Raw genomic sequence first — 288,358 nt, 5'->3', positions numbered from 1 at the left:
TGCTGACTGGTTTGATGGCACTTGATAATCTAAAAAAAAAAAAAACACGCGATTAATTTTGATTTGAGTAGCAAACTTGATATTTCTCTTGCTGAGTAGCTAATTACCATGTTCTCAAATGAAAGTGACAGTTGTTCATAAACACTGATGGTAGCAGCTGTGTTCTAGCCAAACCTCTGCACTGGAATTATTTACTGATTCATAAAGGTAGGAGTCGAATGATGAGTTTGACAGTGTCTGCTCATTGTACTTGTTCCTGGTGGTAAAATATAACAAGCAGGGAATAAAACCAATGAAAGCACTGAATGCAAATTAGCAGAGTTACACGTGTATAGTATGATGTGTTTGATGGCATCAACCTTGCTGATAGATTCTACAGTTTGGAGTGAACTAGCATAACCAGAAGACATCTGGAAATGTAATTATTACCTGTGCACATAAGTCATTTAAATGGATGGTTTGGATGTGATTACTATTACCTCTGAGGGCATTTCTTTTCAGTGATTACTTTGTCAGTGTAGGCTACTGTGCTAGATTCTGTCTGAGTTTCAAACTGTATACAGAGTGAATGCATAGAGCCATTTAATTGTAAGACTCTTGTGAACATACTTTGAATAAAGCTGCCATAAATGTGGACCATTACAACATTAGATCTCACTGATCTTATTTTTCTAGTACAGCATAATTCTGCTCCATACAGTGGATGCATATCAATTCAGTTGAACATTGACAAATTATTTGTAAATAATGTCAGTAAAGGGATGGTAAAATAACTGGGAGCTGATAACATTTAGGCTTACATAAATATGACTTCATCAGTAAGGTAGGCTGATATTGCTTACATTTTGCCAATTAAGCAGCAGAAAAATAAACAATCTCCTAGTTATTTATAATATGCCAATAATATCTCCACCTATTTACAAACACTGACTAGCATATGATATTTGTGTTACCACGCTCTTGGTTTATGAACCACCTTAAAGACTTGAACATGATAAAACAGAAGATATTGGTGATGTTAAAAACCTGTGGGAACCCACCTTACATTTACAAAGCCCCCATTGCGTTTAAATAAAGAGATGTGTTTTGTTCAGGTTGCATTTGCCAGAAATGGCGGAAATGGCATTGACTATACAAGCCAATTGAGATTTAAGCTTCATTAACCACAAACAACATGACATCACCGCTGAGTAATCAATTAATCTATTATAATCAGTAAGAAGCTGATCGTATAGTTTGGAGAGGACTGTAAGTTCTATTGGAAAGCATACTGAGTATCATAATTAACCGCACATTTCTCCTGTTAATAATTTCCTAATGTCAGACACAAAAGGGGTTCATTTCATTTGCATTCTACACTCTTCCTGAAAGAAAGATATATGAGAGAAAAAAAAAAACACCAAAGCAGGGATACTCAAATCTGGCCCTCGGGGCCAGTGGTACTGCTGGTTTTCATTCCTCCCCCCTAATCGGACTGATTTAAACGTGACGCACCAGTTGAGTGCAATCTCTGTCCAATTAGCGACATTACTGGATGATGGACTATCAGACAGAAGAGAAAAGCAGCGGTACTGCTGACTATGAGTATCCCTGCACCAAAGTCCAGTCCTCTTTTAGCTAATAAAAAGCAAAACACAACCTAGAAATGTGCCTGTAGTTACAAACAGGCCTTGGTTCAAAGCATTGTGGCAAGGCCTCCCAACAAAACAATGTATGTGTGGATTCTTCAACATGTCTTTCGAAGCTGAGTTTTGTTCTATATAAGTTAAAGAGATATTTTATTTATTTATTTATTTATTTATTTATTTATTTAGTTATTTATTTATTTATTTATTGCCTTACCTCTAACGAAAATGTGGAGTAGGTTCAAGTTGTTCAGACACAATCTGCTTGTAAAATGCATGTTTCAGAAATATAAATCTTCATCAGCAATGAATCACAGTAATCAGTACTGGAACAATGTCTGCTTTCAAAAGGTCCACCAATGCTTGATTATTTATTTATTTACTTACTTATTTCCTCTAATTAACCACATATACTGTACTAGAGATCATTTGGACCAGTGAAATACGTTTTTCTGTCACTTAAGCAGAAAAGTGTTTTGTCTTTGAGGTCACTTGTTTGGAATCATATAGTCTATATATTCCTTGCCATATGCAAGCCTACTGCTGTCTTATTTGTCCAGAACTTTTATTATCAGCAAATGTTATTTCATGATATAATGTTAATCCAGATTATGCCATTTCCTGATATAATGGCCACAGCAGCATTGCAGGTCGAAACTGCAATTTGTTTCATTTGAAAATGACACTTCTGTCATCATATCACGACTCACTACGCAATTGCCCATGTATTATGTAAAATAACATACATCAGCTTGTTATATATATATATATATATATTTATATCAGAGATAATCTGTGTTGATGCACCACCTTCAAATATAAAGATTTGTGATATGGCATTGAGTTTAATTCTACAGACCTTATATGGCATGTACAGTACAGCGAATGAGAATGCAGGGCCAAGAGTAAAGATTAGTTCTGCCCCTCATGTCGACTGTTACATTTCTTTTGTATTTTGTTTAATTTCATAAACGTGAAAATGACCATCTGCAGATCAGCACTGAGATCAGTATTGTTGTTATAACTGAGCTAAACTGTTCTTGAGCTAAAGCAGTACAGTACCACGATCAGTCTGTTTCTGAGCTTTGTGGAAACCGAAGGCATAAATCACCAGTGAATCTGTCTCAGCATGATAGAGCCAAATTATTACAGCTAAACACACAAGTATGTGAAATGATTAATCTGTCTCGGGTCTTCCGGCTGAAGATGGAGTTATGATTAATTGCTCGGCGAAACTGAATGGAAAGTTAAAAGCTTGACATTAACTCTCACTCTGAATAATCTGTGCTCACTTTAAACTGAAATGCTTATATCATGAACGGCAATTTTTCACAGTAGTGAAATTGAGTTTTAATTTGAAGCGTTTTAAAAAATATATAATGTAAATGCCATCCAGCGATATTTTCCTGAAGAAAATCCCCAACCCCCTGCAAGCACGCACACATCACGCTACACTCCACATATGTATTGTGTATTCATTTAGGGCATATACATGCGAGGTAGCCTGTGGTTACCATCCACGAATGATGATGATACCGAGAAAATATAAGTGTAGTTTATTCATGTAAAAAGATAAATAAATAAATAAATAAATAAATGAATGTGCAAAAGTGATAGGGATACACCAGACATTGAACAAGTTCATGCAAGCTGGTGATTTCATTTAAAAAATGTTTTTATATCACCCTTAACTTTTTTAAAATTATTGTTACTATTAATGAAACTGAACTAAAACAATATCATCCTGGACCTCATTTATGGTGTGCGTTAAAAAAAAGTATATTTAATTAAGCCATTAAAATATAATACATAAGCACAACAGGGTTCTCATTGAGAAATATTTCACAAAGTATAATATTTCGGTGCATTAATCATCATGACCTACTCAAGTTGTTCCATCAGCTTCTATGATAATGATTTGGGAATCGCATATTGTGGAGAAGCTTGCACATCTAAGATGTACGAGTGTCTCTGCTTAAATATTTCAAAAAGGATTTTTCACCAGTAAAAACGACCCATTGTGACTCTGGTCGAAGTGGTCTGTAACGCAGAATAATGTCAGTGATCAAGCAACATTGTTTACAATTGTTTAGTTTGAACAATTGAAGGCGAGGATTTTAATCAGAATTTCATTAATCACAAAATACCGTGCAATTACCCGAGAATAGTCATTCATAGATTTTGATTAAGAGTGAAAAAGATGAAAGAAAAATAAACTAGACAAGATGTACTGCATCATTTGCACTTGCTTTAACAATTATGGTAATACATCTCTCAGTCAGCAACCAAGATAACCTCATTAAACCAAGCCATGGTGGATATAACCACCTATACAACACTTGCATTATTGTTTTGATTGAGCCCAAGTAATGGCATTTATCAAGAGTTTAATATGCTCTTGTTAAACCTTCATTAAAATTCAGTCTGGTTCTTGTACACTGCTAATAAAAAAATCCTTCTCAGGCTGTCAGAGAAATGACTAACAAAACAGCAATGCTCTTTTACAAGTAATTATTGATGAAAAAGTAAAACAAAACTATCAAATAAAATCACACATCATCTCTTAGCAGTAGTCAAAGAACCAGGGGTAAAGGTATTGGAAATATGACACAAGACTTCAGGTAGCTGTTTGTAATGCAAGATGAGATGGAAATACTTAGCTAACAGGACAAAAGTTGAAAAGGAACATAAACTATTAACATGTGTCTTTCGGAAGAGCCTCTTTCTAAGACATGCTCCAATTTAAATGCTGATGAGATGGAGACATAAACGCTGCACCCCACATGACAAATTTAAAATTAACATTAGTAATTCCCTTTGTATTACAGTGCCTAGGGACATTGCAGGCAAGGATGAATTTGTAATTTTTAGAAACAGGTATTAGTAAAATGCTCAACTTTGAAGTTTGTCCTGGAAAGAATTGCTTTCACTGATAAGGACACATGTCCCTGAGTTTGAAGATGGGGTTAATGTATTATTTGAATAATTTGCATGCACAAACTATTGCCAAAGAATTGGGTCAAGGACTAATGAAACGGTTGTATAAATGGAATGTGGCAGAATAAGAATATTTGAAGACGTCTATAATCGCATCCCCTCAACAAAGACTGAAGACTAACTAAAGCTGCGTGGAATTATATAGTATGTGAAATATTCCTTGTGACTTGCTGCCTTCTAGGCAGACCGATGAACAAATACAAATGTGAAGATTTATTTATTTATTTATTTATTTATTTATTTATTTATTCATTCATTCATTCATTCATTCATTCATTCTTATTTACTTGTGGGATGGAGAGCTTTTGTTTGAGTGGCTTTTGGCACCCTCAATTATCCAGATCACCTTTCATTCAGGCATCTTGGTAATCAGCTGAACATTAAGGAATTATACCTTCCTGTGTGGTAATTAGCAGGTGCACTGATAATTTCTCAAATGGCATCTGAGTACACCTGCATATTCATGACATGGAAATGGCCCCTGATTACTATTAATGTAATCTGAATGTGGTGTGCAGGTGGTCACATGGGTCTGGTCATTTGACTGATGCTGTTAAAAATTCCAAAAAAGACCTGATTATGAAGCATTGGCTTCAAGCTGCAAGAACTGCGAGTCGTTGGGGAGAGAGGATTAAAAACATAAATTAAATTATGATTTAGAGGAGTTTGTATGATATTAGGCACCTTCACCTCCTGCAATCGTTTTCTTCTCTCATCCATTAGCTCTCTTTATGGCACAGTCCTTTCATGATAAATCTTTGGCAAACAGATGAGAAGTTTTTCACCATTGAAAATTATAGAAAAGATTTTACGCTAAGGCTGACAGCAGCACAGGCGAACATACACAACAAAATGATGTTGGCCTTTGGTTTACAGCTCAAGTTAAATGGGGTAAAAATGTTGTTCAACTGTGGCGGTGTTGCAGTGTTAAGTAGAACTTACCTGATCATTCCCCAGAGGATGTGGCTCAGTACCCAGAAACAAAGTACGACAAACGAACAATGTCGCTGGCATCAGAGTGGAAACAGAGGTGTGAAGTACTGTTGAAATGGATTTGTGTTGAAAAGAGCGCACGTATTGTGTGAATTAATTCACCTTTGTCTAAGCATGTACCAGACACCTCTACACCCCATACCACCTCCCCCCACCCCCCTTACCTCTACAATAATGGGAAGTCAACAACATCAAACTTTCACCCTGTCGTAATTGTGCTTTTAGAGCAAGCAGTAACTGAAAGTAAACCTTCATAGACATTAACTTTAATTCACACTGTTTTTGTCTTGCATTGTGATATTTCAGGTATTTTTCATTTATTCCATTGTGTAACTTAAGCCGTGTTTCCACCGCAGGAACTTTCCCCAGGAACTAGGAACCTTTTGAGGAACTCAGTGCATTTCCACCGCAGGGACCAGGGTCTAAACCCTAAGTTCCAGGGACATTATTTTACCCCCCCCAAAAAGTCCCTGCTCAGGGGGTAGTTAGGGTAGTTTCCAAAAGTACAGGAACTTTGGGGGTGGGGTTTGCAGCGCTGAACATTTCTGATTGGTTGAGTACTCGCAGCCTTTTATTTCAACTGCCATTTTTTTAAAAATCTGCAGCCGCAAACCAGTTTGTTTTTTGTTCATTGTGCTTCGACACATCAACTTGGAGTTACAGAAGAAATCAGAAATGCAAGCCCCACTGAGACAACACTGGAAAAGTGACGAGCAGTAGGAGCAAAGCGGATTCAAAATGTCCGTAATTCTAGCCATAAAGTGAGTCTCAGTCATCTCATGGTCAATCTCCGCAATAGCTCGTAAAATCCGTTTACTTGCTTTAAGGCTAGCATTCCGGGCGTTTTGAATCCGCTTTGCTACTACTGCTCGTCTCTTTCCAGCGTTGACTCAGTGACCCCATTTGCAAAGCAGTAAATCACGATCAACAGCAGCACAACTTGAATCTCCTCCATGCTTACTGTTGTTGCAGTGTCGCATAAATAATGATGCTTGTCTGTCGCTTTATATGGCGTCATAGTTGTTGTATAGTCGCGTGCAAAAATGACGTGTAAAACAGCTGTCACTTTTTCATACGTCAGCGGACTCATTTGCCTAATCTTCTCGGGTCTTTAGACCGTGGTGGAAACGCAGACAGCAATGGGCTGAAGGAACCTTTTAGTTTCTTGAAAAGTAGTTCCTGGGACTAAAAGTTCCGGGTACTTTGGGTGGAAACGCGGCTTTCCAGCAGTTTCATCTACCAATGACAACAGCCGCATCTGATTTACTTCACATATTGACGTGAGGTATACCTGTACATACTGTACTTTTGACCCCACTCAAGGTTGCTGGAAAACACTCAAACCAATGTACTAGTGAGTGGTACTGTTCAGTACACAGACTTCCTGTTATATTTCTCTCCCATTCCTCCCTTTCTGCTGTAATCACCACACTTACTTCCTGTCTACTGGTCTACTGGTCTTCTTGTCTTCCTAGACTGCATTTGCTATTTCACACCCTTTACTACATTTTGCCAAAATACAGATTCTTTCTTATTGTGAATGTTTTGGTGTCATGATTAGGCAGATGACAGACATATCCATATAAATCATTGGCTGTTCATTATGTTATATGCAAAAAGGCAAACGCAGCCACAACAATTCTATAGTCAGTAAAAATGACAACGGGGGTGCCTAGGGCATAGACTCTGTAATGAAATGCAGATAGTATTATGTTTTTACTGAAGGGGCCATCACATCACATAATAATATTTTATTGTTATTTATTTATTTATTTATTTATTTGTAGCACTGTACCTTCTGAAGCTCACCCCTCATCACAAAAGTTATTTTGCCCTCAGATTTCTTCTGATTGCTGTGTTTAGTGTGGCTCACAGAGGTCAGTGCCCCAATCTGCCTGTCCTCACACAGTAATAGGTACACTCCTGCTTTCCACTTTGTCAGCTCTGCCTTCTGTTGAAGTCTTGAGTCACTCTCTGGCAAAGACCGAATCTAATTTCCCTGCAGCTGCTTCGAGCCAACCTCAAAGACGCTGCGCCGCTTTTGTTTTTCCTGTCTGCGGGATGTGTAAACATGCGCATGTTTGTGTGTGTGTGTGCGCGTGTGTGTGTGTGTCACTAGATCAGAGCATGCACCTCTTTATATACGCTATTATGAACCACAGCCACACCACCTCACTATTCACCTTACACACGGGCCTCACATGAAGTTATGGCAGAAGGGAGAGTGACATGATTAATCTGTTTTATCTGCAATTTCAATGCCACATCCCCTGGAAGTCAAACTCAACTGGCCAATAGCTAAAGACTGTTTAGTGGCTGTGTAGTAACTGTGCAGTACATGTGTACACAAACGTAAGTGTGTTTGTGTGTGTGTATACAGTGAGCTTCATAATGTTTGGGACATATATTTTTTTCTTGATCTGTGCTCCACAATGTTAGATTTGTATTTTTATACACTTTGGTTTCACCATGTAGAAATCTAGAAACAACACTTTTTATATATAGTGCTCCCCCCTCCAATTGCAGGGAACCATTATATTATGGACATATTAATGTTATGTCGATGAAAGTAGTCATATTTAGCACTCACATTTCATTTGAATGCAATGTCTGCTTGAATTATGTGACCTATAGACATCAGCAGGTGCATCTTCTCTGGTGATGCTTTCCCAGGCCTGTACTGTAGCCATTTTCAGATTCTGCTTGTTTCATGAGCTAGATGCCTTAAGTTTTCTCTTCACCAATTGGATTCAGATTGGGTGAATGGCTTAGCCAGTCAGGAATTTTCCAGTTTTTGGCTTTGAAAAACTCCTTGCTTTAGCAGCATGTTTATGATCATTGTCTTGCTGTAGGGTGAAGTGCCATATAATGAGTTTGGAGGCATTTGGTTTATCTTGAGCAGATAAGATGCTTCCGTACACTTCAGAATTCATTCATCAGCAGTTACATAATCAATGAAGACAAGTGAGCCAGAACCTGTGGCAGCCATACAAGCCCAAACTATAACACCCCCACTGCCATGCTTCACAGATGGGGGGGGGGGGGGGGGGTGCTTTAGATCTTGGGTAGTTCTTTTTGGCCTCCATACTTAGATCATGCCATCAGTCTGATACAAGTGCACCTTGGACTCATCTGTCCACAAAACCTTTTTCCAGAACTCTGCAGGCTCTTTTAGGTACATTTTCCACAAACTGTTAGCCATCTTGTATTTACAGCTCACTAGAGGTTTGCATTGTTCAGTGTAGCCTCCCCAGTTCTGTTCGTGAAGTCTTTTATGGACACTAGTCACGGACACATCCAGGCCAGCCTCTTCAAGAGTGTTTCTGATCTGTTGAACAGCTGCTTGAGGGTTTTTTTTCATTTTGGTGAGCATTATTAAGTAGAGGTCTTCTTTGGCATACCATGCTCTCTTTCTTCTTAAGACTGTTCCAAGCAGTTAATTTTTGAGCCTATGGTTTGGCTTATGTTTCAGACTATTTGTTTCTTATTTCTCAGCCTCATAATGTCTTTTTTTACTTTCATTGGCACAACTCTGGTCCTTATGTTGATAAATGCTAATAACACACTCTAAAGGCAATCAAAAGCCTAGAATCAAGGCTAGATACTAAAAGTGTGTGCACTAAGGAAGCAATTGAACACACCTGACTAATCAGAAACACCTGTAAAGCCGTTTGTCCCAATGGTGCCCTTAAATGTAGGACTATGTATAAAAGGTGCTGTTATTTCTACATGGTAAAACCAAAATGTATAAAATACGCATTAATACAAGCTGAGAATCTGCACCACAAGCACCTGTGAATTGTTTGCTTACAAATCTAAAATTGTGGAGTGCAGAGCCAAATCAATATATATATATATATATATATCCAAAACATTATGGAGCTCACTGGGTATATATACTGTAGATATACACACACCCGTACAAAAAATTATAATCAGTGTATTGAGATGATTTTGTAGAGGTGCCAGGTCACAGGAGAAAACAGACAGTTTGCAGTGCTCAGTGTCACCTCATTTCCATAGTCATCAGGCATCCTATGCTTCAGCTGTACCAATATTACACAGGTCACATGAAGGAGAGACATAATTACACAGCTCTGTAAGTGTCCAGGCATCGCTTTCTACTGGCAGGGGATGGGATCCTAAAAGGGCGATTTGAAAATTTCGAAATTGGATCAATTTTCAAAAAATGGACCCCGTTCCAATTCCCCCTCTCTGTCTCAACGCTTCAGTGTTCAGCTCTGCAGATAGCATGCAGGGTAATAGAAAAAGCAATGATTAGCCTGGTCCCACAAAACGGATGTGGAGCAGAGAAAGGAATAAGGGAGAATATTTCTTTTCTTGCAAAGGTACTACAAATTGCAATGACAGCCCCAACATGGCCCAATAAAAGAAATTCATTTATTACCTTTCGTCACATACAGTGAGTGTAATACACTGAGAACACTGTTAGATTGTTTTCACAACTGATTCATTCCATGCATAGCAACAAGGGTCTTTAGGTACTGTTCCTTCTTCAGTTCAGGGGAAAAGTTACCTGTGCAGCTCTCCATACAAGCCTTTGACTGTCCCTGACCTTGTAGAGAAGATTATTGAATTAAGTGTTCATTGCCTTTCTCTGGTGAACAGTTCATTTAACAAACCCATGTTGCCAAAATACAAAACCCTCAGAAGGAAATTTAAAAAAGTTAAGTTATTGATGATACTTCAATGGACTGTTGTACAGAATGCATCATAAGAACTCCTAGCTTTAGTTCCATAATACTTTATATCAACTGTGATAATAAGACCTTGAACTCCATTAGTGACTTAATTATTTCTGACATATTCCATAAGCACACAAATGTAATATATCTGTCATGAAATCCTATTCCTAGTCACTGAAAAGATAATGACACTACAGAGAAATTCAAAAACTACAAAGTAACAATCTAGCTATCTACATAGCCAATTAATATACAAATTTTTAAAAAGTTTCTGCAGCTAGCTTTTCAGTGTTACACTGAACTATGTTAGCTTGAAAAACCAAAATAAAAATTTCGATAATTAGCTAGCTAGTTATCTGACATTATATTATAATTAGACATTATAATTATGTCATTGTAATATTCAACTGTGACAGTTACATGACTACTGCCATGAGTTACTGCCAAATGTGTAAAATGCAACTCTTTTGGCAATCATTTCTCTTTACTGTGGACTACCATTAATTCTGTTAGCTAATGTTGGCGAATGCTAGTGGCAAATTTAAGCTAATGTTCATGCTCATGAGAAAGTTTTAATACCTTACAATTGTGAAAGTTTGCCCCAAGAAATTCAGGTCAGATGGCACAGACAATCCATTTTCTCAACATCTGGTAAATATATGGCCAAAAGTATCTGGACACCCCTTGTTCTGGCGCTTTTCATGGTTTGGGCTAAGTTCCCTTAGTTCCAGTGAAAGCAAATCTTAATGATACACTATACAATCACAATCTAGACAATTCTGTGCTTTCCCAACCGCTTGGGGAAGACCCTGTCCTGTTTCAGCATGACAATGCCCCCAGGCATACAGCAAGGTCAGTATAGAAATGGTTTTGTCTAGAACAGTGTGAAGAACTTGACTGACCTGCACAGAGCCCTCATCTCAACCCCATCTAACAATTGGGATCAATTGGAAAGCCAACTGTGAGCCAGGCCTAATGCTCATCTGGCTGAATGGAAGCAAATCCCTGCAGAAGTGCTCCAACATCTAGTATAAAACCTTCTCAGAAGAGTAGAGATTGTTATAGCAGCAAAGGGTGGACCAATTCCATATTAATGCTCATAATTTCTGATGAAATGTCGGATGTCAGGTGCCCACATACTTTTGGCCATGTAGTATAACTTGTGAGTGTTGTTGACAAAGATATAAGCATTTTCTAAGCACAAAGTTGCACTACACTATGCTTCTAAGAAATGCAAGGACAAAGCAAGGCTCAAGTCTACAAAAACAAAACTCCCACCTGAGCCATTCAAAACAAGATGGGGCAGTTGGTATTCTGCTGTGTCGTACCATTCCCATAATCTGAATTTCTATTCCAGATTTGTGGCCCTAGAGAAATTACATCTCAACAAATATTGCTGTACTGAAACAGCTCAGGGAGTTGTATGACAAGGGTTTATGGCCACAGCTTACTTTAAAAGTGGAACACAACAAAAAAGCCTCATTGAAATGATCTGCTGGTTAGAGAAATCTCAGTACATGAAACATACAATAAGGCTGAACAACTAAAAATGAATACCAACCATTGGTTCAGCAGTAAATTGCAGTCAAAACAATGAATAGCCAATGCGTCAAAACCTACAGAGAAGTTGCAGAGAAATGTATTACAACCCCAATGCACTCCAAAAGATATCATATTTTTCAACCAGCAGGCAAAATCCTTGAGGCTAGGGTTGTTAGAGGTTGTGACCTCAAGCAAGTATGTATGCTTGGCTGGACAAAACTCCCTCTGGACTCAATTCCAGGATTTGACAAGAACTGTTCTCCTATATTCGTCAATTACAAATTATTTGAACAAAAGCATTTCTATGACACTGGGGGAGTTCTGGGATTAAAGAAAATCTTTTCAATTACTATGCAGAAAGAAAAATTATATTTGTTCATTCCAACCAACTCTGGCGATGCAGAAATGGGCATCTCTTCACATGGACAAGTTTACAGCAACCATCATCAAGCAATGACAGAGGATATAAGTTTAAACCTTACATTTCTATTTCATTTTAATTAGCCTATGCTTGCTGCAAGCTGTTTCATTTATTTGGACAAGCTTCTATTTATAATTCTTTGTACATGTGATGTAACTGCACTTTTAATGTGTGATTAATGTCTGTGGTTTTAATAACCACGATGAATGCAGCAAGCGAAAGTGTGGGGGAACACTACTATCAATCATTGTTAGTGGCAATTGACTTATCAATGTGGATGACTGGGAGGTGTAATGTGATAATTGTCTAACATGTGCAATCAAAGAAGCATCCACTGACCTCATGCTGAAGGATGACTGAAATGCAAAAGGAGAAAAAACTGCTTTGGAAAAAAACACGGCGATCCTAATTATAACCACTTACAATGGCATCATGTTTTCCACACCACTTTAAGTAAAGTGACACAAAATTTAGATACAGTTGTACCATAAATGTCTGCCGTAACTTCTTCATTAGTAGCAGTGACAGCATTATAAAGCTCATTCCACCACTTCAAGTGTAGTTACACTGAATCATTAAACATTTAAATTAGGAGGACATTTAAGATCATATTGTACTGTAATTGTAACAGTAAAAAGCTTTACAATTTTAAAATGACTTGCTGACAGCAAAATGTATTCCTTATTGTATTTGATCTATGCAGGGGCATTCATGCATCTATTACATAGTGCTGTATATTGACAGTGCAGACAATGTATTTTTAAATCAGCTAAGAAGTATACATAAATAGCATCCTGTTAAGTAAATGTTATTAATGGCTTACTATCACAGACAAAACTCATTCAGTATCAGTGCAATCATCTGTAGCGCATTGAGCCCTGTGCTTAATTTTCCGGGCACTTAGGTGACTGACGGCAAGATCAACTGGACAGAAAATATGTGAGAGATATTTTCAATGTAGGGCCAAATTGGATCTGGAGTCAGGGAATATTGCAGGCCGGCTTGGCCATCAACACATTGATTCATCTCTGTTGGACTGATACCAATGCACTGGTGCAGAGGACTCCCGAGTCTCAAAAACATGTATGTTGAAAATTGGAAATCAATACGAGTTTATAATCACAGCCATGCAATGCTATTTTAGGTGCGGGAGAGAAGACTGGCATCGTTTCATCATTAATGGGGAGCTATTAGAGTGACTGGCCATATGCACGCCCTTCATTCTGTCCATTGACGATATATCATTCCCAATGCAGTAAGTGCTCACTGCATCATGCGAGATGCTTGTCTGTAATGTCTGAGGCAATCATACAGAGACAAAATGTTGCACTTATTGCAGGCTGGATGCCACTCCACAGTTGTGCTACTGTCCACATAGCGTAAACCTGCAGTCTCTTGTCTAGTTGCAAAAGCCAGTGTTAAAACTATGGTCTGCACTATAGTCTTCTGCAATGCCAGTTCCCTTGTCTCTACATGGCTTAATGTTTATTTAAAAGCATGCATATAATAATAATAATAATAATAATAATAATAATAATAATAATACATAATTATTATTATTATTATTATTATTATTATTATTATTATTATTACTTTCTATGTATAAATATTATTTATTTTAAATAATATATTGCATATCACATACATTTTCCTAGGACGAGAAGTATTTTTGTTGATTTTAAATTAACCATAAGATACATTTGAGCAATAGTAGCAAACTGAGCTCATTTACTAAATTTACAAGGGGTAACTGGATAGAGTGCTACCTTTCCTATAGGACTCAAAAATACATTCCCTGCGGAAAATGCTTTCAACATCTTTGGCGAGCTAGCTCTTTGTTGCCATTTCTGAATTCCCCCCAAGATTCCAGCATAATATTGAGGAAATGCCACTCCTGACCAATCTTAAATAGCTTAAGAACACCAAGGTCAAAGAAACGTGACCTCAATGCAAACAGTAGAATATTCACGGAAGACCACCATCCATAGCTGTTCCCCATACCACAGACTGTTAGAGGGGACAGTACCTCTTTGTGTGAGCTCTCTGTTTCTTTCTCAAAGCGAGGCATTTATTCTGAAGTGCTGTCAGTTCAGGACATCTAATGAATACAAAATGGACTAGTCTCTTTTTGAGCGAGAACAGTAAAGAACAAAAGGGATTGATAAAAAAAAGTTACAAAATTCTGATTGGATAGCTACCATGGAGATTCTGGACAAAGAAACATAACGTAACAAGGGATTTATAGTGCAAATGATCCTCCATTAAAAGAAATACTTTCTTTTTGAACTGAAACCCAGAAGGTGCTAGACATTACTAATTTATTGAATCAATTCAGAGCATCAGTCAGTTCTTATGGAAGCCAGAATTGCAGCATTGCTAGCTAAATTGTAATTCTTAAATTTACAGAGCAGGAGTAACCATTCTGGGCAAGTATTAAAAATATATTGCCTTTTAGTTACAATTAAATATAGTTTTGTCATATTACCCTGAGCCAAAACAATAAAATAAAATAAAAATGTGTAGTGAAAAATTTGTAAAATATAATTAAAATCCAACAAAGGAGGAGGTAGTTGGAACGGGTGTGTCCAAACAGAATGCATCATTAAGTCTGTTTTTGAAAAGAACAGTTCTAGACTAGTGGGCCAATCAACACTACAGTAGTCTTACAGTATGCTTGTCATTTTTGCTTTTTCAAAAAATCCATCAATGCTGAAAAATGAATGCAGCTCAGTCACAGAACTGCATTAATAGTCAAACCTGATGATGCATTCTGTGGAGACATATTTCTAGCACTTCTTGCTTTATGAAATTTAGATTTATAATATTAAAAATTTGCCTTGAGCAAATGTCCATTTTTTTTCAAAACCTCAGCGAGTATCTTCTTTATCATAACGTGGAAGAAGAAAACATTTTTTAATGACATTCATAGGTCAATGTTATTTATACTTTAATGGCTGCTGTTGTCATTGGACAGGCAACTCATTCAATTAAGTTTCAGGATTGTGTCCAACCAAATAGTCCTGTTGACAAAGCAATAAACAAAATTATATAAGAATCTATTCCATTCCAAGTTCTTATGCAATAAAACCCTGATTTTACCTTTTACATGTTAATTACTGTGCATATGTATAACAGTTTTCTGTTTCCCCTTTTTTTTCTTGTTTATTTGCTTATTTGCCCACATTTATTAAGAAAAAATTAATTGAGAGACCAAAAATCTTTAAATCAGCAGGTGAATTTTCTTAAATATTGAATTGTTTCACAGAGGAATGGCACGTGGTCATTTCTGCCATAGAACAAAAGAAAACATCTTTATGGAAAATTCATTTCTCAACATACCAGTGGACTGATACCTGTACAGTTAATTGTTTCCTGGCATCAGGGATGGTATTCCACTGGGGACCAAGGTTTTAAGAAAGCTTTAAACATCACTATGGGAGAAGTATAACCATATCATGGTTTTATAAATGAAGGTACAGGGCACATGGATGACCCCATGGTCTGGTGATATATATTGTCCATAACTTCACCAGTTTTGACTGGCAGCTCCACAAGGTGCTGCATAATTGGCTTTAGCATTATTCAGGGAAGAGACTTCAATCAGTGGGACATCTGTTCATCACTGTATGCTAGGAGCCCCTGTGGTAAATCTGGGACTCACAGTCTGTGTACATAACCTACAGATAAAGTGACTTCCTCTGACTCATTGACTATGTTCAATTATAGTATATATAAGCTAATAACCCAAATATAAGTTGACTAGGAGCATAATCGGGGTGACGTAGCTCAGGAGGTAGAGCGTTTGTCTGGCAGTCGGAGGGTTGCCGGTTCGATCCCCCACCCTGGGCGTGTCAAAGTGTCCCTGAGCAAGACACCTAACCCCTAATTGCTCCCAATGAGCTGATTGGTGCCTTGCATGGGAGCCTTTCACTGTTGGTGTGTGAGTGTGTGTGTGTGTGAATGGGTGAATGAGAGGCATCAATTGTAAAGCACTTTGGATAAAAGCGCTATATAAATGCAGTCCATTTACCATTTACCATTATAAACTCCATATTCTGGTAACCATAACTTAAATAGCTGCTTTAAAATTGCTCATTTTTTGGATTCACCTTTATGGTAAGCTAGACAAATAATCATGACCTGAGATTCCGTCGAAAATAGGACATGCTGACATAAGTTTATGTCCAGGTGTGACATATAATAATATATTTCATAAGGTGTAAGCATGATACATATCATAGTGAGAATACTTGAATATTCAGGTGAAAATTGGAACATTGGTGTGCACGTAAATATAATCAGTGTCTGTGCAGGCTTGACAAGAGGGCTGAATACTGAAAAGACATTGACTTGACATCACAGGTTTTGGAGGAGGGTGAATGCTTGTGCTTCCCCATAATTGACAACAGAATTGGCAGTGAATGTTAAGGTCATGAACATAAACACAGACAAACTGGGTATTAAAAATTGTGATAAACTGGGAGGATAAAAAGTGCTGGTTCATGTATGTGACTTTCAGTGGGGAACACATCACAGTGACCTCAACCATTAGTGTTTTTGATATATTTCAGAGATGACGTTAATGAAATGATGTCATTTTTGTGTGTGTTTGTTAGAATTCAATGGTGATATCTAAAATTGAGTTTTATGCAAATTCTGTGTTTCAGTCATTTACAACCTGGCAAAGTTAACTGCAAATCCAAAGGCAAGATTAAGAACAAAGATTATAACATTAAAAAAAAAAATTTGATTATATGCACTCACTCACACACACACACACACGCACACACACACACACACACACACACACACACACTTCTCACCCACAGTTATACACAGAGAAACACAAGAGAAACGCCTGCTCATAGAGATGCATAGAATTCAGTCCAGGACCCACATTCACACACTCTGTCCCTGATTATCATGGTTTTAATATGGATGGCAATCACAAAATACTCTTGTGTAATACAAATGCTCAGGGCCAGGAGCTGCACAGACATGTCATTTCCATCACAAGGAGTGCTTGCCACCTAACCAGTGTGCAACAGAAGGGGGCTGGACTCTGCCAGCACAGAGAGGAAGGTGTGACCATCTACAGTCACATAAGGAAGCTACATAAGGGAATGTGTGTGTGTGTGTGTGTGCGTATGCATGCGTGTGCGTGTGCGCACGTGCATGTGTGTGTGTGTGCGTGCATGTGCGGTTAAGACAACTGTTGTTAATCGTCAGACCAGCAAATTGATGTCTTTTACCTCGTTATTAATTCAATGGAGAAAAATGAGTTTATTTCAGACAGAATCCGTGTGTCTCTTTACTATTCAATAGAGAGCCTTAGGTTTTCTATTTGAGCAAACACAGACAGCTTTAAGTACAGTGATGCTGTTAACAAATATTAATTTATTAGTCAGTCATATTTGACGCTTTTATTTCTTGCCAGACTCTAGTCTCCTTTGACAACCTAATTTCCATAATGTGTTATTATGTCAAAATTGAACATTAAATGCGCCCTTCTGGACTTATTAAGACAAATTTCTGTTGTTTTTAATGGAATGCATGGGAAACCCTTCACTGTGAACTGTTAATCTAAACCCAACAAAAGATTATGTAGTAAAAAAAAATAGAAAAGATGCACCACGCCCTAATTAAATAATTTCCATTGAACTAGTCACGTAGTCATGGGCTTGTCCCACCAAGTTGCTGTAGGGCACCATCTGGAGGTAGAGCTGGTTACAGATGGCGACACTGCCTCTTTGAACAAATAAGTCATTACACTGTCCTGCTCCAGAGAGCTGGATCTTTCAGCAGTATGGAATGCATGCTCAACCTGACAGAGTACATTCTGTGTGATACCACAGTTTCAACAACATGCAATCTTGGCACACAGTCCCTTCAGGTTTTCCTGACACCATTTCACGCCAGTCTTGTACAGCCATTTGCTTGCTTATTTATTCGTTTTTAGGTGAGTAGTGCCACATATCATTTTTAGACTTTTACATGATATCTTTTTTCAGTTTGTCTCATTAAAAATAAAGAATTCAATAAAGAATTCCAAAAGGGTACAATGCACAACCTGAACCCAAATCAGTGAACTGCAGGCAGTATCACCTAATTAAATAAAGAAATAGCTAAATAAATAAATAACGTGTCATTTCTTGAAAACCTCCTCATACTGTTAATTTTTTTCATTCATGTTATTTCTATATCTTTTTTTATTTTTAAATAACCAGTCTATAAAAATAGGGTTCTGTGGGATTACAAAGATTAAGGACATCCATGACGTGTGGGAAGATATACAGGTGTTTGCCAAAAAAGTACCAACATTCAGTTTGTTCATTCAGTACTATGCTGCATCAAGGTATAGTGGTGCTTTTCGTAAGATGGAGATCTGATTAGCCTGATTTGATGTACTAATAAGAAAGATATTTGGTTTAATGCATTGTTAATGCTACTGTATGTCAGCAGGCTGTTATTTGTTTAGCACGGACTGATGGAGGTGATTTGAAGAGCAGTTGACAGTTTTCCTATTTTCTTTGCACTCTGGGGCTCTCAACGCTAATTTCAACATGCCAGCATTGAAAGTACAACCAAGTGTTTTGGGAGATGTCATTTTTAATTAAGTCCCAGGTCTTTTAAAATAGAAGCACTTAACTTCACTTGGGGCGTGAAGTTGCAAAAAGCTGGAGTTACATGACGTATGTCTATCAAGACTAATGATATGCATAGCCTTTCCTTTTGTAATTTCTGGCTTAACTGCATGATGGATCTACAGCTACGAGGTTTCCTTTGGAAGAATTATACTTGCAACATTATTTTTCAGTTCTTATGCTTGTGACACTATGTATGAGTTCTTATACTTGAGACACTATGCATGAGTTCTTATACTTGTGAAACTATGGTTTATACTTATACTTGTGACTCTATGTATGAGTTCTTATACTTATGACTCTATGTATGAGTTCTTATACTTGAGACACTATGTATGAGTTCTTACACTTGTGACACTATGTCTTATACTTGTAACACTATGTATGGCATCTTGTTTATTCTGTGATGAGACTGTAGCTATGGTCATGGATCCCAGTGAATTACAAATACCTTATACGTACAACATTATAAATAGCTCCCCAATGGTGGAACAAATTCCCTGTCCCTCTTTGAACCTCACTACCCATCTTCTGCCGTGATCTGAAGACGCATCTCTTCAGACTACCTGGACTTACTGCCACCACTCTGTATATCATTTCACTTCAAATCCCCCCTTTCATGACACTCATGTTACATTTACCCCCATTCTAGCACTTTTGGTCATTTGTATTTGTCCTAATATTGTAGCTTGTTCTTCTCCCTAGTTTGGCTTGGCATAAGTTAGGTCAGAATACTGTTCACTGTGTGAACTGTACTGTGTTCTTGGCTGGAAATAGCTGTACGAAATGAGTATCGTGCCTTATTGAACCTGTGTTTTGTAGTTGTCCATAACCATGAAATGCACTTTTGTACGTCACTTTGGATAAAAGCGTCTGCTAAATAAATGGAATGTAATAAATAGCCTTTGGGGTAAAGATGTGTGTTTAGTGTCATGGAATATTGATTTGCACAGATTTTCTTCCTTTCTCTCCAGAAAGCTGATGGACACATTGTACAAGGCTATGAAGTGGCACCATATATTTTTTATTCATTTTTCACAATTCACAGCACCTAAGCATTTAATATCCTGAGGTGATTTCTTATTTAATCATTCCAATGCATAGTATGACTCTTGCTCCTACTTTTAGACTAAAGCCTACACACAGATATCTCGTTACCATTTCTATTTAATTGACCTGCTGCCATAGATTGAGCCTCAGAACTCTTTTCTTCTTCCTCCTCCAGGAAAGAGAAGAAAGTTCACTCTACTACCTCAGACATCTGGAGTCAGCAGTCAGTCAGCCAGCATGACAGAGCGGAGGAATAACGATCCAGGTCCGCCTGTCAGCGAAAGAGATTCGGCTCGTAGGCCTGTGCTCTGCGGAGTGGACGCACTGATGACACCAAGGTGCCCATTCAGTGATGGAGTGGTGACGCAGATCCATTGCTGAAAAATTGTCTGCATCACTACCCAATAAATGATACCAGGAGAACAGGAGGGCTTTCATAGGCTGCTGCAAGCATACCAATGTGATCTTAAGACAGCTGCAGGAGGACATTTCAGGTTTAATCACAAATATCACACAACTTGAAATAAATAGTCCAGCCCACAAATTTTTGTCATACTGGAAATGGGTTACCTATGAAATTGAGCAAAACCCACTAAAGCAAACAAGACTGAATGAACAATTTTCTATGCATGCAACAAATTCTTGAGAAGAAAGCGATTACACTACTTTACCGCTAGCCAGTCTCCCTGCACCTGTGATGAAATGAATGCGCTTGAATCTGATGGATGGTGTTGTACCTGTGCAAATGGCTTTGCTCTAGCAGCTTTGGGATTTGAAGATAACCCCTGCGGTTTATTGGACTGTTTACCATTGCCACAGGAGACAACAGAAGAATGAGCTGTCAGCATCCCACTTGACAGTTTTTAAGAGTCCGGAACATAAATTGACACACAGCCTCTGTGATGTTATCAATATCTGACAGCTGGGGCAAAATGTATATTGTGTTTGCATAAATAGCCAGAGGAACAAAGGGATTCAAGAGCAATAATTAAAGCTTTGCAAATAAAGTATAGAGGTATAACGTCATCCTGAGTGATAAAGTAATGTGAAATTCAGTTTCAGCTTAGCCCCTGCCTGATTAGTATAATAATGAACTGATATGAGCTCATCCATGCAAATTTAATATATGTGCACCCCTTTATGCTTTCACTGAAAGAAAATAGCAAATGCCACATAAAATATATTATAAGGGTCCTGACATATTTCATGAAAACATATACAACTCCCACCTATACTCTTTAATGAAATTTAAATCAGTGCGTTATCTTTCTCTCCCACTATTTTTGCCCCATTCATTTTTTTGACAATCAATGCAAGTGTGACAGTTACAAATTGTATGCCATTTCATTATTATTATTATTATTATTATACATGCACAGCTCAATAATTGCCAAAGCAATGCCTACCTTGTGTTTATTAACTTAACGACATTGCTATGGTTTTCAAATATAAAGCATACAGTTTACCTACTTTTTTCAGGGGAAAAAGACAAACTGGTCCTTATCTTATTAGCTACAGAAACTAAATATTATACACCAGTTAGTTCCGACCACATATTGTGATTGGCCGCAACACATTTCATGACTGCTGATTACATCACTCAGCCATCATCACTGGCCGTGATCAATTAGCATTTTTTATGTTAGATAACTAGCCAGATTTTAACAAAGTGGATACATTTTATAACATGACGTTTGCTTTCTTCCAACTGATGACAATAGAAGTTTAAACATAAATTATGTTACTGAGCCCACAGTTACTATGCCTGTTGTGTCTGAGTCCCGGTGTCATGCGAAATATTGCACACTTGCAAAATTCTGCACCCAGTGCCTTTCGATCAAATCACAGCTGTGATGAAACACAGTATACACAGTATAACAGTCCTCCCACCCTTAATTAAATCATTAGGAATTCTAAAATTCCAAAAAATAGTTTAACTAGCAGAAATTGGAACCAGACTTAACTTCTAGTAATATTACATTTAATGCTCTTGGATACCACAGAGACACTTTAAATTTTCAGCTGGTATCTTACTATGACTAATTGTTTTTTGTGGTTTGTTTTTTGACAATTTGAACCCTCCAATTATTACACTTTATACGGTGTGACTGATTAATTGTATACTGATGAATTATTCAAATAATACAAAAATGAAAAACATTCCAACCAATTATTTTGAAAGGATCAAACTTTCTTTAAAAATTATTGTTCAAAAATGTTTTCTAGGGACTGAAATTAATTAATTTGAAATTATATTCAAGAACTTAAGTCACTTTACAGGGATATTGAATGATGCAGTAGATAAAATATCAGTTACTGTATGAAGATGAAACGTGCACTTTTCTAAACTGGTCCTAGCTACCTGTTTACAGAAGGATAGCATCTAGTTCATCAAGTTGTTTGAATGTCCAGCACAATGTAAGCTCAATGTAATGGCTAGTATAGTTCACTAGATATCAGTTCCCTCAGCTTGTACAGAGCATACTGCATTTTGCAGTCAAAACACTGGTCATTTTCCATATGATTATAATGACTGTTTGTTTGATTTATTTATTTTTACTCATGGATAGATACATTTGTATAATATCTAAATTACATAAAGTATTTTGAGCCCTTCAGAGTTATATTAAAAAAATAACAACCTGAAAATGTCTTCACTGATAATTATTAACCCCTTTGTATTACTAAACTTAATTGGACCAAGTGTATTCCATTTTCTTGAGAAATCACACTTCAAATGTTAGCAATGTTGATTCTGAATCCACCAGTGTTCAATTGCAGAATAAATATCCCTAACTCACTGTTTCATTTGTGAGCCCTTACAAATTAAACAATAGATCAAATCAGACATGCTGTCATGAAGACCGATGAACTGCTCGTGGAACTTTGTGATGAAATTATGAGGAGGAAAAAAATCTTGAGAATGCAATAAAAAAGATTGACAAAGCTGTGAGCCTTTCAATGAGCACCGTTAAGTTCATTCTAAGAAATTGGAAGCTATGGCCCTACCCATACAGTACCAATATCAGGCTGTCTTACCAAACTGAGCAGCCAGACAAGAACGGCAGTCAGAGAAGTGCCAAGAGGCCAGCTGCAACACTGACAGAGTTGTATAGTTGATTGCCTGAAATGGGAGAAACTGTCCAGAGATCAACGATATCTTCAGCATCTCACATATCTGGGTTCTTTGAAGGCTAGATGGAAACCACTTGTCAGAAAGACCAACATTAAGTCATGCCTGAAATTTGCCAGATCCACATGACAGCCTGACCTGGACGATTTTGTGGTCTGATGACACTAAAGTTGAGCTTTTTGGCCTGAAAGCAAAGCACTGATGTTGGGTGCAAACAAAACACAACCCATCATCTAGAGTTGGGAGTGAATACATTTGTAAATATAAGTGCAATATATGTCTTTCATTTTTGTAAAAATACAGAAATAAAATATATTAAAAAAAACATTATCAAAATACATTTTTTCATAAACAGAACAGTTTATAGTAGAAAATATGTTTGCATCATGAATGTGGTGAATTAATCAGATTAAAATTACATTGAAATACTTCCCCCTTCACCAACACAATTTCTATGTTTACATCATGAATGTGAAGCTGTAATAGGAAAAAGAAATATGGAAAAAAGTTAAAGCGTGTGAATACTTTCCAAATACACAGCATATTCTGCATAGATCTCAAGGTTCAGAAACTCAAGTGAGTGAGGTAAATCAGTTACAGTGGAGGTTGAAGATACTGATGTTTCATCATGAGACTATAGGTCTCTGACTCTGTATAATTTAATAGGTGGAAATAAATCCTTTGAAGAAGCTGTCACTTGCATATTTTAGCATCTTCAGTTATATAGTACTTTAGCATAATGAGTGGGCACTAAGATTATGCAAAATCGTTTACAACCAGGACTATAGAACTAGTACTCCTAACCCCACTTTGCTTCAATTGTGTGAAGTAATGAAAGTGTGGTGAAAAACATTAAACTTTTACAAAAACCCAACTGGAAGGACAAGCTGCTACCATCCAGATACATTTGCAGACGTGATTCCCTGAAGAATTGTAAGCAGTGACATATCTGGTAGCTTATTACAGCATCTGTGGTACTTGCTGTCAGAATCATACTGTAGGTCCGAGTCCATCCAATTTCCGCTCTAATTCCCGTAAGTGATTCGGCTCTGTTCGGCCATTTCCGTGTAGTCTTCCACCTCCATTTTGTCGTCTTGTGTGCTGTTGGCTGAGGAACTGTACTGAAGGTCTTGTCGTAGGGACAGATTCTCCGGCAATGGACGGGTATGTTTGTATTGTGTTCATATAGTTGATACTTCGGGTTGAAATGATCGTGAATATCGTTTTCCATACGTAGCCAGATCTCTTAAAGCACGAAGTGTAATGCAACTAGCTAGCTACATATGGTACCTGTTAGCTAGATAGCTGGCTGAGTGGGTTAGCGAACCAGCTAGCAACCAACCTTAGCTCGAATTGTAACTTACTTTTCTGTGAACTGTTGCTCCCTGGCGAAGATATTGTAATACCCACTCAACTAAGTATCTAACTTAGTCTTGAGTCATCGCTGCTGTTTCAAATTTGAGAAATCAATGTCACGCTTTTACTTATTCAACGTGGTCTATAGCTAGGTATCACTTGCAAGCTATGTAGTTAGCTAGCTAGCTAGCTCTAAAGCCAAAGGCGCAGTTGCTTTGTTTTAAGGGTTGAGGTTTAATCCTTTCTAGTGATTATATTGCATTAAGTAGATAGGTAGTTAAACTTTGACGTTTGCATGTGGAGTTTTGAGCTGAGCATGTCTAGTTGGCTAGATAACGTTCGCCACAAAATTATGTCTCCTCAATAGTTGGTAAACTAGCCAGCTACACCTCTTCTTACCTTTCCGGAAAAGATGCATATTCTCTAGCTCTACTCAACCACCTAAGCTAACGAAATGTTAGCCCCGCAGTCAAGTAGGATGCATTTTCCGTGCACAGCTTGCAGGAGTCTGAAAATCGGTGCATTACGCTTTCTAGTGTGCTCAGTCAGTGCAATCTATGTCCACTTGAGCACCACTCATGTTGTAGCGAATGTACTTGGTCGTCGCTAGCCAGCTAGTTAGCTAATTCGATAGCATCAGTAATAAAGTTGCGCGGTAGGAGCTGCAGAAGAAGGCCATATGGAGACAGGCCTGTGCGGGCACACAGCCAGTCAGGCTAGCTAGCACACTCCTCAACTGGGAGAGCAAGGCCCTTTCCAGGTACCAGCTAGCTTAAACAGACTTGATGTTTGCAGCTAATGGATCTCCTAACAAACATTGGTCTATTTAGTGATGTGTATAATGGACCTGATTTTACGATATTAAACAATGTTAACTAACAAAAATGAAATCGTATTTCCACGTATAATCACAAACTACTATCTTAATGAGAATGTTAGTCTATCAGGCTGCCGTGAAAGTACACTGAAGGGGTTTGCTCACTTGCCAGCTGTAAGCTTCCAGTTTTGACATGTGAAGCTATCGTTCGGTAAGACGTCTCTTGTGTATTTCATTGAGTTTAAGCAATCACAGCTATACGTAACGTTAGCTCCTGGTTGCTTTCAAGCTTGTTTAAAAAGTTGGCAGATCATTTCGCATAGGAAAACGTGCCTGAATATCCAGCCATCAGCATATGTATTCTGTCACATTTTTAAACAAATTTGAACGCTTGCGGTAGTGCAGTGGCTGTAAATCACAATATTGTTTCTTTTTTTCTTTTCTTTTTTTACAGCATTGTCAGTGATGTTGCTGTTGGCGTAAAGGTGAGCATTCCTATTTGTTGTCTAAACTGTAATGTAAGACTTGAACTCTGTCAGTTGAAACGGTCATCCAGTGCTCTCATCCAGAGGCCTCTGTACTTTTCAGATATTAGAAGCAACGTTACCAAACTATGGTGCATCTTAACATGTAATGTTAATGTATTTAGGTTTAATATCCACTGAAGGGGTCTCAAGTCTAGTTGTAAGAGATATTGGCAAAGATGTTCTGTTAAAGACCATTTGTACAGGCATTGCAGATTACATGTTGAATCAGACATCCTTAGTTTCTTTTTTCCTTTTATACTATGGGAAAATTTGCAGTACGTTTTTCTTAAATGTGGCAAATATTGTAGATAGTAGTACAGATTTGAAAAGCAGAGATTGCGAAATAAAATAAAACTGGCAAAAGCTTCCAAGATCAAATGCTTTGTGCATAATGACCAGGCTTAGTTTTTATCAATATTTAAAGATGTGAAGCCGAAAGCTCCTGGTGGCATATCGGGTGATACTTGGTAGTGAAGAACATGCAATGGAGCCAAGGACTACACATTGACAAAGTGGACTATGGAACTTGTTGTGAAAAATGTTTGGCGTGGGACAATTTCATTCATTTTTCATATCAGTGATAGGCCTATGTCTTCAATGCACAAGTCGCATACTTAAAAAGTTGAGCATGTGGTTTGGTTTTGACATTTGCTACTTGAATTTCAGAATAAATATTTCTATGACATATTAGAAAAGCATAATTAAGTTTGTGTGATTATCTGTGCACTTTAAAATATGTTGTCTACAGACTATTGTAATGTAAGTATTGGATTGTTCCACTTGAAAATCCATTACATTTCTAGCTGGCTTGCCCAACATAAACTATGAAGCACCTCAAAGTAAGCCTGTACTGAGCATGTCTGCTCTGTGAGTGCAAAACATTGGAGTGGGAAGCCGGTGAGGTATGAGTCCTGATCATTGCATTAGCAACTCCTACTGGTTGGTCGGGGCGCCTGTTCAGCAGGGAGGGGATCTGGGGGAGATAGCGTGAACCTCCGCACGCATTACGTTCTCCCAGTGAAACTCCTCGCTGTCAGGTGAAAAGAAGCGTCTGGCGACTCCACATGTATTGGAGGAGGCATGTGGTAGTCTACACCCTCCCCAGACTAACAGAGGATAGTGGATCAACCAGGACTGTGATTCACACGGGGAATTGGTATAACGACTAAATTGGGAAGAAAATGGGAGAAAAATGGCAAAAAAAGCATGGGCTTTTATAGTTTGATAGCATGCATAAACGGCACACTTCGACCAGAATATTTTTTTAAACTTAAACTTGCAATCACAACCCCCATGACAATTTTCACCTCGCATATCCAGTTTCACCCTGCCAGGCTCAACTTATAGTATTAGATAGGACTGTAACGGTAACCGCAACATTGCAACACCTCGGTGGTGTCAAGAACTCGCGGGTTGATGCCAAATAACCGCACACCCACAGTTGTCAATTTTTTTCCATTATTTGTTTTTCACTTCTTTGCTAAATAAACGTGTGTATGTATTTCAATCTTCACAATAAACTCTTAGCCTAATGAAAACAACACTTCAACAATAATTTTATTTCCTTCTCCATTCTCGTGCTTCTTGTGAGACGTTGAAAAAGTAAAGATGAGGCTCGTACAAAAACCAAATATTACGTCCCGGATTTGGGCACATTTCGGCTTTATACCAAATGAAAACGGAAAGCCAGCTAATATTGATGAGGCCGTGTGCCGCCTTTGCGGTAAAAAGATTTTGGTGAAGCGGGGAAACTCGTCTAACTTAAGAAATCATCTTGGAGCCATGGACCCCAGTGTCAACATGGAAGCCACAACAGCTTCAGGGGCTGCACAAGCCATTGCTGGCGGACCTAGCCTACAGATAGGGGTGGCCAAGGCGTTTGGTCGAGTGACTAAGTATGCGCACGGCAGCAATCGACATAAAAGTCTGATAGACTTCGTCACTCGCTTTCTCGTATCAGAAATGGCTCCGTTTCGTATGGTAGAGAAGCCTGCTTTCAAGTCCATGCTCCAAAACTTTGACAAGCAGTATGAGTTGCCAAGCAGGACATATTTCTCTCAAACAGCGGTCCCAAAAACGTACGAAAAAGTAAAAGAGGACATTAAAAGCAAGATCAAGAATGTCAGAAAATCGAGAAGTTTCCGCCACTGCCTAGTGATTAAAACAGATCTTTATAATCGCATTTTTCATTTAATCTCCCTAACACAATGCGAAGAAGCTGTGTGTCACTTTCCAATTGATTAGTCAGATCGGTCGCATGCTTGTTAATCACTGAAAATTAGGCTAATTAAAACAGTTTGAGATCAATGATTAGTTTAAAGGAAAGTTTTGCGCCCCACCAATTTTCAGCTCGCCAGTCGCTGCTGAGTCAATATATACGTAGGCACAAAAAGGCACAAAAAAGATGAGGCTCAACACCGCGACCACCGCAAAATTGCGGTGTTGAGCCAGCATAGAACCGTGTTGTAAACAAATCCTAACCGCAACAGCCTTATATTAGAAAGAGGGGATTTGATCAAAGGTAACCTTTTTCCATTGTTTATTATGTAGTTAGTCAAAGGAGGATTTTTTTGAGAATGGGTGATTATGTGTGTAAGTCAAAAGCCAGAAGAGCATCAGTTCAGGTACATTTTAATTTTAATCCTAACGGAAATAAACGTCCATAGAAGTTAACGTAAACGGGGAACACAAGCAATTTGAAGTGTCAAGACTTATTTTTATCGCTTAGGCTATTTGTAAATAAGTTGAAAGTTTTATATATTTAAAATTACCCAGATTTTACTTTGATTCCCTTAAAACTTGCAATGCTTGTTGATTTTAAAATGTTATGTTTAAGTATTTGTATGATCTGTCTGCTTTGACTCAGAACTTTTATTTACCCTGTAGCTTGTTTTGTGTGGTTTTTGTTAAATATTTGTCTTATTAGCTTCTTTGCAATATTGATATTTTATATTGATATTGTTAATGGTATACATGTTTGAATAACAGCATTGATTTTTAAATTTGCATTCACTTTATGAAAATAGAGCTTTGCTTATGTTTGAGTTTGTCCAAAGTCCATTGTTAGTGTTTAATAATAGCATAATTAATACTAATGTTGTTTAATTCAATGAATTATAGGCCATTTTAATGATGTTGATGTAGGCTTTTGTTTTTTTCTAGCCATTAAAGAATTAACACTCACACAAACGCACACAAACACACACACACACACACACACACACACACACACACACATAAAACCTCTAACTGCGTAATCTCCTGCAGGGTATACAGACTATCCACATTTTAATACCAGCTCAGCCATACTGTCGTGTTAAGAAACCTTTTAACTAATACAAGAAGTATGGCTGCTGTTTAAATTTGCATGCACCCCATTTGAGTTGGAAGGTTGCTTTTTAGATTATGTGGAATAATCATTGTGTTAGTTATTCCTCTTCTGTCTCTACTGCAGGTAGTCTGGTGAATGACTTGAACTCAGCCACTGTTTTAAAACACAGTATTGTTGTGTCTGGGCTCTCTTGTGTCATATCAGTCAATAATGGAGAAAGTAATTGTAAACCATGTGAATGAACGGGTAAATGGTAAAAACATTTCTGCCACCTTAATTTTTTTTTATTGGTGAACTTCAGTATCAGTGTGTACTTGCACACTAAGTCATGTTGATTTCAAAATAAAAATCTATAAATAGCTTTAAAAAATACATCAAACATTTTGTTTGTAAGAAATGCTAAAGCACTAGGCAAATTGTATTTTTATTCTCAGCCTTTTTAGTTAGGGATTTTTTGTTCCACAATTCACAAGCAACGATAGTGTACAATGTCCTGGTATAAATTGTATTAATGGGTTCCTATAAAAAAATTTTGGATTGTTTTTACTTAATAGCTAAAAAGGAATACTGCAGCTAATTGTCATCACTGGAAACTGCTCTTGGGCAAGCAGCCTTTTAAAAGCTAATAAAATGTAGACAGACAGGAACTATGAAATAGCCTGAAATAAAAGCAGCTCTGATAAAAATACAGAAACTAATAATTTGATTATTTTAGTATGATTAGTATGGTTGTATTATAGTGACAAAATACTTGTTTAAGGATAGTTGAGGACACATAAACCGATTATTGCCAACAAAGCTTCTCAATAACCAATACAGTTCGGACAAATTGTTCATTTTGTATTAATTTTCTAGTGAAAGTCTAGTTCCCTTAGAAAATAAAATTACTTTATAAACCTGGTTTTTGGCAGAAGGAGTGTCATGAAACTAGTCATCTGGTTCCAGGGGTAACTTAAACTGTTAATTAAAATTAATCTCTTGTGTGCACTGTGTAGTTAGTACTAGGTCAAAGTAAGTAACGTAACTTTCCAATGCAGTCTTTTTAGAAGTAGCAATAGGTATTAATAGCCGATTGGTGGTACGGTCATGGTATGCCAGGCATGTTTTGTGTATTGTGCATTGTGTAATTGGGCAATGTTTACATTTAGATCAAGAATATAGTGAAGATTTGTAATTTAGTTTCGATGAACCAGATTCTAAAATTTTGCTGTAGCCTATACTCATATTTGTTTAAAGGAAATGAAATTGCTGTATTTTGGAGAATGTAATGTCTATTTTATATATAAAGGTTTTGCCTATGGGAGGTTGAGTGTATGAACATGGCTTTCAGGCTTGTTTGAATGAACATGGGGCTAGTTCTATTTCAATGTTAGAATGTTGCTAACTGAGAAACTGCTAAATCTGGCTCGAGATGGTTCTGTTTTTATAAATCATTTCTGTTGTCAGATTTCCTAATTCACTTTTGCACCAGTAAAATAATGTCTTGAAAAATAATATTGACTTTCATTCTCAAGGAATTGATATGAAAAATAGAATTTGCTATAATGGCATAGGCCATCTGTAGTTTCTATGCTACAGCGCATTTGTTTTATTAATATTTGATGCCTATATTTTCCCCGAGTTAGGTTTAAGGAACTTATTTGCTGCAGTTATTTCCCAGCATGCATTGGTGTAGGCAGAGAGAGGTTTTTTCGTCAGAGGTAGCGTTATTACATTCAATTTATTTGTGGGATGTGGCCTTAAGGGGTTCGCAGTCAATTTATTGCGACCATAAAAACGTAAGCGATAAAGAACAATTTAGTGGAATTCACTCACAGACAAAACCAAGATGTCCTATTAGAAAGTTAGGTTTGTAATGGCTCCACATTTGCCCGTTCACCCATAAGTCACTTTTAGCGGCGCTCTGAGCATGTCGGTGACTGAAGCCCGGACAGCTCGCTGTCTTTGGGGAGAACAGAGGCTCCCGATGAAATTACACCATCTGACACCTTAGACTTGCAAGATTAAAACAACACAAAGGGTGCAACGCAGCCAGTGTTTTATGTCGTCGTTTCCTCAAACTGTCTTCGGAGAGCTGTATTTCATCCGGGCCTTACTGTGGAAATGGTGTCTCCTCTTTGCAGAGAGGATCAGACGAGCTGCTGTCTAGCAGTCTGTACAGCAGTCCAAGCTCTGGCATGAGCAATATTGTCACTGGTAAGTCTCCCGCTTCCCCCCACAATTCAGAGAAATGTAGTCCTTTGCCCTTTCAGCAGCGTTAAGGGAAAAAAATATAAAAATATTTCCATGGTCCTGCTTTCCTCTGTGTCCTCTCATTGTTTTGGTCCTGCTGGAAAAAGTGCAGTCCTTGTATGGTATCATCTGCAGGGAAGACATTTGCCAGTAACGCTTTGCTTTTTTGTAGGTGCGCTCCTACACACGCAAGATTGATTATATATGCTTTGCCTTTTATTAAGAACTTTCAGAAGATACTTATTGTCTTGTGATTTTTATGTTGAGAACAGACTTTATGTTTTGATTTTATGTTGACTGGCTGAACTGGGGGCGTGGTCTAGGGCTGGACAGGGTCGAGTCCAAACCTTTGATCATAATGGACTCATGAGAGATGGTTGAATGTCATTGTTTCTGCCAATTATATAATTTTTGTCACTTATGAAATTGTCTTTATTGGCTGGACAAGACTGTTGTAATACTAGTCGGCTGGTACACTGTTTACTGTAACACTGCTATTTGTTTAGCGAATTGTGATTCGAATGTTGTTCAGAAGTGGGAATGACACTTAATATTAGCGTAATATTAGCTGGCTATGTGAACTTCTCAGTCTCGCCACGTACCTGGAAAGAAAGCAGAATTCATGAGTGCACCAGTGAACCTGCACTCGTTGTAGACGGTGCATTGCAATGGGCACACTGCCTGGAATATTTTCAAACATTATTTGTCAGGAGTGTGAGAGAGGGGCTCGTCACTGTAGCCTGTGCTGCCGCCGGTGGTGGTTTCCAGCGTGGCGATACGCCCGGTGGCTTTGCCGCCGCTGCCGGGCTGTTGTTCAGGCGCTACGTTCCACCTGCGCCAGCTGCACGTAAAGTGTGGTCCCCCATCACGGCGACTTCACAGCTCCACCGGCGGTCTGCAGAGTTTTAAAACTAGCGGCAGCTGGCAGCACACGCTTTAGAGGATACAGGTGTTAGTCTCCTTTCTCACAGACTGATGAAGGACATTGCCCCAGTGGCACAGGCCTACAGGGTACTGTTGGGTGGTCCAAATCCCTATTTCTGCTTCCATGTAGCAGGAAATGTTTTAATTTGTAATCCTTTACTAGGCCAAAAATATATATTTTTTTGTTTTATGAATTTATGTTCATGTGAAATAATCTTTCAGCTCACATCTGACAGTCATTTTGCACAAAATCATTTTATGGGTAACACAATCACAGGAGGTGATGGTCTAACAATTTACATCCACTGTATGATTAAAATGAGCAGGACTGGGTGTCATAACATCAGACTACACTAGAGGAAAGGCTAATCTGAAATTTTGCTGCACTTTAAAAAATACTGTGTAATTGGTATGTAACATTTTGTTTCCTAAATACTGAAGGTTTGTCAGTTTATAGCAGATGTGTCTGAGTGTACAGAAGACCAGCCTGTTTCAAGGTGCCTGACATGCTTTCTCATTGCATTCTTTAACTCCTAGCCAATGGAAATGACAGCAAAAAGCTAAGAGTGGAAGACAGAATGGACTGCCCCCCCTCCCGTGTCCTCCACATCCGAAAGCTGCCCAACGAAGTGTCAGAGACGGAGGTCATTGCCCTGGGGCTGCCTTTTGGGAAAGTCACCAACATCCTAACGCTCAAAGGGAAAAATCAGGTGCGTGGCTTACCGATGAAACGCACGCCTCTCATCTTTGCTCTCATTTGGGAACTTCATGTGCTGAAATCCAGAATGCTAATGCCATTCTTGGACGGTGTAGAATGGGAAATTGTTGGCTGTTGGCAAATGTTTGTTAGCGCTCTAGTGAATTTTAATTTTTAATCCACTCTCAGTTTTTGCTTTTGAATCTTTTCTTGATTCCTGCGCTTGCCACATGCCAGACACCTCAACTCGAAGAGTTTTTTAATCAGACTGCCTTCTGCTAAAATACGGACCTGCTTATGAACTCTGTCTTTGATATCTGTGGGTGTGCCAAGTACAACGACGGCCATTTGCCTTGCAGGCATTCTTGGAGCTCGGGACGGAGGAGGCGGCCATGACGATGGTGAACTACTACACTGCCGTCACGCCTCACGTGCGCAACGTTCCCGTTTTCATCCAGTACTCCAATCACAAAGAGCTGAAGACCGACAGCGCCGGAAACCAGGTGAGAACATTCGCATTGCAGCCCGTGAGTAGCGTATGGGACTTAACAGTGCGCCGGCCTTAAAAAAACATGGATTTGTTGATGCACCAACGGTCTAGTATTGAGTCTAGAAACCGATGGTTTGCAGCCTCAGGGAAGTTTGGGTTTCTGTTAGTTAATTACAGCAGCGTTGGTCTAGTTCAGCTATATAAGAGAGATTTCTGTCAAATGATTTGATTACTTCAGAACTTGCTAAACTGCATATCCAGCCCCTGTACGTCCAGCTTATCTGTGGTCATAATGGGTTCCCCACTCAAATGGCAATGCTGTTGATGCTAAGTTCTGGCAAAAGACTTGCACATTTACAGAGTAATCATGGAAGTTATTAAAATAATATGTCTATGCTTTAAAAAAAAGTGAAGGGAATCACCGCAGTCATTTATGAAAGTAATCGCAGACTAAAAAACAGGTGTTGGATGGCGGCTACACTACACTGAACACGGAAAATGTAGTCAGCAAAAAGGAAACTGGTTGAATCCTCCATTGATGGAACACGGAAAGATAATTTCTCTTTTGGAGAATGAAGCGACAACATGAGTAGAGGGTGTGAGTGTTGAGTACTGAAGTTTGGGCTAAGACTGCATGCTCCTGAAGTACTATTATTGCCATTGACTACCAAGTCAAGTTTAGAAAGTTAGTGTTTTGGCATGTTGTGAAATGGTTCTAACATCATTTGTTTATAGTTCAAAGTCAACTTTTCTAAATTTGTAAAATATTTTACTATATTTATCGTGCATTTGATCATTCAAACCATTGCAGGTTTATATTGCATTCAGTTATTTGGCTTTTTATGCATTCCCATACATTCGGTACCAAGGTCAAATTTGTCAATTGGTGTCTTTCATTCAGTTTAATCCCTAAATCTGGGACCCCATAGTGCAAAGCAAATTTGCATTACTTGTTATCCATGGTAACAAGAACTTGCATCCTATCAAAATTGTTAGCATCCAAGAAGTGTTGTGTGCTACCATACGGTTCCAAGAGCTTATAAAGCAGAATTTAAGGTAACCCGCTGTAGTAAGCTGGGCTCTGGATCCGTCTAGTGGTAGTAATGTTACGACTACAATGTTATGGGTGGTTTAAACGGTTCCTTTGTTAGTTAAGCGTGCAGGCCATTTTTCAGCAGTTGCCATTTGACCACATTGCCGGCCTGTTGGGCTAAGCTGGCTAGCTTCACTCGGGCCATGTGTCTGTCTCCTCTCTGGAAGCGAGCTCAAGCTGTCCTTCAGGCTGTGTCGGCTGTCCAGGCAGGAGGAACGCCCACGTCGGGCTCGACGGCCAGCGAGAGCGCGCTAACTCCCGCCCCGAGCCCCGTGCTCAGAATAATCATCGACAACATGTTCTACCCCGTCACTCTGGACGTCCTTCAGCAGGTTGGTGGACTTACTTATCGTTGCCTTTTTTTCGGGATGTTTCAGTTGCCCGTAGTGGAGCTCACTACATGTGTGTTTGGGTATGGGTCTGGCGAGTTGACGCTGTCCTCCAGCCGCAACCTCGGGCTCGGTCAGGCCCGGCCTCTCGCCGCTCGCTTTCTGACGCGACGGCGGCAGACATAGCGCAGAATGGGCAGGTTTGTGACGCCCAGGGACCTCCAAAGGACGTTCCCCTACGCTCGGGCCTCCAGAAATGAACGGTTGGGGTTGCGAAAGGACGCGGGTTAGCCGCCGTCTTTTATTCTCTCGGCCTCGCTAATGGAACGGCGCTTCCCTAGCGGCGCGCGAGTGCGCCGCGGTCCTTAACTAGATGGATTCGCATAGGCGGAGGCCCTAATTTAAGCAGATGCTGATGTGCTGCTCCAGGGTCTGCAGCCGGCTAGCGCTGCGCAGAGCCGTCCAGGGGCGGCGCGCATTATGCAGCCGGGGAAAATGTCAGTCACGGTATTGATGAAGCTAATTACCGAGCATTAAAACCCTTTATTCCACAAAAGTGCGGATTTAAAGGCATTTCAAACAAGCCCGTTATTGTCCTACACTTAAATGCTCATTACGTGTGATTTCATTGCTGCCAGCTTAACTAGAATAAACTAGTTTTCCCTCTCTTTTCTCTTTTCTGTAGGCTGTTTAGCTTTGGCTCAATTCTTTTGAAAGATATCCTTGTGTGCAGAACTGTTTGTTGCGCTAATAACCGCGCCCCCCCCTCCCTCTCATTGGTAGATCTTTTCAAAGTTCGGAACGGTCATGAAGATCATCACATTCACAAAGAACAATCAGTTTCAAGCCTTGCTGCAGTTTAACGATCCCGTGAATGCTCAGCAAGCCAAACTGGTGAGTGAGCTCGGAGGAAACATCACCCTCCTCCCCCCCTCCCTTTTATCTCCGTTACCGAAGCGACGGGAAGGCTGTTAAGGGAGCCGTGCTCAGTTGCTCCCCTTCTGCTGTGTTAGGCCCTGGACGGCCAGAACATCTACAACGCCTGCTGCACGCTGCGCATCGACTTCTCCAAGCTGGTCAACCTGAACGTCAAGTACAACAACGACAAGAGCCGGGACTACACCCGGCCCGAGCTGCCCGCGGGGGACGGCCAGCCCGCCGTGGACCCGTCGGTCACCGCGGCCTTCAACAAGGACTCCACCTCCCTGCTCGGTAAGCGGGAAGGCCGGACGCCCCCCCCGTCCGTTACCCTGTCACCAAGGGCTCAGAGGCTCAGGCCTGTCAGCCTGTCGCTTACTAACCACGTCCATGGCTACCTTAACAAATTTAAACTTTCACGTCCCGGCCTGCCCTTAAATTCCTCGGCGCCTTTCCGCCACGACCCCGTCGCGTTCGCCTCCCCCCGGAGGCATCGAACGAGAGCGGGATCCAACTCCCCGGCCAAAAAAAAATAAAAAGAAACGTCGCGGAGATTAGTTTTCTTTTTGCGCGACTTTCCCCTGCCTGGGATAGATGTACTGGACTGTTTGAAATGGAGGTGAAGAAGCGGTGTGATGGGCAAAAAGAAGGAGAGAAAATAATGGAATTTGGGTTGATTTATAGGCCCGCTCCTCGCATGCCAGAGGAGCCTTAGAGGTAATTGGGCGAACGTTTAAACAGTCTTTAGGGGGACGTAATGTAATGCTGATTGAGAATTATACTTGGCCAGTGAATTTGTTTTGTCGTACTATAATGTAGTAGACAAAAAAGAAGAAGAAGAAAAGCTCCCTCTGTCAAAGGAATTTAATGCACACATTTCCCTTAGGTACTCCATCTGGAATGGTAGCTCCCTATTCTAGTGGTGGAGGGTTTCCGTCTTCTCTTGGCTTTGCGCAGGGTGGAGGTACCTATACTTCCATTATGATCTATTCTTTCTTTCTGTTGCTAACACCATTTCTATCATTCTGAAGAACATGAGCAAGTGTAGCTTTGTCTCTGCAGTAAATGTTTCATTTTTAGATTTTTTTTGGTTTGTTTTGTTAACTGCATCTCAAAATGCGTGTTGCACAGCTTTGCATCGTAGTGACGTATGCCTGAACGAACACTGTAACTTTAAAACACCTTTTGAGGAAATAAATTTCAGTAATTGTCGCGGGCAAATTTTGTTCTTAGCAATTTTTACTGCAGGTCTTACTCGCCCTACGGCTCACCCGTAGGTGTTGGCAGAGAGGTTCTTAAGTGAGCCAAGGTGTTTATATGGTTCAGGCAATTACATACTGGAAACTAACACCAAAGTTGCCTAACATTTCTGTACCAAATTCCAGTCCAACCTAACCACATAACCCGATCAGAAACAGATTAACCTGCCATCTAACACCCTGTCTCTCTTGCAGCTGTGATGACTGTTGTAGGGATTGCATTGAGAGAGAGAGAGAGAGAGAGCTTTGAAAGCTACATTGAGCCGAGTTGCGGTGGAATAGGTTGCGAGCGAGCGAGAGTGCGCATGTCTGTGTGCGCACGTGTGCACGCACACGCGTGTCCGTTTGTCTTGTCGTGGTGGACGTAGGAGCGTTAGGTAACAGGGCATTGCCACAGCTCAGACTGAGTCGTTCTGGCATGCCTCCTCCCCCCCCCCCCTCCCCCGACCCCCCACGCCTCCCCCAGGGGGAACGGCGCCCCCGCCTGATCGCCTTTTGCCGTTGCAGGAGCCCTGAGTCCACTGAGCGCGGCGGCCGCCGCTGCCGCCGCTGCAGGGAGGGTGGCACTGTCGGGTCATTCGGGTTCGAGTGGCGTGCTGCTAGTTAGCAATCTCAATGAAGAGGTCAGTATATCTCCACACTGCCTGCCCGATAATTCTGGTTCCGCTGCTTGGCCTTATACGCCTCTGTCATTTTGTCCTTGAGTATTTGTGTACAAATACCATGGGCGGAACTTGTGTATTTTTGGATGGAATTTTACTAGTTTTAACAGGTCATAGTGGTCAATTATATTACTTAAAAATGAACCTTTTTATGCATATGTAAAACATGTAAATTAAAAAAAACTCTGTAGTAATACACTTGATATTGGAAAAGTGCTTTTTATGTATAGGGCTTTTTCCGGTGACCATGTCTGTGCTAACCTTTCCAAATTCATTAATGGTTCTTATATAATATATCATATTTAATCTGTAATACAATGATAATGAACAATAGTTTTTGTTCCTTTATTTATACTTTGTCCTTAGCCTTTCATTCTTGTCGCTTGCCTTTGTTCTGGCCTGTTTCTTTCAGTATGAGCACTTCTGTCAATCCATTGTTCCTCCGAGGTTCTCTCCATGAGATTTGATAAGGGGTCCTTCCCACCCTCCCGTCTTTGTTTTCCTTGCAAATTTTGGTCACTGCCTCATAAACACACAGCCTCTCTCTCTCCTGTCCTCCTGCTTAATTGTTGCCTCAGACTTTTCCTTTCTTTTTGCCTGACTTTGTATTGACTGATGCCCATTAATTCCTGGCCTTGTCTCTCTGGCTTTCCTTTTCTCTGTGCTTTGGAAGCTGCTGTGAAATGTGGGAGACTCTTGCTGTAGAGCAGGCATCTCAAACTCGAATCCTGGAGAGGCGCTGTGTTGGCTGTTTTTCGATGCGTCCCTGCATTTAAGTGCTTCATTTAAGTCATCGATTGGCTAAAGAGTCTACACGCCTCGTTTCAAAGGCCTAATAAAGGAAATTACGAAAACCAGCAGAGACTGCGGCCCTCCAGGATCAAAGTTTCTGTCCCCTGCTCTAGAGTATTAAAAATAATAATTTGCGGGGGTCAAACATTATGCAAAATAACTTTGCAAGGTGGATTTTCCTGTACAGCTTCATGGCAGAGACTGATGCTAGTGCACTTTCTTTAAGCACATACCAGCATTTCATGCGTGGCCTCGCTTCAGCTATTCAGCCCTAAACTTCTGTTTCGGTCACATGCCCTTATCTTTCCTCATTATTATAACCTGTTATTATTTGTTCATATCAATGTATTTTGCCCATCTTTGTCTTGGGTGACTACATTTGACATAATTGTTTTCATATGTGTGTGTGTGTGTATATATAAAATGTAAAGCGGCCATTTTCTGACCAAACTCCTGCATTTCCTGTATACTGACCTAAATTTATTTTTTTTGTTCCCCTACCCTTTTGTTTTATTCTGCATTGCTCTGCCCCTCCCCTCCCTCCTTCCTCCCCTCCTCTCGCCCCTTTGTTCCCATCTCCCTCTTCTTTTTCATTACTTGACCCCACTGAACCCCCACCCCGGTTCATGCTTTTTGCCTGAACAAAATATTCCTCGGACCAACTTGCCCCGATTAACTGCCTTGAACCATGATCCATGACCACCTCACCATTCTACGGAAACCGCCCCTCGTTATGGATGACCTGTTCATCTTCGCTCTTCCTCGACTCTTCTCTCTCCTGTCTTACGCTGCTTGCTGTTCTCTCCTTCTAAAGATGGTTACGCCCCAAAGTCTGTTTACCCTCTTCGGTATGTTATCGTTAGCACTACTTTATATTTATTTGCTTATTATGATTATTATTATTATTATTTATTTCATTTAAATTAATTTGTAGCAAGTGTTTGGGCTTGTAGTTGTCGTAATTTTGTTTTTTATACTTCTGGTTTGATTTTGCCTCTCTGGCTCTGGAGTCTGTTCATGGACTGTTCATGTTAATGCATGGTTAAATTACTTTGCATGTAGTTTTATTTACCATTTCACAAAACCTGTTTTGGGGGTGTATCGTTCTTGTCAAATGTCTGTTCAGAACTTTTTTCATTCCTTTAAGTGAATGTTACATCTTTACTATATCTACATTTCAGCATCTTCCTTGCTAACTGTTCGCCAATATCCATTTGTCTTCCTCTTTACTGCTTCTCCATAATTAAAGGTGTTTATGGTGATGCTCAACGCGTGAAGATACTCTACAATAAGAAAGACAGTGCACTTATACAAATGGCAGATGCAAATCAAGCCCAATTAGGTAAGATTCTGTTTATAAAGAGTCTGTGTGTAGGTTGTTACAGCTTATGCAATTTATAACTGTTCCGAAGAAAGAGCCTCTAGCTGTAGTCCCAAAAAAATGTGATTGTGAAATAGTAATTATTTATGTTTCTGTATCAGCGATGAGTCATCTAAACGGTCAGAAGATGTATGGAAAAATCATCCGGGTGACTTTGTCGAAGCACCAAACGGTACAGTTACCGAGGGAAGGGCTGGACGACCAAGGGCTGACGAAAGACTTCACAAACTCTCCATTACATCGCTTCAAAAAGCCCGGGTCGAAGAACTTCCAGAACATCTTTCCTCCATCCGCAACCCTCCATCTGTCTAATATCCCGTGAGTAATGACTGGGTCATGTGCGTAGAAGTACCATTTGTGTGCGGTCTTAATGCTAATGCGTCTCCCTTTCGCAGGCAAGACGTAACCGAAGAAGACCTCAGACTACTGTTCTCCAACACCGGTGGCACTGTGAAAGCCTTCAAATTTTTCCAGTAAGACCTTGACCTTGAACTATTTTTGGTTGGACCGCAACAGCAGGGCCAGCCCTATAAACGTGAATGTCTGTGACAGAGTCACTGAGTGATGAAGTTACACTGTTGGTCGGCCGAGTTATGAAGTTACACCATTGGTTGGCCGGATGAAGTGTGTTACGTCCAGCCATATACTAGGTTTTGACCTGGTCTTGTTTCAGTCGTTTTTAGCTGAAAGTCAGGAACCTTCCTAAGAAAAGGCTGCGAGAGAACACACCTGTTTTCAGTTCCATGAACTACTTTTTCCATCTAATCGTAACTCACTGTTTGTTTTTCTGCAGAGATCACAAAATGGCGCTGTTGCAAATGTCGACTGTTGAGGAAGCGATACAGGCCCTGATAGACCTCCACAATTATAACATGGGTGACAACCATCACCTGAGGGTCTCCTTCTCCAAATCGACCATCTGAACACAGCAATGATGCTATCCATGTCTTCATGCTGTCTATCAGCGTTACCCATTGACTCTTTCCGGACACTGGGGACCAGTTTGGCATATTAAGTTGCATCAGTCATTCCTTAAGAAAATCAGGATCATCAAGAAAAAAAAAAAACACTTTTGAGAAAATGGTTATACTAGTGTGCTTTCACAAGACAATTCCTACCTACCCTCCCTTCTTTATGTTAAGTCAGCCATTAACCTCTTCCCATTTCTTCATATGAAGGAAGCAAGTTGGGTCCTCTCTATTATAATTAGTTGACAATATGTGCCTTACTTGATAAAATAGTGTCATCACTTTTACATCTGTACAATTGATAGTAGTCGGCTATTTAGGCACATTGGATCTGATGGTATTTTGATGTTGATTTGTAAAAAAAAATTTCCTTGTTTATCTGTACAGTTTGTGAAGTTCTACCACTTGAAAGTGTATTTTTGTTTAGCTTTGAACTAATTTTACCTTTTTTTGTTTCCCTTTTTAAATTCATCTTGGTTGTTAAGGAATGAGGAATGGAAAAAAAAATGGGAGTGAAGGGTGACACTTGAAAATACCATGATTTTGTAATGCATACTGATTGGCTTTATCATGACAACTGAAGGTAAAGTTTTAACCTGGATTTAATTGCAGTAAGATCATTTTAACCTTTTAAAAGCCTTGTTTACACACCGCACCCACCGCTGAAATTTATAGTATAAATGTTGCTTGTGACTGAATATACTTTTGGTGTTGTTCAACCTTCCCTATGTGCATTTATTGCCATTTTTTAGTTTTTATTCAAGATTTGAAATGGCTGTGGTTTTCTGAGCATGTACTGACTGGTCTAATTAGTTCTGGGACAAACTGCTGTCGCATGCATTTGTAAAAAGCTAACAGAAGTGAGCCTGTAGTGATGTCATCGTGTGGCAGTTTTCTGAAGAGGACAACCTGGTGGGACCAAAGTTTATGTGCCTTTAGTCTTAATTTACATTGCATTGTAAAAAAAAAAAAAAAGGCTAAAAAAAATCCTTTTTTGAACCTCAAATATTTTGTATTTCAAAAATAAGCATTCAGACTTTATAGCAAACATAGCTCAGATTTTACAAGAGAATTCTCTGGAGGGTTACTTGATTGCAGCTGTATCCACCCTTGTTTCAGGAATGATTCCATGGCACCCCACCCCTCCCCTCAAAAAAACCCCACCCTACACTTCCCAGATACAGTTGGTGGTGTATCTAAGAGTAATAATAAAAACTATGGCTGTCTTGAGGAAAAAAAAATCATGTATATTTTCTATATTAGTTGAGTTTTTACATCTTTAGAAATGTAAAATTCAGTATAGTTTGGAAGCGGCACAATTAAAAGTTAATTTTTCTAACAAGTCGGGAGGTTTGATGGCTGTGTTTGATTTCTCTCTTTGCGTGTACTCTGCTTTACCTCTGTAGCATGCTCAATAAACACTTCTGTAGCTCTGTGTTCACCTCTTCTGTCTCTATACCGCCTCTCTCTCTTCTCTCGTTCACCACCCCACTCCGCTTCTGATACCATGTCCTCCGCCAGGGTGGGAAAGGCACACCTTGTTTCAATAAATCGTTCGTCATCGATCAAGTTTGGGGATGTGGCGAGCGAAACGACCAAAAAGGGGGGGAAAAAAAGCTAAATTTTGGAAAATGATTTCCCACCCTGCTGTTCTCTTGCTTCGAACTGATCTGCCTACCTACCTACCTTACTCTCTGTTTTGTCTCTTCAGTTGTATCTACTAATCAGTCTCCTAGGGTCTCATGCTTCTCTGCTGCAAATCCATCTCACCTTTCTGCTGTAGAGGCCTGTCTGTTCAACCCTCTCTCTCAGGGCTAAAAAAAAAAAAAGCTTGTGCAGCATTTTGAGCATTTTTGTTTGATTCTTAAAATAAAAAATATTTTTTGTTACGTTTCTAATATAATGAAGATATCTAATCACTCCCAGTACACGCATACTGAGAAATACATATATATCTGTGCATATTTATATAATGGGCTAGTCACTGATCAGTGTACATACTGCTCTCAGTGTTAAGGTGAACCAGAAGTGATTAATTTGTCGTTGATTAGTTAAGGAATACCTGTACCTCGTTTCCAAGGCCTGCACTCTTGCTGACGGAAAGAAAACCAAAAGACTGCAGATACTGTGAACCTTCATAAATCTACACCTCTGATTTAGGGCATAAGCTATAATGTGGATATGATAGCAAGAACAGGTGTGTAGCAAAAACATCAGTCCTACACAACCCTACACCCTACTGAGATTTTGTCCTGTGTCTAAAATGGTATGCTTATTGCGGTTACTGTATATGCTTTTCTCTGACGGTTTAGTGAGAATTTTGAGATCTCTTGATCTGACCGTCTGGGTTCCAAGACTAGTTTGGAGCAGATGGTGTACAAATTTGATTATGTTGTATGGATGCTTCAGTATAATCAGTATCGGCTATCGGACTATCCAGATGGTATGAAGATCAGAGGTTCAGCAGTTTCTGCTGTGAATTGATGCCCATGAACTGGTGTAAAAATATACATCTATATAAGTTATTGCTGAATTTGAACATATCCTCATACATTTATGAGTCGACTAGATTAATGTGTGTTAAAACTACTCTTAATCCTTTGACCTGTTCATTTTAGTTCATTTTATATTGCTAGACCTAGAGTTCATGTCTATGCTGGATTTAATATTACAGATAAATTAGTCCTATCTGTCCATATTAGTACCAGCGTACAATGGGTCCATGCAAGGCATTGTGTTTTCCAGTGAATTCGGTCACACATTTTCTCGCTGCTGTAATCATTATTCAATGAAAGTGGGTTTTTAGGTCCATTTTTATGTAATAGAGTTGCTTATGTTGAATGTTTGTGATTTTGAAATGGAGCAAGCAAATGAAGTTTGCTCTTCTCCCCTGAACTTTTTGAGTTACTTTGAAATCCTTGAGTCAAGTCCGCGTACCGGCCTTCCATGATGGACGTCCTGTCTGCTTGTGTCTGATGAAGACAATTCCCCAGCCTTCCGTGGACCCGAGATCTGTATGGTGCGATTCATCACGGTGCAACGCTGCTTTTATTTTGCACACTTAAAGCAGAATGCTTGTGCTCTCTATCTACCTTTATAAAAAAATAAAAAAATGACACTATAAATCAGAACATGGACCGAGACCAAATCAATACTTTGTCTAACCCATGAATCATGGTTTAGACATCTGTTTCCTTACACCATATCAAAATCAAAAAAAGGTTGCTGGATTGTTTCACTGGCTGGACTGTTTTGTTTTTTGAACAAAGAAATACTGAAATGATGCAATTTGTTGAAAATTTGCATGTAACATTTCCTTCAATAAAGTTGGATCACTTTTAAAAACTTTCCCTACTTTCTGAAATGATAATTGTTTCAAAGTTTTTTCTGTAGGCTTGTTGAGAGCTTTCGCTTTGGTGATATTAATGTCAAAGTACTCACTTGTGTATGCGCTCTTATTTTTGTGTTGCCAATAACACAATTTTAAAATGCACCCAATAAGCACAGCTTGCTCTTAAAACTGTTCTTTAGTGCAGAGTAACATAACCCTCTTATTTGAGAGTGAGTCAGACAAAAGCATCATCCTTGGTGGCAAAGGATTAGTCTACTTGAAGTTTCAATATGAAGCAAAATCCCATCAGAAATGTAAGCCCTAAGAGAAGCTTAATTAAGGTTTTGATATGATCCACTTTAGATATTTATCAAAATATTAAAAGTGCAGAGAATACTTCCATGAAATGAGTTGTGTTTATATAGTTATTGGGGATATTGGCAAATGATGTAATTTATCCCCATTTCTTAAACAAGAGTCGTCCAGTTTAATATGCTAGGTTAAACAAATATAACCTAAGTGTTCCCCTAGAATTCATTGCACAATAGAAATACAGAATGAAATGTTTTAATAAAGCATAACAATGATATTTGACTATGATATTTCATAATGGTATATTTTCAGTGTTTCATTAAAAAATATTATCATTAATTATCTCCTTGTCTGCACAACAAATTTCCGCCAGGCATAATTAAGATTAAATTCACTTGACATTACATTCATGACACTAGATAATTTGTAAAGCTTTATAGTGTTTGTATTGTTTATATTGTTAATACATTTGGATATTTTGTGTTCCTTATGTTATTTACTCTCTGTTTTACGCATAAAGAAAAAACTTTATTCAAATTACTCTGTTTGTGTGTTTAAGTTACCTTGCTGGTCTTGGACAAAAAGTGAAACTTGTTAGTTTGGCCACAGTTTAGTTTTTAGGTTTGGTCAGGTTTGGGTTTCCTGTTCCAGCTAAAAATGCTTGTAAGCCAGACTATAGTTCAGTCCTGGGTCACCACAGCTAGATTGCCCATATCTCAGTGGCTGGTGAATTTCAGAGACATTGTTCGTATTGGATGTTCAGTTGCAAAAATTAAAGAAGCCTGTGCATCAACTTCTCAAGCATGAGATATGACAAATAGTATGCTGACCTCCATGCCCAGACAAACACTCACCGGCACTTCATTTTGCCTCACCCTTTTCCTACTCCTCTGCCATTTTATTTTTTTTAAAATTATTTATCCCTCCCCCCACCCCCAAGATGTTTGTGTATTATTTCTTTGAGGCCTGAACAGAGAGCGCCTTATGAGAAGCTCCATTATGAGCGACAAACAATTTTTTGATAATACAAATAACAGTCTGTATTATCAAAAAAGGTGAGACTGCATAGTTTTAATTTTTATATGTATTTTCTCCCTCAAACAAAAAAAAATATATTTATATATATATATATATATATATATATATATATGAATGTACACTCACTGGAAAAATTGTTCCACAGCCAACCAGACCCCTGCTCTGTTGTGCTTCTGAAATCTCCCAACTCTCTCCATATGTAATGTGTCCTCTACGAGGTCTGTGTCACATCCAAGGTGTGTAGTATTCTACAACAAATGCACTGACTTTCTGAGGGCAATGTTGTAATGTTCCACCTGACCCATACAAATATCTGAAATACATTTTGAGGTTTGCTCAATCATTGACCTAGCTCTGACAGACATGATTTAAAGAGGGTTGCCAGTGTGTTCTGGGCTCAATGTATAGAATCAGTAGCCATGATCTTTTTGAAAAATGTGTCTTTAAAAAAATTGATGGGTATAGAGCCTTTTTCCCTCCTACCTTGCGCCTCTCATTGAAGTAGTGTAGCAATGACTCCACATAGGTGCAATGCCTGAATAGTTGGCATTGGACTACATACGTGAACACAGATTGCATTTCAAATAGTCAAACTGAAATAAAATATTTCTTGCATCTATGTTGTGTTCATGCATTCATATTTGTGGTGCCACTATAATGCCATGAAAAGAGGACAATGGTTTGTGCTGGGTTAAATGCAAATGCATTAATCACCACCACATCCAACCCATGCAAACGGGATTACTTCAAACCACGAAACTACCAAACCTTGTCCTGGCAAAAAATATTCTACTTGTTCAGACGAAACTAGCTATTCCACTTGTGTCCAGGCATGTTTGCACAAGCATTGTCACCAAAATAGGGCCAGAGTGTCTTCCTCTGACTCTCTTCAGCTTAGCTTGCGGGCTGTGGTGTGAAAAGAAACAGCTGGTGACATCACAGGCTTCAGAGGAGAGTGTGTGCTTGCCTACACTCTCCTGCATTGGCTGCGGAGATTACAGCATGATCACAGCTGTGTTTGACTGGGCATTCCAAAATAGGGGGAAATTAGGGGAAAAGCATAAAAAATACATGTAAGAACACAATGCAAATAGACTGTCTTCAGGGTAGAAATAGAAAAGACTAATATTTGGAAACTTATTTTACTATATATGTGTCAATAATAAGGATAAAAAATATTGGTAAAAAGTTTCAATGAAGTGAAATCTTTGGATGTGTTGTCCAGTAAATGAGATGCAAAGTGGTGCTTACAGACTGTGGCAGATGTTGCTTGTTATGCTCTTAGGGAAGGCTTGTACTCTGCTGTACAGAACAGTCTGGATGTCCCTTCTGCTTTGTCCTTACTTCCCTCTGAGATTGTTGCTGGCTGCTGGCAACTTTCTGCACTCTGTTTTGACAGCATGATGCATTTCTCTAGACCACTGCTCAAATGACATATAAAGAAACGTTCGGTTGCACTGATTTACACCCTCGCCCCCACCCCCATCATTTCAAAAACATTTACCATGAATCTTAAATTGTAATGTTTGCAACGGATATGTGGTCATTGTCAACACTGATATGTCTATAGTGTTTTATCATTGCTTGCTATAAAAAATAAAATGAAAATGATCAACCCGCACCCCAGAATCAAACTAAATATATGTAATTATGTGGTGCGTAGGCTGCTCAAAGTGCCTATAGGAAAAGAAAAACTTAAGGGTTATTGCCAAGATATTTATGATATATTAAAGTATCTTTTTTTTTTTTTCTGAGTGCGAGCTCCCGTTTTTCTTTTCCTGTAAAAATTTAAATATACATATCACACCAACTGACCTGCACGGTTTATGGTGTCACTGCGAATGTTTCCTGTCATAACATGATGTTGGCTGTCATTACCAGTGAACGACGTACATAAGGAAACTCTGTGTCAAACATAAATCTTAATGGAAACACTATGTGGGGATTGGTGAAAGCAACATAATGATTTATTCTGTCATGCACTTTCCTTTAAAAATGTAAGGATCAATTAGGAATCCTACAGGTGATGTAAACTAATCTCAGAACCATCACATCAAACATATAACAGATTTAAAAAGACAGGAATGGTATTTTAATGATTCAATGACAATAACAGGTGCTTTTCACAGTATTTATATGTACACCTTCTATTTTTCTATTTTATTTTTGTGTGCAAGTTTATATATAATAATACTGCTTGCAAAAAACGTAAATTTGGATAAATGGTTTGGGATAAATGGTTTATCCACCAACTTCCAAGTGTACAGGGTATACCCTATACCTATACAGCACAGACTCTTACAAAGCGATTTAATAAAATGCACTTTCACTGCTCAGGGGCATATGCAATTCAATCAGACCCTCTGGATTAATATGGTACCATACTTGTCCCTGCTCTAGGATGCAATTGGTGTAGGGTTGGCCCTCCAAATCTGGGAGAAAAATGAGAAGAAGCAGGAAAAATATTTTCCATATCAGATAAGAAAAATAGGCTAATGCTTGTTCAAGACAAGTTATTTCTGTTGTGCTGGTAATGTAATAAGAATGTTAATTAGAGATGCACCAATGTCAAAATTTTAGCTGATCTGATAACCGATGATCATTTCCCTGTCATGACCGATAACCAATAGTCCTTGTTACTGACAGTTTTATTTATTTATTTATTTTTTTGCCATTTCCTCCCATTTATTCCCCAATTTTTAGTCGTTATACCAATTCCCCATGTGTATCACAGTCCTGGTCGATGCGCTATCCTCTGTCGGTCTGGGGAGGGTGTACTCTACCACATGCCTCCTCCGATACATGTGGAGTCACCAGCCGCTTCTTTTTCACCTGACAGCAAGAGTTGGGAGACCGTAACGCGCATGGAGGTTCACGCTATCTCCCCCAGATCCCTTCCCTGCTGAACAGGGGCCCCAACAAACCAGTAGGAGTTGCTAATGCAACGATCAGGACTCATACCTCACCGGCTTCCCACCCGCGAACACTGCCAATTGTGTTCGTAGGAATGTCTGACCAACAGTACCGCTGCCGGGAATTGAACCCGGGTCTCTGCGGTGGTGCTTTTATCTCTACACTACCCAGACGGTCTGTTACTGACAATTTATGCCTATTAATCTGTATTAGAAATATGTTCATACCGTAATCTTGATTTTGGCATACTGTAAATGATGAGTCATCAAAACATCATAAGGGAAAAAAATCTCTTTATTTCCCAATATTTGGACCGGGCTGATTCTTAAACCATATCTTTGCCGTAAAGTTTATAGCAATAAACTGCACCAAGGCCATCAGTAGGCTAAACAAAATAACTTGTTTACTACTTGCAAATAGCGCAGTGCTGACATTCTGCATTTTTGTAGTAAAAGTTGCGCAAATCTGTGAATAGGTTAGGTTAAAAAATCTGTGGATGGACTCTGTAAATGGTTTCACAAATCGGTAGATTTGTTTGCAGTATCTGTTTGTTTGCAGTACAGGGCACTGCAAACAAATCCATTTATTACAGGACGCCAAATATGCTCCTGTTGATTACATATTGTTTATGTCAGTGTTGAATTGGTGGATTCAGCACTCTTGACTTTTGCACCAAATTATTCAGTGAACCTTGGGCAAAAGATTTGTGGACTTGGTACAGTAAAATGGTATCCGTAACTGTCGAATGGTTGGGAATGCTCTGGTGGGCAGGGTCAGTGCCTGTCCTTCCAACCAATCAGACAAGCGGATTCAGGGTGATGGTGTACTGCCGTTGGATGGAGTATGCTATCTAGCTAGCTTGGACAAGGTATTCATCTAAAAAAGCTTTGATTTAGGCATCTAGCTCGCTAACATTCATGACAGAATTAGCAAGAAGTGTTAACATTTGCTAACTAGCATGTTCAACTGCACATTAACTAGTCTAATGTAGGAACAATTTTCCAGCTACCCAGCTGGTTGTCTGGCAGTTTTATTACCAAGGATAGTGGCTGTCAGCGTGCCATCACCCAAGTCCCAAGCAGGAATCACATATTGGGAGTAACTGGTGGGTGCAATGCGAAGTTTAATGCACCTAAATGTATGATTATGATTTGCAGACGAGATGCTTTTGGAGTGAAAGCTCATTACCTAACACCCACTCAGCAAAAAAATTTCCCTATTGAGGCAAACTGCATATTATATTTTAATGAAATGGGCTTTGAGGTTGTATGTTCATTTAATGTATCCACAATTCAGTGGAACATTGTGTCTCTGGTATAAAAAGAATCATTAAGATAACTTCTTTGAAAAGAGGATTACTAAGCAACACAGCAATCTCAAAGGTCCTGTTGATACTAATAACCACATATAGTACTATAACGATAATATACTAAAGATACAATGGAGTTCACAAAAAAATAGGGTGATAACTAAACTGCAGTGTCCTGGACAAATTCCAAATCACGCATTTTCAAGCTGGTCAGCTAACGATCCCTGGTTTAACTGACTAAACCATCATCGCTTCTCCTCCTCAACTGTTGTACAGCAAGCCTTGCGGAGCCAAACAGCTGTTGTGCATCACCCTGGTGGGCGATATGTGCCAGTCAGACCCAACTCAACAGCTTGGCAGGACTGGGCCTGAAGGTATATTTATGCAAACGATAAAGGAGAGGATCACAAGCACTAAACCGCATGCAGTTTGTCTTCACTGATGGAGTCTAGGAAATCATTCATCATCCAATTCTAGTGGTGGCTGACTGGGTTACAGTGAGGGCTACTCCTCAGTGTTCGGAGGAAAAGGATCTTCCACGGCTGTCCATCAATGTGGTGCTTTTGTCTCTCAGTTTTTTTCTCTAAAACGTTATTTAAAAATGAGTTTATTTTTTAAAATAAAATGATGTTTTTGTCAGAACAGGTCTGTCACTGTAAGGAGACTCTTCTTCCGCCTCAAACCATAAGTCCAGTGAAGAGAACTGCACTGTAATTAGTCTGTATCTCAGTAGTTATGTGTACATTAGCACTGATTTAAAAGAATGTCAATTCATAATTCTGTGTATGTGCCCAATGGAAACTACCATTGTTTGTGTACTAGTCGAGTAGATAATTGTGTAATAAAGTTCCTAATCACGTGTGAAAAACTGTGAAATTCACAATTAAGAAATGTTTAATATACCAATAAAGCAATGTTAAGGTTTGGCCACTGTGATTGTCTGTAATTATAAGTAGCTTTCTTTTTTAATAAAACCAGAAATGAGCTTTGTTCATTCACTGTGTTGTATGTTGAGTATGACATAAAATAAATACAGTCATTAAACTGAATTTTTTTTTTCAAATGTACCTTTTTTCCATTGCAAACAAATAGTCAATGTTTTAAAGGAAAAGAAAGATCATAAAGATCAGTAAAGCCATAAGGGTTGCAATCAAGGATAAGTGGTAAGCTCCCCTCTCTAAACCATTTAAGATCTAATGAAAGGCGTGAATCATTCTCACAAAATGTCAGTATATTTACCCCCAGTACAAACATACAGATTTTACAGCTGAGCATATAAAAAGTGTAGCAAGGCATGACAACACAGTTACACGGGACGCCTATTGAATAAGTGTAAAGTCAATACACTATATTTCCACATTTGGAAAAGAGCAAATTCAATTTTTACTGGTATGTGACAGAGGATTAAGAATCTGTCTTCTCTGAAGAAACTCTAACATTAAGCAATCTTGTATTTTTCTTTGCAAAAAAATAAAGAAACGAATTGAAACCCCCTTTTGACCTTCTTATTACTTTGGTAATAAAATTAACCTTTCATTGCACCATAAAAATCAATGCTGTAGCGGTCCAAAGTTTACCTGTCCTAATTCAATTGAACAAAGTGAATTCTATCTATTTCAGATTTGAATGCTTTCTATTGTATCACTGATGTTTTACTGCATGGTTCAGGAAGATTAAACATAATGACTTTCTCTTTATTTTCCTGCTTCCGAGAATCTGAATAATACATTTGAATAAGATCAGACGCTGGGTGTATCGGTTTGAGGACGGTGCTCTTTTCTGACTTGAACCTTTTGCATTTAAGTAGTTGTCAAGAAAGGAACTAGAAGTGAGCACAAGAGACCTACTTTAGTTGTCATTGGACGTAGGAATTAGGGGGCTACAACCATGATTGATTCAATCAAATTATATGACCTATTATACTTTTCTGTGGAGTGAGGGTAGGATTATAACTCTTTCATGGGGGTCATGTCCTCAGATGAATGCCATGCATTTTATTTTTCACACAATAGGTCAGAAAAATGACAGGATATCTAAAATAAAACTGCTCCAGTACACATATTAGCCTATAAAAAATTCTTACCATTTTTTTTGCTATACTTTGAATTTGGTGATAAATTGCAGTGCATCTGCTGTCAATATTTGGTTGCTTTAGATGTGGCAGCATAAAACAGAGGCCTGTTCCTGTCCTCTTGCTACTAAGTTCTCTTTCATAAGAGCTGCTGGCCTGAGTGCACTTGCACAGATATGAACAAGTCTGCAAAGCCGTGCTTTGTGCTCATTCTGGAGCTGGGCACTGAGTTCCCAGGGTCTCATAGAGAGTACCCTTCCCCAGAGGGAGGTGATGATTAAGAGGCGCTATTACTGTGTGGGCCATCAGGCTCACCTATAATTACGGCATATTGTGCTGTGGCAATGATGAGCTGGATATTATTTTATATCAAGGAGATACACAAGATATTTACAGAGTTTAAGTAAAAAGGCCATTAGCACTTTAAACGCATTTGGATCATGTGCATCCATCTTTTAACTATTGTCATCATGTGACATTTTGTTTGTACTCACGTAAATTTGGCAGGGGTCTGAAGAGATTTAGTTACATATCCTCCAATGAGAAACTTCTCAAACTAAAGTGATGAATTTTTCCCTCCCCTCAAAAGTTATTTTTGACACGAGGCAAGAGGGGAGTCTTCATGGCTTATATTATTATTATTATTTGTAGTAGTAGTAGTAGTAGTCGTAGTAGTAGTGAACAAAAGTATGGAAAGATCACTGTAAAGGTACTTGCGTTGTGTGTATCACTTTGATGTATATCAATGTGTAGACAGTGCAGCTTGTATGAGCCTTGAATCCATGCTGCTCTTTCACAAAAAAGTCAGTCAACCTAGCCGACCCACCCAACCCAGCCTTAGTTGATGCAAGTGGAGAACTCAGACTGGAATCATTCCTGAATATTTCATTAATGCTCAGTTTGGCCCAGATCTGGTGACTGAGAATGACATGTATAACTTCAGTGTCATGATCCTTGGAAAGGGGAAATTGTCTTCTCTGTGGATGGGGAGGCCTCTGCAGAAAGAAAAATGCTTTATCATGACCAGGGGTGGACCATTAAGTAAGGATTGACATCAATTTCACCTTCTAAGTGTATGAGTGCATGCCAGAAAAACATATCCGAGACCCTTGTGGAACCAATTCTTAAATGTTCACATGTTTTTTTGTTTTCTTTATATGTATGTCAGATGATAGTTTTTTGTTTGGTCTATCGATTGCTTTGAAGAAAATATCTGGTAAATTAATTTCGATTATTTTTCAGTCAATGAATGATGCTCCACTGTCTCAAGAAAATAATCCAGTAGAAAGCCAAATGTTAGAACCTTTCAACGTGGAAAGTGTTTTCATTTTTTTCTGGATGTCATGGTTTTACTAAAAACAACAATTCCAAGGGGCTTCTGAGTGCCTCGTTCTCTTTAAGGTACCTATTGCATGGATGGGCTCGGTGGTCTGCTATCAAATCCCTGCACAATTAGCTGCTGTGCAAACCCAGGGATGGGAGGGTTTCTGTTGGCTGGGATGACAGTGCCTCATCGATTACCAGTGACCCACGCTGGTCTACCTGTTAAGATGCACATGAAGCATCTTCCTAGGGATCAAGTCTGTGAGAGTCCAGCATCGATGTGATACTGTAAGCAATAGCTTGGCATCACATGCTTTCTGAAGAGAGCATGTACTGTACTTGTCTCTCCCATAGTGATAATGGAGGTATGCCAATGAGATACATATACATGATTGGCCATTGCATACTGGGAATAAAAGAAGGACAAAATTACATTTGAAGGAAAAATCTCTTTGATCTAGCTCATTGTATTTTCATTAACGACGCTCTGCCTGTTATATAAAATATAAGCAAATCCTCTATAGAGTTTGCTTTTATAATCACTTCTGTAATATGCCAAACTGTCTCATGTAAAAATTATCTTCCTGTCATTACGTTCATTGTACGCATGTAAACAACAAGTCTATATTTACCAATGATTGAATTAAAGGAAATTTCATAGGCTATGACGTTGTATAAATTACAAACATTTTCTTTTACACATTTAATATTTTTAAAATTATTTTCTTTTTGTTTGCAATTCCTAATGCACATAAATATTTTATTGATATTACTTTATAACTGCTAGATTTATGATTTATGATTTGTGCTGTGGGAATAAAACATTTTCACAAATAAATTGCATGAACATTGTATAATATTGATTCCAACAGTATAATTGTTGCACTGTCATAACATAACCTTGAAGCAAGGGTAACCATGTGAACATGAAAACATTCTGTCTCTAACCTTCCATTTATTTTATTTCTTTTTTTATCAGGGACATTTATTTTTTATTTATTAAGTGAAAACAAACTTTTCACTTTGGACTGGTGTGTGATAATGTATCCTTTTTCGTAGTATCAACCTGTAGCTAGAATGACCGTTCAAGATTTAAGTAATGTTCAAGAATGTTCAAAATTTGGCAATGACTTTATACAATGCTACCCTTTCCTTCTGGTCAGGTCATAACATCCACCCAATTTCCTTAGAAAGATTAAAAATTAATGTTACACTAGGTTTCTGCCCCTATCTTTACTTTATCAAATTGATAGTGGGATTAGAAATTGTAGAAGCACTGCATTATTTAATAGCATTTAGGACCCAGTTATATTGTTTGATCATATATCTAACCAGTCCCATTCAAACAATAATGAAACAGGTCATAAGTCAGAGGTCACAAGGCCTATTTTACCAAGACATTAAATAAATAATTCCATGATCTAGTTACATTCCTGTACCAGAAATTGAAATAAAGGGTGTAAAAGCAAAAAGGCCTATGCTTTTAACATCCACAGGTAGTGTAATGGCTCAGACATTGTGCACCGAAAACAGAAAAGGATATAGTGTCATATTTGTATACCCAGTAGTCTATATGAATAAATGAGTGAGCACGGCATGGGAGACAAACTCTGCCCATATTCCAGAAGTGTTGTAGACTCTAGTGGTGCCTCATGTGAGACTCCTACAGTAATTGTCTTGTGCAGTTCTCTATAAATGTCCCCGTACTCAGCAGTGACTGCACCATTCAGCCATCCGTTGCTGCTCTGCCAGTCCAATCGCCTTTCATAGAGACACAGAACTCTACGCACTGTTTGATATTGTATTCCATTTGCTAAGTTCACTACTTGATCATCAGCGCATAGCAGAAAGTGTAACTGTTAATCCATACTGGCTGCAGCCAGGCAATTTCTGCTTTTAAAGGGGCAGGCTGTCCCGATCCATCATGCGCACTCATAATCTTCATGTATGTCAGCTCCCTGCCCCAGGTGCTGTGACATCTAATTCAGCCCGCTCCGGCTGATAATGACAGTATTGATTTGGATTGTGTTCTTTTCAGGGGGATGGCGCCTGTGTCTTTTTATGCCGGGCCCCACTGTTGCACTGTTCCCCTCCCCCTGTAGCAGTGTGTCGTGGATCGCCATGGTGACCACTGTCGCCAAGCACTGAGGTCAAGGAATATCATGACCGCTTGTTGCTAGCTCCGTCTTCTTGCCGCCTTGAGAGAAACTCCCTCAAACAGAAGCCATTAGGATGCTTTTGTGCTAGACTGTTTCTGCAAATTGACTGGCAGTGGTCTTGCCAGGTAAAACAATAAAATAAAATAAAAGCATTTAATAATAACAATAATAGATTTAATGGAAAAATTCACCTCAGCCACCACCAGTTATGTGCTGTACAATCCAGGGTGATTCAAAGCCGGCTTTTTCTACCAAAATGCACACCATATATCAGCTGAGGTGGAAAGGGTGAGGAAACAAATGCAAGCAGTTGCTGGAAAGTTTATAAAATATCGCTTAACATTTTATTCTAAATTAGTCATGTGTGCTTTGAACTATGCTTATGTTCAAAGATATTATTAACATTTATCCAGAATGCTGTAGATTCTAAATCCCCAAGCAATGAAATCAGATGTTTTTTTGTGCCAGTTCATGTGCTTGCTTATGTGAGCCTTTGTTTGTGTGTGAAGTCTTTAAAATGTTGTGTTTCATCAGCACAGTCTGCATGTATAATACACAAGTGCTATTAATCTAATGTGCCCTTTGTTTATTTCCACCATTATGATTGTGTGTTTTGTACACTAGACTTTGAAGTCCATGTTCCTTTGTGTTGTAGCTAACATTGAAACAGCATGTCGACACTGCATGTCTGGTGCTGCTCATCTTACCTTTTGAGATCAGTGTTTTCTGTTCTATTCATATCAACTGTTCTCAGTAATATGTTTAAATACTTGGTTATGCTTGATCACTGAAAATGCAGAACCTAATAAACAATATGTACCAATTAAAAATAAAAGCTGCTTGAAAATATGAACTTAATCTTTCTGAATACCATAAAATGAATACATTAAATAGAATGTATCTGTGCGTAAGATAGGCAAACAATGCTGTGTACATGATAAACAAAACTGAAACAATCAACAACGTACATGCTACAAGAGCAGGAGAATTTACAGTCACCCCAACCCCCCATCCATTCTCCTGGTGTATGAGACCTGCTTGCACAACTTGGTGGAACGCCATTTCCTCAAAGAAAGCTTTAAATATTTAATCTTTTCATTTGGTTGAAATTAAAATATATAAAATGTGTGTGTAATACACTGAGGATCATGTGTGTCATCTACACAAAGATTACTACAGTATATTTTTGTAAAACTCCACCTTGAAAGATTGAAGTCTATATATATTTTTTTACATAAAAGCTCAATGGACTATGCATTCACATTCAAACACTAGGAAAAAAAACACAACAAAAGCAGTAATTGCTGATTTTACCATGAAAAAAATCTCACTGACTGATTTAACACGCTTCAGAGGAAGACAGAAACAACTAGAACCTTCCATCCCACATTCAGAGTCAGCTATAAAACCTTTTGTGCTTTTATACATTGCCTTCCTTTTGGACGAAGGCCAGCAACAAAAATCTAGCCTCCCAGAAAACACTGCACAGTGGTCCACAGTTTAATTCGACTTGCCCTTTACCACGCTGTTGTATTAGGACTGTCTACCATCCCCATGCCGTGCGGTGTGGGTGTGGTGAGGTGCATGCCGATGACAGATGAACCCCTCCCACCCTGTCTTCAGTTGACAAGCTTGTGGACGGCATTGGGCAGGGAGGTCAGGCCGGTGAGAACTCATTGCCGGGTGGAGGTCAGAGTGTAAATGAGCCACTGTGATTGGGGACAGCGGGAGCGTGAATGCGTAAATAATCCATTAATTACTAAGAGGTCAGCGGATGCACGCACCTCCATTCCCTGGAACATCCTCCTCCCCCCAGCTCAATCGCTTGGTTCGGGAAAACCCAGAGAAGACATTTATTTCCAGATTACAGCAAAATCTTTTAGATTGCTCAATAAAATGGTTATTTACAATATTAAACTGCCTTTTATCTGTATGCAAATGACTTCCATCTTACAGTTATTTAAATAATTTATGTGAAGGTTGGAAAGGGGTGGGGGATTGTCTTTTGTTGGCTGATGCAATACAGCTAGGCTCTTACTAAGGGAAACACTGTAAAGGAAACAATTAACTGCAGGATTTTTTCTGCCCCAGAGATTATTTATTTCAATTTCAAAAATTGTATTTTATTTAATATTTTTCTTTTTTGTGTGTGTGTTAGAGCTATGAAGACCCATACGTGGGTATTGCATTGTGTTTGTGCAAGAATTCTGCCTGGGGCCTTTGCAGTCTGCCGTCAATATGAGAGCTATATTAATTTCTTAGCTTTCCCCCAAGCCACATGTCACAGGCTGTGATGTTTCCTTGACATGGATAATCTCACTTGTGTTGAGATGTCTGTTGTCATGCATTGTTTTTTTCCCCCCTCGTAGATATCACTCATATCCTCTTCATTCCCAATGGCATCGGTTTAATGTCACATGAAAAGGGTGCCAGAGGGCATTAATAGGTGGGATCAACCTCAAGAGTCAAACAAACGGAAATTTCAGTCCACAGATCAAGAAATCAAACAGTTTGTCAATCCTGTCTAACCTGTATATCTTACCATAGCACTTTGCTGACTAAAGATTTTCTGGTTATTGTTTGTTGGAGCACAGCACTTCAATGTTTTTATGCCCTGAAAGAGAACTCCCTGCCTTCAATTAACTTGTTTCTGAAGACAAGACAAAGGCCCTCTCTTTAAAAATAAAGTACAAAAAGGTTGAGGTTGAAACTACATACCTAGTGCAAAGAACATAAAATCCTGTTAAACTCCATGTAGTTTGGCTTCAGGTAGACCTTTGATTTGATGAAAGGCATGCACAATATTGTATGACTATGTCTGTATGTTAATTAATGTTTAATTTAGAGACTTTGTCTGATTTCTTTAATCATGAGAAAACTAAAAACTTGCTCAAACATGAAAAATACTGAATGCTGAATAAAAAAAATGCACTTAAATGGATAAAAGGAATTCAGAAGAATACTTTGAAATTTCTACTTTTAAACGTTTCACGAATTGCCTTCATTTGTGCGCTGGTCTGTGTCTAATAAAGTGTGAAAATTGAACCCACACAGCACCAACTTCTTAAATAGACATGTAACTGTGACATGCAATAAAACCAAGACAGTGTTGGCATTATGAGGTACCAACCTTCTATTTCCATTCCATTTCTTTCTTCAGTCCAAATAATCATGCGCATAAGTTTTTCTCTTCTGTGAAAGGAAACATACAGTATATGTTACCATAGAAATTTGTGCTATCATGATGTTAACAGCACACAGAATACAATTTCATTCACCCTGTCAGTGCTGAAGTGTATATTTGTAACATGTAACTTGCAAATGTTATTTAAGAATGAAATAGGTGATGCTATATACACGGCAACGGTGCTTCAACTGAGTTTTTCTCTGTACAGTAGACATCGTTTTGATTTGCTTGATTTTCCAAACTGCTACAGTTTAAGGCACATTACAGTATATAATTTTCTTGTACAAAGATTCATACGGAATGTATAACACTTTTAAGTTTTGCTCCCTTCAGAAATATTCAGCTTTTGATGCTGTCAAATGAAAAGTGAAAGGAAAATCGTAAAATTTATGGTTCACGAATTCAAACTATATATATATATATGAGGGTACATTCAAAAATGAAGAAGAAGTGAATTGGTAATTATGTACATCATTTATGCGGTGATTCTAAAGTGATTTATTTAATGAGCAGATTATTGGTCAAATGCCATATGGACAATGGTCTTAATGCCCTCTGAGGGCCATTTTCACTCGGGAATGAACGCATAAGGTGAGGTCACTGTTGGTGATCTAATTTCCCCAAAGGATGTATTACAGAACGAAACGAGCTTGATATACTGGTCCAGGGACCTGATGGAGCTGAGAGAGCAAAGCTTCCTCCAGAAATGCATTACAGATAGTATCGCGTCTTAATATTTTCTTATAATTTGATCCAAATCCTCTTTGATTGTGCTCTCGGGCTAACAGCCCGATCCAGGCACCGACTTCAACATTCAGAACTTGCATGAATCGTATTATTGCTTTATGTGGAGGCCCTTTATCAGCAACCAGTGGAAATTGCCTGCCTAATTGTTCCTTTTCTCCCACGCAGCCAAGTTTGCCACTTCATTTTCTCTAATGACCGAGTCAAAGAGGCACGGTGTGTGGAGCTCCCTCTTGCCCGATCAGCCCGGCTCACAGGCTTCCTGGACTCAAATTATTAGCCATGAAGACGGTGTCAAACTCTGTTTAGCTGATTGCTTTGAGCTCCTTGTCTGTACACACTCCAGGGAACCGCAGATACTACAGATGTCTCCATGAGTAATCTGGACAAATAAAAGACCTGAACAGTGCATTCTCGCTGCTGGTTGTGGATAAGACTGTGTGGCAAAGAAGACGAGCTCTTAAGAGATCAGACATTTTCCTGATATTTCAATGCCTTCTGCAACTGCAGCTTGGTGCATGCCTAGTGTTTATGAATGTTTATTAATATCACCAGCATAGAGGCTTACACGAGTTGCCAACAAATTGAAGCATAACAGCATTAGTCAGGCCTGCCTGCCCTTTGCTGAATCAATATGGCTCAACTCATGCAACAGACTTTTCATGTTCTAACTCCTTTAGCCGTAAATTTGGGATTACACCAAAATTGCTTTAAGGCAATTCAATAAAAGTGTGTTTGGTTGGTAAAAAGCTATTTTTCAAACTTTCATGTATGTAATTTTGAACAGAGTGATGGCATAACCACAAGACATTTTGGTTTTTACTGGATACCATGGTGGTTATGAGTTACACAAACAGTAAACAGGCCTTAGGAGGACTTATTGCACCATCAATCAATCATCTAATAAAATGTAATTTTACACTGAACACCCAACAAAGAAAACCTCACAGATTGTTTCACATTTTGTAACATGGCCTTATAAGTTAGCACTTTGAAGTTGATTTCACATGAAATGAAGAGCAATGATACTTTGACATCAGAAAACATGTCTCTTAGATTTAGAATTTTTCTTCTAGGATGACTAAGTGTAATCAAATTTTGCTATTTAAAATGAACACCAAAGGCAAATGTGAAGATCCACTTTGTTGGTTTTGATATATAAGTGAGCAACACTGAAAAGAACCTAAGCTGCAACAGATGCACATAATTCACAATATTGTCAGTTATTAGGAGCAGAAGCTCATCCTGTAAGGCACTGTTCTAGAGCATGGATGGACCCCACGCTCCACTGTCAAATTGCAGTGTGTGGCCAGCAGCTGACACAGGCCAATGTACAATGGGCTCTAGCCTCACCCAAGGATGGAAAGGTTTCAGCCTCCCAGGACGGCAGCAAGTCATCACGCACCAGCAACCCCTACTGGCTGATCGGGTTATTGCAAGTTCACCTGCTAAGCTGCATGAGAAGTGTCTTCCTCCATCTCTTGTCTGTGTGAGCCACACTTGTGGACTGCAATACGAGTACTGATGCAGTGACTGACATTGCACACACATGCTTGTCTGCGCAATGGAGGTTGCAATGGGTGTTGGAGTGTAAGTATGACTGGGATTTCCAAATTTGGAGAATGAAGGAGCAGGGGGACGGGGGACAAAATAAAATTTGTAAAAGGTTAATTAAGTTGACAAATTGCTTCTGACATATTTTGACCTTTTGTTTGTGCTCTTTAAAACATAAAATTAAGCCCAAGCTTGAAACAAAACAAAACATTATGGAACAACAGGATTGCATGCTGCAAAAATAAAAACATTATCCTCATTTCAAGCTTGAGGGCAGCTGACATTGGAAAGGAATATTGTGCATATTACTGTAAAACACATTATTTCAGCTCTGTCTTTAAGGATCAATGATAACACAATTATGGCATCCCTGTTATTGATCATGTCTCTTGCTGCTACGAGCCCTAATGCTGGAGAGTTACTTCATATTAGTCTGCCAATGTTAACAGAAAACATTAGAGAAGAATTAACACAAGAGCTCTTAGACTGGGGTAATAAAAACTGAATTGGGATTACAGTAAAACATCAAATATATTTAGCCCCTGGATTTTGGGAGCTTTAGAACAGAATTCATTATGAATCCCATCATTTGCTGGCTTCATCAGGGACAAATCAAGGGAACAAGGTTTAGCAAAATGCTGCCTTACTAATTAGCAGAGAATAATCAATTTAATATCACCGCTGAACAGCCTAGGACCTGTCATTTAGCTCAAGAGCCATAGAAATAAGACCAAATAACACAACCCTATCAATATATTCAAAAAGGCAATATGAACACAGATCCTGCTGTAGTTCAGGGTGCAATTGAACCATTCCTCCAAGCTTTTGGCTATGCAGTCACTCGTCGGCTCTGTTGGCTCTGATTATTCGGAGGGTGGGATCTGCGCTTCAGCTCCGTGCAAATTAAATTTTGAGGCCCATTGAACAAATATTTGACCTGAATAAATAGATCTACTAATGTAACATTCTGTGCATTAAAATCAATAAAGTCATAAATGGTCCACCCCAGAACTGTCAACTGGCAAAAGAAATGGTAAAAGAAAAGTAGACAGATAAAACATAATGCTAAATAAACTAATGATACTGCTGCTACTATTACTGCTACTACTGGAACTACTACTACTACTAATAATAATAATGATAATAAGCACCATCATAATAATAAGAACCATCACAATAAGAAGAACAAATAAGGAAGTGCATAACAGTATTTTTTGCTAGATCGTATAACTCTATCTTACAATTACATATAAAACAAAAATTAGACATCTACTGTAATAATGTTCTTAATAGCTGCAAACACCAATAAACATATCAGATTTCATCACATTTGAATGGTTTTATGCTTTGTTTTTCTGGTTGCCAAGACCCACATATATATATTTTTTCAATTTTCATTTTACATGGTGAATACATATATAATAACAAGAAAAAAATCACTCACATAGGTTAATTTCTTTTAATCTACATCATTTAGTTTCCCAGGAAGATTTGTGTTTCTGTATGTAAAGTGGTTGATTGTTTGTAAGGTTTAAGGTTGAACCAAAATACAATTGGCTGATACTTTAGTCAAGTTATCATGTTACTAATGGCAAAATATGCTGTCCAACAATCACATTTTAAGACATGTGACATGTGAGTCACGGAAAAATAACTATTTTCCACAATGTAGTGAAATGTTGGTTCCATGGTGGCAACAGTGAAGCTAATCAAAAATGCCTGTTTAGGGAACTAAAGTACTCACTAGCACTTGGAGAGAAATGTTCTTCCTTAAATGAGAGAGAAAAAACTGCTACTTTAATTGACATCAGCAATTAAATTGTTCTGAAAAATATTGAGAAGTAGATCACTCATCAGGATTCATGTCTGGAAACCCTCCAAGAGGATTTCAAGCTGAAGACACCATCATTCATCACCCCATTAAAGTATTTCAACCACCTGATGAATTTGTATTTATTCGTGGGAATATTCAAGTTTGTCTCATTGCAATTTTCAGTTACAAAGTGAAAATGTGATGTTTGCTCAAAGTGAAGCAGTTTCTTTCTGGTGAGACAGTAATTTAATTCAGCCTCCTGTCGAGTCTGTGCTGTGTAGAGAAATGTATATTTGCTGTTTCTAATTGAGTGCATTAGACTACAGAAACTTGTTGAGAAATTGCATGAGGTCTGGCATTAATGGATCCCATTTTTCCTTTTTTTCCAAGTACAATGAAAAAAATATAATGTATCGGTTTATCATGGACTATAAAAGGAAGGTGTTTAAAATAGCTACAAAACTACAAATACTGCAGTTAGTATACATGGCCAGCACACACCAGACATTAATGGCCTCATTACTATTTGCACAGACACCCAAAAACCTTGCTGTGATGTCTCTGTGAATGAAATCACTTTTTGCAATATAAATCTCATTAAACAAGATGTGCCCCTAATGCAAATGGTAATTACACAGGAAAAACTTAGATTGCATGCACTATTGAAATATTTATGTTTCGATATTAATATTCTCTGAGCACAACTTAGCACTATGTCTAATATGCAGTTGTGGGTGAATGGAGAAATCAGAGAGGATTATCCAGTAAACACGGTTACAGCCTGCATATATATATATATATATATATATATATATATAGCTATATTTAAGGGTATTTTTATGCACTTTTTTGCGTTTTTTTTTTTTGTAGAAATGACTGCACATTTTAGACATAGCCCCCCATTCCAGGGTATCATAATGTTTGAGGCATATCAATGTTATGTAAATGAAAGTAGTCATCGTTAGTACTCTGTCATATATTCTTTGCATGCAATGATTGCTTGTTTCCTGCTGATTTTAGGGGCTAGCTGCCTTAGATATTCTCTTCAGAATATGAAACATGTTCAATTGGATTCAGATCATGTGAATGACTTGGCCAGTCATGAATTTTCCAGTGTTTGGCTTAGAAAAACTCCTTTGTTGTTTTAGCAGTATGTTTGGGATCATTATTTTGCTGTAGGATGTGGTGCCGTCCAATGAGTTGGAAGGCATTTGTTTGAACTTGAGGAGATAAAATCCTTCACTTCAAAATTAATTCCCCTGCTGCTGTCAGCAGTTACACTGTCAGTGAAGACAAGTGAGCCAGTACATGTGGCAGCTATGTATGCCCAAACCATAACACTCCTACCACCATGTTTCACAGATAAGGGGGATGGGCTTGGGAGGTTGCATTTGGCCTCCATATTTTGCTCTTGCCATCACTCTTATACAAGTGAATCTTGGTATCATCTGTCCAAAAGACCTTTTTTCCCGAACTTTGCAGGTTCTTTTAGATACTTCTTAGCACACTGTAACCTGGCCATCCTGTTTTTACTGGTGGTTAGCATCTTGCAGTGTAGCCTCTGTAGTTCTCTTCTTGAAGTCTTCTGCAGACTGTAGTTGCTGTCACATCCACGCCTGCCCCCTGAAGAGTGTTTCTGATCTGTCAGACAGATGAATAGACTGTAGAGTTCATCCTTAGTTTACCAGGCCCTTTGCGATTACTGAGCACTAAGGTTTGGTCTATGTCTCTGACTGTTCAAAATGTTTTTTTTCATGTTTCTTAGCCTCATAATGGCTTCCTTTACTTCCATTGTCCTTATGCAGACCCTGTAGACATTTTAGTACATTTTATATACAGAACCTCCACACATGCTTGCATATCTCATTATTTATATGATCTCTAAAGTAAATAATTGCAGTTCTTTTGCAATGACATACCCAAAGATAGTATTGTGGTTTCTTCAAAAGGCAAAATATATGCAACACATATTCTCATTATTTCTGAATTTGCAATCCAATACATTTGACTTTGAATCCTGTTTCAAGAAAATGGTGCTCCAGACCTTTTGTTCACCTGTTTGTCTTTGTCCATACTAATGTGTATTCATGAAGCCCTCTTCCAGTTCCACGGCACACCTAATCAGGTTCTCTATCTGGGCTTGCATCTAAGGGAATTTCCAACAGCACTGATAGATGTTTCTGAATTCAAAACACATATTCTTCAACATTCCACACACTCCCTAGGAAGAACTAAACCAGGCCTTTGACACAGCAGGCTGGTATTTTCAGCATAAAAAACATTCTCAACTTTTTATTATTAAACTTGTTGAATGTTAATATTGCTTCAAATTATTTTTTTAAACAATATTAATTGATACAGTCATGTCATGAAAAGTATGATTTACTCTCTTCCCTCATAACCATTCAATGACCATTCAACTGGGTGAATCACTCACTGGGGAATGGGTGACTCACACACTAGGCAATGGGTGCCTCACACACTGGGCAATGGGTGAATCACACACTAGGCAATGGGTGACTCACACACTGGGCAATGGGTGAATCACTCACTGGGCAATGGTTGACTCACACACTGGGCACTGGGTGAATCACTCACTGGGCAATGGGTGACTCAAACACTAGGCAATGGGTGACTCACACACTGGGCAATGGGTGACTCATACTAGGCAATGGGTGACTCATACACTGGGCAATGGGTGAATCACTCACTGGGCAATGGGTAACTCACACACTGGGCACTGGGTGAATCACTCACTGGGCAATGGGTTACTCACACACTAGGCAATTGGTGACTCACACACTGGGCAATGGGTGAATCACACTAGGCAATGGGTGACTCATACACTGGGCAATGGGTGAATCACTCACTGGGCAATGGGTGACTCAAACACTTGGCAATGGGTGACTCACACACTGGGCAATGGGTGACTCACACTAGGCAATGGATGACTCACACACTAGGCAATGGGTGACTCACATACTGGGCAATGGGTGACTCACACACTGGGCAATGGGTGACTCATACACTGGGCAATGGGTGACTCACACACTAGGCAATGGGTGACTCATACACTGGGCAATGGGTGAATCACTCACTGGGCAATGGGTGACTCAAACACTAGGCAATGAGTGACTCACACACTGGGCAATGGGTGACTCACACTAGGCAATGGATGACTCATACACTGGGCAATGGGTGAATCACACACTAGGCAATGGGTGACTCACACACTGGGCAATGGGTGAATCACTCACTGGGCAATGGGTGACTCACACTAGGCAATGGATGACTCATACACTGGGCAATGGGTGAATCACACACTAGGCAATGGGTGACTCACACACTGGGCAATGGGTGAATCACTCACTGGGCAATGGGTGACTCACACACTGGGCAATGGGTGACTCACACACTAGGCAATGGGTGACTTTTAATTACAATGTTTACCTGTTTACAATACCTAGGAAATGTGGCTTGCGATAAAAGATCTGATGGAGGATAATATTTTTCTCCTTAATCTTCAAATCTTGTCAAAGTTATTTTTAAACGCCAAGCCTTAAACTGAAGTTTTTTCCCAAAAACTTTCCACTAATGAGTTGAGATCACAATGAACATTAATCTTTACCTATTTCCACCACTTTAGTGAAATAACATTTTACATGTTTATAACTATGCAAAGCAACATATCCAAAGAACATCAAATACCATGTACAGCATTTTTCCTTTATCCACGTGGCAGATACAAATGACCTCGGACCCTGATCATTAAAATCAGGAAAAAAATATTCTGCTAATTTAAATTGGGTGCAAAAGGTTGTTTCATTTTTTATTTTTTACAAAATGGGATGGACTGCAGTAGTACCAACGTGTTTTGTTTGTCAATCATTAAAATGTGTTTATTAAGGAATCTAACAGATGTTTATATAGTAGGTATGAAAGTGGTGCAGTACATGTACGGGAATAGAATTCAATTTATATATTTTTTAAATATTGGATTTATAGTTATACTTATTTTTACACTGGAGATTGGGAATTTTTGATTGGTAAAGTCACATGCAGTTGGTTGTGATTTAACAATGTCAAAAGTGTGAAAGCCAGTCTGTTTCTGTTTCTTTCTTCAGTGAGTTTCTTGTCGCCTACTACTGTTGTTTGTTTTATTCTAACGATCATGCAAAATGTTCAATGCTAAATCAATTCTAATTGATATAAAATTTTTCTATACAGTAGGAACGCAACAGAGATGATTATCATGGTGACATTCCTTAAAACATAATCAGTTCTTCAATAAATCTCCCTCCCTCTACCTTTTATTTTAAACTGAAGCTTCATAACAAATTTCACATTTATATAGTGTTCTATTAAAAACAAACAAACAAGCACAGCAGTCCATGGTATAAATTAATTATTATGGCAATGATTACAATCTAAAGTGCTGAGCAAAAGTACATGGCTGACAGTGAAGAAAACATTTGCCAGCATGTTGAGCACAGTCGTGTAATTAACCGGCTATGACAGGAGTCTGCTGTAGTCACAACTGGCTTCACCCCACTGGGGTTGGATAGGTTTTAAGCAGCCGCAGTTCAGAGAGTTACCACCATCTAGCCACTCAGTATGTTCCATTTGAGGCTAGAGATATGCCTGTGTCCTCCGATCAGCACTCTGTCTTCTGTGGTACATTGTGCCGGTTGTTGTGTGGAAACCAGTCACGATCTCATGGACGATTGTATGAGAGAGCGGATACTTCAGCTGCAGTGCTCCCCATGTGACGCAAGACCATAGTAATATTGTAATAATAGGAAAAGGGGAATGTAATAAAATGATGTAGAGTGATACTGTTGTTTTATAAACGCTCCACTTCGCCTGGAATGAGGTCTGGGGGAGGCTACAGGGCATCCCCTGGATGAGGCATGATACCACTGGATATGTTCCAGTGGTCGGCAATAAAGTTATTCCAATGAAATAAAACTAAAAACTTGAAAAAAAATCTTTTTATTTCACATATTTTCATTAAAGGCGCACAGTCATCAGGAAAAATAGCATGATTTCACCACTTGGAACATTGCAATTATTATGAGTTTGCATTTTCAAAACAGTGAAACTTTAATGCCTTCTACAATGCATTATTGCTCATGGGTTTTGTTTGTTTTTTTTTTGTATGTTTTTTTTTTTCAAACAGATTGCTTTCCTTCTTGCTGTTCTCAAAGAGAAGCCATAATGTTTTCCATATGTACATGATTGCATATATTTGGATTTTGTTTAGTTGTACCCGTTGCCACTAGTTTCTATAAAGGAAGCACTGAAATGATAATGATGATAATAATAATAATAATAATAATAATAACAAAAGAAAAGGAAGAAGAAGATGAAGAACGGTTGTTTTCTGTCATTAATAATATAGACCATCAGTTATGAAAACTGCTGAAAGCACATGAAAAAGAAAAAAGATATAATGCAAAGTGCTCTTTGCACATATGTATGGATTAAGGCATCTGCTTAGCCAATGAATAACAACAGATCCCACTGAAATATTAGCCTGAATGATGCAACAGCTCAGATTTCATTTTCTATGTTAGATCAGTCCCTGACTTGAACGTGGCATGAAAGACAATAGGGTATTTTACAATAAATTTTCTGTTCTTAAACTAGACAATGGTGAAAACATACAAATGAAAAATGCCCCATGTTTTGCAGGGTAGAAAAAAAAATCAAAAAAAGTAATTTAGAGACATAACCCCTGCAGCACAGGTTTTTTAATTTCATGGAGGCGGTGTTTTGATGTATGATAAGACCAGACAGAACGAGCGCCGCACACCGCGATCGTGTAGATTACTGGCCAAACGCATTATGTTTGGAAATTGCGGCGAGGTGTATTTTGCTATGCTCAGAGGGTATCTGCGGGGCGCGACACCCCCTGAGCTCGCAGCTAAGTGGCCGCCGGCTTCTCCGGCCGCTGGAGCAGGGAGGAGGGAGATAATCCTCCGGGTATTCTCCGTCCCCGCGTGGTGGATGTAGCGCGCAGCGTGCGAGCGCGAGCTCCTTTTCTCTCTCTCAGCATCCAGCAGCGGGCCGTGGATCAACAGCGCTGCGTCTTCCCGGAGGTTCCTCTGCTCTGGATCATTGACTGCGCAGCAGAACCTCTCCATCTGGCCGTACATCATTCCATACAACATTGCGCCGCTCCCCTGGCTGCGCACCAAGCCGGCCCATTACGGGCCCGCGCTATTCATACACATCTATAAAAGGGATTTATGTCCGCGACGCTCTTTTGTACTTAATGGTAGGAAGTAAAAAAACAAAACAAAAGCTAATTTTTATGCTCTTCTAAATCCACATTAGCATCGTCTTTTTTTCTTTTTAAAGTAACAGGCTTTACTTTCATTGCTGCGTTGTCCCTCTGCATGAAATCATATACGTAATATTTCTACATATTGTCAATTTTGTTTTTCAGAATTGAATGACATAAAAACGTGACATGGCAGTCTTGACGAAGAGGCTGGGCGAAGTGAAGGAATGGAGTGATTGTGTGTGAACCGTGAGGCCCTTCCAGTGGAGGGGGGCCGGTCCCGGTTCTCCTGAGATGAGCACAAAGGCATAAATCAGTGAAAGCCTCCCTAACGCTTGCACTCCTGACGTCTCCATCAGCCCAGGCCAGTCCTGCCAGGCCCTCTATGGCAGAGAGGTCCATTTTCCCTCTGAGGTAATCACTTCCATTACCATTTATCTCTGCTTCTATCAAGGGACCACTTTGAAAACATCTGCTTTACACTGGGCTCTAAAAGGAAAAACGGCCCATTCCGGGGGCCCGGGCGGCCACAGTCGAGCATGTGCGACCAGCTGCAGCTTGATTATTAATTGATGGCTCTGGGACATGCTGGGGTGTAAGTGGCTAAAAGGGTTCCCTCCGATCTCCCGCCCAAAAAAATAAAAAATAAAAAAAAAGAATCAGGCATTTCACATGAAGTGCGAGGTCATTGCGAGGCATTTGGAAAAAAAAAAAAAAAAGAGCCTTTTCGAACAAAAAAACCCTAATATCCACACCTATTGCAACTATAAAATTCCAACAGATTTTGACAAAGTTTCCCAAAGCGCGGAGCCAAGCCCTGGATGAGCAGGCTGCCTCCCAGGCAGCTGACGCCCGGTGGCATTCAGCAGAAGCCGTGCCCGCTGGAGAGCTGGCAAAATTAAATTAGCGGGGACATAATGCCACAGACGCCCTCCTTCCCATGAGCTGATTCCATTAACAGAACAAACTGGATTTCATGCTCTGTCTCTGTGATTGGAGGGACATCATTACGGTTCTTCGGAATGGCTCCACAATGCACATTTAAAAAAAAAAGTGAATATTAGTTATCTGTTTGAATTAAAACATAGTACAACCTTCACTAGCAGATGCAATACATAATATATAACATAAGGTAAGCTGTACTACAATTATTTGTGCGGTCTGATTTAGACAGCACTATGACATAAAATTGGGCATTATTACACTGATATAAAATGTGTGTTACACATTTTGTATCTGTATTACATACACGTGTCTACAAAATATTTTAGAAACGAGGTAGATAACTTATAGCTCTTGAGATATTACTATCAAGCCCCACAAGTATTTAAAGATTTTTTTTTCTGATCTTTAAGGCACACGCTATTTGGGTTGATTTATTTGGGTATATGAATACTGTTGAAAATAGCATTGCTTTTATGTTCTGAATTATTGCTACCATGATTTTATTATTGTAAATCTTAATGAAAATGTCTATCATTTATAATAATAATAATAATAATAATAACTTAATCCTAGTTCAGTCTGAACAGAAGCATGTCATAATTTTCTAGTTCACAGCGATGTTCCCTTGCTAACCCTGACTTCACTCTGTGCTGCAACAGTGGTGGTACCTGTTAACAAATGAACACATAACCTAAATGAATCAGAACAGTGTTAACTTACAGCCAACAGATGAAGAGCAGCTTTACATTGAGAGAGTGGACAAAAGATAACACAGGAGAAAAAGGGAATGCAATGTACAGTCAAAGGTAATGGGTTTATCCACTGTAATCCACTTTGTCAGGAAGATTAACATGGTGGTGAACTTAACAACAAAAAAGACAGAGCGCAAAGGAAGAAAAGCAATTACAACTACTTGACAAGACAACTGTAGATCCGCTCAAGAAGACAACTGTGAAAGGACTCCTACAGCCTTAAAGAGATGTTTGGGGAGACATGATGTGATCAAAGCTCTCCTACTGAGAATAGGAAACAGGTAGCACGGAGGTAATTCTCGTGGGTGCTGTTCTTCGAGGGGAATCTTTTTGAGGATGTGTTTAGCCTTTGTGAAAGAAAAAAAGGACCACCTCTTCTTCTCACAGTGAATATACCTTCCAGGGCTCCAGATAATTAAAGTGATGGACAGAACACCCCCCTCCCTCCTCCCCCAGTGAATACCTCCATTAGTGGAGGACAAAGGTGAAGCCAGAAAATGAACACAGTTCCTGTCATGTGAGGAATTCAAGAAGCTGGTGTGTGAAAGAGGAGGCATTAGCCTCTGATCAGTTGAAAAAGTTGTTGTATCCTATGGCGCGAAGGTTCTGTCAAGAACATAATGTTTGACGTTGACAACAGGGCATTCAGTCTATCATAGCTTGTCATTTTGCCTTTTGTCTAGAGAGAATCTAGAACTGGGTCAAGCCTGATCTCGAACACTCCAAACTTCTCTGCTGCTGCTAAGTGAACTAACAAGCTGTTCCACACACTGGCAAGCTGCTGCGTAAAAATAATTTATATCACTGCATAATTTTACTAATTTCCACCTTTGTCCCCTTTTTCAGCTGACGGGCCCTTGAAGTATCTTTTATAGCCCACTTTAATAATCTCTTTTCAAAGGCGAGAACCTAAATCAAATCCCCCCCCCAGCCCAAGTCTTTTTTTGCAGAGCCAAAGGAGCTTACATCTTGCGTCTTTCCTTGTAAATTTTACATTTCATGAGCTTCTATATTTTTCTACATTGTGATGCCCAGAATTGGACACTGTGATTAGATTCTGAAAATCAGAAATCAGTCAGATCTCATTAGCCAAACATAGCCTTCTTCCACTTGATTGTTTGGTGGATCACATGACTGACCCCTTGCATTTGCTAAGGCTATTTTTGTATGTATGAGGATGTATGTCACTGGTGTCTCTTGACTTCCTCACTCAACTATCCATTCCATGATTCCAATTTTTACTACCGTGGACTTGCTGCAGTATTTTTAAGTGTTGTACAGTGGTATGATTTTGTTAGAAGCCAAGGGAAATACCCACATTAAAAATTAGAGTAGTTATATAACATTTAACTTGCAAATAAAAAATTTACTCATTATCCATCCATCCATTATCTATACCCACTTATCCTGGGCAGGGTCACACGGGGTGCTGGAGCCTATCCTAGCATGCATTGGGTGAGAGGCAGGAATACACCCTGGACAGGCCGTCAATCCATCGCAGGGAGCAGACACCATTCACTCACACACTCATACCTATGGACAATTTAGAGACTCCAATTAACATACTGTACCTGCATGTCCTTGGACTGTGGGAGGAAACCGGAGTACTCAGGGAAAACCGACGCAGACATGAGTAGAACATGCAAAGTCCACACAGAAAGGCCATCTCATGATGCAACTAATTAACTAATCATGGTCTTCAATCAAGACTTTACGTATAATTGTGTGTCTTAATGCTGGGCCGAAACAAAAACCCACAACCACACCATTCCTTTTCAGATAAAAATGGACACCCCAGCTTTATATGGTCGCATTTCTCTTTTTACTGCAGCGATACTCAGTCCTGGTTCTGGAAAGCCACAGAGTCTGTTGTTTTGTGTTTTTTCCTTACAATTCAGACCCAAGAAACCAGGTAACCTGAATTAACTGTATAATCCCTCTCCATCAGTGCTACTCAAGTGTTGAGTTACTACAAAAGCCAGCAGATCCTGTGGCTCTCCAGGACCAGGAGTCAGGACCATGTTTTTTGTAGCATCTAAACTTCAGTGTTCACTTTTTTTTTAACTCTCTTCATATTAGACAAACTAATTGTTTTTATAATTGTCTCAATTAGATACTCAATTATACGATTAATCACTGTGCCGTTGGAGTGCCTATGGAGACCCCTGGAGAATAAGCACTGAAATACAAGTTTAAATCCCTGCAGGTCACATGTTGAAGACAAACTGGTGTCCCTAGCTATTGATCCTATTGCCAAAATTGTCTTTATTATTATTATTTTTTTTCTAGAACTTCTCCTTCCCTCATGATAATTTCTAAAACATCCTACATAAAGGCTAACATAGTGGGATTGCATTATTTGCGTGTTCTATTTATTATAAAAAAACTCACATTTTTAAAGCAAGGGTATGTGTTTGAGGTATAATATTCAGTGAAGCCATCCTTCATTTTTTAGCGATGATGACACACAGTTGCTTCATCATTAGATATGCTTCTGTACACAGGAGCTTATAATGCTCTCCAAGCAAAACTCCTGGTACTACCAATTACCAGGGTTCAAGGTTAGCATTCTCTCCACTCTTCAAGATGGCCCCCATTTGCCACTGTGATAATATGTTAATTTGCTTTCATGGTCATTGTTATGTTCAGGCTCAAAGGCAATAATACTGTACAAAGAAAGCTGAGAGCTGAGAAACATGATTTATTTTTCACAGAGCTGCACATCACATAGTTCAAGACTACAAGATCCCTGCTTTTAAAAAAAATGTATCTTATTTTTATTTTTTAATGAATATGAGTTAAACTCACTGATGATCATAAGTACAATGTCTCATATTGACCCTTTGGTGTCTGTGGTCACACGGGTGTTACGGCGCTAGAGTGGTCCAGTGTGATTAAAACACAAGATTAGAACGTCTATGTACGCATGATGCGATGATCAGCGTTTGGGCTAAACCGCGTTCTTTCTACGACTAAACATTTACTTTTCAGAACACATGGCACCAAATATACTCTTTACAACACCGGTCTTTATGTCCTCAACGTGAGCATTTATTTGTTTATGCAGACGTTCAAACGTCCACACTTGCTCAGTGGTAGCAACAGTTGCCAGGCGATACAGTTAACCTAGTTGAGGTTAGATGCCTAACCAAGCTGTCAAAATGAGCTAACTATGGGCTGGTAAAAAACATAATAGAAACAATCTAGCAGTGCTTATAATTTACAATGTATCACATCATGGCAAACATGACAGTCAGTGATAAAATTATCAACGAAACATTCTGTAAAAGTTCACAATAATTTGACAGTAATACTGTTTTGTGGCACTGTCATCTCCTTTTCCCACATTCAACCAAAGATGACACGTGATAGAAATTCACCGCTTTACTTGTACATTACTCTCAATGATTACTTCTATCAATTCCCCATCAAGTCTTTTAAGAAGATTTTCCAAAACAAGAGAGCAATCTTAGGCATGTTGTCATCTTTGGCTGGAATAGACAACATTATATGGCTGCACTGATGTTTTAGCTTTATTTTAGCATATCATGATTCGTAGAACCTTCAAAACAAGTACTTTACAAACATCACAGGTGTTCATTAGAAATGTCTGGTAGAATTGGAATAAATAGTTTCTAACAAGTATTTTAAAACATGCAAATAATCCATCCAACCATCCATTATCTATATTCGCTTATCCTGGTCTTTGGACTGTGGGAGGAAACCGGAGTACCCGGAGTAAACCCACACGGGCACGAGGAGAACATGTAAACTCCACACAGAAAGCCCCAAGCCGGCATTCAAACCCACGAAATATTGTTATTATTATTATTATTATTATCATTATTATTATTATTAAAACAATAATTATCAGCACTCATTTCAAAGGCAACTTCAACCATGCAAAGGCTAGAGTGATGTTATATTTGAATTCAAGCACAGCTGGTGCAAACACTGAAACACTTTGTGGCCACTGGAAATATTTAAGAACTTGCGTGCGAAACGGTTAAATGTATGTTTTCCATTCGTACAGTAAATGACTGTCTCTCACCATGTTAATGAGTATTGCAGAACTGTATGTCAAAAGTGCTTTTTCAACATCCAGGAACGTGCCTTCCAAGGCAATTCACATGTACTGACCTCTGTTAATCTTTGCAGACCGATAGCTTGCATGCTATCAAACTGAATAGGCAATGTAATGCAAACCAAGGACAATTTTGTAGAAACTGCAAGATAGTCTTTTGGAGATGTTCTATCTGCGAAAAAGTGAAAAAAAGAAGAAAAATGAATGTCCCTTTTGTGTGTGTGTGTGTGTGTGTGTACGTATGTGTGTGTGCATGCGTGCGTGTGTGTGTGTTTGTTTCTCATGACAGACAGTTATTTCAGTGTCTGTTGACAAGCTGTTATTGTGTCACTGTACCCTCACTGCAGGACTTCATCAGTTTGTGCCTTATTAAAATACTTGCCAGGGACCCGAAATGCAAATCCATGAAGTAATGTAATACACAGCATCATGCATCATTGGGCAGAAAAAACCGTGGATGGGGAGCTTATTGTCTATTACTGAAATTTGCATGTGGTCACGCACAGGGTTTTTCCGACTGTCAGAGATGCCTCTTTCCTCTGGGTTTGAATCTGCATGCAGAAGGAACACTTCTGGAGTTCTCCATGCGAGGGGTATCCATAGAAAAAATGATGTTATATTTTCTGCCATATGAAATTCAGACAGTAACACAGTTCCAGTGTATAAAAGGGAAAATGACCGTATTGTAAGCTGAATAATCAAGGCACACTTGATCTTTATTTATGTTCATGCTGCACTACACCTTATTTAATCAAAAACCGGCCGTAGCACTTTACATGGGCGCAAACGTTCCAGTACAACAGCTGAGGACATAATTATATCTGTTGCACAATTCTGAAATCCCTATGGGCTGTGCTATGTGTTCACATTGGGGCAATGATCTAAAGAAGTGATATATTAATATACAGTTTCTACAGCATGCAAATATACACATTTAGCACCCTCTTAAGAGAACCAAAACCACATTCTCATTACCAGGATGTGTGAAGGCACCTCCTTACAATGAAATGGTTTTATCTCTCTGTCTGCTTCCAGCAGACATTATACCAATCTTTCTTTTCTCACCGGGATACAATGATTGGTTGGCTGGCAAATTGCTGAAAGCAAGGTAACAGTTTACATCATGTATTAAATTACTTGTGATTGCAACAATTAGAGAATCTGTGTAATTAATGGGAGGCTGAGGTTGTGCCGCTTTGCAAAGAGGGGAATCTGCTGTCACTCTCCATCAATCTGCTTATCTCTCTTTGGGACTTGATGAAACAGCGCCCTCTAATGGAGTGCAGAGTATACAATTTTCAGATACATTTCTAAGAGACGTAGGTTCATCTGAGAGCAAAGGGTGACTAAATCTGGCGCTGTCTAGACACATCTCCAGCTCATCTGTCACCTTGGTATGCAAAGACTACACTGAACCTCTTATGTGTCTCTTATTTGAATAATATATTCTGGCTTTTCTTTTGCGATTGACTCTGAGGTAACCTTTGTAACCAGACTGCCAACCGTACCACTCCCAGTAAGAGAGGCCACTATGGTGAAAGACCAAGGTCTTTGATACCAGTCTCTTAAAAGCTTATTCCTAGGGATTACATCACCTTTAGTAATGGGCACATTAAGCCTAGTAAGATGCAGTCCTTAGAAGCTGCTATCATTAAAGACTCCACTTCCAGTCTAATTCCCCAACCCCTGTCTATTTCTGAACATCTAATTGTAAGGGATTTATTTCATTCTAATGGCTTTACTTATTGTATACATACATATGAGACATTACATTTTACTGTTTATTGTATTCTTGCGACAATTAACATACCTGTACAGGAGCTGGTAGTTAACCTTTCCTTGCATTTATTTGTCTAAGGTAACGTCTTGGAAGATATTAAAGGTCAGAGAACTATTTTTAGGAGACACACAATTCAGCAGAGATCCATTTTGTTGTGCCTGCGCGTCTGTCCATTGACAAGCACATATGAATGTGATGTAGAACAGCACTTGAATGACTTATTTGTCATTATTTGTTTTAATAGCGCCGAGCTCCTGATGCCATGCTCCAGCGGAAAAGGTCAATATTATTTCTCGAGGATGTGCAGAGGAAGAGGGCGCCATCTATTAACATCAATGAATAATTTAATCTTGCACGACTGGCCAAAGTCCAAGTACATAATTTACTAATTGCAATCAGAGAGGAAAAGGAAGTCCAGTGCAATGCAGAAGATAAAGAGGCTTGCTAGTTGTACTGGATGTGACTGGTGGATGGCTCAGAAGCAAAAGCCATTCTGTGGCAAGCAAAAAGAGAATACAGGTTGTTCCTGCTTAATTTTTTCTGTATAATATAGGACACAAAGTCTGATTATTATTTAAGCGATTATTTCACACACTCAGACTTCGCAAACATTATTTCTCCCCTGAATAAAGAACTTTGAATTTTTAGACTTTAAAAGGCCAACATTGCAATAAACAGATAATAATGGACAAAGAATGACTGCACCAGTTTGCTTTCATAAAATATGCATACAAAATATACAAGAAAGTTAGTGTAGCTGTTGTAGATTGCTCAATGGTGAATGTGCTTTTGTAAATTGAAATTTTTTTTCTTCTATCGAAACTGTTCTTCTCCACTGTGGCATGGGGTCCTCTTTTCAATCCTCATCACAAGAACCAAACAGAAACCCTTCTCAGCCTGATCCTTGGTTCAAGACAACACATAGTTTAGTTCCACAGGAATGAAAACCATGGAACCTGAAGTTAAAAAACTGCAATTGAAAGGCAATCTCCATCCGCCTAGATTCAGCAAAACTTTAAAAATCAAGCCATTACCCGGGCCAACCTTCTCTTCCCATTCGTAGAGGAGATGGGTCTCTCCATACACATACCCACAGTAGAATGAAAATAGTCTATTATACAGTAGACTGGGTATTCTATAGCTAGAAGACGTCCTTTTGAAGCGTAGCAGCAGAAATATATTCTCTTATCTTTCTGTCTGCCCCTGTCAAATCAGAGAGCCCAGATGAAAATGGTGCCAAGGAGGAAATAAACAATACATGTCACCTCCCATCTTGGCTCAACACTGGCGCTGACAAACTGATGTGGTTCAAATAAAGACAAGACAAGAATCAATATGCATAACTTAAGAATTATAACTAATTAAAACACCAATTATAAATGCCCTATGATTTTTTAAAAATGTTTTGTAACATAAGCTCTATCTTTGTTTTTAAATACAATGTACATCACAGCAAGAGAACATTGCTGTACAATGGTGATATTGAAGGAAATCTGCATCTGTGTTGCAATCCACAGAAGTGGCTCAGATACATGTTCTCTTTCTCATGAATGTTGAACATTTGGTTGTCTCCCAGAAGCTTACACTGAACAGTGCACTGAACTCTTTTTTTAAAAAAATAAATCTGAAACACTGAGGAAACATCTGTCAGACACTGAAGGGCCCTGTCTGACAATGCGCAAGTGCTTTGGTTTGGAACATATCCGGAGAGATTCAGAAGGGCTGTCTGGAATTAAATTCATTCCCAACCCACTGCGGGAATGACATGAGAATTTTTTGATACAACCCCCCCCCCCCCAATCATCTCCCACACCATCCTGGAAGTTCCAAATGTCAAACTTAGAGTAACAATTTATCACTGACCTGAACCTACAGAGAATAAAAAGCGAGACAAGGGGAAGACATGTTCAACAAATTGGTAGGGGGAAAACAGTCCAGTTTCCCAAATACTTTTGTCCCTTTCCACCCACTGAAAAATGGGTCTAGCATTCAGTTTCAGAGCCCTGCACCTTGATTGCATTGAGGATCATAACATGCAATATATATGAATCTAGCTAAAACTTATCACCACTTCTCTAAACAAATGACAGAGTTTCAATGGTTAATGCTTTGTTTCCATGGTGACCAGGCAACAGCAGTGGAAAAATCTGAAGGCTTGCGCTACAAAATTCATTAAAAGGTCTGTGTAATTTTGACAACAGTGGTTTTCTCTGATATACAATTGACAGGATCCGCATTTCCAGTGTATGCTTACCTTTCAAAAACCTTGGGGCACTCCTACAAACACACCGGTGACGTGAAAGCTTCGTTTTTCAACATGCTGAAAGCTTAGATCTTGCAGTTCTCATAAAGTGAATGCATGTTGCTGACAGTTTTCATTAGCATATTTGACATGGTGAAATATGGCAAGTAAAGACCACATACTTTGCATTTGCTCTGGTCAGTGGATAGATCATTGTCATTCAAATATTCATATATTGTACATAGTAAAGGTTCTTATGATTAACAATAAAATACCTTGACTACTGTTTAGAATGTTGGCATTTCACTCCATAACAGTAAATGGTTCCTCAAAAACCAAAACGATACTTTTCGTCAGGATTCGAAAAGGTTGCCAGTCACTTCAGGCAGATATCAAGTAATGTTATCTCCTGCATATGTAATGTTTTAATGCTTTCCATTAAAAAGCTTTGCTCTGTGTGAATGTGTATAGCATAAATTTCCATCCAAGACCCCAAGAAATGTCAGAAGTAGGTGTGGTTAAACAAGGCATCACCAAGGTCTAGAACAAGCAAAAGCTTGTGTTTTTTTTTCTTTGCCTGTTGCTGGGTCTGTTTTTTTTAAAAAGAACAACTCATCAATGACAAAACAATTGATGCTGTACCTAATTATCTTAAAGGGATGGTATTATTTCTGTTTTAGTGCATGTTTTGACCAGCCCTAACATGACCTGTTAGTTGGAGAGGTGTCAGCAGGTTTGTGCTTTAAAGTAAGAAAATACACCTAGAGCAAGTCCAGTAAAGTTGGTAAGCAATTTTGTTTCCAGAGGCTATATGTATGAACACATTTATTTTATAGCATTTATTCTCAATCATGCATATACATATGTTTTTATTTCATGCCGGTACTTTTCAGTTCATAAGTAGCACAAGCTCTTGTGTATAAACCTAACAATAAACAAGCTACTTTTATATTGAAATTGAAGAAACAATTATGTCGGACTACAAAACAGAAGAGTTTTAGCTACATTGCAGAACATTATTAATTCAAGCCTGAATTTACAGGTGAAGAGTTCTAACAGAGAGGTTGAGAAGTCAAAGAGGAATGCTGAATAGGAAAGCTGAGCTGGCATGCTGACAACCCATTTGAGGACCACTAGCTACATTTTCAATAGATCTGAGTTGTCAAAAGGTAGTAGGTGAAAGTGAAATGAAGATCTTTTGATTGATTTTTCCAGAAAGTTGGGACTGCACAAGCAGGAACCATTGTCAGTCCCATCCATTTGTTACTGCTTTGAGGTGCTTCTCTCACATGAAACAGGAATCCACTTCTTTCCTTTAATATATCTGTCTCGAGCTGCATGCGCCCTTGCATATAGTTCCAGCCGAAGAGGAAAATAAATTGAATGTTTTTCTGTTTTTTTTTATTAAATCAGGCAGTATACACACATACAATCCCTAGAGTCGTAATGCCGTTGTACTAGCTACTTTAGATTTAATTGAAGTGTATTTTTTGCTTTACACAATTGTTTTAAGCCCAAGGTCACTTACATGCTACACTGCCACCCTATTGCCAGACAGCAGGTGCGTCCCATTACTTTTCACTCCTCACCTCCTTTCCTCCGCTCCCCCACTACCACTTGCCTCCTACCCGGAAGTATGTGGATGAATGGAGGGGAGGAGATGTGTTTGCAGCCAGATTGCCATTACAGTTCTGTGCACTTCTCTTGACTCCACCAATATTGGGACATTGGAGGGAAGGAGGACACAAAGATTGGTTTCCTGGGCACGGAATACTGGGATGCACCCAAAAACATCTCACATTATGTGTCGTACCTACCAATAGAAAATTTGGCTAATATATACTTTGTAACATGTTTTATAGATTTTCAGGTGATACATTAATGAATAATCAATATGACATTTTTACCAATCAAAATTCAGCATTTTTTTCAAAGAACCTACAATTCAAATCCTCAAAAACCCCAGGAAGTTGGCCATTTGAGCAGATGACAAAATGTTAAAAATTTATAAGGCCAGCCCTAACACCCTATTTCACCTTTGGTATCAAGCTCCCCTGCTCCTGACAAAAAAGGCTGCCATATTGGATTATCCACCATTTTGATTTTTTTTTCTTTTTTTTTAATTGACAGGTTTGTATGAAATTTGGTAGGCCATGTCAATAGAACAAGCTCCACAAAGTTGATCAAAAGAAAGTTGATATATGAAACTATGAGCAAATTTAATAACCCAATGAACTTGCATTTGGGTTTATGCTTGTGACTAGATTATTTTACAAAATATCACATCACATGGTTCACAGATGACAGGATCGCACAACAACAATGTGGCTCTGTTTAGCCCACAGAGTGGCGCTAGAGAGCTCCTAAAGGTGGGGGATAAGTCCAATCATCCAGATCACAAACATATTGCATTTGTTGACTCAGTCAAGTGATCAAAAGGTGTCATTCTGGTATTACTATTATTGATAATAAGGAACATGTAATCATAGCTATGTAGTGCATCATATTCATGAACTGAAATGGAACCCAGTCCTGTTTCATTCTGAAAAAAATATGATATTTTTACTTTCTTATTTTCGGTCTTCACAGGGATTCTGCAGTAGCACAACGATTGCTGGAGTGTGCCGTGAAACCTGATCATTTTAATTGGATTTGTTTTGATTCTTGGCAGAATTCCAAACGCAGGATAGCGGATCAATACTCACTCTTGCATTAATGAGAAAACATACCATGTGTTGGCCTTATGTTAAACTGTGCTCAAGATGCATTCTCCTCATTTACAGGCTTACCATGTTTGACCCGTGTTAAAATAACAAGCAGGCCGATTTACATAAGTCCATGTTCTCCATTTGACTCCCATGTCATTACTCAAGTGCAATACCAAAAACAGAGATTCAAATCAAAATGGTTTCTGTTAACTGGAAAAACAGATGACCCTACAAGACCTGCAAGAAGATGCTCACATACACTAACTAAACAGGCTATTTCATGGATACTTGCTAACATGCTAACATTCAGTATAGTCTCACAAGTGTATTCTGACAAGTGATATATCCAAATGAAAAAATATGCATTAAATTATGCATTCTGACTAAATATGATTTCCCCTCAGTGCTTACCAGAGTCAGTAAAAAACCCTTCCTCAGTAAATCAATCTTGGGACTATTGGCCCAGAAATAAATTTAATATGAACAGATTCTAACAGTTTTTCACTTAAAGAAACTCCATGTCCAATCTATATTTTATTTATTATAACATTTATTTTTCTATCACTGACAGGAACTATGGGTATTGAAGGGCATACATGACATGCAACATATTTATGACTCTTAAGAAGTGGAATCTTGGATATTTTGGAGGAATGCTAATGCATTTTAATTTTCATGGCACTGGAATTTCCAACCACGGAACTATGAAACAACACCTGTACACTTCTTATCCAGTCACAAGGCCAGAATGAGTTTGGGGAGATACACACCACGACAGATACAAGGTTTCTGAGGAGCAATAATCATTTTGATCCATCAAAAATGAGAATTACTGAACCATTTCTTTCCTGTTTGGTACGGTACGTTTAGGATAGTATGCTACGTTTCTATGAAATTATTTGATGAGTAGTGATTTCATGATTTGACAACAATGCAGAAAGAAAATAACATTTAATCAGTAGCAAATATATTTAAAAAAATAATTTAACATTTTATTTTTTTTCCGTTCATGGAAAATTCATCTGATGAATTCATCATGTTATATTAAGCAAAGTACAGATTCAAAAATGTCCCTAATTGCAATTTTTTAAACCTGTAAGCTGTGGATAAAAAAAAAAAAAAAATGTATAATGTAGAATTCTACCAAAATGTATGATTAGGAAAAATATTTGTATTCAGTCTGCATCTGAAATATAAAATGACATAATTTAGGCATAGTGTATGTTGTTCCTCCGTGCTTTTCAATATTTTATTAAATGCTAATCTAAAATTGACTAAACTGGATAACTGTAGCAGAAATAATTAGACTATTTATAATCAATAATACTGTGGAGGTCAAATCAAGACAACACAACATGCATGTTATTAAATATTTATTTTGAACATTGACAAGCAGCTACTCCATTTGCTTTTCACTGCACATTGAAAATGAACTAAAAGTTTTTGATGATAATTTCTGAAGATTAATTGTACAACAATCAGGATTAACAGAAATACTTCATATTTTAAAATGACAGCTAGTCCTTGTACACACATGCCTTTTAAAACATGTGAATGGCTTATTTGTGTCCATGCCTTTTAAACAATGTTAATTCTTTATGTGCATCCATACTAAGCATAGTCTGTAACCATGTTCAACAACTTCCTATTGAATCCAGCACTGAACATGGTTTCAAAAACTGTGATAGGCAGTCATTTTGAAGCCTTCCTAAATTTCACCACAATGCCAACCACCACAATACAATAACACAAAAGCATTGGAACCAAGTTAAGTGAATAAATTAACCTATTGACTAGAACAATAACTAGATTATCCATAGGAATTTGAACAGCAATCTGGACAGCACATGTCAATTAAATAATTCAAAGAATCTGTGACAAAGGTCTCAAAGTTTATTTCATATTTAATTGAAAGTAAGTGATAGCAATTAATTAGATTGGAGCATGGAATGATACATTATTAAGACGTGAATTAGTATCAAATGTTTAATAGTGCACAAACATATAACTGATAATGCTTAATGACTACTATTGTGATCAAATTATGTGTTACTGCCTGGTTTTTCCAAATTAACAAAGGGGAAAGTGCTCACAATGCAGAGACTGACAACAATGCATCCAGACCACAAAACCTGGCACAGGCAAAGAATATTCAGTTTGAAATAGAAAATAACAATAACACTTGAGCCCAGGTGCATTTGTGCTTACGTTGTCACCAAAATAGGGCCCACTGTCTTACTTTACAGCTGTATGGTTGTGAAGGGATTGTCCTCATCCTGCTTGTAAAAATTGTAAAACTAGTCTGTGGCATAGGCTGCAGAGTACATAGTCATCCATTGCTGAAAACCAGTCTTATTAGTGCAGCCTCGAAAGAAAAAAACAAAAAAACAAAAACAAAAAACCTTGCTGCTATTGTTTAGAAATAAAGCAACCATTTGTGCTTGCACAATTATTTCTGGATAATTGGCTTGGGAATATCAGGCAATTATTTCTACAAACTAATTATTCGTTTTTATAATAAAGGTAATTTTTCACACTGCAATTATGAGTGGAATCAATGCTGTGAAGTAGACGCTCGGTCCTTTTTTTCTGCTTCCTTTAGCAAACAGGCTCAACAGCTTGAGGCGGGAGGCCTCTCTTCGGCACGTAAGGCGTTGTCCTGGCAACCATTTTGATGCAGTCGATGATGGGGCACACGCTCAGACACAGAGTGCAACCGGTGCAGCTGTCAGTAACTACAGGAAGATGGGTCTCGGGGTCAAATGTAATAGCCTGAAAAAAAAGAAGGCAGAGGCTATTAGATTAGAATTATTAGGCCCTCCGTAGGAGGGCTTCCTGCTACGGCTGCTCAAGCAAAACAAAGCACTGTTACATGTGCAGCTATAATTAATCACACAAGACACGTCTTACAGCTTGCATGCTTAGTAATAAGGTGGCTACAACATGTTTCAATTTATTATGGCTATTTTTTTTTTTTTTTTTACAATTTGAATGTATTACATGATTTATGAGGGGATACTTCTCAATAATAATGTGTGTAAATAATAAATCCAAACTCATATGGACCATTTTCAAGAATGGTTTCTGTAAAAAAAATAAAAAAATAAAAAAATAAAAAATAAAAAAACAATCCACACGCCACGGAAACATTAACAGTACATTGGTAGAGGGCACATTTGCTCATGTTTGCACTTTTGTGTCATAAAGCCAAGTGTTTACATTGCTTACAGAGGCAACGATTTGATCACGACTTGTTATAATGATGAATGTCTCTCTTTATTAGAAACCATTAATAATATGTAATCCCGCTCAGCGATCCTTTCTCAAACAATAAGCGTCACAATGAACAATTATGGCTTTGAAAAAAGAGGACCGGTACTTTATCACACACGTATGATAAATCACGGAGGGATGTTTATTTACCAGGAAAACTGGAGGTAAACATTTTGATCAAACTGTCCCATGCTCAATGAGAGCATCCTCACTCCACACTTCCCTTTTCTCAAGAAACTGCCATGTCTACAGGGCCTTTGCTGAAGGGAGTTCTCTCACTGTTTTAAATTCCTGTTTCGTATGATATAAAAAACGGGTACTGTGCCAATCAGTAAGAATCATTCTGATGGTAGCATGCTGACTCAGGTAATAATAATAAAAGTACGCAGAACCTAATTAGCAGAGGTGCTGAGCCAAGGGATCTATGATGAATGCAAGTAAAGCTTGCGACACTTGACTAGTGCTGTGAGCTTTACATTCAGCGTGCTGACTCCAGGCCAAGAGCTGGGAGGTGCTTTGAACCGAGGACATGACACGTGAATGGAGACCCTAGGACAGTATACTCTACAGCACGTGGCCAAGCTGCTTTCACAGGGTTGCCTGTCAGCTGCGTCAGGGAGAGAAGAGGTTGCGGGGTCTGCCAGTGAAGCGGTTTTAAGGGTTGCGCCGGAGGGGAGCACAGCAGGCAAGGCTGCAAGCCGTCTACCTGGTATCCCGAATCATTGCAGGTCATGTAGCACTTCCCACAGTTGATGCACATCTCCTCATCCACCAATGCCTGCACTTGTTCCTTGTTGTTCAGATCCACATAGGCACCAATGTGTTTCAGAGCTCTGGCAATCACGTCCTGCAAGTGGCAATATTTGAGGAAAAACCAATCAAAGGAAATTCCGTAAAATTCTAGTTTTGCAGCAAACTCAATGTACATGTTGCGGTTTTCCATTTTTCTTCCATATTTGCAGAGAAAATGATGACTTGGGGAGTTTGGACAAGTGTCTGATAGATCAGAAGATATTTTATGTTTTCCTTCCCACATAACTGAAATACAGTACATATTATTCATGATAATTTTAGTCAAGAACAGCAATTTAAAGTTGACTCATTGACATTGCACATATATTCCACAAAGTTGAGTGTAATTATAAAATGAATAGCTTTTACATCTGCATGTCCCTTACCTTCACAGCTGGGACAGGTTTCTTTGGGGTGCTCTTCTGCACGTTACCGTTTGGAATCACAATGTTGTCATTGATGTCCATCAGGTTCCGTTTGTACTCTGCCAGGACGTTCTTCTTCTCAATCAGGTAAGGACCAAAACTGGGCAAGCTCTGTATGGGACCAAGTTGTCAGAAGTCAATTCTATCATTACAACTCATTAAATACAATTACCTCAGCAACAACAAACAAACAAAGATGTTTGTGAAATCTGTAACCTATAATAGACAGTGAAAAGTAGTTTGTTCAGTAATCTTTCTCTGAATCTTTCAGTAACTCTTTTTCACTATCTCTTCATGGAGATTTGTAGAGCATAATGTTAAGAATTAACCCAAGATCTCCTACATGGGGGATTGTGAAGGGAGGAATGGTTTCACACTCCCTATTGGCAGCCCAACCATGTTTCCAGATTTACTGTTGACTTAAACCTAAAACAGAGGATGAAATTGTGCTACAGTAAAATCTTGCATGAATTTGGAGTACCAAGCTACCACACCCTTAAATGTAGTTAAACAAAAATCATCATCCATAACTGACATCATCTCTGGGAGACCTACATTTCACTTTAATCACTCAACCTATTTTAGTATTGACTATCATGCAGTTAAGAAAACAGATTATTTGAGACCACAGTATGGATTCCAATAACTTGGCTTTTACTGAAGCATATCTATTGTATTCTGTACAACTGAAACACATACACAGATAATGTAATCAGCTGTAAAGCAGTGCAGGAGATGTAATCATTCTAATTGAATAAATATAATCACCAAAACAATTAATATGAACATAACATGTCTACTGTTCTTTTTCCAGTATTAAATGAAATATATCTGGCTTCTGTTTATCCTGTTATATCTGTCCCCTATGAAACAGTTAAACAAGCACATGGACTGTAACTCTGTACCTGTAAAATAAATAAATAAGCAAATAAAACAAAAACAATAAAAATAACAGTAAAAAAAACTTCATTTTAACAATTAAGACCCAATAAAACCCTGTTATTACAGCACAAAATGTTGGCAGAAACAGCTTGGTTTTTGATTGGATTGCATAGGGACGCATCACTTTTCCGTTTGTTCCCAACAAAACTAAGGCAAAAAAAATAGTCGGCTTCTCCCGCAAATGGCCTTTTTTGCCCTGGGAAATATGTTAACACTGTGTAACTGAAGATGCAATGAATCAGCTGTCATACACTAAAACTAGATAGGCTACTGTATGTGACCATAGATTAAACAAAAGGAAATAACCCAGATTTATTGCAGTGCCAGGTCAAAATAATTGCAAGGTTATGAATAAGTAAAGTAATCAGTCAGAACCATATTAAACCACCAGATTGAGACATCTATTTTTAAACACTTTGATTAAACTAAAATGACATTACTAAATAAAAAAAAGCTTTTGAATAGGTTTTACAGGCAGGAGAATGGATGGCAAACAGAAAGTGTGCTCAAACTTCTAATCAATTTAACATGCATGCTTCCATATGCTTTGGTAGGTATGGAGAGCTTTCTCTATAAACAACAAAGAGCTGATGTCAGCATGCGTGCTAATATCCAACATAATTAGCTAAGCAGTTATGAATAGCCTGACTCATATATAAGGTCACAAACCTACCAAGTAATTTAGAAACACCAATCAAAATTTGCCAGATGTCTTGGTCTTTTTTGAATTTAGTTCGCAAAAATAATTCTCAATTTTGTTGAACACAAAAAAATGTACTAATCCATGTTTAATGACTATCCATAAGGCATTAAAGTACATGATCTAGGTAATATAAAAAACACCAAGAACTATGCACAGCTAGTGTCAGTACAATCTTATTTATGGCACCAATTGTATTGGCAGATGCATGTCTTTTTACACTGCATTGATTACAGAGCATTCTAATCTAGTGAGCCATTATCTAGCTGTATTCCAAGAAAAAAATCCTTTAAAAACTGACTTGTGCCGTACTTGCTGGTCCAGCAACACGAGAAGAAAAAGTAGCTTTGGTAATGCACCTCTGTCACTGGGGATGCTGAGCACCACGCAGGCACAGAAAACGTCTGTGTACAGAAATATGTAGCAGTTTTATGGCGAGCTCTTGAGACACAACAGACCCGAGCACACTCCACAGGGCAGACAGAGGAAGCGTGCGCCCAGCAGCAACACGGGTGATAAAACGTATCATCACGGAATGTGTGCAAATGCAAAATTAATGTCTCTCTTCTCCCCCTCTCTCATTCTCTTCCACCATTTTGCGTCGTTCTCCGAGAAACGATTTGATAAAGAGTTCACCCAGTTGCACCATTATCATCGCACACAGCGCTCCATCAGGTGGAGGGCGGCCCACAATCCCCCAGCAGGAGAGGACACTGGTACGGAGAGCCATTCATTTTCCTCCCGGTGCATGCGCGGAGTGGAGAGCCACCCGCTTGCAGTGATTTCCCCAGATCATCATATTCGTGACAATTTAGAGCGAGAGAAATCTGCATGCTGTTACCCGAAAAAGGGAAGAGCCGTTAAATAGGCTGGGAAGTGGATGCCTTTGGTGTGGAAAGACAAGGGGTGCTGAGCTGGGTTATGTCAGAAATGGTCTCCGAGGCTGACAGTTCTCCGTGCACGATGCAGTTGTTGCGAAAACACAAAAATGTGTAAACACTGAGGATCCTTTCCTTTCTTTGGCTCATGTTTTTGCCCGTCTCTGGATCAAAGGATAAAAAGCGGCTTTACAGTGCCAGCGAGCTTAGCCTTCGTTTGACCAAAATCAATGCTTCAAATACATTAGAAATCCACAAACTATTATCATTAAAGACACGTTTTAGGAAAGTGTTTTTGACACCATGTAATGCACAAAGCCTGTGTAAAAGTAATGTAGTAAGAATGTCTTCCACATATTTCATCACATTTGTAACCCAAATAATTTTGTAAAAATGTATAAGGTAAGACCATGTGCATTATTGTTCTTGTTTCTAAAAATTCAGATGAACAAGATGAAAAATCCAAAATAAAAAGACTACATCTGGGAAATATCAGCCAAACAGTAGCAAACATGGATATTGGTGATAAAAATGAGCATCTGCACACAGACAATTAAAACAGTTGACATTTATCTCATAGTTATTTCTACAAACCTGATAATCTTTTTTTATACCAATCACAGCTGTTCACAAAAACATTCAAATTGTTCCAGTGCAGTAAAATTCCTTGCAGATGGCTCGTGGGCTAGAATTCAGCAGTACTTGGGTGGTCACACTTCATGCAAATAAGTGCTAAACTTTTTCATTAGAAAATGTATTTTACTGAATGTACAGTGCCACTGTTTATTTTTTTTTTCTTTATTTATTTTTTAATAAAGATTTTAGTACGAATTCAATGACCAATGCATGGTATAGTTATGTGCTGTGTAAATACTGTATATAAATACAGGTGGAAACACATTTGACTAACATGCAAAACGTGACCTTTGGTTTAAATTACCCAGTTTATCTAGGATGTAAAGAAATGCATACATTAGAATCAGACTCCATATACTGCATGTTTTCACTTATGAATTTGGACATGGATTTAAAAATATGAGTTCATTTGATATACCAGCATTACATTTCATTTATGTTCATACTACAAATTTGACACACACACTCACATAGTATGTATAGAGAGAAAGACATGCTTATGCCTGCAATTGAAAAAAGATTAAAGTCGCAATCACAAATAATTACTGTTAAAAAAAATATATATATATATTTATTTTATTTTTTTTGCTCAGAGGGTTTGGGGTTGGAGTTTTGAGTGCAAGCAGTTGCTACAGCCAGCTGTTCCTAATCCCTCTGAAGCCTGGAAGGCTTTCAGGGCCCTGGACAATGGTGACCTTGTATACAGGCAAACACACCTGAGGTTGAATGCTAATCAGCCCAGGTATTATTCATCGTCTTTGTCAGGCCTTTTATAAAGACACAGCCTTCAGTGCCTGTTTTTTTTTTTGTTTCGTTTTGGAAGATGCTGAGATGGATACAGCCAGTGTACGTATTGGTTTGCTATGAGCCCTCTACTTCAAGAGTGCTTCAAGCTTGTCCAGCCAGCCTCTACATGATAACCTCCTGTGTTATATTGTAAGTCCAGACATGATATTTGCTGTTGGCACTTCGGTTTGCTTGTTTTCTGCTGTTCTTAGTAGTGGTCAAGGGCTTATTTCTGTTATTTTGATATCTGAATTTTTTGTGACCACCACCATAAATGATAAACACACAAAGGCACAATTTTTCAGTTGTGAATAATTTTAAACATTCATGTAAATATGCTGTCTGTTGAATGCAAGGTCAATGTGGCTTTTTAATACTACATTTTCTACTTCAGAAAATATCATTTAATTTTGTTGTGTTAAGATGATTTTTTTTCTTCAAGTGTAGTATTTCTGTGAGGATACTGAACTAGGCCTCTATGTTTCATACAGCTTCTACATTAGAGCCGAGACATGAGCCATATGTCAGTGGAGCTGCAAACTAATTGTCAAATTTGGTCTACAAAAATTGTGGACTGAACCCAAATAGAGTTTTGAATTTGAAAACACAATCTCGTAAAATGAAAGACTTTAGCAGAACAAAAGAACATCAAAATGTAAATAATAATCATAAAAACAAGCCTGTTGAAGAAAATGTGGTATGCAGGACAAGCCAGAAAACATGGCTGCGCTAATTTTATAGTGCAACAGGGAGACCATATGACAGCCTGATGAAGCGGGGTGCATTTATACCGGTCCATGGGATGTGTCATCATGCCAGATTTGGTAGTAGAGGAAAATCTGACTTTTTCTTAATGAATCTAAATCAATTTCATACATAATCAGTATAAATGCAGTTATAGTAAACTGGCAGATATAATTCAGCTAATCATTTTCAGGAATATTTTGGGTTACTGACAGGCTCTTTGCCAGGTTCCCTTCAAGAGCATGTTCACTCTACGTTCACTCTATGCAGTCTGGAACATTTCACACAAATCTTTGAGATCGGTTTGGTCTCATTTGGTGTGAAGGCCGCGATGGTACGACGATAAGTGCATAACCATACGATAACCGTACACTTGGCTATGTGCGCTCCAAGGGGGAAAGTGCACAACGAACAACGAAACACCCTGAGATATGGATTTGGGGGGGTGGGGGGGGGGATTAACAAGTGCTAGTGAATAGCAATGTCACTGTGCATAGCCTATGCAAGACAAGGGGTCAGCATTATAGTGATTTCTAAGGAAAACGAGACCATAACATCATCTTTTGGGAAAAAGCCACTTATTTTATTTCATTTAAGTTTGTGGCATTTGAGTACAGGCCCAGTGGCAGAATCAAAATGACAGAAGGGTATTTGATACTGTAAATATTGAAAAATGTAGCCTATTAGTAATGAGTTTAGCTAGCTACATATTTCATGTTATAGTATCATATATCAAATAGATAAAATTATTTATATATCCCTATTCAGATGGATTTAGTTTCTTCAGGGCAGGTATGTAATAAAACATTTGCAAGGCTTCTCTGTAATTTCATTTATCGATTAGACAGCCTGAAAATAAAAGTATTACAGTGTTTCTCCGATATGCATCACACATGGTTATGCAATTATGCTTGATGTTGGCAAAAAAAAAAGTCCCTGCAGCTACAACAAACTAGTCAAAGAGAAAGAATAGAAATAGTAAAGACAACTTCCCAGCTGAAAATTCCATCTTAAACCAGCCTAAGGTGGTTAAACTGGGTTCAGCCGTGCTTTCGACACTTTTTGCTAGTCAACTAGCTGTTCATCAGCTGAACAGGCCTATATAATCCGACAGTGAGTCTACCAGTTTGACCACCAGCTTACTCTGCCAGATTAACCAGCTTTGACTTGCTTTATCAGCTAGATACCAACTTGCCAGTCACAGAGCAGCTATGAACAGCTAGAAGTGTTGAAAATGGCTACCCTTCGTAATGATTTTACTACGGAAGGCCTAGCTACACCCCTGCTTAGGAGGACAACTTCATACAGCCCAACAATGCTACTTGCTATGCACATCTGAAGCTTTATCTTAATCTTAAATCTTACATATTTGCAGTAGTACTGTTGTTAGTGGTCACACAGAAGTTTTGCCACACCTGAGATACAAGCTGCTGATGCTTTTTAAAAAAAAGCCATCCAACTTGGGCAACTTGGCCACCTTTTCTGCTGGTCCATTTTCTCTACTGAAATTTACTTTTGTGTTTATAAGGCCAGGGATTTTCCTGGCTAAAATGATGCAGAGGCGGAAAACAGCAAACTCAGAGCGACGTCTGATCATGCCTACGGTAGCTGCAGCTTTGCGTTCTTCTTCAGTAGAGCCTTTCCTGATGCACTGAGCTGATTACGATACAGCGCCACATTGGAGTAATGCCGCCATTGCAGTTACAAATGATAGAAATCCACCGAGTGTGGCGCTTTTAGCTATGTTTTCTGTGCTGACTCTGGTCAGAATTTTGTGGAGGCAGCACAAAATTTGATCGAGGCAGCTGCCTCAGAATTCTCTATGCAGGATGAACCCTGTATGAGGCACTCTGATTTACGTTATAAATTAATTGCTTTGCTATCTTCCTCACTAGCTCACTACCAGACATTTAAACTATCACTGCCAAAACCAGCGAAGTTGCATAATTCTACATCTCACCGATCTATTCTGTCCGCAGTTGCGACTGCGGTCCTCTTGCACAAGACAAGCTACCGGAGGGGCAGGAGAACGTGTCATTCAAAGTCAGGGGCGGGAGCTCTTGCCATTCAGAATCAAGGGCAGCAAGCTACAGTGGCTCAGGCAACCGGCAGACTTTTGTACCGCTCAATAAGTTTGTGGTCCAGGTTACAAAAAAAAAAGACCATTGTTAAAAATTGAAGGGGTTGTGTCCCCCTCTGTCCGCCCAATTTGTGATGCCTATGGTGCACTCATTGATTTGGTGAGCTAGAAAAAAATATTGTGGCACATTGAGAACTGACAATGTTATGCATCTAAATGTGATGGAGATGAATTTACAGTGATTTAGTCACTTGAAATAACATGAAATACTTTGAAAGTGCTCAATGTGCTCATGTTTCTTATCATTCTCACAATCACCACACATTTATGTCAAAGTGGGCCACAGACACTGGCTCTAAATGGAGCCTTCATGTGAGAATTGATTTCTTTGAATTTTATTCACTCCACTGCTTACATTGGAGCTGCAAACAGTCATATTGCCTTATAATATTTTTATAAGTTGTTAATTAATGAAGTGACAAAATTTTTTAGATTGTTAGCTACTGCTCTCGGCAGTTTTACTCATAGACCACACATTATTTTCACAGAAAATGTGTATTCCATATTCACATTTTGAGACATGATCACAAAAGGTAGGGACAAAAAAAACAAGCTTGTTTGCATTTCCAGGCAATATTTCTATCTTGTTCCAAACAGTGTATCTGAGAGAGAGACAAGTGGTTTCAAGGTACCAAAGGCATGTATATATAATGCAAATGAATGTAGATATAGATAGATATAGCATTGAGGCCATTACCCAAGAGCATAATTACAAAGTCTGAACCTACTCTTTGTGGGCTCTCCTTTCAGTGCATGTCTTGATGATTAAAACAATAAGGTTTATTGCCCTCTGAAATGCACATTGCTATTAAGGAAAGATATCAGACCATGAGTCAAAAAAGAAAAACCCTGAAGCATAATAATTGTGCGATTTATCCTCACTAAACTACTGCAGTGTGCCATAATTAAATATGAAAACCTAAATTTATCTCTGCGTTCAGCTGTCATTAATTTAACAGGGAGAGCACATGTTCTAATCTAATAGCTGTATTTTTTTCCTTCCTATTGAAGAGCATTAAAATGTATATTAGCCTCATAGGTCCATAAACATAAACTGGAGACTCAGAGTTTGTACGGGAAGGATGGGAGGAGTGGGGGCGAGGTGAGGGTCTGGGGGAGGTGGGGGGTGGGGGGCTCTGCTCAAAGGCCACAGCCTGGCCCCTGCGCCAAGAAAGACATTCACTTAGCCTCATTAAAACAAAGCTGCCTTTTTCTTGTCTTGTGTTCTGCATGATAGCAGCCTATTTGTTGTGTAATAATTCACGCGAGTCCATTCAAAGCAACCAGAGCTGGTGAACTGTGGCCACTTTAATGAGAAGTACGGGGTGGTGTGCATAGGCTGCCAGGCCTGTGTCTTGAGCAATCAGAGAAGCACTCCTAATTGGATGCAATGTTTTTTTTTTTGTTTTTTTTTTTTCCCAAACACAAGACTCGTATAAGGTTTGATTGTTACTTCTCTTTTTTTCCCCTGAGAATTGTAAATAAAGGTACAACTACTAGAGGAGCACAAAATAAACTAAATGTATATCTGCCTTCATAAAATATGCATTGACAGGTATGGCAGCTCCAAATGGGTAAGTTGCATAACACCGGTTGTTGTCTATAGATGAATCCATTTTTCTGATTTGAACAGTCAATCTTAGTTAAATAAAGTTAATCAAGCTACAGCACTTCTCTGCTCATCATTGTTTAAAAAAACCTCTCATGAGATAATGTAAAACAATAACTGGTATAACAAAAATAAAACTCTCCCTGATTTTTAAAAACTTATACAATCAAATAAGAAAACTTTTTCATTCTCCAAACTATTGTGCGCATTAATTCAGGACACCTATAACTGATCTTAAGACTCAGTTTTTTTTTTCCTTCTGGTTAATCTGTTAAGCACCTAAATAAATGTATCATTACTGTTGAGATTGCCTAAATAAACTTTAAAACAAAGCATTTGAATTGAGTTGAACAGGGGTAGTATCTTTATAAAAAGCTTTCATTCTAAGAGCCACCTCACCTAGTCTAAAATGATCAGGTGGCCCAAGTGAAATTATTGCTTAAAGCAAACAGCAATGCTCAACTCCCTGTTAACTTAAGATAAACAAATACCATTAATTTACCAAAAACACCCTGACATCAAAATGTTCCTCTATTCCCAAAGATGAAGCATGCTGACATAGAGGACTCTGTTGGTGAAATTCTGTCTCAGCTGTTCAATGTGTTCAATTGTTCTTGATAAATCAAGACCACATGGAAATGGTTTGTTGCTACAAATCTAACTCCACGTGCCTGCTACTACAAAAAGAGGAATAGCCTCCTTCACACAGTCAGGTTAACAGCTTCTCAGCAGTGGTCTTCCAATAACAAACAAAAGCATGGCGAAAAGACAATTGCCTTCTGTCTCCGGGGCAAAATATGGGAGCAGCTAATGAAAGATCCCATAGAGAAGCTTGACGCCACGGCAATAACTGTCCATCTTAACGCTGCTCGTGCCCCTGGGCAAAGACAGCCTCACGTCAGCTCTAACACATGCAAAAAGCAATCCTGCATTTCCTGCACAAACCTTACGGCCATTAAACGTGTTCGCAAATTAGTCACTCTGAGCAAAACGGAATCTTACCGTAGTTGGTGGCAATGGAGGTTTGACTGTGTGGATAAGAGATGATAAGGACTCTGACTTTTTAACAAAAATGGCAGATGGACTTTGGTGTGACACAGAACGGAATAAGGTCACTGCGCTTCTGTCATTATTTTGCTTACATACATATATTATTATATATAAAAATATATTTTTTAACAAAAACTTCAAAGGACACAATTCAAAGCAGTACCCGATCCAAGCTACATACAGGGACATGCTGTACCTGGCAAAGCTGTGATCTTCAATCCATTTCCTGTAGACAGTGTCCTGTATACAGTACATTTCATGATATACCCACTGGAAAACTCAAAGCCAGACATCCACTTCTATCTATTTCATTGGTAAGTCCATTGAAATGAAATTGTCTAGTGTTACCTTCCCTCTCAATAGAGTGTGAAGAATAAACAAGCATGTTGCTAAAATATATTCTGTCATGTACATGCTTATAACCTTCAATTGGCACTTCAACAGGACAGTTATTATTACTGTAAAATCTTTAAATCAGTTTGCTCTCTTTCCTTAGGATAAAATGTCTACCCATTTTGATTTAAACACGTAAGGTCTATATACTAAGATTCAGTATGCAGAGAAATGTGCCAGTGTCATCTTTATACTGCACAATTCCAGAAAAAAAGAAACTTTCCAGATTTATGAGACTGTTAAAAATGTTTTCCTTCCAGGATTATTAACAGGTCATTTGTGACATGATACGCCATGCTATGCTCCAGTGACTAGGAACTACATAACCTTTATAGCAAGAGCAGTACAAGACATTATTTTACTTAAGACAGGTGAACAACAAGAAAGAAAAATGCATCACTACTCTGTGACACTTATGAGAACAACAATTCATGCCATGAGTATGATGACGGCTGGGCCAAGTCTGTACACTGGTGCTCACTGTCTGGCGTGTTCACAGGCATGAATATCTAACCTGGCAAGACATTACTGCCAACACAGTCCATCAATGACAAATTATGGTGAAACCCCACTTTAAAGATAGTACCTCCTCAGCTGATAAGCACCATGTACATTCCCTTTTTACAACTTATCAAAAAAAAAACCCAAAACAAAGAAAAATAAAAATAACAACAGAAATAGAAATGTTTCATTCTACAATTTTGACTGCAGGTCACCCAAGAAATCAATTGGGGGGGTGCGGGGGATTCTTTCGGCTTGCAACAGAGCCAAACTGAGAAACACGAGCACTGTATGCCTGTCTTTCAATGATTTTGCAACAACCAACAACTTATGCTGCTTCACTGCCGATGGTATCACAATAGTATTACTCCATCTCACTCATCCATGTTATAATTAATTGGCTATAGCCCACATGGTCTACTGATGCTTAACACAGACATTCTAAAACAGCCTCTTCCATCTGTTTCCAGATCTCCACACCCCGAAACACACGTACCAGCACACGCACACACACGCACATGCACACACATACACACACGCACGTACACACACACACACCCACACACATACATACACACGCACACACACGCACACACACACACATGCACACACACACATGCACACACACACGCACACACTTTCAGAGGAGTAAAAGGCAGTTCTGAGTCAGTCCTGGCCCCCAGCAGAGAGAGGCAGGCTGGGCCAGCTGAAGGCTTCATTACCACCGCAAGCCTGCCAAACCCCATCGTGCCACGCAGCCAGCCAAACTGCCATTTAAGAACTGCCATTCCCCTCGATGCCCGCCCCCCAAGGCCAAAGCACTCCCGCTCCTTGTTTGGCATGACCATGAAAGGGGACGGGGGAGTAGAAACAGAGGCTTAAACGCAGCAGGGGGGTCCGGGGGCCCCTCCGCGTTTCTCCGATGCCTCTGCAGCACAGCTTAAGATTTCTCTGCTGAACGAAGCCTGCATCTGCAGCCTTTGTAAGCTCCAGCAGAGCGTGTTCCTGTCCATAATCTCTACTGCCTCACACCTTGTTATCCTCCATGGTTACACTCTTATAGAGAGACTGTCTTCACAGTTTTATTTGCCTGTAGGAAAGGTGAGCGCTGACTCACATCCTGGCTCCTCCAGTTATTAAATGCAGTGGGCATGTGATTCTCTGACTAACAGCGTTTGTAACTCTCTTTAACATCAGACTACTGAGCCTCTTATTGGTATTAGTCATCTCCTCAATACACACATCTTTAAGACTGCTGCTACATTTTACCATCACTTCCCATTCATGAGTCATGTTTTCTTTTGTAATAACCCATGACTTTTTGCCTGTAATGATAATGATAGCAAAACTACTACTACTACTACTACTACTACTACTACTACTACTACTACCACTTTCATAGAATAATAATAATAAACATCAAACTTTGATTCAGACAAAAAGACATCTAATTATCATTACTGTAATAGAATCAAGAAGTAAAATCTTTTGATAAACTTGCATATACTTGCTCAATGCATAAGTTAACTTGCTCCTCCTCCAATGAAATTATTCATCTTACAGTGTTCAGACAAGCCTAGGAAAACTAGAATGTCCACCAGAGGTGATTGTGTAGTACATCACAGATCAATTGAATTAAGATCAATCAGAATTTTCAATCAATCATACCATCATTAATCAACTACAAAACAGTTATGTAGGGGGTCCTGTGCGTCTGTGTGCATGAGTGTGTGTATTATTAATAATGGAGATACGTTTGTCTAGCTAATAACATTGACATATAATGACTGTATGACTATTACCTATTGAACAACTGTATTTTATTTATTTGTATTTGTTTATTTTTCACTGTTACCTGCCCAGGGACAACTAATGAAATTTAGCTTGATAGCTTGATAATTCTGGGGCAGCCAAATAGCTGCCCACTATCCCCGTCAAACAGCAATACATGAATGGATAAATAACTAACTAAATAAATACATAAATAAATAAATAAATAAGTAAATGTGAACTCTATTTTGGTATAGAATGTCTGAAAAGAAGCATGCTATAAAAGTAGAACAATGATATCACCCATTTTAGATGTGTGCTCAGTCCTAACACTACCTGACATTCTTCAGCAAATTCTCCATCAAATGTATATTTTTGAGAGCCTCTTTAATCAGATTTTTTTTTATCAGCATCAAAGCAGTCACACTGATCTCTTGACAAAAGCTGTGTTGTCTTATGAGATTTGGAATTCTTACTGTAAAACAGTGCATTCTGAGAAGTATTTTGCCAAGCACTTGTGTGCACAGTGCACTCAAAATCGGCTCATCCCTTGAGGTACGACGACTCATCACAGGGGCGGCTCTTTTAAAGAAAGCAGTGCGACTACCTTCGAACGGAGACGCAGCGTGTAACGTACGTATCAAACGAATCCGTGCGGCGGACTCCTTTAAGAGACCCCTATCAGCGCTGTTCCCGGCGAAGCGCGGTGGCGCTGACTCCCCGCCCCCCCCTTCGCTTCTCGCTCTGCCTCAGTCAGACAGCAGGTTAAGCGATGCCCTCCCGCTGCGCGCGGCGCATCCGGCTGTGTGGGCCCGCGTCGCGCCGCGTCTGCGCCATTTCGGCGGGAACCGCGTCCGCGCACCCCGGCGGGTCGCGCCGCACGCCCGCAGGCCACCTGTCACCGCCTGTCTCCGCGCCCGGGGGCCAGCCTGGCGCCTCGTGCGTGGGCCTACCGCCTCCCTGCCGGCGAGCGATGGCGGAATTCAATAACCTCCCGCCATTTATCTTTTCCTTCTTACGGATTAGGGTTCTTTTTCATTTCGAACGCTGCGCTACAGAATCGGATCGTTGGCTGAATTAGCAGGCACGAAGAGGGGGAGCTGAGCTCTGTGGATATGGGGTGAGCTGGGAAAGGTGCGGAATTTTGGCCAAAAGGTCGAACGTGTGCACCTGTGCAGGTGACGGGACGGTACACGTTCTCTCAGCGCTGCATACCAGTCAGGAACGTAATACAGATGAAGCCATTGCTCAGATCTGGCTCACCCCGTGTGCCTTGTCTTAACCTTTCAGTGACACGCGCACACCGCATAAGTCTACTGCCTGTGTCAAGCTGCGCCGACGTGAGCGTATCCAGCACAGTGTGGATCTCTTCCCCTCTGGCGCCACAATGTTTCTCCATGACATCACACAGCTTTTCTCCAGAACCTCACTCCCCCAATCAACCCCCCCTCGCCGCAGTCGGGCTCAACAGGAATAACACGGAGATGCGGATCGCTTATGCTTAGCTCTCCCCCAGTCTCTTTTGTTTCTGCATTCCATGACCTTGTTTGGCATTCGCATTTAAACTTGTGTCTGCTCACACAAGGAGATGTCCTGCTGTCTTAAATCCCTGCCGGTGCATACGAGACTGCATGCGAGCTTCAAAGCCTCGATTCTATTGCAGTTTCGGTGGAATAGCTGTGATCTGATAAAGGCTAATAATTCTTTGGTTTCAAAGGCGTTTACTGAAGTTTATTAATTTGCTGCAACTGGCAATTTGTTATTATTTTATTTAACTGAACATAAAAGGAACAACTAATAATGAAATATGCACTGTGATTTATTCAAAATAGCACTATTAAATGTAATAGTGACAGGTTTTGTTTTTTTTCCTGAACAGTAGAAAAATAAAATAAAAATATTAAAATATAATAAATTCCCAGAACACATCAGGAACCACGCAAACTGTTGCATTGTTGTTCCCAGATAATATAAACGGTTCTATATAATTCTTATGGTAGCACATAATATTTGTATTTCAGTTATTTATTTTATAATGAGAAAATCAATGTAAACTCTTTGCCTCAGACCGGTGCTCTTGTATTGGTGGCAGCTGTGACAGTTGTTGTGATGTTCTGCTGTTTGCTATAATTCAACCTTGGCATGTTTGACCTTTTACAGCTTTTATTACTGTGACACAATCAGAGCACATGTACTTCCCCTTGGTTGTGGAGTTACTGTCGACAAGTAAACGTTCCTTGTAAAGCTGAGCTAAGTTCACCACACACCACAATGCAAAAAATAAAAATGACCTGCAAAATTTACATTGTCTAGTTTTAGAAGAAGAAGAAGAAACTTTTTTTTTTTTTTTTAATTTGGTCCAAAATAAAAGCTGAACGGGTTTTTTTAAGAAATTTTTTTATTTTAAGTCTATAGTATAGCAGCAGCAATTAATACGGGAGTCCATATTAAGAACAATATGGCAGTGTGAATGGGCAGGTGTCGTTCTATAATAAAACTGTAATAGAGCAGTAATTGACGGGTTAGTGCCACTCTTCAAATGCTAATGCAATGTTAATGGATGGTTTTGAGACAAGAGTAAGTGCATAGTTCTGTGCTACAGCAGTGGTTTTATAAAATGCTGCAGACAACTTCAGTTAGTGGCGGTTTCATGCAGCAGGGTTTCTGAGTATTCTGTGTAAAATGTGCTTATATTTTGTAATGCTGAACTTCAAATGGAAACAGGCACTGTGATCAGATGAGACTAAACTGATACTATTGATACTATGGGGTTGTTTTGTACCTACGAGTCCTAGGGCTCTTGTTAAGAACAATAGACATGCAGCAAATTCCAAGACCAAGCAGCCAAAAACCTGGTATTCTCACTAGGAAGTGACTTAACTGCAAATGGATCTTTCCACTAGACAACAATAAAACACCACAAAATACAAACAATACCACAAAATCAACTAGGAAATGGTTAACTGACAATAAAATTACAAAGCACATCTCAGTCTCTCAGAAATTTTGACACCCATCTTTTTTGTAGATAAAATTATTTGTTAAAAAAACTTGTGAATAGCAGGATGACAATAAAGGAATATCATTTTCTAATTTCTGCAGTGTACAATACAGCTCATTACCTGTGTTGCTAACAGCTTTTTATTCTTATCATCATCAACAGCATATCATTTTGTATGGCCCTACATATTAAAATCTGTCCATTGTACATGGATTGCAATATGCTACATTTTTTTGTATTTAAACCTTCACGTATCTCATTGTCAACTGAAACAATGTTTTGCAGGCCAAGTACAGATTAAGCTACTATATGTGACTCCCAGTCTTGCTAAAATGGAAAAATGTCTCTGGTTATGACTCACATTTGCTAATCATTGCATATCACCTGTCTACATCAGACCAGCTTAAAATTGTGTTAGTTACCTTACATAACTGACTTTATTAATCACTAACGAGCATAAAATGTGTATTGATCATACAAGGCACATACAACAATATGTTGGAAAGCACTGGGTTGGAAAGACATTAGGACAGACAGGACAGTAGGAAGTGACAGAACACTGACTCTCTTGAATTCCCCCAAATATTTAGCTTTGCCAACACATGCTATCAGTTAAAATGTCCTTGTCCTTTTTTAGACAATATTAAGTAAATGGGTATACGACCACTCTGGCAGTGATCACGGAATCTGTGACTCACCTTCCCCACAAGCTCTTCCAGTCTGGGGACAGGTTTACCCTTCTGGTGGCGCATGGTCGGGGGGGACTGTCCATCCCAATCATGCAGCTCCTCAATGCTCTTCAAGTACAGGAGAGCCTTCAGTCCCAGACAGTAATCCTCAATCAGGGTGAAGTCCTGATTCTGAACAGCACTGCATACCTGTTAGCACGGATAGATGCACGCACGCACGCACACACAGATAAACCAGGGAGAAACGTACAGAGACACATAATGGAGACAGTTATGGACATGGTCATGGCTCCCCATGGGAAAGTACAGATTGCACAAAATAATGTCCACAATAATAAATCCCAATGGGATATCACTGTGTCTATAGCTGACAAGCAAGTTAAACATGGGTGAGGAACTGACCAGGTGTAGCAAAGGGGTTTTGTTGTTGGACTATGGTGTATGGCATAACATAATCAAAAAATAATAAAAACTGTGGACTGATCACACATCAAGCAGTTATGCTACAGTGAACTACAACAACAAAAAAATTGGTTTAATTTTTACAAAATGCCCGGTCCTTGTCTCAGAGCTATCCCCAACAATATTGCATCAGATTTATATATATATATATATATAAATATATATATACTTTATAAATGCATTTTTGTAGGCTACATAAATTATACATGTGCAGAAGCAACAGCATTCATCTTTTCGGTATTATTATTTAGCTAGCACGCAATAGCTAACAATCAAATGACCAAACAAGGTACGGTAATGGCAGCAAAAATTTATTTTTTTGTTCTTTTGGCATCATTCTTATGCAAAAAAAAAATAAAAAATAAAATACCAGTGGTGTTAAAGGGCAATTAATGGACAGTTTACAGTTGAGCATGTATGTCATTTCCACCAGCAATTATCACATTTGATGGTCAGTCGCAATGACTTTTTGCTTTATACCAAAGCGATGGATGATTTGCCACCATCGCAAACACAATTGTGCTCATCATTGAGACTTAAATTGTACTGAACTTTGACCCTTTCACTGGCTCAGTTGTCATGACAACATTACAGAACGTTCCAGTTTCCTTTAGTATTAAGTGCGAGTAACTCCACTTCGGCAGTGCGTTCTATAATCGTTTACGTTTATGCATTTTATGCTGTAATTGGTTAAAGCATGTTGGCTTAAATATATACTGACCAATGGGAAGACTCAATAAAACTTTGCTATTCACCATGGCTAAATACCTGCGGCAAACCAAAAAACGTGCCTAACTCTGTCCTCTATAGGTTTGGGGCATGCCTTGCCAAGATGACACTTGACAGACGTCAAAACTGCCATTCCATTTCCAGAGTAACAATTACAGAGTAGCACAATTCTCTATTTCTAGAGCATCTGAAATCATTTGAGGTCAGATGAAAACAATAACAAAACTGTATAGACACTGTAGAAATTTTAATCTCAGCTGAAATATCCTCTTGCTTGAGAAATCGATGTTATGTACGTAGCATGTATCAATCTGATGGTTTAGTTAATGTAAGCAAAGTGTGTATTAAAGCTGTTGCGGTTCTTACAGTACGGTCAGATGTGTCTGCCTACAAAATATACTGTGATGTGCATCATACACTGAGTCTTTACTGTTGTAAGGGGGATCAAACATATGTTTCAAAGGTTGGAAATGAGAGGATCTTTCCTTTGACAAATATTCACCCTTTTAGTTCACTGAATCATTCAGTGGCTGTCTCACAACAAAGGCAAAAAAAGACGCTAAGAGAGATTTACTTAGAAGTAAATGTACAGCCCAGTAGCAGGTACATGACTGAGGAACAGGCTACACTAAAGTCATATCTTTCCTCACAGCTCCACAGCATTCACACTCACACTACTTCATGGTGCATTCTTGTCTGCAATCTATTTTAAAAACACATTTTCAACAAGAAAGACCCATGCTGAGAAAATAGATTTGCTTATTCTACATTCTTATTCTGAGCTATGTTTTCATTAGGATTCTGATTTGCATAGAGGTTGTTTTTTCAAAAAAAAAAGAAAAAAAAAAAATTCAATCTGATGAGAAAGAAGTCAGTGTATTTGTGTGGTATTAAAAAAAAGAATGGGGGTCTGATTTCCAGTTAGAAAAATACAGCAAAAACATTGAGGGGCAATTTAACGACCGGCTTGTAAACATGCCAACTAATAGGAATGATAAGGCTGAACAAGAAGCAGACTCCTCGTATAAGAAGGTACCTAAACATTGGCCCTGCGGATGATTAAAATTCAGAGCAGAAATCAGAGTGAAACTGCAGTTGAGTGAGAAATGTGGAGGAAAAACTGAGAGATAAAATGTGTTCATGAGCACACCACCACCAAGCTCATTTACGCCAGACAAACCCCAGCTCTCCAGAGCAATACAGTAAGCATTAATTAGAGAGTTTATGCCTCCCACAGACCAAAAGCTTTTACAGCAATTATTGAGCACATCTGAGGATATTTTTCTGAGGGTTATTTGAGTGTAAACAGGAGGAATGTGACTTTTCCAATGGTTTCAACTGCAGGCCATATTCCAATGCATCAATTTGGTCACTAATAACAATTTACTGCACATGTATTTGCACACACTAAAAATAAAAATAGACGATAAATAATAAATTAAAAAAAATGTATACCATGTGCACAGGCGCACACACACAAAACCTTCACATACACACAGACCAGACCTGGCACAAATACACATCAGACCACACACACATGCACACGTACACACGCACAAATGCACGTACACGAATGCACACACTTGACTAAAATTTGTTTGTTTTTAAATATATTTTAAGCATTTGACGTTTTCCAAATATACTGATCAAAATGTGTGACTACACAATGGTCCAATTAATTTTTATTTCAAATACATAACATATTTTCTTGAGTAACCACATATTGGTATTTTAAGTATATCAAAATTCATCCAGAAATGTAGCTGCTACATTCGAAAGACTTTTCAAATGGCTTAATTTGAAACATTCACTTTTCTCGGAATGTGGGCCAGTGGGAATCCTGAAAGACTTACATTAAAGTGTAAATAAATGACATGAAATCCTGTTGACTAATTTTGGTAGATATAAATTGGATATATCTCTGCTTATTTCTCAATTTGGAATAAACCTTGCAAATCACCAAAGTTTTGTGGTGGTATAATTATAGTTCCCCCCTTAATTCTCAGTAAGTGTTCAGTTCTGTAAAGCATTAGGACTGCAGCTTGCCATTACATGAAATGAGACCTGTACACTTTGTGTTGGTATAACATAAAGGTACAAAGCTGGGCATACTATGGCAAAATAAAATCACAAATATGTTAGAAGTTGGCAGTAAATGGATAGTACTGTATATTTAAACAAATGCATTTCAAATTATTTCCTTTTTTAGAAAATACGTATTGCTAAAAGGCTGTTATTTTCTCAGTGGTGATGCTCTTGCATGTGTCACCTTAATTTTATAATTTTATATACTTATATCATTTTTTTAATATATGGGAGCAATTGTTTTGATATAAAAATCAAAACATATTCACGACGTGACTTTTTTTTTTTGCAAAATTTCCCTACATACTGTAAGGTAGGGGTGCACAAAGAAACTATGGCAAATACTTGTAACTGTACCTGTAAACTTAAGTAATATATGGGGAAAGCAAGATGGGAAATAGATAAGCCAAACTGGAAGTTAATTCCAAGTTCAGAAATGATACAATTTTCATTTCTAAAATACTGAAATGAGACATTTAAAATAATTTTGACCACACAAAACACAAGAACCAATAAAAATATGGTTTTGTGCTTTAACAAACTATATGAAAAAATATAATATAATATAAAGAATTAGTTACATAACCAGCTGGAAATTTCCCCCTATATTTTAACCAGAGTTGGTTATTATCATAAATGTCCATTCATATTTGGTATTAGCACTACTATATGCATATCAATATGGATATCAATGATTGCTGTACCTTTATTATTAATAATAGCAAAATATTTATAATGGTTAAATGACTGGAAGATATTTGTCTGTTTTATTGGTAAGTATGAAATGGTATACAACTAATTTTATTCAAATCATATGAATATATTTGAGTGACAGATGCTTATTTATATCTGTATATGATCACCAAAACAGAACATTGCCTCCTGAACAAATTAGTGCATAACCGTGGCAACAGCATAATACTGTCATGTGCTGATATAGGTCAAATGAATGCAGAGTTCTATCACAGACAAATATAACTACCAGCAGAAATATGTGGACATTTTCATGGATGTGGTAAAAACATTTCATGACAGATATAGGACAAAAATGAAATGCATATGAAGGCAATACGAAGATCGATGAAAGCAGTCTAAATTTTTCAGATAGTCATCTAATTTGAGTATCCTAACCTGTTAAAAAATAAAACTGAATAAATGCAACTAAATGCAGTTCTGAATAACAAACTTTTATGAGACTGGGAAAGCCTGGCATGAGAAATCCATCCACACATTACCATTGGACAATGAAAAATAACTTAATGCAAAATATTTTTTGGTTTGGGGGGGCAGGTGGTGTTTCATGCCACTTTTGCCACTGAAAGTTCAGTTATTGTAAGACCATTTTGATGTTGACTGCATAGCCTACCATTTGATGTTATAGGTAGCCTATAAATGACAATCAATGGTAGAAGAGCTGATTTTTCCGAAGCGGTTTAGCTGCATGTGACATCTGCACGCTAATACTTCGGAAATATATTTTAAAGAGCAGATTTACACTATATGCATTGCAGGATATGCTATTTGTTTTTGAGTACATTACATTACATTACATTACAGGCATTTAGCAGACGCTCTTATCCAGAGCAACTTACACAACTTTTACATAGCATTTTTACATTGTATCCATTTATACAGCTGGATATATACTGAAGCAATTTCGGTTAAGTACCTTGCTCAAGGGTACAACGGCAGTGTCCTACCCGGGAATCGAACCTGCAAACTTTCGGTTACAAGCCCAGTTCCTTACCCACTGTGCTACACTCCATCCTGAGTAAAATAGGACCCATGAATAAATTTCTATCATTGTCGGTTTTCGTCCTTGAAAAGTAAATCAGTGAAGCAACATGCTATGAGATATTGTGTAGGTAGGTTATAGCTTTAAATCAAGTGTTTCCACGAGTCCTCTGGGGCTTCTGTGTCTTCAGCACCATGGGTGGCATTCTGGCATAGGCCAACAAACAGCCTGCTTTGACTAATCTTCCAAGCACAAAATCCAAGCTTGGTTGTCAGTTGGTTTATTTAAAAACAGCAATTTGAAGACAATTTTTAAATTATTTTTTTTCAATCCACCATGCTTGTGGTAAGCCCTGGCTATGGTAGTTGTCTATTACGGTGGATTTTGCAAACCGCCCCCCGCCATCACAGCGCCATGACATATATTATAATATTATATTATAAGGTCAAGGAAACCTTGGCCTTAGTGTCATGCGCTCCACACCATTCTTCTGCTCACACTAATTGAAACTCATAATAGGAATAGTCTATTTAAGTGCTCTTTTGCAAATGAAGCAAATCTGGGTTGCTTTCATGAATTTGTTTTAGGCTATGGGCATCCTGCTCCAATGCCACCACGATGTTGTATGTCTGACCTGACAGGTCCTGAAAGGCAAGGTAAAAAAATACTTGCAGAAAAAGTTGGCAAAAACTAACTTTATCATACACTGCCAACTAACGTACGAGTTATTATGAAGTCATTTTTGGCCCACTTTCACCTCGCCTTTCTGGGCTTCTGAAGATAGCTGATGGGAATTGTAGACCTTTCACGACTGCATGTTCCATAGGAACTACAACATAAAAGAGGAAAAATGGTCATCAGTGCCACCAGCAAATGAACCCCTTAAACTTGAACCACAATTAGGTCAGTATTGTTTGTTTTACTTAAACTTTAAATCACTGATGCCCTCTCCTTAAACCACAGACACGTCAAATGCAAACTTCTGTTCGGAATGCCCTTAATAGATTTTCTTTGGGTTTTTAAATATCCTTATAAAATGACATCATAAAGCCGCTTTGGCATTTTGCAAAATAAATGAAAAAAAAACAGAGGAAAGCAAAAACAATAGGTTGGCTCAAAATGCCGGTGCTTGATCTGCGTAATAAAAGGGAAAAGTGAACGCATCACGGTGCTAAACTGGATATATCTACAGTCATTATTAATGTGCACATGCAATATGTTCTATGTTTAATTCAAATGAAAGAAGAGAAAAAAAGAATTAAGAAAAAGCCTCTCTCTGCTCCAGAAATGGATTTCTGTGTACAATGTGACTCCCATAGCTTGGTTTTTGTAGGAGAATCTCCATTAGTGCTTTTCATTTGCCTCAGAACATCAAAGATGTGATGTCCTCGTACATTGCATTTAGTGCTAATGTAACTGACTCCAAAAATAAATTGAAGAGAGAATTTCTAAGTAGTTTCCAGGCAATTGAGACAGCAGGCTCTTTTTATCTGCTCCGCAACTGTGGCAGTGCATTGATTTCAACTCCTTCTGAGATCTCAAATGCTTTTAGACTCCCTAGTCCCTCTGTCAGCTTTTTTCCCCCTGGTGATAAAATTCCAGCATTGAGCTGAACACCATTTTCCCCAAAAGAGTGAAAGATTAATTCAGCTGTGCCTAAAAATGCTACAATGACTATGCATGAACCCTGTCATGAATGGTATGTTCTATATACCAAAGGACTGAAAACCAGTGGGATTTTGTCCTGAAGGGCCACAGATAGAAAATACTAAATGCAGAGAGATAAATGTTCCTGTTACCATGGCCTGTATGTGGATGCATACATTTATTTATATTCATAGTAACAGAGAGCATACCTGATCGATATCTAAAGCCTTGAATAGTATGCTTGCTAAATGACTTAGATGTGAGAACAGCACAGGAGAAAACAACCTCCAACAATGAATGGCAAACTATAGATACCATTCCGACTCTTTGTGTTTATTGAGAATATATGTCACTCTCCACAACCTGATGATGGTTCTTTTATTGTGGTTCACAACTGTTTACATGCACCAGGAATGACAGAAATTGCTCTCTGGATCATTAGGACTGAACTAGCTCAGCCATTAGTGAAATATTGCTCCATCTCTCTTAAAGGCCTGCACAATGAAAATGGTGTGGACATATCCACTCGCCTGAATCCATTGCAACAATGTCATAATCTAGTGTTGGGGGGAGGCAGAAAAAACAATTATTAGATCATAAAACCTCTTGATCTCTTGGCAAAAAGGGAGGTGCAAATAAATTTGGATATACACATGATAACAGTGCGTAGCAGCATAATACAGTGCTGTGAAAATGTACTTGCCCCCTTCCTGATTTCCTCTGTTTTTGCATATTTGTCTTACTGAATGCTTTCAGATTTTTTGACAAAAGGTAATACTAGACAACGAGAACCTGCGCAAATACAAAACACATTTTAAAATTATTTCATTAATTTAATAAAAAGTTATCAAACACCCATGTGAAAAAGTAATTGCGGCTTAAAACTTAATAACTGGTCGCAAAACCTTTAGCAACAATAACTGCAACCAAACACTTCCTATAATTGGATATCAGTTTTTCACATTGCCGTTTTTCAAATTTGTCTGCTTTAATTCAGACAAATGGGCAGGTTTTCAAGCATGCACTGCTCATTCCAGATCCCACCACAGCAACTCTATTGGGTTCAAGTCAGGACTTCGACTAGGCCACTCCAAAACTTTCATTTTGTTTCTTTTCGGCCATTCAGGTGTGGATCTAATTTTGTGTTTTGGATCATGGTCTCGCATCATTATCCAGTTATGATTCAGCTTCAGCTCATGGACAAATGACTGGATATTTTCTTCAGTATTTTCTGGTATGGTGCAGAATTCATTGTTCCTTCATTAATGGCAAGTCATCCAGGTCCCAAGGCAGCAAAGCATTCCCACACCATCATGCCATCATCACCATGTTTGTCTGTTGGTATGATGTTCTTACTGTGAGATGTTGCATTTGCTTTACAGCAGACACAATGGGACTCATCATGTCATCCAAAAAAGTTCCACTTTTGACTCATATATCCATAGAACATTATCGCAAAAGGCTTGAGGATAGTCCCCAACTGCTTTTTTGGAAATGTGAGATGAGATGAGCATTGATGTTTCTCTTGGTTAGCAGTCGTTTTGCTCCTTGTTACTCTCCCATGAATCCAATTTTTGCCCAGTCTATTTTGTATTTTGAAGTCATGAACATTGACCTTTGCTGAGGGTTAGAGAGGCCTGCAGTTCATTGGATGTTCTTCTGGGATATTTTTTGTCTTCCTGGATGAGTTGTCACTGCGCTCTTAGAGAGATTTTGGTAGGCTAGCCACTCCTGAGAAGATTCATTAATGTTCCAAATGTTACCCATTTGGAGATAATGGAGGTGACTATGGTTCGATGGAGTTCCTCAAATATAGGCAGGACACTACAATTAAGTTTTCTAACTGGCATTAAATGGCTTTATCTATTGTTGATTTGAATGCAAAACCAGTATTTCCCTCCTTGGCTTGCTTACATGAATTGTGTACAGTGGGTTATCTATCTGCAAATTGGTTATTGAAGATATATCTTATTTCAGACTGTACTTATAGAAAATAAATGAATTAACATTATAATACTTGGCGCACAAGTGGACAACACATGCTTTTATTATGAAAAAAACAAAAAACAAAAACTAATGTCCATTTTTTCTAAATTACATATTTCCTGTTTGAAAAACTTTTTTTTCCAACTAAACTTGCAGATATAACTAATGCGATGACTCTTAACCAAAATAGCTGGTAATTTCCAGAAGATTTTTTGTATTTTTTGTCATTTGTATTTTATGGGGTATTTTCTTTGAATTTTCCAGTATATACATAGGGTGTAAAGAAAAGGAAAAAAAATTACCAGCTATTGAGTTATTCATCACGTTGAAACAGAAAAATTCTCAAACTTAATCCACTGAGAAAAAGGTGTTTTAATTAAAATGCAATTTGTCCTTATGAATTAATTATTCATGAACTAAAAAAAAGAAATGTCATATCATAAGTCATAAGTAAAAAAAAAAAAAAAAAAACATAATCCAAAAAAATGATTGTGTTTGTGTCCATATCCATTGGTACACATGTGGTACATTCCCTTAGAATTGTCATATTTACTACATGATTGCAAATCCATTGCATTCAATGACTGCCTGAAGTCTGCGACCCATAGACATCACCAGATACTGGATATCTTCAACGTTGATTCTTTGCCAGGCCTGTGCTGCAGCCATTTCAGTTCCTGTTTGTTTTATAGACTTTTTGCCTTCAGCCTTGTCTGCAGCAAGTGAAATGAGTGTTAAATTGTATTCAGGTCAGGAGATTGACTGGACTAGTGAAGAATATTTCACTTCGGCCTTGAAAAACTCCTTGGTTGCTTTAGCAGTATGTTTGGGGTCATTGTCCCACAGCAAGGTGAAGCGCAATCAAATTAGTTTTGAGACATTTGATTGGATCTGAACAGATATGTTTCTGAATACTTCAGAATTCATCCTGCTGCTGTCAACAGTCACATTATCAATGAAGGCAAGTAAACCAGTTCCAGTCGCAGCCATTCAATGGTCAAGCCATAACACTACCTCCACCATGTTTCACTTAATGAGTGAAACTTTGGATCATGAGCAGTTCCTTTCTTTCTTCACACTTTTCTCTTTCCATCACTTTAGTACAGGATAATGCTTGCCTCATCTGTCTATATGACTGTCCCAGAACAGTTTTTTAATGCACTTTTTAGCAAACTATCCTGGCCATTCTGTTCTGGAGGCTTACCAGATGTTTTCATCTAGCGGTGAACATGCGGAGGTTATGCTGCTGTAGTCTCAAGTCTTTGAAACATCGATGCCTACATCCTGGAGAGTGATCTTGATCTGTTTGACAGTCGAAAAGGGGGTTTTCTTCAAATTTAGAAAGTTCTTGGGTAATCCACAACAGTGGTCTTCTGTGGTCCATCAGGTTGTTTTCTATTGCAGAGCTCATGGGTGCATGCTTACTTCCTAACAATATATCAGACAGTTGATTTTGACACATCCGATGCTTTGGCTAAGTCGCTGATCAATGCATTCTGATTTTTCAGCCTTACGCTGGTCTGCTTTACTGGCATTGACACTTTGTTGGTCCTCATGTTATAGGTGTACAAATGCCAGACCTAGAATCAATTCCAGAACTTCTGCAGCTTTCACATGCCTGAAATACCAATGCAACAACACACAGCCGAGAAAGAAACAGCTGAGCAGCCAATTGTCCAATTACTTTTGGCACCCTTAAATAGGGGAACTGTGTATTTAAAGGGCTGCAATTCCTACAAGTTTCACTCGATATGGATATAAATACCCTCGGATTAAAGTTGACAGTTTGCACTTCAACCTCATGTTTACCATTTCATTTCTAATTCAATGTGCTGGAGTACAAAGCCAAGACAACAAAAAATGTGCCACTGTCCAAATACTACTACTCATGGACTACTGCACTGTTTATATCCTCATCTCATTTAGGCACTAATTTAGATTATTATTGTTGTCATGATGATGCTGTGTTTTGATGTGATTTACTGTTGTTATTTGCACTGTGGAACACATAACAGTTTAATAACTTTGATTTTAATGGCGTGGAGACCAGAACCAAACAAATTTTTCTCAATGGTATTGTAAAGGATCACTCAATTTGATATATAGGATTAGATCTGCTTAACCAGAAATACATTGTACATTTCTTAATTAACAAATACAGGGACTGTTCCTTTTGAAATAAAAATGGAAATAATTGACATTTAATGCGAACTAGACCACCATTCACGCATGTTTTTCCATATGTACAGTAAGCCAGTCAATAATAGGTAATGATTCCCTGAGATACTGGGATGCGGAAGTCAATAGTAACACCAAGGAGGTCCAACCCCCTGGGCTTAATTGCAAATTAATGTTTTTGGCGATGAATTAACTACAGTGTATTGATCTACAAGTGGATCACAGCAGCTCCTTTGTGTGGCATGTGCTTTAATAATGCTGCAAGGTTATTTATAGTTTTGTTTCTATTATGCGGCTGAAGTGCTTTTTACCCTCAAAAGGCTCTTTTTCAGGCTTGTTTTCATTATTTTTATTTTTTTGAAAACGCATGCCGGAGATACTGCACACACAAAAAACAATTTGTGTTTCCTCATCTTCTCGAGAGAAAAAAGAGCGAAACAAAAATCTCAGCCATTTCAGACATCCCAGACATGGTTTGAAGAGAGGCCGAGAAAATGGTTCCCCCTCAACAATCGCCCAAATTCAGCACTCCCTATTACAGCACGGGAATTGAAAGGGAGCAGAGGACCTGGCAGTTGTGAATCTCTAATCGAGATCAATGCATGCCATGAATGGACTTCATTCATCATTTTGTTTGTTCTGAGAAGAATGCATCTGCTGCCTCTGTAAATCAATCAAGCTTCGGTTCTGAGACAATGCTGTACATTTCCCCCCACAGAACCCCGCACTGTCTGCCCAGGAGCCATAATTCTTCTGTACACCACTTACCATCTTGCTTCACCTCACAAGACAAGTCTTGCTGATTTTAATGGCTAGGATTAATACATATTGTTTTATTAAATCATTTAGTTCCACCATAATTTCTCATTTTCTCTTTTCCATTTTTTAAAATAAACAGGTCCCAAGCTCCATCTGTTCATGGGAAATTAGGGACACAGAGAAATAGTCCTACTGTATGAGCTGCTACAATTCAAATATCTGTCTTTGTGCTTATGGTGTTTTTTATCTTCCTTGTAAATCACTGGAAACAAATCAAAGAGAGGAGGGAGCATATTTGGAGATGACATTCAGCCTAATTAGTCTAAAAAAACAAAAAAAAAACAAAGTAACGAATGGACCCATTTTATTTCACAGTGGAGCAAGTTCTTCACGTTTTGGCTCAGGGATGGGGAAGACATTTTTTTAGAGTGGGGGCCAGTGGGCAAAATGTATTTTATTTTCTGTTTTTTTAAAAAGTAATTATAGAAAAGAAAAAAAAATTATCCTGATTTAGCACCAGCTCACCCTTGGCAGTTAGTATCATAATCATTTGTTATTTTAATCCTTGAACACATGCATGCTTGATAGCTAACAATTTATTGGTGTCGTAGACTTGAATATTATCGCGTATAGGCCTAACCCTTGCAGATCATTACAGCTAGCTAGTTAATTTGATGAACAAATGCATTAAAATAAACGATGCTACAGCTATCACAGCAAGTTACCTATGCTTTGCCAGCAATGAAATGCAATATTATACGTGCTTATGAAAGCATATTATGAAATAATACAATAATTATTTTCCTTATGCTGCAAGTTTCCTTAGCGACTCTTGCTCTGGCTAGTAAGATCCACTGACAAACTTCAGCTACGTATTGTGGCACACATCTGCTATGAGTTCTGTTTTCATTCACAACTTTTATTAAAGTATCCCTGAATAAAGTCATGAAATAAATAAGTCACTGGTTATGCATCAATTTTCAAATTAAAAATCTGTTGGTGGGTTCTAATGAAAATTACTGCAAGGATTTGTTAAAAGTTTGACATGGCTAGTTACCTACTGTTTCTTAGCAATTGTGGGGTGCAGTGTTACAGTTTTCTGAAAACAGAATTCTATAGAACTATTTCAACCAAGGGTGACCCTTGAAAAGGAATGTATGGTAATCAAAGTATAAATGGTAGCAAGGTTGATAGCACAATAAACTACAAGAAAGGATTATTAAGTTACAAACAAGAAAGTCCTGAGACATGGTGAGGTGGGCCTAGCCAAACCTGGTCTCCCATAGAACAGAGCCTGCAGTGTCAGCTATTTTAGAACGTAGCCTACTAAAACACTAATGTGACTACTAACATGATCACGTAATCCACTGGAAGAGTTTCCTAATCTCCACACCTATTCCATATGTATTCGTTAAGCAAAGAAAACGTCATGTTACAGCACACTCTACACACATGTGGGTTTAGGGGTTATTTCAGGTTTGGCTAACAAAAAAGTGATGTTACAGCATAAGTAACACACACACAACACACACACACACACACACACACACACACACACACACACACACTCACAGTACGACTCATTTAGGTGCAGCCAACTAATTTAAACAAGTGTGCTATTTTCTAGAAGTGTCTTTATTTTCAAGTGCAGTTATTATTTTCCCCTAACAGAAATTGTTTAAATACAAAGAAAGAAAAATTATAATTAACAACCTATGTCAAAGTAAAAATAATGTACCTAAAATAATTACACATAATAAATAACTTTTTGTGCGTTGGAGGAAATGCCAATGTGAACTGATCTAAATCTTAAAAAATATTCTTAATTCTTTTTTAATGGATCTCTAAGGGCCTTCTTCAGACAAGGATTGTTAAAACTGTGCAAGGCAGAAAGATGAATGGATTCATAGGAGGACTGTTAACAACATTAAACATTAAAACCATAGAAAGGCAACACCTTCTCACAGCGATGTGTGTCAGGTAGCATGTATATTCTAAAACCAAAATATCCCTGCACACAAACCATTAAAGCATAGTAAATTTAAAATCATACTGATACCTAAATAAGACAAAAGCTAAATGAGTGGCAACTACACAATGCAAAATTTATTATCATTGTTTTTCCTGTTTTTCATGTGTGTCGACCACATTTACAGTAGACGTGTAAGAACATTTACAAGCACACATAATTGCTGTCTGACAGTGGGTTCCTTTCAGCTGAAACATAGTAAATGGCCTGTTAGCCATCAATATCTAACTAACAGTACTGGTGCTTAACATTTGCAGTCTAAACTTGGAGTTAATTGTCAATTAGTCACTGTTTTACACAACTAGAGTGTTGTAACATGTGCAGAAGTAATTGTATTCTTTCCTGTTAATGGGATAATTCATTCCGCAGGGTAACGACAGCAGCTACAGTACTGTATATTCTGAGAAAGATTTCTGGGGTCTCTATCATGTTTTAAATTACATTTTACAGGGCATCTAGCTTGTACCTGAGAGCATTGGTAATGTTAGCATTTTTGCATGAATGGAATCGACCTTCCAATGAATAAAGCAATTCAGGGGGTTTAAGTCAGACTCTTACCTGCAGAACGGAGGCACCAGCGTGGAGGAACTGCAGGCCCGACTCAGCGGAGTCGATGCCCCCCGTGGCCAGAATGGGGAAGCCAGGGAGGGCTTTGGCGATGGCGGACACTGCACGCAGGGCGATGGGGCGGATGGCGTTTCCTAAAAACAGAAATTTGAAAAAAGAAAATTGAAAGTCGGATGTAGTGAATTGAATGTAGTGCCCCCTGAGATATTCAAGGCACGGCAGTAACACAATACACAGCCTGCTTTCCACAAGTATTAAAACCGGAAAGATTATGTTAAATTTAGTGATTATTAAAATGTGGAGACAAACGCTGAATTTTCATTCTGATGTATATTTCCCACTGATGTACTGTTCTAACCCCAACTGCAGTTTTTATATGTGATGAATAATTAGTTTGCTTGTGCGTGCGTGCATGTGTGTGTGTATATATGTGTGTGTGTTAGATTTTTCTTTTGTTTTGTTATTTCCTCAGATGATATCAAGGTGAGTTGTTTTTAGAATTGTTAACATTTCGAAGATCTTGCAGACCTCCCGCCAGGGGCCGGCATCAATGAGGCTCCATCACAAAGCAAGCAAAAAAAAAAAAAAAAAGCGATCATTTGGGAGAAAATATGGAGAAACACACTCTGGAGCTTGGTCCTTTTTGAGATTTGTTAGTCCTTGTGTTAGTGAATGTATTTATCTACCTGGGCTTCAGTATCCCTAATGAATGAAAACCTCCACCCAATCATGCCAACAGATGGAAGCGTTTATCGTATTAGGTTTAACCTCATTTAGCCAGCAGGTTGCCTTTCATTGATCACAGCTTCACATTGTCTACACTCATTCTGCTACCCAGTATCAAACATCATGTGCTCAACAGAGAGAGAGAGAGAGAGAGAGAGGGAATGAGTGTGAGAGAGAGAGCAAGAGAGAGAGGGAGAGAGCGAGGGAGAGAAAGAGAGATACCTTAGTCAAGACGCAGAGATTTTTTTCGTGCATGTTAAATGATCTTTATTAATTCTTTAATGCAATTCTGAATTATGGGGGATAAATTGAATCACAAGAGTTATTTTTGCATATTGTCCGTAGACAGCTAATGCTATAAATATGTATGCATTTTTCCTCCTTTTGTCTTTCTCATTGATGAAGGCTTTCCAGTCCCTTGAAATTGATGGTTCTTTGGGTTGAATTATTCATTAATGCTCTATTGTGACATTGCAATAATTCCACAAAAATATGAATATCAAATGGATGAGGAGAGAGATGGAGAGAGAGAGAGAGAGAGAGAGAGAGAGGGAGAGAGAGAGAGAGAGGGAGAGAGAGAGGGAGAGAGAGAGAGAGAGAGAGAGAGAGAGAGATACCTCAGTCAAGGGATGATGCAGTTTGTAGTTTTCAGAGCCAAGGTTGCTAGGGGCAAATCATTTCTTGGACGAGGTTCACAAAATTTGTATTCTGGATAATGCTACCCACAATGGACAACAGGTCTATCTACTTCTTAACAAAAAAAAAACTGTGAGTGAAACTGCAAGACACCCAGGGAATTATATCAATAAATTAAGATGAGGTGCCCTCATGGAGCACAACATGGTTTTTTATTGTAAAGTTCTTATACTGTAGGTTTAAGTAAATTATGACAAATACATTAGGCACACAAGTAAGCAATGTGTAGAAATACTACCATCAAGCTATTAGTCAAACTAATTTCAGTTTGCAAGCTAGACAGCAAGCAGCTATCCACTCAGTTATTTTAGCTTTTGCCAGTAAGCATTGTAGCTAAAGTTGCCAGATGCCTGGTTTTGGACTGGAATGTCCAGTTTTCAAAAAATTTCAAACAATTCCCAACCATACAATATAAATGTGTAGCCAGCAACACATTCCATCTTTGCATTGTTTCCGTTAGAAACTGTTACACTTAACCACCACCAACCCGCCCCCCATCATGACCCACCCCTGGTCCGGGATCAGTTTCGACAGCCCAAACCTTATATCTGAATCACGCTTTAACTCGCTCTATGGCGCCTGTGTGTGTATTTGCATAGTGTCCATATTTTGAAATAAAGCAACCCCAGTTGTAACTCATTCTAACACGGTACCTGAAGTCTAAATGTATTTACGCAGGTTTGCATGCTTGAAAATATGGGCAGCCGTCTCAAATGATCTCACAAGTATGGGAAGGTTTTTGGTAGGATGCATAAGATAGATGACTTACGAAAGTTACTGATAAATACCCAGTCCTAATCACAGTAAACTTGGGTTTTTTAAGACCCTGGGAAACCTTTCATCTTAACTATGATGATTTATCTTATCAAAAACTGCATCCTTAAAAATAAATAAACAGATAATGGAAGTTGCCGGATTTTCGTATTATAAAACATAATAGCACTGGGCCAGTGCTAATTAATTCAAGAAAATGAACAGGTATATCTCTGACCACAGTAGGGGTTATTACAACAACAAAGGCTCAATACCCTGACTGACAAGACACTAAAAAGAATGACTGCATGCTTTGTATTCAATAGCTCCCGGACATTTTTGTTGTACAGCACATTGGCTGTCCTTCCCAGAACTGCCACAGCTCTTGTGACAGCCCTTGTTTCAGTACACCATCCCTGCCTCATAGTGTAGTTCTTATCCAAGTGTTTGACAACCTACACATAACTGTCTTTGTTAGCTGCATCCTTATCATGTTATTGGCAGGAATGCGTCCAGTGTTTTGTGCATGAGTGTGTGTGTGTGTGTGTGTGTGTGTGTGCGCGCGCGTGCGTGTGTGGGATTTCAGACCCCGGGTTAGTACAGTCAGACACTACTCTGCACAGCAGCCAAGCCAATCAGAGAGAACTACTCAGACAGTCCGTTCACGCAATATTTTTTATGAATAATTCTGAGCACACCAATATGTAGTTGAATCAGGCAGGGCATGGAGGCTCAGAGTCCTATCAGAGTATTTATGAAAAAGAGCAGTATCTCATGAAATTTAGTCAAACAAACCAACAAAAATACTCATATCAGGCCAATGATAATTACAGCAGGCCATATGGCATGGGATTCAGTACCAAATAAAATGGGATACAGACAAAGGTTTAAATAAATAAAAATCAAAGAATAAGCCGCAGGGTTATAACCTTTAGCAGGTACATGGACGCGCACTGTTACCATAAAGTGATAACAACGGTCATGGTCCCTCTCCTTCCGGACATGACCATATATCCCCAGAATTCCCTGCGTTTCATCTCATCAGCCCATAGGTGGCCACAACAAGCCACACTCAACCTGACACTGATTAGCTGTATTTCAGTGCTGTCACATTAAGATAATAAGCAATTTATTTGAATAACCAATTTCAGTTAAAATAACAGGGATGAAATGCCCTCAATGTACTTCTTCCTCTTACCATAGTGTAATAAAAGTGGAAAGATAATTCTGACATTTTCAAAATGTCATCGGTTCACCTTTTCTTTTGATGGTGCGATGGCATTACATTTAAACAATTACCTGATAAAACAGTGTTTTAACAGAACTGCACAGTAAGCAGGGTTTTGAACATGCTGAAATTCTGCAGCAGGAGAGCAAGATTCTTATTTCAAAGGACAATGTTTTCCTATTTCAGCTTTTCACAGTGAGGAAAAAAAAGGAAAGAAAGCAAAGCGAAGCTTATTGGAACAGAGTTACCAAAACCAAGATAAGCCAGGGGTTCGTTCTGTTTTAATAAGACTGCAAAAGTCTGTATTAATTCATTGATTAAAAGATCCCACCGAATTCAGGAAGAACTTTCAATTTCAATAGAATAATATAAAGCTCTTCAAGCTTGTGGCCTTTTCGGTTCCACAGGACAAAGCAACCCTGCACTGATATCGCTGATTATTATCTTTGGTTGAAGATGCATAATTCAGCATTTGATACGTGTGCTTGGTATTCCAGGTCTGAAAAGGCCACTGGCTTTCAACACATGCACACGGCTCGTTTGGTTACTGGAAGGACTGTCGCCAGCAAGGACTTCCTTTTGTTATTCTGCATTTCCCTTCATTGGGAATAGGCTGGAGTCATGGTGAACTGTCAAGCTTTGTAAAAAGGGAATTAACGCTGGTTATCTGCAGCGTGTGCTTACGGAATCTTTAATTATCAGAAATCGTATCTCTAAAAGCACCTGTCCTATATTAGGCAATTACATGGTTTGAGTGTTTACACGTGTAAACACTGGGAACTAATACTCATTGCTGAACCTTTCTCCTTTGTTGAAGTATTATGCATGGCCACTCCCACTCGCATCCACCAGTACAACAGATCCAATAGCTTATTTATTTATTTATTTTCCTAATTTAACCTTCCTGCATGGATTAAAGAAAGAAATAACTAAAGCACGCTTGCAGCTTTTTCCCTAATTTTAAATCACTGCACCAAACCATTCATTTCAAAACAGACTCGAGCTGAGTTGCACTAACGCCTAAAAAAACCTTTAAAACACATTAGCTGAATATAGAGCAGTCTGGGGGCAAACTTATAATGGGAAATGCAGAGTTAAACACAACATATATATTTTAAAAATTTAAACTTGTTTACATTGGTTACATATTTGCGAGGGAACTTCACAAAGGGAACTTTGTGCGATCATCCACTGTGTCTACCTTGTCTACCACTCCGGAGGCTTTGACAGAGGGTTTTATAAGGCACAGACTGGAGACTAATAACAGAGGAAGAGCAAAAACCACAAATGTTATTGAACCATTCATTTTCTCAAAGGATCCACAGCATGAGCGATACACAAAAAAAAATCCAAGAAAATAAAATGAAACTGCTACAGACCACGCGTGTCTAAGCTTCGATAATACATCTAAACTCCACAAAACAAGGGCCGATTTCCTTAGAATTACGGCAGTTCCATAAAGGGTATCCTACAGCACCACCCTGTAGTCCACCAGGGTGTGAATCTGTGATGCTTACATTTCAGAGGGTGTTCTGTGACTCATTAATTGTCAAAGAAGAATCATACTTTTTCCCTATGCAGACATTACAGCAATATCTATGGCAATGATGAATCACAAAAATGTCTTGCGTATTAACAATTAAAACACTTTAATGTGCCCATGGTATGGACCCAAGAAAATCGAAGTGTATAACTCATTCAGTAATGAGTTATATCCAACCAAATATGCACAGTAGCCTTTTTTATTTTTGGTTGTGTATGTGTGAATTGCAACAGACCAATATGTGAAAACAAATTAAACTGCATAGTAAAGAGCTTGTGCAGCCTGTGCCGCTCATTGTAAAAGATATATTGGCCAATAAAAGAATCATGCAGGTTATCCAGGTAAAAATATATCAGTGGAAATGTCTGATTCTTGAAGAATACATCCAACAATGACCAGCTTTCGACCTTTTTTTTCCTTCTGATACTGATACAGCAGTTGTTTTGTTGACTGTTCATTCTGTAACAGTACACTGGATCTGTTGCCATGACATGGACAAAGAAAAGAAAACATATAAAGATAAGTGATAATGGGGGAAACCAAGAGAAGGCCATATCTGGAGGCAATTTTATATCCACATTCAAACTGAAGCATGTTTTGCACTATATTGCTGTACAGTTATGTACTTGATTAATTGTAAATACAGCATACCATAACATGCCTTGCTGGGAATGTAAATATCACTTCACACAATGCAATGGACAATTGCAGTGTGATAAATGTTATAAGTTACAAGCAGAATAGTTCACGTTTTGATTAAATACAACAATAAGCAAACAAAGAAACAAACAAACAAACAAACAAAAAAAGTTTAAAAGTGACTGTCAAAGAACTGGCCTCGGTTAAACATTATCAGTGACTCTATGCCTCAGTTACCATTGTTTTACTCATCATTGTTTTACTTCCACTCGCTAATTATTCAAACAGATTGGTGGCTAAGTCAAACCTGCTTGCAAATCTAGTATGCCCGCGTAACGCACTGCAATATTAGGCAAAACACCTGAGTGTCGGCTGACGACGAAATCTCAGATTACAGATATCATCCACGGCATCAGGTTACAGATATCATCCATGGCGCTGGTGAATTGTAAGCACGGCTCGGAGAAGGGATGGAGCTCGACGTGCAGAGATCAAGGTTTCTTTCCCGGGTTACAGCGCTGAAGCAGCCACGTGGACGGTGCTAATTTAGCTAGCTTGATCTCACTTGCCAGAGCATGCTCGTCGATATTGGCTTTCCAGGGAGTGTGTCACGGAGCCTTACCCAATTGGCCCTAACCCCAGGCTTTAACGAATGCTGTGATGATTGTTCTCTAGTTGAGATTAAAGAAACCACTTCTGCAAAGCCCCGCATTGCTGCTGTTTCCGATTCAAAGAACTTCAAATATATATATTTTTTATGAAAGAACACAAAACACAAAGCAGAATAGCACACAGCAGGGCAACGTGCAGCACTACTTAGGAGAATTAGAGGACTCAGCCAAGGTCTGTAAACAACATAAGCAATTCAACAAATACAGAAAACCAGCACTCCTTTAGCCACCTTTACTTTTTCAGTGTAGACTTAGAGGCACTTTCATTTGAATAAAACAGCCCACACAGGAACTTCTCAAGCTCCGCTGATTATGCATCAATAAAACAGCAACAATTCATTTTGACGTATCTGTGCCTTTCGCATATATTTTCAATTCCATAAGTTTTATATACTTCTATAAAAACATAAAACAGAGATAATTTATGACCATGACCATTTTTGTACAAAGCATAAACCACTTGAAATGGATTTTTGTTTAATATCTTAAGAGTGAATAAAATAAACATGTACTTGCTGGATGGTTAGATGTGTAATATGAATAATGTCTAATTTGTACTTCTGGAGGAAGAGAAAAAAGAAAAAAGGCAAATAATTTAGATTACATCCACATGAGTTCACCACCGCCCTGTCTGGGTTCCAAAAATGCCACATGAACACACTTTTTAAAGCTGTGGGCAACAATGGACAAATTAAGTCTATGGATCTCTTCTGAATTCCACATCCTGAAGGCTGTAGTCTCACACCTGCAAATGTTACCCGCAGAAAACAGCTCAGCTCAACTGACAGATAAAGCTAAAGGGAAAATATTCTGGTCATGCTCTTTTCCTAATTTCTCTTTTCTCTGTTTCGTCTCCTCTCTTGCTCCCCAGAGACATCAGTGATTGATAGCCTAATCCAATGACTGTATTACACACGCCTCATCTTGGACTGTGTCCTTATCATTAGCAGTTAGCCTATGGTTAAATTCACAGCTCACTGCTTGGTACAGCCCCTGAGATTTAAGGGTCTGGCCTTTAGAAAATATTTAACATAAAATTGAAATCTTGACAGCACTGAGAAGTCAGTTCTCAGCCAGGCATTTTTAATTAATCAGACTTACTGTACCATGGTCGTCTAACATGGCGGACTGTTACGGGGATTACTGAGACGTGTAGCACTAAATTAAACAGCCACAAGCTTGCATCTAAGACTGAGGAAATATAGCGTCACACTGTAGTGTTTTATTATGGGGAGGGGGGGTGGGAAAGGGGAAGGTTTCTGTTTAGTGAATAAAAATGCAAATCTGAAAATGGTTCTGCTCCTCCGGATGCTCTCAGGATGCTGTGCATTTATTATGACCTGCAAATAGATGCCATTGTGGGTAAAGGAGGAACACTTTCTCTGTTTACAATATCCCCGTGCCTGCACCCTCTCCTTCACTTCCTATTCTGTAAAAGCTGAAGAACATATCCATTCATTAGTTTATACGGGGAAAATATAATGGGGTTTAACATAAGGTGTGTGAATTAGGCTTCAGCTGGAGAAGAATTCCACAGAGTCTAACAAGCTGCGTTTTCCATCATTACAGACTGATCACGTTCACAATACCCTTTAGAATGAAGCCCTCCTTAAAAATATTACCATGCCAATCACTTCTCCTGTTGTGTGTATTTCGTAGAGGGGCCCATTATTATCCTACACAATAAGTGCCTCAGGGGACAAAGCTTCACTGAGAAAGAAGCTTCATTAACACAACCGTCATTTTAATGTACGTTCAGAACCTTAAATCAAACAGGGCGGAGGGAAAAAAAGGGAAGCGAAAAGCTGCCTAATTTTGGAATGATCGATATATTTTTTTACGTAGAAAATAAAATGAAACACTCTCCTTTTTCAAAAATCAGAATCGAGAAGCATGACGAGCGCGTTAAGGATCTCTCCTGCGGATGAAAATTCGCTCTTCCTCACTCAGCGGAACACTTTGAGATTGAATTTGCATTCCTCTTTCCTCAATTCCCAGCCTTCCCCGCAAGAACCATTTCAAAAAACGTAGAGGTGATTTGCCTCCGCATATCGGGACCCCATTGACCCTTTGTGGAGTCTTCTTGAGTCCGTGCGTTAATGGGCTTCGCCGAGGAAACCCACCCCCCCTTCGGTTTAAATCAGGCTTGTGTCTACTGCTTATATAGTGTCTTGCAAAAGTACCCAGACCCTTGCAAATGTTCACATTCTGCTGCTTTCAAGCTATTATTTATGACACATTGACACTTTTCAGTTATGAAAGTATGCCCGCTAAAGTTGAGGTAAAAAAAAAAAATTCAGGAGGACAGTGAACCACAGCATAGGGCCAAAGCTACATTTGGAGCAGCTCAGGATAACAAAGATGAATGCCCTTAAGTGGCGCAGTAAAAGTACTGACCTCAACCCCATCAAAAACCTGTGACACAAGTTGTGGTAAATAAGCAATGACTGAGCAACCTGAGAGAGCTGTGTGCAAGCTGGTACAGCCAGGGTGCAAGCTGGTACAGCCAGGGTGCAAGCTGGCACAGCCAGGGTGCAAGCTGGCACAGCCAGGGTGCAAGCTGGCACAGCCAGGGTGCAAGCTGGTACAGCCAGGGTGCAAGCTGGTACAGCCAGGGTGCAAGCTGGCACAGCCAGGGTGCAAGCTGGTACAGACCTGCCAAAAGAGACTAAAGGCTGTTATTGTGGTGAAGGGTGCTTCCACCAAATTAAATGTGAATACTTAAGCAAGCAACATATCTCTGTTTTATTTTTCTTTCAAATAATTTGCTGACACAACCTGTGAGCATGTGAGTTTTTTTTGTTTGTTGTTGTTTGTTTTGTAAGTTCCATCTCCTTACTGGCAAAAAACCAAACACAGCACAGAATTTGGCAAACTCAGGCCACCACATCTGAATCAAATAGCCAAAACTGGGTTGTTTCTACAGGAACCATCGACCATCGTTCACTATAGTTACAAAGGTTCAGCATGACCTGTTTCCGCATCATTCATAACCTCATATAACTGGTTGTCAACTGCAATTTGTTGATATACAAACCTGGCATTCATTTAAGAGATTTGGGAATAATTATTTTAACAAACTGAATATCAATAGAATGCTTAGCACTTTGGTCTCTACAATCTATTTCATCAGTAGTACATAAGACAAAGCAGCCTCTTTTAAATGAAAGAAACACACTATAGAACCATGGATACTAACAACATTGCAGTTTACTTGAGGGCAATTAATAAAATGGATCCGTTGGATTTGCTGGCAATATTACTGAATGGCACTTTTTTGAGTGCAATGCTCATCCATTAAATTTTCTCTAAGGTCACCACAAACATTGAATTTAATCTCAAGCTAAAAGCATGCGCTTATTTAAAGTACAGTGGCCTGAAATAATAGCGACAGCAACATCGACAGCAAAACTCCTCTTTCCGTGTCCATAAAAGCGGCTCTTCCACCTAATGCAAGCACATTCACGGTAAGGGGAAACAGTCACTCTGTACAATAAAGCCGGTTGCCGCTGTAGCGTAAGTGAACCTGTTTCCGAGGGCAACGCAGAAGCGTCAGGTGAAAAAATTATGCATGTTATGACAAAAAAAAAAAAAAAAAAAAAGATGTTCAGTTGAAATGTCAGTCTTTAGACAGGCATATACTTCAAATCAAGCACATGACATTTTTGTAGCGCTGGGCTTTGTTGGGCGTATAGTAAATACAAGTGCAGGAGATTTGTGTGAGGCAGGAGCGAGCCGGCATGTCTGTCAGATAGTCTTTATCCGGGCTCTGATCTCCCCGGCACATGATGCTGATCAGCTGTGAACACATCAGCCACTGTCAGACGCAGCGGGGAGGGGGAAGACACGGGCCGCGCCGACGGGGAGCGGCAGCCAGGCGAGAGAAGCCGCGCATTTACACTGCTCTGTTCGGAGAAACATGGCACTAATGGAGGCGGGCTGGACAAAAAAAAAAACAAAAAAAACTGCAACATAACGCAAAGAACTATGGCAGGTTTTGAGACGTGCAGTACAGTACTGTACTGCATGCGTACGTGTTCTGTCTTCTAAGCATGCCGAAATAAGTAAAAGCAAACCTTTCTTTCCATACTGCTGTCTGTAAACATCAAAAAAACTGCCGCGGAATCTATTTCTGATTCTATCTATCTATCCGCTGCATTATGTAAAGGACGACAAGTTTTTTTCTCAAAAAAACACACACAAAAAAAATTTGTTCGTGTCAAGGAACGTCAAAACGAAAACGAGAGATAAAGAACCGATTTGGTAAGCATACCCAAAAACAGCGGCTGACCATCTATAAAACATACGGCACTGCGCTTTCCCCTTCTCCCAGTGTCCTGATGGAGCTCGGATGTTTCACGCTCGCAGGATATAAACCCTTTCAAAAGTAAAGAATAAAATAAAGACCAAAGCAAAATGAGAGTGAGCGCGGCGGCACAGCCGAAAGCGGAACGAGAGGCGCGCCGTCCCCGCGGCGGCCGCTGATCAATGGCCGGCCCGCGCCTCGGCCCGCCTCACAGCCCCACAGCCGCCCGGCTCCTCGGGGACGTCGGGGAACCCGGCCGCCGCGACTTAAATGTGAAAAATATGACATTGAGTAGTTTTGCTTACATAAAATACTGCCGCAATAGTTTCTATATTAATTTTTAATGCGCGGTGCCTTCCTGACCCCCCTCTCCTTCCCTCGCCATCAATACCGCTCCCGAGTAAGAAATGAAAGGCGCGGGGATGGGGGGAAGGTAGCGGGGCCGCGCCGCGTTTCGGCGCGCGAGCGAGCGTGCGTGCGCGGACCGCGCCGCCGTCGCGGCCGGCCGCTGAGCGTAAAGGGTTGTGTCGTAAGTGGCATTAACTATGCAACAGCAATGAAATGTGAATATGATAGCTACAGCCCTTATAAAAATTCCATGTCTCGTGGTAATAAAAAAAACACATTTACATGAATTATTGAAAAAAGGCTATAATAGCTGAATAACACGTGGGCCAGCGCTGTGCTGAAGCCTAACGGAAACTGATGCAAGTTAAGTTTGAATCCTAGCAGAACAGCAGCGCATTCTCTGATTTATTTTTAGCAGAGACACAACAAGGGGCATGTTCCTTCAACACAGCTGGCCACATCTCTCACTGTAGCCCCATAGTTTCTGATGTACCCTAAGCTTCTCTAATACGCACTGTTATGCTTGTGTGACAGTGCTTGCTTCCATGACAAGTGTTGTCTGCAAATGAAGATGGATCAGTACATGGCATACAGTGGAAAAGCAAAGACAAAATAAAGATGATAGAACTTCCAAGTACTTCTTTCTGAGTAAATACTTGTTATTGGATGCACAAAAAAGAGATCTCTCAACATCTGATAATCTCTTGTAAAAATTAAGTTTTCTCTCCTGATATTCTACCTTAATTATAAAAAGAACCTGATATTTATATGAATGAAATCCCACTAGCAGTGTAGTCTGGCTACCTGACTTTTTCTAAAAATAGCCAAATCCATTTTTGGGAGCGCGATACCACTTCTGAAAGTATGTGGGGCTGGGATTTCAGTTAGTGGATCAGGAAGGCAGCTATGCCTGGAGATGGGTCTTTGCTGCATTAACTGCGCTAAGCAGGTTCCCTGTGCCAGCCTGCTGAACGGCCGTGGGGGAGAACTCTGATGTGGAGAGTGCCTGTGCATCGCATTGCATCATTGGCCTGTGGAGCCCTGGAGGGTGCGCGCCTCCGTAACTGGGAAAAGGCTGGAACCGCGGGCCGGGCTGGGCCTCGATCCCTAAGGGGAAGCCAAAGGGTCTGCCTGGCCCGGGGACGTCCCGCGATTCCCGCCCGAGTTCAGCCGGGCGTGAGGGAGCTGATGAAGGGTCCGTGCGCCAGGGCGGGGATGGCCTGTTAGGAACAGTGCCTGTAGGGGGCGCTCAGTGCCGGTCCAGGCCGGCAGAGCTGCTCACCTGCATCCAGGTGCAGGGAGGCTCAGTAGCGGGGATCTACCTTATGGAGACACCACATGTGGTGGATGGTGTGGGAAAACAGCAGAAACAACACAGGCTAATACTTTACTGGTAAGAACTGCACAGGGAAAAATGTGGATGGAGGAAAATACAGGCAAATAATGGCAGCTGTGGCTCTCTTATAAAGGGGGAAAATGAGGTCCATTTCTACGGGGAATTGTTACCCCTCTAGGCAGTGTCGGATCCGTGTCAGATCCTCTCATTTTTGGCCCGCCCGCATTTTGGAACTATGTCTGTGGTTCCGGCAACTCTTGAAAAAAAAATGTAAATGTTGCATCTATGATAGTCAGTGGAAATCCTCGATCCACAAAAGCCGAGCATCATTTATTTTACTTTCGTGTTCCAGGACCTCTGAGAAACTTTGGTTACCTCGTTTACATGGACACTTCTTGTTTTGGCACCTCCTGACTTACGAATTAAGGGATAACACCGGTAATTTTCATTTTTCAGTATTCATCAACATATCCTATGAAAATACCAAAACCGAAAATCTTTCTGTCCAACTCTGAGTACTTTTTGGTATTTCCCCCATTTAGCATTCAACCAGGAAAGCAATTAATTTCAGTTACTGTATATGCTGACGTTATTAAATACAGTTTGGAAAGACATATTTTCATTTTCAGAAAATGCTACCTATATCACGAAAAACATAGCCAGCCTAGTTTTTTTTAATCAAATTTACTTCAAAGCAGAGAAGACTGTTAATTTCGATGGCGTTCAATTTTCAGTATTTTGGTGCCACGCCAAAATACTTTCCACATATTGAGAAAGCAATCTTGGTCACTTTATGAAGTTCTTTCAGTAAAAAGTACAAAGGCCTGGTTCAAGAGCATCTCATTGACTTGTTAACAATGGTATATCAGCGTTGGCTAGATGGACAATAATTGTCCACAGGATAAATTCATTGAGAGTTGGACAGAAACACTATCAGTTTGGTCTTTGCATATGATATGTTAGTGATAATGAAAAAAATTACCGGTGTTATCTTTTCAGCACAGTTTCTAGGCAACACTGCTCCTAAGTTTGTGGAGCAAACAAATTAATATGTTCTGTACAGGTCTTGTAAAGTTTAAATGTGAAGAATGCTGCCTTGGTACTGATAGTCTGGCCCCTTGTCTTCTGATTGAGAATATATGACTTTCAAAAAGGGCCTGAACTTCATTTCTCATAGTTCAGCAATGCTGGAGACACCAGCACAGCAAGATTGATTGTTTCAAAAAAGTACGACTACATGCATTCAGTCTGACCAATTGTGAAGAAAAGACACAACTGATGCAGCATCACCGGCTGTGGAGACCTCTTACAAAGCCCATGTCTGACATAATGTCTTCACTCCTTAGAATGTATTGATATCTCATATATTATAATTTATCAAACCTAAAGTCAAGTTCAAAAGAAATTCTTCTTGTAGGATCAATGGTGCATTTAGTCTCTGTAGAAAAAAGGTGCCGCTGTAAAAAGAATAGGGAAACTCTTGCTTTTATTAAGTCTTAGTGAAGAGCTACTGTATGCTTTGACAAAAAATGTCTGTCCCATAGCGACAAGACTCTCTTTGTTTCAAGACTTGCCATTAAAACACAGCACTTAAGATCCAAACCACACATTATCATTCCCTTTCCCTCTTCTGCACACACCAGAGAGAATATTCAAAAAGAAACTCGAAGAGGTACTACTAACTTACCGCAAGAGGAAACTAACTTCAGAAACCGCATTTTCTCAGCAATTAGTCACATGTTACACTTGGTCCCACCCCCTTCTACCACCACACAACACAGGCAAGCGCTAAAGGCTAACTGAAAACCAATGAGTGGATTGTATGGCTTGAACTGGAGAACAATGTCTAAGCCAATCGCAGCACATCCTCCTGTCACAAAACCCATCTTTCATGGGATTTCAAGGTTTCCCTTACATAAAAGACTCTTGATTCATGCTGAATTTTTTTTTTAAAAGAAGAAAAAGAAAAATCCCACTGTCAAAGGCAGCAAGTGCATGACAGGGCGCTGCAGCTGAGATAAAACCGGCAGGGACACTCCGAGAACGCAATGCTTCCGTGAATTCTCATCCAGATTGTCGCTATCCAGACGAGTGACTGAACAAAATCATTATTCTTACACATCAACCATATTCTGCTCCCGGATAACAAAGGGAGCCTGCCCCACAGGACGAGAGGAAAAAGAAAAAGGGCTCAGCAGAATTAAGTTTTTCCAAGGCTTCTCTCACCTAACAGACCACAGCTGTCTGAGCACCAGTAACACTGCACTTAGTAAACTGGCAATCACTGGGGAAATGATTGATACTGGCTTTGTACATGAGAGAAAGCACATCTATGCCGCGGCACGTTTTATTCTCTGTGATCTTCTCGGCTTCCAGTCATGCACAGTCGCTCGCAATAAACTCTTACAAAGATGAGCAAAAATCAAAATGCTCATAATGACAACAAAAACGAAAAAGAAAAATCTCTAAATATAGCACAAACTCTTACCGCTTTAACAGGCGAGCAGGCTCCCTTTCAAGCAAAATGTGCTACATTTCACATTGCAAAATGTCTAGTCTACATTGTGCTGTGTGCAGTTTACTGAATGCATTTTTTAAACATTTGCATAAAGCTGAAGGCTCAAAGGTGTACACATACAGTAATACTAATGCATGGAAATGCACTCCGTGTTATGTTTGAACTTCATCAATGATTTCCCCAGTGACTCGCATTACTAAGTGCAGCATTACTGCTCAGCCTGCACGTGTAGGCCCCGTCAGGGGAGCCCGAGGAGCCTATTGAACGCAGTTTTCTATAGTCCATACATTTACATAGGGCCATGGTTATAGAACGGCATTTTAGGACGACTGGGAAGCATAATTCCCATGGATTCCAAATCAGCAACGAATCACCTTATAAATAGAGGAAGAACCGTGCTGTTTAAACAAAACGGTTTACAACAATAGAGCACAGTAAAAAAAAAAAAGGGAGGGGGGGGGGAGGGGGATGGTAAGTTTAGCCTGAGCGTGGACACGAGAGCAGGCACAAATTGTGTTTTCCCTGCCTCTCGCTCTACAGTACCCACTCTTTCATCACTGCAGAGAAAGCATGCATTACCAGCACTTTCACACTCAATCTGTTCCATCTGTCACTTCTATTCGAGGCACTGACCGGTGGAAGCCTGAACAATACTGGAGACAACCAACCCCCCCAACCCCTCCCCCCCGCCCCCCGAGTGAGGCTCTGCCGCCTCTTAGGGAACAGCGAGCAGTGAGTGAGGTGACACCTACCAGACACGCCGCCATATGTGGTCCGCTTGCCTTGGCCAATGCTCGGCCAGGGTGTGCCGTCTGCTTTCAGTCCCATCAGCCCCGAGACGGTGTTGGTTGCTGTAACGCCATCTGCGCCACCTGCATGGACGGCATTAGTGGTTAAACCGAGGAGGGGAGAGTGTAAGAGGTGCCAAACTCCGAATGCATGCCTCCCTCCCCATCCGCAGACAAGGGGCACAATGACTCTTGCACAGTAATGAAGGCTTTCCATTGGGAATGCAGCGGAGCTCATTTGCCAAATAATTATTTTTTCAGTAACAACCCACTTAAAAACAAATGTAACAATCTAATACACACAATTACATAATATATATTACATGTGTCATGTATACATATATCACATACATATCTAAAAACATACACACATACATTATAGTAGTAAAACTGGTTCCAGCTGGTATGATGCATTGCAATCTTTAGGCTTCATGCTGCATGATATTAACAGAATACATGAGATCTCCGCATCACCCTCCTTCCGCAGCCAGTAATTACATAAGGGGCCCGCTACCTTCATGCGCGGCCCTGGCGATGTCCACGATGTTGGTGACATTGGGGGTTAGCTTGGCGAAGAAGGGGATGGTGACAGCTTGCCGGACCCAGCGACAGATGTTCCGCACCAGCTCCGGATCCTGTTCAAATGGGTCAGTTACAGGGACTCAGCGCTAAACTAATCGTGGTTGTATTTTGCACATCGAGGAAAGCACCAGAATTTAATGCCGCCAATCTGTCAGCGCCTGCGTGGGGCAGAGAGAGGCATTCGGGGCGGCTTATTACGGGAACCGCGCGCATCGGATCACAGGAAGCCACAGCGTCGAGCGGAATCGCAGACATTTTTACTCTTCTTTCAAACTCTTTAAAGCTATTCGCTACAAACACGGGGCTCTGTATTCTCCTGCGCTTCCGTACGCGTCGGTAATAGCGCGGGCCTTTGTGCCGCTGCAGAAGAATGCCAGACGAAGGCCGTTGCAGATGAAGGCGAAAGCAAACATCAAGAACGAGGCTGAGGCGGGAACGCGACGGCGGCGGCGGCAGGAAGTGGGCAGCTCTTCTTGAACGGCGAGGCAGAACGTTGACATTAGCTCTTATTTTAATTGTGATCTTTCCATTTAATCTAATGAATAATGAAACAGGATTTCCCAGCCCGAGCGCCGCTTCCCAGTCCCTGTTATTTGGAAACAGGTTGCTGATTGCTAATTCAGTTGAGGCAAAGCACCCACACCAAGCCAACTCTTGGAAGCAAATGAAAGCTCTCAGCGTTCAATGACTTGCGCACGTCCATCAAAATGAAACACAGCTCTGTGCCTTTTATATACAGGAAAACACAGAATATATATTCACAAAGCCACACGCGCTCAGGGGTCGAACATCACATTGCTTTTTTTATGCTTCCTTTTACGTGTACCCTTTAAGAGAGTGCATTCAATGCAGCAAAGGAAAAAAATCTAAATACTGTTCTATGGGAACTTGTCAATTTATAGGTTACAGTGCCTCCCGTCGCGCTTTTTCACTTCAGCAACTCTCTCTTTTTCTCAAAATAGGGTTCGTTTTTGACACATCCAATAACTGTTGGCACATATCCCCCTGAGCGATGTTTTTTTTTGCTCTCGTGTATAAAGAATTGAGATTTACAAGGTCTCTGTATGAACCAGAGCCTTGGGGTCAGCTCTAGAGCAACATAGGCTAAAGGTTAGCGCTGAATAACATTTGATTTGAAACATGTGAGCTAAAATTGATTTGTATGAAGAGACTGTTGAAAATGAGATATTTCCACCTTCAATATACCGTACCTGGTCCTGCAGTGGGGTTCAATGGCATCTCTTAAACATTCTCAGCCATTTATTGACAGATAAGAAGTGAATGTTGCGTATCTTTGGAAGTGCACATTACTCACATGTAGGGAAAGCATATTCCTGTTTAAAATATGCCAAATGTATTCCAAAGGCAGGGAGGAGGACAAGAAAGGTTACTCCGCCAGAGACTATGAAATTCATTCTCAGGATTTTGAGAAGATATTCGATCTATGCACTTGTATAAGTGTCACCCACAGCAATTTGCCATGATTTATTCCAGACTTAAAAAGAGGATAAACAAGACTGAAACGCTGGATTCGGCTGTTCCACTCCCATCTGTGTGGCTGAAAGGAGCGGTAATCTTAGCTCCCCACAGATGCTTAATGGTGCTGTTTATTTCTTTAGAGCTTTCACACTGTAAAATATTGGAAGTACAATAATAATAAAATAACAAGTAATAAAATGACTTCTAATACTACTATGACAACAAGTACTACTATGATCAATAATACTAATAATAATACTACTATTAATAATAATAATAATAATGTAATTGGTTAAATGTTTTAAGCAATGTTGAAATGATATTTGAAATGCTTGTTTCTGTTGTGTTTTATTGCAACAAAAGAGAACATTGCTGTGATGTAGAGAGCTTTTACCACATGCAGAGCTTTCACCGTATCTAAATATGAAATGGAATTTCTTTTGAGGAGTTGGTAGCACTGCAGTGGGACAGCTGAAAAAATTCTGCGTACTAGATTCAAAATACAGACACGCAAAAAGTCAGCACTGCAGTGGTTTTGGCAGCACTAGATTACTACAAGGAGAGGGTTTCTAAGGCTGTCCTGCAGGGATTCCAGCCATCTTGAGAAAATGAAGTTTCCTTACAGTTTCTCAGCTGTACAGTGCGACTGTGTCACACAGCGCGTGAATACATCCGGGCGCACACACCCGTGCGTACACAAAAAAGCGCGCGCACGCGACATCCCTTCCCCCAGCAGAGCCATGGGAAATTGCATTACGTCCGCGATAACGCGAGGTGGGGGGAGGGGAGCGTGGCCTTCCGCCAGGCACCAGCAGTGGAAACAGATGCTGTTTGTTAGAACTTTGTGTCGCCGCAGAGGGGGCTCTCTCCCTCTGAGACACGGCCAGATTAGCCCGCTAAAGGCCAGCCTCTGACGGCCATTCAAGACCAGGAGACAATGGGGTGGACAGGGGCCCGGTCCGATCCCTCCGCACGTTGCACTTAAGAACATCTCACTCTGGAGAGAAGTGTGGCGCAGTCCGTACGTCATATACAAATCCCCCCCCCCCCCCCCCACCTCCACAGGAGCGGGGGTTTGATCCCCTGTCATTTCGCCCTCTGACCGGCGATCCCTTCTCTATCTGTTGCTCCTCTCAGCGTTCTCCCTTTCTGAACAAAACAAAAAAAAAAAAAAAATGAACACAAAAGGAGGGCAGACTGTTCACTCTCCTTAAAAAAAAAAAAAAAAAAAAAACTGACTCAAAAAAACGGACCACCTGGCAGCGTATGTAAGAACCTCGCTCACGCGCTTACGCAGGGACAGCGCTGCGAGCCCTCGTTAGGGGGCACACGGACAAACGCGAGCTCGCGGCTTACCTCAGCGCACCTCCCTGAGAGCTGGGGCCCTGCGTAGCCCTCCGCGGGCGAATACGCTACTCTAAAGGTTATTATTATTTCAATATTTTCCTTCTGCTTTTCCGCCAGCCGTAAAACGAAAACCCCCCGAAACTTTGAACGCGGAGCCTGCTGATCCGACACAAATATCCGACAAGGGGCCACGCGGCGAAAGGGGAGGTCTGGTATGTAATTAAAGGAGGAGGGCCGAGATTCTGTTGGGATTATTATTATTATTCTTTTTTTTCTCTTCTTTTTTTTACTGCGCGGTACGCTGTCACCGGAGGGCGTGAGCCCCTCGGCTCGGGATTAGTTTCGGCGGCGCGGACGGCGGTGGAGGCTGAGCCGCGCGGAAACCTGTATTACCACAGGCGGGGTGCGCCGGGGTGAGGGCCGCTGAGAGATGGCGGGGGAAGTGCAGGTTACACCTGAAATTTACATTTTACGCCGCGAGATCGCGGGGGGTTGCCGCTCTCGTTAGAGCAAGACTCGAGCAGGACAAGTGATGGAATAGCTGGTCACCGGGACTTGTTTGGTGGACTGAAAATAGCTTTTAGAGCTTTGTATTGGAGGCTCTGGTGTGAAAATAAAAGGAATAAAATAAGAATTACAAAGGTGCTGAAGCAGACGAGGATGGAGCAAGATTCAACAGACTTTCTGTGATAACCCCACTGAATGAGGAGCTTCAGTGGACACCCTGCTAAAATAACAACCACAGTATGCGTTGAATTACGAATAATAAGTTACACATAACAAATTCCTTCATATCTATTAGAAAACAGTTCCGTTTTGAAGCGTAGCCATTCGTGCCTACATAAAAATACTATAATGAACAAAACAAATCTTCTGCTCGGGGGCGGGGCTTTTAAAATTGTGTACCTTTACGCCAAGAAGTGTGTGGGTACAATGCACATGAGCATGCTATTTAGCAATGTTCCACTTATTTCCATATAGTCAAAGCTAATGTTTTTCATAGCTGATGAGGAGAAGTGCCAAATGGTGTGATTAAACGATATTGCCTCTCTTTAGTTCACAGGGAGGTTACCTGCCTGCAGGCAAAGCACTTTGATTAGCTTTATGTCTTATAGCAGAAAATCTAAAGCACAGGATATAACTCTAGTAATTTACGGGCAGGTCAGGAAGAAAATAGCATTGTGTCCTGTTTAGAAGGGAACCATTTTAGTCCCTAGACTATAATAAATAGTTAGAATAGTAAAGTAGAAAATCATGCCTTTGTTTTGCCACTTCAAGCGAGATAAAGCCTTTAAGACATGCTATTACGCAGCACCACGTCTCTGTCCAAAACAGACACCGCAGTCTGCTTGCAACCGAGTTTATTTTGGAAAAAAGTGTAATGAAAGTTTTAGCCATCATTTTCATTCCCATTCCTCACTCCAAAAATATTATTTGAGCACCTCTCTCGCATATCTGGAACAGGAGAATTATCTTAATGGGGTGCTGAATTCAAAACATGTTCCCGGCAGCTAGCCTCCACAGAAATTTCCTTCTATTTCAGGAAGACATTTGCATTGAAAATGCTTCGAGGCCTGTATTTTCACATAGGAAATGCATCAGCATTACCATACACTGCTAAATGATAGCAACCTGAGCGTGTTCTGTTTGGACTACGCCACTGTTTAAATGGCACTTTCATCCACTCACCCAGGAGCAGTAGTTTGCATTAATGACTTTGTTGTTTTAACAACCTGACACTTTAGGTGGAAAAGCAGAGCTGGTTTGTGCCATCTACTTGACCAGTCCTACCTCAGCAGTACTGTGACTACGACAAGCAATATCAAAATGTTTAAATGAAATTTACATTCAGAATACTGAATTAAATAAGCTTACAAATGCTGTGCTTCAAATGCCTCCCACACCAAACCTTCCTCATTTCATGGCACTCTCACTTTATTTTTAGTAACATTAAGCAAATGTCTATCAGTCAGAAAAAAAAAATACGTTGGCAGCAAATTGTAACTGCAATGTCCAACTTGCTAATGGACTTAACATTGGACTCAACAGCAAAATTGCCCTTGTCAACACTTATACTTTACTACTTACACATTTCAAATCTAACATTCAATGATCAGGGGTGCATTTATAAAATATGTAACCACTGACTGAATTAGTTATAGTGATGTGCAAATGCTGCACAAAATCATGAGAATACAAATGTCTCACATGAAAGACAATTGTTTACAAATGGCAAAGGAGATTATTTATGGATTATTAAATCCTGTTAATGCTTCAGTTAATGGGGAAAAAGGGGGAATTATTCAGACAATAAAAAAAGAAACGCTCCACTGGAGTAGAAATCCGTTAATACATATTCTCCTGCTTTGAGCTCACTTTGAAATGCATTTCATTGACTGTCTCGCCACGTTCTTTCATATCACTCTACCACAGTTCAAGGAACAGTATAACTGCACAACTGAGTATACTGCATATAAACTGTCCTCTGATAGTACATCCTTACTATAACATTATTTTAATATGAGGTTAAAACAAAAAAAGACTAAAAAACCAACTTCGTGTAATACCTATTTGAAATAAATAAACTGTAAATTTAAGAACTGAATTCTGGCGGGTGAAGGGAAAAAAAACATGCTATTCTCAGGATGCCCAACATGTTTTATTGTGACATTCATCCGTTCCAGGAGTGTGTAGTTGGGAAAGTGCAGAGTGCTGTATTGCTAGAAAGTCAGACATCGAAGTCCAGGCCTTACCTGTCCACAGGCAAGTCCCATGCCCCTTTCCCCCATTCCGTGGGGACAGGACAAATTTAACTCCAAGGCGTCGGCTTTGGAGGCCTGTAGAAAAAGGAGTGCACAAAATCGTCAAATTTCTTTAAATAAAAAGGCAGAGCATAAATGAAGGGTGTGAGCCCTTTAGGGTCACCCTCCATGTTTGTCACTGGGTATCGTCCGCATCACAAAATGCAATTCATTCCCATGACAAGCCCCATGTGTTCTTCACATTCACTTTAGCGGAGAGGAAAATATATATATATATATATACAAAAGCACAAACAAATAATATCAATTCTATTTGTGTCTGCACGCAGATTTTTTAAACAACAGGAGATATCAAACAATGTGGAAGCTGTGGAAGAATATTTATTTTATGATGTTTTAAAAAAAAAAAAAAAAAGCATTTTCCCTTACATGCGAATGCATTCTGTGACACTGTGGACATTGAACCCAGCAAATACATTTCAGAAAACGACCAGAACGGCATGTCCACAAATGGAAACATGAATAAATAACGGAATGACCTGATGATGAGAGAGCAGGAGAAGTCACTGGGAGCAATGTGAGTGCTGAGTCATGCATTCATAGTGAGCAATACCAAAGAATGAAAACCAAACAAGAAAAAACAAAACAAAAAAAACGCCAGGCTATAAATAGATCAGGTAAATAAGTGCTCCACTTGGCTACCAATAAGATGCTATATATACACGCATGCTGGTGGAGTGGGGAGTTGAAAGTGTTTGAGCTGGAAAAGCGTGTGACAGGCAATTACAATTCCGGAAGGGTTTTAAAATGCATCAGAAGAGGGATTTAAACAATTACAAAAGCTCTACAGACCTGCCAGAGTTGAGTCCGGCCACAGATTTATGATTTTCCTCAAACTGACAGCCATTAGAGGGGAAAAGAATAATAAGCATTTTAGCCTTACAAACTGCAGAGGAGCAAGTGGCAGGATAAAGCCATTTATCTCAGTCAGCTTTAAGAGTGGTAGAGCTCGTGTCAAGCATGGATTAAGCACCAGATTTCATGGTCAATTAGGCCAATGCAGGTACAAAATGGACACAATGCGGGGAGATCCCAGAGCCAATTATCAATAATGTTTAATTTCACCCTTCCTCAGTAAGTCCTTTATGGGGAGTGGGGTTTCTCCCCGACCACATAAAAGGCACACAGATGTAAAATTAAGTGCTATCATTCTGGATCGCAGTAAGGAGCTTTCTGATGCTCTGTGAAGGATGGGGGGAAAGGCTGTTCGATAGTTATTACTGTCAGCTTAGTTTACGAAGAAAGAAAAGCACGGAACCAAATCCGGGCCAGAGAGCAGAGAAAAAATGCGCACAGGGGCGGTTGTGTCCTCATTGCGAAAGTTAGTCTTCCTCCTACCCCAGCAGCCACCAGCTGAGGCTCCAAGGGCTCATTGAAACCGCTGTAAACCTGTACATTACAATGCCATCAAAGCAGAAAGACATTTCAAGCATGAGTGTTAAAACAAACTGTAGCAGGCGTCCTGAGCATATACTGTAGATGCTCGCCCCATAAATGATGGAGGATGCCCGTTTTCGCCTGCATGACTCTAAATGCGCCTTTTATGAAGGCGATCGTAAGCACAGGAAATAAAGGGGCCGGCGCTGCATTAATATTTATATACAGCACAGCTCCACACTCAGTCCTGCTATTCCTGGAGGAAACGATTCAGAAAGAAGCTGGAAATGCTGCGGGACGAGTGAGAGCAAACTCGGAGATAGCGTGCCTTAAAAGAGCCAGAGGCTTCAGTAGACATTTATCAGACTTCAGACTTTACCTTTGACATGGATTATCAGTTCTGTAAATAAATAAATAAACATATAAATAAATAAATAAAATTATATATCCCTGCAGTACAATTATTTGCATCAGTGTTGGTCAGATGGGCAATTCTGTCCCCCACGGGAAGGTTCCTTTGAAAGAACATCTCACATAGAACTGTTGCCATATGACTGTAGTAAAAACAACATGTGCTCTATTTTGGTAACACATGCAGAGGGAGGTCTGGGTATTGCTATACAGCTGAATCTCCACCATACCTTAACCAATCACACAAAGCCAAACGCATTTGCTCATATGAACCATCCCAGCAAAGAACCAATATTTGCAGTTTGCTAGTCTTTGTCTGAGACAATAAAACAAGATAATACACTCGTAATGGCTCACAGTGGTACGTGTGTGTTTACACTAATTGAAGTTTGAATTATGAGCTTCACTGCTGGGGCCAGGACCATTCTCAGGGTGGCCAAGGCAGACCAAGCAGAGGTACGGAAGTACGCTCGCATTCGTGCGATGCTTTAGCATCAGAAATAAGGACGTTTCCCTATACACGAACCTCCCATAAATAAACACTGCACCAAGAAAGAGGTACAGTACGGGGGTTTAAGTGTTACCGTGAGAAACCCAAGATGGGCTCTGTAAACCCAAGACAGCCTCTGTGAAACTCATGTGATAACATTAGCTGTAGCACTTGCAGGTGGTGTGGGTGCTTGTTAAAAGCAGCTATTCCACAGGTGTGCTCCTCTGGGATCCTCAGACAAAGCACTGGGCCAGGGACACGCGGCACAGCTTCACTCTGTATATTGATGCACATCGTTACCCAAAGCTAAACCCTTCATTTGTTCCAACGGACTGAGACTCGTTTTTAGAAAGCGTGTTATTGCTATAACTCAACATGAGCGCAACACAAATTACATGTGATTCAGCCACCACCGGCTTAACTGGAAGAAAGCAGAACACCGGTACGGAAGGAGCAATCAATAGCGTCTAGGGGCCGGCGTGGTCGACAGCAAGTGATCTAGGGCCAGGTGTGCCTGTAGAAAATCCAATGGAAAAAAAAAACGCAAATCCCCATTTCAAAGGGCCCCCAGAGGACACGGTGCGGGCCAGCTCACCCCCGAGAGGCGCCCTCCGACAGCAGAGCACAAGACCAGGGCAAAGCCCTTCACCGGATGCCGGGATTTAACACCGGGACTTAATACACTGCTGCCACACCTTGCGTCTCAGACCGCCAGCATTTACAGTCACCGCAGAAAGAAGCTGATTGGATTTGATTGGATTGAAAGCACTTTACGAGGAGTCGCATTAAAGCCGGGAGCAGAAGCCGAGGGACCACATGTTGCTCTTGTCATAAACGGAAAATTAGGAATGATTAAAACGCAGCTTTCACGTTTTATTGGGGCTCCTGTTAATGCTCCTACAAGGCCTGATTGCAACATTTAGCACTTGTCAGTTTTTTTCCCCAGTCATTTACATGCCTTGTTATGGCAAGAGCCCTGCTTTGAGTGCTAACAATGCCTAAGAAAAAAGGCAGGCAGCTGTGTTTTCATGCCACCACTTCCACGTGCGAGTGAGACGTCTGTGCGGCATCACATCCATTTCACACAGTCTTAACTGCGGAGATGCAGTGAAAAGACTGCTCTCACAAACTGCATACAGTACATTTCAGTCTTGAGCTTTAGTCCTGTTTTCAGGCACACGCCAGCAGTGCTTTACTGCACCAAACCTAATCAAATTAAAACATTACCTAATATTTCACTTAGTATTTATAGCCTGTGCTCAATGTGTGTACGATGTCATATTTTCCGCAAAGCCATCAGATTTTTTTTTTTAGATAAGAACATGTATACTGAAATTAAGTGACTGAAATTAGTAGATGTTCTTCAGACTGATATGTCACATGTCAGTTAAAAAAAATTATTTTGCAACAAAAAAAACAAAACAAAAAACTTTTAAGTAGCGTCCTTAGGCAAGGAACAATGTTAAGCATCCCCTTACAGATTTCAAAGAAGGAATGAAAGGTTTACGCTACATGAAAATGGAGTTTCCATGGCAACCGGGCTTTTATTTCCCCGTTCTTGTGCAGGTAGTTGAACAGAGTGCCGCGGATGCGAGGAAGACGAGGGGCTGAACCGCAGCGAGTTCCCCCTACCCGACAGAGCGGCAGTGCGGCCGTTAAACTAGCCTCTCCAAAACCATCCCCTGATCCTCCACCAGGACTTCTCCCCGAAGCAGATGACCTGCCTCCGCCTGCTTTTACAAAGTAAATGAAATATTAAGCAGCCGAGCTGCAGAGACGACGGCCCCGAGATCAGGGTCAGAGGCGGCACTGTGGGGAAGCGGAGAACGAAAGCGAGCGCGGCGTTGCAGTTCAGCTAGGGACACGCAGAGTGGGGAGATGCTGGCACCCTGACACCAAGCCTGTGAATTCATGTGCTCGCCAGAATGTGGCACATCTCAGGTAACAGATCATTTCATACGAGTGAGACTGCGTGTGTGTGCGTGCGTGCGTGTGTGTGTGCTGAGAAACATTCCAATTTAATGAGGTGCTAGAGTGACAAATCAATGAAACCAATAGGAGAATTAGCACATGGACGTAAAGACATTTACTTTTTGACATTTTCTGCAAATAATGAAGCATCTAAAGTCTAAAAGTATACTGTACAATTAATTCAAGGTCACAATCCCACCTCCTCAATTTCTTTAGGAAACATCAGGCCTACTGTGGAGCAAGGAGACATAAATCTTACCCAAACAGCACATGTTTGCTGAAAGTACCAAGCTGGAAACGGTTAAGGCCGGGTAAACAATGGCAGTCACCAGGAGAGAGCCGAGTTTGGACAGCTCCCAGCTCACAGATGGAAAGACCTGAAGTTGCCTGGCCTCAAAAATCCCCCATTACCTCCGCCCTTGCATCCTTGCCTCACTCCCACAGTAGCATCTGTCTCATGCTTTCAACTGTTTGGCAGCTCCCCACAACTTGGGCTTGATAAACATTGAACTAAATGTTGCACTCTCAGTTTCCAGGATAACATCCCAGGATTTCAATATTTAAAGTATTTCAGTTTTAACAGTATCATAGCTCGATCTTTGTGTGTTCAGAAAAGCAGAGCAGTGCTGTCTCTAAAGATCATGAATGAGTAAAGCAAGACATTTTACTAAGCCAAGCTGAATAAATATATTTTTACGCAATATTATTTCATTATGAACAGTATTCATGTATTTAGGGCAACTGAATACATATTATTTCATTAAAAAACAAACCATATACCCTTTGACCAATTGTCAAATAATTTACAATAATTTAACTGGGCCCAGGAAAATAGATTTTCGCAACGAAACACAGGCTACTGTCGGTAACAGAGTGGAATCAAGTGAAGTCAGAATATATTTTTCTACAGAAATATTCCCTCTGGTTACAAACTGTGATTTATTATAGTGCATGATAATGACTAATGACTAATGACTAAATTAATTCTAAATGTTTTCAATAAATCAATGAGGCTTTACACTATGAATATGTATGTTTGCCTATTTACAGAGTCTCTACTAAGACACTGTTGACTAGCATCATTTCAACAATAAACCACATGCTTTTGAATGATCTCATAAACAGCTGGACACAAACAAAACCTGAAAAGGCAAGCATGGTGCCCAAAAATGCACATTTACATCCAGAGGACAGGAATTAATATCTAAATAAAATATAATCAAAAAACTATTTTTGTCTCATAAGGGTCACTTCACTCAAGTGACAAAGATTGTTTTTTATATTTATTAATGGTCAAATAACAAGCCGAGAAAGGCTATGCATTCAGAATAGACAGTAAACCACTATGCAATAGAAATAATAAATAATACATGCACAAATGTAGGGAAAAGATTGAACAAACCTCAGCCATTTTGGCAAGTTCGGTCCAGTCCGCCTTGTTATAACTGCACATTATGCTGGCAATGAGAATCTGGGTGGTGGGGGAGAGAGAGAGAGAGAAGAAGAGAAGGTAAATAACCATGACTGATTCACTGCATTTCACCTGATGGACTTAAACAAAAGAGTCCATTTTATCGCATACAAATGCTTCACAATCCAGGTCTTGTTTCAACACATTATAAAATGGATCTGAAAGCCATTATCTTGTCTTTAAAGGCGCCTGCCTCGTCCTTCCTCCCTCAAAGTCACAAAATCAATATTTATAATTTACAGGATCAAGACAAATCCACTGGCGCGCAAGCATTATTAAAACAATAAAAACATTGGAGTGATGGTATTAGTAAAGAGCCCTTGTGGTATCCCTGGATAAGACTGTGTTATTTTCTTTTTTCTCTCCCCCAGACACAATAATCTGGCTATAAAACAAGAAATATAAAAGGTGGTTCTTGTTATTACGCTTCAGTTTTAAGTAATCACAAAACTAAACAGGCGATATACAGACGTAGATATACAGCATGCATGGCATTCACTGAGGATCGGCTGTCTCTTGCCAGAGGTCCACACATTATCAACACATATCAGCCGACAGATGTTTGATTTTAACACTATAAAACAAGTTTGATCACAGCATGAACGATACCAGATTGACAGAGATGCACTACTTCATAGAACGCTTGTACGAGCTGCTACAACCACAGCTTGTATATGTAGCCTGTCTGTTTAGAGGGATCGCTAGGCATCCTGTGTCACGCCTGACGTTGGCTCACAATAAACAGACAGTATTTCTGTTCCATCGCGTACACATTGATCAGCAGCATTTTATATGGTCTGCATTTGCCAAATAGGGAGTGCAGGTCCAAACACATTTATTCCCAAAGACTGTTCGTCCACACACTGCACATTTGCTATTTAATGTTTTGGGATTCATGGATAAGCAAGCATAATTTATATAATAAAGGGAAAAAAATAGAACTCTCAATCAAATTATGAAATGGTGAGATTCCTCACAAATCAGTCTTTGTGGTATGTGTGTTCTTGCAAAAAAGGGACCAAACATTTAAAAGACTTACACTGGAACCCATATAAATATATATGAAATAATAAAAAAATAAAAAAATCATTGACATATACATAATACTTGCCATAACAGGCAGAATTAAAATAAAGAACACCACATTCAATTTCTGATGTATTTCTGAATTCTATTCATAAGGTGAAAGTAAGGCAGTTGGAGTTGTTTGCTATGACATATGGCTCAACTGTATTTGGATTTTGTAATACCAGTCAAATAAAAAACACCACACATTCTGGAGCTGCAAATACTGACATGTAATCAACTGAAAAGGAACAAATAATTCATGCGGTACCGAAAGTACGTAAAGACTTTAATATGAAAACAGCAACTACAAACAGAGGAAGGAACTGGCATAAGTTAAAAAAAAAAAAAAGTTTGAGGGATGAACGTGAAGTGGCATTCACACAACCTAGAGGGGCTGGCCTTCGACTGATTGAAATCGTCAGCGTGCATTTTGTTTGGTCCTGTTGCCATTCCACCAAGTACAGCAATTACACTGGAGAGCCATGGAAATGAGGTGGAAGATGGCCGGCAAATCAACAACACATTAACCACCAAACTGCACTATGGTGAAGTTGACCCAAAACGACAATCGCACACGCAAACACATGCAGCCATGCACACATCCACACAAGCATACATTCATGCACATAGACCCCCACACATTTTTGATGGTATGTGTGCTAAGTATGGACATCTGAGAGGTATGTCCTGCTAAGCTGCTCTCAATATGCCAACCCCCACCACATGTCACTTTAAAGGCTGCATTTTACATTATTGCAGAATGTAGACACCAGTGTCTGCTGCAAATCATAGGGACAGGATATCAGTGGACTCCCGGTTGCCAGGGGCAACCTACAGTTTGCATCAGACCCCCTCAAAATTCAAAATGATTTGAATGCCAGCCTCAATTTAACTACATCCATAACAAGCCCCAGTTAGAGTAACTTTCACAACACAGTGTAAATCTCATGCTGCATATCGTAAATGATTGGTGATTTTCTCATTTTAATATAGTGAAATACTGTACAACTTCATAGTTAATACTCAGACCATGCTGAAAGGGTAAATAACTCAGCCGGCTACTGAGCAATGGAAAAAATGAGAAGAAGTTACGGCAATCCTTGTTCTTTGAACCATTCATATTAGGAGAAAATCAATGCCTTTGATCAAAACCTTTTTTCTGAAAAGTCCAGTGGACACAGAACCACCAGGTTTTAATTCCACCACCGAGGGAGAATGGCGGTGCATGCAATTCAAACTCCTTAACAAGCAACCTGTCTAGAAAAACAAAGCAATGTGATATTTACAGTATGTGGGTGAGAAACACAGGACCTTTCACTGCCTTAACAGGCCTTCTAAACCAAAGGCACTTTTCCCCGGGTTTCTGCATTACAGTAAATTGTCTGACTTCTGAGGTTCATATTGTGGATTTTGCATCCGATTTCAGCCACAATGCACCACAATTTCTATGCATTTCACCCCCAAAATGTCATGTTCTACGCGACTGTGGCAATCACTGTCATCACAAATGAATTGCCACAGGTGAGATATCCATGGGGAGCCATATAAGTCGAATTTTGATTGTCAAAGGTAATGAAATGTTCAAAGAAGAATCTCTTTACATTACACTCCATATCAATGCATAAATTGCTCTTTTATGAGATTTCCAGAGAGAGAGAGAGAGAGAGAGAGAGAGAGAGAGGCACCGAGTAGTGATCTAAGGCTGCTGGATGAGGTTTTTTTTTTTTTTTTTTTTTTACAGATTACATTAACTACACTAAGCATGCTCTCTTTCTAAAGGAAAGTTGCTAGATAGTGTTCAATAGGCAGGAGACACTTGACAACTTAATTCTGCCTGTCACTTTTTTATGGAAACATAAGACCTCTACTCTTCTGGCTATTTAATTGTGATATTGCATTTGTAGAATTCGATAATTAGCATACAATAATTATCGCTGTGGTATATCACCCAGGCCGACTTCAATGTTTGGGTAAATATATTGTGACCACGTTGCATCCTGTTACTTTTGAACCATAACATAATGTTTCTTGTAGTGCCACCAAGAAGCCAAATGAGGCTAAAATCACTCAATTTGCTTGTCTGAAGTCACTCTCAATCAAAGTACCAAGTTTCGTAAAAAGCGACAAGGTGGTTTAGCCAGAACTGAAAAAAGACAGAAGATATCGCAATGATAACCCTAAGCAATAAAATAGGGTGCCTAACAGCTTTGTTGCTTGGCCCCTAAATATATTTAAATGGGAAGTGTTTCCACCCCAACATAATTAGCTCTTTATAAGGTCAAAATGAAATATAGTATTAAGATGACTTAAAAATAATATTAAAATAAAAACCTGAAATCATTTAACTCACCCTCTTTGTAATACCCACATAAATTGATCCTGGTGTATTCCATTTTTGAGAGTACACATTAATATGTTAACAAGGTTCACCTATGTTGATTCTGAATCCACTTATGTTCAGTTGCACGATTGCAGAATAAATGTCGGCAGCACAACTTAAACAGCAGATCAGATCATTCGCACTGTCATTAAGTTCTTAGGACACAAACGTTGGAGAATAAAAAGACTGACAATGCCTTGAACCTTCCTAGCAGCAAAGTTAAGCTCACTGTAGCAAAAAAAAATATGGCACAATCAAGACACAACCAACTGTTACATCAAAATGAGTAACCAGATGACAGGGCAATTGTCAAAGCATTGACCAAGATGCCGGCTACAACAGAGCTTTAGAACTCAATGACTGAAATAGGAGAAACTCAAAAGATTGTTATTGTCTGGATGGTTTCTCTGATTTCAGTCAATCAGTCACCTCACAGATTTAGCCTCTTTGTTCAGTGGCTAGATGGAAGCCTCTTCTGGGAAAGGTCACACTTGGAGCTCACCAAAAGCCATGTGGTAGAATCTAAGACATAAGAGAATTGTACCTAGAGAGAGACATACATACATATACATACTGTATGCAACACAAATACATTCTAGCTCAAAAAAACACATAGGTGAGGATTCAGTCATGCTTGCCAGTATAAATGTGGGGGAGAGGAGAGGGCTTACAGAGAAGGATTGCAGTATGTGTATTTGAACTAAGTTCTATCAGAAAAGTAATTGTTGTTCAGCAAAAATTTATCGTAGCAATTTATGCTTTGTCATGGACTGCAAAAATATCATGCATATCAAAGTAGGTGTTTATTGGATTTAAAGGAACAAGTATTTAGCTGAAAAGGCTGTGTGTGATTGTCCACAATATTGCTGTCTACCAACTATAATCAAAATCGGCAGAAAGTTGACAAAACACGTATCATGGGCATGGTCGGCCAGTTTTATCTAAATTAAAATTACATGGGATATGCTGAAGATCAAACATGCCAAATGTGGTGAGAATCAGGCAAAAATTCTAGAAGTATGAAAAAGTTTGTGGCCATGTGTTTCCATGAATTCAGACACTTGGGGATCTATGATATTATTTGTTCAAAATGAGGTGGCAGATGTGGAAAAAAATTGCAAACAGCAATTAAGGGGGCCAAGCACTAAAAGTCAGAAATACATATGCAAACGCAAAAAAAAAAAAAAAACATACAAAGGCATGCATACTCCTAATGAGATATTTAGTCAGCTGAGCAAGTTTCAATGTCTACAAGAAATTCGTTTTTACATTTTTGACATTTATTGAGCTCCATAGGTTTATTTGGGCTAATTATTTAGGGTGCCCTCAGGATTGATGTGTCAATGGATACACCAAGTTTTATCACTTTTTGTCAAACTGCTTGGAAATTATTAGCTTTTAGATAAAAAGCCACACCCACATGCAAATTAATTTTAAAGCTATTCTTTGCGTTGAGATTTTAGATATTTGTGAGTGGATGCTATATTCCAAGTGACAATAGGTCCAAGTGTCTAGGAGGAGATAGATTTTCAAAGTTTTTCAAGAAATTCTAAATTGAAAAAAACCTAATCAATGCACTTTCGGAGTAGTGACTATTTATCAGAGGAGAGGAATCTAGCAAAAAATAGTTCTGATGCTAGGTTAAATGATTCAGGAGTATGGGCCTGTCAAAGCTTGGATTTTCAACCGTTTGCAGTAGCATCAAAGTTCGGTAAAAACTGACCCAGCGGTTTTTTCTAAATGGCAGGAAAAAAATCCACTACGGAAATAGATTTCCTTTGCACCTTCGGTGCTTGACCCTCTGATAATGACATAGATGCATGCACATTTTGGCAATAGAACAATTCTGGAAAGCAAGCTGAGTGAATCAGGCAAGTTATTGTAGTAAACCCTATGGACCAATAAAAATGTTATAGATCCCTACAGTATAACCGACTGGGGTGTTACCAGATCATGTTTACAGGGGCATGACGAGTGCCAATGTGACTCAATGAGATGGGATCACAGCTTACTTCCCGTAGTTGTAAAATTGAATAAATATGGCACATATATTTATTTGCGATTGCTGACAACATAACGAGGGGCAACTTAACGATAGTGGACCTGGGTGGAATGACAGAAGGCCATTTTAATTAGCTTACGTTGCCAAAAAAAAAAACACATTTTTAAGATAAGGATAAATAGTATTTATGTTTTTGTAATGGTATACAGTTCCCTGCAGATATACAGTTTCCTCCACAGGTAATGACATCCCAAATGAAGACGCTGTCACTGTTATTATAATTTGTGTAAATTTAAACTTGATTTTCAGTCATAAGAGTGCTGGGGGCCTGTGCCCCAATAGAGCATTAAGTCTAGCAACGCCTCTGGTAGAGGATTTCATGAACCTGTCACATCGGTTTCCATAACAAAGCATACTTCCATTATCAAAACGCATGCGTATGTTTTTGATGACGTAGTCCATGAAGTGGTCCATAAGGCAATGTAGTAATAAAGTATATACTTATCTTCAGATCACCTGTAATTTAAGTGGGAATCCAGAAGGGCAATAAGGAAAGTTGATGTATGAAAATATGCTGCTTATTACGAGCCAACACGGAACGTCCAATGCTGTTCGTTCAGGGAGTTAACCATTGTAAACCCTGTCATGTCTCTGGGAAGCACAGGAATTATCTTGTTATCAATTTAATAATGGAGCACTGAAGTAAGTGATGCTGTCCACCAACACCCAGAACACAGCATCTCCAGGGAAATTCACCACCTGGAAACTGTCAATCTGAGCAGATATGGGAATATTAAAAAATTGGGGACAAAGCGCCCCCCTTCCATAAATCTATTCTCTTGGTGCTGTGTAATGAGAAAAAATCTGAAGGACGATAAATACAATTACTGCAATATGGATGACAGCCATGACCTACATAGCCTAGAATGTGTGTGTGTTGTGTTTGTGTGTGTGTGTGTGTGTGTGCATGCATGTGCGTGTGTATGTGTGTGTGTCTGTGTGCATGTGTGTGTGTTATATAATATATATTCAGTATATATAAAACAGGGGGACTATGTGTGTTTGTGTGTGTGTGTGTCTCTGTGCATGTGTGTGTGTGTTATATAATGTATACTTGGTATATATAAAATGGGGGGACTATATAAAAAGGGTTGTAATTCCTACGTGGATCATCCAATATGAATGTAAATACCCTGCAATCTATGCTGATAGTGTGCACTTTAACCTCACATTCATTGTTTCATTTCAAATTCAATATGCTTGAGTATAGAACCAAAACAAAAAACAAACAAACAAAAACACACACACACACACACACACGCACACACACACGCACCGTTTTCATGAATACCTTTAACAAGCAAGAACCTGACCTTCAAATGTTTGTGTAGCAGTATTTGAAATGAGCTTGGCTCTGTTTCCTACTGACAGGGCCGTGAGCTGTGAGGACAGCTCTCTCTCCAGGCAGCTCAAGTGTGCTGAATAACGCAGCACCCTGACCCCGCCGTTCGCCTCGTGTTGACAAAGGTAATAATGGGAATCATCAGTCGCGGCGCACCCCCTGCGCTAGCCCGCCGCCGTCCGGCGCAGCGCGCAGAGCCCAGCGCAGCCAGCGCAGCCGCCGCTTTTGTGTCCGAGCGAGACGCGTTTGAAAATCCCATTCATTCGAAAAACCTTGGTGCTACGCTTTGTTCCTGCTAAGTTATATCTGTAGAAAGAGGCTTGGAAGGGCTTTGCGTGTTTGTGCTGATTTCTGAAGCCGAGGATGAGGGAGGAAATGAAAGGATGTTTCCGCTAAGCTAGTACAGTGCACCGCTTTTGTAATTCTTTTTAATGGTGGCATTCGCGACATCAAAAAATCATTTTCCTGTTTCAGTTCTTGGTTTTTCAGTTCAGACAAACACACACACACACACACACACACACACACAGACGAATGAGAAGAATGACGTTCTTTATCATTTTCAGAACCTTTTATGAGAGGAGGAAAATGATGAGAGGAAAAAATGTTGACTGATATGTCATGAATGCAGTGATCTCTTTTGAATGGGTGCCCAGAAACATACAGGAATATTAAGAAAAACAAAAGAAACTGGCCACAGTGTACCGAGCAACATGGCGAGTGAAACAGGCTGCAATTTCTCCTCAGGTTTGCTGTATAATGAATGTTCACATTCATTATACAGCCATTCACATACCCTAAAAGGGACTGGTTTCTATAGCTACAAGTGCATACATGAAACTGAGAGTCCTCTACTAATAAGTATGCATATTCTTCAGAAATTCTGCGATGCATTGGTGACCTGTCCAGGGTGTATTCCTGCCTTTCACCCAATGTCTACTGGAACAGGCTCCAGCCTGCCTGCGACCCTGAGCAGGGGTAAGCGGTTTCGAAAATGAGTGGAAGAATGGATAAATATGGTCAATACATGCTTTCAGGGGCTCTTGAGTATTAAAGTGAAGCACATATAAGGTCTGTACAAATTAACTACAATGCACTCTGTTATGAAGGGTCGTTATGCTGTTAAATTGTGTCACAGACACATTTCATGTCTTGTAACATGAAGGCTAACCTGCTGGGAGGAGGAGGAGGAAGAGGAGCAGAAGGAGGAGGAACTGGAGGAGGAGAATGATGTGGAGCAGGAGGAGGAAAAGGAGAAGAAGCAGAAGAAGAAGAAGAAGAAGGAACAGAAGAAGAAGAAAAATCTGTTGTAACAGAACTTACATTGTTGGGGAAATCTGCTTTGAGTTCAGTCACACTCCGGCACCAGTATGCTGCAGTCTTCTCACTAATGAGCTCGATATTGAGGAAGGACCCCTGACCAGGGCCAAAGTTGTAGCCGGATGTTGTTCCACGCACAATTCGGGGAGAGACGTTTGTGACCAAATCCTAAGAAACAGGAAAAACAGCTCAACATTTTGCGTTTGTTTCCACTATGTAGTGATTCCAAGTTATTCTTAAAGGTATTTAATCTTATAAACCTAATATATCTCCAAAGCAGCTAATAGCCCTGCTACTTTAGTTATTATACAAAGATATGCAAGGTAATGAAAGCCTCTAACTGGGCATATGTTCCTAGTTCCAAATTTTTCCGTAAAACACCATAAAAAGACAATTATGGTCATATTTTACATAAATACATGACATAAATTTGATAACGTAATTTTTTTTCAAGGGGCTTTGAAGCTGAACTGAATTCATATTTAATCATGCATACAGTAGACACAAGTTCTTTGAAGTCTATCAGCACACAAAAGAAAAATCTTACACATTACAAAATAAATTCATCTACCAGTTCAAAATTAATCTAATATTACTATATATTATTTTCCCTCTTTCACCCATTTCTCTCCCACCTCTCTCTCACTCTTTCTCTCTCTCTCTCTCTAGCATAAGGTTTTATTTTGCTGAATGAAAATCTCTTCACCTCAGAAAACATGGATTTTTCACACCTGACAACGCTTCACTCTGTGATAGATTGTACCCTGTGTTCTGAAAACATACATCAAACATCACCAGCTGGCAAGCGCTTCCTCCACAGAAATTCTGCCAAATAGCCATACTGTCCAGTAGTAATTAGATTCTTGTGAAGTGTAACATTTCTGAAGTCCTCTGCAGCTGCAATCAGTCTGCTGCACACATACAATGCAGGCAGTAAAGGCAGTTGGCATTAAACCAAGCTAATGCTTTGACCAACCTGCTAATAGCTTTGGCAGAGAGTGAAACAACGACGACAATAAAATGCCACATCCCTTTGTTGAAAGCTAAAAACGGTATCGCAGGAGTTCTAAAAAGCAAGCGATGTGTACTTGGGTTGCATAAGGCCAATCTTGTCATGTATTACAGCTTGTTTATGGTTATTTACAAGAATATCAATAAATATGATAAACTGGAGAAATGTGTAATTAAGTCCAGGATATTTTTGTGATATTTTCAGAAAATTATATATTACTTTGTATAACATGAAATATCCCTTGAAGCTTTAACTTGGTCAGAAAGATCATAGCTAGAGATGAACTGACATTTTGGTCTTCCCTACTGTAATAAAAAACATGGCCAATTGCTATTTAGCAATTATGAACAATTTACATATTTTAATTAGGAACTACCCAATACAAAACAATTAAGATAATAGCATACAAACTTAATTTCATAACATTTGGACATTTTTCCAAGCAGACAGACAAGAAACCTTAATTAGCACTAATTAGACCTAATTTGCATAGGTTTGATAAGGCACAGCAATGCTAAAATCTGAGATTATCTAGCCCTTTATCTGCCAAATGCTACTGTTGGAGAGAGTAATTCACACAGCAAGTAAATTCCCTGTGATTTCCCATTTGTTACCCTGTCACATCTGCTACCCTCTGAGTTGGAGTCAAAGCAGATTTAACATTGTCATAGGAACATTGTTATAGCCATGGGTCAATATAAAAAAGGTTTTAGCTTGGCTTTAACAGTTCAGGTAAGTGAGAGGATTACTACCACCAACTGAAGAAGAGAACAGAATATGTATTGTTTAAAATTGATGGGGGTTTTGATAACAGTTCTCTCAATCATTGTTATAAACTAACCCCAGATATTGATGTTTCAAGAACCCTCATTTGGTTTCTGTATATTTTATGTATGTCATTATGACAAACTGGGCCCTATGTTTGTTTTCTGATCTAGTGGTAGACTAGCAACATTTACTGAATCAAGCACTGCAAAAACATGGAGAGGTACTGAGATATTCAATCTACTGAACATGTAATTTCTGGATATTTTGAGTCACCTTTATTCAATAAAGTTGACTCTGGGCATATGTCTGAAAGGGGTGAAGACATCTGTAAGACACAGTCACTACATACTCATTACTGTAGCTCAAACTGTGTTTGAATTGCAGATGAACAAGATGATTGCCATGATTCTCTTATTTAGAAAACACAGTACTGATCAGTGCAATCAATTTCATACAATCAGCTTTCTTGTTATTATAATTCTGTTGCTATACAAAGTAATACCATTTAATTTGTAATGTTTTGTTACTTAAAAATAAAACATACTATTCTAAACTTTAGTTCCAAGAGCTAAACTTTAAACTCTAGATTTAAAAGGTGTCCGTTACGGAGATATTTACTTTATGGCTGCAAAATATCCATAACATGCAAACCACAGTAAAACAAAAAAACTAATTTAAAAAAATGTCAGTCTTACAACACTGGTAGAGAACTATTCCCGCCCCCTTGAATAGAGATTTAGAATGTGACTGTAAATGGTGAATTAAGACATAAACAGTTTTTTTTTTTTTTTTGTAACTGAGGTACAGCACCCTCCAGTCAATTTACAATGCAGAATTGAGATGGGCATCCCAGGAACTTGGGGGCAAATATGCAAGTCTGTATTTAATGAAGACGTGACCCAGGAACATTTAGCTCCTGGCATTATTTATTATCAGGACAATTCTGAACAAGAGTTTTAATATTAAACAACTAGAAACCATGAAATTGCCCAAAGGGAAAGAAATGGCACATTAGAAAAACATAGGTGTCACACACAGTGGTGAGCGATAAGCTTTATATTTTTCCACCCTTTTCTGGTGCTATGCATCCCAAGAAAAATGAACTCAGACGGATGTTACTTGTGCTCCACACAGAAACATTATCATACAGTATTCCAGCCCAGGGACTACAGTGCATGTACTACAGTAAGACATTCACAGAAAAGATTCACCTTTTTCTCCCATTTCCGTTCAGCTCCGCTGCTACATAACACAGCCCTTTCCAGTCCTTTTCGACTTAATACCGATGAAGTAATTCTATCTGTTAGCGTATAGACTTATCCAACTGTCCATTCAAATGCTGTAACCTGTTGGAAAATAGCCTTGGCATGCATATTGCGCTTCACACATAGTCTGATTCTTCAACAGCTGCTTATATGTTTTAAGCAAACTGTTTTATCACACCAGCACAGGCTCCTAATCCCTCAGTACTGCAAACAGCCTTTTGAAAGGGGAACACAGAAGATAAATAGTAATCATATATTGTGTACTACTTCATGCCACATACAAAGCCGTGCTCTGATTGGCTGACTTCAGAGCTACATTCTAAGTAATCATTATATGGATGTTACATCCGTCCCTTTATTGACCTTATCACGGCAAAGCCTTATTCAAATTTGAATACACTCGGAATTCCATCTGCTGTTTTTTTTTTTTTTTTCAAAGCTGACACAGAAAATCATTCGACCACAATTATCACTGAGACTATAACAGTCATTATCCATGGAGGTTTGGGTTAATGCCAATGAATGTTAAACAAACTTTGTATTTTTCTTTTTTCTCCTTCCATTCACCACATTAAAATGAAGTGGTATTTTTAAAACATATGTTTCACTGCCGTGAAGAAGGTCCTGTTCGGCCTCATCCTTTGTCCTCATTTCTTGTCTTGCCTCTGCCTTCGAGAGAAGGTCAAGTATGGCACATACAGATGAACAGAAGATAATCCCACACATTAAACCACAGGATAGCACTAATACCATATCAAATATTTTACTACTCTAAAACAAAACTGCACGTCTCTTGCAATTCTTGTATGGATTCTTTTAAGGTTTCCCGGATGAAACCTTGACTATCCCAGAGCTTAGACTTTTGGGTCCAAAGAATAAAAGTGTAAATCGGGAAATGAACACTTTGAAACAAAAACAAACAAAAAATGCATTATATTGACTTGTTTTAAAAAATCACGCATCTGCAGCATTAAAATTCTAAACTAATTAGAGCACTGTTTCCCCCCTTAACACTTCCCTGGGATTAAACATGCATTACGTGAAAAAAACAAAATACAAAACAAAAAACCACACAAAACATGCATGCCCATGACCTTGAATTGTTGCTGCAGGCTGGGCCAAATTGCTTTTCATTTTTCCATTCAATCACAATCAGAACAAAAATAACACTCTGGAGTTGGACAAAATGTTTCAGTCATTACCTGAATTCTTTACCCTCCAAGCAGTAGTGCGGACGCCTACATTCATCTAGCAGATTGCTTCTTTTACTTTCTTTCTTCTAAGTGTGGCTAGCAGAAATATTTATGCATACACACACGGCATTGTCTAGTTGCCTGCAACTATAACGATTACATCTGATTTTTTTTGTTTTTTTACAGATTTTTCCTATTATGAGATCCGGTATTCAAAACAGACAAAATAGTGCTCTGTGCATGTCCCCATTATCTACTTGGAGGGTCATGATCACATAACCTGACTCTGAAATATAGCACTTCTATTATGCTGCGCTGATATCATATTGTGATAATGGTGCCACATTTTATCAAAATGGCCCGAGATCCTTTTGTGTTGGGGTTTTCACGCCTTTAAATACAATCGTCATTGAGGAAACACCAAAAGTTATATAAAGGTAATTTTCTCATTTGTGAGTGCTAAAATATTAGTGGTTGCTGTTAACAGCAAATGACATAAACATGCAACTGAATGAAGTCACAGTTAAAATGCTGGGGGGGTCTTAAAATCGAATATAAGACATATGTACGGGTATCGGAACAGCACTCAGTTCAGTGGGGCTAGTCAAGCTCTCTGCTTATTGTGGAAATCTTGAGGTACCATAATTACACCAAGGAGCCCAAGTCCAGACATTAATCATTATAAATAGCCATGACAGAAAAATCAAAGCATGGCAGTTTCAGTTCACCTCCACAGCCCACCCGTCCAACACGCCGCTTCCGAAACTTACAGAAAAAAGGGCCCTGTTGCAGTTCTGGAGTTCTGAAAACCATTCATCTTTGTCCTCAAAGTGCAGCTCTAACACTTGGTAGCCCATCATTTAATCCTGTTGTTTATAGCACGCATCAGAGCAGGGGGGTGGATGTGTGGCACTAGCTACTGTATGGATAACAAGACTCCCCCCGATACAGCTATTAATAGGTATTGAAGAAAATCTTTGTCAGTGCGTAGGACTCCACCTCTCTCAAACAAAGGGGCAACTTTGATCCCTGCTAGCAATGATGCAATTTAACAAAAGGCCATATGGCTTCCTGACAAAACCATTATTTGATTTATGTTTTACACAACTACCTTGAAAACAGTTTTCCAGCACATTATTTATTGATACACTGTATATCTTCTGCTATGGCATAACAACATAAAATGCTACAGTACATTCTCCACTTTGTTACACCTAACTCATATCATTAAATAATTTTGCAGACAAAAAATTCTGTTGCATAGGGTACAGCGGGCATTCTGCACAGCCTGAAATACATTTCCAGGGCTTAACACCTTACACCAAATAAAGTATGAACCAAATAAAGCATATTTCTGACATCTACTTTGTCCGTTTCCAAATATTTACATGCCAATTCAGGTACAATCTACAAATGTCACATTGCTAAATAAAGTTTTTACTCGTAAGTAGATTTGTCTTTTCACTAAATAAAAAGGAATAGTTTCCACACAACATATTCACAATCAATGACGAAACAATTCTTCAGCCCGTTTCCCAGACACAAGTCAAATTGATAAGGGGAAGAAGCTATTAAAGCTGCTATTCTAAATCAAACTCTGCTTCTTTTAATCCCTTCTGGAAAATTCAATGTTGTGCACATACACTGCAACAAGCCAGCATGTGGATTTATCCATGCTGATGTTAGTTTAGATTTCTGACAGATAACCTCAACCCTCGTAAGCCTCTCTGTATAGCCGTCACTTATAAATCTGAGAAACCTTCAATCAAAAAACCACATCTAACCAACAAATCTGCACCCAGCAGTGTTAGCCTTGATAAAGTATTTGACAACTATGTGTTGCACTCTGAAAGCATTCATGAATACAATATGCACCAGCCTTTAATTTCAATGGCAGGAGTGAATAGAATTCTCTTTAGGAAAAGAACTACTCCATCTGGTACGAGACCTCTACTTTTCTTTTGTTATACGGAATTGGAAAGACACATAAAAGCCATTACAAAATTTGTTCCATGAAATCAAATATCTAAATGAATTCTGATATCCTGAACACTGGTTCAAATTAAGTCAAATGTCAATAAAGCGGAATACAGGTTATGCTCTTTAATGCTAATGCATTTTCCTTTGCAGCAAGTAAAAATGTCATACATTATGAGAACATTGGTCAAGGTACAGGTAAGAAAAGGCATATGAAGTTTCAACTATCCCCCTTTTTTCATAAATGGCATGTTCTTTAGGAATGGAAATGAACAGGGCTTTCCCCCCGACTCTTTATTTAAGGATCAAATTTAACAGGCATCCTCATGGCGTGTGAGCGTGTATGATTTCCAAATATTTAATGCATTAAAGTATTTATTTTTTTAAGAAAACAAAGGCACAATTTTAAAACAGGAAAATCTGGTAGGCTATGATCTAGGGAACTCCTTGATAAATCACTCTAAGAGCTAGTTTAAAGAGATATACCATATTATCTTTCTTTGTCGATGTCTCACAAAACAAAAAACAAAAAAAAAAACTGCCAGCATCGAATAAGAAGTACGAAGATATCAACGGAAACAAGAAAAGAACAAATGGCAGACCAGTCTTGCTTTTTAGTGCTTCCGAAAACAGTATTTTTCCTAAAAAAAATACTTTAAAAAATGAGCACAGTTTCACAACACATCCCCAGCAAGCCTAGACATGTGTTCCATTTTGCCAGCAATTACTGTGTACGTGAAAGTCATTCTAAAGGTGCATTTTAAGCCCTGCCCAAAAGAGGCTTAATATATTAATGTCAAAGCAGAGGATATGAAGACCCTTTTGATGAATGAAGAAGGATATTGTCTGTCAGCTTAGTCATTAATGCTTCTCACAGATTTTTCACGAGATAATATAAAAAACTCAATTGTGCAATTTGAGATTCTTCAGGTTGTTGAAAAAAGGGTAAAGAGGCGTAGTGATAAATTGCGCATGCAGCTTCCTTTTGTATACCAATTACCAAAAGCAACATTATTTCAAACTGCCATGCTGAGAGAATATGTTCTGGGATGTGCTTTCTTTCCTTGAGATCAATAACGTAAACCACAGGTTGGAATTGGGTGCGGGTGCATGTGTGTATGTGCGTGTGCACACTTCCTCCCAGCATTTGTTCCTGAAAATGAAAATGCTAATGACACAAATGGGGGAAGCTGTGCCTGAAGACAATGGATACTGGGCGCCTGCCAATCATGCTGTAGGACCTCCCCCTGTCTCCTCAGTGACGAGAACACGTTCTTCTCACCTCTCAAACACAAGCTTCTATCTCCTCCAAAAACCGTGACAGTGCTGGAATCGATGCAAGAAGCAAAGTGGGAACAAATGGCATGTTATGCTATTTAACACATGGGCGTCAGTGCCTTTTCTTTCCTGAGTGATCTATCACTTCACTATGCTATGATTGCCTATGTGTGGTGTGTAGACACACATACATTTTCAAGACATTGTGTAGACAAATGGTAGTCTTTTAAACACCCGCAGCTACAACTGCACTCCCAAACACAAGGGAGGGGGAGATGGCTCCAAACTGTCTAACATGTTTGATGAATCCAAGGTTTCAAGCACGATAGGAAAAGTTTATGAATGACTACAAACACTGACTCATCACAGACTTACAACTGATTTCACCTCAGTGATTGATGAGCAAAAGACCAGTGCCGACTGCAGCACATATATTACAATGGAATACAGAAATACAAGAAGAAATATTTAGAGAATTTTGGCACACAAAACAAATTCAACAAATGTTAAATGGTACACTGTATGAGGCCTAATGGGTGCATGTGCTCAATTAATACATAAATATATATGTATATGAGGTTATAAAAGTTAAAATGCATGGCAAAATGAACAGTTTTCAGGAAATTAGGAAACAAAGCTGATTTCACAGCACAATTTATCTGCCCTCTCACCCATGGAAGATAGTCACTGCTACTTTGATCTCCCAATTAATGGGTATATTTAAATACTGTAAACATGTAACCAAAGCTAATGAGGCTAGAAAATTCTGCTTTTTTTATCAGACAGCATAAATTCCACTTTCACTAATTTGCTTGTTAAATAAATACAAGCCAGTGGTCTGTGACTGGTGCTTTCTATGCCAAATCTGTTTTTCATTTTTTCCAGACCAGAGGTTTCAGATCAGTCAGAAAAACAAACAGGGGGACGTCCTTCTACTAGCGGGGAAAGATAATTCCCGTGGCAAACCACAGGGGCCACCGTTCCGGCTTTTACAGCACGTTCCCATTGGATGGACCGTCTCGTTAGGGCGGAGCACTTTTACCCTGTCCACTGAGGTCGTGAGCCACACGCATCTGCTGCTTTGATAGGAGGTGAGGGACAGAGGAATTATGGGGCCGGTGTGTCAGAGTGGCGAAGGGCAGCGGCACAAAGCCTTGAGCTGAGTCCAACGCTGGTTTCGGCGGCTGTTCCACGCCCGCCGCTAGGCCTCCGCCACAGCGCCCAACGTCTCGCCCAGGCACGTCTGTAACCTCAGGAACCCAGCGAAGTGCTCTCGCTGCCACCCGATGCAGCACCAGAGACTGCTGGCGCAAGCACCGTGTCTGCCGATGACATGTACAAGGGTCACGTCCTATAGACTCTTATTTTCTTTTTCTTTTTTTTGCTCTTTTTTAAAAGGTTATGTTTTAACCTATATCGCCCTGCCCCCGGACCCGATGATGGAGTGTGGCGACACTGACCGCGGCCGCACACCCGCGCCCCTCGCCCTCCCCACCCCACCACCCACCCCCCCTCCCTCCAGCCGCGCTCGGGTCTGCGGAGCAGCGTAGGAGCAGCGCTCGCGTCCAGCGCGCCCCGCCGAGCTGCCCTATCGATCAGGCGGCAGGATATCGAGCAGATCACCTGCCTGCGTGTCATGTCTCCGTGTTCCTGGGCCAGAGTCGGTCTCTTCGAGGGGGGGCTCCAGTGCTGCGGCCTCTATCTGAGCACGGCGCCTTATCTGATGCCGTGTCAAGGCCAGATGGGCTACCTGGACAGCTGTTGCATCTCTGCCCAAAGTGGCCCTGCTGTCTCTCTCAGTCACTGACAAGCCCGGTGGCAGGCTTTGCAGGGCTTGCCTGTACCTACTTTACCAGCGATAATTAATGCACCAGCTCAGCAGACGCAAACCTCAGTTTTAAATAGTGACTCAGAGTAAAAGTGCAAGCATAATGCCATGTTGACTCACAGTACGCCATTTATTCCCATCAGCGGTGTGGCACCTTTCTAAAGAGGCAAGCGATATCTGGGAAAAGTGGTGCAATAAGGAGGGCTTGCCAACCTTAATCGAAGTGTCACAAAAAAAAAGAAAATACCACCACGCTCAAAAAAGAAAAAAGAAAAAAAAAACCGAGGAATGACAAACCAAACAAAATCGCACCGTGCTGATTTTTGTTTACAACCTTTAACGGAAAAAAAAGACGGCTGGGGTACGGGCCAAAAAAAAAACAAACTTCCCGAGCGGAAGAAAGACAAAGCGAGTCGCGGGGAAGGCTCGTTGCTAATTTGGGCCCGGGCCCGCCGACTGTCACCGCTGAGCGCCGGGCGCATGAGGAACTCTCCCCGCACACATGACAAGAGCTCTGTTTGCAGTGTATCCTGAATCTGTCACACTCTGCCTCGCCGCTTCCCCGTGTCATGTTCTCCGCTACTCACTGCCAGTGTGCCAATTACACAAGCTGCTTCCCAGGCACCCGACAAAAATTCCACAAGACTGCTGTGCAAGCTTACCCTAATTAACCATCAGCTTAATTAGACAATTTACTGTGTAATTAGCAGGCAATTAGTCAACACCTCTCAGATCTTACTGACTGCTTTGACAGTCCCCGTTTTCTACGCCGGGGTTTTGGAGTCAAAATCACCTACGATGATTTTACTTAAATCCGGGGTGTAAAAACCACAGCAGAACATTGTGCATAATTACTAATACGGACGCGTGTGCGGTTAAAGACGCGGGTTTGTTAAATATAAGATCCTCCTCCGCAGTGTCTCTTACCCTGGACACTGCTGGAAAGGGTTTCGCCTTGGCAGGCTCTGACAATGCCTTGATCTCTGCGAGCACTGAGCAAGAATTCTTTGCAAGGTGCAGAAGGCGCAGGGAAGTTAACTGCATGTTTCACAACCAAATTATGAAAGCAAAATATGAAGTCCTTGCTATGCTAATGACACTTCAGCACGTCGCTGCAATGGCATGGAAGCCGTTTCTAAAACGTAAAATCCAAAATAAATACAATAAAATAAAGATAAAAGTTTCGGGTGGTATTTAGAAGGGTGATGCATACTCTACTCCTCTTATTTGCAGTGTTTACATAGCATTCTCCAGGCAGATGTACTGTTCTGCAGTGAAATCAAACTCACTCAGAAACGCAGCAGCCCCTGGAGACTCCACTGTTACCTTCTCACTGGATCATACCACTGAGAGAGAAATAAATAAACAGGAGTGGAGGTGTACATTGAGATCGGCTCCTCTCCCCATGTGGGACAGACAGCAGAGGAGGGGAACAGAACTCTCCTCAATAAAAACTAACACCAAAGCATGGTTTTGTATTGTGGCCAACTGGTCATAGAAGTGGACAATAAGAACGATGGAGGAGGAAATGACAAGACACACTTTTTAATAGAGGCCATTGAAAAATGTCTGCAAGCTGTAGTCAGGCTGCAAACACTGGAGAAATGAACACGCATTGCATTGAAACCGAACAATTTTATTTTATGAATATTCATATTAATATTCAAACCGAAAGAGGTCATTAAGTGATACAACAATACTGAGAACAAGCCTGAAATGAAGATAGTTAGGTACCCAGCCGTTTGTCGGTCACGTAAGAAAATGGGAGAGCATAAAAAAAAATTCATTACGTTATTCAAAAAGGCAACTTTCCAAATAAATTCAGGCCTACTGCATAAATATGCAAACGGCCGCGCCGTGTAGACCAGGGGGTAGCGTTATAAAAAACTATTTTTCACAAAATTGACTTATTGTCACATTTACATTTTCATCAGACTTTTCACTAAACTGCCAAGGCATTACAAATGAATTATCGCAAAATATATTGTTTGCTTAGTGTGTGGGTAAAATAGCTCAATTGTGAAAATGTTGGAAAAAAATTCCATTGACTCCAAACCAGAACACTACTTCCACTGCATAATGCTGTTGTTTGTGCAGACAGACAATCCAGCAGAAAGAGGAAATTGGAGACATTGGGGGGGGGGGGTGAATATGAAAACATATTGAACAGGAATTTTATGCGTTAGTATCTATTTAAACGGATGGTGCAACCCAGGAACAGAGAAGGTAGGATCAGGAATGTGTGCCTGTATTTGAGACAAAAGTGTTTCAGAAGCTGAGGGATAACTTGTGGGTCTATACCGCAAAAATGGTGGCCATCATTGTAGTACTGCTGTGGGCTGAGGAGGTCAGACCAGACTGGGTGGTAATATGATCAGATTTCACACCCGGCCTGGAAGGCTTGTCCACCGCAGTGCTATGAAGACAGGCCCTGGTCACTGAGGGGCACACGGCAGTTTACAGACTTCACATGATGGGTATGGTAGGTTTGGTTTTGTTGGATACCAGTACACATGGGGGATGAAAGACAATGAAGTAGCTATTAAAAAGGGGGCACTGAGGTTTGAGAAGGTGACTTTATAAAGGTGCCATATTATAAAAGAGAAAGATCTCATTAGCGCAGAGATCAGTTTAGGATGGCAAAAAACTTTTGATGGCATTCACATAATATAAGGCCATTCGTTAAGGGGGAGGGCAATCCAAGGGACGTGCAGAAGAATGAGGTTATAATTGCAAACCTGAGGTGAAGTCACTCAGGGCATAACTATTCAATAATTATGTTAGGGAAATGGAAAACAGGCAACTGTCCACACTACAGTGCCAGAAACAGTTGAACATGCGCTGATTTACTGTAAACTTTATGTAAGGGGAAAAAAGACATGTGGGAAAGAATAAAAGGAGCAGGAAGAATTCATTTTACACTCTGTGGGCTAGTGGGTTACAGTACTGGGTACAGACAAGGGCAAAATGTCATTTTGAAGTTCATATACTCGACTGGTTTTGGAAGGGAGGTTATGACTCCGTAACATAACCACTGAGTATGCACCTATCCATAAAACCTACAGCACAGCAGGAGCAGCAGCAACAGCAGAAGAAGAAGAAGAAGAAGAAGAATCATCATTTGGCAATATCAACGCACCCCATATCACTACATTAGTACCACAACCCGTCAGTGTGCATCCAAGCCTGTAGGCTTCCGTGAGTGTGCTCCACATATGTACTAAACCCATTTGTCAAAAGCATGGTGAAGTACAATTTCATTTGACTATATTTGTACATTATTTCTCACACTGCTCATTAGTCCATTGTCTGTGGTCGTTGCACCACTGTAAAATATGAATTTGTCATGACTGAGACCTGTCTATGGTATTCTGTCTATGGAGTTCTTCAGACTGTTCTTGATGAAACTGCCTGCTCATGCCCTAGTTTTCAGTTAACTGACCAAGAGTTGCTCACTGGTTTTGCCTTACACCTCAAACTAAAGCTCAGTCATCACAATCCAGGAGTGTGTGCTATGACCACAGTTGCCCTTTGTTACTGATGCCTTTCCCTCAGAATTCCGTGCCCACACCATCTCAGACACCGTTCCGCATGAAACATCAGCATGCAGAGCTGTCTTCATCCATGAACCTCCAGCCAAAAGTACCACAACAATCACCCCTCTTTCAAAGTCACTGAAATCTTGCCTTATTGCAAGCACTAATTATTGGCAACACGACCTTCCCAGCATTTGTTTTTTCATGACCCGTGCTGATACAGTGTTATTTGATTAAGTAACTCATGGAGCACACACTTGTGGAAGCACATACTTTCAATATACTCAGTCCCTCATTTATACATTTTTCTGCATATACTTGTTGGCCACTACCTATGTATAGACTATTTATTTTTACCCACATGTGCATCTGACAACTATAGTGACCAGTAAGTAAATACCTAGTAAACATAGAATTCCAGTGTTAATGATATACATTATTCCAGCGGAAGAACAGAAATGTAGGTCATTGAATCAGATTTAATAAAAGACACTTGCATATAGAATCAGGTCCAGATTAACCCAGTGCCTTATCTCTGTAAGGGCTTCTTTCCTAGCACTCAATACGGAGACAGGAAGTAAGAATTTCAAGCCAATGAAAATTAGTTTAAATGAAAAGATTGACACTCATGCGTCTGATCAATTGGTCAGAGCACTCTATAAAATACCCACCATTTCAAGCTAAAAGCTCTGTTGGGTCACATATTTTCAAGCATGTTAAATTCAGTTCAGTGTTCTCTGCAGCACAGAACAATATTAAATCATGAGAAAATAGACCGTTGCTACTTCAAGATGGCATCTACCTTCCTGGCAACATTATGCAAAATTAAGTAGTTCATTTTGGTTCACTTATTTCATTTGCTTACATAAAAAAAAAACAAAAGGACAAGGCCAACCTCACCTGTGCTTGTCACAAATACAGCCTTTTATTTAAATCTGCCAGGGTTTACAGACAAAAAGGTTTTATATTTGAATACCATTGCTAAAACCTGTGCAGTTAGTTTATAAAAGGTTTCATTTGCTTCCAGCAAGCTATTATGCAATAACAGACGTGTATGTTTATTGACTATAAGATGCATGATGATGCACAGGTATGAACAAACACTAAAACACAATATAGATAATTTGGTTGTAAACAGTTTTCCTACTATAGCAACTGCAATTATTTAAAAAAATATTTTAAAGTTTAGTTTCAGTTTCTTGTGTTTTCACACAAATAGAAGAGAAAACTGCATCCTATTGTTGCAGTGTTACATAGAAACTAATGTTCAATTACTGTAAATCTCAACATTCCAGAACAAGCTCAAGACCTGTATAGCTTTCTCTGCTTTAATTTTCTTTAGACATTAAGCAACTAACTTGTATTCAGTGAATAAAGTAGGTTGATTAGTATGTGCCACCACAAGCCATGAAACAATGCGAGTGGGGTCAGAAGCCAGAAAGAATGTTTTTGCCAGAATTAAGCAACTTTCACTCTGGTGTGGTCCAACGTGGATGCAGTACTCTACTGTACTGAGAAGCTACAGTGCATTTACTGTATATATAACATCTTTAAAAAAACATTAATAATTATTCAGCACATGAAAAGAATAACCCATGGATGGGGAACACATTGAGCTACATAGTCCACATTATCTCAGTTAAAATGTCTCCAAATGTATCCACTGCATTCACTACCCGGTAAAAATGTTTATTACATACCTGTTTTTAAAGTGTTTGCTTTCATTTCTAGACATTTTAAACAGGATTAAAAATTGACAACATCTAGCTTAATGCACACTGTTTCATTAACTACAATTTGTAGTTCGAATTAAAGTCCATAGAAACTTTTAGGAGCATATTTTGACATTAATGGACAATAAATAAACACGAAAGCGGGGACGATTGAAAGGTTTATGGTGGAGTACCCTATAAAACACAGATAGAAATATATCCTTTAAAAAATATATTAAAATGTGCTTCTTTCCTTGGACATGAAAAGCTTATTTAATCATATAAACTGTATGTGTACTCCTTGCAAATGTGTTGTAAAGTGCTGCAGGTAATTTAAAAAAATAGATTAAAACTTTTTTAAAAGGCATCATTATGGGGCAACAGCTATATAACAGAGGCCAACAGGACTCCCTTTGGGGTGTAAATGAAGTCCTGCCAAACAAAAACTTGCCGGTAACAGTTCCAGGTATGTTCTCAGCGAATGAGATTTCCTTGACAACAGCCCCAACTCCGCCCTGGGCAGAGGGATGACCATGTGATTCATCTCACTCTGATCAGTTAAAGGTCTAATTGGGCCCCTGAGGTCTGCTCCATCAAATACTGGCCCTTACTCCAGCCTCAAAGCACTACACTGAAACAGATCTTTAGGCTTTGTAATTAACCAGAGACCATCTAAACATATCAATCAGAGACGCTACGTCCAATATTTGGTGCAACGTGAACAGTGCAAATGGGTCACTTCTTTCTGAGCAGCGCTGCTTTTTGCTGGGGGGAGGGGGGTTGTATTACCACCTCTAAGACTCCTTTTCTTTTCTCCTTCCTCTCAACCCACGAGGTCCAACAAAGCCCACAGAAAATAAGTACATTTACATATGCAATTCAGTTCATTAATCCTAATTAATGATGGTACAGCTTGCACATTCAAGCTTTCTGACATTCTTCTCCACCGGACCCACAAGCTAATTTGCGATTCTGTGCACACCCACTCCTAGACGAGGCACAGACCGTGAAGATTTTCATATCCATAGACAATCCACTGTGCATCTTGAATGCTATCAATGCCACACCACGGTAATGTTTTGATAGACGAGCAATGCCACCGAAACAGGATATTAAAAAAGAAGTCCCTCATGTTTAAGTATAATGATAGCAGAGTGCCGCCTGTTCGTTCATATTGACATTAAGAACTTCTTTATCTATCTCCCCAAAGAAAGCCCTATACAATCTTGCAGACTGAACACACAATAAAGAATAATATGATTTCTGTTTACTGAGATATCAGCTGGTATTTCGCTGCACGCTGACAGCCAATAGCTGCAACAGTATATTAGACCCCAATCTGGCATCTACAAATGTCAGGAATAAAGATGGGTGGGGGCGGGGGTGAGTTAGATGCTCACATGTGCAAAAATCAAAAAAAGAAACAAAGTTCACATAAACATACTGTATTTGAGACCAAATCGGCACAATATGCAGCTGTCAATCTCAAAGCCCGACCTGGGAGCAATGGTGTGTGTGAGTTGGGATAATACCATTTCAAGCAGATGTTCAGAGAGAGTATTAATTCTCATTGAACTCCCCTGGTAGGCCCAAGCAAGGCGTATTCCACTTAATCAAAACTGCATTCTGAAATGTTAATATTTTATGTGGCAGCTTGCAATCTCTACCCCTCTCTCTTTCTCCCTGTTCTCTTGCGATCCTCCTCTCTTTCACTCTCAGTCCTCCATCTGCCAAATACCTCGGTCAAATCGAGAAATAAATATTTTGAAACAAAAAGTCTGGACCCACAAACGTACATACAGAGTCTCAACTGTATTCTTCATTATTCAGGGAGAAAGTATCATCTTCATTTCATATTATCTTTACTAATTAACGTGGCCAATTCCTTCAACCATGTAAAAAAAAAATTAAAAGAGCTGACCTTTTCAAACTGACAGGGAGGTGGTCCATGAAACGGGTGAAGGATTTTCATCAAAAAAAGCACCCCAAACTGTTCACGCAATTTGTACATTTAATATAATTATCCTTCTTTCCAAGACTTTTTTCACAGCTAAAATTTTGCTTCAAGGGAGACGGTTACAGGTCAAGATAACAAAATAATTTATCAGAATTCCATTTACTTTGTGGAAGCAGAGCAGAGAAACCTCAAAGTGCAGCTAAAAAGATGCCTGTTCCAATTCAGTACAAGGGGCGTGTTTTCTTTTGTTTTGTCCCCTGCTGAATTTCCATTTGGAGCTTCACTAATCAAGGGATGTCAGCTAGCACCAACCAAACATATGTTACTGATTAATTTTCACATAACCACAATTAGAAAGTAAATTAAAACAAAACTTCAATAAACAACTCTGTTATAAATAAACTGTTTTTTTTTCCTGCTGGACGGGGAAAGAGGGAGTGCACAGTTTTAAACGAGGCAGATGCCTTGCACTCTAAAAGGAGCTGATTGGATTTTCTACCTTTGATGTTTCAGACATTTTTATTGTCTCACAGTTCATCGGCTCTGTTTTGACAGTGATAGTGTAAATGATGGGCCAAGCTGGGCTGAATGGCTTGTTCTTCTCAATATGTATTCACATTTTCTGTTTATGTGTCTCTTGTGTGTGTTTTTTTATTTTTTATTTTTGTCTAACAAAATGATAATTTCCCAAACACGCATCATTTCAGGATATTATATCTTTATGTCTACCCTGATTCATTAAATATTCCGTATTTTTTTAAAGAGACCTTGAATCAGAAGCAATTTATGCTCGAAAACCTAAATTAAATTCATTTCTTACTTCATGATAATTGCAAATACGGCGCAGGAATGCACAGAAAAATCGATTTGCTGGGCAGAGCAGTCCGGTACCTTGTCCAGAGAGAAGGTCTTGGTGAGAGCGAAACCCCATCCCTCTTCGAAAGCCCTGCGGATCATGGCTGTGCTCGTGGTGGGCGGAGCGCTGGCCAGGCCGAAGGGATTGGGGAACTTGATCCCGACCATCTCCACGCTGATGTCCACCGCATCTATGGCCGTGTAGAACATAGGAAGCCGAGGCACACTGTCCACGGTCTGGCTGTGTTTGGACTGTAAAGGAACGGGCAGGGAAAAAACACTTTGATCAACATCACTTGCTTTTGTGCCACGCCAATCAATAACACACGGCGTCCCAAAAAAAAAAAAAAAAAAAAACCCTGCTGAGCCGCTACGCGTGTACATTTCAGAAAATCCGTGAAATTCCCTCGCTGGTAGGGCTTCCATGTTTGGAATGAACTTTCTGGGGGTTTTGACTGAATGCATTATTTCCAAACTGTCTGACATTAGATACATTTAAAATGCTTACACATAATCTTTTTTATGTTACAAGGCCTGTGAATAATCCGTTTTTATGTCTGTCTTCGACTAGGTGAGATACTGTTGAATGCTGATGCAGGATGTGTAAAATACCACATTCCTCAGCATGTTTTCAAGGAGTAAATACAAGGCTGTCAAAGATCAGCCAAAATATATGTCACGCGACCTGCATTCCAAAATACACTGCTATGAGTAAAGTCCCATGAGAACAGCACATCATAACAGTACAATACTGCACCATTTGTAATAATTACAGAAGCCTGTAAATAACCTGTAGATGTTTAGATGGTGTACTGATAGCACTGAATATTAAAAATCCCATGACATATGCTAAGCCAAACAAGTGCACGCATGACACTAAGTCCACACTAACTTCAATTAACAAGCCTACTGGGAAGGCAGAATCCTTCGAGGTTAAGACTGACTGTCATTTAGAATAGGCTTATTTACCACAATAAAAACAAATAAATTAAATACATATATACGCAATGAGAAATACCCATTTCTTATGCATACAAATCGTTCTGTTAAACCTGGAGAATTGGAGCAGCAGTCTCATATTTCTTGAGCTCATCTGGACTGTCTAAATCACACAGTTGAGGGAATATGTGCAATGCACTTTATCCACCTAATTATTTTTGACCTTGCTTTATTATATCAGACACGGTCATTTTATAGTTTCTCTATAGACAAACGTGACAAAGACATGTGTAGGTATCAAAATAATGTTTTGTTCATTCTCTCCCAACAACCATAAATTTGTCTTAATTACCTCTGTACATGATGTCATTTGAATCAATTTGAAAATGCATTCTTTTCTTAACCAAAAATAGTTCATCCCTAATAAGCCACTGGCAATCTAACTCAGGAAAAGGCTTCAAACAGCCTGAAACCTGTGTTACCATAGCAGGTAGGGTATTTTATCCACTTTACGATGGAGTGTCCTTACATACCTTATGGTTCATTACAGTTCTGACTGCATATCCACTTAACCCAGATCTAATTTAAAATACATATAGATATTAACTATAATAAAGTCTACACTAATGTCTCCTACCAAAAAACACAAAAGTAATAGCATACATAAACATGCACACACACAAGCACACATTCACGTACGCACAAATGCATGCACACATATGCACGCACACTCACACACACACACACACACACACACACACCTAAGCACGCACGCACACTCATGTACACACATACGCACACGCACACACACACACACAAATACAAACTCACTTTTGAAGATTAGGTCAGTACCAACTGCCTCCCAGGAAAGGGTTGAAAATTTAAATGGGTTTTGTAATATTCTGCCACTTTGTTTATCTTGCATGATCAAAATACAAAGACAGTCAATGGCAGTCATACATCAGTACTCGCTTTAATTAGCAAAGCGTTTATCAAGCCGCTATGATTGCTTCTGTAATGATGTCACATCAGCATAATGAATAAGGCTGTGTCAAGCAGAGAGGAAGCTGAGACGCATGACAGCTAGGGTTCTCCAGCAACCGCCAGTTCTCCTTAGGAATTTACATCACATTTAAAGGGCACCTCGGGCTAGATGCTCAAAACTATCAACAACACATCTTAACAATTATCATCTAACATGACTGGCACACAGGAGTCTGTAAACAGATATGTACTTTCAATAGAAAACAAAAAGCTAATATATGAAATTTGATCCTACGGAAAGATGAAAGTACTCCTCAAGTCACTGGCTGGTTAATTCCCTTTCCAACTGTGTCATCATTTGGGAATTACAGCTAAAATGTGTGGTTACACTCCAGTTATATTCAAACACTTCCACCGTAGCCAAATTCATTTTGTTTCACAGTGATAAAAAGCAACTGATAATTTTGTGCTATTTTAATATAACTGGGTTGCTTCTTAAGAGTAGAAATATCACAAGCTCAATAAAGACAGATACATCACTACATTAATGCCCTTTTTTGTAAGTCAAAAGTAATACTTTCAGTTGTAAACCATTATAATTCCAGTGTTAGGGCTTGTGGTTCAAGTGATCTTTGACTGACTGTGATATTAATCTGTGAACTTCCCTGCAAATTGCTTGATTCATTTCCCCGTCTCTAGTCCATTACTGTGAAAGCAAAGCAATCTACTGTCCTTCCTTCCTCTGTCCAAGTGGTAATTTAATCGGCAAATAAATACTTATCTTCCCTTTGTCCTGACCACGGCTGCCTTCCAGCAATTAACCTAGGCCCCAACTGGTGAGGCCTGGCAAACACTGCAAGCTCACTGCATAATTTCAACCAAATGGAAGGATTAGGAGGTCAAAGATCTCGACAAGATCACTGCCATGCAAGGAGTGAGCCACGAGCCTAGAATTACTGGCCACGTTTATGGAATGCACTGTTTCAGATTGCCAACAACCTGCCACCTGAAAGTGGCACTTTAAATTTGTGTGTAACTCGTAATTTATAAGAGTACACAAAATGCATTTGGCTCTGCTAAGGTTTAAGCATTATCTTAATATGCAATTCCCATTTTGCCCATGTTATAAAAAAAGGAAAATAACAATGTAATTAGAAAACATCAGATTTGTCATTTTCATATGTAGTCATTTTAGTTTGGATGGCCTTTTTTTTGTTGCACTTGTAAGGAGTGATTATTTACAGTAAATAAAACATATATTTATGTCAGTAAACTGTCCTGTCAGTAAACATAACCCCAGACATTCACACAGAAAGCTATACAGTAGGTGCTGTTAGTGCCTGTGACAAAGCAAGGCAATATAACGTATAAACTGGAGACTGATTTTAAATGTGTAATGTACAAGTAAGTAGTGAGGCTGTTGGTAGAACAGAGTGCACACAATACATGGTTTTCATGTTATATTTCATTTTATTTTATTTCTCTAAAAGCATGGGAATTGTTGATGGCTTGTTCCACATTAGCTTAATCCAAGGCTCTTTCTCTATCCCTTTCTCTCTCTGATGTCCCTCTGTCCCCAGGCAGACACCACTGAAACAAGGTACAGAGTGCTCTCACCTGCAGGTACGTCCTAGTAGCAATCTAATTAAGTTAAATGAGCTTCTATTGCCAATGCCTTAGAGGTATGGCATAGGAAAATAAGCTCTCTATTTAGCGTCCAACTAAAAGCAGTGAATGCTTCCCATAGTAGGCTGTCCCTTATGGTAAATGTGTGATGAGCTGTTAGCACTATGGAGCTAATTTAATGTAAAAGAAAAAACATCTAATTTTTTATACTTGAAAACTTACAATGAACTTTATTTCTTTTAATAGTAACTTATGTTTTTTTTTTTTTTAAATTAGAAATCACAACTTGTGTTTTAAGTCATAAAATATATTTACACTTATAAAAGCTCAATTTTTCCGTGAGTATGGCTAAAACAAATGTCAGATTTCATTTTATGTTTCTTACAGTAGAAATGTGCTTCTGTTCAGTCAGTACATGGAAATAATTAAATGGATACCATACTCTCTAATAACAAAGTAGAATTAGGTTAGTGTGCCTATTAAGTCCAGCCAAATCTAAATTTAGTTTGTTATTTGAAGTTTAATTAATTTCTTGCCTTTTTAACATTTTAGATTGACAAATATTATGAAATATGTGAAAAGTCCAAACTGGTTTAAATAGGCACCTGGCATACCAGTTAAGCCCATAGTTGTTCCAATAACCCTATCACATACATGAAACATATATTTAAATGCATTTTAAATGTATTAATTTATTTGTTATATAGTTTAATCGGTAAAAAAATCAAATCAAATTATAGAACACTGAACATGGAACAAGATCAAATACTTAACCTATAAAAATGTACGACCTTTTGACCTTTTACCACATTTTGTTGCATTGGTATCAGATTGTTTTACACTTAGTTCACATTCCATCTCATGGTGGCCATTTTGAAAGTTGTGATAAAACTTTACTACAGAGGGGACCTTTAAATTACATTTTTTCTGACACTTTTGTTTTTAAGCACTGACTTTAATGTGAAATTAAAAGATTAATGACCTGATATTAGTAAACAATAGCAGATTGCTCATAAACAAACATTATCATTTATAAAATATTATTTCTGAAGCCACACCTCGTGGTATAGGAAAAACACTAGTGACATAACTTGACTAGCACTTAAAATAATTTAACACTTACACATACATCTTTCATTCTTCCTCAGTATTTCCGATTCCCTCTTGTGATTTTCTGTTCATATCAAAATACTCAGTGCAGAGAGGGTTCTAGTTGTACCCTTTTTATTAAGACAAAATGCCTCAAGCATGCATGGACACAAACTGTATGTATGCAATTGTATGTGTTTTAGGCATCTCTTATCTGAAAATAATTCATATTTATTCTTCATTGTGCTGAATTGTGTTTACTATAAGTTGTGTTTATTATAAACCGTATGCTTGTGTAATCTAAACATTGCTCGCCTACTGTGTATTTCAATCCATTTTTATCAACTGGGCTTAATAGGAATATATGATGGCCTTAATTGTAACAACTGTTTTCCATGGTTAAAAAGTTGGAATAATAAATTCTAATTAAAATATATTTAGAAAACAGTTGTTAAGCTTTTAATATAAAAAGTAGGCTAAAGCACTGTGTTGGCCATGTTCAGGTACCTGTTTATGTTCTATGTGAAAGGAGCTATTTTTATTTATGTTTTATGAATTAGGCCCTTCTAAGATAAATGCTATTTTTAAAAATACACTGCACTTTTGTATGTCGCTTTGGTTAAAAGCATCTGCTAAATAAATGTAATGTCATGTAATGTAAAAAAAAAAAGGTTACAGAGGTTATAATTATAAGTTGCAAGCTTGATGTGATTAACAAGTACAAAAAAATGATAGAATTTTATGATCATGTCATTCAACAGCATTCATTAAAATAAGAGCAAAAGATTTGAAGAGTACTTCTGAACATCCAAATATAAAATAAGTATATGGCTGTGCATGTGTAACTATGAGCATGTATATATGAACACCGTGTCTCAAAAAAGAATCTATCCTTGTAACTTTGTCTTCGTGATTAATCAGGTTTTCATATTCTCCCATGTCGAAAGGCCTAATTCTCAACATCTGCTGCAGTCTATCAGAATCAGCACAAATGCAACAACAAGCGAGCAAATGAGTGGAGCGTGGGATGGGGCACCTGGATGTATCGGTGGATGTGCCAGGAAGCCTGCTTTCCGTCGTTCACTGACTCCACGGTGGTGTTGGCCAGGCCAGCGATGTCACCGCCGGCAAACACCCACGGCTCACTGGTCTGCATGGTCTCGGGGTTCAGGTCGGGGAGACCCCATCGGTTAAGCTTGATGGGAGCCATGGCTTCTTTCACTGTTTACACGGACGGGAATCAGAGAGGGGAGCTTGAGGCGCCAGGAATCACACACAGAAAATGTTTCAGAGAAAGCAAATGGCAGGGAGAGAGAGACCTTTTCTTCCCCCTCCGCTAGGTTAATGTAAAACCTCACGGCGCATTCTATTCACTGTACATTTACAAGGAGATACTCTGTCAAGCTGATCTACATTACAAAATGTGTGCTTTTTAAAACGTGCATGGCTATATAATTCATCTTCCGGGGAATGCTTTTCAGCATGGACGATGCCCAACATCTATCAATGAGGAGGACAATATTAAATACAGAGTTGCGGTTTGCACAAGATTTATTACAGACTATTAGAATTACTGAAATTGCTTCACCTCTGCGTTCACACAATGAGTAAGGTCTCAGAAAACAAATACTTAGGCTGTAAAATGAAATCCATGAATGACAGAATAAGAAAAAATTCACATTGCACTGTCCTCTACAGATAATACAGAATGTATTGCCACGGCAATTTGCGATTCTTTCAGCAAGGACAGTAGAAATTGTGAAAACCATGAACACAATTATACACATTGTGCTGGAATAAATACACACGCACACAGACCTCCTGCTTTGATGAATGGATTCATTTAGAGGAAATTGAGAAAAGAAACAACACAGGCTTGATTGCTGTTGAAAGACCCATCACAAATACATTACAGTCAGCAGCTTTGCTCGGTTTTTCAAGAAAACCTTGAACTCTTGACTGGTCGCAACACAAAACCCAAATCACAGATGCCCCATCAGGTTTATCTTGTTTAATTACACTGAGTTCAGACGCATATCTGTGCAAATAATTGAGGAAAAAAAAACAATAAAAGACATAATTAATGGTAAGATTGAAATAAGAGGCCTGGCCAGCCCCCATGGCTATGAGCTGAATATTGTATTCCTGAGATTCCGGACGTTCTCCACTTTTTTAAGTAGCTGAGGATAAGAGTATCTGCTAAGTGAATGCAATGTAATGTAATATTGGGGACTGCCAGTCTGTGTCAAGATTGTAAAAGGGACTAGTGCTCTCAAAGGGGGACAGGGGTGCAGGACAAGACCTTGATTCTTGTTTCAGTCTCCGCTGAATGCCGCCCCCCCCCCCCCAATCCCCACAACAGTCCTCACCTCTTCAAGGCCCAGCCCTGATAATCTCCTTTATCATCATTTCAACAAAAAACCTCTCCATGTAAAGGAATTTGTTTCTTTTTTCTCCTGCTGTTTTTTTTTCTCCCTGTCTGCCGTGGAGAGGCTACCGAGTGTGACAGGGCTTCAGTACTCCAGAGAGATTACTCTTTAAATAAAGCGGCTTCCGGAGAGCCCACTGACTGCCTCTGGAAGGAAACCTCTCTGGCAGGTGCAGATTCCTGGCTCCATTAACCGAAGGAATCCATGCTGTCTTATGTGGTACAAAGGGGCATGCATCAGCATTACACACTCTGTGAGGAGGATGGAAGACATCCCAAAAGTCAACACCATATGCATTTAATGGCGAATTTTAATGCCTCACCCCATTGCACGCATGCACACACACACACACACACACACACACCCACGCACCCATGCACACACGCACACACACACACACACACAAAAACCTCTACACAATCCATTTCTTTTTCCAAGCCACAGTGTCTGAATACAATACACATCTTCTCTATGTAATTCATGTATTGAACTCCAAATTGCACAAAAAAATAAACAAAGAAAAACAAATGCATGCCATGTAAAAATATAACTTATTGTAACTGTATGTGCATGCTGAGGATACATTAAAGTCACTGGGTATTATGAACAGGGAAAAGACAATGACTTAGTTGAAAGCTTCCCCCACGAAAAGACAAGAGACATACAAATACGTAATACTGGTGTTCAGCATATATTAGATAACATTCTATTAAAATTAAAATTAAAAATGAATGAAATATTGCATATTACTTCAAATAAGGCAAGCCAGTCCCAATTTATTGGAAACGGGATCACACAGATCTTGAATCTCTGCTTAAAGCTTGTTATTGTAGCTCTGGATGCACCTTATGCAAATGGACAGTTCTCACCAGCACAAACAAAGATATATGTAAATGCACGGTCCCTTAAGGTATCATTTAGGCACAGGTAAACATTACTCACATTTCTGACATTCTGCAGAGGTCATTAACAGGTCATTGAAGCTTGAAAATTATTTGTCAGATAAATGTATTGTCTACTCACACCACGAACATGACCTCATTAAATATGCTAGAGACATTATTGCTGCAGAAAAACGTGGAATGAAGTGTACAGTAAAATGAAAGATAACAAAGTAAACCTACGGGCCACACACAGTATATAGCACTTGAAAATTCAACTTGAACACATTTTTGTGCCTTTGGACAGAGCTACAGGAGGAGTGAAGACAGCGAGCATGTGGTTGATCCCCAGTTAACTTAAACCTTGCCCATCGGTGGGCTGTTGCCAAGGATCTAATCATTGTGTCACCGCATTGGGCCAACCCTCTAGATTGCCAGCAGACTTTCCAGCTATGTCAGCTATTCTTGCCCTGTATACACTGCTGTACTCCCCCTGCGGACTTGACAAGACACTTAAGTGGATAAGTAATTCACATCTCAAAGAGGAAAGAATACAGAGTGCTCAAAAACACATTTCTCAGCAAAATGCTTCTTTTTCATCCTTTTACAGAATAAAACTCATCACAACTCTAACAACATATAGCACACAGTACAACACCATACCAAAGAAGTTGTCTGTATATGTACTGAAAAATACATGAAGTGGTACGAAATGCACAGCACTGTCCAGTGACCACATGTGAAGCATAAGCAAGTATACCCCAATGCCCAAATGTTCAGAAAATGGACATGAACAATCATGCACAAACACATACACATGTACACATACACATGCACACACACACACACACACACACATAACCACGCACAGACATATACACACAAAAGCCTGTATGTAATAAACATTTGTCCTTAACTTTGAATAAGAAATATGCTGAAATCATTTTTCCATTAATTGTGATCTTCCCTAAATCTAGCCTTCATTGTAAAAAAAAAGAAAAAAATAACTTAAAACATGCATTTAATTATGAGTGAAGGTTAAGAGAAAATGTTGATTGAATCAAGGACACATGAGTGGATAAAAGTCCATGCATCATGTATAAGCGTCCAGACACAGACACACACACACACACACACACACATTCTGCTTTAAGATAATCAGAGATTTGCTGTCATGAAAACAAGAAACAAGATTTAGAAGTGTACAAAAAATTCATCATAACAGAATACACCCTTATCAAATCTAATAGCTTAGCTTGTAGTGAAGCAGAACATTTAACTCTGTCTGTTATCAGCAATTATTCTTGTTTTAATTAACCCTGCGGAATAATTGCTAATTATAAGAATGCCCTCCTTCATTCCAACCACACCTTTTGCAAATTGGAAACATTGAGTGTTCTGTAATTGATCAGTCAATGATTGCTAAGTCAGTTAAAATTCACAGGCACCTTTGTGAAACTGCAGATGTTGACTCTAAAACAATAAAATAAATATTTTTTGGTAAATATTTTGTGGCAATGGAATTTTCTTTAACTTTATTAAAGCTAAAAATGGTGACGATAAGTAATATATTTCATTTTTGTAGCTAAGTGAGGCATGCAAACATTTAGTTTCATACATACTGTACTGTATGTTTTACAGAAGTGAGTAATTGTGAATCCATGCATAGCATTATTTGCACCTGGTTAAATAGCAGAAATATGCATTAGCATATTGAGTGATTCAAAAAACAGTTTAACAGTTGACATGGGCAAAAAAATGGCAAAATTCCTGAATTTTCAGATTAAACAATTTCATCAGAGTGATGTTGTCCTCTCTGGACAGTCCATTCAACAGTGAGCCCACAGCACGACACTAGAAACTGTTTACATAATAAGTCTCTAATTAACAATCATACCAGGTTTGCCAATTGTACTGCAACATAATTATTTTTATAAAAGAATGGGAGGTGCTGCTAGTTAAAATATATAGCCATAATCAGACATTAATCAAGTCAAGAGTAAGGGAAAGCACAAACCTAAAATAATTTAGTACCATACTGCCATAGTATGTCATAGTATTTCTAAATTAAACAACACTTGCCTTCTTAAAAAGAAATTGATCAGTTTGCTAATTCAGTACAAACAAAAATTAAGAGCTAAAATAATATATTTCATATTCGTCATAACGTATGAGTGATCCCTAGCACAATCCACAATTTATAATCGAAGATACTAGCAGACTGAGAAATTAGCACCGGTTAATATGAGGATAAGAATAAGACAAAGAGAGCAGACTAATTGCATGTAATGATCACGTGACGTGAAGTGTTTATGAATGTATGAGCATGTGCTCATGTGTGTCAATTTTTACTCTAAAAACACAACCTGAGAGATGTATTCACCATTACTCATTCCACATCTGTGTGCTCCCAAATGTAAACACAGACCATGCAGGCTATTATGTCTGGCTCTGATAATAAAGGATAGGTTTACTGCATTCTCTCAAGCCCCACACATATTTTGATGAGATGACAAGGGATATATATCACATAAAGTCCTGCTAAAATCTGCTAAATACAGATAAGATGAGCCACGGTAAATTCATGAGCCTTTTCTCAATGATGGTGCTGAGGAAATCTCCAGGAATAATTGCAGGTACAACATTCAGAGAATGACCTGTGTCTGTCCCCCAGCTGGATGTGGTTCACTAGAGATCTGTTCTCAGACACAAACAAAAGTGAATTCAAACTGACTCACGAAAAAATGAATATGTATGCTGAAAGACCAGTTAAGTCAAAAAATGCTAAAAATAAATAAATAAATAAATAAAATTTTGGAGAGAACTTTTGCATAACACGTTTGTGCTGATACATAAAACTATATATTTGTACATACTTTAATGGATTCTTAAGAAACAAGTACAGTGAAATGACTTAAGTTTAATTTGTCATTCCAGTTCATACACTGCAGAATCATGTGAGTAATTAAATATTACTTGATAGCTAATAATGTGTCAATTATTATATATATACATAAGACAATATTTTAGCATCTAGTATTAAAGCATGTATTAATATATTAGTATTAAATATAAAATAAAGCATTAAATCTCCAGATAACTTTCAGATCTTATGCACACCATATAACAACAGAAACCTTATGCCTTATACCATGGCACTTAAGTTACAGGATTAACAGTTGAGATTATGTTTGAACGTACAGTGAAATGAGGTATAATGTAAAAATCTATCTTGTAGCAATCAAGACCATTATTTTGGTTACAACACATAGTGCTGGGTAATATTTGTCAGTGAAACTGGAAAGACAACAATGGGGGAGTTAAATGTGAAAGCTTGCAAGCTCCTGTTTAGCCCAAGATTTGTCTCATTCAATTTTTCAACATTCGGCAAATGGTCCAAAGCAACTTACACAGCTTACATTCTTTAGACACAATGAATTTACACAGTTGGATATTTACTGAAGCAATTTGAGTTAAGTACCTTGCTCAAGGGTACAATGGCAGTGCCCCACCTGGGAATCGAATGCACAACCTCAGTTGCAAGCCCAGTTCGAATATTCATTACGCCAGACGGGCACTCCAGACATTTAAACAGTAGTTCCCTATTTCTGCTGGCTGGTATAAAAATAAAATTATTCACATTATGCAAAATTACACTGCTGAAATATTTCCACCACATCAATATTACTTATGACATGAATCCGAGCAGTATATGCTAATTCAGTATTTGGATATTTCTTTTCACTGAAATTTGTTACTCAAACAGCAATGAAGCTGGTTTTATACCACGCCATTGCTCTATTATAGCTACAATGAGTTCCATAATGTTTGGGACAAATTAAGACATTTTATTTCTTAATTTGGCTCTGTACTCCAATTTTAGATTTGTAACCAAACAATTCACATATTCACACACACATATTCTGGCTAACTAGTGGTTTGCACCTTGCAATGTAGCCTCTGTAGTTCTAATCATGTACTTCTGTAGAAAGTAGTCACTGACACATTCGCGCCTGCCTCTTGAAGAATGTTTCCGATCTGTCCCACAGGTATTTGGGGTTTTCCTTCATTATGGTAATCAATTATAGAGGTCTTCCTTGGCCTATCACATTCTTTGCAATTACTGAGCTTAACAATGCTCTCTTTGGGCATTCACAATGCATTCACCAATATCTTCCTAAGTTTTTTCTTAAATTTGTTCTTAAGAAAGGTCAGAAGAAAAATCTACGTCAGATTCACCACGTGTTCTTAAACCGCAGAATTGTTCGCACATGTGTTCTTAAAATGATGAATCCCATCGTCCTCGTAAATGTAAAGCGCGTGCCAGTTGTTCCTAATTAGCATAGGTAAACGCCCCGCCAATCCCCATAAAAGGGCACGAGACTGCAGGGCCGTGTGCACACACACAAATCGAAAAGAAAAATTGAGAGCGAATGAAGTCAATAATGTCGAAACAAACATCTAAAGAAGGTGAAGCACCGGACTCCAAACGTAAGAAAAACTTCAGTAGTTCTGAAGTGGAGGTATTGCTGCAAGAAGTGAACAGCAAACGACCTGTCATATTTAGTAGCGTCAGTAGTGGATATAAAATAACACAAAAAAAGATGCATGGGATGCTATTACTCGTTCAGTGAACGCTGTATCCGGAGAAGGGCACACAAGTGATGGTTTGATGTCAAATCTGAGGCAAAAAAAAAAAAATGCTGGTGGGAGTGGGCGCAAGGAATTGCGTGTTATGCATTCAAACGACAAAGAGCTTCTCGTCACATTAATACCGCTAATTAAATCAACCGGCAGTAAACTGCACACAAAAATGTATTGCCAGTCATTTTGGTGTCACCCCCCTAGTGACGCCTCTGAATTGTTCTCTTCTTCAACATGTCCATGTGTTTAAAAAGAGTTACCTAAGTGCTTAGTTTGTGTTCAAAATTTAAACATTTGCTTTTGCAGTATAGACCAAAGATTGCATAATTGAAACCCCCAAAAATAAAAGGTCACTACAATGGTTTGTTTTTTATCATTTATTTACAGATGAACTCCTACTGGGGCAACCACCCTCTGAGGTGGAACCTGGTACCTTAATGTTTTGTAAAATAATGAAAATAATTATTAAAAAATATTATAAATGACAAAAATATTATTGTAATTTAAATCCTATAATATTATACAACTGTAGAATTGTAGAAAAGCATGTCAGCACTCAAATGTGAGTAAGTGTGCTCTTGAGTGTGCGTGGATTCTGTTCTTACCTAAGAACAAATCCCAAATAAGAAAACATTGGTTAATGTCAGAATCTTCGTGAAAACTGCGTAAGTGGGTTTTAAGAAGAAAATTCTTCTTAAGAACAGTTGGTGAATGAGGCCCTTCCTTCTTAATGATATTTCAAACAGTTGATTTTGGTTAGCCTATGGTTTAGCCTATGTTTCTGGCTGTTTTTTCTTTTTTCTCAGCCTCATAATGTCTTTCTTGACTTTCATTTGCACAACTCGCACAACAAGGCAATCAAAAGGCCAGAGTCAAAACTAGAACCAATCTAAAATTGCGGGGTACAGAGGGAAATAAAGAAAAAATGTGTCTTTGTCCCAAACATTATGGAGCTCAGAGAATATACTTGAGATAAAACCATCGTGAATGAACGCTTACCTTTGGGGTCATTCAACATCGAGCCAAATGCGCTGATGATGTAATCAGCTTTCAGTCGCACAGTTTGTTCCTCGTCCTCGATCCACTCTCCAGACTCGGTCTGCTCAGTCCGGCAGAACTCCATGGCAGACACCCGGCCGTTTTTCACAATGACCTCGCGAGGGGACAGGAAGGGTAGGAACTCACACTTCTCCTCCTTTGCAAGCTCCATCTAAAGAATTGCCACAAAGAGATGAAAGTTAAAAGAGATGAAGTAGTACACATCTAATTATTTTCAGATTCTATTTGGAGATGACATCAGGCAGACTCCATTTGAATACTTATTTGAGTATTTAGTCAATACATTCCTTTCTAAATAGCTGTCCAAGGACGAAGGACAGGCTTAGTATTTTTACAGAAAATATCAGGACAAGTATTCAGCAATAATACAGCATGAAGTGTCAACAGCAAAAGTCTGCAATGCCGTGCTGTTTAAGAGAAATCTGAGTGACCATTATGCGGCTATCGTAATGGTCAATCATATTTCAGTTGATTTATCAAGATATGGACAACAGCTGAAAAACTATACAGTACTATACAACTATACAATACAGTACGGCTTGCTCTTCCCCCACAGTTTTTCTATCTCGATTCAGATCCATACAGAGCTGGTGCAATCTCGTTGAATTTTCTCCATTACATGAAAGTACCCAATGCCTACAAGACTTTTAAACTTAGGCCCAATAAATGCACTTTATTATTATAGTGCACTAGCTGTATGCCACTTTAAGGGAAAAAAGGAAACAGCTATGAATAGGTACCTTATTTTCAAATGTGCCATTTCTACAAAAATGTGGTTATAGTGCCAAGAGAAGCAAGTAGAGAATAGGAACAAGGAAGTTTCAAATATGTATGTCTTTGAAGAAACATGATGAAGTAGATTGTTGACTTTTTACTATAAGATGAAAGTATAAAATACAAATAAAATATACACATGCACAATATATTGTACATTGCATAAGGTGATCTGGGCAGCCCAGTTCTTTTAAAAATACTAATATAGTTTACATGGCTCCAGGTGAGTGAACTATGGTAACACAGAGCGTGGATTTAGTTGTGGAGATACAGCATATATGTCCATGTTTTTTTTTTCAGACATGATCACAATAACTGAGAGAGCCATAGCATTAATTTAACTTGATGGATTGCGAAGCACTGGCCAATATCTGCCATGCATATGTCCAGGGCAGCGCAGAGGGATCTAGTCATTCCACGCAGGGCTATGTGGAGTCTAGAGTGGGCTGCCTTCATTCATGTGGAGAATTCACTTTGTTGCGCTCTGTGCGAATGCGTGAAATCACCAAGAGAAAACCTGTGGAAACCAGTGACATGGCAACCTGATCGCCCTGTGGGGAAATCTGTACTCAATTACCTTGTCATTCCATTAATTTCAAATGGATGAGGTGCTATCATCATCATCAACTATAAATTGCAAAGACACTAAATATACTTTCACATATAACATGCAGTCACAGTGATCACATAATCAACACATTCCCTAACTTAATTTGGTCCAAATCAAATTTTGCTTTTTGAAATTGGATGATACCACACACGCTCACACACACACTTGCACCCTTTTTCAAATATTTTCAAGAAAAAAAGTATATATATATATATATATATATATATATATATATAAAGTGTGTTATATATATATATATATATATATATATATATATTTATATTATATATATATATATATATATTAGGAAGGAACCTAAGATTGATCTCCAAATATAACTGAGTTACAACAAATTCAGTTAAAAGGCTCAAATATGAGATGGAAAAGAATGCATCAGCTCTGTACACTTTTAAGCATATACTGCATACTACAACCATCAGTAAGCTCGTGAGGAAAACCCACCAAGGGCTATTACTGACAGCGCAAGAGTTCTCAGCAATCTAATCGGCAAGTACCTATGAATTTGATGAGAAACAATGACTGCACAAAAGATGAGGCAATCCTTTGTATCAGTCAATGCATGGTCTCAGAGGCAAGTCTTTCATATAACTGCCAAAGACAGCAATGAGTGGGTTTCTCCCATAGATCCAAAAAAAAAGCTACTGCTGTGAAGCTTGTAGGGCTCTTCCTCTATGAATGGAGGTTTTGACAGATATCATCCAGTTACCACAGCTCAAATTCTGCCACCGAGAGAGAGAGAGAGAGAGAGTGCAAGAGTGAGAGAGCAAGAGAAAGAGCAAGAGACACAGTAAGAGAAAAAGTGAGAGATAGAGAGCAAAAAATAGACCGATAGAGAAAAAGAGCAAGAGATCAAAAAAGATAAGGACAGAGAGAGAGAGAGAGAGAGAGAGAGAGAGAGAGAAAGAGACAGGCTCAAGAGAGGTGTCAGCAGAGCGTAGACAAGATGTCTTAATAAACCCCATTGCCACCGCATTAGCTCAGCAGACCAAATATTAATAAGCTCTGTCGCACGGGCCTCCGTGTTAACGCTGTACCTCTTCGGGGACGGCCCGGATGTTTGTGAACCCCTTCCTGAAAACCACAAAGACCCTGCGGGCGCCGCAGCGCAGGGCTGAGGTGGCGCAGTCGAACGCTGTGTCGCCCGCGCCCAGTACGATGACGGTGCCGCTGAGGTCTGGCAGCTGAGACCGGCAGCTACACATCCCTATATGACAAAAGGGAGGGGAAAAAAAGAATGTGATTTGTGTCTGCGGAACCGTTTCTGTTTAACGGCTCAACAGATACTAGTACTTAAGGCAGTGTAAAATTGCATCTTCGAGTCTGCCGACACAGCATGTCACTATCAAATTATTCTGCTTCAATGAGAAGCAGTTTTACTCCTTCTTTTTTTCTCAAATGTCCTCGTATAGGTAATTTCATACTTGGTACCTTCAGCAGAGCTGCTTTTATTTTATCTTGGATATGGATGACTACGGACTACATTGAACACAGATGATTTCAGCATCTGATATCACATCCCACTGAATCCATCAAAATCCGCTCTATTCCAGTAATCTGATACATTTCGCACATGAAATCATACAAGGGTTTCCCACACAACAATGTGTAGCTGCACTGATAGAATATTTTGTGTACGGTGTGTTTATTTTAAAATTATGCACGCAAGTGTAATAGAAGTACCTCATATATGACTACTGCAAGCTCCAATTCATTTTTTACAGCTTCAAATTCATTTCAGTGGCCATATCAAAAATCTAATTTTTTGTTATTTTACACGTTTGCTAATCGCCTGGATGTAACCTCAGGATATCAACATTTATAAACGGATTCTATTTTATGATAACCACTTTCCATTTTCCTAGTTGTATATTAATATGAACGAGGATGACAAGCAAAATATATATTTCATACATTGTCCAACACACATTCACTTACTATTCATCAATACGCTCTGAACTATGAATTCACACCTCATGTCTTAAAAACTGATTAAAATAAGATTTGTCTTGTGACAAATTCAGAGGTATTATTTTATTTATATGGACAATCGTTCTGATAATATTAAATCAACATTGGCATTCTGTAAGCGTTCAGTTGTTACCGATTTTGCTGGCCGTGGCAACCAATGGCAGGAAGTCCTTGGAAGTAAAAAATCCTTGCTCCATTGACAGCCCTTCAAAGATTCTGTGCTTGTTAGCCTGGGGCAGACCTGTTTAAACAATATGACAAATGATTCAAATGTTTTAGTGCACTACAAAGCAGAATAAAATAATAATAATGAAATATTTAACGTTTTTTCTGAAGAAAACTACGCTGTAAGGAGTTAAATACCTGAGAAGTCTGACTAACTGACTCACTGACTGTATCTGTCTAGACCTACAATTACCCAAGTGGACTGGGGCGGGAAGGCTGAAATGTTATTTCTGATCACTGCTTGTGGCCCAGGTGGCCGAGCTCTGTGACAACTTTCCCTGGCCTCAATGATGGGGTCCCAAACATACTGTGTCATCAGCCAGGCCTGCAAGCCTGGTGCGCTCAATAATGTGTAACTTGTAAGTGCACAGTAGAGCTGAACGCAAGCCTTGCCACTATACTTGTTAACCATATTGAGCTCTGATACAACAACCTGCTCCCATGTGTCTCTTCCTGATCAATTTTCATTTCCTGACCAGGGGAGAAAAAAAAGCAACACCCCGCTCCACTCCCCCACTCTCCTCCTCCCCCACCTTAGCGCGGAAGCCCTACCCCCACTCCCTCCCACCTCCATGCAGTAGCCCTCTCTCTTCTCCCTTCCCCCTCTCCATTCCAGAAACCATAGAGGATGCTACAAATTGATCCCTGTGCAGTAGGAAAAGGGGGAGAAAAAAAACAGCCATCTTACAAAGAAAAAACAGGATACCATTCCCCCTTATATTTTACAGACCACAGTCGGGGACACAGTTAACTGCTATGCTCACCATTTACCTGATATTAACCTTATCCAGTGGCTTATCCTTATCCAGTAACAGTGTTATCCATCATTGCATTTGTTGAATCAGTCTAAAGCACTGTAAACACATTACGTCTGCAGTGCTCCACACAATTGTATTTGGATGTATTGCATAGTGTGGCAATTCATATTTCATGTCACTAAAAAATTATATACCACCATACACTGTAAAGAATACATTCAAGTTTTATTTTTATAAGCAAAACTTTATTAAATCCTTCTATTGCCATTGTTTGCCATTATAAAACAAAAATATTAAAAAAAATTTTAACCAGTGAAACTGACTTCAATTTAATGAAACCACAATGCACTTTCTTTTTATTTCTCACAAAAATTCACTAATGTTGTGTATTGCAGTTAAATCAAACAGAGGCCTTTCTCCACTTTAAGAAGCTATTCAAATATTTCAGATCTTTCCTTAACCTTTATACTGAAACAGTGAACTCACAAATAGTGCTGGCTAATAGATTGGTCCAATCACTAAAGGATTCAGCTAGAAAGACAATTATGGGGGAGCTGTACATGGCAAAAGTTTGCTAGCCTCTGATTTATTACGCTCCGTTTGATTTAAATAACCTTTAAAATTTGAGCTGAAAAAGAACAATCAGATCCCAACCCCATTTGATTTAGACAGAAAACAAGACTCATATTTCAAGCCATAGAATGACTGAGGAGGTGAAAGACTGACCCCTCTTATGTCAAAATCAATTAACTTTACCCCACACTCTTCAGAGATAATTAGATTTCAAGGAAGTGCTCTGTCTCAGTTCTGTTTTGCATAGTGCATTAATGGACTTTATTTCTTGTGCTTTCCCGATCCTATTCAACCTCTTCAAAAAAAAGCCCCATGTATCGTATGTTTACTGTTTTCTCATTATAGCACTGCTATAATGATTCATATGAGGTTACAGAGATGCCATGATACTGAGGGTGATTTATTCATTTATTTATTTATTATAATGGAGAAATGCATTAATACACTTCGGAGTTCCGAAGTTTCCTTAATATGGAGGCTATACTGAATTTTGAGAAGAAATAAAAAGTACTAAACACACCATGCATGAAGTTTCCCAAAGACTCTCTTTGCAAATGCCAGTTATGATACATCTTTGCATAATGCATTTGCAGCATGAAGAAATACACCCTCCATGCATTTTAAACATGCTTCCTACAGTTCATTCCAATTGTATTTACAGTAACAGGCCTTTATGACCATAGATAGTACATTAAAGGCTCGCCACCCCCTACTACATCTTTTCCCTTACTGTTGTATCGATTGGGCAATGTTTCATCACTCAATTCACTTGGCTTGGGTAACCAAGTGAATAGTTGGTTATATTGTAGACTGCCAAAAAAGTACTCCGTTTATATTGTTGAAAAGCAAACGTGAGGCGAGCTGTAAAAACACGTAAGTGACCAATCACATAGTACAAATCAGTCCTTGCAAATGTACCTCTGATCTGTAAAAATAAAACCAGCAAAAAAGACAAAAAGAAATCCAACTCCACCCATCTAAAATATTATACATACTTTCCCAGCCCATTCTCAGAGGGAATGACGGTTATCAATCATCATCTCATTACCAGCTTGTCATGTGGGTTTAGGCTAAATGTATTCTGGCTCACCGCCATGCTAAATGTTCAATGAAACATCCTTAAGGCTGACTACATGATCTGCCTAAGTCACACAAGCTATACATCTAAGAAGAACATTAGTGTTATCATAGCTTAATAAATGGGACCATTTGAGCAGTGTAATCCCATGCTCTGGGTTATCTGCCTTCTGCTATACTGCCCTATTAAATGGTAAAAAAAAACCAAAAAAAAAAACCACAGTGTAATGGGGATATTATTTTATGGGTGAGAGCTCATAAAATATGAATATGTATAGTTAAATAATGGCAACTACAACTGTAAATTTTAAAGCACCAAGGCACATATTTTCAAGAGGGAATGTGCTTCAAATGACTATGTGTTTAAAAATGCAGGATTATGATACACCGTACGAACACTATTCGCTAGGGAGAAGACATGAATATAGATGTGTCTTATTCCTGGGAATGTGTACTTTAAATGACATGTTTGAAAAATAAACTCAATTCAACCATATTAGTGACCTGAGGTAATTTGAGACTAAACACACACTGCAGAAATACCAATATACCAAAATGGTTTTTCTTTTGTAATTTTGTTGCACTGGTGAAAAGATTTCCACTAGACAATAATTTCACACACAGATATTAGGTTATTCCCATATACGATCAGGCTAAAAACGTTTGCGTCTATACCAAACTAGTATGTATTTATAAAATAATGGTGGTTTTTAGTTGGTGGTAAGAGGTCTATTAGGGCCATAATACTTGTAACATGCATTAAAAAATACATATTTTAAGTTATGTACTCTATCCATACTTCACAATTAACCCTGGGCCTAACCACGTAAAGCCCATGGACACAAGTGTTCATACTAGTGAGATCTTGTGGAAAATCAGAACACTCAACAGACTGCTGATATTCCCATTCCTTATACACTAAGCATTTGAGTTGTGTATTTCTGAGACTGTAATATGAAAATACTGAATTGTCTTGTAGACATGTATTCTTTACATGACAGTTACACAATAGAGTGTTCTGTACCTTGTATAACAAAGGCCTGAAGGACAGAATGAAGTCTGATGTTTGCATTGTGACAATACGATCTTATGACTGTACTGTACGTCAGGCAGTATTGCTAAAAATGTGATAGTTCATTGTTCAACCTGGCCATGCATCAGGAAGTGTTTGTGCAGGATGGCAACTCGAATCCTGTGGTGAGCAGTGCTCTATAGGGTTGCTGTGGATGGGACAAGAACACCGGAATGGGATTTTTACCTTTTTTTATTTTTTTAACCACTGACTTGATTGCCGAATTGGATAAGCGTTGAACAGTAATTTAAATGAACAGAACAGCTGAATTCTTGTAGCTAGACAAAAAAATTAGATTTTGTAGTCTTAGTGAGCCACTCTCAGAAGTAGAGAAGACCAATACATTTCAGCAGTCACCTCGACCACAGATCACACAATGATAAATAATGCCTGATTGTTGAACCATTGTTCAAAATCAGTATTGGCTTTCTAATCACAGTCACCCCATTTCCTTGAGAAATGCAATGCCAACCACCGTCTTTAAATGGGCAAAAAAAACAACACTGATCCATAGTAAGGGCAACCAATGAACCATCTCACGGAACTTTAAATACAGCCATAAAGACTTTCTGTCTCCTGAACAGTGCTCAATACAACCACATGCTTAAACTGTGAGTTCATTTGGTAACTAGGACTATATATTCATTCAGTGCACAAAAACACAACCCTGACTTCAAATGGTGGTGATTTTGAGAATGAATGGACCTCATAATCCAATGATTCAAAAACTGAATGCAAGCAAACAACTGACAAATTAACTTTTAAATAAAAAGGTGCTTGAAAGGTTTTTTTGAATCAACCAGGTCTGCCTATTATTAAAAAAAATACAAATCAAAATAAAGATATTGCAGAATAGTGTCCCCCAAACACAGTATTATTTAGTTTATCCCAAAACACTCAACATCTCTGTTGGAAATATAAAATACAGTTTTGGGATAAAATGAAGAAACCATGTTTTTTCCCACTTCTATTGTTGGCTTTGCGACATAGCTCAAGAGGTAAGACCGATTGTCTGGCAGTCGGAAGGTTGCCGGTTCAAAGCCCGCCCTGGGCATGTCGAAGTGTCCTTGAGCAAGACACCTAACTCCTAACCTCTAACTGCTCTGGCGAATGAGAGGCATCAATTGTAAAGCGCTTTGGATAAGTCCATTTACCATTTACCATTTTGCCTCTTGCATGCTAAATAAAGCAAGTGTGATTATTCAGAGTAGGCTCAATTGAACAGCATCTCTATATATTTAACGTTGCACAGGCTAGTGAAACAATACTATTTCTAGAGTGGCTGAGAGAAGAAACACGTAGAAAGTGCAATGTAGTGGTTATGGATTTGGGCTTATAATCCAGAGGTTCTAGGTTCAAATTCTAAAGTGTGAATCACAATTTCCGAACTGAGAAAAGCAGATAATTGTAATTTTGTGAGGAAATATCCAGCCGTTGTAGCCGCAGTACAAATGGGTACACATGTTAAATAAGAATAAGAAGTGTCTAGGTCTCCCAGATCTTTACATAGCAACATACTGTAAGCATGCTGTCATCTTGTATTGCAGAGAATAATCCATGATCATCTATGATCACAGAATAAACTAGATTAAGTAACTTGCACACACATACCCTGCGTTATGAAGCACTGCTGCAAGACAGCCAGAGGAATGCTCAAAGGACCACCATTTGTCCTTAACCTTGACTTTCAAAATAAATATATATATTTTTTTAAAATGTTTTTCTTTGATTAATTTTCGAGGATCATTATACTTGTAAGTAACTGTATATCTGACTGGTTCTCACAAAGCTTTATCACAGCACTATCATAATAGGTGTCAAGAATGTTACTTACATAGCTATTAAATGTAGATATTTGACAGGATAAAATATCGATAAAATAAATGTCACTATTCTGCTCAGTAGGCCAGGGCTAGACATGTCGCAAGCTAGCAGTGTTTTAAGATGGATGCCTTGTGGTTTTATTACATTGCTGTTCTGTTACATATAGAGATATGAGAGTCATAGAGCAGAAAATTGAACAGCACCAACATTTATATACTTATATTTATATGCAACTGAATCTGATGTGCCAACACATGGGCAAGAGTCCATGTATATTTGTTCTTTCCCCAACATAATTATGCAGTCAAATTACTGTAAGGTGTCTTTCAAATTAATAAACAAGACTTGTTGCATTATCCTATTGAAGCCATGTATGGGCACTGTAAATATTCTTCAGTAGCTAGCAACAAAATCAATTGATGTGATTTACCTGTAATTACAGCAACTTTACACGAAGATCAGGAACAGTCAAAGGTTACATACAGCATGATTTGCTGGTATCCTGTCACAGAACATTTTCTCTATCTACTGGTAGAACAAAGGTACTGCCATTATTTTGTGGGAGACATTTAGTCAGCAGTCGCAACTGAGTAACAAACAATTTCAGTGAATGACAAAAACAACTTCTGAGTTCATATATTAATATCGACATTAGAAAAACGTGTCCCTCTGTAACATATACATCTTCAGACTACACGGAATAATTCTCACACTTCCGTGGACAGCTAGTGACAGGGAATCTCCTGTCTGAGTCAGTCTGATAAATAGTGGCTTCTATAAGTTAGAGATCTGGGGATTTCCCATTTCAAATCTCACTATATCATCTAAATTGGTCTTAAATGTTTATGAAATAAAATATTTTACTTTTACAAACTGGCTGAAAGTCAGTACTGCAGTTTATCAAATACAAAGGAACAAGAAGCAGAGCCAAAAATGATCACAGTGGGAAGACAAGAAACAATAACAATGCAGTATGCTTCACAATTCAGCCTAAGTAGCAACACTTCAATATTGCCTGTAAACTAAAACACAGCTGCATTCAGCCATTCTAATGTGATACTACACATTATCTGTGTGTTCTCAGACCAGATGTTGTGTCGCTCCTACAGGAAGCAATTATATTTTCACACTACCTTATTAGGAATGAACAAACAAGGTGTTTGGAAAGAAAATTTCAAAGAATATAAAACTGTCACACACAAACACACACAACACACACACACACACACACTGAATTTCATTGTACACATCAGTACAATGACAATAAAGAAATTCTATTCTACACACACACACACACATACACGGTATACTGTATCCAACTTAATCCTTCCATAAAACCATGCATACATACTACAGTATATACTATATAGTACACTGTTCCATTCTGCCCATAGTTTCAGCTTCCTAACCAGCCACATCTTTAAACCTACTTCATTGTTCTGATAAAGTAACTAAAAACAATACTGATTCATTGTGTATCACAACTTTTCTGTGTGAACTGGATGCTGCGGGATTGTGCAGGATTTCTAAGCAAAGTTACAGCACATTAACCCTGCCCTCATCTGTGTCTATGCTGATGGATGCCACAAGCTCATACTGTTGGTTTAATAGACCTGAAAAACCATTTGTATTCAGCACCAAATCGAGGGGGGGGGGTGGGGGGTGGGGGGGTGTCGAGGTTAAGAAAAAAGCTCATGACAAAGTGTATTTTAACAATAACACCCCATTTCTGACACCTCCTCTGGAAAAAAAAAGTCCTTTCATTTTTCACGTTGTATCTCATTTACTTTGTTCTGATTCACAGGCTTAAATTGCAGAGATACAGTGAGCAGGCAATACCTCTGAAAATAATAAATCATCTCTTACAGATGTTTTCATTCTCTGCTGGCCTGCCACTCGTTAATCACACGTTATCACAACCTATCAGCACACGATGCAAAGAGCAAGAAGCACTCCATTCTGAGTCCTGACTTTCATTCACAACATAGTCCCTGACCCCTCTGAACCTTATGAATCCAGCAAAGATGAACAAGCACCAAGGGCATGATGTTAAATTATGCAGAAGCACACTAAGTACATTAGGATTTAACATAAATAAAGACCTCTGAAACAATAAATGCCCTCTTTACTGGATATTCATTAACCTTGTCCCAAAATAAGAAAATAATCTCAGAGCGTAATGTGATGAGACAATGTCCTGCTTTACCCTGAAACAGCAACACATCGTTTTCAAGAGAAGCATGCTTCTGATAGCTGCAAATCACAAATAGGCCCAGCCCGATTAGATGCAATAACACATATAAAACATCATATTAAATAGGTTATGTGTGTTGGACTGATAGCAACATGATTGACACGCCCATTGAACATAATATAGGACTGAAAATCAGTTCATATAAATGTATAAGCTCTATGTAAAATTTTAAAGCATCCTTCAGAATGATGTCACTGTCGTTCTGCAATGTTCCAGTTCAAGTAAGCAGGTTTCCCTCATCACTAAAAGCAGTGTGATATGAAAAGCTTTCAGTAAATTCAAGCACCTTGGATGATGTTGTCCAAATAAATTTGCCATCTTCATGGGGCCAAAATCTTAATTGAGGTAAGGTCTCTCCAGTAGATCACACCACATAGCAAACATTAAGAGGTTAACCCGCTCCTTAAAGCTGTTGAACCTCACAGCTTGCCTCCAAGGTTTATAGGCCAGAAAAAAAGCCCTTATCTACGTTTTTCAACCTGCCGCCCAATTTAGAACGTTCCAGGAGAAATTTGCATGTCAATCATCACTAAGGATGACGTTTAAAGAGCCTGTGAAGCACTAGTATGAAATCACAGAAATTAATGGCAAACACTCAGTGCTTTCACTTTCCTGCTTTCTTTGTTGAGAAAATCCCAAAATAGTTAAAGTAAATGACTCTGTATAATTAAGACTCTCATATCAAAAGATTAGACCATTTTGAAAAAAGGATTTTTATGGCTTCCTTTTTCCATTATAATAAGAGAGAGCACACAGCCAGTTTCAAGGAATGTTTGATTTTCTCAGATCAATATAGCACAACTGTATTTGCTTCTACTTCTTTTTCTTTTTTACTTCTGAAAAAATAATTGAAGCAAAAATTATCTTTGTCAAATACACGTCCTGAATTATATTCACAATTCGAAATATATTATATCATAAATACTGCAACTTTTGTTTTAATAAGAAATAGCAGCTAAGTGTTGATGATCACCAAATGACATTCCTGAAACTCAGTAAGGCAATACGTTAAGCCTAAACCAAATCAAAATAAATAAATAAATAAATAAATAAATAAATAAATAAATAAATAAATACAGTTTAGGTGGTTAATAGAAATCACACCCAGTAACACTGTTGCTAGTATGTGTGGGCTTATGAAGTGAATTTCTTGTGCCAAGATAAGTACAGCAAGGACAACCAAAGACTAATTCAAAGACTAAAAATATATTGTACAGTATGCCAGTCACATGAAAAACTGCTCCAAATAGAGGCCATATTTGCAGATTTGAATATGTATTATCTGAAAGAGTAGTTTAAGAATTTAGCATTTACAGTTTATCCACTGTTGGCTAAAATAACTAAATTGGAAGTCCTAAAGCAGAAGCTCAGAAAAGAGCTAATATGTTTTACAAACATGGTGAATACTGCAAAGTTACTTATACATTCCTCACAAATCAAAACAGGAATGAAAAATAATCCTATACTCAGACCCAATTAGCAGAAAAGAAGAGAAATGCTGTTTTTACACCAAACGTTCAATAAGATCATCAGAGAAGAGGAACTGAAACTGGTGATCAGCTCTGAAAGTTTATTTTGTAATGAGCAGAATGCATGCAGTTTCTGAGAAGCCCCCAATGATGCACGCATCAGACTATTTAAGGGATTTGAAATTGTCAGGTGCACCAAGAACTCTCGCTCTAAAGTCAAATCACAAATTCTCTTGATGTATTTTCAGGACTTTATTGCCTCCTTTGAGAAGAGCTGTTCCTCAGTCACTTTCAAGCCTCTGTTCAAAAATGTACAGTCACTGCAACAATGGCTTCAGGTTACATCTAAAAATGTTACAGAAAATTAAGAGAACCAACCAATTCCAATGAAGACTGCCTCATACCCCTCCTCTTTCAGAGTAGCTAGAGTCATCCCATCCTGGCCAAGTCCTTTCTCACACACAACCTGTAGAAGGACACATCACATGTCTGTGCATGACACCTTAACAACATGTAGGCATGTAGAAACAACAGGAGAAAACTACAAAGGATATTAATTTGTTTGGTGAATTTTCAAATTTGGCTGGGATTACAATATAAAGAGCATCCTAGTGCTGTATACAGTCATATGCCCCATGGTACAATACAAATCCTAATCTGGCAGTATCAATACAATATATTCCAAAACATAAGGGTAGGTTAATGTTTTAAAAGTTTTTAAAACTACAGTAAATCAGATAGCATTGAAGAAAATTTAATTCAGTTTTAGTTTTCACGCTTAAACATTTGCACTTTAAACAGATCAAAAATCTCTTAAAAAAACAATTAGGTCCTGAGAAAATGTATACATTTACAGGGGTTGGACAAAATAATGGAAACACCATAACAATGTATGAATATCAAATAATTAATATAAATTAATAAAACAATAATAAAGAACAGGACCACCCTCCAACTTTAGAATACCTGAAATCTTGGAATGGTCACAGAAGTTCTGAACGGTATGTAGTGGGATATTGGACCATTCTTCATGAACAGTTCCTTTCTTTCTCCACACTTTCCTCTTTCTATCATTTTGGTTTTTCTATCACGGTTTTTTATGTACCCTCTGAGTGAACCCTCTGAGGTTATGCTGGGGTAGTCTTCTCTTTACGGTACTCTTTGACACATCAATGCCTACATCCTGGAGAGTGTTCTTGATCAGTCTGACAGTTGAGAAGGGGTTTTTCTTCACAAGTGAAAGCATTTTACGGTCATCCACTACAGTAGTCTTCCATGGTCTACCAGGTCATTTGCTACTGTTGAGCTCACCAATTAATTATTGCCTTCTAACAATGAATAAAACTGTTGATTTTGACACACCCAATGTTTTGGCTATCTCTCTGGATTGATTTATTCAGAGCTTTCAGCCTTATGATGGCCTGCTTCACTGGTATTGATACTTATTTTGTCCTTGTGTTGAGAGACAACAGCAACAAACTACAAATTATATTCAAGACCTCGTGTTAACCTTGTGCATGACATAATGATAAAACAATTTTTGTCTTTAGCAACTATCTTGTTAATATGGTCTGTCTCTGTAGATGAGCTTCGACCTGCAAACATTGTTCCTCCGTGCTGAAGCAGTTTGTTCGTGTTTGGATCCCAAACCGACTGAACCCTCCCATACCCTGGCCAACATGATCGCAAAATATGCTCTGAGTCACCACCAGCCACCACCAGCCACCAGCCACAGGGATTTTCTCCAAGACTGTGGGGTTCATCCTTACACCACAGCACGGTACCTTAACCGAATGAGTCACCCTGCAGCCCCAATACTGTCATGTTTGACATTATGTCATAATATTTTCAAATGTGGCTGCAATATTGGCGATACTACAATTAAGACATCTACGAACCAAAGGCTATTGGTCCCTATTCCAGATGGCAAGTATAAATGTGGCGTTTGTGTGCAATGCAATAGTACCAATAAGAATTGATTTTTGAGGCATCCTCATTCAGGCAAAAAGATACCAATAACAGGTGTCATTTCTTGCAACAAAAAAGGGGTCATTTATTTGATCCAATGTCCTTGCTGAAAAGCTGACGTCGGTAAAACAACGAGACAACTTAAGCAAAGAATGGCTGGACATAAAAGCACAATAAGACGTCAAGACACGGATTACCCAGTAGCAGCTCAGTTTATAGATGCCAATCATCCAATCTCATCCCTCAGATATACTGGGATAGAGAAACTGTGTCTTCCCAGGAGAGGAAGAGACCTTGATACCCTTTTATTACAAAGGAAGACATATTGGATTTTTTAATTGAGAACACTGACCCCCAATGGGTTAAATATTGACCTTGACTTCCGACCATTTCTGCAATTATTTCACATGTTGGTTGGTTATAACAGAAATGTTGAATTAACTATCTATTTACATGAAATACTTACTTATTGTGGATCAACTAAAAATGTTTATCTGCAATAAGTACTTTTAAAAAAAGATCAGAGTTGATCATGATCATGGATGCACTCAGTATAGTGCAAGATTGCATATGTTGTCTGAAACATCTTTTTATATTATCCTCTTAACATTACCAGGAATGCTCAGACCTCTGAAAATCTATTTATTTTCCGCTTATTTAATTGTGGCTTACATTGCACAGATGATTGGTTACATATAAGTATGTATAAACATTATTCAATATTTTACCTGTTAAGATAACAACTTGTTATATGATCCAAGCTCATAGGTTCCCCCGTTACAAATCACCTACACTTTTTATAAGTGAGGACTCCACTCAGCATTTGCACACTGTACACTATGAAAAATACACTGTTGTCTTGAAAGACTTTTTTGTAATAAATTATTTTGGAGCATAATAGAGTGTGCGACTATCTTTCTCTTTCTATGATTGCTCTCCATTAGTCGCCACTTTGCCATATTTTTGGGTGAGCATCTTCCTTCCCTATCAATGACACTGTATTCCTTATCGCATCATATAATTTTGCAGTTTTTGCGATCGATTCATCTTAAATTCCGGCACTGTCTATATGGCATCTTTGGTACTTCGTAAGTTACCTTATGTTCCTTTGGAAACCCTAACCCTAACATATGACGGTCACTAGTGCTGACGCATACTGCAATTAGCATTCAACTTAATATGACTTGTGCAGCCTCCTTTGTAAATGTGATTTAGTTTTTCATGTTTCCATTATTTTGCCTAGCCTCTGTATATTACATTCTAAAGATACATAAACATATACAGGTGTATTACACACACACACAGAATTTAAGAGAAATTATCTAGAAGAGGATGTAGATTTACTTTACCCACCGCCCCCCTCCCTACACCAACTTCCAGAATTTCTTCCACAAAATTAATCAGGAGTGGGTATGCTGGATGAGGACTATCGATTGCCCTTTCTCACCACAGTGGCATTCAGACGGCAGACAGACGAAGGCCTGGAGCCGGAGGACACGTCGCCGCCGCCTGCTTGCCTAATGCAGCTTTTAATTGTTCTTTATTAATGCGGCTGACATTTGGCTGGTGATCTTTTCTGAGCCCCCGACGCCTCCTCCTCCGCTCTCTGATGCTCATTACCTGCACGCCCAGGTCCTTCATCAGGTCGATCTCGAACTGCACCACCTCATACGGCAGCCGGAACTGGGGGATCTCAGCGGTGCTGCACAAACCGCCAAAAAAGAACTCTGAGAAGGAGTCGCCCCCACGGAATACAAAGTTAGAGGTATAAAAAAAGAAAAAGAAAACAAAGATTTTTTTCCCCCCACTGATCCAGGACCCATTCTTTTCTCCTATTCCATTTGATGTTTTTTGGAATGAAACATCTCCCCCAGCAAGAGCGAACTTACTAGCCTTATTTCTGTTCCCTGACGCTTGTGGGTTTGAAAACCTGGTTTGGACATTGCTATGGAGCCCCTGAGAAGCGCATATGCTGACTGAACTGTATAACAAGAGATGCGAAGGTGCCGTTGGTTAACTCCAAGCAGACAATAGAAGGGAAGTATGAAGGAAGAATGTGACCTATTACTTATGAGCCTTATTGCTGAAGTTTTTACCTTCTAGAACACTGCTGCGCGGTTACGGTACGCACACTACAGCTCCAAAGGATGCATACGTACTGTGAGAAGGGCATTTAGAGACATTTCTGTACGTTTACTGATCATTGTGAGATATACAGCAGTCACAAGACTGCATTAGAGTGCATGGATGGTAACAATGGCACAATGTGTTTTAGTCTCAGAAGCTGAAAAATATGTAATTGCACAGACCAAAACCACATGGCCACATGCACACAATGCTTTTTTGGGCAATGTCACTCTTACCTCCTCAAGCTGAATTAAAATGTAATTAATTCCCGAATTTCACTCATGAGTCCAGAAGGCCGGCTGGTCCGAACACCGTTAAAACACAAGTGGTTCAACTCACAATGTTCCTTCATGTAGAACCTTCTGCGAGAGCAGCATGATACAGTACAAACCCAGAGGGTGTTCATACAATCTCCATGCTGACCATTTACCTTAATCCGCCGATGTACTTCTGCTTTTCGAAGACGGTGAGGTTGTCATAGCCCAGGCGAGCCAGAAAGGAGGCACAGCTGACGCTAGCAGGTCCACAGCCTATCAGGGCTATCTTGGTGTGGAAGCTCTCAGGCATCTGGTCTGCTGGTGGGAGCCCTGGATTTCGTACCTGAGGAATTCCCATCTTGCTAAAAATCTAGAAAGAGCCATGAACATAAAATGCGTCAATTAATAATTGTTACCATTTTTTAATGAGAAAGAAATTTCGCAATGTAAATGGCGGGTAATGGCTAGGAAGTGTTTTTTTTTTTTTTTTGGAAAAGTCAACTATGCACATTGTAAGTATTTCTTTTCATGTATTGTATCCTGCTCTAAACCAAACTGTATTACCATCTAGCAAAATTGCCATTTTTATTCATGCAAATGTAGTACAATGTGTATACAGTATTTGCAGATTGAAGTGTCAATCAAGCACATCCTCCATTCAAATGTGAACAATAAATGAGATTATATGCAGCTACCTACATGATTTTTTTTGAAGCCGTTGGCACTCTTGGGGCTCACTATTTACCTGAAGTGCCCTTGAGCCAGTGATGTGATTAAAGACTCATAAGAAATACCATATTTCTCACTTACTTGAAAAAGGCAATGTCTTTATCTGACTGGAGGAGCTGTGGTGAACAGAGCTGGACGGTGATGGCCCTCTTCTAGGGTTATCTAATTATCACCCTGACAACCACCCTGACCTTTCACATTTAAGGAAACAGGAGCTGCCACTAAGACAGAGATATATAATAAGTCACACTGGCAATGGATGGTGGGGAGGAATGGCTGATTTTCTAATTATTCCTTTTAATTCTTAAAGAGGTAGTGAAACTTGCTGAAGATCTTAAGAGATGGAACAGTAAAGAATCAAGATTAGTTGCCAGGAACAGACCTGAAGAAACCATGCTGAAAAAAAATGTTGTAATGCTGCTTTGTAGCTTATTAAAATCTGTAGAAAAGCACTTTGGAGAGCCCAGTAAAATAAAGAATGGAGAACATTAAGGCTATATGGCTGGTGGCTACATTCCACACTGGTAAAGGCACTCCAGCAGAACTCTTTCACTATTCATCTGCATTAATACTTGTATATAATAAAAAAAAGTAATACAGTAAGTCATTCTGTGTGATAATGAATTTTGTCATTTTGTTTTGTGGGAGAGACAAGATATATAATATACTCACAATGTGCATATGTGCAAAGATTGCATTTGTTTTTGTTTTGTTCTGTTTTTTTTTTTTTTTTCTGGTATGTGGCCAAATATTTAATACATTGTATGTTTAATTTTTATGTCCCCTAAATTCTGGCTTACAGCTGCAACAATGTCTCCCTTTGGGGGAACTTCCATAATGCAATAAAATCCTCTTACTCTTTTATTGTGTTTTAAATAGATTATCTGAATGAAGAATGAAGTAAACTGAACTACTATATTAAATGAAGAACTTAACTCATTGCCCCTACTCAGACACACACGTAAATAAAACAATTCATAATGTAGATCAAAATAATATAAATGTTAAACCCTTTACACACTCTTAGTTTCAACGTTTTTCATTAGGAAATTAAAATTATGAAATGAACTCATTATTTTATGCTTTAGTGAGCAGTGGATTCATAAAGGTACTGATATGATGAGGCATGAAGCCAGACTGACACTGATGAATATGGACATTGCATTTTGCAAAGTTTACAGCATGCTTTAAAGAAGGAAAGTCATCATTAAGACCAAAAAATGCATCCTGAACACAAGGTACAAAAGGCTGCAGGTCAAAAACAGCAATCCAAGCCCACACGCTATCTTTGACATTTTCATTTAATTAGCAGTTACCATGGAACTAAGTAAAACCTACAACAGCAATGGCAAGAACAGAAACCCGATTGCCTCAATACCATACCATAAAAAAACACCTGTAGTCTAAATCATTATTCAACCAAGAAAAACACCTGCAGAAGATCAAACAAAAATGGCACATAGCAGCTCAAAAACATGCAGCTGAACAAAAAAACCTGTCATTTCAGATAACGATTACAGCACATGAAAAATAAGGAAAAAACACAAAAATGTCCTTTATTTCTAATGGCCACAAAGATCTTCACATTATTTAAATTATTTTTGTTTGTCATTTTTTGCCTACCATTTCAAATATAAATATAATTTAATTTGGCATTAAATCTTGAATTTTACACAGAAAAAATGTCTCTTTCATTTGGTTACCAAACACAATCATTTGCTCCTCTGTTTTGAGACAGCTAGATCTTCTACATCTTTGACATCTAGAGTAAGCCGGCTTTTCATTCAGATTTTTCCTCATTTTGCGTAAGTGTGTGTTTATAATGGCGAATCTGACATTTATCATGGCAGGACACGGGCTGTACAATAGCATAAGGGAGAATTATTGCTCTAATGGTAACGACTGAAAGACAGCAACCCAGTGAATGGCGTAACAAAGGCTTCGGAGGCACCATTAATATAACCCTGATATTAAAGAGTGCCACTCCATCAAGGGTTATGTGAACTAAACAGAGATGGGAGAAGTTACAACTGACAAACCAAATAGAAATATGGGTGCATGTCAGGGCCGGATTGCCGAACACAAACAGCCAATCGAACAGGTTGCTTCAATGAATAAAACAGGCCTGCTTATGTTGCCTTGTATTCCCACAGCTGCCACCACTACTGCTGCTGTTCTTATGATTGTGAACGACACAAAAAGTGAAGTATAACCTAGTAAACACACACACACACACACATACGCACAGACACGCACACGCACATGCACACACACACGCATGCATGCACACACACACTAGACTTTTGCATTGCATTTAAGCTGGATAAAACCTTGCCTTGACCCAGCATGTGCAGAGGTTCTGAGAGGCGGCCCACAGCAGGTGACCTCAGCATGGCACCTACCTCAGTTGCAAACTGCTGCAGTCCTCCGATGTTAATGGGCCCCTCCTCTGAGGCATACAGATTGCAGCCTCCCACGCAGAGGTCAGAGGTGGGACAAACCATGCCGCACGTCAGGCCCAGGGGGTTGTCCGACAGGATGGCCTTTGCTGCTCCGTAGTAGTTCTGCAACATACAAACAGCTGATTAGACTGGAATACGTGGCCATATCTATATTGCAATATAATGTGAATGTGTGTGTGCGGTGTATGTGTGTGAGTGCACAATATTTGTGTGCTTGATTGTGTGTGCGCATGTCTGCATAGCTGTATGTGGGAGAGAGAGAAATAATGCATGTGGGGGTGTGTATGCTGGCATTTTTTGCACAATTCCACCATTCACACAAATCACACTGTCCTTGTAAATGTTGGATTGATTTGTTATGTATGCATCTCGCAGGTTTTCTTTTTATGTTTCCTTCAGACCCTACAGTCTTTAGTTAATTTCAGTGTGGCAGCTCTTCATAGTTCATGATTCAATTTACTGTCCAAATTGTACCAACAAAGAGGACTCTAAATTGAATCATGAACTATTGCTTATTCTGTTTTTCGCTTCAAATATGATTTATAAAAATACAAATCCTGTTTGTTATTTGAAAATGTAATTCATTCAAAAAGGTCAATTACTATGAAGTGTGGTGCTTTTGAAACATACTCTATATATCAGTTAGCCATTGCACTTTATATTAATGTAGCACATACAAAACTGGGATATACAGTATATTTGGATTTGGATTTGAGATCAGATTACCTTCTATTTTCATGGTATGAGTATACATTTCAGTTCCCCCATTTCCAGCTGTGCAAAAGCAAGCTAACAGATGAACTTGAAAGTAAATCAAAGCAATAAAGTTTAATATTAAGATGCATAGCCATTAAATGCAACAACTGCTTGTTTGATAACCTTTCTCCATTGATGAATACTTTGGTTGCATAGGCAGCGTGTTTGGGGTCATTGTCTTGCTGCCAGCTAATGAATTTCTTAGTACATAGCCAGACAAAATCTGTTTATACCCTGTCAAATTCAACCTACCACTACCACCCTCCATTATATTACCAATAAAGATGAGTGAGCCTGTTCCAGAAGCAGCCATACATGTCAAACCCATGACATGGTCTCCTCCAAATTTCACAGATGAAGTGCTATGCTTTGGATCATGGGCTGGATGGAAGGAAGGACCGTTCTCCTTAGTTCTGGCTTTTCATTACTTTGGTAAAAGTTTATTTTGGTCTCATCTGTCCATAGAACTTTGTTCCAGAACTCTTCTTCTTCTTTGGCAAACTCTAATCTGGCCATTTAATTCTTGCTGCTGATGAAAGGTTTGCTTTGTGCAGTGTTGCCTCAATAATTCTGTTAACAAAGTCTGCATGATGGCTTGTGATATTTTCACCACTATCCTCTGGAGACTGCAGGTGATGTCACTGACCAATGTTTTAGGTTTTTCTTCACAGCTCTTAGGATTCACCTGTCATCAACTGCAGTTGTCTTCCTTTGCCAACCTGTACAGTGTTACCATGGTTGCTCTCCAAACTGCTGTACTTGATATACCCAGTTTTTGTGCTATCCTTCTTGATGAATTCTTCTGTCTCTCAGCTCACAGATTAGTTGTTTTTCAGCCATACTTAGTTCTTTGTTCTTCATGATGGTGTATGCCTTGGCCTCCAAAAGCAATCTCCACATTTGAAAAAAGTCGAAATCCAAGACTAGACACTCACTGCTCTTTTATGTGCGAACAAACCAAGCAAAAGGAAACACCTGAGCAACAATAAACATCTGTCAGTCAACTTTTGCACAGCCAAAATTGGAGGGACTCAACACAAAAACAGACCTTTCTGCAAAATGGTAAAACATATAGGCATATAGGCAGGTAAATACCATTAAAAAAGCTGATTGCCTTTTGTCTCATATTCAACTTTCGATCTCAAATCTAAAAGCCTTAAGAATATAGCAAAAATAACTAATTTCACCCTACTGTTACCATACCTCTATATATAATCTTTAAATTTCTCCATCTATGGGGCTTTTCAGTGTAAAAAGTTGAAAGTGTGACTAGATAAATGAACTGAAGGAATAAACATGAGATTTTAGGATTAATGTGCACAAGGGTCTATGAATAGTCGGTTCTGTAAAACAAACTATGTAAGTGCTGAAACAACTTTCAAAAGACATTTCCCACTTCAGCACGTTCACTTGTTGTTGCCCATAGAAACATCAGATCTGTCAGAAACTGAAAAGTATTTTCACATTTTGCATCATACAAGACTATGCTCCTGTTTTAACCATACCTTTAAATAGGGAGAAAAAGTATGATAATCATTGGAAGAGATTAAACACTTTTGAAAGTCTCAATTTCCCATTAGTTGTGTTGTACTTCATTAAAGTAGAACCATTAAGTCTTTCTAGCCATTTAATTAGGAAGTCTATATTTATAACTGGTACAACTTCTGCTCTTATGAACCTGTCAAAACAAAACTAAATGAAAACACATTTCAGGGAAGACAAAGCGAGATCTGACAACATTACCGTTTTTCTTCATGTATCATAATCCAGTTGATAGGAGAAATTGAATTTTGCTTATCTTAAAATAAAAAGAATTGGATTTTAACTCAAATCTGCAATATATGTGTGGTAATGAGTTTGCGGCTTGAAAAAGAATTAAAGACCCTTGATGGTTTTATAATGTTCCCCAGCATGGCAAATTAACAGTCATGAAGGAAATAGTAGCTCTGTAAGAAGACTCTTTAATATCTCATTTCCAATTCTTCTCATTTTCAAACTCAATACAGAGGTGAAGCAAGTGTTTTACTCAAAGTGCTATTCCTTGCAATAAAATATTATGTACCAAAGCGCAGAAAAAAAATCATGGCAAGGTCCATAAAAAATATAAGCATATGGAGTCATATTTTAAAGATTTTAATTGTGACCATTGAGGTGTGTGCAGCTCTTAATTGTGCCTGCACTATAGTATTAGAATATCAGAAAAAACTTCACATTTCAAGATGTACACAACAATTGTCAATTAAAATATTCAATATTCAAGTCAATCATTTCAGGCGATTGGTTTATTTTTTCTTTTAGTTAATTATACTTTGTTGACTGTATTTTAAAACAGTTATGATGTCCTTTTTAAAGTAATGTACTTGAGCCCATGCCTATGCATACAGGAGCAAGTGATGTACAGAATTAGACTGAATGAAGAAAAAGCCTTAATATCTGGATATTGTGCCATGCACCAGCAATAACCTCTTTTATCCTTGGTAAGACACTGACATGTCAGTGAAGAAAGTTTGGAATAATGTCATTTGCCAAGAAAGCCCACTGCATCATGGCAATTCCATTGTTTCACCTTTATTTTAACATGCACTTGCCTCAACGTCTTTTTAAATACATTTATGATACAATAGGCGATAATAGTATTTTATCTTCTTTTATTTGCTGTTGGATGAGTGAGATGTACACATTATTTCTTATGACGTATGCAATGTCCAAGTTAATTACAAGTTGGAAACTTTGCCGTAATTATTTTGTATCATCGAGATAGCTGAGGTATTTTAGCTATACTTATGGCAAGCAAGTACTGTACATCAAGAGCTGTATTAATTTTTACTGAATTAGTCCTTGACTATGTTGCTAGGTCTACTGTACAATATGGGTCAGATTTACTACGCCTTTTGCAACTAGTTTCAGCTATGACAGTCTTATGTATCGAACAAACGCACAGGGCTGGAAGCCTAGATGAGTTGCATAGGCCTTGAAGATGCACTGAGAGAACCTTTGCAACAAGAATCACACTATTTCAACTCCCTGAGAAAGAAATCAGAAACGGTACAGATTAAGCAACCATACAATAATTACGGCTGGGTGTTTGTCATGGAAAATATTGAATAAAGTCACAGAGCACTCACTTAAAAGTTTTTCAAAAACACTGTAACTGAAAAAAGGGCAGAAATCTGTGTTTTAAAAAATATTTACTGAATTAACCAAGATCTCATGGGCAGCAGTGCAAAATGACTGCAATAGCATGCGCAGTTGTAACAGTAACAGTGCTTGAAGTTAAAAAAAAATAAATGCATTGATAGGCTGCTGCATTTAATTCCTTTTGTTGAGCACAGAGAAAAAAAATAAAATAATAAAAAAACATGGTTACAGTGTCACTGATGAGATTACCGTAACTACAGGAAAAGGAGCACTCAGCATCTAGACTGTTGCAGGGACATCAAACATTGTATTGCAACAACTGACTGCATTATAGCTACCATCCAAAACTGTCGAAAAATCATGAAAAAACATGGAACTGCCAAAAAGGGACAAAAATCATGGAATCAGTGACACCTGAAACTTCTGTTACAAACACCCATTCCTAGACATAATTACCATTCTGGGAGAAACAAAAGATGACCTAGAACCACCCACACAATGTTCCCATTCCATCTTGGCAATAGTCAAGCTCCTTTCAATATTACACAATTCTGCATCTGAATCATTTCAATCAACAGTTGCCACTGTGCCACAACAGTTGCCACAGCAGTTCACATTTTGTCATGCGCTGTTTGTAGTTCTTGATACGCTCTTACGTCCCACCAGAAGATACATCAAATTCCCCACATCCAATGAAGATATTCAACACACTGAAAATATGTTTTTTGAATAGCGCGTTTTAAGCTCTGCTTCATTCGCAAAATAGGATTAGTAGGCAGTTCCATTCGCTGATTGCGCAATTAGCTGTAGCCTTAGTAAATAAGACATTAATTTCACGCAGACTGCGTGGGCACCAACATACCCTCATCAGGGCGCATTTTGACCTGCAAGTTTTGTGCACGCACGTCTGGCCCTACGTATGAATTAAATCCACCTATTTGAAAAGTGAAACATATTAGGTAAAACTTTGATATGCAATATTATGTGAATAATGACACAAAACGCAAGAGCACTTTGATTTGAGGAATTATAAAGAGATACTCCGAAAACAGAGGACATCCAGGCAGAGGCCTCTGAGTAGAGAAGCAGAGAGAACCTACAGTAATTATTTCAAGCCTCTTTCTGTTCACTTACCGAAGAGACCATACACATGAAAGACAGGTCTACTACATGTACAACACCAGAGTAACCATGAAATGCATCCATTTAAATGAGTAGCCTACACCTAAAATACTGCCCCTTTGAGTCATGGCATTCACCAGTCACTGTTGTTCATTGATGTAACTGTGTAATTAAGCTAGAATTAATACAAAACCTAGAAAAAAGAAAGTCATAAAATGTGAAATAAAGTGTCTGTCAGTTTCAGTATTAGCAGGTGAAGACCTCACGCATATAGGGATGATTCACTTGTGAAAAGAGGAAGAACTTACCTTGTTTGCAATACTGGTGATGAAAAATTTTATGTCCAGGTTGGTCGGACAACTTTTCTGACAAGGAGCATCAGCGCATTTCAGGCACCTATAAGATAAATAAATGATGTAATGATTAAAAATTATAATTAAACCAGTCATGCAGCTTAGAAAACCTTGCATGTACAATTAAATGAATAAATAAATAAATAACATTTTGGTTGCACAGGTGTGTGTTATCAACAACTGCATTTAAGTTGTTGTTTTTTTTGTTTTTTAATTTATGATAGCAAGAAATGACCCCTCTTGGTCAGGTAACATGATGAGGATGGACTGCAGGCACAGTCACAGTACGGTAGTCAGATTTAGTTAAAAAATTCTAATTTTCCTAAAACAGGAAAAAAAAAATCATTCAAATTAACTTTTTGAATAATGTAAATACATGTGCTGTTCTAACCAAGTAGATCATCTTGTGTTCTTGGTAAAAAAATATTTAAAAGGATCTTGCTAGGCAGCCAAACTGAAGCAGACCTGGTTTTCATGATATTTTCATGGCGTAGCCAATTTTGTTCTTGAGAACATTCTAAGAGAATGAGAATGTTGTGCTCTTTATTAAAATAAGGGTGTAATTGTAAGGTTAAAATATATTATCAATTCAATCAACACATGATCTAGACAGTTTTTATGTGATACTGTGATTGTCTAGCTTTTTGCTTATTTCAGGTTGTCGTTACAAACAACAATATTCTCAGTCAATTTACCTACAGTACATAAGGGCTAACCAGCCCTGCTTTCTGTTCTGTCGCTGTCTGTCAATGATTTATGTCAGGACTTTTAGTGGATCTTTACCTTCCTTTGCCTTGGTGCCCTTCTTGCATCTCCTTGTGGACACAACATGCACAAAAGGAGGCACCTAAAACTACACTATACAGTATATTTCATGGTAATGTAATAATTATGCAGCTTTTGCAACAAATATTAGAATGCAAACAAATCACCGTTATTGTTTCAATACAATATTTAAATGTCATTTTTTGGCCCAGTTGACAGTCCTACAGCACAGTAGTGGTGTATCTGGTTAATGTGTTTTCTGCCCTTGGTCTGAAATGAAATGCCATCACTCAAGACAAAAGGCTAGCTGATTCTTGCTACGCTGTGAGATGCATCTTCAGCAACTGCTACCAAAGAGTAATGCTGTTATAAATTCCGGTGACTACATAACAGCTAGAAGGCACCATATTGGTAGACAATGAAATACCCATTTTAAATAATAAATAGGATAATTTAGTGCAGGGTAATTAAATATTCATGCGGAATCAAAATGGATGCACCCTGTTTTGTTGGTCCATGTGATTGGCGCGTGACAAGCCAGTAGCAGGGGGAGTTCACAGGCTGCACATTCACTTTCATTATTGAACAGGTTCAGCAAATAAACAGCTGTTGAAATGGCAGAAGTTAATGAGCCAGGGTGATACAGTAACACAATTTTAGGATTTTTTTTTTCATTTAAGTAGGTGAGATACAGAGAGATAAAGAGAGTGAGAGAGAGCAAGAGACAGCGAGAGAGATAGAGAAAGAGAGAGAGAGAGAACAGCACCCGCTACAGCCAGACTCCTATAATAATCCCATCTCGCAATTCTCTAAGCTCAGTGCAGACTAAAGTGCACGAGGCAGCCATTAATACCACTTATCACCCTGACAGCGGGGTAATTACAGCAGTGCTGTAGCCAGGTAGTCCCACTGAAACACCCTGCGCCGTGCTGGAATATGCACCGGCGAGATGTTTTATTAAACCTGGGTGGTTGATCATCAAGTGACATTAGTGTTGACCTATTTTTTTATTTGACAATAAATTATCCCTCGCCCAAAGCATAATGGAGATTGCAATGTGGCTTTACCAAGGAAATGGCACAGCTGCGACACAATGGCTGGAGAATACCATGCAAAAGTAAAGTGCACCGGAGATATTAAGCATGATCCTGTCTCTTCTCTGGCTCAGCATGATTAATACTGTTGGGGGGGGGGGGGGAATCAAGGCGACACAACAACACCTCACCACACACATACACACACTGCAAAGGCACGTGTAAGTGCATACGCGAACGCACACGCACGCGTAAGTGCATACACACACATGTGCAAGCAAACACACACACACATGCACACATTTAAGTACATATACACACTTGTGCATGTAAGTGCATTTACATATGCGCAAGCACGCACACCCACACCCACAAATGTTCACACAAATGTTTTTTTTTTTGTAACATGACGGATGCTGATGAGTATGTATCTATACAATGTGTTCAAGATGCAGCTGTTGAATACTAGTCATTGCGCATAAAACTGCAATGATAAACCTGCTATTCTAATTTATTGGAATACTTTAATAGTGCTAATTGCAGCTTTGTAGAATTTACCATATAACACAAATATTTCACAGGGAGCCATAATGTCTTTGACTAATAAAACGAAATCAGCAGCTAATTAAATTTGTTCAATGATTACCTTCATGTCATCATATTTGTGAAATAAGGGAATGAAGCAAGGGCTTGTGTAATAATTGACTTTTGTATAGAAAATGGTAAATGATATATGAATTCCTTTTCTCTTTTTGCTGAAGGGCGTTTGTTCCCTATTTTTTCTACAAAAGGCAGCCTATAATTGCATTCAACAATTATTTATATTTCCTATTTTTCGCTGTACTACATACATATGTAGATTCATATTATAGAAAAATATGCATAAAACATAAAACTGCTTTACATAAAAAGCAGTATAGAAAATACAAGATCAAACAAAAAATAATATCAGAATTACTGTAAGACACAGTCGTTCCTTGACTGTACAACCACAGGTCTAATTTTACTCTTTTTTTATATTATACCAAGTACAATAATAATAACCAATATCATTATTTAGATGTTTTGTTTTCTGCATTTGAGAGCCTGAAAATAAATAAATAAATATAATGGGAAACCCTTTGAACCACATGGCCATCACTGTGAGGCAGTGCTGATTTTCTGCAAGAAACAATTCCATTGTCTTTTTTTTCCCTCTTCCCCTCTCAAGGTAACATTAAAGACACTGGATGATACAGCCACATTTTAGACCCTCATTTATCTCCCCAGCCAGCAGCCTGAGTGCTTAGCAAATGTCAACAGAAAATAATGCGGACACAAAGGCAATCTTATTTGTTCAAGAATTGCTCTAGGTCACAGCAATTCAGGCAGGCATACAGAGCACTGTCCACAAAGGGACTTTTTTTCTGCTCTGCGCATTAGGCACAGCACCTGTGGTTTGCAGGGCATAATAAAATCAAGTTACTGTAGAGATTTTTTTTTGTTTCCTGTAGACATTGTCACATACTGAAGCAGAGCTCAAAATTGTGGCTGTTATGGTCATACAGGTGACCGGAATTTAAACGGCGAGACCTGCAAATTAAGCTTGGGAGCACTTGTGACCGCAAATCACCCTTACAAATAATATCCTGGTAAGACCTATGTAGTTATATTTTTAACAATGAAAAATAGCGTAGGACTGAAGCGGATGAACTACTGTCTCTGTTTATCTGCCACTGCTGCTGACGCTAACCAAGCTAACCAATTCAATGCCAGCTGTACTTCCATCTCATGCAATACAGCATAAATGTGTGGTATCATCAACAAAGTAATGTACACAAACTCAAAACAGAATGCAGGCTCCTGTTAGTTTAAATAGCATCAAGATGCATTTTAAGGAGTCTGAACTCAAAGCCTATCTGAAGACTTCTTTTTTTATTCAAACAATGTTGGCCCCCCTCTTTTTCTGCCATTTTCTAAATGACAGCAATGCAGCCGTGCACCCCTGGCATCTGTGCTGCCATCTTGCAATATAACATCAAATCCATAGAGAAACAATAAGTGCAGTAACACAAGAGACTATATAATTCAATTAACATTATCACTTCTCTGGCAGGCTCAATATTTTACTGAATAAAATGATCACTACTCTAGCTAACTTGACTAACATTAGCCAGATAACATTTGCTGGTTGGTACACAGTTACAACAATGCTCCTAACATTTATTGAACGTGTAATATTAAAAATTTGGGGTCTTTGGGGAAATGATATTAAATGTTGTTACAGTGGGCACAAAGTACCAATGATGTGAAGCAAATCACCATTTGGACAGCTGCTGTATGTTTGGAACACCAGGCTACAAAGGAGTCGAGTAGCCACACAGCAATAAAAAAAGCTCTGCATTTCTTGTATACCCTCCTGATAATACATTCTTTCAATTTGTTGTGTGACTCTTTTGTAGAATTTCCACAATATGCTGAAGTAACTATCTCTTTTAGTTCATTTATTTCTATTATTTCTATCCAAAATAGACCCAGCGTCAGAAATGTGCAATTCAATAGAATACTCCAGATTTTCAAGAGGATTCGCAATTCAAATTATTGCTTTCACTCAGTTTAATTAATTTTCCCATAGAGTAATTCTTTGTCAGAACAATATATTTCATCCCAGTTCAGTAGACTAGGGGGGATATGGTCGTATTCTTGCCCTCATCCCCTGAAATGTACCCTTCAAACTATCCTGATTCCTCCAACATTAATATCAGCTTTGTGTAAACATAATCATAACCATCTGCGGATGAATAATGTTGCTACCTTCACCCTACCCCCCCAAAAAGTCCATGTGAATATAATGCTGACGGGCAAGCATAATTTAAATCTCTGCAGCTGTTTGATGATTCATCTTGTAACCTTAAGGATGTAGGCTGAATTCTAGGTGGGTTAAGCTGTTCTACCCTTGAGCAAGGTACCTGGCCTAAACTGCTTTAGTAACGTCTGGTAAACAAACAGCCATGTAAATAGATAATATATCCATCATAAACCATGTAATTCCTCCTGGATGACAGAATCCACTAAACCAGCAAGCAATGTAACAGCAATGTTCCACTGCAATACAGCCATATGAGAATTCTAAATACGTTACTGGTTCCGTATTAAAAATGACTGAAGTGGACATGACTTAAACCAGATTTTAGCCCTTTAGGGGTGCCATTAGGGGGCAAGGGAGTTAGGATGATTCCAAAGGCCCTCACAAAAATATTAGACCATAGGATTATCTGGGGTTGTGGGGCCCAATGTGAGATATTTTCATGGGGCCCAAAATCATAGGTGGCACCCCTGATGCTTGGTGATGACAATTTAGCTATGAAACCATTACAGTCATTATACACTTGATAAGTACAGCTGACACTTTATTTGATATGCCATCATCTGAAAAGGGAGTGAAAAATCAACCCTTAAACTATGTGATTACCTCGTGTTAGAATATGCTAAAACAGTACAAGAGTACAGCCAACTTTTACTTCTAGTGTTCCATATGGGTAAGCCAAGACATAAGATAGGGCACCATGGCATATGAATGGTTAACAATATGAAGATGGCAGAGTGAAAAAAGTACCAAAATATTTTAAAAGGGAAAAATCCTAAACTAATCTCTAGGGTTTTAAAATTCAATTTAATTTTGCCTTTTTGTCATCTTGAAACAAAAAATAAATAAATAAATCAAACCTCTCTTATTTTCCACTTTGTGATTGTGCATGACATGAATCTAATCTCATACTTCAAAAATCCTTTTTTAACGTGACACTCAAGAGAATTCCTCCTGGCTGCATCACTAAGTAATAAAAACAAGCCTGCTTTGTATTCCTTCTTCCCCCACCAATCTGAAGTATGCGTATTCTGTATTTCTTTGTGTTTTTCAAGCATTGGGATTCTCAATTCAGAATCGAACAAAGAAAAGACTGGTCAACGCTCTCATTCTTCTGATAAATTCACTATTTCTGATTTTTTTTAAATAATAGGTCATAAATTAATGGCAACAGGAAGTTAACCTACAGCCCTCTATACACCCTGCATAAGCAACACTGCCATGTCCTATTTCCACCTTGTTTCAAACCTCCTGTGGACTGAAAAACCTACTTCCTGAATGAAATAACATCCTGACCAAATAATGAATCGAACAGTGTCTACATTGGAATTAGCACATGGTGACATCCAAAGCACCTTCAAATTGAGATGAAGAAGAAGGCATTCAGCTTGTCGTGGAAATAATAAAGCAATACGCATTAGAAAAGGTTACAGGTTGTATTTTTTTCTGAATACAACGCATCCAAATTACCACATGCACACCAGGTTTATTTTTGGTAGCATCACAGGCAAATTAAAAAAAAAAATTATAATAAAAATAAATACCAGAGCAGGCATGCCGTACAAAATACAAAAAATACTGAAACATTGCTGTGACAGTTTCCAGCACATATTTAATGATGTCAGTGTAGATCTGGAGGCTCCAGCGGGGAATCAAAGCCAGGTGAACAGAGATTATGGTGTATTCAAGGGTTACCACAGGAACCGTCAGAGCTGTCAAAGCTGTCCTGTGGAGGTCTACAGAGGATCAGGTAGGAAAATCTAACAGCTGCACAGAATATGGACAAAGCGTTACCAAAGGGAGATGAGAGAGAAAGAGAGAGAAAGAGAGGGGGGGGGGGGGTTGTGTGCAAGTGTGTTTGTGTGTGAGTGGAGAAAGTGGGAGAACAAATGTTTTAGGCTTATTTTTCCAAATCAGTTTTCGTTATTTTTAGAGTAATTACGGGACAGTGCACAAACTGCATGGGAATGGCCTGTCCTTATGACACAGCCATCCTGCATTGATTCACATAAAGTGCAGGGACAAACAGAGGCCTCCTGCCCACTCAAACTGAGGCGGCCCTCAGATTTTTTTTTATTTTTGGCCTCTCTCGGATATAAAATGAATATTTTTTTTTTTTTAATGTGTCATTTCTAATAATCATTCATACATATTATGTATGAATGATGATCTCCAATATACAAGCCAAAAGTATTACTCAAAATCAGGCTGAACACACAGGCAAAACCCCCTTTCCCCCATGTTTCTTCTTCCTCCAGTCAGTTGGCATCAGGGATAATAATTGTGTGTGTGTATCTTACATTAATGAGACAGGGCTGCACCTTGACCCACAACTAACATTAGGACCAGATAGGAATGAGCGGCCATAACAACACCTTAAGATTGGAACAGCTTTGTTGGTACCCGATTTGCAGCGCACATTGAGGCAGTTCTAGAGTGGTGAGTGTGACTAGTCACTGTCTGTAAACATGCGAAATACATGCCCCTAGGTATCAGTGTGAGTGAATGGTGTGTGTGCCCTGTGATGGACTGGCGACCTGTCTAGGGAATATTCCTGCCTCTTGCCCAATGCATGCTGGGATAGTTAGCACACCCCACCATCCCGCGACCCTGACCAGCAATAAGTATGTCAGATAATGGATGAATTGATGGATGAACCCTTCCATATTTTGTTTGAGTTTGTGGCCCCTCAAAGGTTTTTGCAGGTGCACTACGCCTCTGGGGACAAACACCACACCATGGAAATGCGATGCAATAGGTGTATCCTTCCAAATCTCTTCACTTTTATTGAAAGGCAAAACATATATATATACATATATATCTTAAACTGTATCTGATAACATATAGGCCTAAAGGGAAGATTACTATTTTTACAATTGGTACATTTATAAAGAATGCAATCAAATGAATGCCAGATGTGAATTTGTTAGATATCATTCCTCCCTGCCTTTGAGAAGTTTGCGATTCTGGGCTTGAAAATATTCAGAGATTCGGTGGCTTAGCCCTTTTTCTCATCCAGTCCACTATTACTGATGTCTGGGGGGAGCGATGGGGGAGGGGTGGGGTGGGGGGGTGCTGCAGCAGCCCAAATGTGGAGAGACATTTCTTTTGGCCCCTTGCCACCACAAAACGTCCCAGAGACAGTAAAGCACTCTTCAGTACCCTTCTTGGGATGACTTTTGTGACCTTTCTGTTGCTGCTTCCCTCTTTTCCAAGCTTGGCAGCGAGGAGATTGAGAGTCTCTGCAGGTTTTGCAGAAGGGGAGGGGCAGGGGGAGGAGGAGTCGCCGCTTGTCTCAGAAAGCTCTGATTGTAGGCAGTGGAGCACCTCTCCATTATCACAACACTTTTCATTTTCATTTTGACTGTCATAGTATTAGAGCCAGCAATGTTTTCCATTTGCAGAAAGAAAAAAAAAAACCTTCTCGAAGCTGCTTTGTTGAAGAGCAGTCACTCATTTCATGCGATCGTGTTTATCTTGGTATTTCTATGGTTGTGCAAAGCACTTTGGCCTGCTTTTTTATGATGAAGTGTGATACACATGATGATGATGATTACGATTATTACTACTACTATTATTGCTTACATTTTTATGGAAGGCCACAGGATCCCATCGTATGGATTTTAATCACTATTAATGGGTTAACTTGACATTTTACATGTTTTGAATTGCACTCCACTATATACTAATGCCATCAGCTTTCTCACGCACACGCACACGCACACACACATGCACACACAAACACATACGCACACACACAAACACACACACACACACACATAAATATATATATATATATATATATACACACAGCGTGGAGATAGAAACAGGAATTTAATGGAATGGCAGCACTACATGGAAGCTGTATTTCTTCCTGTATCATGGGGAGTAAAGAGCTCAATTTGGGAGCAGTCAAAGGAAGGCACACAGTCATAATGACAGCTCTAGGGACCCTGTAGGAGGTGGCAGGGAGGTAAGGTGAAGAAGCCCCTTTTACAGGTGCAGCTGTCATCTTAATTGCAGCTCTTTTTTTGGCTAGCACTAATTTAACCAAGCTTCAGCACAGGCTGCCTGCTTCCCAAGATGACCTGGGGAAAAGTGCACTGTTCCATTCTTTGATCATCTTCACACATGATAAGCTTTAAAGAATGCACAAATGAATGTTTTTTTTTTTTAAATGACTAAACCAGGACAGGCTAAGAAAATAAATAATGTTAAATTAATTCAATAAAATAACTATACGTGTGCCTGTATCAGATGGCAAGTTTTTATTTGACATTGTAGTTTATAGAGCTTTGCTCTCAAGTTCCACACAGCAACAGAGATTTCCAATACAAAACGATCATAATAATTATCAACTGCAGAGGACAGCAGAGAGCAGCTCAGATTACAGATAGCATTAGATAAAGTCCTATGCAACCCTGCAAATGGCAATTCAGCCACACAAAGAAGAGGCAACACAGCCTGGCAGTCAGTGACAGAACATATCATGCGCAAATGCGGCAAAACAAAGATAACTGTGGGGAGACCTGATCGAACCAATGAAAGAACAACAGACGTACCAAAACCAAAGTGCAGGGCACTTGAGTGGTACACACATCTATCTCAAGTAAATTTTGATATTTTCTCCCCGCATTCTCCAAACAAAGGTGTGTTTACAGCCCCAGGTAGCATAAACGGTATCAATAAGTAATCAAATGAAAAGAAATGTCCTTACTTTTTTATGGACACCCACATTCAGCCTAAAAGGTAGGAAAGAAAATGTGTGTTTTCAAGCAGTTTCCAAATATCTTTCTCATTTTGTTTTGATCGCTTGTACAACACCTGCGTTTTGCCACTGCCTGCTGCACAAGAAACATAGCGTTATGCTGTACTTCCTGCATCGTGACAATGCAGGAACTGTAATGCTTAGCGGAAGCACACACACTAAAATGTGTGATGATTTTTGCTTGATAAATATTTTATTTTTTGTATGTTTGTCATCCTATATGTGTTTGAGATAAGTGGCGTGGTATAAGTGGAATGAAGCACTCCTAGCAGCGTGGTTCTCATTATGTATACACACTTCTGGGGTGGGAATGACACTCAGCGTTCAGCTTTGTGCCGCATTACCACCATACGCGTGCACATAAATCACGAGGAACATGGCTTGTCATGGTTTATTCCTTACACACACGTACACACACGCACACACATACACACATGCACACACACACACACGTACATACACACATGCACACTCACTCACACACACACACACACACACACACACATATACACACGCACGCACATCATTATGGTCATTATGGTTTGAAAAAAAACATTAATGTCTATAAGGTAAAAAACCATAATATTCTCCTATAATATCCTTCGAGTAGACACCATTCTACAGGGAAGGTTACAGTCTTGACAATTTAAGTATGAAGTGGGGGAAACAGATAATGTCCATAGATGGAGCATTAATAAAGGTCATTCAAGTACGTACCAATGCCTAGATGTGGGAATTCAATCGGACGGCACATTGCTATTCACCGTGGCACAAGGTGCTCCCAGGTCAGTGCCTCTCCAGCGAGTTCATCACTCATCTTAGAGAAATACTCTGAACGCTGACAGCAGTAGTAGGAGCAGTTTACAATGGCGGGGGGAGAAAGATAACGGCTTGTAGACACATTCGAGGTCCGCAAGCTTTTCATGTGGCCGATGGCAGCCGTCCGTCACCGGAGGGCCCGGCGGCGTCTGTGCCGCGGTCCTGTCGGCGCCGTCCTGCCTCGGGTTGATCAGGAGGGGCGCGGGCGCGCAAAGTGTGTCTCTCCGTGGCACAGGGGCATGTGACGGCATGCATTAGCGGCCCCCGCCGCCGCTAATGGGACCAGATTGATGACCTTTCTTTTAAGGCCCCCGCACTGTCGGGCTACACGGACGCCTGCCCCCCTCTGCCCTCCTCCAGCTGGGGTCAGCGCTTCTCCCCAAGCCAATGATGAAACATTCATTTTCACACAGTTCAATTTTGCCCAGTGTTTGCTGATGATGAGCAACATGAAAGGGAAAGGGCCGTGACGCTCACAATGCCAACAGGTGCTCTCTCTCTCCACAGCACTGAATAACAAACAGACAAACCTGGCAAGAAAGACATCTTGACTATATCCCGGCTATAAAATATGTGAACACTACTACAGGACCTCTCTCGGTTTAGTGCGCCCACCACTTTTCTGGAGTAGGAATACCTCATGCGTGCACATACACATACACATACACACATGCACACACACACAGCAACCTGGAGTGCACAGCAATTATGGGTAAGTAATATGGTTAATAATGAACTCTAGATGGAATCTATTATACTATTAACAGAACAGATTTGATTACAGGACTTTTTCCCCCCATCAACACCAGGTTACAACATGTATTGACTGTCACGGTAACAAAACAACACGAGGCTGATTATTCTTGGATTCAACACCTCTGTATGAGCAACATCACCACAGAATGCAAGTAGCATCCCTGAGAGAGAGACAGAGACAAACCACACAAGAATCCCTCTCTCCTTGTGAAAAACGACTAATGTTTCACGCTCATTTATAAATGGGTTTTAAAGTTCAGAACCCAGGTTTTTAATATTAGGCAGCTCTCAGGCCAGTAGCTGTGATGAAAAAAGCGCTACGGTCTGCTCATTCATTCCCATTGAATCTTATCACATAGATAGGCACGGAGTTATACCGAGAACAAATCAGCGGCTCTAAAGCGCTCTGGCAAAATGTCATACGTGTCTATTGATTTCTGGTGAATTTTTCTACCACTCTTCTTTGAAACCCATCAGCCCCTTTGTCATAAAAACATGCTCTATTAAAATTATTTTTTGGTTTCGAATACTGCAAACAAACACGTGATAGCTCCCTCAAACACAAATTAGATTTTTATTGAGATCATATAAAAGAATTATAATTCTGCATTTTTTTACAGTTTTTTACAATCGCTAACATCCTTTTGTCCAATCTGTAGTCACATTTTCAAAACTCTGAACACAATTAGCACAACATCCGTCTGTTGTGGACCATACCATTAACACAATTCATGTTGTTTTCACAGAATATGCAGCCAATTAACACGTTTCTAAAATGCTTAAAGTTTCTTTACATACATGCTTACCCAATACCAAAATTATGGACCTTTCTTGTCTTGTTTACAAATGCTTGCACACAGCATGCCAGAAATGAAAACCTAATGTTCAAAACCTTAAATATAGTATAAAGCCTCTACTTCTGCAACAACAGTGGCTCAGAAGCTATATTGAAACAGCTGATAAGCATTTTTGAATGAACAGATCATTGAAACATTGAGAAATAGCTGATTTACTGTAATTGTGTATTTTATTTTTACACATTTGGAAACCAAAGGCCATGTATGTTGGATTTTTTGTTGATCACTGGCAGCAATTTCATGTTGCTAATAAAGCTTTTACTGCAGCAATTATGTCACTTACTATTTTTCTCTACTACATTCTATAAAGTAAAGATGACTCGTTCACTTTTATAGATAGTATGTTGCAAAAAATGCACACATTTGACACTCAACCAAAAAATGTAGAGTGGTTCACAAAGGAAACTGAATTATAAAAAACAATGGATTTCATGCTGTCTATTGTATGCAGGTAGAACTGAAACATGAAAATTAATGCAGTTTTTGTAATGTGCCAACTGTTACTATTTTGAAAGTTGTGCTATGATTGACTAGATGTTCCTCTTGGATAGAAAACATGCGCTAGTGTTTTGACATTTTGATTTGATATTGAGTCGGGTTTGCCGTGTTTTGATAGAGTTAGTGTATGTAGAGAAAGTTGTTTTGCATTTTGAAATGTATAGTTGGTATTTAATGAACAAAATGTGGTTTTGAGCAGAAAATTAACTATTTGGCTGATTGTGTGATGTAGGTGTGTTGCTGTGTTAAGAGTTTAGAAAAAGTATCTTAAAGTAATAATCTTGAAGATTTTCATTAAAATAAATTTCTGTTAAGTCACTATCTATCACTTAATTAATTAGGTAACACATTGGTGATTGAGCCTATTATTATATTAATTTATATTATTATTATTATTATAATTTATGATTAAAGAACTGGGTGTCTGTGGCGACATTCCCGGGAAAAAATCACAAGCGGCGCATAGATAGTGACACGTTTTCCATCACCCATCAGTGGTTGGTCCGCCAGAGAGGGTAGGCGGAGCTAACGCAACAGGCTTGCTCTTCAACTCACTTGTGTGTGAGCGGCGTACAGTTTTTTCCGGTGTCTGCTAGCATTAAAGCTGGGGGGGTTATGGAACCCTAATAAGTTTTTGTGTAATAACAATTAGAAAAAACGCTAGCTACCGACCGGTACCGACCAGTACCGACCTCGCAAACTGTCTCTCGAATGCAATGCTACCTTGTTGCAGCGTTGCAATGTAGCTAACTAAAGGCCAGTTCAGATCAATGATTTGCAACGAGACTGGATGCAACTTGCAAAATTCCAAGAGGTCTGATTGTAAACGTTCTAAAACTGCACTTGGCGATTTGACATGGTGGGTCTTTTGAGACCCTAGGCAACGGCTTCAGAGGCTCTGCAACTAACCAGTTCACACCGCTGCAATTTTCTCTGCAACATTCTAAAACCGTTTAGTCTCGTTGCGAATCATTGATCTTAACTGGCCTTAACGTTACCGTTATTTACATCGCCATCAAGTTCATCAATATATAAGCCGGGGTATAGGTAGAGCAGAGCCGGGTCTGATTTCTGCGTAAAGATGTCAAGCCGGAGAAAACTAAATGAAAGAATACGGCAGTATGGATTAGCGTTGTTATTATTTTATTACGCTTCCTCATATGTTCCTTCAGCCTTGATGCCCTTTTTTGATGAAATCTCCTTTGTTTTTGTTTTATTCTTCTTATTCTGATTGCTAATTTATCACCCAGCTCAGCTTTATTCTCGAACAGTTTAGCTAGCAAAACCAGAAACAAGGCAGTTGTTTCAAAAATATCACACAACAATCATTCACGATGATGATGCACGAGATACATAATTGCACGAGCCACAGCGAATCCCGTGAATTCTTCTCTGCAGTGTAAAGATGTTCATACCAAGCAAAAGGTGGATAAAGAACGTTTGTGGAAATTGATCATCACTAATTCTACCCCAGGTCTGCTACAGCATTTTAACCCGGCATGGCAGTGTAAAGACAGCTTAAGTTAGCCTAATGTTAGACAATGAATGAGTATGTACATAACCTTACTTGTATAACAACCATTTTTTATTCAGTAAATAATAAGCGTAATAGTTGGCGAGGCCCAGGTGCCAACTGACTGACGTCACACAGGCGACACTGGTTGGATCCGGTTGGATCTATGGGAAGTGAGGTCCAAAAACACACCTGCAATTACCGCTTCTCGCCATTGGTACCACCAAAGAGAACGAAACTGAAATGTTCGAGATTGTAACTTTAAGTATAGGTAAACGCTTGTTAGCAATTGTAAAAAACTGTAATAAAGGAATACTTAATTACTACTGCAAATACATTTGAAATTTTAAAACAAACAATAATCAGTTAAATTATCCATCGTTTCGTTCATTAAGAACTATTCACTCTATCCAAGTTGTGTTTACTGACACACATTAATTGCATTTATTGTGACACATATCTTTCTTATATAAATTTAGCTTGTTTTTTCTATTGGTTTGTGTCTACTATTATCATGAGTTATTTCCAACAGAATAGCAGAATGACCAGCACAGCTGATTAAGTATGACATGTGCCAGAACATCATTTAGCGATGAGCCATGCATATCCATGAAGTATTAATCTCAATTTATGCTCCTACATCTGCCCTGTGGAGGAAGGTCTATCGATATTCATTTTGACATTCTGATTCATTTTCATTCATACTGATTCTCAAAGAGACAGTAATACTGTTAAGCTATTTTTATTTAATAAAAATCAGTGGAATCACACATTTTAAATCTGAATCCTATAACTTAAATTCTCAAAATATAAATGAAAATGTGAAGACCGCCAGGAAATGAAGAGGTATCTTAGTGACTCTGCACCCTGCCACTGCTCACTTCCTGTATATTCTGTATACATCCTCCCTCCATACAAGTGAATGTAGCTCCAATTGACAGAGTGCACTTGCAGGGCACATAAGGAATAAATGTGCACACCCTGGTTTGATGATGTCTGATAAAATGTAATCAAACTATGATTTACTTTCATCTGTATCAAAAGTATAATTTTACACAAACAACATTTAGTATGTGTTCATCAGCCTACCATTGTTCCCTTTTCACTGAAACTTTTATCAGCCATGACTTATAATTAACCACCAAGCTCTTTTCACAGAGACCAGGTAAAAAAGAATTCTAACATCAGAAACATTTGCCTGAGATGGAGACAATAAAATAAATGAAGGAACTATTTGTATAGAATCTTTCAACTGGAAATGATGTCAAAAGCCAGTGTGACTGTGGTTCTGACAGATGACATCTACACTGAAAAGCCATATGATGTGAGATTAGAAAGTTTAGAAAAAAAGAAAATTAAAATGACATCAATTTGATTTTTTCTTTAAAAAGGTACCATTAGGAAGCACATTTAAAAAGCATGTATTTGACCTTCGGCCCAATTATCTGAAAAGCATATTGGGTGCAAAGCTTGATTGCAGAGGGAGGGAACAATCTCCTTTCTGTGGTAGTTCTAATGCTCTGTCCAAGCCTCCCTTTACTCACATGGCCTGAAGAAAGACAGGACTTTCACCACACAAGAAACAACATGGCTGAAACACAACATACAGGCCTGCCACCTGACACCATATAAAAGGCAAGGTCTAATTTAATAGAAATGTATTCAGAAATATGTTCCGATTCAGTATTGAATAGAAGTTGTGTTTGTTAGTGAGGATTATTCATCTGGAGCCTCCTGTCTGGCTCGAGATGAATAATGAAGCTAGATGTCAGAGCTCAACTATTCCACCGCTCCTGAGGACCAGACCACAGACGCTTCTACTTTCTTATGATCATTTGCAGATAAAGGCTTCCAGTTTAGACTTTGATGTCCTACATTAATAGCTTTTAGAAAACCTGAATCTTTCATCAAATTTGTTCCGGATCTCAGTGGGGGGTCGATTAAAAAGGAATTAAAATCAGTTGAATGTTAATGAAAGTGGCTCTCCGCTTTGTGCGGGTGGTGGCGTGTGCATGTGATTTTTTTTTTCTTTTCTTTTCCCTCTCTGTAAAGAAATGTTTGAGCTCCGTCAAAATTCCAGCCACGACATGTTATGAAAATGACTATGTATAAGCCTGTGTTCATAATTCTGGCAAACAACAGACAATTCTTCAAAAAGTTTTCAATTAATTACTATTCTGATTAAGTTTGTCTCTCCCGGGTGATATATTTATCTCAGAGCTGTTTCAATTTCATTTGGAATTGTTTCATTTACATGCAGTTCACAGTAATCCTACTCTATCATTTTTAATGAAGCTAAGGAGATTAAGCAAGATTGTGCCATAACAGCTATTGCTTAACTCTGTGTTTCAGCTAATAACGAAACTGTATGAAACCCTTTGCTCTATGGATCATCTATTATAAAAGGAAAAACAATTCACATCATGTATCATACATAGTCTCATGACAGCATACCAGATCCAGCATGCATGTAATGCTTGTAAAATGCATTACTGCATTTTTTAATAGCATACAGCACAAAAATATGAGAATACTTTTCAATAATTACCACTCCGGTCACTCAGGTACTATAAATTAAGCACTTTGGGTAACACACTATTCAGGCTTTTCAGGATACCATACTGAATTTCGAACTGAGGATGCTCAGTAGACAAGGATGGCTAATTAATGGTATACTTCCCACTCATTTTTTCACAATCCTATATCTGAAATAAATTATGCCTTTAGATTTAAATCCACAACCCTTTCTACAGATAAAAAAATTTGAATAATCCATCATCATGCCAGACAAAAAATGTATGTTACCTCAATGCTCTGTCACGTTGGTGCTGTGTTTCTAGGTTTCCTTAAAAATAAACACGTCTTCTGAACTACGAAACCTTAAAGGGACTTAAAGGAACCATTTCCAAAGAAAGACAGTCTCAAGAAAAAAAACTTGAACTAAACAACACCAACTGCTTTAGTCAACTGCTGATGAATCTACTCCCACAGTAGGACATTTTCCCATTAGGAAGATACAAATTGCAGGTTATTTTATGCTCATAAAACAGCATTGCTTGAAATCCAGCACGCAGAATTGTGTGATCCATTTGTAATAGGGGACCCCTTGTCCCAAAAACATGACATGCCCTTATATATACATATTATTAATTACACGGTTAAGCACCACCAATTATTAAACAGTTGTTTCCAATAAACAAAAACAAACAGCACAACCATAAGGAGTGTGCCCACGAGCCACACATCTCAAATCATTTCAATATCTTCCTGGGATGCCCCAAAGTATTTCCGTACAGCAAATTAAACATTGACGTGTTTCACTGTGTAGAGAGTCCCCAAAGCCTCAGAACCCCCTGTCAGGCCCCAAGGGACACTTCTCTGCTGACAAATTAATACCACTGAGAGGAAAGCTGAATGGTGACAATAAACTCATTTGTTCCCCCAATAATAAAGAATGACTTTTTTTTCTTTGCCACATCTGTGACTGTTGCCATGGTGACCTGGCCTTACCTCATTGCTTCTCGAAGTGCTCCGCGCTCACTCAGAGTCGTGTGTTTGATGTCATCAAAATTGTTCTCCAGCTTCACGCAGCTCTGCCATAAACAAAATGAAACAAAGGGGAAGAGAGAGAGAGATGAAGAAAGCAAAAAAAAAATTGTTTAGCTCTGCAGCATTTCACTGATCAGGAAAATTATTCGGTTCTCTTAAACCCAAAACCGCAGCGAACGGGCCTTTCTTTTTTCTTTCCTTTTTTTTTCTAAATCATCATGCAAATGACATGCTATCCTTTTAGACAGCGTTTGATTAAGCAAAATTGACACTGTGAACTTGTGGGCTAAACAAAAGCCCCTCCTTCATCCAACATGCAGTTGTCATGGCAACTCTCTTATCAATTCCACAACCCTGGGGATAAGTGTCTGTTCGGACAGAACTCTGCTGTTATTGACACGCTCACAATTAATGCGGCAGGCCTTTCTGCCCTCTGCTCGCCACACAAACAGCACGTCCTCACGTGTACGAAATCTCAAGCTGCACTAAACAAACCCCCCCTTATCAAGGCAGGTTCAATGACCACCAATGGCAGGAGCAGAGTTTGTAATCCCTGCCACATTTGAGAGGACGGAACGGGGCTTATTATCTTAAATGGCTGTGACTGAAAACCACCATGAACTTCAAAACTGCCCTAAACCACAGCGTTACGCAAAAGAAATGACAAGGGGCCAAAGGTCTGTATCCATTGCGTCAAATGAACTGTGAACTGTACATTACCCCAGCATACTATGTTACTCTTCCAACTGTACAATATTTAAACCACATTTCTCTATTTGTTTGTGTAACATGGCAATGGTTATAAACATTACAATATTGCCATAGGAAGATGCGCTGTTGAAATCCCTTGCTTGTACCTTTAAGGCATATCTATTAAAACTACAGCAGCATTACACCAAGTACATAAGAGCTTCATACATAAAATATGTGAAACTAATATAATACTGGAAGGGAAGTGATGTTATCCATATAGAGACTGTTTATCCCCTAAAGTGTTTTTGCTAGAAGCATTGAAGAACATTCATTCTGTTGTATTCAATGCACAAAAAAAAGACAGAGCAGCTCACATTTTATTTTTAATAATAGGGAAAGCACAGATTCTTACTGACACCTAATTTACATGATTGCAGCCAAAGTGCAAGTCAGTGATTTTTAAATTGAATTCTGCTAACATTCTATATGGAATGCTTGGGTAGTGTGAACAAATGTTTTGTTTTTTATTGCTGAAACAATAAAAACAATGATATGGAAATTGATAATTATTGCACTGGTTGAGCTCAGGGGTTACAAAGAATTACTGCATGTCAGAGAAAAGCCAATACATTTCAAAGATGATTTGTGTTCAAGGTCGAGCACTTCTTTCGGTTGGGGAGAGAGGCACGCGTTTACACAGCCCAACTTGTTTTAAGAAATATTCACAGAGAAAGAAGGAACATGATGAATGTACTGTTGGAGGCCCTGAAAGGCAAGTGCTTACTGTAATACGTGCAAAGCTTTCCTTCTCCAAAGGTCAACCATCTGACATCTCACAGTCTGGCACTTAAAATGATTTTAAACACAGGCAAACCACTGTAAGCACCTTAATATTAATGAATCAATATTAACAAAGTGGCAATTTTGTTAAAATCATAATGGATCATACTTCCCTGTTTGACCTGCCAAAGCTACAGTACCAGTGTTAAACTCAACTGCCAGTACAGCTAAACTATTGTAAGTGGGAGTATGATATTGTCGCTTTCTTGCCATGAAATAAAAAAGTAGAGTTGATGGCAAGATGCCCATCAGCACATTGGCAGGCCATATCTACAGCTGTGACCTTGTAAACATTTCTCAATCTCTGGTAACATTGTCAAGAAGATGAGGGATACATTATTCCCTGGTAATCTCAACAATCTTGTCTGTCTGAGCAACCGGACTGTTTTTGAAAGATCATACCTCAACATTTAGACTGTGAATTAATCTTGTATTGGATGTTGCAATACTTAAATAAGGGCAATCCTGTTCTGTGTTGCTTTCAGAAATATACAGCATGCGAGATTGTTTAAATAAATGCGGTAAGAAAAATTGGTGGACATATTGAAAATGTCCCTCAACCAGGTTCTTTCACATTTTTTTTTACAAGAGTACATTCACAATTGAGTTTTAATGCTTACACCTATTTTCTCCCATTCTCTAAGCTTAATTTATCTTGTCTTTTGTTTATTTAGTTGAATTCATCAATTTGATTAGTTCAGTTTTGGTGCAGAGGATTAGGGTCAGTGTAAACTATAATGAATCATAGTTACTACAAATGTTGAATTTTAAGCATGTTTTTCAAACTATAGGACAAAATCGTATCACTATACCCGACTACACCCTTCATTAATGTGAAACATGAGACATAATAGAAAAAATGGTTTATTCATTATATAGGTTTATCTATTTCCATTTCAAATGTGTGTGGTTAACATATAGTCAGTGGTTTGGCTCTGTGCTGTTTCCTTTGAATGTGCGATAAGAGTTAAAGGGATCCTCTCCCATTTCCCTCATTACACGTTTACAAAAATGAATGCACTTCACCTGACACACATAACTGACTTAAGATAATCTGATTAATGAAACCCCATGACAGACTGAAAGTCTCTGTTTTTACATGAAACCACTCAGGATATTAGTCTATTCGGTTAAACACACTTAGCTGACTAGGCAGAAAACATACTTTTCGTATATCCTATTGTACGTTAAGAGGCATGTTAAAATGCTTGGAGAGCGGATTTATTTGTATTAAGCTTCACCATAATTAATTTTATCGCCCCTCTAAAGGCCTTGTGGGAGGATGTGCCTCTGGTGTAATCCATACATCCCCGTCCTAATGCTAATGCTGTCACAGTTTGCCCTGCACTAATGATGGGAACGAAAGGGACAGCTGAAGTTATGGAAAATCCATGTTCAAGCTGACAAAAGCAATCCCACGTCTCCCTCTTTTACATGCACCAGTAAAACCTCCTCAGACCTCCAATCACTACCCAATCCATGTCATGTTGAAATTACACTTCATCTTCATTATGTAATAATAATAATAATAATAATAATAATAATAATACATTGTGCTCCATAATGTTTGACAAAAACATTTTTTCTTGATTTGGCTCTCAATTTCATAATTTTACATTTGTAATAAAACAATATATAGGTGGTTAAAATACAGATTTGCAGGTCATATATATATATATATATATATATATATATATATATATATAGGCATCACATGTATAAATTACAGGCCTTTTTATATATAGCCCCCCATTTCAGGGCACTATAATAACACATAATGCATCCCTGGCATGAGCTCATAATGCATCTCTGACATGAGCAGTAGTTAGGGAGAAGCTGTACCCCTGTTTGTTAGGCAAGCACCAAGGTCTTGAATTTCATGCCGGTGTAATACGTAGCTGTTGAAGAGATGAGGAATTGTGAGATATTGGCTTATTTGGGGAGGGAGACCCTGTAGAGCAGCCATTACCTTTGACTGGGAAAGGAGAATCAACTGAGGCGTTAAAATGCACTTCCAGTACAACTGCCAATGCTTCAAAATTAAAGCTAACTAAACATATTATTAAATACATGATTTATTAATAAGGTTAGCTGCTGGTCATGAAGAAAATTGGCTGAAGTCACAGAGCAGTCACGGCAAATTTGAAAATCACAAAAAACTGGAAAAATTGGAAGAAATCAGGTGTTTAAAAAAAACATTTATTAAATGTATCTGTATACATTGTTGCACTTAGTTTCTCCCAGGATTTGGCAATATCATTAAATTGCATATGCATATACAAATAACATTCAATCATTCAAAACTGCCAAAAAAAATCACAGAAAGGTCAAAAAACGGAAGACATCACGGAAATGACTAAAAACCGGCGAAATTCACCTAACTGCCAAAATAAATGACAATTATCATGGAATCCATGAACCCCGTGACTTCCGTGACAAACAAGCAGCCTTAATTATTACCACTACCATGCACTTGCTTCTATATTATACGTATGGACTTGGCTCAGAATCATCTGTGTAAACTCTTTCAAGGGTGAAATCCCTGATAAACCAATTCTGGCCACTTTATTTTAACATCTTAATATTTTAGAATGAGAGGCAATCCCCACTTCCACAAAATGCAAATCGTGAAATGAGCAATCTGTCTTTACATTACTGGGGTAATACAGGCATGATTCATTTACTTTTATCTCAAAATGATTGAGTGAAACATTTGTTCCTCATTTTACCCAATCAATTTCTCTTCAGTGGTGACACATAAACCTGGCAGACCGATTAATGTTGTCTCATCCATAACATTCAATGGCAAGAAAATTATTTTACACGCTGAGTTGAAAGTGCAATATCCTTTCCAGGTACAGCCTAGTCCTAACCTTTGTGTTTTAAACTTCAGCTGTTCCCGAACATAAATGTCATGCAAACAATGTACATGAAATAAATTATTCAAACACTGTCAGGTGAATTCAATCAATATTCACAAACCACACACACACACACACACATATATATATATATATGCAGACGAGTGACAAATTATGAGACAAAATCGGGAAAAAATGAGAAAGATAATGAATGCAGATGCTTCCATACAAATGGACTGCATGATGCAATTAAACAAATAACGTCCTATCATGATCTGTATAAAAATACTGAGCAGACCCAGTTGACCTTGATTTTGGATTATGATGGAAAGAGGAAAAGATATACGTGACTTTAAAAGAGGGTTCAGTATTGGAGCATGGATGGCAGGAGCTTCAGTCACAGAGCTCAACTGACTGGTGTTTCAATAGGAACAGTGACCAAAGTGACATCTGCATTTAGATCTATGGGAAGTTCAGTAGATCAGTAAATAGGGTCTGAAACTGTGGATGAAAGAGCACATTTGATGACCATGATCTCGTGCATTAGTGCGATATGTAAGGAAAACCAGAACAGCAACTCTTCCTCAGGTGACTAAGAATGTCAATGCAGGTTGTGAACAGAGTGTGTCAGCAAGAACAGTCCATTTACAACTACGTAGAGAGGGATATAATATGAGGGTTGCAGTGCATAAACCCCTCATTACAAAGAAAAATGCACATTTGAGAGTTCAGTGGAGCAAAACCCATAGGCATTGGTCTACAGAGATGTGGTGGAAAAAATTGATCTGATCAGATGAATCATCCTTCACCATATTCTCAACAAGTGGGCAAGGGCATGTGTGGTAGTGTGGGACGGAGTGTGGCACAGTGGGTAAGGAACTGCGCTTGTAACCGAAAGGTCGTAGGTTCGAATCCCGGGTAAGGACACTGCCGTTGTACCCTTGAGCAAGGTACTTAACCTGCATTGCTTCAGTATATATCCAGCTGTATAAATGGATACAATGTAAAGTGCTAAGTAAAAGTTGTGTAAGTCGCTCTGGATAAGAGCGTCTGCTAAATGCCTATAATGTAAAAAATGTAATGTAATGGTATACACCAAAGAACGGTACAGCCCTGAATGCTTGACCCCCTACGGTGAGGGGGTCAGGTGACTATTATACTGTGGGGTCATTTTCCTGGCATAGCTTGGGTCCACTTGGAGGGAAGGGCTACTGCAAAGGGCATCAGTGACTACTGTCTGCAGAAGCCTTCATGAGCAAAAGGCCAAAAGGAATCACCCCAGAATCCCAAGACCCTTTAATAGAATCTGAGAATCTGAACTTTAACCACATGTTAATTGTATTATTGAAAATATAAAATTGTGGAGTGCAGATAAAATAGAAAAAAGAAATAATGGGTGGAAGAAGCCATATAAATATAACTGTACTTTCTCAAATTAAGTACTGCACACTTAACAATTAACACATGATCTGATACTTAGTTAAATTCCTTGATAAACTCATGAATGACAGCTGAAGTTCTTGTTTACCCATGAGGAACATTTCACTGTGGCCTCTCAGCATATGAATAAACTCTTATTTGTTTATTCAGCTAATTAGCTAAATGAGCCAGGGTAACTGATGGAAATAAAAACCTTAATACACACTAAAAATGCCCCAGGATTTCTCCTGCCCAAGTATTAAGAAAGTCTGACTCAGAGTACACTCAGGTCCATTCTTTCCATTTGACTGAAATCTGTTTTCCTGAAGGAGGTCATCATCAAAGGACATGTCATGAAATGAGGCTAGAACTGGCTGTATTCAGGGCAAAACAATCATATTATAACATTGTTCTTTAAATGTCATATTTTCCAACAATAAAGGCCAGAGGCAAAAGCGATTCCTTCCACCTGCCATGACATGGACTAGACTGGGTCAGACTAGCCTATCTGAGCACAGTTCGTCCCTACAAAGCTATGGGCTAGCTACCACTGTAGCATATATTCATATACATTTTGCTCCCTGGGTAAGTTAACAACCTAAACTTTTAAATGATAACGATAAAATGAATTTCTTTGTACAATTTTGAGACAAAAGGTATTTTCAAGTTTCACAATATAACTCAGCATAAGATAGCTGGTCACACTTCTTCAGACCTACATATTAAGTGTGATATGGAAAACATGATGTTACAGTAAATGTAGAGTTACAAGAGACCAATAACGAAAAATATGATTATTGGAATCAATCTCTCTGGGCATATGTAGGAAAAGACACTTGGACGGAAATTGTCAAGTTGGATGTTTTTTTTTTAATCTTCAAAAAACATCAAACTTAGGCAGCACTATACTATCAATTTAAAAATAATTTCAAGACTGCAGACACTGACTGATTATTGGACGGAACTGCAAGCAAATGTGCACAATAAGCACAAGTTACACAAGTGCTCCAAGTAGACTGAAATGTGTGCTTAGGAAAGGAATCCCAGGGCACTGTGGTTATAGGGGATAAGAGCTGCATGTTAAGTTCTGTGTAAATTGCTTTATGTGATGAGCCTAATTCTTAATATAAGTCCTGAAACCTCCAACGCAGATTGTGATAAATTAGGCATATATACTTAAGACTAGTATAGTCAGTAGGGAGTAGATAATCACACCCCCAAACACTTCCATCTTGTTTTGTGGCTCCATCAAATTAACTGGAATCTCAGCTGTCTTAAGAACAGATGAGGCATTGCAAACACTTGCCAAGAAAAAAAAAAAAAACCCTTAAGTTGCAGTCTAGTCTTGGGAGATATTTCAGATACATAGGCAATATGTACATGGAATCCCAATACAATCCATCACACATACACATGTGCGAGTGACGCCAGAGGCAAACAAAACAAATAAAACCTCAAATAAACTCTCCTGATTGTGCAGTATGAGAACAGCTAGCTTTGTGCAAATTAAGGGACCAGCGTGTGGTCCCTTACCTTCAAATAAATTATTATTTGCCCAGCGGATTTGGTCAGTCTTATGTTTTGAGAGACACATGTATATGCTGAGACAGGGTTCAAAACTGATGGCCCAAACTGACACTCACATCGCAGCTTTTCTCCGGGTTTCGTTTCCAGTGCTTCTTCTCTTTTTGCTTCAAAGTTGTCGAATAGATCGTAGCGTGGTTCTTCACCCTAGGGTTCAAAGCCAGGATGCTCTGCAGAAATAGAAACACAATTCAAATGAATATCCTTAGTACTGCAGAGGTTTAAATATAGGTTGGTTTAACTTCATCTTAACAAATAAAAAGACATACAGACCTTTTTTTTTTTCTGATATTGCCATGCTTGCCCATTAATACTTCCAGAAACCCAAGAAGACAAACCAGGGCTCTATGCTAACATTTTTTCCAATGAGCACATGAGCTCTAAAGTTGGAAAATTTAGGGGCATACTAATGCATCACAATTAGTAGATGTGCTCTTAAATTATTTCTCAGCACACAATTTTCAGGAGCAAATGATCCTAAAATTGGAGCATCGTAGAGCCCTGAATACTACGTAAACAGATCAAAGCTAGTTCACAGTTCATAATTCAAACTAAATGTAAATAAGTGGTAAGGGAATACATTTTCTTATATGTTTATAGTTTCTAGTATGTATGTTTATAATTTTTTCAATATGTCTCTCTTCTCCTGTTTTACTCTTTGGTTCTGTATAATCTCCATTTATTTTTGTGAAGTACTGCAGCTTGCTTATGGTATATCCATTTTTGACTCCATATCCACAGTTTCTTTCTACTGGCACAGTTTCATTGTATCACTTGTTTTCCACCTGTTGCAAATAATAAACAGGAAATACAGAAGTCATGCACATCACCTAGTGGAAGTAAATTCGGTGGTTAGGTTTTTGTTTCAGTTACTAACAGCATTTTATGCAGCAGATTTAAAAACCATTTTAAATTACTGAGGGCTGCAATTGTTTCTCAAAAGGAAATCTGGTGCAATCAGCTTGATTTTTATAACACGTTTTAGTTACAGTACCTAATGGGCCTTATTCATGTTCATCAACAAAGTTCAATAGCTCAAGTCTCTTTATTGTCCTTCTTGTTTCAAGAAAACAAAGCTTGTGAATATTTAATAAACCACTAATTTTAATGCAGCCTCCAGCCACTACAGAATGCTTTAAACTCTAGTGGACATTGTTAAATACTTGTTTTCCTGGATTATAAATGCAGTTCTTCCTGAGGACAACTGCTCATCACACAGAGAAGATACACATTTCCTCCCTTCAGTGTTCAAACCACATAAATCCCACATAAATCATACTTCTCAAAAATGTACTTTAACATAGAGTAGAAACTGTCAGTACCACAACCAAATTAGCACTGTTGTCTGAATGCCAAAAAACATATACAAATATTCATATCTGTATTCAAATATTCACAAATAACTAAGGTACAGTAGGTATCAATATTTAGAAGAAGAAAAAACTAAAAACAACAGGGTGTGCTAATAGTGCTCAGCTCCCAAATAGAATAGCCAGAGACTGTGCAGTAGGGAAAAGGGGGGATATATGACCACAAAGCGCAAGATGCAGTAACATGCAGTGATTCGGCAGTGATGCAAGCTGTCCCTGATTTGTACACAAAATGTGTACACTAAAATTTGCAGTCTTGGTTAGGGCAGAGGACATGTTATTTTGACGAAATGATGCATAACAACGGCTACATTTGACCAAATTTGAAAAACTTGACCAAATTTGGTGTTAGGCTACCTGGCACAAATATGGTTGCACGACTATCCTTCAAATTATGTCCATGGTCAGGCACTGTCCTCCCTGCTCTGCTCTGAGTACCCTGGCTATGAGAGGGAGGGGGAGGGCCAGCTGATGCAGGGAAACAAGAGTTGGCTGAATACAGGGCTTCACATTAGAATTTTTGGCTCATCAGCCATTGTGGCTAGTGATTTTCCAAAGTGGCATTTTAACTGGCTGAAAATTTAATTTCAATAAATAAATAAAATGTATTCATATATTGGAGAATGCATGCACTTGTTTAACATTATAGCTGTCCAATCTGAGTGAACTGTGTGTGTGTGTGTGGGAGAGAGAGAGAGAAGACATCAGTCTAAATCACTAGCCTACACTTAACGAAAGCACAGTATTCTTACATTATAGCAGTTGGCCTGGGGTTTATATTATGTCCCTGATTGTAAACACGCAAGTGCTTTACTTAATAAATAAATTATTCATAGCATCACTATCACAACTTCACTTCTCTATCTTAAACCAACCTGAGGAAGGAATTATTCTCAATAATCACTGTCGCCAAAAGTTGGACTGAATATAGCCTAGAGTAACAATACATGCACAAAGACTATAATCAAGGACATGCACTGAGTGGTGCGGGCAATGTAACCAACTTTGGTTAAACCCAGGGAAGAAAGCCATCATCAAAGCCAGTGTACTTTACTTGTATTTGATATCACATGAGTACTTGTGGGCAAGAACAGGACAGGCAGAAAGGTAAGCATGGGCAGCAGAGGGCAATGGGAGAAAAAACTCTTGCTCCAGAGGAGTAAATGCGCTGGTGCTCCAGCACTATTAGGACCTAATGTGTTTATGTGCCAGGGAGGAATGAACAAAGGACTGAACCTTGCACACTCTGCTTGTCTCCCTCTCCTATTGCAGCATGCAGTGCATCCCAGCAACGTAACTGTGGTATGACGGCAGCTAAATTGTTCCACATGTTTTTTTCAGAAATCTCAGAAAGATATGAATTGCACTCCATGCTCTGCTGCTCACCCTCGGTGCTTGGCACCCAGCATAACTGCTTGCAGCTATATTTCAGTATACTTTTCTTGCAATATGTTTACATTCTTGCATTTGCTTTAGGGTTTTAAAAAAAAATCACTTTTTTTACCTTTATGTTTGTGTTTCTGCTTTTGAAGCCTAATTGCCCTTGTGGGCCATAATAGGGTAATGGACACAAAAATACTTGCACATACTAAGCACTGGTAGAGCATTAATCAAAACGTTTCAAACATCTGGGCCTGTACTGCACATGTACCTCACATTATCACACACTGCTGTATGGAGTTTCCTGTACTGAGAGTGGGACCTGTTTGCGAATGTAGCAAACATTATAACAGCAAATGAACCCAAAGCCAACAACGGCACTCAACGGTAAAGCCATGGTATTACTGATCCTTGACACCATGCCAGGAGATAAGAAGCTTAAACCAATGAATAAATTACTTTTAAAGCATACATGAATTTGTCTTTTTTTATCACTCTTATGGAGGAAGAGGTAAGGCACACACTCAGTACCTGAAGTACCTGAGGCTATTTCCGTAATGAAGAAAGGAGATTTATCTTTGCTTCTCTCAAGACAAATCATGGATTTGATTGTCTTCAGTGACAGATTCCCTCCTTGTTAGTTCCCATATGAAAATGCATGCAAAAACAGAACCATGTAAAAATGGTAACCACATTTATCCATCGAAAAATATAGGAATATTATTTTTTTGCATGCAGTTGCTCGAGTAGCATGAACACTCTTGTAATGCTGAGGAAAACATTGTATGAAAATAAATCTGAACTGTTATTCATTTTCAATTATTTCTATTTTTCGGCTGTAATTTTTTAAAGAATCCCTTTGAATGAGCATGAGTGTGAGTAAATTAATCTAAGCATATGGTGAAAAAGATCTGATCCTATTTTGCTCTTTTCGGTTCATAATTTCCATTTACTGTAAAATAATGTTTATTTGTATGACCCACTGTAGGTGTTTGTATACTGAATATTAGATTGCTTGTTTGTTTGTCTTGCTTCTTATTTATATCTGTAGTGCAGCTGATGGCAAATAATTTTCCTTTTGGCCATTAATAAAGCCCAATTCTACAGTACAATTAAGGTACTCTTCTTCCATGTGATTCGCCCACTGCACTGTACCATAGTTGTAAATATAAAAAATGAGCGTGAAAAGCATATTTGTACATGATTTACACCAGATCATCTGAGTGTGACTGCACAACAACTACCATTTTTCCATTTTGGATGTCAACAACCCTTAAACGAAACACCCTGAGTCACATTTAAATAAATAAACATGCCAGACAGCCCAACAAGATTACACATTTTGTCCATCGCTACTAAGCCATGCATACAATAGAGGAGAGCTGGCCATCAAATTGATTTTATTCCTATTTTTGTTACAGTATCAATTAGGTTACATTCCAAAACATTTTTTTTTTAAATTCTGAGTAATGTAGTGTTATGTATGTCTTCTATCATGATGAATGTACTGCACATATATTTATCATATATAATACATAAGGCAATATGATATCAATTCTCTTTATCCAATAGTAGGGTAGGCCCCTGTGACTCATGTCATGGGATGCAACTACTTTATGCAACACCAAACATCATCCCATTATCCTATTAATTCTTTAATTTCACACCTAATAAAATGTAGTTAAAGCGCCACGTGAAATACACGCCGAAACAAAGAAAATACACTTCTTGTTTTATTGTGTGTTGAGGACTGTAATACTCGAGCATTTTTATTTAATGTGGTCTAGATAAGCCAATGTACTTATGCCAAGGCCTCAAGGTAAACTTGGTGATAATAACAGCAAGGTCATTTAGAAAAGGAGATGCAACTCCGCTGGAATCCTGTGGCGATAATGAGCCTTGGATAGCAGGATCCCTGCAAAATATGAAACTAGCTTCTGTAAAGCATTACTTTTATGAAATGGCGCGACCACACAATCACCCTCTCGTATGTGAAAACAAATTGCCATTTAAAACCGTTACTGCAAATTCTTTCTATAAAACAATAATGTGAAAAATTATTTATGGCCACTGGCCTCCTATACAGCCATGCAACACCAAAACAATGCAAGGTGAAAGCCTTTATTTTTTATTAGACATGAGATGCAAATGTAAAATGTACATGGAGTCCAGACAAACGTATGGTGTTAATTTTTGATCAACTATTTTTTGTTGATGTAATTTTAAAAGCGGGTCAATGAAACAGCTTAAAGAGCAGTTTAATTCCACTGTGACCAGCAATGTGTAATACATTCATCTATATTCTACAGTATGTTTAAATTAATTGTCGTCCTGTTTTGGAATAAAGATCGCCACCTAGTCACCAGCTGCATTGAGGAGAGGTCAAATATAATGAACCTTGACTTTGTTGCTAACACGGATGTCATGGTTATATTTCAAACGCTCAATCAAACAAAAGGGCAAGAATGCAAAGCACAATAGGTTCAGAGAAATCACCAACAGGGAACTTGCAAACAGGGATGTCAGAGTGTCAAATCCATCAGAAAAGTGCTGAAGTGAATGTGCATCAGGAAGAAAATGATCAAAGTGAGGCACACTCATGTAAGCCAAGCCTGAATAAAGCACAGGACGAACAAGCTATATGACAGTTAAATGGGACTGTATAACCAGAGCAAAACAGTCTCTGTTTGAACCTCATTAATCTCACATTATTTTTCTTGGCAGTGCCTCATTGACCTGGAAGCCATTGTAGATTTACATACTGCATTTTTTAAAATAACTGGTGATATGCAGCCAGGCGACTCAATGGAAGATCCTCTAAAATATATCCATTCACCATGACCAAAGGAAGCAGACACATTTTAATCTTAGATAGAACTACTGAAATATAACCTCTGTGATTTAAAGGGGTAGTGGAAAGCTACTTGAAGTTACTGTATGAGTAAATGGCTGGTAGGCTAAGAAATTTTTGGATTCAATTCAATTTTTGGATTCAAAAAAACAAACTGGATTCAATGTTGGGCTAAACTGGCTGAGTTGTCCATACTGACACCAGCTACAGAAATATCATCATTATCTGAAAATTAGAACATTGGCAGGGCACAACTGACCTTCTCCTGAAATGGGTAAGATGGGTTTAAAAGCCTTATACAATATATCGTACAATGTTTTTAAACCCATCTCCATTTCAGGAGAAGGCCAGTTGTACATATCCCTTATACATATCCATTCATCCATTATCTAACCCTCTTATTCCTGGTCAGGGTTGCGGGTAGGCTGGAGCCTATCCCAGCATGCTTTGGGCACTACTGAAGGATATGTTTTTGGCCTTTGAAGGCATTCATCATAAAGGCATCAAAAAGGCAATTTACAAAAAAATGTTGGTTTTTTTGAAAACTGGTTCGTTATACAGATGACCTGCCTGCTTGTCACTTTAACTGTACTGACTGCAGAATTGGGAATGTACTGCCATCAAGGCGGCTCTGTGGGCAAGTCATTAGTATGACTTTGGTAAAAGTCTTCCTGGTGCGTTACAGAATTCCCGGATATCAATAGTCACCATTGTGACAAATGCTTAGTCAGCAGACTAATAGCTTCAGATCTCACACCGGAGGTGGTGATTGCAAAATTCCTATAACTGGGACTAACTGGTATTGGCACATAAATGTATGGCTGAATCGTTCCTATCCTATTATTTGGAGTCAGTGTCACTGATGTTAGTCAGTGTTGTTTTCCATATAGTTCTCCATGTTGTGCTAGGTAGCTGAATAAATGCTAGAAGGGGGACATTTACTGGGCTGTCTATCTACAGATAACCTGTGATCATTCATCATAGGGACAACCTCCAGCTCTCCTGTGCAGAAATATGTCATTTAAAATCATAACAAAATGCATTTTTATTTTCCAAATTACAAATTCAGAACTTGTATAAATTGGAAAATAAAGTGATTGCACAGGGTAACTAATTCAGGCAGGGTTTCCACTCCAGGTGACCCGCAAAAGCTCCTTTCTTTGATGCACCCAGAGAACACCAACTGACACTACTGTAGCCCTCCTGTAATTCTCTGCAGCCTGCAGTCCATAGAGAAGTTACTAGCTCCTGGGTGAGGGCATTCGAAGAGTACCCACACTTCACCTACAGTGTCCCTTGCTATTCCAGCAGCTATTTTTAACAAGAAATAGTGAGGGAGCCATGGAAGATGAAAGACACAATGGAAACATGATGGGAAAAGAGCAAAAAACACACATTAGATGTGGACAGCGGAAGATGAGGAGCTAATGAAGCCATGGAGAGAACATGAGTGCTTATTGATCGTTCTGCAGAGACTAACCATGACAAACCCCAGGAAATGGGCAGGTGCTTTACTGAAAATGGTATATGATTTTGTATGCATAGCTCACAGCTAGATAAAATATTTATGTTTTACAATTGGAACGTTTATCCCAAAAATTCTGGAAAACATTAACAATGTGCCACAGCAGAGATGAGACTTTCATTTTGCCAGTTTGTTATTAACACTTCCAACCCCCCCCCCCCCCCCCGCCCATTTATTACATTTATTTATGTAAATACTATTTTTAATAACCAATTTTTTTTCTCATTTTTAATTTACAGCAGTGTCTCACATATAGCTACATATTGACCTTCTCCTTTCAAGTGGAAAATGTACAAGAGAAACAAATCCATGTTGGAGCCAAGGAAACCCTAATACTGTTTGACAGAGTCTAATCTACTGTTGTTACAAAATGTTTAAGTAAAATGGGAAAATAGATACCAGAATTAAACCTGTAGCTAGCTGTCCACCTGCTGATAGATCTAGTAATACACGGTGCACATGAGTGCCCATATATTCAAAGAGTAGTGATTTCTTTCTGCATTATGGATGACATCTATTATTCATATCATTATTAATATGTAGCAGGTACAGACACCAGCACTGCAGTAGCTGAGGGCACAGTGCAATTGGAAACAACATTATTTTAAAACACTGCCTGGCAGGGAAACCCCCACCCCCTGACTTAAAAAACAAATGGCGGACATTGGGTATCTGATTTTGCAAAGGTAAGGGAATGACAACAATAGTGCATCACATCTGAGAATGAAAACACCGCAAGCTTATAAAATGTGCCTCATTATTTTGTAATGAGGTACAAACAACATCTAGCATTAGCCTATACATTGAATGAACAACAATGCAATTTTAGTGTAAATATTTACTCACTTCCTGCAGATGTTTGGTGTCAAGGTGTGATGATCTGTGTCATTATTAAAATCCAAATAAAATTCTCCAGAAAGCTAAGCTGGCCGTTAATATGAAGAGAAGTTTGTTACACCTACAAAATGACTAAATACATAAATGGGAAAAAGCAAGAATATAGCCTATAAACACAATAATACATATATTATATATAAACTTAAACTAATTCTACAGTATACTCTATAGTACACTCAGAAGGACAGAGACAGTCCTTTTCACATTAGAATTAATTATATTAGGGTGCAGCCAGTCTTTTCAGCAATGTCAAATGTTATGCATCTTGGCCAATGAGATCAATACTGAGCAAGGAAGAGAAAGCATCCATCTATACATTTTAATCAATATCTCCTTTAAAATGGAGCCTCTTTGCAATTTTAAAGAACCCCCCTTTGAGCAGTTGTGTGTGGCTCAGTTATTTGGCCTTCAGTTACACAGAGTGTGACTGAAAACCAATAGTCTCACACCATAATAGAATAACACAGTTTATGTGTAGGTAGAACACAATACACAATAGAAACTGAGGGAATATTCTCTGTCACTAAACATAAAGCGTATGTAATGTTATGGTCGGCACACTGCATTCTCTAGATATATCACAAAATACCACAATGGCTAGACAGTCACATGGCTAAACACTGGTTGTGTGTTATCAAACAATATAAAACTCTTCTTGTTTGCCTGACCTTTTCATTCAAGAGAAAAAGCCCGACAAGGGATTTGCAGATAGCATTTTAAACTGGGATCATATGTGTGTCTTGGATCATTCCACAGGGAACCTGGTGTTTGAGTTTATCACTCTTCACCAATCACTAGGCTATGAACAGATGGACGATCAATATCATCTTTTGCACAAAGTATGCAAACTCCCCTCCTTATTAAGATATGATGCATGCCCCAAAATAACACTTTAAAATTTTTAAGAAAAACAGCAGACATAATTTGATATTTTATGTTTGTGTCATGAAAGGTGACAAATTGGTATGTGTAATACCAAGTCATTAGATTTTGGCTTTATTTATTCATTTATTTATTATTCAGAAACAGATTTGGTTCACAAAAGGTTCTTACCATGATTAGTAAAGAAGGGTGGTGTGCCTTTTCTGGACTAATCAATAGCTGCACCATATTGTGCAATAAATTACCTTGACCTTCTTGTCTTGCAGTACAAGCAGCCACCAGGACTTAGTATGCAAAAGCCCTTAACTCAGGGGTGCACAACTCCAGTCCTGGAGGGCCGGTCTGTGTTCTGGTTTTTGTTCCAACCAATTACCTTAGTTTTAGTTTTCTGACAGCTCTATAAACTATGCTGGCTTACTCCTGTATTTGAGGACAGTAAAATTTATAAAACTGCAGTCTGCAGCTGTAGCTGGTGCTTATACAATCAAGATAGGATGGAGCTCATTAAATAATTAAGAGCAGAAGTTGGCACAATATCCTGAAATGGATCAGCCCTTGTTGTGTACCCCTGCCTTAACTTAACCCCTTCCCAAATAAAGCCCCATCTTTGATAAGAAATTATGTGCTGCTCTGAGGTGGTGAATGGTTAAAAATGAGCAGGCAATTCTTCGTCATGCGCTTAGTCGTCTTCTGAAATCAATACAGGAATTTCCACATATTGATCTGCCGTTAGTGAAATAAAGCTACAGCCTTTGGGTCAGCAATATTAAATATAGTATCAGAATATCATTCAGTCCCCAATATACTGTACTTCATAAAGTGGTAGAGAAACAGATCACTAAAGCAATGAGTTTGCACAGAGATCTATTTTGCTAAGTACTCAGAAACAATTATATTTTGATTCAGGATAAGGTTAAATTTGTACAGTAAAGGTAGTAAATCAGACTACATTTATAAAAGGAGGTACTTTATGTGATCACCTACAACATGTGTCATATTAGCCCCAAAATCTGAAGCATATATGTGAATAAGAATAAAATGATAATGTATCATTTTTTCATACCTCGGTATGCTTTCTAAACAACATCGCAATATATGGTATAACTTGTATTTTTCATAAATCATAGGTCACACATGACACGCCTGAACGACAATTACTAAAAAATGCATTTCTAAAAATCTATATAAATATTGTGATTAAAATATTAAACCTTAAATAAATTTATTGTGGACAATAAGTGTCGTTACAAGGAATTTTAATGTGATATACTAACAATTTGACAAGCAAACAAACAAATCTTAGCATTCAATACTTTACATTAGCCAGCCTTAGCCAGCTGGGTCTCTGGTCCCCGTGGTAATAAGGTAATGAAACTTCCAAGGCAAAAAATTCTAGAAAAATTCTAGGACATTATTCTTAGGAGAGATCTCCGGTGTGACCATAACCTCCCAAAATCGAGGGGGGACAGAATGAGAAAAAACAGGTAACATTCCTGTCTTCACACAGAGTGAGTTTATCAGATCAAATAGCAGCTGTTCCTTAAAGACAGTGATCTAAAAACTAAATATCTAAGACTAGCTAAAAATTTTATTGAACATAATATTCTTATTTATTCTTTACCTAATCTATGCGACATGGAAAATGTATTTACTAATTTTTGCTCATCATGCGCACTGTATTTTTATTTTAGTTGTGAATAAAAATTGGTTAAACAGATAGGCTACAACTCATTTTTGTTACAATCTTCATTGAAGGTAATGCTTTTGAAATTACATCTTGGTGTCAGTGGTGGTTAACTATTGCTATGCAAAAGCGCTCTGATTGGTAGTTCAGCTAGTGAATCAAATATCTAACAAAGGTAAATTAATTTAGCTAACTAGAGCTATCTTAAAATGTTGCAGTCTTCACTGTATGGTTTAAAGTTGGCACAATAGCAAAATTGGTGAGAAGTTGGAGGCATGGACTGACATATATGTAGAGCTTGAGGACAGTTCCACTCTTGCAATCATATGCAGCAATCCAAATGAGCCCTACAGCTCCTGCAAACTTGTATATATTCTTTCTGATCAGTGGTCTTTGGTCTTGTGAGAACACAGATTCCTTTTTACCTTGGGGGTCATGTCTTGATGCATGGTGGTGTGGGTAGCCTGTTGATCTTTTGTAGAGGAGAGTTCTCCATAGAAGATCACCTTCGTGACTCTTTTACCCTTCTTCCAATGGATGTGGCTTAGCCAACAGAAACATTTCTGCTTCAGGAGAGAGTACATGCTTGATATCTATGTCATCCAGTATGGGTGAGTATGACATTGTTTTCCAAGGATTTCTCCATTATGAACATTTGGCAGTGCTTATGGAAAGAGTCTTCTCTCCTGGTGGGAGTACACTGCTGCTGTACAGGACTGCACTGATGCCACAGACTTGGTATACCTGTATTTTTGGTACGTTATGGTTGTTCCATACTCCAACTTTCAATTGTCGAAGGTTGTGACTGCTTTTCCAAACTGGTTGCTGAGTTCTGCATCAAGTGATGGGTTGTCAGTGATGGTGGACCTAAGGTAGGTGAAGGTACTAATGGCTTCCAGGGTGTAGTTCCATCTGCAAATGGTAGCACCTAGACAAGCAGTAGTCATACCTTGTTTTTTTTTGATTTGAGGAAAGCAGGATTGAATAGTTTTCCATCCATTCTTGTGTGGGGGTAGACTCCTTCAGTTGATTGCCCATAAGCTTGATGCTAGAGGAGGATAAAGAAGATGGGAGCAAGTACACATCCTTGTTTTACTCCTCCCTGGATTTTCAGTGGGATTCATGTCGACCCATCAAAGTAGATGGAGCATTGCATGTTTCTGTGGAAGGACTGGAATATGCTGAGTAGTTTTGGGGGCTAACCTATTCCTTTGCCCATACTAAAAAGCCTGCTTCTGCTCACAAGGTCAAAGGCGTTTGTGAGGTCAATGAATCCCAACTAGAGTGGATCAATCTTCTCTGAAAATAACACCTATGGTGGATCTACCAATCCTGAACCCTGCCTGTGACTATGGGTGAATCCTTTGTAAAGGGATTTGTCCGTGTAGTACCACTCTTGTGAAGAGCTTACCAGTAACTCAAAGAAGAGAGATGTCACAAGTTATTGCAATCACTCCTGTCACCCTTGTTCTACTACAAGATGACAATAGTTGTATTCCTCATATCCTGTTGTACAATGCCCTCCAGAACAAGCAAATTAATGCATAGAGCTGTTGGAGCATAGCGGGTTTCCCACTATTTCCACTACAGCTGTTATCCCATCACTGTCAGGTTCTTTTTCATGAGCTCCACTGTCCATTGCCTTGCTGAGGCATGTACAGGTATGTGTTACATTCGGCTAGGCATTGCTGCTAGCTGCACCTCCTACAGTCCCCTAGGGTCAACCGCAGAGTCATCAGCTGAGGACCACCACTCATCGATGTTTCGCTTTTTATGCCCAGTACACCTCCTGGTGGATAAGCAGTGACAGGGACGTCTCCCTGCCACCCCCTGAGGCTGCCTTTCGGGTTACCTGTTCCCCAAACTCCTATCCTTCCTCCTCAGCAATAGCTAAAAGCTGACCTTCTCAGCTTCTTCTTCAAGCTCCTGAGTCACCCTCCAAAGTTTCGCCCCTGTTACGCCCATGTCATGGAGTAGCGACAATGTTAATGAGCTGACAGACACGGCATCTAACCTGTTCAGGGTAGATTATGGTCTTCCAGCCAGCCTCCTTGCACTCAGCAGCCAGTTCCGAGTACTTCAACCTCTTCCGTTCATTGGCAGCCTCAACTCCCTCCTCCCACGGAATGGTGAGCTCAATGAGGAAGATCATCTTGACAGTCATAGACCACAAAAATATGTCTGGATGGAGGGGTGTGGTGGTGATTTCCTTCGGAAAATGGAGCTACCTATCCAGGTCCACTCCTTCCCCGGAGAGAGGAGCCTTGATGGATTTTGCAGGTGGGTGCTTCATATTATATATTGTCCCATTTTTTTCTGGGTAGGGTGGGACTGGGGCAAGTGGGAAAGGGATTTTGTGAGGGAAGAATGGAAGGTTGCAGCTATTGGGCTTGCCGTTATTCTGCTGTCAGTCCTGCTGTGGAGGATAATTTTGAGATCAGTTTGCTGCATTAGGAACATGTCTACCTGGTGCGAGTGGTCTGACCATGAATGTGTCCAAAAGACTTCGTGATTGGTTTAGCCTAAAAGTAGGTGATGCAGAGGTCATGGGTGATGCCGACTCTTCCATTGAAATCCCCAAGCAGGGGATAATTGTTAAAAAAGTAAGAAGGACCAATCAGAATGGAGTACTCATCCTCGCTATGGAATAATTCAGTAATAAGCAAAAAAAAAGAAAATTTCCTTCCGATCTGTATTTACAAAATTACGTCAATTTGGATAAAAGCGTCTGCCAAATAAGTACAATGTAATGTATTACAGAGTAATTAACATGTTCATGCTCAGGAAAAAAGCTTTTTTGTACATGCATAATACACTTTATTCATGTGTTGCATTATAAATAGTATGTGTAAAAGGCTTGCTTAATTTGAACAAGCATTTGAAAAAAAGTACTGAATAGACCTTATTGTAACACTGCTCTAGTTTGTCCTTGGGTGTGTATTTAATTTATCTTACCATAACTATAAGTTGCTATAGCTAAAATAAATGATGCATTGAAAGATGAATTTAAAACTTTGATGTTCCTTCTCTGTGACACAAAATGTCCCTTACAATAAACAATACTTAAGTATGCATGAACCGGGGATCATGATATATAATTAGACATTTATGTGAGCATACAAATACATAATTCCATGAACATTGGCCTTCATTCAAATGGTAGTTGTCACAGCAATTGTGACTCAGCAAAATCAATAAGGGAATGGTATCTTCCCTACATACTTTAGAGGAGGAATAAGCACTCAGAAGACATTGGGTAAGAATACAACTCTCTACCAGGGCGATGAGGTACTTTGAGAGACTTCCAGCAATGAAGAAGCTGTGGATCTCCGCATAATGGCCTCTAAGCTGCATAATGGCCTTTAAGTAATACACTTATTCAAGGAGTCACATAGGGTACAAAGAATGCTAAAGTCCTGTTAGAAATGGACCAATAAGAATGTAAGCCTCCATTTCTAGCAGGCTCACTCTCCAGCAAGCAGCAGCCCGCTAAAAGCCCTTTAGCCTTTTCTGCCCTAGCCTCTCCCAGCCCTGGTCATCTCATGAGCTTGATATAATTTTTTATAGCAATTTCAAGTCTAGGAGTTATTCAAATATTAATTAGATTCATCCTGAGATTCAAACTTGGGGGGAACACAAACCGATGTATCATAGTTGATGCAGCAGACTACAATAAAAAATGTTCAATGCTGCCGGAAGCAAGTATCGTAGGTGCAGAGCTGAGTACAGGTAAAGACGAGTTACTAGCTGTGTCTCTGATGGTTCACTAGTGGATCAACTAAGGTGTCAGCCATTTGCTAGAAATTGGCTGACACTCTAGTGCAGGGATCAGCATCTCACAGTCCTCGAGGGCTGAGACCTGCTGGTTTTCCATCCTCCCTTTGCCTGGGAGTCAGGTGTGAAGACAGTCTGTCCAATCAGTAGCACTAATTACCCAGGAGAAAAGAAAACCAGGGCTGGATTTGGATTCGAGGGCCAGAGTTGATGATCCCTGCCCTAGTGTAACAATGTATAACTATACACAGGAACTTTGGGGCCTCTGGCTCCCAGGCCATGGGACTGAGTCACGTTCATCATTTTTTGGTAAACCAAGGAAGTATGCACCTGTCCCCTTCCTCTTGTGACCCTGCAATGAACTCTCTGCATGATCAATTAAGTATTAGCTTGGAGCAAGGAACACCCCCTTTGTGGAGGAATGGAGAGCCAAACTGAACAAGCTTAAACATTAACGCTGTCATAGATGGTCTATCCATCCATGTTTCATTGACCGCTCCAATTGTACAAGCAAATCAAATGTTTATGTGGCCAAATTAATAAACCAATCACATTACAGAGATCACAAGTGGGGTTCCGTCGCATTCCTTCCACGAAATAAACCAAGCCGTTTTATTTCCCATGTATAGCTGTTAGAAAGAAGCCGGAAAGAAATTCCAAAAGCTGAATACAAGGCTGTAAGGTAACTTATGCGGGGTTTGCAAGCAGCGGTAAAAATGGGTAGATCATGAAGAGGGTCGATTTTTTCACGAAGTAGGTTGCTCTCAAGGATTTACGCCACATGAGAATGTCTAATTAAAATAATTTTTTCAATGTTTGTAAGGCAAGAAGTTGCTCTTTTTGAAAAAGGGCACTTCTCGCACTTGAAATTCTGTTTAGGTACATAGAAATGCTTGTTTTCATGTGCTCCTGAAAACACTTTTGGTTCAATGGAAACACTCCATTGAGCATTTTCCTACCCTATGTCCAAAGAGTGGATCGATTGCTTCTGGCTCAGAGGGCGATTTTGATCATGTCATTTCCATGACCGCAGAATTAGCAGTTGTTTGACTTGTTGTGGACAGTTTTTGGATTATAAAATACCATAATCATCAACCTGGGGTGTTAATTTCAGCTCTATGTTGGGGAAGGAAACTGCCTTGTTATTTCTTTTTTTATCTCTAGAGGCTTTACCGATCGAGACAGGGTTTTTTTTGCAGAAGTGCTAAGAGTCTGAGCTTTACAATGGTATACGGGTTATGGTGTTGCACCTTCAATCAATGACCGATAAAAGCAATAATGAAAGACAATTTTGTATTTAGATGTCTAATTTCATAGCCATTGGGCTTTAAGGGTTTAAAGCCTCCAGCTGCTGTTCCTCCCCAAACACACTACTTTTTTTGATAACTATTCAGAAATCAATAGTTTTGCAATAGTTTTGGTCTCTGAAATTCAAACATTCCTGGTGTATGGACACCTCTGATGAGTGAATAGCAAACTCCATTACTGTTCACTCATAGTAACTTAATTATATTGCAGCCCTACTGAGAAAAAGATTCTATATTAAAAAGCTGCAAATAAAAAAGAAAATGCCACTGTATATGAACAGAGGATTAACTGGGTATCTCGTTAGTATTGTGAATTCAGATATTATTTACTTGTCTAGCTACATTTCAAAGTTTGTGGGATTTAAAAAATAAGGCATTACACAGTGATATCAGAAAGATATAAAATACAATACATCACCAGAAATGCATATGCCTTCAAATGACATTATCAGATGCTGTCTTGATTCTGTTCTCATTATTGTTTTATAACGTAATGTACAAGAAAGGGTTAACACAACATCTGAGGCCATTTGGTTTCTTGGTGTGAACTCAGACAATTGAGAAGGAGCCAGTACAATACAATATTAATCAGTTCCATACAATTCCCAAGCAATGTTCTAATCCACGAGACCTGGACACCTATAACACACCAGGCTGTTTCGAGTCCTATTTTCAGTGCTCTTACTGTTTATTAAATGTCAGACAGGGGAATAGTGAAGATTTCTGAAGCAAGCTACACATTCGGTCATAGAGTTTAATTTGGTGCTCGGTAATATACCCCAAAGCCTCATTATGTAGCCTTTGAAACTGTCCCTGGCCACGTAAGGCTCAAAACAATTAGCAAAAAAAGGCAAGAAGGTAAATGAAGTGTAGAGATATCAGGCTTGATAGGCAAGGTCTTATCTTCTTTGCGGTGAAAAACATTCAATATGTCACATGTTCTATAGGTGTGTAAGCAAACTGCTCGGCCCTGGGGCCCACAGTATGAACTTTAATGGGGATTGAGTTTGTAGATGGAGATTGCATAAGACAGAGAGGTCACATGTGATCAGGTGAATGTGTGGTCCCCCAGGGGACGAAGGTGGCAGTAAATCGTACGGTGGAGGACATGGACTCGGCTGGCTGTGCAGGGGCCGTCTCAAATGACAGGCCAGCATTACTGCGGAGGCGCACCTGACTGATGACAGGCTGAGGATCATCGCTGATTTGTTGATTGATGAAAAGAGCAGTCCAACCAAACTTGGGCTGAAGTACAATTACTGTACTGCTACATCTGTTTGTATGCCGCTCATGTTCTGTACTACACATTTATGAAAAAATGCCAGTGCCATCACAGGCTGACTCCTACAAATGTTAAACCATGTTCTACTGCATACTGTAATACATGAACTGAAACAGCTTTTCAATCAAAGCAATAAGAGGCTTTCCACCTAACGTCCGCCCTTTACCCAATTGCAATGTTACACAATAAGTGCAAACATGTAACATATATATTATATAACATCCTGTTACATAATGAAGACTTAATTGCATGTAAAAACTGCGGACTTGCATTTTCTTGAAAGCAGACACGCTTCTGAAAGCATTTTGGTTTGTGGTACAATTTGTAACTACAACAATGAAAAGAAAAAGAAAGAGATAGTGTAACCACATACAAAAAATATACATATTTGTTGAGAAATAGTATTTCCTTAATGCTCAATTTAATTTTTAATTAAATGTAGGAAATTTCACGTCAAGGCTTTCCTGTGCTATTTTGAGGGTTGCTGCAGTTTGTCTAAGGGCCTGTAATAAGAGATATACCTCTTTTTTAATGTTGTAATGCTCTGGTTGCTTTCTAATGGCAATTCAGGAGGATTTTAATGAATCCACACATACACACAAAAGGCCCACATTTAGCACTTTCATAAGCTGGGATATTAAAATAATACATCTGACAGAAGCACAGAAAAATTGACATTTTAATTGCTCCAGAGATGGCAATAATTATGACATTTAGAAAGGCATTTCAATGGCAGACAGGAGTCATTTAGACTGCATCTTTAAGAGCACTATGAAACCAAGGTCACATCACTGTTGTCATTCCTCCATGAATAAAGATGCTAATGAAAGTCTTCCCGTATTCCTCTGTTTCCCCTTTAAAAGTGGCATTAGATTCCCTAGCTACAAACATTGACTGTATTGTTAGGCATCCAAGCTGAAGGCCAAGGTAGTATACAAATACTGTTCTTGCAATTTCATTTTATTCTATTTTTTGTACCTTTTATTGTGAATACCAAAACAGTTTGATAGTGATTGGACAATATGAAGAAATATGGTATGAATAAAGGGGAATATGGGGGGTTTATTGCAAATTATACATTTTTATACTGGTGCCACCACATTTCTATACATACAGACATAGTTCATGAACCAGTGAAAAAAATGCATAGATTAGGCTAGTTCTTAACTTACATTTCTACCTTACACTTTTAGGATTTTTTTATGTATAGTATTGTGCAAATTGGGTTTTATGTCAAAAAAGCTTAAATGAGCCATATCACACACACCAGGTTCCTCATGAAAATGTTTCCTCACAAGTACTTGTTTAAATCAAATAAAATGAACAACTGCCATAGTCATTTTACAATTTTTTATTTTTTTTAATAACTAACAGTATTTCAATTAAGTCTGTAACAGAATTTACAGATTATAGGGTCATTTAAATTTGGTTTAATGTTTTTATGTAATGTGTTTACATTTAACATTGAACTGTGACTAGCATACACTAATTTAAAAAAACTGAGACAAGATCTTTACTCTAAAATAGGCATGGCTTCTTCCAAGAAACCGTTTCTTTCTTAATTTCCATTCATATCATCACTTTCAGGGACACCCTCTCCTTGGACTGCTCTCATTCGTTAAAACCAAACTTGGAACTTGAACTTCACTCCTGATAGTTAATCCTAATCCTTATAGTTATACTCACAGCAAACATGCCACAGGCAGGCACCACATGTCCACACTCTGTGCTTAGTCAGTCACTATTTAATAATTAACTGACAGTGTTCTATGACAAATGCTGAAACTATAAGAGCAACTAAAAACAACTGTTCAAACACTAAAATGCAATATGATATTATAGATGAGAACTTACAAAAATGAAGGCGATTCGAATAACCACTGACTTAATTGCTTATTGCTCTCATCTCTTGTCTTTCTTTGTATGCATCCACTTACACACAAAATGCAACACAATCACTAATTTTTCCATCAACCATGCAGTCATTTTCTTCTCCTGTTAATGAGTTTCCCTCCTCATTCACAAGTACTCACAGTTTTAATGCAACTCCTTCACTGACAACTTTCCATTTATCTCTAGCCAAGACCTGACTATCAAGTCTCTTGTTCTGATCGCCCTTCTCCTTCATATATTATCATACCCAAAGAACTTTTAGCATGAACTTCTGCACACAAATTCCATGCATTCTACAGGAAACTCTTCAACCACATTTCAAGTGAGGTAGGACGGACCCAGCTATGATTTCCAGCCAAGCAGCCAAAACTACAGCATAGTCGCTGGCTCCAATTTATACAAGATGGTGGCACCCACAAACTGTATTTCCCAGGCTCCAGAACACTTTTCACTAAGCCTATGGGTGAAGTCACAGTGACTTAGTCCATATTTTTCTACAGTCTATGTTTCCACCACTGCAATTCAATACTGTGTGACAGAAATGCTCTCTTCTCTCTCTTCTCCACTGGCCAGGCTGTCTAGGGAACGTGCGCCAAGGCACAGGCTCGAAAATACTTCCATCACAGTATCCTTTGTTCTCTCTTGCACGTGTGCTGGTGAACACACACACAGAACATTCCGGTCCCCCTTCCATATCCCTATGTAAGGACTGGGTGATATTTTGGATCAACAGCTCACACTGATCACATGAACTGAGTACTTCCTGTAGACAGCTGTAGAATCTCTCATCTTTGCCATTCTTTTCTTTGCTTCTCAACAGGAGAGACATGCATAAGGCACTCTCTAACGGCACAGGCCAAAAGAGAACCATCTGCACTCCCACAGTAAGTAGACTGGCAAACATCCAGACATTAAGTAGCTTAGGAAACTTTCAAAAAAAGTGTGTTATCGATTGGATGTAATATTGTGTTTAGATTATATCACATCACTTATTTGTTAGCTACAGCCTCTTAGCCCGCATAGCTAACATAAACTCAATTACTAACATTAGCTTACAATTGGCCTTCCTTTTAACCTAGATCTGTACATGCAATCTCTCCTGCACTATTACATACTCATTTGATGTATGGTCTCATGTATTTGGAATGCAAAGGTGCACAGAGATTAGCTAGACATAGCTAAGTTCAGTAGTACATTTGCCAGATTTCTAGGCCCTATTTAACATAACATGCTAAAAGCTGACTCATAATTTGCTCCAAGATAGGAGTCCTTCTGTTCTCCCGCACCATGTGAGATGGTGAACACACGACTAGAGACAGACATACCATATACCCCCTTCTTTAGACTTTTAGGATTTTAGTTTAAATGTTTGCTCATTTGTTTAATAAATTCTGTTTTATTGAACCTTGTCATCAGTCTGATTATTATTCAGATAAATGCGACAATGGTGACACTTATAAACTAGTATTTGGCATAGTTGTTATGTGATGTCTTCTAATAAAGCTAGAACACAGAGTTGTTTCCACTCATAGTTTGATTGCAGGAGCAGTGAATGTCTGAGTTGAGCAATCTCAGGTCACTGGCATCCTGGCCACTCAGGGGCTTTCTCGAAGGGGTTAACCTGCAGAATATGTTTATCTGGGTACCAAAACCAGTTATCCCAGGGAGCTCTAACTGAAGTTTACTCCATCTGGTGGGTGAGACTATCGAAGTATCCTGGATCATGACTTCTCTAATATTTTATGAAATAACATTAGGATCCATCCAGCTGGAAAGCTATCCAGGAGCAGCTGCAGATCCAGCTATGGATATGGATGACTTACATCCATTAACTTAAAGCTGAAAGTGCATAAAATCAAGGATACAGCCATGCAATCCCCATTGACAAACATTGGCAGTACAATGGGTAGTATTTAAGAGCTCAGTGACTGTCAACATGCAGCTGTCATAGGAGGCCACCTTTCCAACAAGTCAGTTAATCAAATTTCTGCCCAGCTACAGTTGCCTCACTCAACTGTAAGTGCTCTTATTTGGAATTGGAAACATATAGGAGCAGCAACAGCTCAGTCGCGAAGCAATGGGTCACAAGTTTGAGTGGTGCAAAGAACACCACCACTGGAGCAGTGGAAATGCATTCTTCTGGCAGTCTGACAGATGAATCTGGGTTTGGCGGAATGCATAGTACCAACTGTACTGGCCCGAATAGTGCCAACTGGATGAAGGAAGAATAATGGTCTGGGGCTGTTTTTCATGGTTTGTGCTAGGCCCCTTAGTTCCAGTGAAGGGAAATCTTAATGTCACAGCATACAATGACATTATAGAGTATTGTGCGCTTCCAACTTTGTAGAGACCGTTTGGGTAAGGTCCTTTCCTGTTTCAGCATGAAAATGTCCCCATGCACAAAGCAAGGTCCATAAAAAATGGCCTGCACAGAGCTCTGACCTCAACCCCATCAAACCCCTTGGGGACGCACTGGAATGCTGACTGTAGTCTCAAAAAGAGTGAAGGCTGTTACAGCAGTAAAGGGGGTCCAACTCCATATTAACGCCCACGGTTTTGGAATGCGATGTTACATTACATTACAGGCATTTAGCAGACGCTCTTATCCAGAGCGACTTACACAACTTTTTACATAGCATTTTTACATTGTATCCATTTATACAGCTGGATATATACTGAAGCAATTTCGGTTAAGTACCTTGCTCAAGGGTACAACGGCAGTGCCCTACCCGGGAATCGAACCTGCGACCTTTCGGTTACAAGCCCAGTTCCGTACCCACTGTGCTACACTCCGTCCTGATGTTCAACAAATACTTTTGGGTGTGATGTTCAGGTGTCCACATACTTTTAGAAATGTAATGTATGCTTTTTTTCAGCACAGAATGTAGGCATTTATTTTAGCCAGGCTCCCATCTGATCCAGGGGTGCCTGTAGTAGCTTTTTACTACATTAAAACAGGCCTTGTCCTGGTCATGTGTTTACCCTTGACACATTCTGGGTTGCGAAACTGTCCTGACAGATGCATTGATTGTTCTCCCAGCTGTGCTGTATGGTCTTTGCTGTTTGTGGCTCCAACAGTGTTATAAAATTGCACCTTATTCATCCAAGACACGTATTATGTCAAAAAATTTAAATACTTTTTCTGCTGGGTCTCAGGAGGATAAATGGACATTAAAAAAGCTGAACTGATATTTAAATTTAACACAAGAGATTACACTAATTTTAAGTTTAATGCATTCATCTTCAACTAAAAATGTTTACAGTACACCTGTGGTGTTGTGTCCTGGTGCTTTTTCAGAGAGGCGATAAAATCTCCAAGTTCTGGGGCCTCATTTATAAACACTGTATACACACAAAAAGGATATGTAGACCACTTTCCCTGAAGATTTGGGATTCATAAAAACAAATTTACATGACCCATGCGTACGCACATTTTTGAGACTGTGGGAATTGGCAAAGCAGTGAAATAAAGATAAATACCCTACAGACACATTACACTCAATTCCTTATACTTCATATCAAAATACGCAGCCTTCTAATAACCATGTCCTTTATCAGAGAAACATCCAGGTAAGTAGTTTCTGTTTTTTTTTGGTGTTAGTCTGAAAGTCCATTTTTAAGCATCCAGCCCGCCCGACCAACAGGAAACTATAAGAAGCCCAATAGGAAACGATAGAACACTACTTGATTACAAGCACACTGGCATTTATATATATTTACAGAGTTTTTAAGAATTATGATCATTTAATAGGCAACTGCTCCGTCTCATAATAATAAAATATATCAGTTGTATTAGGCTACCAGTAGGTAACTAACTCACAATTTTATCGCTACAGTACAGTAACAATACTATGTTGATCAATCTATGAATGTTCTTCAAGAAACTGTGAGTAACCAGACATGCTGACAAATGATGTAAATAAATATCACATTAAATGATCATTATCATCACAGTGAAAATATGTCCTGAAACAACAGGAAAATTATTTTTGAACAAATTGCAGCATAAACTCTAAAAATGTTGCATCACGACTAGGCTTGGATGAGGTGGGTCTGGCTCATTACTTAGAAGCAAAAATTTTAACGCCAATGCAGTGTATGTACTGGAACTCGGAAATAAGATGTAGCCTAAGTAAGGTAAACAGGGTTTCCTCCAGAAAAGTTGTTAGGCCCGGCGGCAAGTATCTTTTGATGGAGGCCGGCGGCCAAGTGTCTTTTTTGACGGGGGCCCGGCGCAGGCCAGCAACAGACTGATGGCAGCATTAAGGTAGGGCCCTCTAGTTTCTGTGATAACAGAATCACGGACGGAATCGTGGAATTGAGAATTAAAAAAAGCTATAACACAGATTCCATAGCAAGTCGGTGCTAAAAGCTGACTGGAGATTTGAAAATATGACTACGCAATGTGAATGTTGTTATAAATAAGTCATTTATTCAACACATATTTTAAAAAATCAACAACTATTTACAGCATAACAGAGTCTTACAAAGAATCTGACAACAATGTACAGTCTTGAAATGCTGTGTTTTCATCAACAACAAAATAAATTAAATTACATTAAATCAAATTAAATTTAAATAAATAATATCAAAGTTTTTGCACTCTACAAAAAACTCGTATTCAAGTCCTGATTGGCTACTGAATCTTACAACAAGCCTTGGAATGCTGGGCACATTTAAAAAAGGTTTTTTGGCTTTTACAGTACCTTTCCTCCTTGACATTATCCCTAAATGTCAAAAAGGAAGTATCCGTGTTACTGACTGTTTGGCTAGCTAAATGACCACGTTGAACATAACATTTTTCCCGACCGTGAAAACTGCCTGACTTGTTTACATTTTGGGCAGATGTGGCTCCTGAGTAAATCTATCGTTATTTCCGTCGCAGCACTTTCGACACAAGCAATATCGAAAAAAATCCTGAAATTTCTTTTTACCGTGAAGAGTGCCTGACCCTCAACCGTAGCGTTTTTTCCCCTAAAGCCTCAGAGGGTAAAATAGTGTCACACATAGAACAACAAGAAGGAGAAGCAAGTCCATTTTAAAGATAAATTTCGATGTCAACTCTCATGAAAAAAATACGTATTATTTGTTTTTTTGTTTGTTCTTTTTACGCGAAAGATACACAATATCACTTGCCAACATTCGTTAAACAATGTTTTTTCATAAATTAGGCCTAAGTTAGTGTTTGAGTACTCTGGGGCCCCCCATGGTTGCTCATATGGCTGCCCACAGCAGCCCTGCTAATTCCACTTCTGTGTAGATGCATCCGTCTTTCATGTTTGTAACTATGTGGAACTATGCCGCTTTAAGATGAAAGTTACATATCAGTGTAATCAGACAATAGACTATTATAATGTCTGATCGTATTTTGAATAAAGTCTCATCACGGGCAGATAAGTGTCGTGGCTCAATTAATAGCAACAGTTATTATTCATTTCAGGCTATGCTAGCGAAACCTCATGAAATTTGGGGGAGAAGTACCTATTAAGGGGGAGGGGGGCATAGCCCCCCAATGGTACTGGTACCAGGCACTTTTGCTTTGTCATTTTTTGCCATTGCACAACAATTTCTTTGCTTTAATATCAGACCCCTTCTTTTTAATTTTCAAAATGGTTTGGCTGTGGTAGCATGCTGCCACTCCGCAAATGTTTTTTTTTTTATTGGTTATGCCAAAATTATTTCCACCAAAAAATATAGCCCATCTGGCATCTACCTCCATCACGAGGGTCTCAATTTCACACTCAGTGAAGTTTCTCTTCTTTGTTTTGCAGTCTGACTTCTCCATTTTCCCAGACAATGAACTTTATGTGCATATCATATTCACATTGGACTTTCCAGTAACAATTTATGGTTAATTGTGGGAGTTAACAGGGCAGGGTTCTAGGCTTGTGCACGTACACAAAATTTCAAGTTGATTGTTAGAAAACTAAGTGCAGATGAGTGTACGGACGACTTCATAAATCTATATTTTTGACCATTCAGTTTTCTAATTTTGTACATAACATTTTAGTGTATAACCTCTGCAAAGTTCTATAAATGAGTCCCCTGGTGATAACCAGGACACCCAACTCAATTTCTTCTCTATAAGGGCCTCAGTGCATTGTTTAATTACCAAATTGTAGTTGTTCATGGTCCATACACAAGCGCATTCGAATAAAATGGTTTATCCTATTTAACCTGACCAGCCCATACTACCTTCTAAGAATGTACCATTGCATAAACTATTAAGTAACCCATGTCAAGACACATAAGCCGCGTTTCCACCGAAATTACCCGGAACTTTCAGTCCCAGGAACTACTTTACCAGGAACTAAAAGGTTCCTTCAGCCAATGGTTGTCTGCGTTTCCACCGGGGTCTAAAGTACCGTGAAGATTAGGTAAATTAGCCCACTGACGTTGTCGTCGGTCCATCTGTCATATGAGTTCTTCTGTAACCCCATACTACCACCGAAGTAGCCTACATTATTTTCTAATAACCGGGACAGCCCGGAGGGGTTTATTCCACTTATATACAACGGGTTACCAACAATGACTATATATGGTTACTTTTGTATTTATTGATTTTCATATATCCTCTCAAACACATTCATTAACAGCAGAAAACATGCACACGTTGTAAACAATTAGCTGTTTTATTACTTTCTCGTCGTCAATTCCATATAGGCTAATCGCAAAATGACAAGAATAGAACGAAAACTCGGACTTGCGTGAAAATGTAAATTAGTAGTGGTACAGCCACCGTTTGCTTTCCTTCGAAGTTACTGCTAGCCGAGCAGCGACGTGTGCCCTCCAGATGCGAACCATGCACCATAAATGAGTCCATAGTCTTCCTGGTCTTTTCGTGGAATTGAAAAATAGCAGTAAAATTGAGTAAAATTACGGCAGTCTGAAAAAGCTAAAGGGAAGATTACTAGAATTAACCTGTTATTTTACCCGGATAAAAAGTGCGGAAGGTGATTTCCAGTTTGCTTGTACTGTATCACCAATGTTAATCGTGCAGAACTACCGCATACCTCACATAACTGAATCAAACGTTTTGAGTCAATTACAACGGGCTAACAAAGAAAATCCGGAAGAAAATATTCAGCAACCGAATTAATCCGTTTGAATGTTTTGGTAGCCTACGTAATATGCTGTCCCAGCACGAATGCTTAGCATTTTAAAACGAATACTAAAGCAAGAAAAGAACAGAAGAGCACACGTTATAATTCCAAGACGTTGACAGGTTATAACCAAAAGTAGGCTACTGCGCCGCATAACATACAAGTTTGATTTGAAGTTATTATGAAAATTAATTGGTTTGCGCTGCATATTTTCAAACATGGCGGGTAATGGCGGAAAATAAATACAACACAAACGCTACGAGTACTCGACCAATCAGAAATGTTCAGCGCTGCAAGCTCCACCCAAAAGGTTCCTGTACTTTCGGAAAGTACTACCCCCCGAGCAGGAACGTTTTGGGGGGTAAAACAAAGCCCCCAGAACTAAATTTAGACCCTAGTTCCTGCGGTGGAAACGCACTGAGTTCCTCAAAAGGTTCCTAGTTCCGGGGTATAGTTCCTGCGGTGGAAACGCGGCTATAGTCCCTCACTCAGATGCCATAATATAAAACTTTTTTGAACAAAAGCAGTGTTTTGATGGATAGGCATATTCACCCTACCTCTAGCCAGTTCATTTCTTCTGTTTTCCACCTATGTACATATATTAAACACACACACACATTGTTAAGGAAGCGCTCTGGTTAATTTTAGATTAGACAGCAGTGGAGCAGATCCTCTCATAAGTTTTTGGGGCTCAGGCATGGACTCACATACTTAGCAGGTTGTCATTTATTAGCAGGCTGTTTAGAATTGCTATTAGTATTTGGTAGGTTCAGTTCACTTTGGACACTTACATGTGTGAAGGCATGTGAGTGAAAGTGTGTCTATCATAATTTACATAAGTAGTCATTATTCGTTAACTGGCTTGTTAGCCAGGCTAATTTGGAGTGAGTTAGTCTAAGTTGTGTATGAGTAAGGCTAGATCAGGGGTGCACAACAAGGGCCAATCCATTTCAAGATTTTGTGTGAACATTTGCCAACATTTATTTAATTAGCCCAATCATATCTTGATCTGACGTGTATAAGCACCCAGCTACAGCCGCAGACTGCAAGTGTATCCTGGAGATTTTACTGAGCTCAAGTGCAGGAATGAAGCAGAATAGTTTATACAGCTGTCGGAAAACTATATCTATGGAAATTGGTTAGAACAAAAACCAGCACGCAGATCGGCCCTCCAGGACCGGAGTTGTGCACCGCTGGGCTAGATGTGCAGTCTGACTAGTAGCTACTCATTTTGCCTGCACTGGCCTATTAAGGAACAATGGCAGTTCTGTCAAAGTGACATTTATCGTAGTGGCCTAAGTAAGTTCAAGAAGAACCAATTGATTGCTGCAGCTGAAAATTTTGCAGTTGGGATATAGAGCCTCATGGAAAGAAGTTGGACATCGTTGAGGTCCTTGTGGAATATCTACGCTTACCAGATCCCATAAGAAAACAGGAGAGACATAGAGGCTCAAGAAAGGGAGGTGCAAGCCAATGAGAGAACAAGTGAGAGAAGCTCAAGATGAGGCTTAGGCAGAACGTGCAAGGCTTGCCTTAGACGTTTTCAAACTCCCAGATGCAGCACAAGCATAAAGCACACTTTCAGATTGGTAGTTACTTCAGACTGACGCCCAAGTTTAATGAAGAGGAAGTGAGTGTGTTTTTGGTTCATTTGTAGGTCCTTTCATAACAAGAGTTAACCTTAAATGCCATAGTACACACACTGGACATTACTAAGTATAGGTTTTTGGTAACACAGTGGACAGATGCATTTGTTAACAACAGTTTTGTGCACCCAGGCACCACCACCATCCCTTCACAATGCTTCCTTGTGTCCATTTATGAATTTGTGTTCACTGAACTATGTGGGCATGAGACATTTCTTACTGTATATCCAACATTATCTCTAAAGAAAACTGCTTGTGTACCCACACATATGACAACCTTTGTTTTTTTCTAAAAAAGCAAAAATTCTGTTTCCAAGCCTTCAAATGCACATTCACTCAAAAAGAAAAATCTAAATAAAATGAAAAATAATATATATATATATATATATATATATATATATATATATATATATATAAACAAATTGAAAATAGTTTTTTTTGCTTTTATCACATGCTTATTTTACCATTTTAAAGCTAGAACGATCTTGGTTACACCCACCGCTGATAGAGAGTTAAGATGCCTTGAACCACAAAGAAGAGTAAGTTGGCTATTACCAAGCGGCCAAAACCAGACTTCGTTTTTGAAGCTCATTTCCTGGTGTTGTAGTTCCTGGTTGCTCACTAGCGCCACTACGGATGGCTCCAGTATAGGTGTTTTCATATCCGGTTTCCATGTAAGTCTACGGTACAAATGCGATCAAAATACAAAGTCAATAATTTTTTCTCACAAGAACAAATAGTCATAATAGGTGTATTTTATTGGTCTTATGACTGTCCATGGGTCGATTTCATGATTTATTGCGTCATTTGGGCACAGTGCCAATATTTGTTCTGGACCAATGAGGTACAGCTTGCGTCACTTCCGGATTACTGCGGAGAACTGAGCTATAGTAGGGGCTACAGTCTATGGTCACTGGGGTGGGCGGTGGCGTCTCTTGGCCTTGACATTGCGGCGCCGGCTACGGTCTGAAAATGCAAGCATCCCATTTCGTGGTGATTTAATTATGGCGTGTGCTATTTACAGCTGCACTAGACGACCATAAAATAATCCTCCTCTTAAGTTTTTCGGTAGCCGAGTCATTTTTACTATTTCCTTTAGCCTACTTAACCAAATAATTAGTTGGCAGAAAGCGTAATCAGCTTGCTATATTTGGTAGTCCAGTAGTAGCCTATGCTAAAACAGTTCGCAACTTCGGCTACCAAGCCATTTGACTAGCTAGCTAACCTTAACCGGCAAACATTCAATCTGTCAGACGTGTTTGGCGGCTTGTCAGTCGTGTACATTCCGTAAATGTCTACCTGGGCCATGCTTCAAGCATGTGACAAAGCTACTATAATCCCGATTTTGGGATAAACACTTTTTTCACGAAGCGAATTAAGAGTCTCAAGGTTCATTTGCTGAAATCACACACACAGAATTTAACGAAATTAACCATCTTGGCATTTAGAAAGGAATATGTTTTTAGCATTTAAGAGACCGACAAACTAGGCATTTAAGACAGTGGTTCTCAGAATCGGTTCTGGGGGCTCCTTGCGTATATTGGCTTTTCTCCATTGGTTTTGATGATTTACAAGAAAAAAACGATAGCCTAATAATAATTAGAAATTCAACGTAGGCTACATTATTTTTGTCTTCATGCACCAGGTGGAAAACTTGCTGTACAAAGTGCGTTGTCATATTTACACGCCTGCAGATCAGTTATTAAAATACTTGGTAGATTTGTTAATAACCGCTGACAGTGTTAATTTTTATTCGGTAGAAAGTGATTTGCGAACGATCGGTCAGCTAGCGTCACCCAGCAAGTGAACACCACAAACGGCGATGGAGTAGCTAGTAGTAGCAGTTACTGGCTCATTAACTGACTGGCGAAAACCTACGACGATAACTTGCTCGGTTAACAACAGATCTACCAGACAGTTATACGAAAATGAGCCTAGTCAAATCACCAGTAGCCTACACATCTCCGATTGATTGACCATCAGTGTAGTCAATGTTCTTCCCCTGTGGTTCATATTGCTAATGCGTGAGCTAACCACGGATAGCCTACCTAGCTCACTGGCAAGCTGATATGCTAGTTAAGCATATTCGTTTTGCTGAGAAACATGAATTGAAGATAACTGAACATAGCCTAATTGTATTTTTAATGTCATACATATAACGTGATTACATGACAGTACAGTCACGGATGGAAATTAAACTCCGTAAACATCTGATAATATATTTTAAAACATAACGGCAGACAGTCAGCTAGCCTCGTTCAGGTTGATGGGCTTTTCCGCACCGGACTGTCAATCAAATTGTAAAAATCACAGAGCGGCTTTTAAACTCTGTGGTTTTGGCTCCAACTCCAAAATGACCGTGCCCGCCATTGAGCTTCAAAACGTATTTTCGGAGACCCACGGAGAGTCAATGGGTGACGTCACAGTAGCTTTGTCCATATTTTTTACAGTCTCTGGCTATTACTCAGAATTAACCTTGTGATACGTACAGTACAAAATGTGACACAAAAACTACAGGTGGCCGTACAGAGTATTGCACAACTTGGACTGGAGAGTATTAAATCACAGACTTATGTATATACCTGCTTCTAACAGTCAATGGGGGATTTTGTTCGAGTATTAGTGTGTTTGTGTGCCCTCCCTCACAGTGGCATTAAATATAATCATGTGACTTTCACATGTACTGCATGGCGTAATAACTACATGCACACGTGAATTGCATTACAGTGTACTTGCAGCCTTTTTCATATCCCTGGGAAAACTGACTTCAGTTTCTCCTCCCTTGGTTTAAATGTTCAAATTTTTGAAGAAGTGAAAACTATAAATACATTATAATTGTCCTAATCCTTACTTTTATAGCGATTATGAAAGCATCATGATTACCTGCTAGTTGTGGTGGTAATGGAACTGGTAGTACTTGTGATAGTAACATCTGGCAGTGCTGATTTAAAACTTGTTGAGCTTGTTCTAACACTATAGCTGTGGCTGGTACCGTCCCCCCCATTTATCATAGCCAGTAGCCTACCAATCTTTGGTATCCCCACATGTCTAATTACTATTATTATTATTATTATTATTATTATTATTATTATGTAATAGCCAACATGAACGATTACACTCACTGTTGCAGGCTACGTTATGCTGATACTGTCACTCAGGAATTCTAAGCAAGGGCAAAAAGCAGTATATGTTGGAAACAACGCGTCACCTGTAGGCTACTTCAATACAGGTTGATATGTTGAGACATGCATCACGCATGTAAATGCATTAGACTAGTCACAAAACACAGTTGACACCGCAAATTGCTGTCACTGCGCTCCTTTAGATATACATCGGAAGCAAAACTACGCCATGATTGAAAAGACGAGTTATGTGCCTTCTAAAACTGAATACAGCGTCCGCCTACCTAGTTAATGCTAAAAATATCAAAACACGTCAATCCTTTTTACACTATGCTGGTCACATTAACGGGCTCACAGTGACAGCGCAGTGCCATGACATTAATTTCTCGAACTCAGCGCTGCAAAAGTTAAATCATCTTCTCTACCAGGAAAAGCATTAGGCTACTACAGCAAACTGCAAACTATTTTTCATTAATATCTACACACTACAGACTATTTGTAAATAATATCATCGTCGAGTACATGTGTAGCTACAACCAATAGCAAACAATGTAGTGTACCCTAAAATACATGAACATCTGAAAAATAAAGAAATAATCGTGATTAGTAGCCTACAGAAAGAGAGAAACGGTCGGAGACAAGAGATTAATTTTTGTACCTCTATGTCCGGCAGGTCTCTGGTGAGCATTCTAGACATGGTTGTTGCTGTCGTTGTTTAAATCAAAAAGCAAGAACTTGAAATGCTATAAAACTCGCGATCTCACTGAACTGTTTGATATCCTTGGTATTACAAGTATGTTGGAGGACGAACAATGTCAGAAAGAAGACTCCATTTACAATCCGGGTGCCTCACGCTTGCAATACTGCAGTTCTTTTGAAAATGAATGCGTATAAGAAAGTGGAGTTAATATGTGGCTTCTGGTAGAGTTGAGTATGCTTGCAATACGATTACACTGATATTTTTATGCTACTGAAGGTCTTGATATATGCTTTGTCTCGCAGGAGCTCTGGTGAGACGAAATGGAAGATTCCAAGAAGAGGGACAGCCTGATAAAAGTTTTAAAGGATTATAGAGGGACTTTGAACCAAGTTGATTGGGCATGTACGCCTAGTGGGAGGGCTCGCAGAGACCAGTACTGCAAATAAATTCTGCAGGTCTTGTTTATAAACAGGTCAGGGCTGCGTTTCCCAGAGTCTGCTTAGCGCTACGTGCGTCGTAAGGTATACCTTAAGCTCTTCCTTTAGGTCTCGAGCTGTTTCCCAGCGTCTCGTTAGTGGTCTGAGGCACTCGTAAACTGTCCCTTAGCGCTGCGCTCCGGTAATCCTGTCACAGTTTTGTCTTATGCCAACATTTTGCTTTTCAAATCGACAGTTGTACTACAGTGCGCATCTAGTAGCACATCGGCATGCCAGAATGAGTTTAATATTAACTTTACAAAAAGTAATTATCCAATCAACGTGTCTGTGCACAGCACGTTGTGAGAATGTTGTCGTTTTACCTGTCTATCCCCATCATGATGGTAAGTAAGTATAGGGCCTATCCATGATACTAATCCAATTTGTGAAAAGAAAAAAAAAGTTTTTTTTTTAATTTATACGTAGTGGCGCTAACTTAGGATATGGCTTTTCTGACTGCATACCCTTTAGAAATTAGTTCGTTTGTGTGTGAGTCAATGATCACACTGACTTGGAACAAACCGCCGCTTTATTAAGAATATAAAACCTGTGTGTGCAAAAACAACGTTGAGTGAGTGTACTTGCATGACCGAACTAGAGCACGTTGATTGGCCTAGCCATAAACACACATACAGGTACAGTGGCTCATAATAGACAAACATAGCCAAATGATCTACAAGTTTTTTTTTTAGATTATAAAAAATGGGTGAAAAGCATTATTGTTTCGTATACAAACAAACATCCAAAGATAATTCATAATTTAGAAGGAATTAAGAGAAAGGCATTCATTTCTCCCATAGGCAATCATTTTTTTTTTGTTTTTTTTTTGTTTGGAAGTCTCAAAAAATTCTAATCAATCCAAAGACAACGACAACAAGACTTCTGAGGCCCATTGTCTTCCAGAATCCCAGACAGGCTCATGAAAAAGCTGTTTTAATGGCTAATGAGCTAGCAGACTCAGTTCTTAATTAAAACCTAAAAAATGGATACCGACTAGTTGCATATTACTTAGCTAACGTTAGCTATCATCAATTATCAGTTGTGCATTCGATATTACCTTTCTCTATGAGTGGCGTCATATGACAAGCTTAGATAATGTTTGTGACTTGGCTAGCTGGATTACCATGGTTTTCAGTTTGTGATGTAGTCGATTAATAAAGTATCCATATATATTTATATATATATATATATATAAATGTGCTTCATCTGTCTAATTTTAACATTTTTTGATTTCATGTTTATTAAAATGTCACTAAATTTAAACTTTGTAACAGATTGCATGTGAACTGAACTGTGGGGTCTGCACCATAGAGTTTATGGTTTGAAAACATACCGTTACACCCCTAGCCACAACAGGGTAAGAATGGCAAGGCCACAACATGGTATTGATTGCTCCTTGCGGCCAAGCCAATCATCTATTCAATTATGTGTTACATGGAACAAATTCACTCAAATATTTGCTGGAAAAGTTACATTAGCTAGTTAGCCAGCGTTAGCTAATTTGCTAATGTTACCTAGCTAGCTATGTAGTGACATTCACGTGTTAGCTAACATAAAAGGTTTATAACATGAGTAATTTATGGTATAAATAGAATAGGCTTCCTTACCTTAGTCAATCAGCTGTTGAACGTAAGATACAAAATGGAGAAGAAGAGGTGACGTCAGCTGAGTGCAAATATCCTTAGCGTGGGTAGATGACAGAGACTGGATTGTGAAGTACACAAATGCATGCTTAGGCAGTGTTGCCAATTTAGCAACTTTGTCTCTAGATATAGCGACTTTTTGACCTTCCCTAGCGACTAAAAATCTTATCTAGCGACTAGTGACAAATTTGGCGACTTCTCGCAACTTTGGCAACCTCCATTCTCGTTGTCGAGCAACAGCAAAAATTACCTTTCACCGATTTGTGAATGACGTCACGTCTGCCTTTCCTAGTGCTCTAGCATTACCCACGTTTATGAAAGTAATGATTGACCTATGTAGAATCAACCGCTGTAATTACATGGAAGTAGATGTTCTACAGATCTAACAGACACTATGCAGCTCGGCCAACGTCATTGGAGGGCAGGCAAACACAAAACCTATCGCCGTGCATGGCTTAACATATGTTTTTTTTTATATGCAAATGTTTGTGTGGTGACGTCATACATATGCAAATTAATGTATGACATCATCTAGTGACTTTTAGAGGAGGCCTTAGCTACTTTCCATAGAAAATAGTTGGCAACACTGTGCTTAGGCAGCAAATGCTTGTCAATTGAAAACTGCTTATTTAAATTAAAATGGGTTCACTCAGTACTCTCTCCATTTGGAATTATGCAATTGGGATGCTTATGTTTTTAACAACAAAAATAAGTAGATTTTTTAAAAACATTTTGAAATGACATGAACACAAACTGCCACAAAGTCAAGGACACAGTTCTGTCATTAATTTGGCAGTGGCGTGTCTTGTGGTGTGCCTGGTGTACTTTTCACTCCTCTCCACCTTTTCCCCATTTCCCTACTACCACTCATGTTCAACCCAGAAGTATGTTGAGGAAAGGAGGGGAGGAGATGAGTGGAGGAAAGGAGAGAATGAGGAGGCGTGAAGAAAATTGGGACAGTTAAATCATCCTCAAAGTCGACATTGACTATTGATGAGATAGCCCTATTATTTTTTTTTATTTTTTATTTTTTGCAGAGACGAGTTCGCTGTGGGTAGCCAATGGAATGAGCACATAATGCCCACCCAGTGCTCGTGGAAGTTATACTATCATGTAGTATGAATTGACTTAACTATTTTCAGATGCTTTTTCTAAACAACAATTTTTATTTATTTATTTTTTTGTACAAAATACTATTGAAAGGTTACCAGCTAAAGTGGCTAGTAAGAATGAACGAGTTTCACACCACTGCGGAATTCTACGCACACTTGGCTGGAGGAAGGTGTTAATGTCAAGCCCCGGTGACAATGACTGCTGGACTGAACACAGAAAACAATAATGGCTCAGTCAAGGAGCATAAAACTTTGACAGATGGACATCCAAGATTTCAAAGTTGCTTTCGTTTTTTTTTTTTTTAACGATGCAAAAAAAGAAAAAAGTAGGCTTATTCAAGTGTTTGTTTTTTAAGAATTAATATGATTAATATGTCCTGTATGTTTACTTATGAGTATCCTGTAGGATCAGGGGATTTGGTAATTTTGGTACAAATGTGCTCTTCGAGCTTTGAATCATGTCTGTACTGTATATAGTTTTAGAGTTAAAGGGGTTTATTTTAGACGGGGGATTCTAACAGCAAATAATATTCACATAATGCTTAATATCATCAAATATAGCCAGTTATCCTCATCTATAGGCAAGTAATAAAACAATTTTATTTTCATCACAAAATATTTAAAATTGCTGATACACGTACTCTTCATTCTCTGCACAGACACTTGGACAATATTCATGGCAAACAACGGCAATGTGCAGGGTTTCTACTCTCAACAATCTTGAAGCGCATGCGTTGTTAAGCCTTTTTTGCATGCTGTGCTGAAAGATAATGCGGCAGTTAACAGAGTAGTTTCTGTCCAAACAAATGCATGCAGTTATATTCTCCAATTACCTTTATTTGCAGGGGGTGGGGGATTTTGGCTGTTGAAAATGCTGAGTGGCTAGTGACTTTGAAAAATCACTAGCCACAGTGGCTGGCAAAACAAAATGTTTCAAATCAAACCTTGTTTGTAAGTAGCTGTTACATTTCACTAAGTGTATAACAGTGTTTTTATGTGACATTTACTCGTGCTATTCTTTATAGCAATTTATGACACAATGCAGTATTAAGCAGGTAAATCCTTCAATAGACCAAAGCTTGTCTAATTATGAGCAATTAACTTGTTACAATTGAGGATGCATATGCTTAGAATGGAAACCAGCATACACAGTTGGTCCCAGGACCACTTTTGAAAGCACTGTTGTTGAGCACTGTTTTACTTCAATTCAATTCAATTATGTGTGTGTGTGTGTTCTGTGTATATTACACTATAGAGGCCACAGAAAGTGTATAGAGGTTTTTCAAGCTGCTGTTGGCATTCCTAGAGACTACATTCTCAATTGAATTTCTCCTGAAGTTGCCCAAACTACTTTTATCATAGTAGTTAATTTACCTTCCAGTTGTATTTTACCCTAATTACCATCTAGTCAGTCATCTGCATTTATGAGATTGACATGTCTTTTGTACTTTACAGTCTATACAGACCTTTTTTATTGTATGATACACCCCTCATTTTCATGTCAAAGCATATATTGATTATATTTGGCATAATATATGTAGGATGCATATGTTTTGTTTGATTGTCTCTTTTTAACATATGTGCACTTCCAGGATGTTTTGTTTGCCTTGATGAGTTGATATTATGAACAAATTAACAGCTTTTACGTTTTGGGTCAAAAGTAAAATGACCAATAATCGGTTTGCAGTTTTTCTTGAAAGAAAAAAAGTAGAATTTCAAAAAATACCATGAGCAATAACATGAATAATACACTGCCATTTGTCACATTTGATTGTTTTTTCTTCTTCATTACTGAACAGCACTAGTATGGATGGAGTGATGGAGCGACTGATGGGTTTGCACCAAGTGATGAAAGTACGTGAGTGTCTATGTGTGTGACTTGCAAATGTACTTTTTCATTTTAGCAGGTTGTTCTGGTTTTGCTGTTTTTCTTGGAAGGGCAGGCATGGCACCTCTTCCACTTCCACTAACCTTGCTATGGCTTCAGGAAGATTGTATGCAGTCACATCAGTGATATTGTAAAAGATGGCCTAAGGCCAGTTGGCTGTCATCTTCTTAAAGCTGTATATATCTGTATACAGCTGTAAGGTTTTCACAGTTGTCCACTTCTCCCCCGTTGTTGTAGTTATGACTTGGTCTTGTAGGCATAACTGGATCTTGTGTCACATGCCAACCATATCTCGATGTCATATTTCCCTGCCTTGCAGGGCATACGCTAATGGGACAAGGACTTGGGAATGGAACCATTTGTCTACTGAAGCTTCAGGCCCGGCATGCATGAGTTTATGCCATGTATTTCTTGTAAACTGTTACAAGACGTTAAATTCAGAACTCTGTGACTTATGTGTAAGTATATAGATGAATATATTTTACTTCATCGTTGGCTTATATCTCCTAATGGTAGAGACCTTGTGAGAAATGAAGATTCAAATACATACTGGAACATTTTGGATAGAAATCTAGTTCCTTCAAAAGCCAATCGAAGCACACATCCAAACCTACAAAGCAATTGTTAAAACAAAATATGTCTTGGTTTTCTATCACAACCTTTTGTGATTACAAGTCAAAAAAACAGTGTATAAAAATATGAAATGAAAAATAATTTTGCCAGAAGGAATGGGAAAACTTCCTCAAGAAATGCTTCTATTTAATAAAAGGCAATGCTTTGCAAGGATGTATATATTTTCATAATCAAATTGCCCCCCTTTTTTCGCCAAATTTTTAATCAGATATTATTCCTCCAAAGTTATCATTGTGCCCGCTGCTATTTATACCAGGAAATACAGCTGAAATTTGTGCGCTCTAATACACTGACCACTTTTCCATGCTATTGGCAACACTCAACTGGACCCCAACTGGAGGCATATCTCTCACCAACAACAGCTGTTAGTCTGTGGGTACCTGGAGCCAATTAGTACCCTTATTATTCCTTTATCCAAACCAATCACATTAGTAGCCCGCCTCATCACTGCAATATTCTAGATCAATACAAGACAGTTAGACAAGCATAAACCCCACATCTGTCCTTAAAAGCTTTTCACTCTCTAGTCCACAGGTACAGCTGCATGGTAATTGTATCAGAGGGGCTCATTTAATGCACAGATGATACACCCAATCACCAAAGGAGTTTCTCTTAGGAGAAGAGAAGACATGGGAACTGACCTGCCAACTGAAATCCTCCCTCTCTGAGAAGGCCACAGGGCTTGTGCCCAGGCACATGCACAGATAGACACCAACATATGCTGAAACACATGCCCCCTGTCCTGAGACAGCAAAAGGGCTCTTTTGGCTGCAGGGCCCTTTCCACCGGTCCTGCTTACTACAGGTGCCCTTTTTAATTTTGAGCACATGCCCCCCAAAACTCTGTGCACAGCCCTGGCTGCGCTGCCTCTAGTCAAGACTGACACAGCCAGGATACCACACCAGCTCATATGGTGCATTGTTACCTTCATAAAATAATGCTTTTAAAGGGCATAGCTGTCATAAGTTGTAGTTGTAAGCTAAGGAACCTTTGCTCATTGAAATGCACCTTGCCTTTAGCCAGGCAAGACCAACTGTGTCCTGCCACTCCACACTTTCAGTCCTGGTCAGGGAATGACATAGAGTAGTCAAGGGCCATAAGGGGTGTCTCCCAAAGCTCCTTTATTGACTGAATCACTTGAGGGCCATCAGATCATTAGATTACTTTTAAAAGTTACTTTTGCTCGCTCTGGACTTCATCAATAGAGCAGTGCAGGGGTGGCAATAAAACAAGGGTGAGGGAAAAATGTATGTGTGTTAATGATTGGTAAACAACATAACAAAATAAAACCATTATTTCATTGAAAATGTTGTGCATTTTTCAGTGGAATCTCAGATACAAACCCTGTGGAAACTAAAATATTTGTAACTTTGAAAGCCATGTCAAAATACACCTGCTTTAACTGGAAACATTTATTGGAATGGCTACTTGATATATATCTACAAAGTGAGAACCTCTATATGCTATATTCAAAAATAATATCTTACATGTAATGAAAATAACTAAACAAACCAAAGTAAGCGGGATTGCTGTAGAAGATCCATCTTAGTTTCCTGTTCGGATTTCAAAGTCAGGGCACAATAAGGCACTGTAAATGAATAACTCAAGTATGGCTGACAACTGGCATCAAAAAATGCTACCCGACTTGCATTCTCGAAAACATTACAAATCATATGTTAATGCAATTACGAATGCTGTCGATATGTGTTGAATAGAGAGAAACTGAAGGATATTGACCAAGGAAAGCACTAGAAGGATTGACATGGTGTTTATTGCATCAGTGAGGGAACATTGAAAGGGGGGCAATTGTTCACGGACTGTGTCTGACTGCCCAGCTCAACCTAAACTGATTCTAGCTTTGTTGTATACATCAGACTGTCAGTGTGTCGAGAAATGAATTCAAATGCATGTTTTCTTGAATGAGAAGGTATGGTTGTTTTTGTTTCCTTAGCCTGTTTTAAAACATGGGGGCCGAGTACAGTTAATGCCCCTGAAGTGTCTCACCTAGTAGTATGCCAATATGACACAACCTCTTCTACCCTCTAATCCAGTCAAATTGTATTCTTTGATATACAGTACCGTTGTGTGACATCCTGTACCCCCTACCTCAGTCATGTCCCCCCACACCCCAGTAATTCCTTTACTGAATTAAACAAGCTGTTTTCAAACAAGGAAATGCCTAAATTAGTTTTTCTACTTGCAAAACAACAGATGAATACATTTAAATCAAAAATTCCACATGGCCTATAATGCTCCCTTGCAAAATTAGTCCCAGCTTCCTCATTTGTTGACAGTACCAACACTATAATTGGAAGAGTGTTTCCAGTTTTTTTAGTCAATGGAAAGTGTGACTTGTCTAATGCCCACTTTTCTGGCATTAAATGACACATATGATAACAAAAAGACTCTATTTAGCCTATCATATCTACAGTAGGAACTAGTAGAGGTTTTTTTAACTAATCAGTCAAATGCCAAATTCACATATGGAATTTTTAAATAAGAAATTTCCATACAAAGAGCTGTCGGATGGCAGCCACTGGGAGAAAATATATTGGGGTGGAAATACAGTGATTTCTGACCAAAATAGGTTTGTACGGACTTACTGGTATTAGGCTGTTAGGGTGAGGACTGTCAGTATAGTGTAGTAGTGTGTGTGTGTGTATGTGTATGCAGTGCGTGAGTGAATTGTGTTTGTGCGCCCATATCTGTGACAATCACAATTTTAAGACTATTTGCAATTGTCAAGCACATACAGTATAGAGTGATTTAGCATGCTGCTGGCAGCATCCCGGTTATGAAATCTCACGCATATTGAAATGGTACAATGATTTTCTATTAACCACATACAGATACTCCCTAATGTCCCTGTTTTTTACTTATGTGGGGGGGGGGGGGACAGGAATACTCTGTATACAGATATCGAAATAGAAAGATTGAGGGTTCACCAGCTTTTCTTCCTTCAATAAATATATGCAAATAGTAATGATTTAACATGGCAGTGCCTATATTGTCTGGTGCACAAAACACATTGCCTATTGATTCCTCTGTGACAGTAACATTCTGATGTCCAATACCATTTAATTTGTTAGAGGAGATCTTTGAGTACAAGCAGCAGAATTTGTTGATTACTGCTCACATGTTAACTTCCTCATGTATAACGTGAACAAATAATGGATTTGGTGTCGCCTGACCTCAATGAACCCATACTTAAATTCTAGTTGATCGCTTGGGTAAATGCTTGATTGAGCATGTAATTTGCACTGACCATACTGTGCAATGCTTAGTTTTGAATGAATGTTAGCTAACTAAGCGATTTCATTTTCTCCTATGAAGAATTGGGGAGCTAGCATCAGTGATTAATGGCAACTGTTACTCTGTAAAATTCAGTATAATGTGATGCATATAAATATCCCTGCATTCCTGAATAAAGGAAACAAGGAAAAAGGAATAATGTATGGAAATTGATGATAAAGCCATAAATATAGACTGATGCAGCTTTGCTTAAATAAAAAATATAAAATTATGTTTCTTTTATTACAATGTAAGGTGTAATTTGACTTTTTAAAAAATTAAAGTACAAGATCCCCCAAGCGAGTCATGGTTGCATTCATTGTAGCATTTGTTTTGTGATTACAAAAATCGGAAAATATCGTGTAACTACGAGATTAGACTCTCATTGTCCCGCCCAAAAATACTGTAATTTGCAAAACGCAGAGTACAGAATTCCTATTGATTCGGCGTGGTCTGCTGCTGCAGTTTGCAGGATCAGAGTGACTTGGCATTCAGACGGGATGACATGTTGTGCCAGCTCAAGGTTAAAGTACAGGTCAGGGATTGATTAATGCATGTTTGAACACCCCCAACCCTCCACCCCCTCCCAACACAGGTTCTCTGCATGGTTTTGACGATGTAGCATAAATTCCCTTGTGATGGCGTGTCACTCTTGTGTAAGGTAGAGTGGTGTCACATAAAGTGAATTTACAACACACAAAAAGAGATCTGAATTACATACATTACTGCTGTAACAATGTCTGGTGCACTTTGAAGAAAACTGCTGCCCCAATAATACATTCAATGTAATTGTTAAAAATATCGGGCACCCCGTGTATATTTTTTAATCACCAGTCACATTTTAATCACCTGCAGACATCTGTACCTCCAGTCTTGTCTTCAGTGAAATGCATGTTCATTTGGATTCAGGTCTGGTGATTGACTTGGCCAGTCAGGAATATTCCACTTTTTGAACCTGAAAAACTCCATGGTTGCTTTAGCAGTGTGTTTGGGGTCGTTGTCCTGCTGTAAGGTGAAGTACTGTCCAATGAATTTAAAGGTATTTGGTTGGATCTGAGCAGAAAAGATGTTTCTGTACTACCAATGTCTCCAGCAGTCACATTATCATTGAAGACAAGTGAACCAGTTCCAGTAGACTTGCATGCCCAAGCCATGTTTCACAAATATATCTTTAAAAAAGCCAGTTGTTCATTTGACAATTTGTTACATCTGTAATATTACTCAAATATATTTGCTTTATGTGTGTTTCAAGTCAAGTCTTTGTTGCATATGCTGCATATTTGTTAAGAATTATTTTTCTTTTGGAAAATAATGGTGCTACCTAAAAGATTTATAACGCCAGGGATTTGTAATGTCACGAAATTAATGAAGAATTAGGCTTTTCATTAAAATTACCCGTGGCATGCATTGTTTTTTCTTTACTTATGTAGTGTATTTGTACATAAAGGTAACTAGTATTTAATTTGTTGAGGTAAATATTTTAATTTGGTTTCCTTTTGTGTGAGGGTAGGATCTCTTGAAGCTTTCCATAATTGTTAGGGCCTGCATGTGTCACTTGCCTCGTTAATGAGCCTGTGCCTTAATTGAGGACCAACTGGTTGCTATTTAACTAATTTGTGAACTTCCATGTTCCTTTTATAAAAAAGCACTTGTGACTTGTGCAGTGAGAATACTGAGGAAAGCTGTTTCAGCGAACAGAAGCGGCTCCTTTGTAATGCACTGCTTATTCTTTTTTCCCCATTTGATTCTCCAAATAAATAGCTGCTTAAGAAAAATTTTGATTTTGGTCTTTTTTGTGGACAGCATGTTTCTTTCTTTTAATGTCAGGGAAGAAAAGGCCATTATTCTTCGGTTTAATATGGTGGATTTATTTTAGGAGGGATATAATTGTCCCTGTATATGCCATTTTTCCCTTATTATTCAAACATGGTAATTATTAAAAAATGGATGGATGAAAAATGAGAACATATGTTAAATTACATTTTGATGATTTTATCAGACAAATTGAACCATTTATCCAGTTGCTCTTTGTTTAGTTTTTTTCTTTAATGCTAAACATAATTTGATTATTAAATTTGATTCTACATCATTATGGCCTGACCTGTGAATCCATCTCCATCTTTTGAAAAGAGACTTATTTTGAATTACGTTGTTATTCTTTCTGGAAAGATCGTATTTTGATACAATGGGCCAGATTCAATCAACAATTGTATAGACTAGACTTAGGATTTTGGAAATCACCAAAATCTCACCAAATTATATATGTGGAGAAAAATAGCATTATTTCAAATTTGAAAAATATTTCAAATTAACTGTGAATCAAAGTTAATTAGAGGTGTTCCTTGAATTTGAGTGCATATCTTACATGATGCTACTTTGGCATTATCGATACACTTGCAAGATTTGTTTTGTTTCATTTGTATTGAGACACTGAGGACGGATGAGGCTGAAACATTGCTTGTCTCCAATTTCCATAATTAAGGGCTGTTTCCAAGATATTTTATGATACATTAAAGTATCTTTTTTATTGCGGGCTCCTGTTTTTATTCTCATATAGCCACTTTGAGCAGCCTACACACCACGTAATTGAATTTATTTAGTTTGATTCTGGGGCACGGGTTGATCGTTTTCATTTTATTTGTATTAAAATCATTACATTTTAGCTTACAGTTTACATTTGTTGTTCATGTCTCCATACACTTACACTGTAGTTTGGTTACTATGGCAATGATGGGAAATAATTGGTGATCACAACGCACATGCTTATAAAACCTTGAAAAAAACATGCACATTACATACAACACAGACAAGAGGTTAGTAATGGAGGAAACACGTACTGAACTACAAGCCTCACAGCGAGCAGTTCTGTAAGACACACTGCTTCAATAGCCAGATGATTAATGGTTATATCATAGAATAGAAAACAAAAATCAGCAGGAATCTGGAGAGAGAGAAACGGTCAGAGGCTAGGAAAACACCAGATTAGAAATTAATTTAGATGCTGACACAGAGCGTTTTGGAATGTTTAGAGTGTTCTACATTTAACAGTGGTATGACATGTCAGAACTCATTCGTGTTTCACGCTATGGAATACAATGCAACAGTACATGAGGGAAGTGTGTCTTCCACAGTATCAGCCAATATGTAAACACTATGTTCTACCAAACTTTACATTCACTACTGATGAAAAGTATTAATAGCATAAAATAGTAGGGATGTTCATAAATACAATAGTTTCTTCTTTTCTGTTTAATTTCTCACTACTGTTAATACTATATTGGTCATTTGACTAGTTAATGACTATTTAAATTAATTTGGTTTTGTACTTGCAATGCATTGTTTACCATTCAGGAATTCAAATGAACAAACTTGATCCACAGTGTGTGCGGATCAATTTGTTCATTGCACCTTTCACTGTGTACCAAGGAACTCTAAAGAACTCTAATGAACCAATGGCTCTTTTACACCTTATAGGCCACACAGTACTATAGGATATCTTCAGGAGATGCCAATATTGATCAGCAGAAAGGCATACCCTCAGGGGCGGTTTTAGTGATTTGGAGGCCCTTCTCCACTTTGCTTAACGCAATCATAGCTAGTGAACAAAAACTACTTGGAGGCAGCTTTTCAGTTAACAAAGCCACAGAACTAAAAGACAGACCCAAATGAGAATTCTAACTGAAGAACTTCAAATGACCTTCAGTCAGTTAGAAGAAGACAATATGGCAAGAAAAAGATTATAAGTATATAATCTTTAATTCTTTCAAGGCAAACGTATAGGACATGCTTTTGATAAAGCATTTGAACATCCACTATTCTCTAGGGGTAAAATTCCCTGTCCGAGCCGGTGTCTGGTTTGTGGTGGGCTGCTGCTGTCTGTCGATGTCACCTCTGACACTTTCCTCCCACACTGTAGCTAGTTCACTGCAACCAGCAGAGACAGTAACGCTAGAAGTTGTAGTAGGTGCGGTGGGTGCACAACAGGCTGAGCCAACAGTAAGGCTGCTAATGTTAGCTAGCTCAGCTTCTTCAACTAACGTTACACCTGTTATAATGTCAGCTAGAGTGAGAGCACCTATTATCAACCAACTTCGTTTCGACAGACAGGAAAACGTAAACTGATTTGCAAGTATATATGAAAAAATAGGCGAAATATCGGTAACAACCTGTGCCTAGTTATGTAGGAAAAATGTCCTCATTATCCTCCAGTGGTTATTTTTTTAAAGTACTTTCGTGATTTTTTAATGTGCTGGCAACATAGACGTATAAAAATAGGCCGGCAAATAACTCAGAGGTGGTCCAGCGCTAGCTTTTGGTTACTAAGGGGATGTGTATCGACCACCCCATATAAATGAATGGAACTTAAATTTGCTAGCATACTGTATAAGTGTCCTGTCTTGCGTATTTGAGATTAATATATTATATTAATATGAGAAAGGGTGGTCGCTATCAGCATGTCTAGGAATCCGTATATATTCACTGTTGTAACTGAAGTCGCAGGACGCAAAATAGCTGATAGGAAAGCAGTTTGAAATTATGAAGCAACGTCTGCGCCATTGGATTTAATGGGTCGCGATGAGATAATTACGAGCGTGTTGCTTGTCTTAAAGTTGATATAGTAAATAAGGCTGTATTAATATAACTAAATGTATATGTATGAAGTTGGTTTTTTACATTTAGACAATTTATTATGTGTATTTTTACAGGACTTACATTTAAATAGGTAACAATGTCCAGTTCTCTAATAAATACGAAGTAAATACACGAGCGGTTAGGGTGGTTGATAATGGGTGTTCTCACTCTACTTGTTGCTCCTCCGTCGTGGAGTCTCTGGCTGTTTTATTAAAGAATTTCAGTTTCGGCAAAGTTTCCTTAAACTGGGCATCTTCCTTCTTCCTCTTTCTCTTCTCAAATCCACTTTGAAAATGCTTCATGGTAACAAAGATAGTGACTCTCTGCCTCTGATGGAAACTTGAATTTCTACGTCATTGCGCAAATGCAGGAAGGTCAAGGTGGAATAGTCCATTAAATGTGAAATGTGGATGATAATAAAGGAAAAATGTTTTATAAATAAAAATAAAATAAAAGGAAACACAAATTCACGAGGTGTTGGCGGACGAGGCCCCAAGCAATTGCTTACCTATGACCTATGGTAAAACCGCCTATGCATACCCTCCAGCAGTAACAAACATGGATGTAGTTTTGGTTTGTTGACCTGAAAGTCTGGAAACCTGCCTGTCCTACATTGCTCCTGGTAGAATAATGCTATAGAGTCCTGATAATAGTGTATGAAGACATGGAAACCTTTGAGTCCGGAACTGATTTAAGATCCTTTAATTACTTACAAATTGAGGTATACATTGGTATAGCAGTGAGTGTTGTTACCTTGTTGCAACCCGTCACCAACTCAAGTAATTGGAGAAGGCTTTTCTGGCTGTTGACTTTGCCTTCTTGTCCAAAACTTCTAACCTCTTGCACAGCTTTCCAATAGAGATTAAATGCTATTTCCGTGTTATTTTTTAAAGCACTTTTGAAAAACATGCTTTTATCTATTTCTTTTTTATCACACTAACCTCTGTTCTGTATCTTTTAAAATTTATTGGGTTTTTAATTCTTTTTATTTCTCACTTATGTTTCTTTTTGATCCTGCCTGTTATTGTTGTGCTTTGCTTTCATTTTTTGTCTTTGTTTTAATTATTTATTTACTTTGTGAAGCATCTTGTGTTGCATAGTTGGAAAGGGGCAACTATGCAACACAAGATGGGTTTGGCAAACAGTAATATGGCTGTACAGGGATATATCAATGATGAATCATTTTGTATTCATTGTTGTTGGGACAGAGTTACAAGGTGACGTAAGGCACTTGCAGAATTAAATTTTGAAGATTAGGCTAAGGCTGATACCATAGAGTTTTTTGGTAAAATTTCTTGACTTAATGGGTTCCATCTTGTCAGTTTTTAATCAATGTATGTACTTCTACTTATGTGTCCTAAAAAGTTTCTCTTGCTTTAAAAATAATATTGTGTTCAGATCTTCTGTCACACATGAGTATTGTTTTTCAACATTCCTTCAGGTTAAAGGGTTAGAACATGTTTTTTCAGGACAGGCAAATTTTCCCTGGGCCATATTTGCTGACCTTTAAAACAATACCAGTAAACTCTTGATCAAAGGAGCATGTAGAGATTGCAGGAAGTTGAATATGACAAGCAATTGGTACTGTAGATCTCCCAGAATACTATAGCAATATTTTTCTGATATATTTTGTGCTCGGTGATAAATGCTGATTGTCTTCTGATGTTGGATTTCAAAAGATAAAAGGTAAGGTTTAGAGTTTAATATTATATCTAATACATTTTAAGAAGAGAAATATATGCAGGCTTGAGTAAGCACCAGAGTAATGAAAGGTTTTTCTCGGAAATATTTGAATGCAATACTATACCATATGTTTTCATCACAGAGATATGATGAAATACCTTCTACCACTAATTAGAAGTGCATATCCAGTATTTATAAATGGGGCCATCCAGGGTGAAATGTATTGTGAAATAATATAGTATTATTTTTATTTATTTTTCTCGAAAGCAAACAACTCTCTTGGGAACTCAACAACTTGACAAATCAATACATGTTGCCTACACTGATCCTTGCGTCACCCACTGTTTCTTCACTTAAGCAGGATAAGTAAACATCAATAAAAAATATATGGCAATGGCGGTTTTTGCTGCTACTTGCAAAACCTTTTTTTAAAATGTACAGAAAATCATTATTTATTTCAGGTTATAATGTAATTATATTTTACTGAAATCCTCACATAGTATAATTTAGGAATATAGTTTCTGTACCTTTTCTTTTGGGGGTGCACCAATCTTGAATTTTTATGGCTGATTCCGGTATCCGATTTTTTAAAGCCAAATTAGCCGGTTCGGATTCCAATAGCTGATTTTTCTCGTTTTTATTTTTATTTTTTAAAGCAACAGGTAACAAAGAAAGCATGAGATTGTTTATTTTCTCTATAGGTTACCAATGCATTCAGTTACTTTATTATTATTATTATTATTATTATTATTATTATTATTATTAATAATAATAATAATAATAATAATAATAATAATAATAATATTATTATTGTTAACAGCATTATTGCTATGTTGTTGTTGTAGCCACACAGTGAAGGAGCTCTGATTCAGTGTGGCTGAATCTTTTCTCAGCTGCTTCCAGAAGAATGCGTTTTGATAGCTTCACACCATGATCTGCACCAGCACTTTATCTTAGGAGATGTTTCAGTGCAATGATGGATGGAATGACATCTGCCGCAGTTGCTGCGGAGAGTCAATTTCTCTAGGAAGCTCTTCAAAAGGTGCAAGTAGAGTCAAAGTGTTCTAACTTTAACGTGGATTACCTTGGTAAAATAAAGTTGAAAATCCTAATCCTGAACATGTTGCACTAACAGTCTAGATATTCATCAGACTTTATGTGGATGTTGTCGAGCCTCTTCACTTTGATGGCAGATTATATTCATTTGAACCAGAATACACAGACAAAGAGCTAAATTAAATTTTTGTGCGCACAGAATAGTATAGTTTATGGTCAATTCTGCAAGTTTTTTATTTTTTATTTATCTTTTAATTTAATTTATATTTTAATAAAAATCTCAGCATTCGCATGTATATTCACTTCCCAATAACAGGTTTAGATAAAATGGGCTTGAAGGTACATTGAACCTGTAGCCCATCTTAATATGCCCCATAGATGCTATGATGAAACTACTGGCATAGAGGGGGAAAAAAGTGGTCAAAACAGCCAAAACTTAACAACGAAGAAGTTACGTTAAATACTATCAGAACCCATAGGATTGATTGAAAATATTATGAAAGTAAGACCCAGGTTGAAAAAATCCGACCTTTAATGTTTGCTTCACACATTTTGTATTGTTCCCAGGAAGCAGCAGTATTTCAATGCAGTTTGTGCATGGACTCTGCTCACATTTCTTACATCATAAAACCAGAATATAGATTGGCGAAAATAAAAATAAACCTGCCAGTCACCGATCGTGTGTTATGGAGTGAAAATCAGCCGGTTCCAATCGACAGCCGATTGATCACTGCATCCCTAGTTTCTTTCAACACCATTGCAGATAGTTTGAACATTCAGAGGGTGTGTTGGAAAACTGAAAGGATTACTTGGGATAACTGTAACAAGCTACGTATGTATGATACTGACTTTGTTACAATGTTACGATGTAACTCTGATTTTATTTCCCCACATATCAAAATACGTATAATTAGCAAAATGTTTGCATAATGATCTGTAAACATGTCAGACAAATAATACATGCTGTCAAAAAGCAGAACAAATCATTTTCAATATTAAGGGTTGACGGTCTGAGGCCTGGTGAAAGATTCCGTCATTGATGTCCTTTCTGATTCTCCAAACCTGGGCTGAGAACCTGAAGAAATCATAAGGACAAAATTTATTAAAAAGAAAAACAGTTTTTACACACATATATTTCTATACATACAATAGGTATAATGTCATAATTGATCTACATCAATGTTTATACAATGTATATTTTAGAAGGCAAGCACAATGAAATTTGAAATTTATATGAAATGAAAGAAAATAATTGATGCTTAAATGAAATGTAATAAAACTTTCTCTTCTATATAGCCCATCTATACAGTATATAATACCAAAATTATTTGGACACCAGTGTTAAAAAATAAAAATAAAAAAAACTTTAGGTAGAGAAGAATTCAGTTAATAGTGTATGCACCAAAGTGCAAACTTGTTTTTCAATTTCTACCAAAAATAACACAAAAAGATTATTTCTGCTTAAAAATAATCTTAGAGAATACTTTTCTCAAATATATCCAGTCATTTTGAAAATTGGGAGGTGGAGGGGTAATTTAATTGAGTGAAATCTTATGAAACCTTAAGTTTTTTTTAAAACATCAGCCTGATATTTTAAGCCAGTATAATACTGAAAGTAAAATAGGCACTAAAGTTACAAAGAATATGGTAAAGAAGGTGTTTGGCTTATATGTGCAGGGCCAAGAAGGTTATTTCCAGTGAGAAATTGCAAATAATCAAACTTTAATGAATATACATCAAACTTTGATGTATATACCCATATATGGACATCAGATTTTGATATAAAAACCTAAATAAATGAGTGGAGAAACATAATGAATGCAGATGCTTTCACGCAGGTATACTGCACAATTCAATTAAGCATTAAATTAACATTATATCATTCTCTGTGGCATTTATAAAAATGTTGAGAAGGCCCAGTTGGCCTTGATTTTGGATTACGATGGCAAGAGGGAAAGCTTTAAGTGACTTTCAAAGAGGGTTCATTTTTTCAGCACGCATGACAGGAGCTTCAGTCACAAAGACTGCTCAACTGGCTAGTGATTCAATATCTGCATTTAGATCTATGAGAAAGACATCAGTACATAGGGTAGGAAATTGTGGTCAAAAGTATGCATTGAATAAATGGGATGCTTGTGCATTAGTGCAATATGTAAGGAAAAACAGAAGAGCAGCTCTTCCTCAGAATGTCAATGCAGAATGTCAATGCAGAACATGATCAGACTGTCAGCAAGAACAGTCCATCGACAGTTACATGGAGAGGGATATTATAGTAGGGTTGCAGTGCATAAACCCGTCATTAGAAAGGCAAAAACACATTTGAGAGATTGGTGGAGAAAAAACCGTAGGCACTGGTCTACAGATGTGGAAAAAAGTGATATGGTCAGTCAGTCATCCTTCTCCATATTCTTGCAAGTCCATGTTTTGTGTACACCAAGAGAATGGTACAGACCAGATTGCTTGATCCCTACAGTGAGAGGGTCCGGTGGCTCTGTTATTGCTGTGGGGGGCATTTTCCTGGCATGGTTTGGGTCCACTTGTCCCCTTTGAGGGACAGTTCATTGCAAATCAATACAAAGTTATTCTGAGTGATCATCTTTATCCTATGATGAAACATTTCTATCCTGATGGTAGTGGCTGCTTCCAGGATGACAGTGCCCCCATCCACAGGGCATGAGAGGAGTCACCGGAAGAAGAGTTGCTCTTCTATTTTACCTTACATATTGAACTAATGGTCAATCACGGTCATTGAATGTGCGCTTTCGACCACAATTTCCAACCCTTTTTACTGATGTCTTTCCCATATATATAGATGCAGATATTGAAGTACTAGCCAGTTGAGCAGTCTTTGTGGCTGAAGCTCCTGCCATCCGTGCCCCTATAATGAACCCTCTTTCAAAGTCACTTATATTTTCTTCTTGCCATCATAATCCAAAATCATGGTCAACTGGGCCTGCTCAGCATTTTTATACAGAGCATGATAGGATGTTAATTGCTTTATTGTATCATGCGGTACACCTGTATGGAAGCATCTGCATTTGTTATGTTCCTCCACTCATTTATTAAGGTTTTTCCTTTAATTTGCCGCCCGTTTGTACACACCCACAAACACAAACCTATATATACATACAGTAATCTCCATATGGCTTTTGGAGACAAAGACATACTTTTTCTTGATTTGGCTCGCTACTCCACAATTCTAGATTTGTAAAAGATTCTCAGCTTTTATTTCTTTTGCATTTATATATAGTGAGGACCATACTTTTTGGGACAAACACATTTTAAGTGCAGAGCATTTATTAATTGTATTCATCTGAAGTGATGGCAAGAGCAACTGCCCAAGATCTAAAGAAACCCCTCTCATCTGTGAACCATGGTGGTGGGGGTGTTCTAGTTTGGGCACATATGGCTACCACAAGCACTGTCTCAGTTATCTTCAGTGATGACGTAGCTATTGATCGCTGCAGCAATTAATTCTGAAGTGATCAGAAGCATCCTATCTGCTCAAGTTCAAGCAAATGCCTCCATACTCATTGGATGGCACTTCATCCTACAGCAAGACAATGATCCCAAACACGTTGCTAAAGCAACAAAGCCATTTTTCAAAGACAAATCTGGATTTGAATCCTATTTAACTTGTGATACAGAGAAAAGTTAAGGCCCAAGAAACAAGAAGGAGCTGAAAATGCCTGCAGTACAGGCCCAGCAGAGCATCACCAGAGAAGATACTTAGCACCTGGTGATGTCTGTGGGTCACAGTGTATAAATAAACTGTAAGAATCTGCACTTTAACCACATGTGAATTGTTTGATTACAAATCAAACAAATTACGGAGCCACATCAAGCCACATCAAGAAAAATGTGTCTTTGTCCCAAGCATTATGGAGCTTCCTGTATTCAAGTGAATCAGTAACTGGTTTGTGCTGCCCTATCAGTGCCATCTTCTCAAGGTATTGAGCTGTTATCTAATTGGTCCTGTGATCCCCTCCTCCAATTAAATGTTATCGAAGTGATCTTTCCTCGACTAACTTGGAGCAGATGTTGTATTTCAGCAGAGTAATCAGTCATCCATTCAGTTCAAGTCAATCACAATTATCTTCATTTGTGCAATCCTGGGTGTATTTCCCAGCCCATGTTAAGTTTTTGTCCAGATCAATACTCACCCCCATTGCAATGCAAGGACCTGGCCACAGCTTTGATCAAGAATTCAAATAACCTGAGGAGATCTGAAAGAATCCAGTTATAAATAAATACCAAAAGTAACTCTGGTGATGAAAATCCCCTGTGGCCAAGAAAAGTGTTTTTGCCTTGTTCATGGACAAGCCTGTTTGGCCTCGAAACAAATACGTGCATTTTATTTTCTTTGCATTTTTGTATTTTTTTGTGGTCGGTGAGGTGGCACTTATTTTATTTGTGTGATAAAAGAATAAAGGGTGTCTTTTTTCACCTTCAGTGTGGTAGTACTGTAAGAAACCCCTCAGATACACCAAACAGTGCTTTGAGGTCACCAACAGCAAAAACCAGAACTTACCACGTTGTGGTCACCAACTGTAAGAAACCCCTCTGCAAAACAAACAGCGGAAGTATCTGAGTCGTGAAGGAACGCATGTAGTCTTTCCTAGTGTTACTGGAATGAGATAAATTTAATGTCATCTCAATTATCTGACTCAAAAAATAAGGTTTGAATCTTTCCTTTGTGCTAACATTTATGCATAGATGAAGGAGACTGTTCCCAGGATGTGTGACTTTATACGAATCACTATCTAGCTTGGTAGACATGGACATGTCTTTGGCTTGTGTAGCCTGCATAAATACAATTGTGTATGCTGCTAGAACACTAATGTATAGGTGAGTGACAACGAGGTGCAGATATCCTAAATTTTATGTGTATGCTAGGACCTTAAAACTGCTTGGTGTGCAGTGGTAAGAGTTATGCCTGGTTAAAATGAATGCAGTTTTTTGTTCAGTGTGTCTAGAAATAATGACAGTATACAATGGTTCAAAATCTGAAAGGTGAAATGGCTATATGCGTAAATGGCTTATACACGCAGGAGACCGTGTTGATGAGTATCCCCAAACCACTGCATAGTTCCCCTTAAATACAAAATGAACAAAGCAAAACACCAAGTCATCAAATAAAGGCACAATTATGGCACAACAGTATAAATCAATGGTCCTGCTTGCACTACCCCTGTAAGCATATCACACTGGGTTAACCTTTGCTAAATTTAATTTTTTTAAATTTCACATAATGCTGATTCAATCCAATGCTGATGTTTTGCAACTGAGCACTGTCTCTTCATCACAGTTGCTGATTCCTTGTCAACACAGTAAACAGTCTGTTTTACTTTGAGGGCCTGATAAGAGGCAGACTGCCCTACAGTACATGACCATGTCTCTAGTTGAACATTATGAACCTTATGTACAGTGTGTTTATATACTGTATACAGCACTGTCATGGAAGTACACCGTACAGTTCTGCATTTCGCTCAATTTTTATGTAAAGATTTACTTACTGGTTAAACACTTCAGTTGGGGGGTTTGCAATGCCTCCACTTTTCACAGAAAGCCTCTTTTGCCCCCTTCCTGATTTCCCTCCATTATTGCATATTTGTTGCACTGAATTGTTTCAGATCTTTAGGCAAAAGGAGCCTGAGTGAACAAAAAACACTTTAAAAAAAATTATGAATTTTTTAATGAAAAAAGTAATCGAACACCAATATGTGAAAAAGTAATTGCCCCCTTAAACTTAACTGACTGCACCACTTTTAGCAGCAAAACAAATGCTATAATTTGATATCAGTCTTTCACATCACTGTGGATAAATTTCAGCCCATCCCTCTTTGCGGAACTGCTTTAATTCAGATAAATTGGTAGGTTTTGAGCGTGGACTGCTCTTTTCAAGTCCTGTCACAGCATCTCTATTGGGTTGAAGTCATGACTTTGATTAGGCCACTCAAAAACTTTAATTTTGTTTCTTTTCAGCCATTCAGATGTGGACTTGATTTTATGTTTACTGTATGTTTTCAGCTTCAGCTCAGATGACCAGACATTTTCCTTTTTCTGGTACAGAATAGAATTCATGGTTCCTTCAATAATTGCAAGTCATGTAGGTCCTGAGGCAGCAAAGCATCCCCGCACCATCACACTGCTACATGATTTTCTTACTGTGAAATGCTGTATTTGCTGAACTCCAGACATAATGGAATCTGTGTCATCCAAAAAGTTCCACTTTTGACTCGTGCATCGATGTGGCATCCCCCATGAATCCCATTTTTGCCCAGTCTCCTTCTTAGCCTAGAATCATGAACACTGACCTTAGCTGAGGCTTTAGAGTCCTGCAGTTCTTCAGATGTTCTTTGGGATCTTTTGTGACTTCAAGCATGATTTGGGCAGGCTGGCTACTCCTGGCCCAAATGTTCTCCATTTGATGATAATGGCTCTCACTGTGGTTACGAGTCCCAGAGCCTTAAAAATGGCTTTGTAGCCCTTTTCAGACTGATATATCCCAACATCTTTTTTTTTTTTCTCTTCTCTTCTGGAATATCTTTGACCGTGTCACAGCGTACTTGTAGAAACTTTGTGGTGACTACTTCACTCTGATGGTAAGATTCAATATGAGTGAGGTTTAGGTTCAATAGGGCTGGCTCCATTCAAGCCTGGCTGTGTTCAATCTGCTTAATCTAATTATCAATTAAATGTGGTTAATTGGTGGATTTAGTAACTAAAGGGGCGATGACATTTTCACATGGATGATATGGGTGTTTGATGACTTTTCCATTAAATAAATAAAATAATAATTTAAAAAATGTCTTTTTCTTTACTTAGGCTCCCTTTGTCTGATATAATTGTGTTATCCATTAATATCTGACACCATTCATTGTGACAAATATGCAATAATAAAGGAAAGATGAAGGGGCTAATACTTTTTCATGGCACTGTAAATGTGGAAAACTATGTTCAATTCAAAAAGTGTGCCATAGCCATTGTGTCTGTATCAGATGGAAAGCAAATAAATACTTGAGACAATAATGAACTGGTCCTGCACATTAAAACATAAAATAAAGTATTGCATCATTTCCAACATATTCAATATGCAGTTACCTTTAACACACATTAATGGTTTTGTCACTTTAACCATCAAAGCAGTATTCAAATTGGTAGATTGTTAACCAAAAAAAGTAAGCGTAAAAGAAGAAAAAAGTACAGTTCACACAGTAACGATATGTTGCTGCTTCACGCTGCTTTAGTACAAAGACTGTAGATGAAACCTAAGAAAATATATACATTTCAGTCAGACTCTCTTATAGTTCAATAGTTATTTTCCGACATCTATTTACTTATTAATATGCAATATTTCTTGGTAATGCATGTTCATCCTCCTCTCCCAGTTGTGTGATGTTTATCTGAAGCTGGTGTCTTCAATTAACATTTCAATGAGTAACAGGATTTAGTTATTAGATTTACTTAATACTGTCTTGGGAAAGTTCCTGTGCTCTGAATCTTATTTGGTTATCCTGCAAGAGATCTGAGATGGTGT

The 288,358-nt window shown here is 38.8% G+C and overlaps 2 protein-coding genes across 5 annotated transcripts; one reads left to right on the top strand and one right to left on the bottom strand.

Moving 5' to 3' along the window:
- The first annotated feature begins 24,125 nt into the window (after positions 1-24,125).
- On the top strand, positions 24,126-42,324 carry ptbp2a (polypyrimidine tract binding protein 2a). 2 transcript variants are annotated; one of them, XM_064332213.1, is made up of 15 exons: positions 24,126-24,275; positions 25,739-25,769; positions 31,266-31,338; positions 32,836-33,008; positions 33,355-33,498; positions 34,746-34,910; positions 35,691-35,801; positions 35,921-36,119; positions 36,712-36,789; positions 37,592-37,707; positions 39,353-39,386; positions 39,788-39,880; positions 40,021-40,237; positions 40,315-40,392; positions 40,713-42,324. In XM_064332213.1, exons 1-15 carry the CDS (start codon positions 24,268-24,270, stop codon positions 40,840-40,842), a joined length of 1,650 nt encoding a protein of 549 aa, XP_064188283.1. In that variant the 5' UTR covers positions 24,126-24,267; the 3' UTR covers positions 40,843-42,324. The 2 variants fall into 2 exon arrangements, with proteins under 2 accessions (XP_064188283.1, XP_064188284.1); XM_064332214.1 differs by lacking the exon at positions 36,712-36,789 and having other exon boundaries at positions 24,127-24,275.
- Positions 42,325-82,798: 40,474 nt separating this feature from the next.
- On the bottom strand, positions 82,799-264,772 carry dpyda.1 (dihydropyrimidine dehydrogenase a, tandem duplicate 1). Of its 3 annotated transcripts, XM_064332212.1 has the most exons (23): positions 264,363-264,770; positions 233,048-233,158; positions 225,553-225,635; positions 208,143-208,230; positions 202,759-202,920; positions 199,801-199,997; positions 198,864-198,945; positions 195,654-195,741; positions 186,157-186,264; positions 185,090-185,259; positions 182,591-182,801; positions 174,674-174,858; positions 169,036-169,251; positions 151,622-151,786; positions 143,378-143,446; positions 137,658-137,741; positions 132,011-132,131; positions 131,461-131,580; positions 115,936-116,078; positions 101,777-101,956; positions 85,890-86,039; positions 85,418-85,558; positions 82,799-84,210 (listed from the first exon to the last, which is right to left on the bottom strand). In XM_064332212.1, the coding sequence occupies exons 1-23, from the start codon at positions 264,399-264,401 to the stop codon at positions 84,037-84,039; spliced, it is 3,087 nt and encodes a 1,028-aa protein (XP_064188282.1). In that variant the 5' UTR covers positions 264,402-264,770; the 3' UTR covers positions 82,799-84,036. The 3 variants fall into 3 exon arrangements, 1 of the variants encoding a protein (XP_064188282.1); XR_010329557.1 differs by lacking the exons at positions 82,799-84,210; positions 85,418-85,558; positions 85,890-86,039; ... (1 more) ...; positions 115,936-116,078; positions 131,461-131,580 and adding an exon at positions 138,519-138,562 and having other exon boundaries at positions 264,363-264,772; XR_010329558.1 differs by lacking the exons at positions 82,799-84,210; positions 85,418-85,558; positions 85,890-86,039; ... (10 more) ...; positions 185,090-185,259; positions 186,157-186,264 and having other exon boundaries at positions 195,674-195,741; positions 198,864-198,970; positions 264,363-264,772.
- Between the last annotated feature and the right edge of the window lie 23,586 nt (positions 264,773-288,358).

The sequence above is a fragment of the Anguilla rostrata genome, chromosome 4, assembly GCF_018555375.3.
Source record: "Anguilla rostrata isolate EN2019 chromosome 4, ASM1855537v3, whole genome shotgun sequence".
NCBI classification, from domain to species: Eukaryota; Metazoa; Chordata; class Actinopteri; order Anguilliformes; family Anguillidae; genus Anguilla; species Anguilla rostrata.
Note: the sequence above shows the minus strand (reverse complement) of the source record. Positions and strands in the feature narration are given on the sequence as shown.

Excerpts from the sequence above, each read along its gene's own strand:
- ptbp2a (XM_064332213.1), top strand. Across the intron at positions 25,770-31,265 it reads ATGTTGCTGTTGGCGTAAAG|AGAGGATCAGACGAGCTGCT; the intron begins GTGAGCATTCCT and ends TCCTCTTTGCAG. Across the intron at positions 34,911-35,690 it reads CTCTGGACGTCCTTCAGCAG|ATCTTTTCAAAGTTCGGAAC; the intron begins GTTGGTGGACTT and ends TCTCATTGGTAG.
- dpyda.1 (XM_064332212.1), bottom strand. The coding sequence starts at position 264,401 with ATGTCTAGAATGCTCACCAGAGACCTGCCGGACATAGAG. Across the intron at positions 233,159-264,362 it reads GAGACCTGCCGGACATAGAG|AGCATCCTGGCTTTGAACCC; the intron begins GTACAAAAATTA and ends CTATTTCTGCAG. Across the intron at positions 185,260-186,156 it reads TGCCACGGCCAGCAAAATCG|GGATGTGTAGCTGCCGGTCT; the intron begins GTAACAACTGAA and ends TTTGTCATATAG.